The sequence below is a fragment of the Malaclemys terrapin genome, chromosome 8 (assembly GCF_027887155.1).
Source record: "Malaclemys terrapin pileata isolate rMalTer1 chromosome 8, rMalTer1.hap1, whole genome shotgun sequence".
Taxonomy (NCBI): Eukaryota; Metazoa; Chordata; order Testudines; family Emydidae; genus Malaclemys; species Malaclemys terrapin.
In genome coordinates, this window is record NC_071512.1 from 75,382,655 (window position 1) to 75,671,012 (window position 288,358).

A 288,358-nucleotide genomic window follows, 5' to 3' on the forward strand; every position below is an offset into this window, starting at 1 on the left:
ACCTCTGTGACACACTAGCAACACTACAAGACCTGTGTTACCCTTACTATTTGGAGCTAACATATAGTCCAGTTATCTGAAAAATAAAATTATCTTGAAGTATTTTCAGGTCTACTTTGACCTAAAGGGACTCATTTTATGAGAACATGCCCCTCCCTTCGTGTTTGAAAAAAGTAAGGCTCTGGCTAGCAAATCTGGGTCTGTGGGACCTATGCCTGCAGACTTGGTGTTTCCAAACCTGTGATGAGCATCCACGCTGCATTGGAAAGCTAGGCCTCACAACCATGCTGGCATGTCCATGCTGCACTACGCAGACCCATCAAAACTTCTACCACTGGGGGCTTATCCCAGGGTTCCTAGTGCTCTTGCCAGCTGTAGCCACTCCAGGGCTTGGTTCATAATGGTTTGTGGGAGAATTTATCTGTCCAGCCCATTGAACTTGACCAGAAGTTGACCAGCCCAACGCATCCAGCTAAGCCATTTCTGGATCCACACACACAGAGCAGCTGGGAGTCATCAACATGAACCCTGACCCCCTGGAATAACTTCTTCAGCTCATACTGTCAGTCCTGTTTCAGGAATCAGGCACAGCATCTGAGACATACTGACAGTGATATTTGATCTGCCAAAGGCAGATTTCAGAGGATGGTAATGACATGGCAGCCATGACCCAACTGATGCGGTTCATGCCTGTTGCCGCAACCTCACATTCCCCACTGCTTCTGGAGCAGAGCCACAAACACAGACTGGTGGGATCACATCATTATGTGGATCTGAGATGACAAGCAGCAGCTCCAGAACTTTCTCATGAAAAGGCAGACATTCCTGGAGGTTTTTGATCAGCTTGTCATGACCCTCTAACACCATGACACATGTGAGGGAGGCTATGCCAGTTCAGAAATGAGTCAATACAACCATCTGGAAACTGTCTACGTAGGACTGTTGTAGGTCAATGGCTAACCAATTTGGAGTTGGCAAGTCAACTGTGGAGGCTGTTGTGACAGAGGTTTGTGAGGTAATCAGGAGTGTGATGTACCCAACGGTTGAGGGCATTACAAATGCTTCTGAAATAATTGCTGGCTTTGAGAGAATGGGCTTTCCAAACTGCACCAGGGCCATTGACAGGACTCATATTCTCAGTTTGCCCTCCACAAGAAGCATGAGTACATAAACTGCACACTCCACCATTATGCAGACACTGGTCAATCACAGCAGCAGATTCATGGACATTAACATGGGATGCAGCAGCCAGGTGCAGGATGCTAAGAGGGTCTGGAAATTGGGATTTTATCTTTATGGACAAATTGGGACATTATTTCCACTGAATGACATTGTTAGAAATGGAGTTCTCACTGTTATTTTAGGGGAATTCCACTTAATTCTTTTGCCATGACTTCTGAAACAATACCCTGAATTTCAGAAGACCTGGCAAACGAAGGTTCAACTACACACTCAATAGCTGTAGCATGATGGTACAATGTCTGAGGAGAAAGGAGAATCTTTTCACCGGGGTGGACTCAAGACACTGCTGGACTGCTGAACCAATACACACAGCCAGAAAGTGCACCTGTCATTACTGGAGCTGGATCCACACATGCAACACAAATCAGGAATGTTTTGTGTGCCCACATAATGGGTTTGCATGGTTTCATGCATGAGGGGGAATGAAACGATATTTTTAATTGTGCTGTTTGTGGGTGTGGGGCAACTGTAGGAGATGTACGTATTATTAATTTTGGGAACACTTGTAATGTACTTCTACACACAGTGTAGTGCTCACTATGCTGACACATACGGAGTTGTTAGTGTATTTTATAAAAACTGGCAATGTACATAGCAACAGCTTATGGATTACTGTGATGACATCTATTGAATTTTATTGAGACTGGACATATACATCAGCCCACATCGTATGGATTACTGTGATGAAGTTCTACTTCATGACATATAATTACAACTTGCTAATGAAGCCTTGTGTGAAAAGTCAGTACGTTATTTCAAATACAACATGGCACTGTAAAAATCAGAAATTTAGGCTAGCTGCCATCATAACATACAACACAATAGCTAAACAGTGCAAAAACAGTTAAAGGTGCATGTTAACAATGAAATAGACAACTATTTTTGGATGACACCTGTCTCTGGTATTTTCAGCCTTTCTAGTGCATTTTTGTCATGGGGGCCGCAACAGGACTGGAGTGGAGGAATGCACTGGGTATATTTGACTGATTCATGTACTAGCACTCATTACCTGTGACATGGTCCAGCCAACACCTGAATCATCCAAAGGCCACATAGTCTGATAGCGTGGAGGGAACTCAGTGTGCACGGCTGAAGCAGGAACTAGAGCTGGCACTAGAGCCTGCAGTCAGGTGTACATGACTGCAAGTAACCGCTTGAACAGCTCTTTCTGCTGCGCTTCCTTCCTCAACCTGCCATAATTTTCCTAGAACTATGCTGCCACTCTCTCCTCCCAGGGTGCGGTGTCTTTTCCCATCTTTCTTGCATCCTTATTTTTCTGGCACTTAATCTGTTGATTGGTTTTATCAAGAACCTCTCCCATGAATTCATCTTGCCTATAGTTGGAGAGTCCACTCCCACAGGTTCCTAGCTTACGTGTGCGCCTTTCAGAGGTGACAGTTGAGAGGCCTTGAAAGGAAAATAAAAGAGCATCTTATTATCTGACCATGATACAAAATAATTACATTTTCTACTCTCTTAAAGGAGCTCAATTCAAGGTCAGAAGATGATACTTTTTAATCAATGGGTTTTATTTTATTCACACAAAAACCCCACTGGCCAATTTAGACATCTTTTGGAACACTGAAAATCATCACACATCATGGTAACATACACCTACAAAATTCAATTAAAATGATTAATAAATCCCCACCATTATTTTCTGGGCAGGACAGGAGGTGTCATATGAGGGGACCTTGTCACTAGCTAGTATTTTACAATCCTTTGTGCTGGGCAAGCTCTGGTGGACATTGATATTCTGAAGGTCCCCAGGTGGAAGCGGGAACTTTTGTTCCAGACCAGTGGAACACAGCCATTTGTGTATGCAAAGGCACAGTGGCTGACCAGCACATCCCCAAAAGGAGGGGGCATGTGAGCTAGAGGCAGCCCTAGTAAGTAGGCCCTGCCCTGGTGCATAACTAATCATCTGGAGTTCCTACTCCATGAGAGGTTTTCATTCAACCCCAGCCAGCAATGGGTGAAGATTCTTGGTAAAAATCAACAAGATGCTGATTTAGCATGGAGACATAGTACAGCCTCCTTACAAGTACCCTGCATCCACGCACAGACCCGGCTGCCAGCCATTGGGATCCCTAGCACACAGGCAGCTGCTGTAGTTTGGACACAAAGTATAGGCAGCTCTGAACTATGTACACACACCTCAGTACTGTTTAGATTCCTATTTCAGCCAACTATGGACCAAATACACTCATGCCCCCCCTTTAAAAAACAAAAAAAAACCCTTCATGTACAGGCTGTCCAGGACAGTGCAGGTATAGCTGACTTTTAAGGGTGTGCTGTATTACCAGGGAGGGGTATGTGAGGTTCAATTGTAATGCCCCAACCTGCTTATTGGGTATATTTGACTGTTTCATGTACTAGCACTCATTACCTGGACATGGTCCAGCCAACACCTGAATCATCCACTTTTCCCCCTCCTCAGTTCCCAGAGTGGGTTCTGCTCTGAATGGAAGCACACTAAGCCCCCAGCTTGTATTAATAATTTAATAGGTCCATAGTCAGAAAACCCTCCAATCCATATATTAACAGTAAAATATTTTGTAGCAGAAACTTACCAGGCTCTGGCGATTTCTCTGCTGCCAGTTCCACTGCAAGTTGCTTCCCAGGGCCATCACCAAACCACTCCTCTGAATACAGACTAGGGTATACTGTAGGTGTTCTGCCTACCATCTTCATGGACCCGTGTCTGTACCAGGTTCACTTTTTGACCTTCATCTAGCAGCTGGTAGCTGTCCTCTGGTGGTGCCTGTAAGTGCAGGTTTATAAGGGTGCTAAAGTATAGGCAGCTCTGAACTATGTACACACACCTCAGTACTGTTTAGATTCCTATTTCAGCCAACTATGGACCAAATACACTCATGCCCCCCCTTTAAAAAACAAAAAAAAACCCTTCATGTACAGGCTGTCCAGGACAGTGCAGGTATAGCTGACTTTTAAGGGTGTGCTGTATTACCAGGGAGGGGTATGTGAGGTTCAATTGTAATGCCCCAACCTGCTTATTGGGTATATTTGACTGTTTCATGTACTAGCACTCATTACCTGGACATGGTCCAGCCAACACCTGAATCATCCACTTTTCCCCCTCCTCAGTTCCCAGAGTGGGTTCTGCTCTGAATGGAAGCACACTAAGCCCCCAGCTTGTATTAATAATTTAATAGGTCCATAGTCAGAAAACCCTCCAATCCATATATTAACAGTAAAATATTTTGTAGCAGAAACTTACCAGGCTCTGGCGATTTCTCTGCTGCCAGTTCCACTGCAAGTTGCTTCCCAGGGCCATCACCAAACCACTCCTCTGAATACAGACTAGGGTATACTGTAGGTGTTCTGCCTACCATCTTCATGGACCCGTGTCTGTACCAGGTTCACTTTTTGACCTTCATCTAGCAGCTGGTAGCTGTCCTCTGGTGGTGCCTGTAAGTGCAGGTTTATAAGGGTGCTATCATCCTTGATTTTCTGGTAGTTCACTCTCTGCATTGATCTCCAGCCTGGTCAATCACTAAGGCCCCCCAGACACTCAGATATAGCTTTGTAGACACAATCCTCTCATGCTTTGGCTGAAGTTGAATCTCTAGCTTGCACCACACCAGAGATTAACCAGAATCCAGCTGTGTTCCTCTGACCAGCTAGCAGCGCACTTCCATTGAGCAGTCTGCACAAAACTAAAGGGTTAAACGCCAAGTAGCTGTCTTTAAACCAGGAGGTTGCATCCGGTTCCTAAGAATTGAGTGGGAAGTTTGGGATTGAAGGGGTGGGAAACAGGCCCAGGGGACTGTGGGATAACATTAGCTATTTAGCAGACTCTCCAGACCCAAGCTTGGCCACCCAGACTTGCACTGCATTTACACTGCAAAATCCCAGGGCTTGGACCACATCGCAGCAAGATTCAGATATAGATCGATATGCTGTCCGAGTCTGCAGGCTTACGTCTGATTTGTGTGTGGACGGTAGATGGCTTGGGCTTAAACCTAAATCTAAACCCAGGTTTACTAAACAGTGTAGACTTAGCCTAGGGGTAATTAAAATCAGTGGATCTTTCCACTGATTTATGTGCTTTGAATCAGAACCTAAATTCTCAGTTTATAGAATCTCCCTCTTTCCAGTAGAACTGGAAATTTGGTTGCTGTTGATCGTGCATCACTTCAGGCCTCTGCACTCCCCTTACACATGGTGAATCTTCGACAAATCTTCAACCGTTACACATATGCTCTTGCTTCAATATCTGCTACTACTACAAGCTAATACTGAGCCGACTTCTTAGCTCTTCTCAGATGCCCTCCTCATCTGAATATATGCAGAGCATATTCTCCAACGAAGGCTCGGACACAGTTCTGTGTAGTTACTTAACAGACGTAGAAAGGCTAGTCTAGTACAGGGTGTAAACAGAATCATTTCATTAATCACCAAATTTGGGAAAAGCCATCACCAGCACTAACAGCTTGGGTCTAAAACTAGAAGATATTACAACAGCAAAGTAAAAAAAGTTCACTTTATTAAAATAGAGAATCAAATGACAAGATATCACATTTAAGTAATAATATTCAGGCATTGCAAAGAATAAACTTGAATCTATACACAGCCAGTGGAGCATACTAGAAGACAGGAAACTCAAGTAGTGGTGTATATGACATCTTCTGGTTCTTCATTGAATACATCAATGATAATGAAGCCATTTTGTTTCTGCAATCAATGAGGTAGGTGAGGGGTTGTTTTTTTTTGAAGTTTTTGAATACTGATTTAAGTATTGCTACCTTTTCTGTTTTGCATGAGACATACAGCATCAGGACTGTATGTATCACAAGTTATCAAAACGTATTTGTAAGGTGTGAGGACACATCATACAGGGAGTATCCACGTGCTAATCTCAACTGCTTACGTTGTGTTTGTAACCCTTCCATTAGCAAATGTAGGGTTTCATCGGCTGTCCACTTATCTTCCTAGTAGCTGTGCCTTTTCTTGCACAATAGTAAATAAATCTCAAAGGTGGATTATTTATTGTCCAAAACTGGTTTCAATTCAGATGGCTATAGAACAGGATTATTCTGAACAAGAACAGAGAGAGAAAAAGCACCTCAGTTATGTTAGACTTTAGGCTCTGGAATACTTTCTGGAAGCCTCTGAAGGGGGAACTTTTCCTCTGGACAACAAAGGTGGTCTCCACTACAACCTTCAAAGTAGGAGCGATATGAGGTTACTTCCTCATGAAGTGAAAGTCAGTTGATTGCAAAACAGCTCTCTGAAGGTAGTTTCCTATATAAATCCAATTACACACAGCCCTTCATCCAAAAGTTAGGCTTATGTAATATTGGAGAAATTTCCCACTAGAGGACCTAGAATACATAGTATTCAGTTACTCCTACCGATCCAAAGTGACATGTGTGGATTGATCAGTCTCAAGAACAGGACATAGGAGGAAAGGGAGGATTAATTTAAGCTTTACACTGAGCTCCTGGTGCCACAGAACCCCAAAGTATGATTTATAGGGAATATCAAGTTAGAAAACTATTACGAAGTAATTTCCCTTACTATACACATGTAAGATTGTTCAAATTGCTACACCATATGCAATAAGTAATTTTAAATACATCTCTACCCCAATACAACGCGACCCAATATAACACAAATTCAGATATAACACGGTAAAGCAGCGCTCCGGAGGAGAGGGGGTGGGGCAGGGCTGCGCGCTCCGGGGGATCAAAGCAAGTTCAATATAACGCAGTTTCACCTATAACGCGGTAATATTTTTTGGCTCCCAAGGACAGCGTTATATCAGGGTAGAGGTGTATCTACATTATGATAGCAAGAACAGCAAGTCAAATCAATAGCTTAACATTTCTGATACTCTACATTTATACCTTTTAAATGACAACACATTTCAACATACAGTAATTTACTGTCTACCAAATCAGCAAAACACTGGCTAGAAATTTTAATTTAACAATATACTCCACAAAATGTGTGACAACTGAACAATGTGTCCATTATTATCTTTTCTTTAAGAGAGGCAGTTACTTGCCACAAAAATTAAAATTTAACACACAACTTAATTCTGCTTTTCACTGTGTCCATGTAATACCCACTGAAGACAATGGGCTTTTAAATATATATTCAATTAACTCAAACCCTATGGATTTTTCATAACTTCAAAAATGAAACTGAACTACCCTGAAATGTCCATTTTATTTTCTGCTTTTTGGAATACAATACAGAAGCGGCATTTTAAAAGAAAAAGTAACCACAGTGTTTCTAATTATTAATTGCTTTTCTTTAAAAAAAAAAAAAATGTCTGTTGAAAATAATGGCACAACTCTTCCTACATTAGTTTCAGTTTAACATACCTTTACAAGTATTCACATGCCATATTTTTTATTTAAACAGTTAGTCCGACTGAAATAATCTCAGCAGCTTTAGATATGGATGAGTAAAATACCGGTATATAACTGTATATAAATTAGTTTGCAACAATAAATTATCTACCTAGACTTTTACACCACACCCACCATCATGGTATCCATGTACCACTTTTAATGACCAAGTAAAAACTTTTACAAAACTCCCACTTTTTGTTATCTATATTGTAGTAGTGCCTAAAGGCTCAATCAGGGTCAGGCCCCATTGTGCCTGGCACTTTGTGAGTCACTAATTTTATGTAGTTTAGTCTTAATTGACTGTGAAGTACACACAAGATTTTCCAGCTATGAGGGAACTTGAACACTGAAATAAACCTAGGAAGAGAAAAGCATGTACCTTACTTTTAAATTAAAGATGGTCTGAAATATCTGTTCATACAAAACTGCATAGTGTTTTCCCCCAGAGATAAGGACAATGTTGGTTAATGCAAATAAGCACAGTTACTTTGATCTTTATTTAAAGTTCAAATGGCAGCTCATCTTCAATTTGAGAAAACACAGATTCAGTGTAGTTATGAAGTCCAACGCCACCAAGCTACTTTCATTCTGTCCCACACAGCAGAGAGAGAATCAAATGCAGGACGGACATCCAAGATAGTGAACTGATAATTCTTATCTACTTCACCACCATCATAATAATCAATAACATATCTGACTTCCTTCCCACAACGATCAATAATCCAATCATGTCTGTCAAAAGGAAGTTCATATCTGGAAAGAGAATTCAGTAAATTAACACCAGCTATTAAATCAAGCTGACATTTCATAAAATGGGCACAAGTCATATGTACTATATAGGTTACTTTACGACAATATATGTTCAAAAATCCTCTGTTCTGGTAAATATAGGTTGAAACTGTAGTTCGAAAGCATTTTAAAAAAAAAAATCTACTTCTACATCACATTTCAACATAAGGAAAAATAAAAAAATTCTAGTCCTGCAAACGTACCCCATCCATGAGCGTATTCTGGCTCTAGGTGAAAACTCCTTAGCTTTACCTCCAAACCGGATCAACGATGGTCCACATGGGCATTCCCTAAATATATTTTAGGCAATTAAAAAGACATTTTCAGTTTTAAGACAGATAACGTACACTTTAAGAACTTGTTTTACTGATACATAAATTGTTTATTAGAAAAAGTTGTGGTAAAAAAATCAGTTATTCAAATAATAAAACAGTTACTTTAAAATACATTTACAAGTCAGCAGTAAGCTCTCAGTAAATATGAAAGTAACAGTGTGACCTAACATATCTCAGCGGTATCTCCAACGGGGAGGGCAGCAATAAGAGTATCCATTATGGAAGAAAAAACACTAAAGATCATTTCTGGCCAATGGGATCATACTGGGCCAGATTTTCTTTTCTGAATAGACCACTCAAGTGTGGAAGGAGACTGTGGGCCAAGCATTACCCACAGCAGGGGTGTACTCAGTTGGTGTAAAAATGGCAGAGTTGGATCCTGCACCAAACAGCCGCTCACCCCAGTGTAGAGGGTGTGTCAGAGGGAGATGGTAAGGTGGAGCTCTGCTGATTCTCAGATGACATATGGTTCCCTGCGGGGAATACGACTGAGGTCTATAAAATCATGAATGGTGTGGAGAAAGTGAATAAGGAAGTGTTATTTACTCTTCACAGAGCACAAAAACTAGAGGTTGCCCAATTACATTAACAGGCAGCAGATATAAAACAAGCATAAGGAAGTACTTCTTCACATAGCACACAGTCAACTTGTGGATCTTCTTGCCAGGGGATGTTGTGAAGGCCAAAAGTATAACTGGATTCAAAAAAATAATTAGGTAACTTCATGGACGAAAGGTTCATCAACGGCTACTAGACAAGATGGTCAGGGATGCAACCCCATGCTCTAGGTGTCCCTACGCCTCTGACTGCCAGATGTTGGGACTAGAGCACACGATAGTTTCCCTGTTCTGTTCATTCCCTCTGAAGCAATAACATTGGCCACCGTCAAAAGACAGGATACTGGGCTAGAGGGACCATTGGTCTGACCCCCGTATGCCCAGTTTTATGACATATTTCCAGCACAAGTTAAAGCAGCCCCTAGGTTATTTTAACTTACTCTGAGAGACTGGAGCATACTGACGCACATGACGGGATCCGTAACCAGCTTTCAGATAGCCTCCGCCACCAATATCCTGCACAAAGTATGATAATCTAATACAATAGATTTTAAGGCCAGAAAGGCATTTATGATCATCTAGTCTGATCTCCTGCATATCACAGGTCATAGAATTTCACCAGTGATTCCTGCATGTAGCCCCCCATCCTGTGGCTGAACTACAATATATCTTTTAGAACGATAGATCATCTTGATTTGAGGACTCCAGGTGATAGAGAATTTACCCCATCCTTGATAATATGTTCCAATTGTTAGTTAACCCATTAAAAATTTCCATCTTATTTCCAGTTTAAAAACGTTGCTGACAAACTTTCAGTCATTGAATCTTGTTAAACCTTTGTTCCTAACTAAGGGATTTTGGTACTACATCCAAAAAACACACAAGGCTCAAAGTCTTGGAATTATAAACATCAGGTCATTTTCTGGATAAACTGAAACCATTCCAACTTTTAAAGACTTACGGTAGAAAGAACAAAAGCAATTTTTTGTTTTTCATCTCAAATGTACTTACGCAGCATGAAGAGCTTCCCACTTTAAAATCTCCTTCCAAGCCTGCTCATTGTTCTGATTGTGAATCTTGATAATATTATTCATATCTTTGGGGTTTATGTCATCATCTTTCCACCTCCATCTAAGAAAGGAACACTATTTTGGAATTTTTTACAAATATTGGAGCTTATATTCCCCATCTCCCCTGAGAAGTAAAAGATCTGCCCCAAGATTACAGAGCAACTCTGTCAGAGTCAAAAGTCATGCATTGCTAGCTTCCAGTCCCCTGCTTAGTCCTCTTAACTACTTAACTATAATTTGTACACAGAAAGTTATTTAACATTAATCACAGTTTGAACAAATAAACAGCATGAGCTAAGTCATGGTATTGGAATGTGTTGACAAAGCTATCTAGAGTTAGTTTACATTTCACAACGCTTAGAAAATTTTGTGTAGGATGCAACCCAAATTCATTTTCGATAGATAAATATATTAGATAAAGAAAAAAATTATGTAAGAGTCATGTACAAATAACTCTCTTATTCCCTAATCCAGCAAACACATATACATGAGCTTACATTTAAGCATGTGTATAAAGCTAAACATCTGCATACAGGTTTGCAGGATCAGGCCCTTAGTGTTAAGATGGTTTATAATACATGGACTAAAGTTTTACTACTTTGAATACAGTGCTATAAATAACTACTGTATTTTTATCATCAATTGGACCTTCAAAAGATAAGTTTAAATATGACAGTTTCAACAAGAACACACTTTAGACACGTATTATTTGTATGAAAAAGTGAGTTTTGTCTCACTCTCCCATTACTGATCCAAAGTATTTTTTAGGCTAAGAGTCGTCATTCAGGCCTTGTCTACACTAAAAAAAAAAAAAAAAAGAAATCGCACTATTGCTAAAACCATTTTAATTTCTATACTAGTCAACACTAGGCAACCAATAGTTATAACCAAAGCTCCTGCAGCCACCAACATTTTTAACATTTTATCTTAACCTGTTTAGTGAATGTCTAACTGATTTTATGATACTGACAGACACAGAAGCCTGGTCTACATGAAGGGTTCCATGTTGCTAACACCAGTGGACCTGATCTAATGTTCACAATGGTGGAACTTTAGTTTAAAAAAAATTAAAAAAAAAAATAAAAAAAAAGACTAAAAAAAATCCATAGTGACCAAGTTTTTAAGACCAATTTACTCCTCAGAAACGTTTTGAAAGGATACGGACTTCTCTGAACAAGCTGACTGATTACTGCCTGGAGCCCATCAACTCCTTAATTAAATGCATACAATATCAACGCATAATGAGTTATTTTGCAGTCTTCAGGCTAGCACACATTCTACTGGGTAAAATCAGTTTACTTACCCTTTCCTTAGCATAGCATTCCAAAACATTTGCTCTGACGGATAAACCCATTTTTGTTCTGAATGCGCTCTAGGAATGGAAGACTCTTCTCGGATAGTTGATAGTGGAAATGGTTGATTCAGGGATGGCATTTGATTAGGCGGTGGCATCTAAACACAAATGATTAGATTAACAAAATCTCAGAGCCAAAAATGTTTTGATATATCATAAAAGCAACAGAGTCCTGTGGCACCTTTAAGACTAACAGATGTATTCTAGCATAAGCTTTCGTGGGTGAATGCCTACTTCATCGGATGCATGTAATGGAAATTTCCAGGGGCAGGTATAAATATGCTGGCAAGAATCAGTCTAGAGATAACGAGGTTAGTTCAATCAGGGAGGGTGAGGTCCTCTGCTAGCAGTTGAAGTGTGAACACCAAGGGAGGAGAAACTGTTTCTGTAGTTGGCTAGCCATTCACAGTCTTTGTTTAATCCTGATCTGATGGTGTCAAATTTGCAAATGAACTGAAGCTCAGCAGTTCCTCTTTACAGTCTGGTCCTGAAGTTTTTTTGCTGTAAGATGGCTACCTTTACATCTGCTATTGTGTGGCCAGGGAGGTTGAAGTGTTCTCCTACAGGTTTTTGTATATTGCCATTCCTGATATCTGACTTGTGTCCATTTATTCTTTTACGTAGTGACTGTCCAGTTTGACCAATGTACATAGCAGAGGGGCACTGCTGGCACATGATGGTATATATAACATTGGTGGACGTGCAGGTGAATGAACCGGTGATGTTGTAGCTGATCTGGTTAGGTCCGGTGATGGTGGTGTTGGTGTAGATATGTGGGCAGAGTTGGCATCAAGGTTTGTTGCATGGATTGGTTCCTGAGTTAGAGTTGTTATGGTGCGATGTGTGGTTGCTGGTGAGAATATGCTTAAGGTTGGCAAGTTGTCTGTGGGCGAGGACTGGCCTGCCTCCCAAGGTCTGTGAAAGTGAGGGATCATTGTCCAGGATGGGTTGTAGCTCACTGATGATTCGTTGGAGAGGTTTAAGTTGAGGACTGTAGGTGATGGCCAGTGGAGTTCTGTTGGTTTCTTTCTTGGGCTTGTCTTGTAGCAGGAGGCTTCTGGGTACACGTCTGGCTCTGTTGATTTGTTTCCTTATTTCCTTGTGCGGGTATCGTAGTTTTGAGAATGCTTGGTGAAGATCTTGTAGGTTTTGGTCTCTGTCTGAGGGGTTGGAGCAGATGCGGTTGTACCTCAGTACTTGGCTGTAGACGATGGATCATGTGGTGTGTCCGGGGTGGAAGCTAGAGACATGAAGGTAGGCATAGCGGTCGGTGGGTTTTCGGTATAGGGTGGTGTTAACGTGGCCATCACTTATTTGTACTGTGGTGTCTAGGAAGTGGACCTCCCGTGTAGATTGGTCCAGGCTGAGGTTGATGGTGGGGTGGAAGCTGTTGAAATCATGGTGGAATTGTAGAAGAGTCTCCTTCCCATGGGTCCAGATGATGAAGATGTCGTCAATGTAGCGTAGATAGAGGAGGGGCGTGAGTGGACAAGAGATGAGGAAGCGTTGTTCCAGGTCAGCCATAAAAATGTTGGCATATTGTGGGGCCATGCGGGTGCCCATGGCGGTGCCACTGGTCTGGAGGTATAGATTGTCACCAAATTTGAAACAGTTGTGCGTGAGGATAAAGTCACAGAGCTCAGCAACAAGTTGTGCAGTGTCATCATCAGGGATACTGTTCCTGACAGCTTGTATTCCAGCTGTGTGTGGGATGTTTGTGTAGAGAGCCTCCACATCCATGGTGACTAGGATGGTGTTTTCTGGGAGATCACCAATGCATTGTAGTTTTCTCAGGAAATCAGTGGTGTCATAGAGATAGCTGGGAGTGCTGGTGGCATAGGGTCTGAGCAGAGAGAGAGTCTACATATCTGGATAGTCCTTCAGTGAGTGCCAATTCCAGAGATGATGTGGTGACCAGGATTTCCAGGTTTGTGGATCTTGGGTAGTAGATAGAATAACCCTGGTCGGGGCTCCTAGAGTATGTTGAATTGTTCCTGTATTAGTGTAGGGAGTGTCCTGAGTAGATGGTGCAGTTTCTTACTATATTCCTCAGTGGGATCTGAGGAAAGTGGCCTGTAGAATTTGGTATTGGAGAGTTATCAGGCAGCCTCCGTCTGGTAGTCAGACCTGTTCATGACGACAACAGCACCTCCTTTATCAGCCTCTTTGATTATGTCGTCAGGGTTGTTTCTGAGGCTGTGGATGGCATTGCGTTCTGCACGACTTAGGTTGAGGCAGGCGATACTGTTTTTCCATAATTTCTGCCTGTGCACGTAGGCGGAAGCATTCTATGTATAGATTCAGACTGTCATTTCGACCCTCAGGAGGAATCCATGTGGAGTTACCCTCCCACCAACAACACAGGAAGAAGATCTGTGTATCAGTGCACTGTTCAGTGTTATCTTGAAAGTATTCTTTGAGTCGGAAGCGGTGAAAGAAGGCTTCCAGATCACCACAGAACTGTATCATGTTCGTGGGGGTGCTGGGGCAAAAAGAGTCCCCGAGATAGGACAGACTCTTCTGCTGGGTTGAGTGTATAGCTGGATAAATTGACGATATTGCTGGGGGAGTTAGGGGTACCACTGTTGTGGCTCCATGTGGCAGGTAGGAGTTTAGACAGCTTACGGTCCTTTTTCCTTTGTAGTAAGGTGAAGTGTGTAGTGTAGATCTCCTGTCTTATTTTAGTGAAGTCCATTTGTGTGGAAGGTTGGTTATTAATGAAAGTCTCCAGGTTGGAGAGCTCTTTTTTGATGTTTTCCTGTTTGCTGTATAGGATGCTGATCAGGTGATTCCTCAGTTTCTTTGATAGTGTATGGCATAATCTCTCACTGTGGTCTGTGATGTATGTAGATAGACTGAAGGTGAAAAATCCATTGCTATTTGGTATGATGTCCATCCGTTTGCATTTAGAAAGGAAGATGATATCTGTCTGTACTTGTGCAAGTTTCTTCATGAGGTTGATAGATTTCCATTCCATAGTAATCACAGTATAACTAACTAACACAGTATAACTATAACATAGTAATCACAGTATAACTAAACAGTTACTACAGACATCAAAAAGCATGGCCCTTTGAAGAAATAACTATTTCTCTTCTGAAGTTGGTACTCCTCATCCATGCCTAAGACTGCCATACGTCCTTTTTCTCCTCTTGAAACCCAAAGCTCTACATCACAGTTTTACTTTAAACAGAGAGAACCTTGCTGAGGCCCTGCAAAAGACCCATCTGAGCAACTCCATCAGTTAGAGCTCATCATTCAACACACCACAGTGCTCACATCCCTGTCAGCCTTGGAAATATTAAATGAACCTTTAACACACATATAGCAGTGGCTCTATGGGCCATCTTGTCTTTGTCGTTAAGTAGACATTTATAATCGTAAGGGCATTCCTTACCCAAGTGGAATGATTTTAAAAGTAGATCAAATTTTAGGCCTTAACTACTGTATTCAACAGTTTCTCTTCAAGTGTATTCGCAACACAAATATATGACCGGGAAATTCAGTATTAAAGATAGAACAACAGCTTTAACAAGGACAGTTCTTTTGTCTGTGCCAGTGCTACTACTGAGATATCGTTTACATAGTCACTTTAGAAGGGAACAGGCCTTAAGACAACACACAGACTACATAAAAGTTACCATATTTCTTGGATCTATGTCATCTTTCATTTGAGATGTACTAGATTTCATAGGACACTCCAGATATTCATATGCTCGTTCTTGATGTGCAGGAACATTATTATTTTGGTTCTCAGCACCTTGGTCAGGAGATTTCATGTGCATTGGACAACCTGAAATAAAGAAAACATTAAACCATGCATTAGTACAAAAATACAATTCATAATCAAATGTAATGGGACTTGGAAAGGGAAGAACATGGTTTGCAAGTTGATACACAAGTCAATTCTCTTAGAGCTCAGCAAAGCACAATGTAAATACAAACCAAACCCTCCCCTGCACCCATCCACCCCCCTTTTGCTCATTTCAGTTGAGCAATGGTTCCAGCCTCCTCTTAAGAGGATATTATTTCATATTTTTAAGGGACAGCAACATAATGATATTGACAGTTTCAATTAGACACAAGTACTCTTGTCAGTCAAAGAATTGGCAGTTTTTTCATTCCTGTGCTTGTAGTTTTAACATGCCTCTTGAATTTAAATTGCCAATAACGAATTTTGCAGTTTTGCGTAAGTAATCTGATGATTCCTAAAAGAATGATATCCACAGATTTCATCTGATAAGTAACACACCAAAGTCTCTTGTTAAATGCTGACACCAAGCAACTTGAAAATAATTAACCTTATTTTTTTACATCCATATACAACAAAACCCCTGTTCCTGAAATCCCAGATCCTATGTGGAGCCCCACTGACTTAGTTCAGACTCTTTACTGGTCTGCCTGTGCAGATGAGATTGCAGGATCTGGGCCTAAGGAGGGAATGATGAAAAAAACAGACTTAATAGAGAAGAGTTAAAACACTAATTTGTGATTACTTGATATAAAAAAGCAAGTCATTAACTTAATGGAGAACCTGTAACAGTTACTGTGATGAACTTTCCTTAAAAACAGTACTCCCACAATTATTATTGCAAGTGCTTAGTAGTGACCAATACAATTCAAGTTCCAGAAGAGTTTCTATTATAAAACCTTTTCCACATATTCAAATCCACTTTATTTGGGACTGATGTTTCCATACTTGTTTCTGATCAAACATGAATTTATTGGGATGTTTTCCCCCAAACTTCATAGCCATCCAAATTCTCTAAGGGTGTCAAATTTGGAAGTTATAGGGAAACAGACAGAATTTCACAATGCTATATTTACCGTCATTTCAGAGAAGATACACACTTCAAGAACATATATTTCTACATTCCAAAGCATTTGAGGCATCTTAAATGCCAAGACCACATTAAAGATTTTTAATTACCTTTAAGAATTCTAAAAACTGTGCAACTTAAGATTCGTTAGTTACCAACAGTCAAGAAATGCAAATGCTAATGTTTGGGGAAAAAAGAAAACCAATTCTGCTGCTTTGCAACATACTGTATTTTCTGCTTCTGTTTTTCTGATTAAATGTGTAGTCTAACAATGTTTGCAACAGTATATACATAGACTACAGGGTATGCAACACAGCTATGCAAATATTGCTGTTTGAACCTAGTCTTCTGCATGTTCTGATTTATAATGACTAAGTGTGGAACCCCAAACTTTAAGATTAAATTAAAGTAGCTTTTGGCATTTACAGTTTAAAAAATCTCAAGTCACTGAGACTAGCTAGACTTAAAGAGTATATGCCTACACATTTTAAGAATGCATTTGGGAATCAGCTCTTCTTATCTTCCAAGACCTCAGTTCAGAGTTCTGTAGTTGAGGACACAAATAACTATAGCAATGTAAGAAAATACAACTTTAAACATCCAACACATCAGCTTGGTAAGAAACTCACACCTCTTTACCTTTAAAAATACAACTACTTGCAAGTTGCATTTTTGTGAAGGAAGACACTTGTCATACTAATACTCCATTTCTGATAAATAGCTTTCCTTCCTTGCCAAATATCTTTCAAAGCACTTTTCTGAGGTTTAGATTTTGTTTCACTCCATTTTGGCAGGTAGTTACCTTCCATTTTTTCCTGATGCATGGGACATTCTGAAGGTGGAGATGCTGTCTGAGAGTGTACAGATACATTTGCTGACTGAACGGCAACAGATGGAGATGAAGCTGACAAACCCATCATAACTTCTAATTTTAGATCAGATCTGAAGAGAAAAAAATTGTACATCTAAAAGACAAAACCGTAGGCAATTCTTACTAAAACATAGTGGGGGAGAGGGATAGTTCAGTAGTTTGAGCCTGCTAAACCCAGGGTTGCAAGTTCAATCCTTGAGGGAGCCACTTAGTAGGGTTACCATATTTCAGCAAGCAAAAAAGAGGACGGGAGGAGCCCTGCCCTAGCCCCGCCCTGTCCCAGCCCCGCCCCTCCCACTTCCCCCCCTCAGAACCCTCAACCCTCCCCCCGCTCCTTGTCCCCTGACTGCCCCCTCCTGGGACCCCTGACCCTCCCCCCATCCTAACTGGCCCCCTAGGATCCTACCCCCTACCTGTACCCTGACTGCCCCCAACCCTTATCCACATCCCCACCCCCAGACAGCCCCCTGGGACTCCCACGCCCCATCAACCACTCCCCACCCCCTGACAGCCCCCCCCCGAACTCCCGACCCATCTAAACCCCTCTGCTCCCTGTCCCCTGACTGCTCCGATCCCTCTCCCCACCCCTGCCCCCTGACAGCCGCCCCCCTGCTCCTTGTCCCCTGACTGCCCCCTCCTGGGACCCTTGCTCCTAACTGCCCTCCAGAACCCCACTCCCTACCTAAGCCTCCCTGCCTCTTGCCCCCTGACTGTCCCCTCCTAAGACCCCTCCCCAACTGCCCCCCAGGATCCTACTCCCTACCTGTACCCTGACTGCCCAAAACCTTATCCACACCCCCCCAGAAAGCCCTCCCCCGAACTCCCGACCCCCCGTCTCTTGACTGCCCCCTCCAAAACCTCCCTGCCCCTTCTCCGACTCCCTGGCCCCCTTATTGTTGACCTTCGCCTAATGTCTCTGTGAACTTGCCCAGGAACGGCCTGAGCCGTTCGTCCCGGCACGCTGGGGACGGGGGAGGAGCTCCAGTCTGCTGGAGGCGATCTGCGAATGCAGGGAGGGAGCGCTCTCAGCTGCAGGGGAGAGGAGGGGGAAGTGGAGGAGGGGCTCTCTCTGGCTGTCGGAGCCCCATGTAAGTGGCACCATCCGGCCGGCTGCCCTGTTAGCCGGGGGGGGGGGGGGGGGGGGGGGGGGGGGGGGGGGGGGGGGGAAGTCCAGACATTTATAAATTCCCCCCAGACGCTATTTTTAGCTCAAGAAGCCAGACATGTCCGGGGGAATCCGGACGAATGGTAACCCTACCACTTAGGAATCTGGGGCAAAATCAGTACTTGGTCCTGCTACTGAAGGCAGGGGGCTGGACTTGATGACCTTTCAGGGTCCCTTCCAGTTCTATGAGATAGGTATATCTCCATATATTATAACCATGAACACATTTTCCACACCAAGTCACTAAAAAGAAATTAAAGTAAAAAACAGGCATAGGATGGTCAGCATATATAAATAGTTAAACACTCAGCATTTACAATTAATGATGAATTCATGAACACCAGCAAAATACCTGGCTTTTTAGCAAATGTCCAAGAATGTATCTACTGAGCTATATCAGAGCAAAGTAAAATGTTATTCTAAGTCCCTCAGTCTTCAACAAAAAAATATCAGAACTATTATTTTTATGACAGTCATGGGTTATAGTCTGGTTCTGCCCCAAATTACCATGTGACCTCCAGTAAGTGTGGGTCTACTCTGAGGAGTATCTTTAAAAATAGCACCTCCTTAGGCATCTGTGTCCTCTGTGTATACTGCCACATGTGACAAAAATAATTCCTTTTGCTGTTCTTTTTAGACCTGAATGAATTAATACTTGTAACAGAGAGTGAACTAAATTTTATGCTATTTCCTATATCAACAAAACTGCTTAATTCTATGTGTAAGGTTAAATTCTACCTTCACAGTACTGTAGCCTAATTTGAAGAGAAGAACAATCTTGAGATTAAAGCACTGTAGGTGGATTGGGAGATCTGCATTCAACTCCGAATTCTGCCAGATTTAAGTGATTTGTCCAAGGTCACCCAGATTTCTCTGCACTTCGGGTCCCCAGCTGTAAAATGGGGAAGATACTTCTCTACCTCCCTGGGCTGGTAGGAGAACAAGTGTGCGAGTCTCCAGCAGGGGCCTAGACACTACGGTGATGGGGCCGTACACATCCAGCCGTGACCCAAGGCCTAGCTTGAACAGGCGGGAGCGCAGGTCTGAGTGGGGCCCTAACCCGCTCCGGAGAGGGGCGCCCCTCGCAGTGCCGTGGGGGAGGCGAGAGCCCCGGCCGCCCGGGGGCGCAGACAGCCCCGAGCCCCAACACAAGCGCGGCTCAGGGAGCCCGAGGGCCAGAGGCACGCAGAGGTCACCGAGCGGGTCTCCTGCGGGCGGTGCCCTGGCGGAGCGGCGAGGGGGCCCGCGGAGTACGAGTGTTCAGAGCCCCGAGTCCGCTCGGGTCGGCGGCAGGAGCACGGGGGTGCCAGGCCCCCCCAGCCCCGCGGCCTCCGCTCCTCCCAGCGGGACCATGGCAAGGTCAAGGCCGCCTCCTGCCTGGCCCCCGCACCGCCCGGCCAGCGCCTCTCCCCGGAGAGCGGCCCACGCGCCCGCCCAGCCCCGGTACCTCAACGTCCAACGCACCCGGCCCGGCCGGCAGCGGCCACCAGCCCCCCACCGCGGCAAGCAGAACCCAACGCGCGCCGCCGCTTCTCGCGCGAGCCGTCATGCGCCGCTCAATCTGCGCAGGCGCCAAACAAGAAAAGGGGGCGGTGTAGCCAACGCGCTGAGAGGTGGGAGCGAAGGGGCGGGGCCTACGGAGCAGTAACGGGCCTTGTGCGGCGCCCCGCCCCCTCTCCTCGAGTGCGCCGCTGAGCTTTGCCTGTGCGCGTGGGGGTCGTGCTGCGGAGCGGCTCTAGGAGACCCAGCAGCCGGCGGGAGGTATTTTCTCAGACTGCTTGAAAAAGGAGTGTCGTGTAAACACCTCCCTTTGTCCCCAAGCGGTGTCAGGCTGCGGCCAGCCCGGAACAGCCGCAGGGGTGGTTAGAAACTGTAACGCCTCATGTTAAAGGGGCTGCTAGTTACTTCCCTTAGCTGCGGATCCCCGAGGCCTGACCTGAGTGATCCCTTCGTTCCCCTCTGCCCTTTTTAAAAATTGTGTTTACTGCACAGCTGGATTTCCTGCCCTACTAGCCTTTGATTTTGTTTTCAGTCTGTAATACCTAATACACCACTTCATAATCATTTAGAATTGGAGCTCCTTCAGCTTTCGTGGAAGCTGGAAAATGACAGTACTATTCGTGGATTTACAAAGGTAGCCCAGCCCCTATAACCTAAAATAGCCGAAGAAACCTCTCATTTGTGTAACTGCTTCCTCGGCTCTATTCCGTTCTCGCAGACAAGTGGAAATGGGCAGCTTATTTAAAAATGCTCCAATGCAGATCGAAGCAGGAGAGGTTGACGCAGACTTTTACATAAGGAACCAATTCTTCCCCTTGCATTTAAGCATGTAGCATGAAAATTGTTATGATGAATTGGTCAACTACTATTTCTTAATTTAATAATTAGGTCACTACTATGATAGAGTAACATGTAAAGTGTAACTGAACATAGTTACATTATCACTAGGAAATCAAAACACATTACATTGCTAGTGGCTGAGGGTACAATGCTATTCTACTACATTTCAGATGAAGTTTCAGGTTGAGAAAGAGAGATAGTATTTACCTTATGTTTATACCAAAGAGAGATGCCTATTTAACAATGTAGTAGTAGTTATAAAAGTTACAAAAAATACAAGTACACAAGCCACAAAATCTTGTGCTGAAATCAACACACCTGCCAGTTTAGGGGGATTTTTTTTGAGGCAGAGTTTAAAAAGAAATGAGGGCAGGACCATGTGGGAGTGCTGCATTGAGCACTTAGCATTTTAGATGCCAAAATATTTGTCTATGGAAGAAGGACACTATTCCAATCACTTTCCTGCTGGTGAAAAAGTTTTAGTTTAAAGCAGTAAAGAGAATTTAACTAGATGATGCATTTTACCCTATATAGTTAAGTGTGACTAGTAACAGAATACACCAAAAATAGCTATAGAATATTCTGGTTCTAGCCTTACTAGCGGTCAACAGGAATGACCAGAGCGCTCTCATTTAAGAGGCAACTTTCATCCTCGGTTAAGGCCTCCCACTAGAATACATTTGTTTTGAGGAAAAATATGGAACAGTCATGACCTACTTCATTGTGTATGGCAAAAGAGAAACACAAGTATTACTCATCTACTGGTCCTATAAAGAGGAAGCATGGATGTTGTCTCAGAGGCACTCAGGAAAGCCTCTTCCTTAATACCAAATCTCTCTCAATTTTGGGATAGGCTCTCTTACCTAGTGTAGTGGGTGACTTCTTTATGATTCATGTAAGGATCAATGCCCCACCAATTGCTTTGAAATTTGCCAAAACATCTGATAATGTGATTATGTATGCCAGGGCTCAGATTCAGTCAGTACTCAGGCTACTACCTATTTCTCCAGAATCTCAGTATTCAGTTTAAAAAAATAGATTAAGGCTCTCACTGTTATGACTGCACAGAAAAATTAAAAAATCTGAACTCTATAAATAGTACAGAGATGTCTACTAGAGCCTACAGAGAGCCTGGAACAATAACTCAGAAAGACATGCACTCCACATTCATCTCAATGAGATGTTCACTCAGGCTACATCTACAGACTTCTTACTCCTGGGGAATTCTGCACCACTGCGCGCACACACAATTCACGTGCCCTGCAATTTTTTTTTCTCTGCAGAAAATACATTCTGCCAGAGAGGCTCTGCAGTTATGCCTTTCGCTCACGCGGGGCTGCTGTGGCACCAGAACAGAGGCAGCTTGCTTACCACTCACAGGCCTTAGCAGTCAGTAGCTGATAGGGAGAGAGCAGAGGCTGCATTCCTTACCGTGCACTGTCCATGGGGCCAGGTGAGGAGGCACAGGATATTGGGGGCAGGAGAGCGGAGCACAAGGGGCTGCTGGGAGGTCACATAGACTGGGGTTCAGAAGGGCTATTGGGGAGACAGACTGGAGCAGGGACTGAATAGGAGTGGGATGCAGGGGCGGGGGGGGGCAGAGCCACATGGGGACTGGGGGTAGCTGAGTGGGGGGTTCTAGGGACACATGGGGATGGGGGGGCAGGGAGAAAGGGACACATGGGGACAGGGGCAGATGGTGCCTGACTGAATGGGAGAGGCTGGGGGTCAGCTAGGGTCTGCATGGGCAGAGGAACTCCCCAACTCCCTAACAATCCCCCCCCCCCCCCAAAAAAAAAACCCTGTTCATATTTCTCCCACCAACACCCAACAACCCTCACTTTCACTCCCAGGCTCCTTCCCAGAAATTACTTCCCTTTCCCTCAGCTCCTCCATTACCCCTGACTCCCCAACATTTACACTGCTTCTGAGGGGTGCGGGAAATATGTTTCTGTATTGTAGTTTAAATGAACCATTACTCAAAGTTCTGTATTAATATACCTAGTAAGGAATCTATTTGTCAAAAAACATTTCCTGAATCTTTTTTTGTTGTCTGTATTGTTACAGACATAGTTGTTGACAGGTATTTTGAAATAAATTATCAAAATAATTGAAACTGGCGTGATTATATTGTGTTATTTTGACAAAATATGCAGAATTTTAAAATATTGTGCACAGAATTTTTAATTTTTTGTCACAGAATTCCCCCAGGAGTAACTTCTGTTGGCATAGTTATATTGGTCAAGGGGTGTGAAGAGGTGTGATCCCTGATTGACATATAGCCATGACAGCAGAAGCCCCTAGTGCAGGTGCAGTTATACCAATAAAATTTGCTTTTAGCAGTACAGTTTGTTTTGTTTGTAGGGAGCAGTTTCACTATTCCAGTACAAACTGCAGCTTTGCCTGTATAGCTGCGCCTACTGTAAGAGTGCTTTGCTGGTATAGCGTAGTATTCCTACTTCAGGAAAGCACTCCTACTATAGACATTGCCTCAGATTCCTGAGATGATCATTTAAATGTCAACATTGTTAACTATTTTCTTGCTCATGTAAGAAAGGAGCGGGAGGATTACAGATCTGCACAATTTACTGCAAGAGATATCTCAATTTGGTGTCACAAGCAGGTGCCCCCCCCCCCACATCCATGAAAGGGGTAAGCTGAGGGAGCCATCAAATCCTATAGGCATATTCAAGCCTCACCAAGGGGTGACCCAAGCTCAATGAGCACAGTGGAGTTCACAAAGGAAGCATGATTATAAGCAACTGTGAGTAGCATTGCAATTTAGTGTCTCACATAGGTGATTATTTTGAAGATAGAGCTTGAAAGACTACTACCACCTCTTCCCCCTCCCCCCCCAATTTTATTCCTGTATATGGTAAAACCAAGATATGCAAGTAAATGGAGCAGGAAGAGAGGGATATAAAACTAATGAGACTATAAAACTGCCCACCAATGACTTACCAAGGAAAATGGTCAATATACTGCTAGATGCAACAGGAGAAAGTCAAGAAACATGCTTTACACATTCAAATTACAAATATGTTTCATGATCTCCCATTTTTGGTAGGAGTAACTGTCCAATAAACCCATTAAAATTAAAAGCAGTTTGTTTATAAGAAGATCAAGTTCCAGTACTAACCTTGCCAGATTAGAACTTCTCATTAAAAGAACACTGCCACAATTTGAAATGTGGACAGTTTCAAAAATTGAGTTAAAAAGAGTGTCAGGTGTTATACCTACCCAAGTTCCCTTACCAATTGTTGCCATTTTAATCACTTTTAAAAATATATATAAAAGAAAAAGTCTCATCTTTTTTGCTGTGAGGAAGAGCTACAAATACACCAAGGTGAAAACAGACTATCATTAAAACAATTAAACTGTCTGTACAAAAAGTGCTGTCAAGTAAACAAAGTAAAGAAACTGAAAAATCATTTCCCTCTAATCTTAGTTATAGAAATCTTGGGTATTACAAATTTCAGACAGAAGTGTGATTTTTAAGTTGATGGTGTTCTTTTATTAAAAAAAATTAATAAAAGCTCTAATCCCGTAGGATAAGCAAGGGGAGCTAACCTAAAATACTCCACTACACAGGCTTTGAAACAAGAGAATCAGACCTTCATGCTCCTCTCCACTTCCATAAGCATCCTTATTTACCATAAATCTGTCCATTTCTAAGTCACTCTTAATACCAGCAGAGAACAGACTGATGGGACTAGAACGCTATTACTTTGGCCTTTATTATCTGCATCAAGTCTTGGAGTGTGCCTTGCTACATATATGAAAATAGGCTTGACTTAAGTTAACTGTAGCAAACCCATGTTCTACCACTGAAGGACAAAATTTCCTGTAACAGCAATAGACCCTAAATCTCAAGTGTCCTGGTGGTTACAGGGGAGATTTTTAAAGGCACAAAGGACAGTTAGGTGCCTTACTCCCATTTGTGCCTTTGAAAATCTCCCTCCAAAAGCTTTGTTAGACAGGCAAATGCATTGTCATTTGTTGTGAAGTTCATGGTATTTAAAATGAAATTTTAGAGCAGGGCACTCTCCTTTTCCGCCTCAATGAATACCTGTATGAAGTGCTCTAGCAATCCCAATAGATCATTTCCTCCCCATGAGGCCCATGTGGAGTTAAAGCACTGAAATCATGTGAATGCTTGCTACGGTTGCTTGGTAAATCTGGCATCCATCATTTCAATGGCAGCTTTAAGCATACGTATCTGATTTTTCTGCAGCTTTACCTCTAAAGATACAGAAACAGTTAACCCTAGAAATTTGCTATCCTTAAGTGTATTTCAGCTATAAGGGCCAAGTCTGTCTTTCATTACTGAATTCCAGTATAGCACTTTCTAGCTTTTGCAAAACCTCAAACAGATCTTCTCTTTAAAAAGTGAGAGGGAGATTTCAGTCATAATGGTGATTAAGCCCATCTTAAAAACAACAAATAGTGTGCCCACAAATTTGCTTCTTTTGATCTCCTTAGGAATGCCTATTGTTCATGCTACATCAGGCTCTGAGTCAATTTCTACAAATCCCCACATGGGCAACAGCCAAATGATAATTTTGATCATTGCCTTCAGTCCTGACAAACAAGCCCAGAGTATATCATGAACACATAGCTCTTAGCCACCTCAGAGGCATCAGCAAGGGCTTGAAGTTGCCAAAAAATTGAAAACATCTTTCAAAATAAACTCAACCATTTTTAAGAAAGAAATCATCTATTTTGAGATGCAAATAAGCAAACTCAAGGTTGTGGTTTGTGTACTGCACAAATACCACCATGAGAAGTGTCTTGTCTATCTTTGGCTGCATACTACTAGAATAGCTCATATTTACTGCCGTACCATCTTAAATCAGGCAGACAGGCCAGTTTTGATTTGAGCTTTTCTGCAGTAATCCCAAATCAGTTTTTATTCCTTATGCACTACCATCAGCTGTTTCAAATTCCAAGTATATTATGTCAGCAAAGAGAGCATAAGGTTTCCCTTCATGCAGAAATTGGATGAATACTACTGACTCTCACTCAGTTACTGACCTGTCAGTGGATCCACCAGCAAGCCCAATAACTTTCTACATGGATTTCTAAAGACATTTCGCTGAAAGAATTTACATTTGCCTCTATAGAGTCTTTCACTCACAGGGTTATAGTTAGATCAAATGTGCCCAGAATTTTGTGAGTGCAAGCTGCAGAGTATTGCCAAAAGCTTTGACTACATTTATATTTAGCAGCTGTATAAGCACTGTTAAACAAGAAGGCAAACATTTGGCTCTCCTCTCTTTATGTTGCATTTAGTAATAAGAGCTTCTTGTGAGCATAAGAACATAAGAAAGGCCGTACCGGGTCAGACCAAAGGTCCATCTAGCCCAGTATCCTGTCTACCGACAGTGGCCAATGCCAGGTGCCCCATAGGGAGTGAACTTAACAGGCAATGATCAAGTGATCTCTCTCCTGCCATTCATCTCCACCCTCTGACAGACAGAGGCTAGGGACACCATTCCTTACCTGTCCTGGCTCATAGCCATTAATGGACTTAACCACCATGAATTACTCCAGTTCTCTTTTAAACTCTGTTATAGTCCTAGCCTTCACAACCTCCTCAGGTAAGGAGTTCCACAAGTTGACTGTGTGCTGCGTGAAGAAGAACTTCCTTTTATTTGTTTTAAACCTGCTGCCTATTAATTTCATTTGATGACCCCTAGTTCTTGTATTATGGGAATAAGTAAATAACTTTTCCTTATCCACTTTCTCCACATTACTCATGATTTTATATACCTCTATTATATCCCCCCTTAGTCTCCTCTTTTCCAAGCTGAAGAGTCCTAGCCTCTTTAATCTCTCCTCATATGGGACCCGTTCCAAACCCCTAATCATTTTAGTTGCTCTTTTCTGAACCTTTTCTAGTGCCAGTATATCTTTTTTGAGATGAGGAGACCACATCTGTACGCGGTGTTGGAGATGTGGGCGTACCATCGATTTATATAAGGGCAATAATATATTCTCAGTCTTATTCTCTATGCCCTTTTTAATGATTCCTAATATCCTGTTTGCTTTTTTGACCGCCTCTGCACACTGCGTGGACAATACAGGCAAAGTGCCTGATTAAATGTCCTCTGGTTCCCATTGGCTTCAATGGACTTTGGACAAAGACCAAAATAGGCACACAGGTCTTTCAAAATGTTCAGTAACTGATTGCATGGGTAACTGTGGACTAACAGGCACTGATGATGTTCACCTAAGGCAGCAGAATCCCTACTCTTGGATCTCTTTTCCTTTTCCCTCATGCTCACTAGCTTTAAACAAGCATCAGAGGGGTAGTCGTGTTAGTCTGAATCTGTAAAAAGCAACAGAGGGTCCTGTGGCACCTTTAAGACTAACAGAAGTATTGGAGCATAAGCTTTCGTGGGTGAATACCCACTTCATCAGATGCAAGCTTTAAACAGTATCTATAAGTATGTATTTGCTTGTTCTTGCACACTTTAGGTGGCATTTATGTAGTCTCAACATGATCAATCTATACACTCAAGTTAAGTACAACTTAAATTATTTTGTATTGCAGTTAAACCTAAACTGCCACTGGAAGTACAGCATAATCAAGATGTAGAATCTCAGATAAGCATCCTAAACAGAGAATTTCAATAAATAAATTCAATTTTTGGTCTTTTTAATGGCAACCACACAATATACAATAATGCAATTTCTAAGTTCAGTGTAGTGTAGTTGAAGAAGCTGGCATAAGATGGTACCATTGATACACTTGATTTTTTACTTTTACTTTTCCAAAAATTAGTATTTCTGGCACTTTAGAAGCTGCCCAAGCAGTTGTGCTGCCAGGTTTGGAGTTGTTCTAGGCCTATAATCGCCTGACCATATGGCATTCTACTAGATGCCATATTCCTTGGATTCAATTTGATCCTGGGGGTTTGTGGAGACAGGAGTCTTTTCATCCACCAGTAAATATCACTGTGTGTAAATCTCTCTATCCAGGTGGATTTTAATCATAAGAAGGAATCCTCACATGCTCATGTTTTAAAAATTACCACCACCTCACTATTTGAAGCTTCAGTACAGCCTCCTGAAGTCAACTTAATTTCCCTGTCTCTCCCCTCACCTTCTTCCCCAACCTTAAAGTGCTATATTTGCTTTGAACTATAGCTACTCCTTTGGCAGGCTCTCCCCATTCCTGGGCAGTCTGAAAAATGTTCATGCTGCTCTTACACTGTCAGTTCACTTTTGCAGCATTTCTAATCAGACCTCTACTAGATACAGGTTTTGGAGAAGCTGTGGATCTCAAAACCACAATTAAGCTTAGAAAGATGGAGGTGTGGAGAAGATGGGGACGGAAGAGGTGGCAAAACAGTTGTCTAGTACTTGCGAGACAATACCTAAGGCCTGAAAGCAAGAGTGAGGAGCCTTTAAGTAATCTCAAGTCAAGAGGAGATTATAATAGTAGGAGCTCCAGGAGATGTGAAAAAAGACTGGAGTGAGGTGCATGGCCTAAATTAAGGCTGGTGTTTGCTGGGAATGGCAAAGGCAGTAGTTAATTGGTTTTTGCCCAACTGAAATCCAATTATTCAGTTTATTTATACATAGATTCATAGATTATAGGACTGGAAGGGACCTCGAGAGGTCATCGAGTCCAGTCCCCTGCCCGCATGGCAGGACCAAATACTGTCTAGACCATCCCTGATAGACATTTATCTAACCTACTCTTAAATATCTCCAGAGACGGAGATTCCACAACCTCCCTAGGCAATTTGTTCCAGTGTTTAACCACCCTGACAGTTAGGAACTTTTTCCTAATGTCCAGCCTAGACCTCCCTTGCTGCAGTTTAAACCCATTGTTTCTGGTTCTATCCTTAGAGGCTAAGGTGAACAAGTTCTTTCCCTCCACCTTATGACACCCTTTTAGATACCTGAAAACTGCTATCATGTCCCCTCTCAGTCTTCTCTTTTCCAAACTAAACAAACCCAATTCTTTCAGCCTTCCTTCATAGGTCATGTTCTCAAGACCTTTAATCATTCTTGTTGCTCTTCTTTGGACCCTTTCCAATTTCTCCACATCTTTTTTAAAATGCGGCGCCCAGAACTGGACACAATACTCCAGCTGAGGCCTAACCAGAGCAGAGTAGAGCGGAAGAATGACTTCTCGTGTCTTGCTCACAACACACCTGTTAATACATCCCAGAATCATGTTTGCTTTTTTTGCAACAGCATCACACTGTTGACTCATATTTAGCCTGTGGTCCACTATAACCCCCAGATCCCTTTCTGCCGTACTCCTTCCTAGACAGTCTTTTCCCATTCTGTATGTGTGAAATTGATTTTTCCTTCCTAAGTGGAGCACTTTGCATTTGTCTTTGTTAAACTTCATCCTGTTTAACTCAGACCATTTCTCCAATTTGTCCAGATCATTTTGAATTATGACCCTGCCCTCCAAAGTAATTGCAATCCCTCCCAGTTTGGTATCATCCGCAAACTTAATAAGCGTACTTTCTATGCCAATATCTAAGTCGTTGATGAAGATATTGAACAGAGCCGGTCCCAAAACAGACCCCTGCGGTACCCCACTCGTTACACCTTTCCAGCAGGATTGGGAACCATTAATAACAACTCTCTGAGTACGGTTATCCAGCCAGTTATGCACCCACCTTATAGTAGCCCCATCTAAATTGTATTTGCCTAGTTTATCGATAAGAATATCATGCGAGACCGTATCAAATGCCTTACTAAAGTCTAGGTATACCACATCCACCGCTTCACCCTTATCCACAAGGCTCGTTATCCTATCAAAGAAAGCTATCAGATTGGTTTGACATGATTTGTTCTTCACAAATCCATGCTGGCTGTTCCCTATCACCTTACCACCTTCCAAGTGTTTGCAGATGATTTCCTTAATTACTTGCTCCATTATCTTCCCTGGCACAGAAGTTAAACTAACTGGTCTGTAGTTTCCTGGGTTGTTTTTATTTCCCTTTTTATAGATGGGCACTATATTTGCCCTTTTCCAGTCTTCTGGAATCTCTCCCGTCTCCCATGACTTTCCAAAGATAATAGCTAGAGGCTCAGATACCTCCTCTATTAGCTCCTTGAGTATTCTAGGATGCATTTCATCAGGCCCGGGTGACTTGCAAGCATCTAACTTTTCTAAGTGATTTTTAACTTGTTCTTTTTTTATTTTATCCGCTAAACCTACCCCCTTCCCATTAGTATTCACTATGTTAGGCATTCCTTCAGACTTCTCGGTGAAGACCGAAACAAAGAAGTCATTAAGCATCTCTGCCATTTCCAAGTTTCCTGTTACTGTTTCTCCCTCTTCACTAAGCAGTGGACCTACCCTGTCTTTGGTCTTCCTCTTGCTTCTAATGTATTGATAAAAAGTCTTCTTGTTTCCTTTTATTCCCGTAGCTAGTTTGAGCTCATTTTGTGCCTTTGCCTTTCTAATCTTGCCCCTGCATTCCTGTGTTGTTTGCCTATATTCATCCTTTGATATCTGTCCTAGTTTCCATTTTTTATATGACTCCTTTTTATTTTTTAGATCATGCAAGATCTCGTGGTTAAGCCAAGGTGGTCTTTTGCCACATTTTCTATCTTTCCTAACCAGCGGAATAGCTTGCTTTTGGGCCCTTAATAGTGTCCCTTTGAAAAACTGCCAACTCTCCTCAGTTGTTTTTCCCCTCAGTCTTGATTCCCATGGGACCTTACCTATCAGCTCTCTGAGCTTCCCAAAATCTGCCTTCCTGAAATCCATTGTCTCTATTTTGCTGTTCTCCCTTCTACCCTTCCTTAGAATTGCAAACTCTATGATTTCATGATCACTTTCACCCAGGCTGCCTTCTACTTTCACATTCTCAACGAGTTCCTCCCTATTTGTTAAAATCAAATCTAGAACAGCTTCCCCCTAGTAGCTTTTTCAACCTTCTGAAATAAAAAGTTGTCTCCAATGCAGTCCAAGAATTTGTTGGATAGTCTGTGCCCCGCTATGTTATTTTCCCAACATATATCTGGATAGTTGAAGTCCCCCATCACCACCAAATCTTGGGCTTTGGATGATTTTGTTAGTTGCTTGAAAAAAGCCTCATCCACCTCTTCCACCTGGTTAGGTGGCCTGTAGTAGACTCCTAGCATGACATCACCCTTGTTTTTTACCCCTTTTAGCCTAACCCAGAGACTCTCAACACTTCCGTTGAGAGTGTTATATGTAGGCATCTAAAGAAATTAACTCTCCAGGAATTTAGCTTCCTACCTATTATATCCATTTACTATTAAAAAAAATCTTACTTTGATACAATACATACACACAGTCACTTTATGATTGTTAGAACAATCATCTTCATTATCAAGATAACTGGCAGTGTGCACGTAACTGCATATGAACAGAATGTAAGAACATACATTATCACACTGGATCATAACAGTGGTCTGTCTAGTCCAACTGCCTCCAAAAGGAAGATGCAACAAATCACATTTGGAATGATCTGCCTAGTTGCCATTTTTCTTAACCCCTGTGATTTAGTACTTACGTTCTGAAGCATGTGATATATTTATCCTATCTGATGTAATTGTGGGCATCCTCAATATCCATATAAGAGTGTAAAATTTCTTTGAATCCTTCTAAACTCTTTCCCTCAGTGATATCTTGCATACATATGCAGCCTTAAAACATAACCTTAAAACTTAGCCATCACAACAAAATTCTGGCTATGTTCTTCCATAGCACAGAACTATATTTTATGAATGGTGTATAACATGCACAGTTTCTAGCTACTGTACAAAAACAAGTCTTTCTGAAAGGAGCACAAAAATCCCAATCCATGAGGCAGTTATTTTACTAATCACAGCACACTATAATTTTAAAAGAAAGAATCCCACAAGTTAAAGCTGCATTCTCTTCCTTTATTATGAAGTACCAGTTTCTTGTGTACAACATGCAACTTATTGCTTATTGACATTATTGCCTACGTCAATTTCAGCCTACAAAGTCAGTTTACATCAATTTATACAAACTGCAAGGCTGTTCAACTAAAATGTAGAAATACTTACAATCCCAGTGAAATACAAACATATTGTTCATATGATTATTCTACAAGCAAAACCCATAACATTTAATCATTCACATATTCATCTTATTACAATGTATGACTTTTATAATCAAGCCACAGTATTACCACTGCCTTCCTAAATTCTTGAACACTACAATGGTTGCCATACAAACAAGATACATTACAGTTTGCAATTAATAATGTTACCGTGATCTTCTCAGGCAATGCTGCAATATTAATTTTACTTCAAACAAAACTGTAATGAATTAATGGCAGTCAACGTAGCAAAATTTAATTTTTAACTTCACTCTACATATAAGGCATTTCATACTGTATTTACCAAGTTTGTGTTTAGACAAAGACCTATGTAAGGCCTTTAAGGACTCAACCGCAGTTGTCCAAATTGCAACTTTTTTTTTTTTAAACAATCTGTAAAATCAGTTTTGTATTTGGTTAGTTTAAATGTTAATAATTGTAAATAGGTATTTGGGATAAAGATCTGTGAACATTAATGGTGTATATGTATAAATATATTTGTTAGGGAATTTGAATATACGTATACTACACATATGCAATATATATTTATGCCAGAGTTCATTAGTAGCCAAAATCTTTTTTTTTTCAGTGTGCCAATTGCTTTCAGTTACAAATTCAGGATAAATTAAAATAGTAATTAACTTTAAAATAAATTCTTCATTACATTCAGAAGTTGCCTTTATGCCCGTCACACTATATAAAATACTAACTTGCAAACTTTAAAAAACAATCCTCATGCAACTTGATTCAGTTAGGAGAAAGTCCTCAGAGCTCTAATATTTCAGATGCTCAAAAAAGTGTGTTACAAAACCAGTACAATATTTGACAGTCAAAGCCTACACGAGGATAATATACTACAAAGGATTTTGTTTGTGTCCATGTTTTAGATTTCACTTTCCAGGCAGCAGCATATAGCACTAATGTATATTGAATTATAATACGGTTCACATTGAGACAGTAAGGACTGAATTATACTGAGTTCAAAAAATTTTGTTCACAGGCATTTCCTTTATGAAGAGAAAAAATGAACTATTTTTAATCAGGGCCGGCTCTAGGCACCAGCAAAACAAGCTGGTGCTTGAGGCGGCACATTTTTAGGGGTGGCATGGCCGGTGCCAGAATGCCGCCCCTAAAAATGTGCTCCGGCCACCCTAGCTCACCTCCGCTGCTGCCGCCGCTCGCGCATCACCACTCGCCCTCCCTCCCAGGCTCTCAAACCTGGGAGGGAGGGGGAGATCCCAAGCGGCCGCAGCTGTTTCGCGCGTCGCTGCTCACCCTCCCTCCTAGGCTTGAGAGCCTCGGGGGAGGAGGCAGGGCTGGGGATTTTGGGAAGGGGTGGAGTTGAGGCGGGGCCAGGGGGTAGGGTAAGAAAAAAACGGGGCGGGGGAGCCAAAATTGATTTTGCTTCGGGCGGCAAAAATCCTAGAGCCGGCCCTGTTTTTAAGTAGACATTTACTATTATACTCCTGGGTGTCAGGCATCACACTATGACACTGACCTCGGATCAGCCAGGCATGTGAATAATTTTGTTTCCTAAAATCAGTTGCTCTATAGCTACCTTCAGTTCATCACTGGCTGCAGCATGCCTTCCCTTTTGCTATTAAAAACAAACAAACAACAAATTTCAGGGTAAAATGTAGAGAGTAAGGAGGTGGCTAGTGGAGGTTTCTGATTACGACACTTTTTTTTAAAACCCAAAAACATCCTGTGTAATCTGTGTGCTGATGTTATACAATGTTGTTGTAACCATGTCAGTCCCAGAAAATGAGAAAGACAAGGTGGGTGAGGTAATATCTTTATTTCAAGCTCTGATGTAAGCTTGATAGTTTGTCTCTCGCACCAACAGAAATTGGTTCAATCAAACTTATTACCTCACCCACCATGTCTGGTATTATGTCATACAGATATGTATGTCCCTGGAGCTCTACATGGCGCCGAGTGGCACACCACTTCTCTGCACAGAGAAACTTGAAATTGAATCAGGCAGTGACAGATTTCGCTCATTGTTGGGTGAATGTTAAAGTTCATGTAGATCCACCATTTCCAGTTTATTGACATCAGGATCCCACTAGTTCTTTCTCCGTTTATTAATTATTTGATATAATACATAGGTTGTATTATAATGGGTTAGGAACAAGGAATGCTTCTTCATCCTTTGTTGTAATTTGGTGAAGCTGTAGAACAGGCCTTTTTAGGTCCAGAATCTTGACAATTCCCCTTCAAAAGTATGTTTCCGACATATTTTTTCTCAGTGATAAACATGGCCACACTTGAAGTCATCTTGAAGTGACCCTTCTTTTTTTGAACATGAAGCAGGAAAAACAATAGAAAACCTTATAGATTTTTTGATTAATCATTTTTCATTGACAACCTACAAACTGATCAATAGTCATGACAAAAACCCCTTCCATATGTCCGTCAGTGACTGGTAATTCATCATACATAGTGTATATCAAGAGACTGTGTTTACATTCTAAAAAGACCCCACACAATTCAAGTATAATTCTTTTTGTCATCCATGAGGTTTGAGGATAAGAGGGATATATCCCTTCCCTGCTATTTGCCATTCTATAAACGTCTTACTAAGAACATATATAGACTCCTGGATTCTTATGCCTTGGACCCCTTCACTCCCTTTTTACAATAGTGTTGCACTCATGTTTGTTACTTGTGTAAGAGGTTTTGTTTGTTTGTTTTTGCTGATTACAGTAGCTTTTAATACTAGAAAACCCTCTTCAATTTATTTTCAAAATAAATCTAGAAGTATTTTTATTTAAACATTGTCACTGTAAACCATCAGTGGAGAACCCCTGGAAAATGTGGACCATTTTCCGTACCTTGGCAGCCACCTCTCCCAAACAGCCAACATTGACACAGAAATTGAATACAGGATCTGCTGTGCCAACACATCTTTTGGAAGACTACTCAAACAAGTCTTCAATGATAGGGATCTACAAACAGGTACCAAGATCTTGGTTTACAAGGCAGTTGTCATCCCCACCCTTCTCTTTGGGTGAGAGACCTGGGTAACCTACAGATGACATCTCAAGAGGCTGGAGTGGTTTCAGCAGCGCTACCTCAGGAGGATTCTCAGGATCAGCTGGGAAGACTGTATGCCTGACACTCACCTTCTGAAGCAAGTACTTTTCTCTCAATTAAGTCAGGGAAGAAGGGCTCGTGGAGAGCAACAGAAGCGTTTCAAAGACATACTGAAAGTACAAGTTAAAAAGGGAGGCATCAACCCAACAAACTGGGAGGACTTGGCACGGAACAGAACACAGTGGTGCTACACCATACACCAAGCCACAGCTCACTTTGAGGAGGACAGATGTGCTAATGAGACAGAGAAGCGACAAAGGAGGAAAGAAAAGGCACAACACTCCAGCCAACAACTATGTCTCCTCCAAGATTACTCCTGTCACTTCTGTGGGAAAATCTGCAGGGCAAGAATTGGGCTCCTCAGCCACTTAAAAACTCACCAATCAACCCCCTTGGCAGACATCATCCTCGCATTGAGGGATAGCCAAAGAAGAAGAAGAAGAAGAAGACCTTAGATTTAGAGCAATTTTTAATAGATTTAAAAAAAAATCTTACAGAAATTAGAGATTGTTAAGAACTAAGGTCAGCTTGTCTCATCTCTCTGCCAATGGAATATTTTTTGCTATAAAGATATAGTACATTATAGTTTAGAAATTAGGCTGAGAACTTACTGAATTCCTTTGTATGGGCATATATTTGTAAAGACACAGTATGATCCACATGCATAACTTAAAATTAGACTAGGAAAGAAAAACTATTATGGAATTCTTACCACTTTAAAGTAGGATACAGATATCCATTAAGAAGCTCTCTGACATAAGGCTATGAAACTCTGGCTCCTAACCCAATTGAAAATCTATTATAACACACACATCAGGCAGAAAAATCTTTTCCTTCAATAAACATTTTGAAACAAATTCTCTACTCTCTATGTGTAGTATACATAATTATAAGTAGGATATAACAGTACAATCAAATATGCCACGACACATCCAATTGTTTTGAAAGTGACCATTCAAAAATGCAAAAAAGAGTCAGAAAATAGGACATCAATGCAAGAGAACTTGTGTTTCAACATTTACTGTTAACATCCTCCCACATCATATTACATCTATTCCACATGCTATTCACAGAACAAAAGGCAAAAAAAAAAACAACCCAAGTTATTTAAGCACAGAATATTATACATGACTAACTCCATTAATCTACATTAATGAATGGAGATGTGCTAGGAGCAAGACATCTGATGCCATAGCAACCTTTTGATATACAAGACAATGATTGTTAAATATGGAAGTTCAAAAAATGTGTTCATATTTCTTATGTTATATTATGAAGATAGTGTTCTACTGCAAACAGATTTAGCCAATTTGTTTTTTCTAGGAAATATAAGCAAATTGTAGACCGAAAAATAAAGCAAATATTTTAAGTCTTCTATATCAAGATTCTACATATTGATTGTGAAAGTGTGTGCAGGAAAAGCTCCTCAGGGATCATTTTGGGTATGTCTATACTGCAATGTAAGCCCAGGCTCAATGTTGTGAGCCTGAGCTTGAGCGTGCACACTGAGCATAGACCCCAGATTGAGAATTTCTGTAGCCTGGTCTCACACCTGTGCTCAGGCATTTACACTGCATTACACAGACCCAAATCAAACTACCCTATCCCAGGCTTTGTAGCACCCTCCCCAACTGTAGATGCTCTAGCCCTTTGTTTGTGGTGCACTATGGAAAAATATCCAACCCACATGTTACAGGAAGCTGTCACAGCCTGCCAAAATATCCTGCTGAGCCATCTTTTGGGTCTGCACACTCCCATCAAGTGGAGACACCAAGATGGCAGAGTCACCATTTGAAGAACTTGTTTTCACTCCCATTTCAGGAAATGGGCAGAGTATCCATGAGACAGTGGTGGATATTTAAGTGGTGTTTTCTGACCTACCGAAAGCACCTGTTAGAGGAAGGAGGAGGATATGGATTTGAACTGGCTGGGGCTGCTCATGACTGAGTATTGTTCCTGATGCCCCCTATGTAGACTGGCATTTTTGGACTCGGGACACAAGCACAGACTGGTGGGATCGTTGTCACGTAACCTGGGATGACCAGCAGTGACTCCAGAACGTTTGCATGAAGAAAGCTACATTTCTGGAACTATGTGAGCAGCTTCCAGTGTCAGAACGCACACTTGAGGTTGCATTGCAGGTCACAAAGTAGGTTGCTATAACGATCTGGAAGCTATCACAGACTGCTACAGGTCCATTGCTAGCCAGTTTGGTGTTGGAAAGTCAACTTTGGGTAAAGTGATGGCAGAAGTTTCAGAGGCAATCAGGCATGTGATTTACCCAAAGGTGGCTGGCATAAAGAAACAACATCAGTGAAGTAATTGCTACTTTTGAGAGACTGGGGTTTCTAAACTACACCAGGGCCACTGATGGGAATTATGTGTCCATAGTTTGGCCTCAAGGAGCACGAATACATAAACTGCAAAGGGTATAACTCCATAGTTATGCAGTCCTTTGTGGACTACAAAGGAGGTTTTATGGATGCCAATGTGGGCTGTACTGGAAGATTGCTAATGCCAGCGTTTTTGGCCAATAGCGAGTCTACCTTCATGGACAGGCCAGGACACTATTCCCACCAAATAACATTGTCATAAATGAAGTAACTGTCCCCACTGTTATTCTAGGGGACCCCATATGCCCCTTTTTGCCTTATCAAACTGTATCCTGATCTCAGAGACCCAGGGAAAAGAAGGTTTAATTACATTGTCAGTGAGTATAGAATGGTGGTTGAATGTGCATTTGGCAGACTGAAATCCTGCTGGTGCTGTTTCAATAACTTTGGATTGCAGTGTCATCAATGCAGTCTACAATACTGAGGCTTGCTGTGTTCTTCACAATTTTTGTTAAGTCAAAGGTGGGCCATTTGCCCCTGAATGGACCTATGACAGTAATGGATTGTTGAACCAATACACTCAGCCCAACAAGTGCTCCTATGACAGCTAAGACAGGATGCACGTGTAAACAGAAATCAGGGATGCTCTATGCTCCCATATTGTGGACTTGTATAGACCAATGGATGAGGGAGAATAGTAAGTTCATGAATGTGTTTTTACATCAAAGTTAACAGTATATGAAGTATTGATTACAATGAATGGTGGGGGACTGTAATGAATTTTAATTATGGATGAAATGACTGCTTATGAAATGCGGGGGCGGTGTACTGTCTGGCAAGAACAGAATTTTCATTATGGATTGATATAAATAGATGTATTGAGAAATTGTGTTTGGATACAGCTTCCCAGTTATGTCCTATCATGTGTTTATCCTTATTATTTGAAATACACATTATATGATGTGATGCAGGGATGGTAATAAACTTCCTTAATAAAATAAAAGCCTTTATGTGTGAACATGGCTGTATTACAAAAAAACAATATTAAAACATCATCAGGCAAGTCAGCTGCCATTACAAACACCACAACACCAATAATAAACCAATACCAAAACCAGTAATAAAATAAAGTGCACAAAACAAACATTGAACAGTGCAAACAGCGAAACCAGTGCCAATAAATAAATTCCGTACATTTGCGTAAAAATTACATTTTAAATGCTTAATTGCTCTTTGTGCTTCCCAGTCACCATTTTGAATTACCAGGGAGGTGGGGGGACTCCAAGGTGCAGGCATGCATTCTGCCATTGGCAGATAAACGCTGCTAGCCACAGCTTGTAATTAGGGCTGTCAAGCGATTAAGAAAAATTAATCACTATTAATCGCGCTGTTAAACAATAATAGAATACCATTTATTTAAATATTTTTGATGTTTTCTACATTTTCAAATTATTGATTTCAATTACAACACAGAATACAAAGTGTACAGTGCTCACTTTATATTTATTTTTATTACAAATATTTGCACTGTAAAAAACAAAAGAAATAATATTTTTCAATTCACCTCATACTGTACTATAGTGCAATCTCTTTATTTCATGGAAGTTGAACTTACAAATGTAGAATTATGTACAAAAATAAATGCATTCAGAAATAAAACAAAAGTAAAACTTTAGAGCCTACGAGTCCACTCACTCCTACTTCAGCCAATCACTCAGACAAACAAGTTTAGTTACAATTTGCAGGAGATAGTGCTGGCCGCTTCTTGTTCCCAATGTCATCTGAAAGTGAGAACAGGTGTTCGCATGGCACTGTTGTAGCCAGCACCGCAAAATATTTATGTGCCAGATGTGCTAAAGATTCATATGTCCCTTCACGTTTTAACCACCATTCCAGAGGACATGCATCCATGTTGATGACAGGTTCTGCTCTATAACAATCCAAAGCTGTGCAGACCAATGCATGTTCATTTTCATCAGCTCAGTCAGATGCCATCAGCAGAAGGTTGATTTTCGTTTTTGGTGGTTCGGGTTCTATAGTTTTCGCATCTGAGTGTTGCTCTTCTAAGACTTCTGAAAGCATGTTCCACACCTCATCCCTCTCAGATTTTGGAAGGCACTTCAGATTCTTAAACCTTGGGTCGAGTGCTGTAGCTATCTTTAAAAATCTCACATTGGTACCATCTTTGAGTTTTGTCAAATCTGCAGTGAAAGTGTTCTTAAAACAAATATACGCTGGGTCATCATCCGAGAATGCTATAACATGAAATATATGGCAGAATGTGGGTAAAACAGAAGAGTTCTCCCCCAAGCTGTTCAGTCACAAATTAAATTGACGCATTCTTTTTTTAACGAGCATCATCAGCATGGAAGCATGTCTTCTGGAATGGTGGCCGAAGCATGAAGGGACATACAAATGTTTAGTATATCTGGCACATAAATACCTTGCAATGCCGGCTACACAAGTGTCATGCGAATGCCTGTTCTCACTTTCAGGTGACATTGTAAATAAGAAGCAGGGAGCAGTATCTTCCATAAATGGAAACTAACTTGTTTGTCTTAGCGATTGGCTGAACAAGAAGTAGGACTGAGTGGACTTGCAGACTCTAAAGTTTTCCATTTTTTTGTTTTTGAGTGCAGGTATGTAACAAAACAAAAATCTACATTTGTAAGTTACACTTTCACAATAAAGAGATTGCACTACAGTACTTCTATGAGGTGAATTGAAAAATACTGTTTCTTTTGTTTATCATTTTTACAGTGCAAATATTTGTAATCAAAAATATAATATAAAGTGGGCACAGTATTCTGTATTGTACTAGAAATCAATATATTTGAAAATGTAGAAAAGCATCCAAAAATAATTTAATAAATTTCAATTGGTATTCTACTGTTTAACAATGCGATTAATTGTGATGAATTTTTTTGAGTTAATCACATGAGTTAACTGCGATTAATCAACAGCCCTACTTGTAATACATTTTGAATCGGGTCATAAATCTTAAATTCCTCCCATTCCTATATTAAGAGCAACAAACATGGAGCCAGAAACATACCAGGCTCTGGGGCTACTTATGTCTCTTCTGTTTCTGCTGCCAGTTCTGGAGCAGGCTCCACCCTTAGGGGGGGATCATCAGACAGCTCCTTTGAGTATGGACCCAGCATGTGCTGCAGCTGCTCCAGTGGCAGAACCTCTTTGGAAACCAGTGTGAGCACAAGTCACTTCACTAGCTGGATCTGGTGCCTGCTGGTTCCTCTCTAATATAGGAGTAATTCAGGGGTCAGAAGGTCACCATCCCGGCTGACCAGGCTGTCATGAACTGCTGTTGGCTCAGTGCTTGGTGCAGTATCCAACACTCCGTCAAACTTCTCATAAAAGAGGCAGGATGTTGGGGAGTTCCTAAAAGTGTGGTTTTCAACCCTGGCTTTCTAATAGTCTTGAGCTGCTTAATTCACTCCCATCACTGGCCACCAGTCTGGTGAATCCCCCACGCTGCCAATTCATCTGCAGTTTTGTAGTGAAGAGAAACTTCTTGCTTGCCTCACACCAGATATTAACCAATATCTGACTGTAGTCCTGTCACCAGGGAACAACGTGTTTGGCAATGGACTTCTTATTGGTGGCCATAGCTAGCGCAGGAGACGGTTCACTCTGTTTGCAGCTCAGCAGTCAGAATACAATGTTAAACACTGAGCAGCTGTACTTGAACATGGGGGGTTGCTTCCATTTCCTGGGAGTCAACTGGCTAGTTTTGAGATAGAAAAAACAAGGAACACTGGCCCATGGGACTGTGTGATAGAATTGGCAGACTATCAGGACATGAGTCTGGGGGACTGAGGCCCAAGCTGCATCCACAATACAAAATGATGCACTGTGGACTAGTGGGACTTGGGTTTGGATGAACCCCTCTTGCTGGATCCTAGGGTCTAAGTCCAGGGGCTTACTGGCCTTAGTCAGCTTTGTGTGTAGACAGAAGTGGGGTTAGAGCTCAAGCCTGAGTCTGAGCCCACGCTTGCATTGCACTGTAGATATACCCTCAGTGTTGTGTCCTCTACAGCACTGAGTACCAAGTATTTAATAAGGGGAAGTGGCATGGTATCCTCTCTTAATATCTCAGCCAGTAGAGTTTGCTGAATGCAAAGATGGCAGCAGAAAGGTGAACAATAAGCTGTGCTTTTCAGTAGGCTGTTCAGGTTACTACCCTCTCAGCTCAAAGAGGGAATCACTGACTTCTTTTTACCTCCTAGGATGGCAAAATCCTAAAGGAAAAAAATCTAGTCCCAAATGAATGTCTGCACATCTGCACACACACTTTCAGAACTGCCACCCCAGACACATACACCCACCAAAACCCCCTGCAACTCCTCCTCCCCCTGCCTGGGAAAAAAACAAACCAAAAAACTCCACGCTGCTCACCACGGACCTATAGAATTTTGCAAGACTAAGGTGCATATGTGTATTAGATATTAATCGTAAGTTCTTTAAAAGACAGATGCTTGTAATCGCAAATTCTAGCAACAATTCTACTTTGAATAAAGGGGACAATTTAATCTGTCCAGTTTTAGACTGATATTTCAGATAGAGAAATGTAACTACTAAACTATGAGTGTAGCAGAGGAACAAACAGCAACTGGTGTCAGTATTATATAATATGTTGCATCATATATAATCTTAGTGGCCTGTGAAGGAGCCCTAAAAATAAAGGATAGGTGTAGTCTGTCCATCACATATGTGCAGTCTGCATATTTCTGTCCTTGCCCAACACGTTGGCATTCATGATCATTTTAAAATGATTCTAGCACACAACTGCTGTGTGGTTATAGTATAAACTTGTAACACCAAATAAAATAAATCAGAACTTAATTCAAACCAAATGGACATAGCAAATATGGTTGGATATATTTGCTGATCTTCTATAACAATGTAATTGAATCATAGAGGATAAAAGCTATTAGGACCAAATGGATTAGTAGGTCATCTAGCCCATTCCTCTTCCACTGTAGCTTGTTCCCCACACTTTATTTTCTAGGACTTTGTCCAATCTAATTTTAATATAATCTTTCATATTTTTATGATAAACCTGACTCTCTTAGTCACTATCTATGATTTATGTATAATAGAGAATAAAGAGAATAGACCATTTAAAAATTTATAGCTCTAGTGAAGACTCTACATTGGAAATTAGGAATTTAACTTACTGTATGTAGGATTCAAATACCATTAAAGATGAATGCTTAAAAAAGGATGGACTTCCAATGCAGTTTTCATGAAGTCCTTACTTGCTGTAAAATCATTTTCCTTATGAAAAAATGTTTCATCCTACCATATTTTATTTTCAGAATTAGTAAACATCATACTTCTATGTTCAAGGTGTATTTTCACCGAAGTTCTTGAGTCTACTAAATTTCTGATTTTGAAACTGGCTAAGAGAACCAAAATGTAAACATAAGTTATTACAAATGTGCATACTTAGTTACTGAATCAGAGCACAAAAAATCTCTTTCACTAGTTACCTAGTTACCATCTTAAACACTAATACAATAGAACTGCCTTTGTGTGCATATTGAATGTTGTGCAGGATGTGTTTAATTAAATCACTATTTTAAAAAGTATCTGAAACTACACGTTGATAAAAAGGTTTTCCTTAATAAAAAATGTAATGGAGGTCAATTGACTGATAATATGAATTTATTGGTACCAAAGACAAGGCACTGTGCTAATTCAAGAATGACAATTAAAGAAAACAAAAGACTCACTTCAGTTACTATGCTTTCTAGGACTGAACAACTCATCTAACATAATAAGGCAACAGGACTGCCAAGAATATAGTGTAAGGAACAGAATGCATTAGCAATCTTTGCCTCCCACCTGTTGAAAAATAAAGAGATAGTACTGAAAAAAATTACTGTTAGTTAAATAATGTAACTACACCTGTAAACGTGAGTATTAAATCAGCCCATATAATGCTCTACTGTACTCTTCAAAGAGGAGAACTGAGCTGCTTTAGCCACAACTGACTTGGCTATACTGCCAGACAATGTAAAAGACCTTTGCTAGCAGTTTGTGGAGTCTTCTTGGTGACCTAAGGAGGCATAACCCTGATTTACACGACAAACTTATGTCAGTATTACTGCAGCACTCAGGAGTGTGGAAAATCCACACCCCGAGCGATGTAGTTATACCGACCTAGCCTCCAGTGTAGACAGTGCTATGTCAACAGGAAGGCTTCTCCTATTGATATAGCTACTACCTCTTGGGGAGGTTGAGTACCTCTGCCAACAGGAGAAGCTGTTCCATCGCTGTAGGCAGTCTTCACTAAGTGCTACAGCAAAGCTGTAAGTGTAGACAAGCCCTCAGTAAATCATAAAGGGACAGCTAGTTCCTGGAAATTTTTTGTTTGTTTTACAGCTCTCCCTTCCAGCCCACACTAACTAATAGCCAGACACCTGCATTTGTTTAGAGGAAAGAAGATTTCACTTTGAGGGGTGTTGCTAAAGAGAACAGCACAAAAACATATCCCAACAGGGCAAGAATTTGACAAATGTTAAGAAACAAAAACAAAATAAGTTGCTTGAGTAGTTTGCTACAATGTTTTTATGTAATAGCACCACACTAGTGTGTGAAAAAGCAGTTTCAGCAGCACATACTAGCAGATGGTGTCACAAACCGCAAGTGATGACAAATCAAGTGAAGAAAGCATTGTTCCAACAAACAACAAAACAAAAAACAAAACCACCACAAACACACCTAGCGGCTCCACAACAGTTATATGGGAGGAAACAATTCTCTCAGGTTGGCATCTCTTTCATATTCTGATCTTTCCACATGCTCTAATTTTCCCCATCTCCCACAGACATCACTGGAAGTTCTATGCTTGAAGAGAAAGCAGAATATCTGCCAAGGACTATGTGGATCCAAAAACAGAATGTTGTCCCTGATGATGTTAGCTGCTTCTGTGACCCACTCTATAGGTCTTCTCAACAGTTTTGAAGAGAATAAAGGAAACTATTCTCTGTTGGGTCCACTGATAAGTCTTCTTGCTTACAAGATGGGCTTTCTTTGGCCAGCACCTCAGATTTCCAGCCATATGAATAACAAGAAAAATATGACAAATACATATTTATATAAGCATTTGAGCAGAATATGAGCATTTTCATACTAAGAAGATGGCTCTGGAGGGGAGAGGGTTACTGTGACATAGCCACATATACAAAAGTATTTAGTCTCCTATACTTAAGTTGTTTACACCCTAGAAGTCTCTTGGTTAAATAATAATAATAATACATTTAGAAGCAGAGTTGCAATACTTTTCAAAAGTAGTAGCAGCAGCAGCCTTCACAGGGAGAGAGCACTATAGTAAGAATGAGTTTGTTTGCACACACTGTTTACCATGTTAACTTGTGACAGAATTCTGATCAGATTTAACAGTAATACTACTAGAAGTACATTAGCACAGCAGCACAGTCATCCCTCCACATAAAAGATTTTTTAAAAGATAAAACAATACATTATACCAATATCTGTAAAACTGTTTCATAAATCCCCCAAAAGATTGTGTCCATGCATATAAGGCAGCAGAAAGTCAGTAAAATATTTCATAGCATCAAAGCTAAATTCTTAGCCTTTGTTGCAAAAAAATAAAAAGTTGTCAAGGATGAAATCTTGATTGTTAACATCAAATACTAATAAGAGAAATCACAGAAACATGGCAGGAAACTTGCCATATCTGCATAACTTACAACAAAAGATCCTAACATTCACAGGCTTTAAAAAACACATTGAGAAACCTGAGTGAAAACATTTTAGGAACATACTGATAGAAGACCACCAACTAATCAGTCTGTTCCTTTTGAAGTTCATTTGTCAGTTAAGTGCTTGGAACACACAGCTAGACTCATTTGTATGAACCTATACATACGGTATGTCATATGCCATTGTTTCCCATTCCATAGAGTGGGATTGTCTTTAAATGAAGTGACCCTGGGCATGCAGGCAGTGTGGCAAGAGAAAGGTTAAGATCAATAAAGAGGCAATACCTTGTTTCCTTAGAGGAGCATTTTGTGGCAAAAGTGTGCATTGTTTCAATGAACCCAAATGATCTTTATAGAGACGTTCAGTTTTACATATATGATTTCTAGTCAGATTTTCCATTCTTACGTATTTTGACTTCCTTTTGTCCAATGAGACAAATAACTTTGTAGCATCCCTTTGTAATTTTGACCATCCACATCAAGTTCATCACATCCAAGACAACACTAGAGATAATCCAGGCGCTTTGGGCTGCAATTCCTACTCTGTGGAAAGCCTCTGTTCCAAACACAGAAATGACGTCGGCATAATAAACAGGCATGACTACAATCCTCACCATGAAGAACACAATCGTCATCAGCACCCCATTGATGATGTTGGCTTTTGAAGATTTGGGGTACCCCAGCACTTCAAAGAACCACCTGCAAGAGAGAAGTGTTCACAAAACCAAAAAGTTTCAGATTTTTCAAATCCCTTCTTATGACCAGTCACTATTCATCAATTTATCCCCAAGCCCTCCCAATCTAAAATTCTGCCTTCTATTATGGCTTCATCTAAAATCTCTCTAGGCCTGTTAATTGTCTTAGTGCAAAGCATCGTGTAATTTCCATTACTACATAAAAAAGTTTCATAACAATATTTTAAGGAACAATATGTACAATAATCTCCTAATTTGAATTGTAAACTAATATGTAATAAGTGTACATGTTAGTTGCTATTACTGTAGTGTAGAGGAGTGGTTTTCAGCCTTTTTTCATTTGTGGACCCCTAAAAAATGTCAAATGGAGGCTTTGGAAATCTTAGATAATCTGTGGACCCCCAGGGGTCTGCGGACCACAGGCTGTAAACCATTGCTGTTGAGCATGGATAATTTGTTTTGTAAATTAACTTTAAAATAACTACTGTGAAATAATTTATTTTTTGTTCTTTGAACATTTTAATTTGCACTGCCTGATAAGAAACTGCTATTCATTTTTTTTAGAAGTGAAACTGAGCTGAGAAATGTAGCTCCAAACTTCCTCAAAATTATAGATTAAGGCCCCTACCAAATTCACCGTCCATTTTGGTCAATTTCATTGTCATGGGATTTTAAAAATTGTAAATTTCATTATTTCAGATATTTAAATCTGAAATTTCACAATGTTGTAACTGTAGGGATCCTGACCTAAAAGAGGGCTTTAGAGCGGGGGTTGCAAGGTTATTATAGGAGGATTGCCACCATTACTTCTGCACTGCTGGTGGTGGCGGTGATGCCTTCAGAGCTGGTCAGCTGGAGAGTGGTGACTGCTGGCCAGGAGCCAGCTCTGAAGGCAGCGCTGCCACCAGTAGCAGCATAGAAGTAAGGATGGCATGGTATGGTATTGCTACCATTACTTCTGTGCTGCTGCCTTCAGCGCTCGGTCCTCGGCCAGCAGCCTCTACACTCCAGCTACCCAGTTCTCAAGGCAGCACCGCAGAAGTAAGGGTGGCAATACTACGACTCCCCCCTACAATAACCTTGCAACCACCCTGCACCCTCTTTTGGATCTGGACCCCCAGTTTGAAAAACGCTGGTCTCCCCTGTGAAATCTGTATAGTATAGGGTAAAAGAACACAAAAGACCAGATTTCACAGGGCAGACCAGATTGCATGGTCCGTGACAAGTTTTTCATGGCCGTAAATTTGGTAGGGCCTAATTTTAGGGAAAGAAAGAAGTTTGGAATTGGTGTTGTAGGTAGGACCCCCATCTGTTATTTCACATTTGCTGGATTTGGGCTTTTGTGATTGGTGCCTTGTTACTGTCCTAATAAGATCCTTAGAGATCAGTCTGGTCCCAAGCCAAAACCTCAGCTCTAAACATTACAAGTTGCATTGCATTATTATGTCAATGCTTAGCTGTATGAAAAATGTCAGTGTGCAGGAGTAATTTTGAATAGGTTTTCTATATTTTGATGCCCTACTAGAGAGGTGTAACTATTACATGTAGTCTATTGCCTGGCAAGTAGAACCTGTGGGTTGGTTTCTTAAGGAAGTATTTGCATTATTGTATGTTCCTCTCTTTCCCTTCATTCACACAATAAAATCACCCCATTAAAGATTTGTATAGCAGTGACAGGTCAGAGAAAGGACAGAGAGGACCAAACCATAGAAAACAGCTTAACTGCTGAACCTCTGAAGGCATAATCAGCTAAAACTACTGACCATTAAGCAACAGATGTAATGATTGTTAGAACTTTCACTTTGTAAAACTAATAGTATAGCCTATTACAAATTTATTACTAAGGGGCACAGCCATATTGACAGATACTTGTGATATGACTGAACATTATAGATCCCTAGTAAGATAATCAAAGTCAAATATTTTCTTAGATATGCATCAAGATGATGATTAGGTACTGTGCTGTGCCAGCATATTAATTTATAAATGCTTTTTAAATAAATGAAAAAATGGTAATAGAACAACTGCTCACAACCAATTTATGCCTTGCCCGTCACTGACTAAATCAATGCTGAAATTAAACTTGCCTTGTATATGGACATGCCCAAATCAGAAACCAGTATAGACTCACAGAATAGCAGGGTTGGAAGGGACCTCAGGAGGTCATCTAGTCCAACCCCCTGCTCAAAGCGGGACCAATCCCCAGATAGATTTTTACCCCAGTTCCCTACATGGCCCCCTCAAGGATTGAGCTCATAACCCTAGGTTTAGCAGGCTAATGCTCAAACCACTGAGCTATCCCTCCTGCCAAAGAACAAAAAGGAGATGCAAGATAATGATTTAAGAAAAAGTAAAACCTCTATTTACTGTTATAACAATTGTGCAGTTTATTTGTAATTTTTTAAAAAGTGAATGTAATGCTTGTGAAAGTGCTGGATTATTAGACAGTGCTGGAGAACTAACTATAGAACAGATATACCACAGACAGTGTCAGGGCAGTTCATACTACCTTCAGTATTCTACTTATGTGCTTAAAGCTGAGAAGAGTGACCATCACTAGGGAAGAGGGAGGTTCAATCTCTAGGTCCATTCAGATCTTTGTCTTTATGCCGACATGGCCAACAAGGAAGCAAATTGTGATAGTGGTTTTTGTGAAGTGAGCAGAGTAGTGCTCTGCTAGACTGTGGTTTAAACCTTTAAATTTTAGGCAGACAATTCAATTCTATAGCTCAGCTATTTCAAACAATGTAGGTTCTGTCAGATGGGTTAAAAAAAAGCATACATCTTTCAAAGAGCAGAAATCTGCTCTATAAGAGCAAGACTTTGGTGTCCTGTACTATACATTTTTTTTTTTGCATTAAGTTAGTCATTAGGAATACTGAACAAACTCTTTTCAGTAGTATTCGTATTTACAGATCTCCAGAAATAGTTTCATTTGAGTCATAAAATTACTCTCTCAAAATACAAATTATAGAGGTATATTATACCAATATTTATCTAATTGCAAGATGGAGATAAGAAGAGGCCAGACTGATACTAAAATCCAGAACAATGGTCTGATTTTTCTTCTATAGTTTTATCATTCTACATTTTATCTTTAAATTTTCTTCTAAAAATTGAAATTATTGTAAATAAAGAGGATGAAAATATTTCACTTGCCAAGTACGTTATTTCATAACATTACATGCTACCATTAATTGGGCTACAAGATTATTAGTTACAGTTTTCCTTTAGAGTTGTATTATCTATACATTCAACTCTGGCACTTTCAAACTGACAAGCTAAACAAAACAAATTTCTTATGTTCTTTTAAAATTAAAATAAGGATATGGTAAGGTACAAATAATTTAAAGAGACTTTCATATGTTACAAAGAGAATTCTCTGTTGAACTAAGTTGACCTGTGTTTTATATCCCTTCTGGTGAGAATTTAAGCCAAATCATGAGAGTGATAATTGAGTTGTTTATATAAGTCAATGGAATTCTGAGCTTAAAATGCGATTGTATATTATAACTGCAGCTTGGTGTTATTTTTGTTAATACTATAGTAGAGTACAAACAACAAAAGGACATATAATATAAACTAATCTTTCTGAACAATTTACATTACTTACTGTCTCCGAGGTCTGGTTCTCCTCAAATTTAATTAAAGTTATATATATGAATTTATGGAACAATAAATCCCTTAATATAATAAACTTTATCACTATCTTCTGCAGAGATTCCTGTTTGTCTGATAAAATAATAATTCTGGGTATTTGAGGACACTTGGCCTCAGTCAAGGAACTTTTAAAGAAACATTTAAAGTAAATTATCTATCTTTAATGATATGATATGTTGTGATGCTTCATATCACAACCTAAAAAAAAGCATTGGTACAGATACCACTGAAAGATCGGGGTCAAATCCTAGCCCCGTTGAAGTTAATGTGAGTTTTCCCATTGACTTCAATGGGGGTAGAATTTCATCCCAGGGAGGTAATAATACCTGTTTATATAACCTTGATAAGACCACAACTGGATCTTTTTCCTCTGGACTCCTCAGTACAGAAGTAATATTGATAGATTAAAGCAGGAATCATCACCTGGCAGTTTCTGAACAAATCAAAAGTAGCCTTTATAATCTTACCCCTTCTCCCTAACTTAAAAGCTGAACTTGCCAACCCAATGTTTGAGGCAGACCCTGCCATGGCACCTTCTCATAGAACTACTAGAGACTATGCAGCATACTATACTCTACTGCAGGGGTTCTCAAACTTCATTGCACCGCAACCCTCTTCTGACAACAAAAAATTACTACACAACACCAGGAGGGGGGACTGAAGCCAGAGCCCACCTGAGTCCCACTGCCCCACGGGGGCGAGACAAAGAGAAAGCCTGAGCCCCACCGCGCCGGGTTAGGAAGGGGTCAAAGCCGAAGCCCAAAAGCTTCAGCCCCTGCCAGGGGGCCTGTAACCTGAAGCCCTCGCCCTCCAACCCCACGGCCTGAATCCCTAGGGCTTTGGTCCCGAGCCCCTGCAAATCTAAGCCAGCCCTGGCAACCCTATTAAAATGGGATTGTGACCCACTTTGAGGTCCCAACCCACAGTTTAAGAACTGCTGCTCTACTGCATGCCAGAGCACTTGAGGATTGTGAAGAAGCAGCATAGCACAGATGCCTAGCAACAACACAGCTGAGAGCTATTCAGAATATCGAAGTAGAATGAGGCAAGGACTCCTTAACCTCCAATAAAACATCTGCCCTAATCTTTCTGCATCTTTCTTCCTTATAGCTTCCAATATGCTTTATCTCCCCTGACCCAGTCTTCCCTTTTCCCACTCTGACTATGGCTCTTGCAATTGCCACTGAAGACATTTGACCTCTGTATTGCTCATCCCGGAAACATAGCTCAAATTAGAGCACAACACTTGGGGAGATTAAAGAAATTGGATACATAAGGCTTGTGAAAGAAGGAAAATCAGATCTACTGTATTTCTGAGTACCAAAAGAGTTAGAAGAGAGGGGATGAATTATTCAAGATGATTAAAAAGAAAGATAAGAGTTAGCACCCTGAAATTTGAAGAAACAAGAGTAAATTTGATTTTACCAATATGCATTTTTGCTAGTGTCTACTGGGTTGTGGAATAATTTAATCAAGGATGGGAAGACATTGCTGGATTTGTTTAAGGGGGGGGAAATGCAGTCTTTAAGACAGCATGCAGGAATTGTTCTGCATTATTTGACTAAGATAGTTCTGATTTTTCCAAAATTTTCTTAATAGGAAACATGGCTACAGGAGAGACTTCCTTACTTCTTCCTGATGGTTTTTGTGACCTGAGATCACTCATAATAAATACTAAATATTTATGTAAACTATGCTGTCCCCCATCACTCTCTCCAGAGTTTTCCACCAAGGTGTGTGAGGTAGGTAGCAAGCCCCTTTAGTGATGTAGATCTGGTTACCCCAAACTACTATATCACAGTACACTTAAGGAAAGAGTGTGAAATCTCTGTTTCGAGGCATTTCTAAGTTTAGCCACAATATGGCCTTACTTAGATGTTTTAATATTTTATCTACTATAGTTTTTGTGTGTTTTTCCCCATCATTTCTGCAATGTACACAAGTGTTTCCATGGGGAAGGAGGAGAGAAAGAAGGAGTGAACTAGATAACCTAGGGTGTCCTTTTTAGGGTTGAGAGTCCATGAATCTTTAAATTACAGGTTTTCACAGCTTTGCAACTTGTAAAGGTATGTCAGACACTCACATGCAGTATTATAAAATATAGACCTCAAGTAATCTAGAACAATGATGAAGGTGTCTAAATATCAGAGAGGTGAAATTCTGGAACAGCCTTCGAAGGGGAGCAGTAGGGGCAAAAAACCTAACTGGCTTCAAGACTGAACTTGCTAAGGGTATGGAGGGGATGGTATGAGACTACCTAAAATGGCATGTAGCTGATGTGCGACTGCTAGCAGCAAATATCTCTAACAGCCACTGATGGGACACTAAATGGGGAGGACTCTGAGTTACTATAGAGAATTCTTTCCCAGGTGTCTGGCTGGTGGGTCTTGCCCACATATTCAGGGTCTAACTGATCACCATTTTTGGGGTCAGGAAAAAATTTGCCCCTGGGGTCAGATTGCCGGAGACCATGGGGGTATTTTTATTCCTTCCTCTGCAGCATAGGGCACGGGTCACTTGCAGGTTTAAATTAGAGTAAATGGTGGGTTCTCTGTAACTTGAAGTCTTTAAATCATGATTTGAGGACTTCAGTAATTCAGCCAGAGGTTATGAGTCTATTACAGGAATGGGTGGGTGAGGTTCTGTGGTCTGCAATGAGCGGGAGGTCAGATGATCACGATGGTCCCTTCTGGCCTTAAAGTCTATGAATCTATAATACAAGTCCACAATTTCACTCAATGACAAAGCTACCTGGAACCTCTTCTTATGTTCATGATGCTGTTAGAAACCCATAATGGAAATGAAAACTTGTATTACATACTTTTTTATCTAATAACCTATTTATACCCATCTAACTTATACACTTCTGCATATTCTTTTGTTCAAAAGATTTATGCCAGCTTCATGTTGCATACAAAATGCCATTTACAATAAGGAGGAATTCCTCTGGAATGCACTGGAACATAATTCTAGGAGTACAATAGCCCAAAATTTTCATAGCAAGCAAGCTTTTTCCAGCTTATAAATTTGGTTATGTTGAAGTGTGACTACAGAAAATGAATCAAATTTCTATTTGTTATTTACAGTTAAATTCAGTTATCTAACAAGGCAAGACACAAGTTAAAGTAAAATAATTAACAACCACCTACCGCTGATTCACAAAAGGAGTAGAGAACTCTGCAAGCAGACGAAAGTTACCAAAATATGCCAACATTCCTTCCCCCTATATAGCAAGATAAATATTAAAAAGAAGAATCAGGGATGTAAACTTTGGTCATAAATTTAATCTGAAGAACGCATTGACCATTTCCATTTTGTTAAAGCTTCCCAGCATTTGTGAAATTGTATAGGCTCTCAAATACTTTACCAACACTGAAAGTGTCAAGTAAATGTAATAAATTTCATAATCCTCTTTATAAAACTTTAAAGTAAATCATTTATAACATCTAATACTGCTGCCCTTTGAATTTTTTTTAGTGATAAATTAAGAAAGCAGGGAAATATGCAATGTGTCTTGTGACTCCAAGTCATTGACCAAGTATTCAAAATACTTATAGTTATTTGTGGCAGATTAAACAGATGCAGAAAGTTGGCTAACAAATGATGGCACTCCCTAATCAACATGAAAATAGTGATATGTTATGATAAATTAAAAAGGATATATTTTACAGTGACTATCTAAAATGATTCAAGAATATTTTGAATTTCTCATGTTTTAAATAAATCCAGCAGAACCATACTAAACTCACAGAAAATGAGCACTCGTTTTAGTAAGTTAGTTAGTTTGCCAAAACAGAGACTGAAGGCCAGATCCTTGGTCCTGTTCCAACTTTTTTGCAGTGCTCCATCACTGCAAAAGAGCTGGAAATCCTGCATAACTAGCCAGCTGAGATTCTCTCAGCTCAGGGGAATGCACAGCTCTACTCTAATCTTGTTGCAGCCCCCAGCAAAGGGGATGGGTTGGAGGAAGGGCATGTGGCTAGAATCTTGCTGTCCTCTGGTAATCTGCAGCTGGCAGAATGGCACCAAAGCACAGCTGCACAATTAAACTGAGCATTTTGTAAACTGTCAAATTACCCAGTACAACTTTGGATTGAGGTTTCCATTTATAACCAAATCTTCCACTCGTGATCATCTGTGCTGTTTTTTTCTGTCTACAGAGGAGTAAAGATATATTCTTCATCTCTATTACTTTTTGGCAGCAACATACGCTCCTAAGAGAAGCAATTAAATAATGTTTGTGGGAGAAGCAGTTTATGAGGCTGAATTCTATACTGGAACCCATCAAAAAGGCAGCATTCATCAACACTTGCCAAACAGCAGAATGTGAGGTGCCACTGTTTTTCCCCTATACTTGGAAAGAGGGAATAACTGCTGGCAAATATTGACTTCTTAATGATGACCACTGTATTGCTGTAGGAGTTCTATTAGTGTGCTCAGCATGTATAAAAAACAGAAAAATTGTACATCCAGTGATCTTACATTTTAAGGACCAAATTCTGCCATAAGATATATGTGCACAACTTGCACTGAAGTAAATGGGAATTTTATGCACATATCTGAGGGCAGAATTTGAACCTGGATTCAGTCATGACAATGATTTTTTTTATACCAAGATCACTGTCAGAAATCCTATTATTTACCTCTTAAATCTCTGGAAATTGTTTTGTCATTGCAACTAAAGGAAGACAGTAAAAATTAAATATTTGGCATTCTTTGCATATATGACTGACCCTGCAAGGGATAATATTGTTGAGTTTCTCTAATCTGGTCCCAGAGTTCCATGATTCTACTGATACATCTATTATCTTCAGCTAGAAACAGAGTTTCATCTTCTCTGATCCAGGTAATAGGAATCCTGAGACTAAATCCAAACTAAAGATTTGGACATGCAGATGAATCATAACAGGCACATGGAATGATTTCAAGTGGCAGTGAGCAACTTTATTTAACATGGGGGGAAAGCATTATATGCCACCCCCTACTCTCACATACCAGGCATTTAATTGAGTCCAGTACAGGGTTACAGGATTCCTACCATAAAACCAATAACTGAGGGTACTTTTATTTCTGAATCTTCTTTATCAGCCCCTGCCCCTTCCCACCCCCCACCCATAGAAGGTGTAAAAGTTACCAAGAGAGGACTTCCGTGCATCAAGACTTCTTGTCTCCCCTTTTTCCCATAGGCAAACGGATCACCAGTGAAATCCCGGATCTCATTTACCTCTGGGAACTGGTCCCTTGTAGCTTTATCTGTACTGGACACTGGCTGCAAGTTGCAAAAAGCTAAAACAGTTTTCCTTTCCTCATATTAAACTTGTTAAATCTTAATTCTTATAACCTAACTGTGCTTCCATGATGCTGTGAGGAAGGCAAAAAAATCTACCACACTTTTGCCAAGTAGGTCCAATGGGAAAAATTCCTTACTGATCCAAAAGCAGGCAGTTAAGTCAGACTTGCAGCATCCTAAAAACACAGCTGTTATGCTACAACTACGAGGAGCGAGTGCAGGGCAACTAGCTGGAACAAGAGGCTTTTGAAAACCCTGGGGGGAAGTCTCAATAAGTGGGGGTGAGAGAGAGCACTGTGAGTACCTGGTTAGAGAGCAACTGGTTAGCCCATTCCCCCATCCCAAGCCAATGGGAAGGCTGCGGTCTCTCCCACACCCCCATTCCCACAATGTATGAATTCTTGCGTCCACCTCTCCTTCCGCATCTCCTGCTAGGACTGTGTACATCAGGGTGGGGCATTAATAGTCAAGTGTATTAGTCATGTTAAACTTTAACTTTATTATAAACAAAAAAGACAACCTCAGCATTTATTTACATATAGCCTCCTCCTGATGTTTACAGGAAGAAGGTAACAAGTAAAAGCTTGCTGATATATTTGTATTACTGATTACTAGTTGCTCTCTCCATATTTACTTACGAGGAATATCATCAGCTTGAGGGGGGGGAAATGTAATTTCTCTGAAAATTTTTTACTTATTGCGTGGGATTTTCAAATGTGCCTAAGTGATTTAGGAACACCATTCCCACTGGAAGTCAATGGGATTTGTGGTCATCTATGCACTTAGAAAAACTAACTGAAATCAGTTACTCTTATGTATTACTTTTAACTATAGTGGGTAGGATTTTCTATTTCCCTTCAGTTTAATTTGTGTATTCAAACAGCACTTTGTGTCTAGTCAATCCCGCTCTTCACCCAGTAAAGTCAATTTTTTCTTGCTAAAGGCACCCTTATCAACAGGAAAGAAGAAAAGTGTCTACATCACATTTAAAAAATATTAAAATTACATTTTCTGGGACATTTTATTTAAAGGATTCCATACCAAAATCTGGAACATTTAAAATTAGCCTATGTCAAAAAGTTGACAGTGTCTCTTTAATAAATACTTAACACACAACAATTTACATCTTCAAAGCACTGTACCACCAATGTTAAATATTAACAAAGTAAGTGTCAGGTATTAAAGAGACACCAACATAAATTAAAGTAGGATTAATTTCAGAAGTCTGCCAAAATAGGGCAGAGTTCCATTAACAATGAAAAGTGCTGTTGGGCTAAAATATGAAAAAAGTAAAGTGGGGCAAAAAGTTTTAATCCCTTTTATTAACATCACAATTGGATTTTTTTATACAGTAAAAAAGAAAAAACACTGGATATATATATACTACACTTAGAGATCACAGACTTGTGGAAATGCATTGGAAATATAATAAAAAGTGGAAAATAACATGCAATAGCTTTTGGCTGTTTTGTCTTCTTCCTATGTGCAGCAAGCTACAGCTAAAAGTTATGATCTACTTTTGGACAGAGAGTGATTTATTTTAAATATTTTCCTGCAGCTGTACATGTCACCTAAATAATTTGTATCAAATATCTGGTTTTACAAAAATTAAGAATTTTAATTCATCTCATTAAACCAATGATTCCCAAATCATATCCCAATCACAATCAAAACAGAGTCTGCACTTAATCCCTTTTCTGGTTCCTTCAGTCTTTCGCACTTTCCATCTGTTTGTTCCTCTTTTGTTTAGTCCCGTCCCCCATCCCCCACTCTCAGTCTCTCCTTCTAGTGTCTTTGGAGTGTCAGGGGCTCTGACAGAGGCTACTCATTTGCAAGTGTAGTTGGAGCACCTTTCCATTGCAAAAATCACACTACTGGGGAGTATATGCCTGGGAACAAGCAGCCCCCAAACCATCTAGAAAGCAATGAATGAAACTCTATTCACAGACCTAAAATGTCTAGTGCAAAAATCCACATAATTTTTCATTCCTTTCACCAAATTCAGAACATTGGGTAAGGACTTCAAAGAAGTAGGATCTGCAGAAGCCATATACTGTCAATTCTCCATCACGAATTGCCTTTATATATCCCCTCTTGTATCTTAATTCCTAGGTTTCAAAATCACTTGATGCACCCGCGCCGTGATTTCAAGGTCTACTAGATGCAACAAGTCTGGATCAGGTAAAAATGTGGCTATCCTTTTGAGACAGAAGATCCAAAGATATTAGAAGAAGAAGAATGGCTCCAATGCTATTGCTAGGAAATCATATTACCCCCTTCCCCCCTCTCCCCCCCGAAAAAACAACCCCAAACTGTAGTGATCATTGAAAAGTCAACAGATATTTTATATTTAAAACTGCCATTAACTTAAAAAATATTTAGTACTTCTGAACGTCTGTGGATGATTAAAGTCAAATGTCCAGTTACAAATTCACAACTTAAAATATTAAACTGACACCAGTTTTATACCTAGTATTTAGGTATATACCTAGTAATTAGGTATACATAAATAAACATGGAGAGAACAGTACACAGCAATAACAATGAAGTGCAGCTGCAATCTCCCACCCCATCCTCATTATAACCATTGTCTACACTTTTAGGGAGTAATAAGCCTATGATAAAATGAAATTCACTGTTACTCATGATTTGGAAGATTAAAATGTGCATGTATCCTTGTATGTTATGTGGATTTCTTCCAAAGTGTGCTGAAGTACTTCATTTTAAACAAATATTTGTTCCAAACTTCATGATGGGCAGTGATGCCTAGTGGATAGAACACTAGACTGGCACTCTGGAGACTTGGGTTCTACTTCTGGATCTGCCACTAGCCTACGGGGTGACCTTGAGCAAGTCAATTTGCCGCTCTGTGCCTCAGTTCCCCCATCTGTAAAATGGGGGAAATGATGCTTACCTCTTCTGTGATCTACAGATCAAGTGCTACCCAAGAGTTAAGTATGAAATACAAGAGCATCAATGTTTCATTCATTCATTTTATCAAATTACAATATATTCTTGACATAAAATTAGAGTCTTTCATAAGAAGGTATGCAAAAGGACAATGCTGGTACAGACTAGCAAACAGTTTAGAAATTTCAAAAAACACAGTACAATATGAAAAAAAGGAGGTTTATTTCAAGTCTTAAATCACAGTATTTTTTATGTAATACTTCACCTGGGCACGTGTATAGCATGTTGCTGACTGTATTGGGATAGATTAGATGGCTACATAGAATAGTTATTTTTTAATACACTACATTCAGTATACTCGAAAGTTGAACTTTAAAAAAATGTTTTAAAAATCCCAGTTGCTGTTGTAAAAGAGTTACATATTTATAAATATATAGCATTTTGATTAGCGCTGGAGAATCTCAATAAGAGTTGTTATTTTACTGCTATTCCCCAGCAGGAAGTTTATGACAAAAAAAAAAAAAAGTGTTAATGAGCAGGCAGATGCTAAACACAAACTGCGAGCTTTAGTGAAACTGTTATTATTTGGTAAGAGAATTGTAAATATATAAGCATCGTCGTTCATATTAAACAACAAAACCATTAGAATTTACCTTGACAAAAGGTGTTGTGAGAATTTGTTATTTATAAAAGCACTTTGAAGGTAAGTGCACTGTCAGTGATAATATCTGGCAGAGTCAAACCTCTCTTGTACATGCAAGTGATGAGTAGTACATTCTGCGTTACCAGCTATGGACTTGATCCCGATCCCCTTGAAGTCAGGGTCAAAACTCCTACAAAGGGAGGAGGTGTTAGATCAGACAGCAAGCTGATAGTTTCCTGAGATTTTTAAATTACATTTAATAATTGTAAAGCTGTGCAAAATACAAGATGAAATAAAAATTATTACAAGGCTTTTGAATAGTAGGTTGTTTTTACAGGCAATATGTGCTGTAATACCTAGATAAATAGTGCTGTTTAAGTGCAGATTTTCAGCATTCACTCTGAATTTTGCAGCTTTTGTTGATGTAAGCAGCCATATATTCTTGCTGCAGCTATATCCTTAAAATATTATATATGTTTAAACTAAAGACATTAAATTACAGACCCTTCCCCCGCCAAGGAACAGGAAATAAACTCTTATGTATTAGATATCAGTTGATAGCTCAAGTTAGCTCCTCCACAGCCATTATGTAGTACTGCATAAAAATGTATTGAAATAATTTGTAAAAAGCACACAATTAACATTAGGTCATTGGAATTATTCAGACTTTTTTTTTGCAAACTATGCTGTATATGTAGAAAAAAATCCTTTTGAAAATTCGTCTTAATTGGTGACATTCATGGAAAGTTTTCTTAAGATTTAAAAAAAATTCTAAAAAAAAATCTGATTGTATTAAGATCCTGATTCAGCAAGATACTTAAGCACATCAAAGCAACTACCCATGAGTTTAAAGTTAAGCATGTGCTTAAGTGTTTTGCTGACTCAGAGTCTAAGTCACCTAACATGGTGACAGGTTTCAGAGTGGTAGCCGTGTTAGTCTCTATCAGCAAAAACAACGAGGAGTCCTTGTGGCACCTTAGAGACTATCTTATGCCCAAATAAATTTGTTAGTCTCTGACTGATTATCACTGACAGAGCACTTACCTTCAAAGTGCTTTTATGAATAACAAATTCTCACAACACCTTTTGTCAAGGTAAATTCTAATGGTTTTGTTTAAGTCACCTAAGTGTCATGTTTTAAACTGAAGACATTTGAGTTTTGGGAGTGGGAGGGTGAGAGACATTGAAATGTTCTTAAGCTACAGCATTTTAACACTGAGCATATTTTTGTACTGACAAGCAATAAACTCGTAGAGAAAGTATCTTTATATTAGAAATGAAGCTGTAGTCTTAACTTTGTAAAAACAGTCTAAAAGGCATATACAGTAATTTAATCTGTGAAAGAGAAAAAATGTTCAGTTTAAAACACATACTGGGTCAATTAACTCAAACCTTTATCTGGTGGCCAAAAAATAACACTGAGAAATACTTTATAGAATGAGTCACTGTAACTTAATTTACTAAAATTGCAAATATGGATAGAAAAACACCACCAAGAACAACGTATGCTACCATTATGTAGCTCTATACATCTCTAATATTAGTCTACTGATTTTTAAACAACTTACATAATAAACCCTATTTCAGAAGCCAAATTGGGATCAACCTCCTTGAGCTACTGAAGCCAGCATTAGAATCCATCAGCTTTGGAGTTTTAGACACACTCTCATTACTTCCTAGTTTCACAGTTTAGCTAAATCCAGGGCTGGCTCCAGCATTTCTGCCGCTCCAAGCAAAAAAAAAAAAAAAAAAAGTCACGATCGGCGGCGGCAGTTCAGCAGCAGTTCCTTCGCTCCTAGAGGGAGTGAGGGACCTGCCGCCCCCGAATTGCCGCAAGTGCCGCCCCTCTCCTTTGGCCGCCCCAAGCACCTGCTTGTTAAGCTGGTGCCTGGAGCCGGCCCTGGCTAAATCCATGCTGTTTGATTTACTGTTTAGAGATGAAGAGACACATATAATAGAATTCTGGACATGAATGCACAAGCCTCCAATGAAAGTCTAATTAATGGATTTTAGGATATCAGATTATTATGCCCTTGTTAATCTATGTGGGATTTAAGGTCTTAAAGTAAGTGTGCCTGTGTGTATTTAGGAATGCCTATGCAGCTGCTGGGAGTGTACTTCCCAGTGCGGATAGGCAAACACTAGCTCTGCTCAGGTCAGTGTCCTAAAAATAGCTGTGTTTCCGCAGCTGCATGGGCTAGCCACACAAGTCCGTACCCATGAGGAGAAGGGTCAGGCAGGTTTGTACTTGGATGCCTAGCCCGAGCCACCATAGACACACTGCTATTTTTAATAGGCTAGCTCAAGTATAGCTAGCGCATGTATGTCCAGCCAGGCTGGGAAGCACACTCCCAGCTGCAGTGTAGACATACCCTTACTTGTATGTAGAAATACAAAAACTGGAGTTTCTTGGGGCAACACTGTTGAAACACTACAAACAGCCTAAATTCAGAGCAGTGATGTTCACCCTTCACTATCTTGTCTGCTTGTTAGCATATTGAAAAATATGGCACTCACCAGTACAAAGTAGTAGGCATACAGAGCTGCCAAGTGATGAATTACAAAAAATTTATCACCAATTGCCTTCCAGTAGTAAGTAATAAGAAACAAATCTGTAAGAGAAAAAAAACATTAAATTATTACAACATAAGCTACCTAAGGACTATAATATTTCTCTTTAAAGCTTTCAGTATTACTGCAATCTAAAAGGAAAAACCTTTTTGGTTATCTGAGCTATGCATATATTTTTAATGGCAAATGGCGTCCACCTCAACCCACAAAAAGAAAAACAAATCTGAATTGTCTTTGAATTCAGCATTTCTAAGCTCAAGACTTCTGTATCCTTTCCCCTACCCCCCGGCTCCACAGATGGACATTAAATGTGAGAGGAAAAATTAGGCCTAAGCACTGGTTAAAATATTTTAGCTCTTCCAAAAATGTTCAGAAATCTTTATATTTCCTACATGAAGGCGGCTGCCTGGCCACAGCTTTAGCAGGAGGTACACTGTGAGTAAGGATAGATCCAGGGACACCCCACCACCACCCCGCCCCCAGTTCTAGGTTCTGGTCTGGAAGAGGACTCATGAGCCCACAATAATTGTATCAAGAACCCCAGAGAGAAAGGGGCTTGAGGACACTGCCAAAATATGACTGGGTCCACTATGGGAATGGTGGAGCAGCAGATGTTATTAGCAGGGCAGGGACCCCTAATGCTAAAAACATTAGCTCTTTGATTTGTTGAGCCTTTTGATTTGTTGGCTTCATTTAGTCATAATCCACCAGTGATCACAAAAGATAAATAACCTGACACAGGTTGTCATTAAGAACAAATAATTGAGTGAAAGAGAGCGCAATTGTATGTAAGGATGACAGCCACACCAGATAAAATTATTAAAAATATTTTCAACCTCTTTCACATAGGATCAGACTCTTGCTTAAAATGTGTAGGAAGACAAGGACAATGGGGAGAGGAGTAAGTATGGAGCTGTTTTCCCCAGCTTTGTTGGGATTGCTAAAAACCTGCCGCTTGCACTCTATGGGCACAGGGGAGACTGAGGACATTAAAGCTGCCAGCAGCAGTAAACATCCCAAAAGGGGTTGGGGTTACAACTCCCACCCCTTCTGAATTGGCTGAAGGACCAGAGCTGAGGATTGAAGGGTGTTCACTGGACCATCTTACAGCATGCAGTAGTAGCCACACTACTGTTGGGTGTTCCTTCAGCACCCAATAAGGCAGTATTTCCATCTCTCTCCTCCACTAGCAGGTTGCCTCCAGGCATTTTACTGCCCACAAACACAGCAGTAGCTTTAAAAACTACACTGGACCCTATATTGTTTATAGAAGCTCATCACATCCTCAGAATAAAATTTAGATATATCTATGATATAGACAACGTATAATTACCAGAAATGAGGTAGCCTGTGGTAATAGCAATATTCAGTTTCACAATTGAAGGGTCACCCCTGTAAACATAAAAAATGATGTACAGTTCCAGCCTTTATAATAAAAAGTTAAATTTGCATAGGACATACAAACATCACAAACCATTCCCCTCCTGCCGGGTCACTCATGCTTGACCCAGCCAAGTAGCATCATGGAAATTTGGGTGAGGGGAGAGGAGAAGTTGCTAATTAGGAAGACTGATTCCAAAGACAGAACACATCTGCTGCCCCAGGGAGGCCAGCAGCAAGGATCACCTCATGCCTTGGGCAGCTGGCAAGGGAATGGAGTTGAAACTCAGTAAGTCCCCTGGCATACTGAGGCATAATAAGGTCAGCTAATAAAGAGTGCTTGTCAGCACCTTTGCTGACATTCTTAAACACGCCCTTTTATGTCTCCTATCCTGCCCTAATTTTTAAAAACTTAGTTTGGGATGATAAGTACCAGTTGAGTGAGAAAGATTTTTTTTAAAATCACAATCATGGGATACCATGTTGACAGCTAGAGTGCAGGGGAAAATGAAAGTTACTCTTTTGTAACCAAGCTATTTAAGAGGACCTCAGCACATTCTTACTCTTGGGATGTGCTGAAATTGTAGCTTGGACTGATGGAACCTTCTAACAGCAGTGCCCACCGGTACACTCTTGTGCCCCCTGCACCTCTCCTCATGGCTCCTCAAAGGGCAAAGCCATAAAAGCGTACGTGGTGTGCTAACCCTCTCAGTTCTTTCTACCACCTGAAGTCCAAAGTTGTAATTAGGACTCAGAGAAAGAGGGAAAGGTGGGAAGTGAGTGTCATTATGCAGAATCCATCTTCAAGAGCTCTGGTTACAGGTGAATAACCTTCATTTGTTGTTTGAATGGCCTATGCACATTCCCACTCTTAGGAGTCTGGCAAGCAGTATTCTTCACTCTGTACAGTGATACAAGGAGGTCTCATTAAAAAGAGATTGTAACACTGCTTTACCAAATTGAGCTAGATGCCACATGTAAGGAATGTTTTATGAAGTATGAATTGAGGCTAAGTAAAAGCTGTACAGATGCAGCTTTGTTCTCAGAGTGCACTCTAAGCTCTTTTGGAAAATGTGTATTTAACACACTCTTCAATACAGAGTCCAACCCATGTAGAAAGGTGTTGGGATGTGACTGCCCAAACTTTACTCTTTCCCCATAAGGGACAAACAGTCCAGGCAATTTTCTGCCATTCATATAGAAGGCTAATGTTCTGTTAGCATCCAAGGTATGGAGCTTACCTAGAGAAAGCTAAGAATGTAGCCTTGGAAAAAATACTGGCAAGTTTATGGATTGATGGAGATGATAGATGTTCATTAAACCCTTCCGAATCTTTTTAATATATCATGACTAAATATGGTATTTTGTTCAACTAAGCTATAGTGAGCAGACATGGCTGCAAGATGTACTTTTACCAATGATATGGAGAGTCCCAAGCATTTCAGATTAATGAGATACTCCTGTATGGATTTAATAGGAACTGAATCTAGGTTTATTGTTAGTTGCCAACAAAGAGAACCTTTTCCACTTATGATTGTAAAAGTTGATGCTTTCTGGAGTTTAACAGAATTCCTGTGCTTTTTGCTCAGAACAGAACTATTCTATATCTGTTGAAATACTATTCTGCCAAATGGAGGCCTAGATGGCAAATCTGACCCTCTGCTGGGCCCGGAGGCTGGAATTCCAGGGAGAGAGATAAACTGATAGTTGCAGTAGATCCCACAACTGCTATTGTCTCACACAGGCCAAAGTAACTTTAGCTTTCTCTTGTTCAAATATTCATGAGAACTCTGAATTAGAAGAATTTGGGGCTGAGGGGACACAGAGGAGGAAACCTACTCCCTAGTCTACAAGAAATGCATCAGAGATGGACTGGTTGTCCACTCCTGCCCTGGAGCAATACCTCAAACATTTAGAGTTACGTCTTGTTGCAAATAGGTCCATCTCCAGGTACTCCCATGGGGAAGGAATGTCATTCTCTATAGAGTTCCCAAGTGACCCACCTGTGCTGATCATGAAAGTCTCTGCTCAACTAATCTGCCAGTATGTTGTCCTTGTCTGCAAAGTGAGGAGCTATATGATAAATTTGGTGTGCCATGCACCATTCCCACAGAGCTTCAGCCTCTTTACACAGCTGGTTGGAACATGCTCTCTCTGCTTATTCATGTAAAACATTTCTGTAATGTCAGTAATTACACCTCTACCCTGGTATAACGCTGTCCTTGGAAGCCAAAAAATCTTACCACTTTATACGTGAAACTGCGTTATATCGGACTTGCTTTGATCCACTGGAGTGCGCAGCCTCCCTTCCTCTCCCTCCCGGAGCACTGCTTTACCACATTATATCCCAATTCGTGTTATATCAGGTCGTGTTATGTCAGGGTAGAGGTGTATTTTGGAATGGAAATTTTTCTCTCAAAAATTCCAGATACCGTGAATTGTCAAATTCTTGTAAAGAGACCTCCAGCAATTTGGAAGGGTCAGAGGTGACTACAGCTGACTGAGCTGGGGAGTTGAATACAACTTTTTTTAAGACAGTGTGATGTTAAGTCCACCATATGAAGGATAGGAACATTGGGCAGGTCATTTCATTAACATACAGTCTTGCTAGCTAATACTGAAGAGGTCTTATCTTTAGATCTGCATGTAGAGTTACACATGTTTCAGAATCCATAGGGCTCATCAACTTGAGGAAGACCATCACTGTTTGCCATGGTTTCTCCTGTAGTATTTCCAAGTACCTTTCTTCTGGGACAAAAAACTCTCCTCTGTTGTACTTCCTTAAAGTAAAGGCAAGAGTCAGCTTCTGATTTTAGTAGCCTCTTAGCTCACTTGGTCAGATTAAAGGAAAGGCATTTCTTCTTAATTTTTCATTGAATTATTAAAGTAATTCTTGTGTTAACCTTACAAGTTGATTTAATTACTCATTGTAGTAATTGACAAGCCAGATAAACTGAATAATTGATCTACTGATTAAATTTTGATAGAATTTTGATAGTAACCTTGATTTGATCATTGCATTGTTTTACATTTGATTAGGGAAATTAGAAGTAAATTAGTGACAGTTGTTTAGCTTCATATTTATTTGAGTTTTTTATAGAATCCATAAAAGCACACTAGCATGGCTCTTCTCTCTAAACTCTAGTACATAAGAACATAAGAATGGCCATATTGGGTCAGACCAAAGGTCCATCTGTATCCTGTCTCCCGACAGTGGCCAATGCCAGGTGCCCCAGAGGGAATGAACCTAACAGGTAGTGATCAAATGATCTCTTTCCTGCCATCCATCTCCACCCTCTGACACTCAGAGGCTAGGGACACCATTCCTTACCCATCCTGGCTAATAGCCATTAATGGACTTAACCTCCATGAATTTATCTAGTTCTCTTTTAAACCCTGTTATAGTCCTAGCCTTCACAACCTCCTCAGACAAGGAGTGCCACAGGTTGACTGTGCGCTGTATGAAGAAGAACTTCCTTTTATTTGTTTTAAACCTGCTGCCCATTAATTTCATTTGGTGGCCCCTAATTCTTATATTATGGGAACAAGTAAATAACTTTTCCTTATTCACTTTCTCCCCACCACTCATGATTTATAAACCTCTATCATATCTCCCCTTAGTCTCCTCTTTTCCAAGCTGAAAAGTCCTAGCTTCTTTAATCTCTCCTCATATAGGTCCCGTTCCAAACACCTAATCCTTTTAGTTGCCCTTCTCTGAAACTTTTCTAATGCCAGTATATCTTTTTCGAGATGAGGAGACCACATCTGTACATAGTATTCAATATGTGGGTGTATCATGGATTTATATAAGGGCAATAAGATATTCTCTGTCTTATTCTCTATCCCTTTTTTAATCATTCCTAACATCCTGTTTGCTTTTTTGACTGCCGCTGCACACTGCGTGGACATCTTCAGAGAACTATCCATGATGACTCCAAGATCTCTTTTCTGATTAATTATAGCTAAATTAGCCCCCATCATATTCTATATATAGTTGGGGTTATTTTTTCCAATGTGCATTACTTTGCATTTATCCATATTAAATTTCATTTGCCATTTTGTTGCCCAATCACTTAGTTTTTTGAGATCTTTTTGAAGTTCGTCACAGTCTGCTTTGGTCTTAACTATCTTGAGCAGTTTAGTATAGTCTGAAAACTTTGCCACCTCACTCCCTTTCTCCAGATCATTTATGAATAAGTTGAATATGATTGGTCCTAGGACTGACCCTTGGTGAACACCACTAGTTACCTCTCTCCATTCTCCATTGTGAAAATTTACCATTTATTCCTACCATTTATTCCCTGTCTTTTAACCGGTTCTCAATCCATGAAAGGATCTTCCCTCTTATCCCATGACAACTTAATTTACGTAAGAGCCTTTGGTGAGGGACCTTGTCAAAGGCTTTTTGGAAATCTAAGTACACTATGTCCACTGGATCCCCCTTGTCCACATGTTTGTTGACCCCTTCAAAGAACTCTAATAGATTAGTAAGACATGATTTCCCTTTACAGAAACCATATTGACTTTTGCCCAACAAGTTATGTTCTTCTATGTGTCTGACAATTTTATTCTTTACTATTGTTTCAACTAATTTGCCTGGTACTGATGTTAGACTTACTGGTCTGTAATTGCCGGGATCACCTCTAGAGCCCTTTTTAAATATTGGCATTACATTAGCTATCTTCCCATCACTGGGTACAGAAGCTGATTTAAAGGACAGGTTACAAACCATAGTTAATAGTTACTCAAATGTGAAATTGCGGTCTTTCAGAACTCTTAGGTGAATGCCATCTGGTCCCAGTGACTTGTTACTGTTAAGTTTATCAATTAATTCTAAAACCTCCTTTAAAGACACTTCAGTCTGTGACAATTCCTCAGATTTGTCACCTTCAAAGGACAGCTCAGGTTTGGGAATCTCCCTAACATCCTCAGCCATGAAGACTGAAGCAAAGAATTCATTTAGTTTCTCTGCAATGACTTTATCGTCTTTAAGTGCTCCTTTTTTATCTCGATCGTCCAGGGGCCCCACTGGTTGTTTAGCAGGCTTCCTGTTTCTGATGTACTTAGAAAACATTTTCATATTACCTTTTGAGGTTTTGGCTAGCTGTTCTTCAAACTCCTTTTTAGCTTTTCTTATTACATTTTTACACTTAATTTGGCAGGATTTATGTTCCTTTCTATTTACCTCATTAGGATTTGACTTCCACTTTTTAAAAGATGCCTTTTTATCTCTCATGGCTTCTTTTACATGGTTGTTGAGCCACGGTGGCTCTTTTTTAATTCTTTTACTGTGTTTTTTAATTTGGGGCATACATTTAAGTTGGGTAGGGTTACCATTCGTCCGGATTTACCCGGACATGTCCTCCTTTTTGTGCTAAAAATAGTGTCCGGGGGGAATTTGTAAAGCACTCACAATGTCCGGGATTTCCCCCCTCCCCCGGAGCGGCTGGGAGGGCTGCAGGAAAGTCCCGGGCTGGACTCCGGAGCAGCTGGAGAGGAGCTCCGCCCTGCATTCTGAGCAAGTGTCTCAGCACAAAGTGCAGCCCTCCCCTTTTGCAACTGGGAGCGGTTACTGCCATGCAGCGTAGCAAAACGGGAGCGAGAGCACTTTGTGCTGATACAAGGGCAGCTCTCCCCTGCAACCCGGTCCGGGCCAGGGACCGGGTTTTGTTGTGCAGGGCCAGGGACCGGGTTTTGTTGTGCTGGGGAGCTTAGCCACGTGTCCGGCTCGCACAGAGCCCAACACCCTGTTCTGAGCAGCAGGGTAAGGGGGGCAGGAGAAGGGGCAGGGAGGTTCTGGAGGGGGCAGTCAAGAAACGGGGGGGGGGCTTTTGGGGGGGAGTGGAGAAAGTTTTGGGCAGTCAGGGTACAGGTAGGGGGTAGGGTCCTGGTGGGCAGTTGGGGGGGGTCTTAGGAGGGGGCAGTTAGGGGACAAGGAACAGGGAGTCTTAGGTAGGGGGTGGGGTTCTGGAGGGAAGTTAGGAGCAGGGGTCCCAGGAGGGGGCAGTCAGGGGACAAGGAGCGGGGGGGTAGGGGGCTGGGAGTTCTGGGGGGGAGCTGTCAGGGGGCAGGAGTGGGGAGAGGGATCGGAGCAGTCAGGGGACAGGGAGCAGAGGGGTTTAGATGGGTTGGGAGTTCTGGGGGGGGCTGTCAGGGGGCAGGAGTGCGGAGAGGGATCGGAGCAGTCAGGGGACAGGGAGCAGAGGGGTTTAGATGGGTTGGGAGTTCTGGGGGGGAGCTGTCAGGGGGCAGGAGTGGGGAGAGGGATCGGAGCAGTCGGGACAGGGAGCAGAGGGGTTTAGATGGGTTGGGAGTTCTGGGGGGGGCTGTCAGGGGGTGGGGAGTGGTTGGATGGGGCGTGGGAGTCCCAGGGGTCTGTCTGGGGGTGGGGGTGTGGATAAAGGTTGGGGCAGTCAGGGGACAAGAGGCAGGGAGGCTTAGATAGTCCTGGGGGGCAGTTAGGGGCAGGGGTCCCAGGAGGGGGTAGTCAGGGGACAAGGAACGGGGGGAGGGTTGGGAGGTCAGGGGGGGCGGGAAGTGGGAGGGGCAGGGGCGGGGCTAGGGCGGGGCTTCTCCCATCCTCTTTTTTGCTCGCTGAAATATGGTAACCCTAAAGTTGGGCCTTGTAGCGCTCCTAAAAGGAAAGGCTAGGCTGATTGGGGAAGCAGCCACAGCTGAGGCCATGCCCCAGTCAGGCCACAGCTGGCCCTATAAAAGGGCTGTGAGCCAGGTGCTAAGTCAGTCTCTCTCTAGTTGTGGCGAGAGAAGGACCTGACTGCCTAGGAGCTTAGGGTACTGGGAATAGAGCAGGATTGGGGAAAGGCAAGAGGAGCTGGGGAGCTCCAGCCTGGCAAATCCCCAGGATGTAGGCCTTGCTAAAGGCCTAAAGAAGGTACTGGGGCTGCAAAGGTGCAGCCTGGGGTTAGGCAGAGGCAGCTGGTCCAAACCCCCATGCTGATGATGAGTGGCCATGACAGACTGCAGTTTGCCCCAGTGAGTGGGGGCTAGATGACGACTGGCAGTAGTCACTGAGGCAAGGTGGGTGAGAGGGTTGGGGGTTCCCACATCCCTTGGCCTGCACCACTTCCCGCAGCCCCCATTGGAGCAGCGAACCGCGGCGAGTGGGAGCCGTGGCAGGTAAACAAACCGGCCCGGCCCGGCAGGGGCTTTCCCTGAACAAGCAGCGGACTGGCTTTGAGAACCACTGAGGTACAGGACATTTCCCTTGGACCCTTCTGGGAAAAGGTTCTCTTTGTGGCTGCTTTTCTTCAATCCTTTTAAATTTAGGGTAATACCTAGAGGAAGGCCAATATGGATGCGATGTCAAAGGTTGTCGCTCCCAGTCCTGCTAGTATCTGGCAGGCAATTCCCTATCATAATTCCTGGGTGAGGAAGGGTGATCTCACAGTCTGAAAGGTTGGAATCTACAGTCTCACTAATGCTCTTTGGGTTTGCTGACCCATCTCCTAGGACAGGAAGGTTAAGGAAAGGTATCAGGCCATTTGTAGCCTGATTTCAGATCCAAGGAAGTTACTAAGACTGACAATGATTCAGTTTAGCAAAAAGAACAAGATATTTCCCTGGGGAACCAGTAGGACAAGATTCACATATTGCCAAGGAGGTAATATATAGCTACTGAATCAGGCAGCAATATGCAAGCGCAGATATAACCAGTAAAAGACCACCATCTCAACCTGCCTGGAGCTGTCTAGACTGAGCTGCAGTTCTTCCTTTTCACAGAAACACAAAATTGCCACATCACATCAGACCAGTGGTCTTTCTATTCTAATATCATACTTCAAAGGAAGGTTCAAAAACTTCCATAATGGACAGTTATAGAGTAGCCTGCTCATTGGTGAAGTTTCATATGAATTCCTGTCAGTTAGTGATTTACTTATGACCTGAAGACCTTCTTCCTCTCACCAATTTATCTCTCCTGTTCTCATAACTGCTGACTTCTCCCCCATTTTCATCACCTTAAAAACAATACCTAAGTAGTCTATAAAGTCACAACTTGTATTAAGAAGAAAGGAAAAACTACTACTATAGAACCTTCTATACCATCAAGTAGTACACACAACTCAGTTGAATAATCACCTGACGTTTCATTATAACTCTTTTCCATTCACTTATCCCTATTGTTTGTTACATTTAATTATGTGTAATGCCTGAAATTAGATTCTAAACTCTTCGGTGCAGGGACAATTAAGTTTAAGATTCACATCCAGGCATTAAAACCTTGAAAGTTAACCCACCTAGCTGGGCCAGACATAGATCCAGAAGCATTTCAGACGAAGCTACCCTAAAGGCCCTGGACCTAAGATTTTACACACAACTAATTCTGAAGGCCAGGGTTGATTTGGACACTATCACATAGCCACTCACAATTATACACTGAGAGGGCATGTGGCAGAAGCAAGGAAGTGAAGCTGGGGAGGAAGCATTTGGCCAAGTTATAACAAGCTTTTGAAAACTTGCAGTTTGCATGTACTCAGTAGAGACTTTCTAGAGTTTAACAGCTAAAAGTCTCTGAAGATTTCATCCTCACAGAGCATGCTCAAGCCTCTCGCAGCTACTAATGCTGACAAGACTGCGCATGCACCATCTCCACAAAGCAATGGAGCCCAGGAACACTGGGTTTCAAAGGACTTTCTCTGTAATGGCTGCTCCAGGCCAATATCAATAATCAGTTTATGCAAAATAAAAATACTTAGCACTTTACATCTTCAAAGTGCAATTCAAATTTTGACTTGTTCCTTGAAGGTGCTGCATGCTCTCAATTTCCATTGAAACTAATGGAAATCAAGGGAGCTTAGAATCTTGCAGGACAGAACCCTAAACAATTATAATAATATCCCTGTGAGAAAATAGTGAAAGTATTATCCCATTCTTACCAATCAAAAACAAACACAGCAATATTAAAGAACATGCCCAAAGCCACACAACAAGTCAGTGGCAAAGCTGTGATTAGAACTCATAACTTCATAGTATCCAGTCCTGTTCAGTACACCAGACCCTGATCTGTAAACAACTGAGCAGTATGAAATGCAGACCTTTGTTCTGTTCTTTTAAAACCAGATGAAATATTTTTTGCATTTAAGTTTAGTCTGATTCCCATGTTGTGATTCAGTTTAAAATAAAGTTATGGTGGAAAGAGGAGTTAAAGCTTTTAAAAAAAAAAAAGTTTAATTATACAGGTAAAATCAAAAGTTCTTCTTACATAGCTTTAAAGAAAGCAAAAAGTCAGTCCCAATAAAGGGTAACAGCTTAAACTTTCTGCTAACAATCTCATGAATCAACTCAAACAAAATCCTGTATTATACTGCAAAAGTCTGTTGGGGGGGGACAAACACCAAGGACCAAAACTTATTTTCTTTTGAGTTTTTAAGTTCTAATGCAGGAAGATCTTCTAATTAGTTTGAAGAACTACTGGAAATCATTGACAGGAGGAGAGCAGCAGCATTTATTAGCGAGAGAACCTCTGCTGTACCACTATTGAGAAAAACCTTTTCAGAGCGGGTGGGGAGCTGAAGAAAAACTGATATAGTGTCTTCATTTTACACTTAAAATCTCATCTAACTTTTGGTCATATTTTTCCCCCCTACAGACATTCAGAGTGTGCAACCAACCTAATTCTCAATTACTAAGGGACAATCTCCACTCATTGATATATTTTGCTTTCCACAACCAAATCTCTGTACAACTTTTCATAAGTGATGTACCCAAGTATTCAGATTCTAATATCTAAACTGTATTGTTAAATCTATTCACCTAAATCTGGGTTATTGCTGATTATGTACACTATGTATCATATGACTTTTAAAAACTAACTCTTTTCCCAACCAGTGTATTATATAATTTTTTTAACATTAACTTTAATAAAAATTTTATATCTTTGCTGTTTCACTTTTCAAGCAAAACAGTAAATAGATACAAATGATGTTAAATCTGCAGTCACCTTTTTGATTGTTTATGGTTGTATTTTCAGAGCTGTGCATTAAAATTGGAGATTGAATTTCAATTAACTGTCCTGAGAAATGTATGTCTAACCGTTCATACTACTTCGTAGAAACTGTTATACAGTAGGCTTATAATGGCATTTTAATTGGCAAAATAATTTGGATTTTACCAGATAATCAGGACACACATATAAATGGCCCTCCACATTTTAAGAGAAACTGAGTGCTAATTTAGCTAGTTAATACTCTAACACGATAGCAACATTGGGAGACAAAGATGTGGGAAAATGGGAACAAAGAAAAAAGTCATATTCTTAAAGTCAGTTTGATATAACTTGTCTTACCAGACATGGTCAGCATTAACAGCTTCATCATACAACAAGATATATACACAAAAAGCACCAACCACCAAGGCATGGAAGGTGGATACTGTCCTGAAAAAAAGAAATATATATTACATTTGTGATTACCATTCTGACTGATACCACAATTTAGAATATACCATCTTAAGTGCAAGATGGTATATTTCCAAGGAAATTCTGAATGACATACAGAAGTTCTTGTACTATAAAGACATTTCATTTGTATATTATATCTATCAGCTCATGGAATGACTTGTTTTTAATATAGACAGCAAAAGTATACATAGGGAAGGAGGAAAATATTTTTGGTGCAATCAGTGCTTCATTTTTTTATAATGACAAAGTAGTTAAAACATAAAATTAACATACCTTGATAGCTGTCCCATTTACTGACACTTATCTGAAAAAGCAAACTCATGACTAAGCTCTTTAAATTCATTCTTCCAGCAGTAATCAACTTGTTAAACGAACCAAAAGGAGACTTCTTGTACTTTATCCTGAATTCAAACTGGTCCATATATGCTATGTTAGCAGATTTCTGTTTGTAAGCACCAAATTTAACAGCTGGAATGCTTTTCTGTTCTTGTTTTTTTAGGTGGGTGAGGAAGGCCATAGATTAAACAGAAACTCTAGCACTGACAGCTTCAGAGAAGGATAGTCTTGTGCATATGACCCAGCTTCTAGGTCCCTCAGAACAAAACTGAATAGTACAAGACTGCAATTGCAAGACTTCAATACACAAATATGAGCATCATAGGTGTGCTGAGAGAGTAGAAGCTATAGTATAAATGATAATGATTCAAGTCTGACAACTGCTGAACTTGAATTGATATGCAAACTAAATACAATCAACTTAGGCTTGAACAGAGACTGGGAATGGCTGAGCCATTACAAACATTGAATCTATCTCCCCATGTAAGTATTCTCACACTTCTTATCAAACTGTCTGTACTGGGCTATCTTGATTATCACTTCAAAAGTTTTTTTTCTCTTACTTAACTGGCCTCTCAGAGTTGGTAAGACTACTCCCACCTTTTCATGCTCTCTGTATGTGTATATATATCTCCTCAATATATGTTCCATTCTATGCATCCGAAGAAGTGGGCTGTAGCCCATGAAAGCTTATGCTCAAATAAATTTGTTAGTCTCTAAGGTCCCACAAGCAGGGCCGGCTCTGGCTTTCTGGCCACCCCAAGCAAAAAAAAAAAAAAAAAAACCGCAGCGGCCAGAACAGCAAAGCCAAAAAAACCCCTGCAGCGCGGCCGGAGCCAGGGTGCAGGGGGACTCCCTGCCCTGCAGATGTACCCCGGCTAGCGGGGGCAGGGGAAGGCAGCAGGGGGAGAGAGAGAAGGGGGGCGGCCAGGGCTTCAGCAGGGCGCTGCCACGCAGCCTCTCCCGCCGTGCCCCCTGCCGGGAGGGCTCCACACCGCTCCGGAGGGCTGGGAGGGAAGGATGCGGGCTGCCCTGCTGGGCTTGCTGCAGGGCGCTCCCGTCTTCTGCGCCGCCGCCCCCTATAGGGCAGCTGGAGCGGAACAACAACAAACAAAACAAAACAAACAAAAAAAGCGGCCGTGCCGCCCTGGGATTGGGCGGAATGCCGCCTCCTACAAGCTGCCGCCCCAAGCACCAGCTTGCTCAGCTGGTGCCTGGAGCCGGCCCTGGCCACAAGTACTCCTGTTCTTTTTGCGGACATTACACAATTAACACTATATAATGCAACGCACACATGTGTAAGGAGGCAGGGGGACCCTATCTTTGACTTGTGCATTTAAAATATTAATAATTTGGAAAAATCATTTTTCCATATATATCAACATTATCAGAGTCCCAAACACGGCTCTGCAGGATTTAAATAGAAAACTATGTGTTCCTCTCAAGCCTTTCCCCAAAGTTACTTTTCTTACTCTCCCTATTTACAAAAGCCATTCTTTCTAACCCAAATGGATTATACTGTAAATCTCCAAGGAGTCTGGATGGTCTCCACTTAATTTGTGTTATTGTGCTGCTTTCAGCAATTGCTTTTAATTGAATGTTCTATCAAATAGATAGAATACGGTCTTAATTAATCTTCAGAATAACAGTTAAATTGGACAAGTGTATTTACTGCAACAGGTGTAGACAAGCCCTAAATCTCTGCGTAAGCAACAACCTGGTGATAACAAACATGCTATTTCAACAAAGAAAACTACAGAGGATGTGGACATGGATTATCACGGTGACACTGGCAAACCAGGTGTCAGCTCTTGCCAAGGCTTTAGGCCTCAGCCGCGCACTGACAAATTAATTGCTGGAAACTAGTCTGTTTCACCTGTGCTTTAGTATGTTTAAAATGGGTATTAAATTTGTAACAATGTGTTTAGAATTTATGAAACACCTGTTAATTGCTGTATGCATTAATCTCACTTATAGTAGGCTCTCCGAGCTCTGGTCAAGTGAAAAAATTCTCTATTTATTACACGGTATAAGATAATAATTAGGTTTTTGCTTTATAAAACAAAAAAAAGTTTGTTCTGAAACTGAATCTGCTCATCAAGGCGGATATCAAAACTAAATGGGCGATTGTGGGACATCACAATACAAAGACTTTGTTAATTGCCCCCTTTACACCCATGAAGCCGCTACATGCAAAAGGGCTCATCCCATCAGCATGAATTCTGGAAGAAGGAAATAAGAATAGCTGACAAGAAAATTTTTCCTCTCTTTTTTGCTGTTTGGACTATGACAGGGCGAGAACTATGAAACAGAAACACAGATCTCCATGGTCAACCTAAAACATCTTCACAGTGGATAGATTACTACAACCTGGTCACCTTTTGGAACCATAGACTGTAACTCATTTGTGTATATAAGTTTACTTGGAAGTGTTATTTACTCCTTCTCATAACACAAGAACTAGGGGTCACCAAGTGAAATTAATAGGCAGCAGGTTTAAAATAAACAAAAGGAAGTATTTCTTCACACAACACACAGTCAACCTGTGGAACTCTTTGCCAGAGGATGTTGTGAAGGCCAAGACTATAACAGGGTTCAAAAAGGAACTAGATAAATTCATGGAGGATAGGTCCATCAATGGCTATTAGCCAGGATGGGCAGGGATGGTGTCCCTAGCCTCTGTTTGCCAGAAGCTGGGAATGGGCGACAGGGGATGGATCACTTGATTATTACCTGTTCTGTTCATTCCCTCTGGGGCACCTGACATTGGCCACTGTCAGAAGACAGGATACTGGGCTAGATGGACCTTTGATCTGACCCAGTATGCCCGTTCTTTTGTTCTTAATCTTGTAATAACTCTCTCATTTATTTTTTAGTTAATAAATCTTTAGTTAGTTTATTACAGGAGGGCTACAAGTGTTGTCTTTGATGAGATATCTAAAGTACAAAGTGACCTGGGACTGGGAGAAACCTGAATATTTTGTGATCTTTGGTGTACTATCACTAAGTCCAGCTTGCCTGGGTGGCAAGATGGACTGGAAGGCCCAAGGAGACTGTCTGTGACTCTGTAAGGCTGTTATAGTGCTTTAGGAGTTCACATTTGTTACTGGGTTGGTGAAATCTAATTATCGATTTCCCCAAATTTGGGACCCTTGCCCTGTTTCTTGACAGTTTGCCCTGAGGTTGGCACTCATGGTCGTGAACCACTCCAGACAGCGTGACAATCACCTGATGGGTAATTATGCATCCGAAGAAGTGGGCTGTAGTCCACGAAAGCTTATGCTCTAATAAATTTGTTAGTCTCTAAGGTGCCACAAGTACTCCTGTTCTTCTTTTTGCGGATACAGACTAACACGGCTGCTACTCTGAAACCTGTCATGATAGACTTTGTATTTGTGAATCACAGGTGGAAATCAATTGTTGTTGTTGTGCAGATCATTTGCAGTTGATCATAAGTTAGTGCTGGCATCAATTGGGATGAAAAAAAAAGTGCCAAGAACTAAGATCTATGATGTGGACAAAATGAAAGAGACAGGTATGAGGAAAGGATACAGAGAAGCCATGCAGAAAATCATCATACATCTGGTAAAATAATAAATGAACATTGAAGAGACATGGAACAGTGTAAAAAATGGGATTACAAGAGTGGCTGAACAAATGTTGGGCTATAAGGCCAAAACTAAGAAAGAAAGATAGAAAATGTATTAAATACTGCAAATGAGTGACAAGTGTAGGAAGCTGAAGGAGAATAAAGAGGAGGATGGAGAGTTTAAGAGCTAGTACAATAGGCTGACTAGAGATAAAACAGAAAGCAAAGACCAACAGGAACAACTGGATAAGTGAAAACTGTAAAGAAGCAGAAGAATATACAAAGAGAAATGCAACACAAGGGTTGTATTGCAAGATAAGAGAACTGTGTAAGACATATGAATTGCAGATGTCAGTGGTGAAACACAAGTGTGGATACATAACTGAGGATTAACAAGCAAAGAATAAGTGATGGAAAAATATTCTGAAGAGCCATACAATGTGCAGAACACAGAAGATGAAATGGTCCTGAACAAGCTTCCCAGCACAAATGAGGGAGAGAAAATACTGGAATTCTTAGAAGAAGTAGTAAGTATCCCAATGGAAAGTTTCAAAAAGAAAAAGGAGCCAGGGAAGCGACAACATAACCAAAAGCTGCTGCAAGCAAGCAAGCAACACATGGTAAAGGCAATGCACAAGCTATTCTACAAGATTTACAAACTTAAACAAGGGCTGAGCGAATGGGGGAAAGCAACAGTAATACCAATCTATACAAAAGGAGATAAGAGTGAATGCAAGAACTACAGAGGGCTCAGCTTATTGACTGTGCTGGGAAAAGCATTCACCAAGACATTGCAGAGATCAAAGAGGTGTATGGAAATGGCACTTGAAAAGGACCAGACCAGATTTAGATCAGAACAATGTACAGTAGATCTGTTATTTATGATAAGATAGATATAGGAGAGGTACTTAGAACACAACCAAACCTGTTACAACAACTGTATAGACTTCAAAACAGGCTTTTGACAGCACTTGGCAGAAACAGTTATGGCAACTTATGACAATATTTGGCATCTCAAAGAAACTTCTACAGCAAGTTGATGAGTGCAGTAAGAGTAGACATGAAGCAGAGTGGATCAGGACAACCGTAGGAGTGAGGCAAGGATACACACCATAATCAGTTTTGTTCAACTTGGTACTGGAAGCCGTAATTAGTGTAGTACTGAAAGATGAAACAGGAGGAGTCATGTTACGTTTTAGGATAATGCATAACCTTAGATTCGCAGACAATATTGACCAAGGAGCAGGGCTCTAGGCACCAGCAAACCAAGCACCTGCTTGGGGTGGCACATTTTCAAGGGCGGCATTCTGGCCATTTTTTTTTTTGCTTCCGGCAGCAAAAGCCTAGAGCCGGCCCTGGCAGCAGCAGCGCGTGGTGTGCAGGGGGCACCCGCATCTTGTGGCTGGGCCGGGCAGGCTCCGAGCAGGGGACACTCGGGCGGGGGGCCGCCCCACGGGGCACTTGGAGCCACCTGCGGGTGCCGCAGGGCTGCCGCGCCCCAGCGCCACAGCAGGGGCTGGGGGAAGCGGCCCGAGCCACCCAGGGACTGTGGCAGGGCAGCCAGAAGCAGCAGCAGCAGCGGGGCCATAGAGGGCGTGGCGCTGCCATGTGGGGCCAGCATCCAGCTCTCTGGGACTCCGCTCCCTCTGGGACTGCCCTGCCCCGGCTCCTCAGCCCCCTGCCGGGGCGGTCCCCCGGCTCTGCTCTCCTGGGTCCTGGCCGGTCCTGGAGGCAGGAGCCCTGGCTGGAGGGACCCTGGGCTGAGGCGCGGCCCGGGAGCCCCGCTGCTTACCCCGACCCTGCCAGAGCCGGACTGGCTGGAGGCGAGGGGGGGAGCGGGTGGAGTCAGCACTGGTGGGGGGGAGCTCAGGGCTGGGGCGGCAGGGGGTGCGGGTGGGGGGGGGAAAGAGAGAGCCCAGGACTGAGGCGGCAGGGGGCTAGGGGGTGAGAGCCCAGGGCTGGGGTGGGGGGCAGCCAGAATTTTGCTTGGGGTGGCAAAAAACCTAGAGCCGGCCCTGCCAAGGAGGATTTACAGATAGTAATTGACAAGGTAGATCAGGAAAGCAAAAAATTCAGATTGACGAACAGCATGGAGAAGAGAAAAATTATGGCAACTGGAAGACAAGAGAAAGAACTAAAGATCAAACTCAGAGACAAAAAACCAGAACACATGGGAAAAAATTGTGTACCTTGGAGGACCAGTATTGAAGAATGGGAATTGTGAAGATGTTATCAAAAATAAAATCAGACTAGCAGTATCTGAAGGGAGTCTGTCACTCATTTAAATGACATCTTGGAATGTCTAAATTCATCAGCCATTGATGGAGGAGAGGGTATTACCACTTCATCTGGTGAGTACTTGTTAAAAGATAGGCAACAAAGGGCAGGAATAAATGGTCAGTTTTCAGAATGGAGAGAGGTAAATAGTGGTGTCCCCAGGGGTCTGTACTGGGGCCAGTACTATTCAACATATTCATAAATGATCTGGAAAAAGGGGTAAACAGTGAGGTGGAAAAATTTGCCAATGATACAAAACTACTCAAGATAGTTAAATCCAAAGCAGACCGCGAAGACTTACAAAAGGATCTCACAAAACTGGGTGACTGGGCAACAAAATGGCAGATGAAATTCAGTGTTGATAAATGCAAAGTAATGCACATTGGAAAACATAATCCCAACTATACATATAAAATGATGGGGTCTAAATTAGCTGTAACCACTCAAGAAAGAGATTTTTGCATCATTGTGGATAGGTCTCTGAAAACATCCACTCGATGTGCAGCAGCAGTCAAAAAAGCGAACAGAATGTTGGTAATCATTAAGAAAGGGATTGATAATAAGACAGAAAATATCATATTGTCTCTACACAAATCCATGGTACGCCCACATCTTGAATATTGCAGATGTGGTTGTGGCTGCCCCATCTCAAAAAAGATATATTGGAATTGGAAAAGATTCAGAAAAAGGACAACAAAAATAATTAGGATTATGGGACAGCTTCCATGTGAGAAGAGATTAATAAGACTGGGACTTTTCAGTTTGGAAAAGAGAAGACTAAAGGGGGATAGGATAGAGATCTATAAAACCCTGACTGTCATGGAGAAAATAAATAAGGAAGTGTTATTTACTCTTCTCATTATACAAGAACTAGGCGTCACTAAATGAAATTAATAAGCAGCAGGTTCAAAATAAACAAAAGGAAATATTTCTTCACACAATGCACAGTCAACCTGTGGAACCCCTTGCCAGAGAATGTTGTGAAGGCCAAGACTATAACAGTGTTCAAAAAAGAACTAAATACGTTCATGGATGATAGGTCCATTAATGGCTATTAGCCAGGATGGACAGAGATGACGTCCCTAATCTCTGTTTGCCAGAAGCTGGGAATGGGTGACAGGGGATGGATCACTTGGTGATTACCTGTTCTGTTCATTACCTCTGAGGCAGCTGGCATTGGCCACTGTTGGAAGACAGGATACTGGGCTAGATGGACCTTTGGTCTGACCCAGTATGGCCGTTCTTATGTACAAGGAAATGGTAGTTTGAGGGGTGGTCTCCTTATCTGTCCTAGCTTTGTGTTCCGTCTTTTCCTGCAAGGAAATGGTTTGAGGTGGCAAAGATTGTGTTTCCCTATCATCCCGGTAGGCTAGGTGCAGAGCCCCAGAAAATTTCTGTTTGCAGGTAGCCCAGGGATCCCAGTATGGCCATTGTGGGGCTCCATATGGGAGAGGAGGTGGCATCCAGGATTGTTCCCACCATCTGTGGTGACCTCCCCAGGCTTCCTCCTTGTCTCTATGACTAACATAGAATGGGTTCCTATAAAGGTGGGTGGGAGAGCCCTACACCGAAATATGAGAGGCTGAATGGACTCATTGGAGGTCCCCTTCATCTTCCATTGAACTATGAGGAGGAAGAGCCCCAGCTGAAAACAGTGCGAGGAGTCAGGCAGTACTGGTGACATATGAATGTCCAGTGACCGAGCGGGACTTGGTGCCAAGAGGCATTTGGTGCCCATGATCAGCAGCGATTCCTGTTCCTCTGCTACAGTCAAGTCCTTCAAGTACCTAAATTCTTGAGGTACCGAATAAAGCATTGGTACCAACGTGATGATCTCTCTCAAAGTGGACAGTACCAAAGGTTTGGATTGCTCCAACAAGGGCACAGACAGAGGCAGATGCTTCGACTTACAGCATACCAAGGGACCTGTCATGGGGCAGTACTGGAGGTAGGGTTGTGTCCAGTTATACCGGCTGGAGGAATGTCTCTCCTTGCCATCTCTGACATGCCCAGATGGTACTAAAGCTTGCTTGGAGCTGAGTTTGTTCTTAGAAGAGCTATGGGGTTTCCTGGCTCCACTGGTACTGCCGGGGTAGCCTGTAGCCTGAATGGTACTGGGCAGAGAGGTCGACAATTCTGACACCATTGACCCAGTGGGAGATTGATGTCTTTTAGGAAGAGACTCCCTGCAAGGTGAGTTGGAGTTCCTCTTCCTGGGGCTTCTGGAGGTCTCAGAAACCTTCCCTTTTCTGGGGGAGTGATGAACTGAGGTTGACAGGGCACTGGATGTGTATGGAGACTGATGTACTTGAGGGGAAGTCTCCTGACCTGCCTCTGAAGCAGATAAAAGAGAACATGCCATCATAAGCCTCAGCTTGATCTTCCAGTTCTTCTTCACCCTGCATTTAAGGGCTAAACAGAAGTTACGCTCCAGTGAGATGTGCAAGTCTTCCAGGCAGCGAACACACTTGGAGTGGTCATTGCTAGCCGGGTTGGCCTCTCGGCAAGTGAGGCATCATTTAAAAGAGCTGAGCATATCCTCCCCAGGAAAGGAAACCTTCCGAAAGGAAGGAGAAAAAAAAATGTAAAACTAAACTAAACAGCTATACTAAGCTAAACTAACAATAAAATTTTAATAGATGAGGCACACTCAAGGTGGACACGCTAGAGCTCCATCTCAGGCTGAGGCTGATGAAAAGGAACTAAGGGTGATTCACCCGTCCAGTCAGATGTAGCCTCAGTGCGGGGCACGAGGCTGTGTAGGGTGCATGCACAAGTCAAATGGACACTGCCAGCAGAAATCTCCAATTGAAAACACATGCTGTAGCGGGGTGGTCACCCCGCTCCTGCCCAGAGAGGTTAAAAGCAGCCCTGGAGAGGGTTGTGGCTGGGGAAAGGCTGACTGGGGAAGCAGCCACAGCTGAGGCCATGCCCCAATCAGACCACTGCTGGCCCTATAAAAGAGCTGTGAGCCAGGAACTCTAGACACACTCTCTCTCTCTAGCTCCTTAGAAAGAGAAGGACCTGGCTGCCTGGGAAGCTAAGGAGGGTACCTTGGGTGGAGCAGTGCTGGGGAAGGGCAGAGGGAGCTGGGGAGCTCCAGCCTAGCTAAGCCCCAGACTGCAGGCCAAGTTAAGGGTCCACAAGGGTACTAGGGCTGCAGAGAGGCAGCCCAGGAATAGGCAGAGGCAGCTGGTCCAACCCCCCCTTGCCGATGATGAGTGGTTTATAGACTGCAGTCTGCCCCAGGGAGTAGGGGCTAGATGAAGACTGGCAGTAGCCACTGAGGCAAAGTGGGGATAGGGGGCTCCTCTGGGAGGGCAGATCCAGAGACGGAGGGGTTAGTGCTGGGGGCAGAACCCTGTTATACAAAGGCACCGGGGTCCTGGGAGGGATACGGGGGCCAGCGGGACGTGAGACACCAGCCTGCAGAGGGCGCGCCGGGCTGGAAGAGCTAATTCCTGAGACAACCAGTAGGAGGCGCCGCGCCAGTGCGTCGTCGCCCTGCCACACATACACATGTGAAGTAGTGTCCCATAAGAGGGACACTACTCAGAGAAGAAAGAAGACCTCTTACATACACATTCCTTCTTTGCATGCCTTAAAAAAGCTAGATGTAATCCAGCATTTACAGTAAACTGGAGGGAATTTTGCTTAGATCTTCACATAGCTTTTGGGAGATGGGGGTATTTTCATAATTTTTACATCCTCAGTTATATGCTGTTATATATTTGGGAGCTTGAAAATTACTAAATTTCTGAATCAATTCATTATTTGTATTTATTTTTAAACACTTTACCTTGAATTCCATTCAATCTTCCTTTTTTGGTTGAGATTATTAAAAGCAGGAGTTATTCTTGTTGATGCCCAAGAACTTAGAACATGGAACAGAAGCTGAAATATGGTAAAACTGGTAACAGCAGTGCCAATAATCAGTTTGTTGAAGGTAGCCATTATTCTTCAGCCTGTTAATTGGAATGGCAGAATTACTGTCTCAGTCCAGACATTGATTAAACTATTTTGTTTAAGTAGCTGCAAAAAGAATTTTAAGCCTCCAAGATAGTAATTTAAGCAGAAACAAAAATAAAATGTAGTGCTACACAGAACACAATAATCTTCAGATGTAAAACAGTGATATATTAAGTAGCCATTTGAGTTGCCCTATTAAATAGTGAATGTGTTCAGTCTGTACCTGAGGCGAGGGAAGGAGAGATGGGGAAGAAGCGCAAACAATTTTTTGGACATTCCTAGATATTTTCTAGACCAGGGGTGGGCAAACTATGGCCCGGGGGCTGCATCTGGCCCTTCAGATGTTTTAATCCGGCCCTCGAGCTCCCGCTGGGGAGCAGGGTCCAGGGCTTGCCCCACTCCGACGTTCCCGTCAGGGAGTGGGGTCAGGGGCTTGCCCCGCTCCGCATGTGCTGTGGCTCCTGGAAGCAGCAGCATGTCCCCCGCCCCCTGGCTCCGGCTCCTATACATAGGGGCAACCAGGGGGCTCCACACACTGCCCCGCCCCAAGTACCGCCTCCACAGCTTCCATTGGCCGGGAACTGCAGCCAATGGGAGCTGTCTGGCTGCGCCTCTGCGTAGGAGCTGGAGGGGGGACATGCCACTGCTTCCAGGAGCTGCTTGAGGTAAGCGCCAACCAAAGCCTGACCCCCTTCTGTGCCCCAACCCCCTGCACCAGCCCTGATACCCCTCCCACCCTCCGAACCCCTTGGTCACAGCTCAGAGCACCCTCCTGCACCCCCAACCCTCATCCCCAGCCCCACCCCAGAGCCCGCACCCCCAGCTGGAGCTGCACCCCAACTCCCAGCCCAGAGCCCCCTCCCGCAGCCTGAACTCCTCATTTCTGGCTCCACTCCAGAGCCCGCACCCCCAGCTAGAGCCCTCTCCCCTTCCTGCACCCCAACCCCCAATTTCATGCGCATTCATGGCTCGCCATACAATTTCCATACCCAGAGGTATGGCTCAGGCCAAAAAGTTTGCCCACCCCTGTTCTAGACAGACATAGCTGACAAAGGCTCCAGTTGTGGAACTAGGAGTCCGGTGGCACCTTAAAGAGTAACAAATTTATTTGGGCATAAGCTTTCGTTGGTAAAAAACCTCACTTCTTCAGATGCATCTGAAAGCTTATGCTCAAATAAATCGGTTAGTCTTTAAGGTGCCACCAGACTCCTTGTTGTTTTTGTGGATACAGACTAACACGGCTACCCCCTGATACTTGAGTTATGGAACTATTATTTCAGACTTATGGAAAGAATTTCAGCACCATTCTCAGGGATTTAACCATTTGACTTCAATAGAAGTTAGAGGGATTTGCAAAACTAAATTTCCATACACCATATAGATGAGGAAAAAAAAACAGTTATCCCCAACTAGAGCTTCCATACTGAACTCCATTTACATTCCTGTATCCCAAAAATAATCCAACCCTTTCACAAGAGAAGCTAAACAAAAGAAAGACAGGATAACTCATAGCCCTGGTCTACACTGGGAGGGGGGCGGGGGGTTGACCTAAGATACACAACTTCAGCTACGCGAATAGCATAGCTGAAGTTGGCGTATCTTAGGTCGTCTTACCTGGCCGTGAGGACGGCGGCAAGTCGACCGCTGCCGCTCCCCTGTTGACTCCACTTCCACCTCTCGCGAGCTGGAGTTCCGGAGTCAACGGGGAGCGCGTTCAGGGATCGATTTAGCCGCGTCTAGATGAGACGCGATAAATTGATCCCCAATAGCTCAATCTCTACCCGCCAATCCAGCAGGTAGTGAAGACCTGCCCGTAGTAATTAAAAGATTTAAATACTTTCAAAGGCAATATTCTTAAACTGTCTTAAGAGACCAGCGTATAGAAATAGCTTTTAAGTGTACTTTGAAGACCTTAAATCTAATTGAAGCACAGCTGCTTAATCAAGACTTTGACTAATATTTCACACATGGTAATAACTGTCTAATAGTCAGCATCTTTCTCTAGAATGTCCTAGAAGTAGAGTCTTTCTATATAAAAAAAGGGGCAGGAAATGCCCATATCACCTTCCCTCTGTTCCCCTGGAGCTGGCAATAGCCAATGGGAATTATTTGCTTACACTCCATCTGCAGTCAGTGTGTTAGGTATACATACACTAACTGGTGGAAGCAGTAGTTGGGCCTGTTTAGTAAATCTGTGGAATACTTTGAGGTGTGTGACAGAGCTGTGATCATGTATGAAGAGATCTGTATCATGCTCCTTCGTGTGAAAACAGGGATGCATGTATACCTTCAGTATGAATAATTTCTATGCAGAATTGTGTAGGTTATGTCAGTAGCAGAGCATAGGGCTTTTATTACAAGAGATATTGTCAGCAGTGAGGTGGAATATGAGAGGATTCTTATGATGGTTAAGTAAAGTGTAGGTTGAGACAGTATCATGTGAGTATGTGTAAGAGAGGTATAAAAGGTATAAAAGGTGAAGTGACTTTTAAATTGTACAGGTGTGGTATTCTTTCTGGGGAGTTGACCAAGTGTGTGAGCCTATGCCAGGATCTGGAACCTCCTGAATTTTATAGTGCCACCGGCCAGCATGAGGTATTGCTCAAAGAGAGTAGAGGGAAGGTGGCATAGAGAACTTTCAAACAGACAAGCAAACAACAAACTTTTAATAGTGTTAAATGGAATCCTGCGGGTGAGAGTGAATGGGTTGTAAAAAGAGGGGAAGAGTTTGTACATTTCAGCAACTGAGGGGTTGATAGAATAAAGATATTATTATTAACGTGGTGTATTGGGACACTGCTAAAAGACAACAGAGTTAAGGTTGCATGGGCACGTTAACTGTACATTTCATGTTTTTCATAAATTTGAATTTTGCTCAACTCAGCATTCTGCAAGGAGACAACATACCACCAAGCAATCTTCGCTCTGCATTAATGTAGTTTTTTGCCAATGGATTTTAGCTTTTTTGAACAGGCAAAGATAAGTTGTTGGTAGGAGTCAGTAATCATTTAGGCAGTTGTACATATCAAGTCCCACAATTTGCATACCAAGCCAGCAAGGCCTAACCACCCCATCCACCAAGGCCAAACCAGCCCTGCTTTGACACACATCCACAACCACACTCCTGACCCATTCACTGCATTCCCCCCTCCAACCTGGCCCGCTTCCCATTACTGTACCCTGGCCCTCACCAACAAGCAGGGAACACATCCCACCGAAGTCTTCACTCCTTGGTATCCAAACATTTCTATTGCTGTTACTTCCCACCTCCAACCTCTATCCCCAATAACATGACTCACATGGAGTACTGGCGTGAAGGATAACTATGTTATAGTGGACTGGTATTCCGGGTCATGTTTCAGAATGATTGGAAGGTGGAGTGTGTGGCAGTGCCAGCAAGAGATAGGGTTTCCGTTCCAAAATATGGACAATTTTATGTCTCAGAAAAAGATCCTCTGATCCCTGTCCAACAGATGTACCTCATCTCCAAGAAACAGTGAGGCAAGAGAGCTTGTAATATTTCTATGGCAAACAGTACACATTTTCCAGTCATCCATGAACCCTCCAATTTCCCAATTAATGTTCTTCCAATACTTAGTACTAGCTTTCACATTGCCCCTGTAGTCATTATTCAGATGCTCAGACAGATCAGAGAAAACTTTCACAGCTGTTGGACATAAATCTCTGATGTGGTCCAAATCTCCTTTCATACATTGTCCAAGGTGTACACCAGGAATAAGGCCCAGATCATTTCCATCCAAGTGAATCACCACAATGTCCAATAGATCACAACCTCTTCATCACCAGTTAGATGCTGTAAAGTGGGCAAAACTTGATGCCAATACTAGCCAGCTCTCTCCACCCAAATCAGCCTGTAGTCAGCAATCCCCTGTTATGGTGTACTCCTTGCTCTCATGCAAACTTCTGCAACATCATGATCCAGGAATCACCCAGAATCAACACAGTGGCAACCCTGGCAGCACACACATTTATTCCCCCTCAGAAGTCCAGGTGCCTGGGCTTCAGTTCCAAACTTCCATACTATGTGTCTTGGGGGAAAAAAAACCATACATCTGCCCCAAGATCAGAAAGTAGCCACTTGTTGCCCCTGCCTCTCCCTTCCTCCAGGGGCTAGTAAAATACAGGTTTTCCCAAACAACCAATTCAAGGCTTGCCTACCACCCATCCTCATTTCCTGCCCCCCTCCACAGCCGCAACTCCTCTCCCTGTCCCCATTCTCTTGACTATCATACACAGAGTCTTCTGTCTCTGGCTTTTCCCCACCTAATATAACAAAAATTTTGGTTAGACTATTCTGCTGTCTTCACAGTAAACCTCCCCACAAAATAAAAACACATTATATTATCACAGACAACTTGCAGCAAGCCACATGAGTTGTTAAGCCTTTATTGCACAGCTGTACAAAGGCTTGAACTAGAAACATCAGTGCCAGGTTGTTCACCAGCAGGCAATTGCATTGGCACATTCCCTTTTACTTCCAAGGCAAGCATGAAGTGGCTGTGTAGAAACCCTCTCATGTTTTTTTCTTTACTGGAGCATTTGCACTGTAATCCTTCCTGACTGTACATCTGTGCAAGTGAAGAAGTGAAAAATTTCTTTAAAATGATTCACAGGTGGATCCCCCAGAGACTTAGTGAGTGCCATGCACTGCCCTGGGTAAAAAACTAACCAATGAAGATCATTTTGACCTACATCACAGCAATAGTTTGATTTCATCCAGTCATTAGTGCCTCTCAGTTTAACAGTACAACACAAGGCAGCAGAAGGAAAACTGCGGGGAGGGAGAATACCTTTAAGTCGGGAACCCCAATGACCCCAAACTTGTGATATAGAATTATTCTACTTAACGGCCAGGGGGCAAATTTGTCACGTACACACGGGATCCGCTATAGGTTGTCTTAACTCAGGAAGTTCCTTCGAGAGGAAATGTAGCCAAACTCCAAACCTATAGACAATGGAACTCCCTGTGCCTGTATCCTATAGATAACTAACTACTTAGTTTGCAAAATAACAAGGGTGGGGGGCAAGTAAATGAACAATAAGGGGTCATAAGAGGGGCAGATACATGTAGCTTGCTAATTATGTAAGGTAATGATGGCAAATTTTGGCCAATCATAGAGCGATAGATTATCATAAGCAACTGCATATAATGCTTTGGTGTAAGTGTTTTCTTTGTTCTTGCTGACTTATGAGCTCGAACCCAATTGCAATTGAAATAAACGGATCGCCCCTCCCGGGGCTCCTTGCTTGGCTAGCTGTGTCCGTCTTGCCTTATTCCTCAGCTGGAACGGACAGAAATTTCTATGACAGTTTTGGCGACCAAGAAGGGACTTCTCCAGCTCGGAACCGCTCCGGGGCCCCTCCCTCGAGAAGGACCAGCGCTGAGTTTACCTTGGGTTGTATTGTCTTGGGAGTTGGCACCCGGCGGGGACAATAAGGAGGACTCTGAGAGACGGACCACAAGCAACGAGACAGATCGCGTTGGAAGAGGCCTCATCAGGAGACGGGTAAATTGTCTCTGTTTTGTGTTATGTGTACACGGGGGTCTTAGACCCAACGGTTTCCTTGGGACAGCCTCGGTGAAATTACTGGGACATCCGTCTGGCAGTTAAACACTTTTAGAGTGCCAGCCCAGTATAAAAACAAGTTTCGGATGACAGGAGATTACCCAGGCAGGAACAGAGGCTGACTGGATAGGCTGGGTGGTCTCCCCGGGACATAAAGGAAACCGTCACTGACTCCAGGGCTTTGTTCTCAGTAACACTGCGGATGGTGGAGAACTGAAGCAGGGAATTTAGGAGTCAGTTAGACCTGACTTGGGAAATTGTCAGGTGAAATTCGATGCCAGCACACTTCTGGGATGTGTTCTCAGGAATTGGGGAAGATTTCGCCTCAAAACTTTGAGAGCCATCCTGGAAGATTTGAGACCAGAACGAATGAATTATTTGTATTTGTTTTATAGACTGTAATTTTAAACGGAATTAAGAAGGCAGGGCAGAGAACTACTAATTGGAGTAAAGTAACTTCTGTCCATCAAGGCCCAGATGAACACCCCTCAGACTATTATGAAAGACTGATAAAAGCTGCTAGGTTGTTTGGGGGTCTAGATCTTAAAGCACAGGCAAATATGCCAGTGGTAAGAGGATTGTTTAGAGACCAGGCTGCAGAAGATATCAGGTGGAGAGTAAATGATATGGAAAATTTGCAGGGATGCCTCTCTCTCTCTCTCTCTCTCTCTCTCTCTCAGATAGTGGCTATTGCCACCAGAGTGTTTAATGGGTGAGAAGCCCGATGAAAGGCTGAAAGGGTGAAGGAAGAAAAAGGGAAATATAAGAATATTGGTGGCTGTATTGAAGGGAGCAGAGCCTGGTGTCGGCAGAGGTCGAGGAAGAGGACAAGGGTTCTTTGGTAGAGTGGGACCCAATAAAGGGGGGGGGGGTCCAGAGGACTTTTAATTTGTTATTACTGTCATCAAGAAGGGCACATGAAGAGAGATTGTAAACTGAGAGCCCAGGGACAACTTAAACCTCCTCAAGGTGTTAATAAGGGCCAAGGTCCAGCTTGGACACCGCCTAATCAACCCTTCCAGGGGGTAATGCAGAATGGGGGACTTTATGACTGATGGGATGAAGGGGGTTCCACATTGTTATGTTGCGCAGTGTTTTCCTTATCCCGCAATGATCCCCTAGTTCCTTTGATGATTGGAGGAAAACAGAATGATTGCTTATTAGACACAGGAGCCACCCTTTCCACCCTTACTGATTTGGATCTTCCTAAGAGTGGCAAAATTGAACGTGTTATGGGAATTGAAGGAAATCCTTTTTGTTGTCAGATTTCCAAACCTTTAAACATACACATAGGGCCCCTGTCTGAGGAACACGCCTTCCTACTTACCCAAGGACCAACCAGTTTATTGGGACACGATTTGCTGTGCAAACTCCGGGCTATTATTCACTGCTCTGACCAAGGCATTCTTTTGAGCCTGCCAAATGACTCTGTCATTCCCTTGATGGCTCTAATGAATCCCGAAACTCCTTCAAATTTAGCAATGCTTCCCAAGGATTTGGAAAATGCTGTCCCACCTTGGGTATGGGGAACAAAAACACTGACGTGGGATTACTAAAGTCAGCTGAGCCAGTTTGGATACGTGTTAGGACAGACATAGACCCCCTCGCATTCCCCAATACCCTCTCCCAAGAGAGGCAATAGAGGGACTGACTCCTTTAATTGAGTCATTTTTAGGGGGTCATCCCAGATATCATGGAAGCATCTCCCTCAGGGGTATGCGGAATCCCCCGCTATATTTTCAGCTGTGTTGCATAAAGATTTACAAGATGTAATTTTCCCAGGACAGTCTATGTTGCTTTTGTATGTGGATGATCTTTTATTATGCTCAGAAACACAAGAAACTAATGAGCAGGACTCGATAGAGTTTTTATGTGCCTTAGCAATGAAAGGACACAAGACGTCACCCTCAAAGATTCAATCTTGCTTACAGGAGGTGAAATATTTAGGGCACATACTAAAACCAGGAAAAAGAAGCCTTGCTCAGGAAAGAATAAGTGCCATTTTAAATGTACCCCAGCCCAAGACAAAGAGACAGTTAAGGGGATTCCTCAGCATGGCAGGATTCTGTAAGTCCTGGATTCCTGAGTATGGGGAAATGTCAAAACCACTAGTGCAGATGACCACTAAGGATGAACCTGATCCAGTGAACTGAACTAAAGATGCTACCGAATCCTTTGAGAGTATCATGACAGCCCTTGCATCGGCACCTGCTTTGGGACTCCTGGATGATAGGAAACCTTTTACCTTATTTGTTCATGAAAGGGCGGGAGTGGCCTCTGGTGTTCTTATGCAAGCTTTAGGATCACAGCAACGGCCTGTGGCCTATTTTTTCAGCACTACTGAATCCTGTTGCAAGAGAAGTAGTAGAATGTTAAAGCCCTAGCTGCTGCAGCTTTGGTAGTTGAGAAAGCTCAAGAATTGGTACAGGGACATCACCTAGTGGTAAAAATTCCACATGCTGTTACTCTCCTTCTAAATTAACGAAATATCCAACCTTTCACTAATGAAGGATTGACTAGAGAATCAGTGGATGGTGTAGACCTTGCCTGGACTGAAACTTAAATTCACTCGAAAGGGAACCCCTAGATAAGGTCCCCAGTGTGGGAGCGATGCTTGTTGGCCGACTGGCAAGGCCAACCCGAAGTAGATGACTACAGGACAGCCAAGGCCCTAAACGACTGATATCAGTTTTTGATGGATATAGAAGATTGGACTGTATTATTTGGATTAACGTTTATTGCTCTTTTTTTCTTTTATTTGTTGGTATTTTAACCTATTGTGAAAATGTTTCCTCTGTTGATTTTGTTGTTTTTCCCTTCCCTTTCTTATGGCCATAATAATTTCATTAAATTTAGCCATGCGATGAGGAATAGAATCCCAGAACGGAGGAATGACTCATGCTGGGTGTGCACCTCGGTGCCTCCCGATGCGGAATGAGGACTTTCTTTCCTTCCTATCCCTTTGATGGCTGCAAATATTACTCATTCATAGGTGTATGTTACTCCCCATCAGGCTACGACTCATACCTAGCAACAAGAAGGTATAAGCCCTAACTCCAGGTATTTGTTAACCTTCAAGGTGCAGGGTGAGTGGTGTCTCCTGGGAAATGGGCTAGGCCTGTTTTTAGGGAATAGTACATGCAAATACTATGTGGGCCCAAATGGTGATGGAGAGTGGGTCACTCCCTTTGTTTATTGTTTTGACACCACTGATGACATTAACCAGAAGGGTGTCTGCGCCAATAGTGTCTGCTATGAAAGCTGCACTATGGTATGGGAAAACTCCAATGGACAATGTCTGTATGCAGGCAGAAATGTAGAGACGGAGACATCTCCTCGAAGCACGGGCCTATTGGGTTTATGGGACGTTATACATCCCTGTTACAAAAAGCGTTGGGAGTGACATGGTATACTCCTCCCGGCCCTGTTCCATCAGGGTTCAGTTCTTACTGGGAGTGTGGAAATAAAGCCTATCATACCCTTCCAGTACACTTCTCAGGTTCTTGTTATCTTGCCTGTATGTTACCCCCACTCGTATTGTGAAGCAATTACATAAAGGCAAGATTAGAAATGTAAGGGACACTAGCAAACCTCAAGCTGAAGAGGATGCAGCCCTTGAACCAATGACATGAACAACATTCCCTAATAATCGCAGACTTAGGAGAGGGGTTATAAGACTCCGGGTATTTTATAAATTATGGCTAATGAAACTGCTACAATAGTTACAAGTCAAGCCACTGAGCTTAAGCAACTTAGACAGTTAGCTTTACAAAATCATATGGCTTTAGATATTTTTTTTTTGGCAGCTCAAGGAGGAACTTGTGCCCTCATAGGCCAAGAGTGTTGTGTATTTGTGAATGACACCTATAAAGATACCTTTGACAGAGCAGCCCACTTAAGAGACATTGCCCGAGACAGGTCTGCTGAAGGTAGCTGGACAAATGATTGGTTTGATAGTTTATTTTCCTGGTTCCCTTCCTTAACAGGCTGGCTAAAGGGACTCCTGAAAGGAGGTGTTATGATTTTACTGATGATTGTGTTTATTTTTTTTATGTGTGTTTAAACTGTCCATGTGCAAAATCTCTAAATGTGCTAGGACAACTAGCAAATCAAAGGGGATATTTCTCTCTTTACAAGAAAGATGGGTTTTGGCAAAGGCAGGAAACCATGCCAGATGCTGATATTCTGACCCCTACATATTTGCTGTAATACTCCTACTGCTGTGAAAAGTGTGATCATGAGCCCATTACATGGGTCATGATCTAAGGGGGGAAATTGATATAGAATTATTCTACTTAACGGCCAGGGGGCAAATTTGTCATGTACACACGGGGTCAGCTATAGGTTGTCTTAACTCAGGAAGTTCCTTCGAGAGGAAATGTAGCCAAACTCCAAACCTATAGACAATGGAACTCCCTGTGCATGTATCCTATAGATAACTAACTACTTAGTTTGCAAAATAACAAGGGTGGGGGGCAAGTAAATGAACAATAAGGGGTCATAAGAGGGGCAGATACATGTAGCTTGCTAATTATGTAAGGTAATGATGGCAAATTTTGGCCAATCATAGAGCAATAGATTATCATAAGCAACTGCATATAATGCTTTGGTGTAAGTGTTTTCTTTGTTCTTGCTGACTTATGAGCTCGAACCCAATTGCAATTGAAATAAACGGCTCGCCCCTCCCGGGGCTCCTTGCTTGGCTAGCTGTGTCCGTCTCTCCTTATTCCTCAGCTGGAACGGACAGAAATTTCTATGACACTTGGATCACTAGTGATCCCCTGCACCCCCCTGAGGCACACCAAATTTTAAAGCAATTGGTTGGATTTTAGAGCGCTTACAGGAGTTGAGCTTTAAAGCACATAAAATGGTGAGAAGAGAAGCACTCTAGCCTTTTTTCTGTATTTGTGCATGTGCGCTGTAAAAAAAAATGTACATTCTTAAATATTGTTATCAATTTGGTCACCCAAAGATTTAGTGGGTGCTGTGCACTACCTTGGGTAAAATTCAACAGACAGATATTTTGACCCACAGATTGCTAGCTCTGCACAAAAATATCCACCTAGAAACTTTTTGAAAAATGGCAATTTTGGGTGCTTATATCTCTACAACTCCTAATTCAAGTGACCCCAAATTTGGATCACTATTCTTACTCTGCATCCTCCTAAGGCACACCAAATTTCAGAGGAATCCAACTGAGCATGTTGATTTTGGAAGACTTCAAAAAGTCAAACTTTATACAGAAATCGTGACGCAACCTGCTGCTGCACCACTATAATAAGGCTACATCTACACTTCAGACTGGGGTGTGATTCCCATCTTGAGGACACATATCTGTCCTAACTCTGGTCGAGCTAATGCACTAAAAATAGAGTGTAGCCATAGCTGTGCAAGCAACGGGAGAGGCTACTCACCAAGCACATATCTATCCAAGGCAGTAGGCACATATTAAGGGCATCTAGCCCATTGTGGTGCAGAGGCTACAGAGCTAGCACAGGTCTGTCTCAGAGAGGGGAGTCTGATTCCCAGCTTGAAGTGTAGACATACTCCATGATGTACAAAACAAGTCAAATGTGAAGGAAATTGGTTCAGTAATTCTGAAGCTATGAGCTGTTAATTTTAAAGTGGAGTGCCCCAGTGATAGAGACTTCCCAATGTTCTAATGCGGTGATCCACAAACTTTTTCCATTGTGCCCCCCCCCCGCCCCCCCGCCCGTAATGGAACCTGTCTGTGCCTTTCCTTGGGAGCTGTGGTCGGGAGCGGAGCTGAGGTTGGGAGCTGGGAGCCAAAGCCAGAGCTGCAGCTGGGTCTGCGGCTGGGAGCAGAGCCATGGCAGGGACTGTGGCTGGGAGCAGAGCCATGGCTGGGAGCAGGGCCAGAGCGGAGCTGGGGGCAGAGTGGGGCTGGGTGGTGCTCCCTCCCCACCCCGCTGAACATTTCTCCACGCCCCCTGGGGGAGGATGTGCCCCACAGTTTGGGCACCAATGTTCTAATGCATGTTAGCTTTCAGATGACACAAAAATAATCCCATATATATATATTTTTTTTAATTCAAATATGTTGACATATATTTCAAAATATTATGAACCAATTTTCTTCAAACTTAGTTTAGCCTTTATTGGAATAACCTTAACTCAGAGATGCTCTTTCCTATGTGTTTCCCTCTATTGTAACAAGTTACTGCATTTGCTTTGTAAAGGAGCATATTTGCATGCAGACAGCACCCCAAAGTATGTAACTTCTACCAAATGGAAATGGTTCATGAAGTAATTTGTGGGTAAATCAGGTTGTGTGTTTTTGGAGAATGAAAGAATGCATGTATGCATGCAACAGCAACACTGGTTGCCTGTTTACTCTTTTCCAGCGCTGAACAGACCCTTTGTTTTGTTTAAATGAACTTACACTTGCTGTCATTTCTCTGGAAATTGCAGCAGGCCAAGAGGTTGTATAACTAATACATTAAAAATTGCTCTTAGACAGTACTACTGCTTAAACAATCTGAAATATTTACAGATATTAATGAATTAAGCCTCAATACCCTGCAAGATTAGTACCATTATCCCCATTTTGCAAATGAAGAAATAGAGGCTCAGAGAAGTTAAGTGCCTGGGATGTACTTTGATCCTGTGGCATAAATGTGGGTCTAGTACTTGAGATGCCTGGGGCCAGATCTTCAACTGGTGTACCTAGGCACAGAGCCTTCAAAGTAAAAGGAGCTGTGACGTTATTGACATGAATTGTGACCGTATAGATCATTGTTGCAACCAAGGTCCTATAGTTGCACCAAATCTTGTACAAAGGAGGTCAAGTAAGGTGTCTCTGAAAAGGTTGTAATTTGCTGGTTATGATTATGCTGTCTGTATGGGTATATCATTTTTGTATTTGAAGTTATGAATATTGGCTATGTACTTGTATCTCAATTTACTGCAAGAAATGATACCTAAAATGTCTACAAAAAGATAAACCCTCTTTCAAAATAGTCTCTAGAAGGAATTCTGCACTTGCCTCCAAGCCCCCTCCCCCCCAGTTCTGTAGCGTGATTCTCAGAGGTACTGGCCATCCAGAGCTCATGCTGATTTTAATAGAAACCATAGGTAAACACCACCACTGAAAAAAATCAGGCCACATTGAGTTGCTAAAACATGCACTACATTAAAATTTTGTTTCCCTATGGCTACAATCTGGTTTGTTAGAAAGTCGCTAAACATTTAATTTTGCAAAATTCTCCTCAGACTCGCATGATTTTTTTTTAAGTGGGCAAGAAATTCCCCTCTCTCCACTCCCATTATTATAGAAAGTAAGTTTTATTCTTGGTCTGGTAAACATTCATGACAGTTTTGCCAGACTGAGTTCAAGAGCTAGTTTTACATAGGCTTTCTCAAAAGACTTTTGTACACACAGTAATGAAAATCTAGGAGCTAATTTGGAATTCCACTTGAGCAAGATGAAAGCAGTGTTGTATTTTAACTCAAATAAAATAAAGGAGTTGAGCATGTACATAATTTCATACACAAGTATAGACAAAGAGCAGATCAACCATAAAAATATTCACATGAGTAAAGATTTAACCTTTTAAGTGAAGGGGTTAAGTTAGCCCTAATTGTGTATCTTGTTTAATTTAGCAACTTAACTTTTACTAAACATGGCTTTTTAAACACAAACACAAAGGATTAGATTGACAAAGAGGACATAGGTGCTTAAATCCAACATTTAAGTGCAACAGATATTCACCACTTAGCTGCCATCTAACCCTGTAGGCACCTAAATTTCCACTAGTAAAGTCCACTCAGTGCCTAAATTTCTGCCTGTGCTCATGTGCAAAGCTGCCTAAGTCCTGGTGACACCAAGCTACTCAGCACCTAACACATGCCTAAGCCTTGGCGGGATTTACAAACTAGGTGTTCCCCTGCCCATCCGGTAGGCATGCTCAGAACACAACTGACATGCAAAAAGATAAGGAGGTGTAGGTCTCCTATCTAATAGCCCCATGATGATGGTGTTAGTGATTCTAAACAGTATTTCATACTACCCTAATTATCTGATATAATGATTCCACTTAAGAAGGAACAATCAGTTGCGTACATACAAAATGGGAAATGAGAGCCTAGGAAGGAATATTGCAAAAAGGGATCTGGGGGTCATAGTGGATCACAAGATAATTATGAGTCAACAGTGTAACTCTGTTCCAAAAAAAAGCAAACATCATTCTGGAATCTATTAGCAGAAGTGTTGTAGGCAAGACATGAGAAGTAATTCTTTCACTCCGCTCCACACTGATTAGGCCTCAACTGGAGTATTGTGTCCACTTCTGGATGCCACATTTTAGGAAAGATGTGGACAAATTGGAGAAAGTCCAGAGAAGAGCAACAAAAATGATTAAAGGTCTAGAAAACATGACCTATAAGGGAAGATTGAAAAAAATTGGGTTTGGTTAGTCTGGAGAAGAGAAGAAGACTGAGAGGGGACAGGATAACAGTTTTCAAGTACATAAAAGGTTGTTACAAGGAGGAAGGAGAACAATTGTTCTCTTTAGCCTGTGAGGATAGAACAAGAAGCAATGGGCTTAAATTGCAGCACAGGTAGTTTAGGTTGGACATCATGGACAACTTCTTAACTGTCAAGAGTAGTTAAGCACTGGAATAAATTGCCTAGGGAGATTGTGGAATCTCTATCATTGGAGATTTTTAAGAGTAGGTAAGACAAACACCTGTTAAGGATGGTCTAGATAATACTTAGTCCTGCCATGAGTGCAGGGGACTGGACTAGATCAGTGGTTCTCAGCCAGGGATATGTGTACCCCTGGGGTATGCAGAGGTCTTCCAAGGGGGTACATCAACTCATCTAGATATTTGCCTAGTTTTACAACAGGTTACATAGAAAGCACTAGTGAAGTCAGTACAAACTAAAATTTCATAGAGACAATGACTTGTTTATACTGCTCTATATACTATACACTGAAATGTAAGTATATTTATATTCCTATTGATTAATAATAATATAGTAAAAATGAGAATGTAAGCAATTTTCTGTAATAGCATGCTGTGGCACTTGTATTTTTATGTCTGATTTTGTAAGCAAGTAGTTTTTAAGTGAGGTGAAACTTGGGGGTATGCAAGACAAATCAGACTCCAGAAAGAGGTACAGTAGTCTGAAAAGGTTGAAAGCCACTGGACTAGATGACCTCTCGAGGTCCCTTCCAGTCCTATGATTCTATGAACATTTTATTTTATAAACTGTCTTGCTTCAATCATCATAATAGCTAGACATGTGACAACAGATTGGACAAAAATTTTCAACAAAACTTTTTTTTCCTCTGAAAAATGCAGATTTGGATCGACTGAAACATTTTTCGAATTCATGTTGAAATCATCAAATTGTTTTGAGTAAAAAACACTGAAAAAGCTAAATGCTTTGCATCAATATTTTTGAAACAAAATGTTTCACTTTTCTAATTTGAAATTATTTTTCCTTTCAAAAATTTGGTTCAATTGAAAAAAACCCTAAACTAAACATTTCATTTTGAGTCAAACGAAACATTTGTAGTAAACAAAGTCTGACATTTTCAGTTCCGCTGCTGAACCAGAAAAAAGCAAACAAAACAAAAATAGTTATTTGCATACCTCTAAATGATAAATACAGATTGCCCAGAGCACAAGCAGCCCCCTTCCTATTATAACTCAAGCATTCATTCCTAATGACAACTTGTATTCAAATAAACAACTAAAATGCTTAAACAAAACCCAATGTGTTTTGTACCCTGCTCTGAAACTGCAGAGATTAGTCATATTCCCCTACCAAAACCAAACTGCAAGGTGAATTACGTGTTGCAATATCGCTTATCAAAAAAGCTTATTTCCTCAAAGCTTTCAGATACATCAAGAGTCTTTAGCAGAAAAGAGATAAAGAGAAAAAGTGGAAAAAAAAACTTTATAGTGGTACTGAACATTTTAAAAATCGCTAACTTAAAAAAAAAAGACAAACAAAAAAAACAACATATGGGTACTGTTATTTCAGGAACAGAAGTTTCTAAAACCAGAAACATTAATAAAAACATTTCCTGAAATTTCAATTTCAGAGTATTAGGTGGCTGGAGGAGAAGGGAGAAGAAAGGAAATCAATTACACCTAATTTTTAATTTGTTGAGATGCAAACATTTATTTGCAATGTTCAATAACACTGGTCTACAATTTTTGAGAAGTCGTCTGCTTCAGAGATAAAATGTGCTATTTATTATGTATTTTGATGTGCTGAATTCAAATATGACAATTAAAACAACTGATTGGCTACTGTTTCTAAGATATTTAAGTTTTTACATTTTATATCTATGTATATTGTGTAGATAGTAGAGTTTTAATCATAAATTGTAAACCTAGGTCTTTTCATGTGTTTATAGTTGCTTTACATGATAATATTTCATCTGTCCTGTTTATGTAACACTTTAAAAATCAGCAAAAGGGTTATATAAATAAAATTTATTATGAAACAAAAGGCAAAAAACTATTATGTACATAGTTTAGTCCTATTCAGTGTCTACTCGGCGCTTCTTGGCTTGTCTCTTGTATTCATTAAATGGAGCATCTCTTGTCACTGTCCAGCAATAGTCTGCAAGCATTGATGGGCTCCATTTGCCCTGATAGCGTTTCTCCATTGTTGCAATGTCCTGGTGAAATCGCTTGCCGTGCTTGTCGCTCACTGCTCCGCAGTTTGGTGGAAAAAAATCTAGATGAGAGTGCAAAAAATGTATCTTTAGTGACATGTTGCAACCAAGGCTTCTGTATGCCTTAAGGAGGTTTTCCACCAACAACCTGTAGTTGTCTGCCTTGTTGTTTCCGAGAAAATTTATTGCCACTAACTGGAAGGCCTTCCATACCGTCTTTTCCTTGCCACGCAGTGCATGGTCAAATGCATCATCTCGAAGAAGTTCACGAATCTGAGAACCAACAAAGACACCTTCCTTTATCTTAGCTTCACTTAACCTTGGAAATTTTCCACGGAGGTACTTGAAAGCTGCTTGTGTTTTGTCAATGGCCTTGACAAAGTTCTTCATCAGACCCAGCTTGATGTGTAAGGGTGGTAACAAAATCTTCCTTGATTCAACAAGTGGTGGATGCTGAACACTTTTCCTCCCAGGCTCCAATGACTGTCGGAGTGGCCAATCTTTCTTGATGTAGTGGGAATCTCTTGCATGACTATCCCATTCGCAGAGAAAACAGCAGTACTTTGTGTATCCAGTCTGCAGACCAAGCAAGAGAGCAACAACCTTCAAATCGCCACAAAGCTGCCACTGATGTTGGTCATAGTTTATGCACCTCAAAAGTTGTTTCACGTTGTCATAGGTTTCCTTCATATGGACTGCCTGACCAACTGGAATTGATGGCAAAACATTGCCATTATGCAGTAAAACAGCTTTAAGACTCATCTTCGATGAATCAATGAACAGTCTCCACTCATCTGGATCGTGAACGATGTTGAGGGCTGCCATCACACCACTGATGTTGTTGCAGGCTACAAGATCACCTTCCATGAAGAAGAATGGGACAAGATCCTTTTGACGGTCACGGAACATGGAAACCGTAACATCACCAGCCAGGAGATTCCACTGCTGTAGTCTGGAGCCCAACAGCTCTGCCTTACTCTTGGGTAGTTCCAAATCCCTGACAAGGTCATTCACCTTGTGTTATGGGGTGTGGTTCAGAGGAGGAGGATGGGAGAAAATGTGGGTCCTGTGACATTGATGGTTCAGGACCAGAAGTTTCATCCTTTTCCTCGTCTGACTCAAGTGAGAATGATTATGGCGCATCAGGAACCGGCAGTCCTTCTCCGTGGGGTACTGGGCATATAGCTGATGGAATGTTTGGATAATGCACAGTCCACTTTTTCTTCTTTGACACACCTTTCCCAATTGGAGGCACCATGCAGAAGTAACAATTGCTGGTATGATCTGTTGGCTCTCTCCAAATCATTGGCACTGCAAAAGGCATAGATTTCCTTTTCCTGTTCAACCACTGGCGAAGATTTGTTGCACAAGTGTTGCAGCATATGTGTGGGGGCCCACATTGTCCTGATCTCCAATTTTGCAGCCAAAATAAAGGTGATAGGCTTTCTTAACGATAGTGGTTATACTGCGCTTTTGTGATGCAAAAGTCACTTCACCACAAACATAGCAGAAGTTATCTGCACTGTTCACACAAGTACGAGGCATCTCTGCTCACTTTGGCTAAACAAATGTGTCCCTTTGCAAAATCAAACACTGACAAATAAGAGAGCACGACACTGTATGATTTCTAGAGCTGATATAGGGCAATTTGTTCAGCAGAGTTATGTAAGCTTCGTTATGATTGCATCATCCATGACTTCTAGGAATAACATGATGCAATTCACATCGTCTATGACGCAATACCAGTTTCAGATTGCATCATTCATTGTTTTGCCTAAAAAGCAAGTACTGTCCAAACCCAGTCATAGATTTATTCATAGATCCAGTCAAAGATGTATTTTAGTCATTTCTGGTTTAAACTGAGATCCCTTCCCTTTATAACTCACTTATCCTCCGCCATTCCCAAGTCAAGGGTTGTATATACTGACCCAATAGCATATCTTGAAAACTAGAGCCAATCAACAATTTTAAGCATCATTTTCGTTCTCAGTGACCCAGAATTAGTAAAGTTTGACTACATTTATTTCAGAAGCATTTTGGCTGTAGAGCAGTGTAATCAAACATTGCTATACTACCTAGCAAAGGAAAGCCAGATTGTAAACAAATTAGAAATAAAAGCATGTAATTACTAGTATTCTTTTTTGTCCAAGAGGACAGATATTCAGACAAACCAAAAGTGAACATTATATTAGCATTTACAAAATTCACTTTAAATAACAATCTAAGATATTATATGTAGGGAAATAAGGACATCAGATTTTAAAACAGTATTTTAAATCTGAAAGTGTCCCTTTAAAAGTATTAGTTTATTCAGTGCAGCATTTCAGAGAGGCTGGACCCGTTTCACAGCATTATAGCGGTAGCATATTGTAGAGACAGGACTTGATGCAATTTGACAGCAACCCTGCTGGTCTAGTGGGCAAAAACTGGAGCTGCAGTATCAGCTGCCTTTCCCCGATTCCAGCTTTCGTTTCCCCTCTCCCTGCTGGACTATACAACCTCCCCTCCCCCGCGCGACTGTTCCCACTGACTCGCTCCCTCCCGGGGCTGCACAACCCCCCCTCCCCCGCGCGACTGTTCCCACTGACTCGCTCCCTCCCGGGGCTGCACAACCCCCCCCCCTTTTCCATTAACCCTCTCCCTGCTGGGGCAGAACCCCCCAGTCCCGTTCACTACACCAGACCCCTCGCTCCCGGCAGGCGGGGGAGGGGATTCATGGGAACCTGCCCGCCGCCTGCCCCTCACACGATGGGCCTGGAGCTGGGATGCGCAGCCCGGCCCCGAGCGGGGCTCCCGGCCGCTCCCCATTGCGCCGCCCCCACCCCAGGCGGGCAGGCCGTGTCCCTGTGGAAGGCTGCGGGCACTGCCCCACCCGAGCCCCGCGCACCCTTACCTGGGGTGGGAGGCCAGACGGGGGCTAGTGTGGCCGCAGCTCCTCCCCCATCCCTGCCGGCGCTGCGGGGAGAGCCCTTCGCTGCTTGCCACACAGGATGCTCCGGGGGCAGCGGGTGGCGGCAGCTCCGAGGGCTGCTGCGACAAGCCACTCACTGCGGGATCGGGTTTCGGCAGCCTCGGCCTTAAAGGGGCCGAGCCTCCGCCACCTGCGAGGGAAGCTGCTGCCCGTTAGTGCCAGGGCTGGGTGCACTGAGGTGGAGCTAGCGGCCTCCGCGCGCACACGGTGCCCTGTGGGGATGGGGTTTGGGGGAGGTAGGCGGATCAAGCGCCCCGTCTCCACCCCGTGGAGACGGGATTCAGGATTTGGGGGGGAGTTGGGGAGAGTTCCTCCTCGCCCACCCGCAGAGCCCCATGGTACTAGGATGTAAGGGGGCCCTTCCCAGTTGGCTCCCAGTCTCCACCGTTCTGAGATTTCGAGACCCTAGGCACGAAGTAACGAATGTCTGATGTTTGGTTCTAAGGGCTGCTACGATACGAGATACTAATTGGGGGTGTGGAGTGACTAAGTCAGCACAAGAGTTAAAGTTTGAGATTTTAAATACAAAGCAGTCAAAGACACCTGGGGTTATAGGTTCCACAGCAAACACAATTTAGTATCTTCAGTATATATATACTGTATGTATATGTACTGTGTGTATATGTATATGTAATATTACACACACACACACACACACACACACACACAGGGGATATTCTAAAAAAAACTCAGCCTTGATTTTCTTTAGTCTCAATTGTACCATTGCACTAAAATAAATGCAAAAGCTATCTAAAGAGACAAATATCAAAATAAATGTAATCTACAAGAAATATGTAATAGAGCGAAAATATGCACAGCTCAAAATATGTGCCTATCCAAATCTCAACTCCTGCATTTGGTTAAATAATTACTGTACCTAGGAATACAGGAATTGACATAGTGGATCAGACCAGCACTCCATATAGTTCAGTATCATGTCTTTGTCACTAATACCAGAGAGAAACACTACAATAGGCACTGATAAAATAATCTGCCCAAAGTTTCTTCCTTAACCCACATCAATGTAGAAATAAATACACCATGCCAAATTCCACCTATGGCTATGTTGATATGGAAATAATTCTGACTAAAAGACCCAGATCTACACATAGATTTCTTATAGTTTAGGGGCAGAAGGCAACATTATATCATTTAGTCTGACATACATTGTGTGTGAGTTACCAACAGAATTTGGCCCACTATACTTTTCAACGTGCAGTTTATATAGTTAAATATTCCTATTGTCTAGAAGAAATCATTTGCTGATTTTGTTGTCTGAGGTCTAAATGTACATTCATGCACTCCTCAATACAGTGTGCAAAATACCATAAAACATGAAGAGCCATCTCATCCAAAGGAACAGGGGCATTGGCAATATTACGCTTGGACTTTCTCCACGGAGGATCACAGAAATAGAAGTTGCATTTTAGGGCCAATCCTGCAGTACTTACTCAGATAAAGTTATAACTGAAGTCAAACAGAATGCTGAATGAGTAAATATATAAGTCCCAACCCTGCAGTTTTACAGTAGAACCTCAGAGTTACGAACACCTCGGGAATGGAGGTTGTTTGTGACTGAAACGTTCATAAATCTGAACAAAATGTTATGGTTGTTCTTTCATAAGTTTACAACTGAACATTGACTTAATACAGCTTTGAAACTGTACTATGCAGAAGGAAAATGATGCTTCCGCTTTATTTATTTAGTTTTAGTAGTTTACATTTAACATAGTACTGTATTGTATTTGTTTTGGGTTTTTTTTTTTTTTTTTTTTGGTCTCTACTACTGCCTGATTGTGTGCTTCCGGTTCCAAATGAGGTGTGTGGTTGACTAGTCGGTTCGTAACTCTGGTGTTGGAAACAGGGCCGGCTCCAGACACCAGCTTAACAAGCAGGTGCTTGGGGCGGCCAAGGGAGAGAGGCGGCACGTGCGGCAATTCCGGGACAGCAGGTCCCTCACTCCCTCTAGGAGTGAAGGACCTGCCGCCGAACTGCCGCCGCCGCCAATCACAGCTTTCCCTCCCCCCCGCCCCCAATTGCTGCCGCCGGTCGCGATTGCAATCGCAGCTTTTTTTTTTTTTTTTTGCGTGGGGCGGCAGAAATGCTGGAGCCGGCCCTGGTTGGAACCTCCAAGCTTCTACTGTAAGGGCTGGTCTGCACTGGGGGGCGGTCGATGTAAGATACTCAACTTCAGCTATGGGAATAGCGTAGCTGAAGTCGACGTATCTTATTTCGACTTACCTCCCATCCTCACGGTGCAGGATCGATGGCCGCAGCTCCCCCGTAGACTCTGCTACCGCCGCTAGACGAGACACGATATATCGATCCCTGATAGATCGATTACTACCCCCGATTCGGGTAGTTAATTAATAATAATTAACATAATTCCTCTGCTCAAATCAGAGCAGAGGAAAAGCAATGGAAACAATTGCAAGCACATAGGTTTGTTTTGTGTGAAGTATGGAAATTCCATTTCACTAAGAATTTTGAGATTTTTTAAATTTGGCTTCATTTCAAATTGGAACAAAATACTCAAAAATTTTGAAATTCTCCACAAAGGAAATTTAAAAAAATTGTTCCATATCAGTTGAAATATTTCATTTTGACTTTTTAATGTTATAATATAATATATAAAATAATACAAAATAAAAAATTCAAAACAAAAAGTTGGTTAAAAATGAAAAATCAGAATGTTTTGTTCCAAAAATATTCCAACTAGTTTAGAAATCCAAAGGAAGATGTAAATATTCATAAAGAAATATTTTGTAATAAAAAGATGTAAATAATGGATTGGTACATACTAAATAGAGCTGGTCAGAAAAACTCAATTGAAAATGCAGTTCTGTCAAAACGGAAACGCTTCACAAAACCATATTGATTTTGCAGAAATTTCATTTAAGAGCAAAAACTGTGGAGGAAAGGTCCGACAATGTCCCATTTCAACATAGTTGGAATGAAGCATTTTGATTTTTCATTTTGAAATTATTTTCAATTTTTTTATTTTGTATTATATTTAAAATTTTAAAAGTCCACATCCAAACAAAACCATTTTGCCAAAATTAAACATTCTGATCTGAACAACTTTTTTTAAATTTTTCTTTCATGGAGAATTATGAATTTTTCAGGTTTTGTTCCTATTCAAAATGAAGCTAAAATTCAAAATCCTTTGTGGAAATGGAATTTCCATTGTCTGCACAGTTCTAATACTATTAATATATTTTGTAATAAAAACAGAATTTAATCACTCCCTTTAAACACACACACACAAAACATTCAGGGTATCCCACCCTAAAGAGACATTTAGATTGTACCACATTCATCAATAGCCATTGCCTTTAATAAAGTAATTTGCAGGGTCCTGTAGCCTCATTCTGACCCTTGTCATAAATGCTGGTATTCACAATCATGATGATTAATGGTCCCAAAATACTTATCCTGGAATTGGCTAATGTGTGTGATAAGACACAGGGTGTCTGAGCTACTGGAAGATGCCATGTTGCTGTTTCCATAGATCTCATTATGTCTGTTTTTGTGCCCTTATTGTATACACTGCATAATTAAGTCTCAAACAACAAATTCTAAGATCACTTTTTAAGTTGTTACTCTTTATTAAGGGATCTGTATGCAAAATCTTGTTCTTTCCTCCCTCCATATTCCCTACTCTTACATTGCTTTGTGTGCTCTTCCCTCAAACTGTGTGACATAGGTAAATCAAAAACCTCACACTACACTTTCCCTATTCTGCCTCTTTATACAGTACCATTAGTTTCAAGACAGAAAACAAGCTATTTTCCTCTTTTACAGGCCCATCTTTACAGGCATTAAAGAGGCAAAACAACCATTGAAGTCTGTATGAGTTTTACCTGAGTAAGGACTGCATGGTGGAATCATGAAGTACTTCAGGAAGAAACACACTACAGAAGTGCTAAGATAATTTTTTCTTCACTATTTCAACAGAGAGCAGCCCATCTACATTACTCAGCAGAAGACCACCAAACCCTCAACATTTCCTTCACCATACTCCTGCCCCTCCTCAAAGCTGTGAAGGCTGCCTTCTTTCTAGATAAAGAACTGGTCTTCAGAATTATGGAAGGCTTTGAAGTGACAGTTAAGACTGTAACTGTCATTGTCAGAGCTGAAAGCCATTCGGGTTGTCTGTGGGCCCTACATCACTAGAGAGAAGGCTTTCCAGGTCAGGATTCTACCTCCTGGAAGTTGTAGACTGTCAGGATAGCCATAGTCCTATCATTCAGGAGTTACAGACCTAAGTAGTATACTCTCGACAGTTGATGTACAGCATTAAATAATATGAAACAGTAGACGAGAGACCTGAGACATTGTTGAAATCAGAGGGGTTATGATTAAGTCCTAATGTAGAGGGCCTTGGGGTGGAAAATGCGCATACACCACGGGGGCAACCTACCGCCCTTTTGACAAACCCCACACCCCTTGAACTCCATAAAAACACGCTTTACACAGTTATTTTCAACTGACATTTTATTTTACAACACAGCCTGTTCCTCAGTAGGTTGCCCCCACAGTATACGCGGTTAGATTACCCTTTGTCTTTTAAAGTGTTTATCCCTTTACAAGACTTAATATAGGGTTACCATATTTTGTGCCTCCAAAAGGAGGACACTCCACGGGGCCCTGGCCCCGCCTCCAGCCCCGCCCCCCCCCGCCCCAACTCCGCCCCCTCCCCAAAGTCTCCGCCCCCTCCCCTGCTTCCCGCGAACATTTAATTCGCGGGAAGCCTGGGCAGGTAAGGAGGGGTGTGGGGGGAGGAGGTGCGGCCCAGGCTGGCCCCCCCGGGGCTCCAGCCTGGGTCGGCTCGGGCCCTGGGGTGCCGGCCCTGGCCCCCGGCCGACCACCCCCGGCCCGCCCAGCACTGCCGGCCGGCCCCCGGCGGCCCAGCGCACCCCCCGGATCCCGGCCCCGGCGGCCCAGCGCACCCCCCCGGCGGCCCGACCCCGCGGCCCAGCGCACCCCCCCGGCTCCCGGCCCCGCGGCCCAACGCACCCCCCCCCGGCGGCCCGGCTCCCGGCCCGACCCCCCAGCTCTCGGCCCCGCGGCCCAACGCACCCCCCCGGCGGCCCGGCTCCCGGCCCGACCTCCCGGCCCCGCGGCCCAGCGCACCCCCCCGGCGGCCCGGCTCCCGGCCCGACCCCCCGGCTCCCGGCCCTGCGGCCCAGCGCACCCCCCAGCGGCCCGGCTCCCGGCCCGACCCCCCGGCTCCCAGCCCCGCGGCCCAGCGCACCCCCCAGCGGCCCGGCTCCCGGCCCGACCCCCCGGCTCCCAGCCCCGCGGACCCCCCCGGCCCCGCGGCCCAGCGCACCCCCCCGGCGGCCCGGCCCCGCGGCCCAGCGCACCCCCCCCGGCGGCCCGGCTCCCGGCCCGACCCCCCCGGCTCCCGGCCCCGCGGCCCAGCGCACCCCCCCAGCGGCCCGGCTCCCGGCCCGACCCCCCAGCTCCCAGCCCCGCGGCCCAGCGCACCCCTTCGGCGGCCCGACCCCGCGGCCCCGGCCCGGCTCCCGGCTCGGCACCGCGCGCCCGGCACCGCGACCCTAGCCCAGCCCTCCCTCCTGATTTTCCCGGACATGCCCGGCTTTTGGGGGATTTCCCCCTGGACGGGGATTTGAGCCCCCAAAATCCGGACATGTCCGGGAAAATCCGACGTATGGTAACCCTACTTAATATAACTTTTACTTGCATTTGTTAAAAAGTTTGGGGAAGAAGCCACCTTCTTATCTCTGATCCACTAACTCACAGAGGCTGATTTTGCTAACAATGGCTTTGCTGAAAAAGCATGCTGTTTCAAATTGTTCTTACTAAAAAATAATCCATGTTAGTTTAAAACATAGGGGGGAGGGGACTTTTTTATTGCTATAATTTACTTTTATAAACAAGGTCTCTGTGTTTTTAACCCTGGTATGTTTCTGCATGCTCACGTTTTATTAAAACATATGCAAAAGTGCTAAATGAAGGTATGGGTCTTCATATAGGCTTGTCTTTTCAAATGTTTATTCCTTTACAAGGCTTAATATAACTTTCATCTCTATTTGTTAAAAAGCGGGTAAAGAAGCAAACTTCTTCTCTGTGATCCACTGGTTTACAAAATAAGGGGATATAAACTGTCTGTTACTAAGAATCTGTGGTTTTAAACCTAGGGTGTTTCTGCATGCTCTATTTTATTGAAACACACCTGTAAATAAAGGGATGCAACTTCGTATAGGTTTGTCTTTTAAAGTGTTTATCCCTTTACAAGACTTAATATAACTTTTACTTGCATTTGTTAAAAAGTTTGAAAAAGAAGCAGCCTTCTTATCTCTGATCCACTGGCTCATAGAGGCTGTTTTTGCTAACAACGGCTTTGCTAAAAAAGCATGCTGTTTCAAATTGTGCTTATTAAAAAATAACCCATGTTAGTTTAAAACATAGGGGGGAAACTTTTTTATCGCTATACATTACTTTTATAACCCTGGACTGTTTCTGCAAACTCACATTTTATTGAAACACCTATGCCAAGGGGGTTAAATAAAGGAATGGGTCTTCAGATAGCCTTGTTTTTCAAAGAGGTCTTCTTCTTTTCTAATTCACTACCTTCAAAAGGCTGTTTCAAGTTGTTCTCACTAAAAACCTTGGGGGAAAACATTTTCTTAGTCAGGGTTTAACCCTGGGGTGCTTTTGCATGCTTTTTTTAATTACAACACATACAAAAGGGCTGTGTCTTCATTTAGGCATGTCTTTTCAAGTGTTTATTCCTTTACAACCCTTAATATAACTTTCACCTCTATTTGTTAAAAAGTGGAAAAAGAAACAAACTTCTTCTCTCTAATCCACTGGTTTACAAAATAAGGGGTATATAAGCTGTCGGTTACTAAAAACCTGGGGTGCTTCTGCCTCCTCTTTTTTTTTATTACAACACATACAAAAGGAATGTGTCTTTTTAAGTAATTATACCTTTGCAAAACTTAATGTAACTTTTACTTGTGTTTGTTAAAAAGCAGGTAAAGAAGCAAACTCCTTCTCTGTGATCCACTAACTCACAGTGGCTGCTTTGCTAACAGGAACTTTGCTGCAGCTTCACATTGTTTTTACTAAAAAAAAAAAAACAAAAAAAAAACAAACAAACAAAAAAAAACCTCTGTTAGTTTAAAACCTAGGGGAAAACTTTTAAAATTGTTTGTTACTAAAAGCTTGTGGTTTTAACTTTTATAAAAACCCCTCTGTAAAAGGGCTACATGGTGGAAAAAAATGCTGGGGGTCTGTTTCTTTAGATAAGAATAAGACAGTTAAAAGGTGGGAGGGGGAGAGGAGGGAGATGGCTCTTGTTTAAAATCTTAAAACTCTAGGATTGGTTCATAAAATGAATTCTATGACACTGTTGTAAGACAAACTCTGATTGGTCCAATCCAAAGGTGGTAATAACAAGACTGAAAGGGTCTGAACCAGGAAAGTTGCCTCATTCTACCGAAAGACTAAAAAGGTAAGAATTCTCTCTCTCATTCAACCACGTGCTGTCTATCTTGTCCTTTGCAAAGGGGGCTTTCTTTTCCCTTTTCTTTCGTTTAACCTCTCTTTTTTCTTAACCTACCCTGGTATTGAATAGTTTAAATGCTTTTTTATTCACTTTTTTACCAGGTGCTTACCAAATAGGCTCTGCCTGCTTCGCTCTCATTCTCTCTTTCTGATTCAACCATGTGCTGTCTATCTTTGCCCTTTGCAAAGGGGGCTCTCTTTTCCCTATTTTTGCCCCATTATTTCTTTTAACCTCTCTTTTTTCTTAACATACACTGGTATTGAATAGTTTAAATGCTTTTTTATTCATTTTACCATGCACTTACCAAACAGGCCCTGCCTTATTTTATTGTTTTTAATATCATTTAATGATTTTAAAGGCTCTTTTCTTAACCTACCCTGATAGTAAGTAATTTAAATGCTTTCCTATTCACTTTTTTACCATGTGCTTACCAAACAGGCTTTGCCTTAGTAAATGCCCTTTTTAAACCTAGCTTTTAATGTTATTTAATGATTTTAAAAGGCTCTTTTTTTAACCTACCCTGATAGTGAATAGTTTAATTGTGTTTTTCTTAGCAACCCTTTTACCCTTGTCTTACTAAACAGGCTTTGCCTTAGTAAATTCCCTTTTTAAACCTAGTTTTCAATATTATTTAACTTTTACATTTATCTCAAAAATTTCTATTCTTTAATAGCCCACCAAAGTAGGCCTTTACCATCATCCCGCCTTACTCAAACACACTACAAAGCTCTCTTCTTTCAAACTAACTAACCCTTTAAAAACAAAAATATTTCTATTCTTTCATAACCTACCCTTTAAAAGCCTCTCTCTCTCTCTCTCAACCTCCCCAAAGAACCTTTCTTTCCTTTTTTTCTCTAAACCTTACTCAAACTTTCTTTTTTCATCTTTACACTCTCTCACTCTCTTCTTTCAACCCTTTTCTCTCAATGTACCCAAGCACACACACAACACTTCCCCTAGTCAAAAAGACACACACACAAAATTTCAAAATGGTCAACGGCGCCAAACTTTGGTGCCAACGGAAACGGGGTGGGAAGGCAGGACATAAGCCCTAAATGGGGCGTCGAAACCTGTCAAAAAATGCATGGTGATGAATACTATCGAGCAATATACTACTGACCTAGAATACAGCAAGAGCATGAGAGATTGGACTTACTTTCAGCCTCTAGATCCTTCTCCCAGCTGAATGTGATTTTCAGTGGGGCACTACATACGTTAAACATTTAGAGCCAAATTCTACTCTCATATGATCACCTGCAATTCCCATTAAAGACAGTGGGGAAGATTTGGTCATTAGTGGAAAACCATTCTATGCATTCGCAGTACACATTTTTCAAAGACTTACAGCTTTGTTATTTCAGAACCAAAATTCTTCATCTCTGAGGCACTGCTCCTCAGTGAGGTTTTAAATCCATAAAGAGTTGCTGTGTTAAAAAGTAGGGCATTTGTGAGTCATTCAACTGCATTTGAAAATGGTTCCAGTTATGAAAAAATCTTCTTTTATGTTCATCTTACTGAGAAACAATCTAATAGAATTTTACCCAGCTTTCCACACAACATGCAAAATCATTTTTGGTCCAAGAACAAGAATGAGAAGTTTCATTCTAGAGATAATTTTTTCAATAAAACTATAATAATAAAAAACAAGGGCTTATAATAAGTGGGGTGCTATAGTTCACTGGGTCCGAATTTGTTGTCTGCCTAAGTAGAGTTCCTGGCTCTCATTGTCAGCAACAGGAACCACTTCCCAAAATTCAGTAGGGCATGCAGGCAGAAATTTCATGAGGATGGAAAAGCACATAAAAGGTAGAACCCGAGTCTCCTGTCACAATGGTGTGGATCCAAAGTAACTCCAATGAAGCCAATGGAGTTACACTGGTATAAGTGAGAAGAGAACAACACTCATAGTTTGGAAGCTGCTTAGGCCCCCAGTGGAGTCCAGTCATAAATCTCTGGCAGGTAAGTGTGGGCAGCTAATATCACAGCAGCAGTTGATCCAGATAAACCAAGGGACAAAGGAAGAAGAGATGGCATGGGAAGGAGCTGAATTTGATACTGGTTGTAAATCCCATGTTGGTGGAGGCAGCAGAGGAAATGAGGAGAAGGAAAAAGGGGGAGACCTTAAAAAAAAAAAAAAGAAGACTTCTGTAGAAAAAAAATCCAACCTTCATGCCTTTTTTATGTGGCTCATATGCTTGGGATAGACTTTCAGTTAATGGTTGCCAAGCTTCTTCTCTTCACCAAAAGTCTAAAAATTCTCCAGTTCCATAGACCTGAATGCTTCATGACATGATCCCATTCTGTGCTCTACCAAATCTGACTTTAGGCTACAAGGTCTGTAGAATATTAATCTTATGGTTTTAGCATAGTTCACCTAGACCAGTGGCTCTCAACTTTTCCAGACTACTGTCCCTGTTTCAGAAGTGTGATTTGTCTTGTGTACCTCCAAACTACGTGCTTACAAAATGAGACATGAAAATACAAAAAAGTGTTACAGAACAGTCTTACCGAAAAACTGCTTACTTTCTCATTTTTACCATATAATAATCAAATAAATCATTTAGAATATAAATATTGTACTTACATTTCAGTGTACAGAGCAGTATAAACAAGTCATTGTCTGTATGAAATTTGCTTGTACTGACTTTGCTAGTGCTTTTTAAATGTAGCCTGGTGTAAAACTGGGCAAATATTTAGATGAGCTGATGTTCCCCGGAAGACCACTGCGTACTCCCAGGGGTACACGTACCCCTGGTTGAGAACCATTCACCTAGACCATGTATATGTATGGTGCTACATGGTAATACAATAAGCATTTCAGTGTCCAGAGAAGCTACACCATTCATGACTTTATTCCTTCTTCACTGCATTTTCCCCCACTCCCCTCCCTTGATTTCTCATTTTTGATCAGACTAGTGGGGCTCTCCTGTGCTTCTGCCACCTCCCATTGCCTGAAATCATTTTTCTGGTATCAATGCTTCCTGTCAGTAAGTGACCAAAAGTGCTGTTTCTGGCAAGATGTACTCTTGGTCCCTAACCTTTTTCTCTGTCTCAGCGTCACCCCTTCACAGACTCATAGATTTTAAGGCCAGAAGGGATAATCTTGGTCATCTAGTCTGACCTCCTGCAGGCCACAGAACTTCACCCATCAACTCCTGCAACAGGCCCTTTGGCTGAGTTACTGAAATTCTCAAATCTTGATGTAAATACTTGAAGTTACAGAGAATCCACCATTTACTCTAGTTCAGATCAGCAAGTGACCCATGCCACATACTGCAGAGGAAGGCAAAAAAACCCCAGGATCTCTGCCAATCTGCACTGGTAGGAAATTTATTCCTGACCCCAAATATGGCAACCAGTTAGACCCTGAACATGCGGGCAAGACCCATCAGGCAGACACCTGGGAACTCAGAGTCCTCCCCCTCTAGTGTGCCCTTGCCAGGCATTGGAAATATTTGCCAATAGCAGTAGCAGCAATAGCAGTCTTAAAACAAGTTAGGTTTTTTGCCACCTCTACTCCCCTTGAAAAGCTGTTCCAGAATGTCACTCCTCCGATGATCTCATTTCAAGTCTAAACTTATTGATGGCCAGTTTATATCCATGTGTTCTTGTGTCAGCATTGGTGCTTAACTTAAGTGACTCCTCTCCCACCCTGGTATTTATCCCTCTGATATATTTATACAGGGCAATTGTAGCTCCCCTCATCCTTTGTTTGTTAGGCCAAGCTCCTTAAGTCTCCTCTCATAAGGTAGATTCTCCATTCCTCTGATCATCCTAGTAGTAGCCCTTCTCTGCACCCGGTCCTGTTTGAATTCAACTTTCTAAAACATGGGAAACCAAAATTGCACACAGTATTCCAGATGAGGTCTCGTCAGTGTTTTAGGGAGAAGAGATAGCTCAGTGGTTTGAGCATTGGCCTGCTAAACCCAGGGATGAGAGTTCAATCGTTGAGGAGGCCATTTAGGGATCTGGGGCAAAAATCTGTCTGGGCATTGGTCCTGCTTTGAGCAGGGGGTAGATGACCTCCTGAGGTCCCTTCCAACTCTGATATTCTAAGAACACTTTCCTACCTCTACTGAATGCTTTGCCTGATGTATCCTAGGACTGCATTAGCCATGGCTGCATCACATTCATGGCTTATAGTCATCCTGTGATTTACCAATATATCCAGGTCTTTCTCTTCCTCTATTGCTTCCAACTGATTATCCCCAGCTTATAGCAAACATTCTTGTTGTTAGTCCCTAAGTGCATGACCTTGCACTTTGTACTACTAAATTTCATCCCATTTTTATTACTCCAGTTTTTAAGGTTGTCCAAATGTCTTTCTATGATATTCCTGTCCTCCTCCATACTGGCAATGCCTCCCAACTTTGTATCATCCACAAATTTTATTAGCACATTCCCACTGTTTGTGCAAAGGTCATTAATGAAAATGTTAAATAACATTAGTCCCAAGACTCATCCTTGAGGAACTCCACTAGTAACCTCCCTTCAGCCAGATAGTTCTCCTTTCAGCATGACCCGTTGTAGTCTCCCCTTTAACCAGCTCTGTATCCATCTTGTGATTCTTATATTAATTCCTATCTTCTCCAACTTAACTAATAATTTATAATGGAACTATATCAAATGCTTTATTGAAATCCAAGTGGATTAGATCTACTGCATTTCCTTTGTCTAGAAAATCAGTTATCACCTCAAACAAAGAAATCAGGCTGATCTGGCATGATCTATCCTTTGTAAAACCATGCTGTATTTTATCCCAATTACCATTTACTTTTGTGTCTTTAATTACTCCTCTTTCACAATTTGTTCTAAGACCTTGCATACAACTAAGCTGAAACTAATGGACCTGTAGTTTCCCGGATCACTTTTTTTCCCTTTCTTAAATATAGTTTATTCACAATTCTCCAGTCATAGAGTAGACCCTCTGAGTTTCTGGTTCATTAAAAATCCTTGCTATTAGGCGTGCAATTTCATGTGCCAGTTCCTTTCATATTCTTAGATGGAGCTTATCTGGGCCCCCTGATTTGGTCCCACTAGCCTGTTTGAGTTTGGCTTCCACCTTGGATGTGGTAATTTCTACTTCATATCCCTGTTCCCATTAGCCACCTTGTCATTTGCCCCAAGCTCCTCATTACCCTTATTGAAAACTGAGGCAAAGTATTCATTTAGGTGTTGGGCTATACCTAGGTTATCTTTAATATCTACGCCATCCTCTGTTTAGCGGTTCCACTTCTTTCCTTGTTTTCTTTTTATTTATATGGCTAAAGAACCTTTACTAGTGGTTTTAATTTCCTTTGCAAGGTCCAACTTTGCTTGGGTTTTGGCAGTTCTCTTTTTTTCCCCTATACTTTCTGACCTCTAAGAGGTGGCGTTCCTTGCTGCCCATCCCTTCTTTCATTCCTTGTAGGTTTTCTGCTTTCTCTTAATGATCTGTGTCAAGGCTGCTTCCCCACTCTGAACTTTAGAGTATAGATGTGGGGGCCTGCATGAAAATCATAGAATCATAGAATATCAGGGTTGGAAGGGACCTCAAGAGGTCATCTAGTCCAACCCCCTGCTCAAAGCAGGAAAACTTTTAAGCTTAACTGCCAGTTTAGATGTGGTCCGCTGCCACCACTCCCAATGTGCTAATTCCCTTCCCTGGGAAGCCTTGAGAGACTCTTCACCAATTCCCTGGTGAATACAGATCCAAACTCCTTGGATCTTAAAACAAGGAGAAATTAACCATCCCCCCTCCTTTCTCCCACCAACTCCTGGTGGATCAAGATCCAACCCCCTTGGATCTAAAAGCAAGGAAAAATCAGATTCTTAAAAAGAAGGCTTTTAATTAAAGAAAAAGGTAAAAATCATCTCTGTAAAATCAGGATGGGAAATAACTTTACAGGGTATTCAAACTTAAAGAGCCCAGAGGACCCCCCTCTAGACTTAGGTTCAAAGTTACAGCAAACAGAGGTAAACACCCTAGTAAAAGGTACATTTACAAGTTGAGAAAACAAAGATAAAACTAACACGCCTTGCCTGGCTGTTTACTTACAAGTTTGAAATATGAGAGACTTGTTCAGAAAGATTTGGAGAGCCTGGATTGATGTCTGGTCCCTCTTAGTCCCAAGAGCGAACAACCACCAAAACAAAGAGCACAAACAAAAGCCTTCCCCCCACCAAGATTTGAAAGTATCTTGTCCCCTTATTGGTCCTTTGGGTCAGGTGTCAGCCAGGTTACCTGAGCTTCTTAACCCTTTACAGGTAAAAGGATTTTGGAGTCTCTGGCCAAGAGGGATTTTATAGTATTGTACACAGGAGGGCTGTTACCCTTCCCTTTATAGTTATGACAACCTGTTTGAGATGCTTGTTCAGCTTGCTTTTTAGTTTGTAACCCTACCCTACAATTATTTCCCCTCTTGCTTGGGATGCAGTCTTCAGCTAGCTTCTGCAACTTTGACTTTAAAGTAATTCCAAGCTTCCTCCACATGAAGATTCTTGACTTCTTCAGCCAGTCTACTTCCCTAATACCCTTAATTTTTTAAAGTTTGCCCTTTTGAAATCAAGGACCCTAGTTGCAGACCTTTTGTTTATCCTTCCATTCAGTTTAAACTGAATTAACTCATGATCATTCAAACCAAGATTGTCCTCTACAACTAGTTCTTCTATGACGTCCTTCCTACTTTACCAATACTAAACCTAAAATGACATCACCTCTTGTTGGTGTGGTGACTATTTGGTAAAGAAATCAGTTTGCTACAACCCTACCATTATTAGTAGCACTTTTTGTCCAATCTTCAATAAGGACCCACTCCCACTCACTCTATCCCCCCTCTGTTGCTCGCTCTCCCCGCTCTCACTCATTTTCACCGGGCTGGCTCAGGGGGGCTGGGGTGCTGGCTCTAGGGTAGAGGCAGAGATGAGGGGTTTAGGGGGCAGGAGGGGCACTGGGCTGGAGGGTAGTGCCAAGGGGTTTGGAGTATGGGAGGGGGCTCTGGGCTGAGGCAGGGCGTTGGGGGGCAGGATTGTGTAGGGCTCTAGCTGGGGGTGTAGGAGGGTGTTCCAGGCTGGGACCAAGGGGTTCGGAGTATGGTCGGAGGCTCTGGGCTGAGGCAGGGGGTTGGAGTGTGGAAGGGGGTATGGGCTCTGATCCACCTCCTGCACTGCGAATCCCTCATCCCCAGCCTGAAGCCCCCGACCTTTTCTCCATTTATCTCCTGCCCCATGATCTCTCTTTCCCCTACTTACTATTAAGGTTGCCATCTGCACTGGTATGATTGTCTTAGTTATAAAGGGGCTGTTACCCGCAGTGACTTTATTATGAGTTTGTCATGTTGCATCACAACCTGATATTTTGATGCACTACAATAGCATTGTGGTAAAGCATTGAGTTGTGCTGTGACAGGCGTGTGTTGAGTTTGTTCCAGAGGCTAAACTGTCAAAAATGTCATCCCTTCTGTCTATTTCATGTCCTTCTGTCTCCCTTTTCTTGTTGCCTTTTCCCTCTTCATCAAAATATCTTTTCTTTTCATCCTCCTTCACATTCACTCTCTCCATTCCTTCCCCCATTCCTCCACTAATCTTCTCCCCTCTGATGTGCTCTCACAAAGCACCATAGTGGAGGCAGCACTGCAGCTTTACTGAATGCAACACTTCCTCTTCACAGTGCTGCCATGGATGGGTGGATGTGACAGGTAAGCTGAGGGTATGGAAAGAATCCAAGGCCTAAACCTGAGGTCTCCATGGTTAATTGTAGGAATGTGTTGCTCCCTAATCACAAGCCTTGAAGAACGGCAAACTATTCCCTTGGCAATGAGGCAGGAGTGACCTTGTTCTAGCGCCTATGTTTGGGAAACTTATTTGGCTGATTTGATTGTTTCCTCGCAGCTGGTGTTCACGCGCTCAAGAGATGGGTTTGTTATCTTATGTGCATGTACACTGCCTGGCTTTTCTATGCGCAGGAATGTAACCACTAAGAAGTGTTGTAAACAAAGCAAGGAGAGAAATAAAAACCCCAGAAGTTTTCCTGGGAGGCTTTTTGCAAGAGGCTTGTAAAGCTCTCTGGCTACCAACAAACCTGGCGTTCTGTTTCCTTTCCTGCGTCGTCACCACAGTTAATCTGACTTCTCAGTTCCCATGTGTGTGACACTGGCACAACAAAAACAGAAACTTGAAATAATGCAAGATTATTTTCTTTAACATACATAAAATTCATTTTGACTTTGTGACAGTCAGTGCTCTTGTCATCTCATTCTATAGTCTCCCTGCTGCTAATAATGAATAGAATCTGGTGACATCAGAACAGAAGAAAATGAAAGGGTGTACTTTGTAATAAAATAAAACAGAAAGGCATGCTACCTGAAGCAGATTAGCACTAAACAAAACAAACAAACAACAAACAACTTTTGCAACACAGCCCCAAAGATTAGCAACTAATCAAAGTTCAAGTTGTCCAAAAGAACTGCCTTTTTTGTTAATATTCCAATTTGTTAATTAAAATAGGATTGTGTAATACTGAGCAGAGAACAGTTTTTGTAGTTATAGGATTTTTTTGTCTTATAGCATCAGATTGTGAAATAAAGCACAGCAAGTAGAAATATTTTATACAAATTCAAATTATTATTGCCTATCTGTATAAACCTTGCTATAAACCAGTCAAAACTTAAAGATCACACAGTATCACATGCCCTAATGACTGTGTGGCACTTAACTGTGCATCTTTCAAATGCACATCAGTATGTGATTAAGATAGCCACAGAAGGAATGGTTTATTAAAATATTATAAAAGATACTAAACCTAAAATATACCCAAATTAAAAAAAGTTAAGTAGTTTCAGACGATACACTTACCTCTGAGTCCCCATGCCAATTTCTGTGATTTTGCAATCACTTTTGATTATTTTTAATGTTTTTATCTCCTCTATTGATGTGTGAAAGACCCAAAGAAACAAGACTAGAAAACGATTTGATTTCATAGGAGAGACAGAAGCTCAACAGTTTGTGGGATTAAGTTGATAATGATCTTTCTAGTGGACCTCTATCGAAGACATCCTTATACATACCTCTTCAGGGTAGGGACAGTCTCTTTGTTCTAGGTTTGTATCGTGCCTAGCACAGTGGGATCCTGGCCTCTAGATGCTACCACAATACACACAAATATTACTATAATTTATTATTTGTATTATTGTAGTGCCTGTGAGCTCCTAATTATAAACCAGGGCCCCACTGTGCTAGTCACTGTACAAACACAGAATAAAAAGTCCCTGCTCCAAGATGTTTACAATTCAGGTAAATAAATACTGATAATAAATCCTTAAAAGTGCTAAGTAATTGCTACTCCCATCAACTTCAGTGGGAATGGCAGGTGGTCATTGCTTCTCAGGAACTGGCTCTTAGACTAAAATATACATAACTTAGGGAGAAGATATATTATAAAAAAAATTCAACATCAGATACTATGAGTTTCTGATTGTTTTTCCTTTAGCAGATGATGCAGTTCAGAACATTATTATTAAATGTTTTGCAGAAAAACTTATGGAATTGTAAAAAATATATGCTACTACAACTTCTTATTGGACTGTCTGACATTGAAGTAACATTTATAATTGCAATTATCTTCCAGTTCAAAGATTGTACTCACAGAACATGGGATATTTTTTCTTTAAAATATTGTTTAAAAAAATCAATGAACATTTGGTATAGAATTTACTTTTGTAGGACATCATTTTGAAAGTTATCTGTATATTTTTTATTGATCAAGTGTCAGTAAATCAGCAAATGGATTTTTCTATAAGCTGATATGAAACCTGACTCTGAAATGTGAAACCCTAACATTTTATGAACACAGCTTATTGTGTATAACTTAATAAACATTCTAAAAGAGATAAAATCAATAGAAGAAGCTTCAGACTTCATGATTTCAAAGTTCTGTCCAAGAATTGTAGACAACACACAGAAATTCGAAAATCCAGACACTTTGCATCAGCCCCTGTACACTTGACAAAGGGCCCAAATGGCTCCCTTTAGAGCAGGGGTCTCAAACTCAATTTACCTTAGGGCCAGTGCCACTCCTCAAATCCTCTCAGCAGGTTAATAATGTCACTCATTAAGCCCACGGAGTTTGGGTGGGGGAGGAGGTCTGGGGTAGGGAATTGGGGTGCAGGCTCTGGGAGGGAGTTGGGGTGAGAGGTTGGGCTCTGGGAGGGAGTTTGGGTGGGGGAGGGGTCTGGGGTGAAGGCTCTGGGATGGAGTTTGCCAACTTTTCACTTTCAGTTAAGGGGCAAGTTCTTCCAATACATAGCCTGGGGATTTAGGTACAGTAACTCCTCACTTAACGTTGTAGTTATGTTCCTGAAAAATGCAACTTTAAGTGAAACAATGTTAAGCGAATCCAATTTCCCCATAAGAATTAATGTAAATGGGGGGTTAGGTTCCAGGGAATTTTTCTTCACCAGACAAGACTATATTTTTATTTTTACACACACACACACACACACACACACACACTATAAGTTTTAAACAAACAATTTAATACTGGTACACAGTGATGATTGTGAAGCTTGGTTGAGGTGGAGAAGTCAGAGGGTGGGATATTTCCCAGGGAATGCCTTACTGCTAAATGATGAACTAGCAATTGGCTGAGCCCTTAAGGGTTAACTCTCATACTCTACAAGGCAGCAGGAATGGAGGGAGGGGAGACAGCATCACAGACAGAGACAGAGACACACGCTGTGTGTGTGTGAGAGAGAGAGAGAGAGAGATGCGCATTTCCCCTTTAAGTACCTGACCCTACTCTTAAGTAAAACTGCCTTGTTAATTAGATCAGCTTGCTGCCAGCAAGCTCCCTGAGCCCCGTCGTGTGTCCCCCTGCTCTATGGAAGATGGGGTAAGCGGGGTGCAGGAGCTGGGGGGACACCCTGACAGCCCCCCTCTCTTTCTCCCCTTCCCCTCCACACAGCAAGCAGGAGTCTTGGGGAGCAGCTCCAAGGCGGAAGGCAGGAGCAGCACATGGCAGTGGGGGGAAGGACAGCTGAACTGCCAGCAATTGATAGCTGCTGGGCAGCTGCTGCACAGGGAACTTAGGGGAGGGGGGAGCTGATAGGGGGGCTGCTGGTCCAACTTGGTTCCAAGCCCCCACCAGCTAGCTGCAACGGGCTGCTCTTCCTGCAAGCAGTGGACAAAACAGGTGGCTGCCAAACGACATTAGAAGGGAGCATTGCACAACTTTAAATGAGCATGTTCCCTAATTGATCAGCAACGTAACAACGAAACATTAACTGGGACGACTTTAAGTGAGGAGTTACTATATTTGAACCACCACTGCTGGCTGTCTTTCCATTTCGTCCCCCGATTCAACAGGCTCATCTTCCTCATCCAGGAGTTCAAACACTGAACTCCCTTCTTGATCCTTAAGTACTGATCATACCATCAGTATCGTATTTAGCTCTATCTCTCTCTGTTTTCTAATCACTTGCTGCTTCACGCCCATACTTTTTGCCAGACCGTAATGACACACACACCCTTTTGCCATTCTTTTCCTCTTTCATACATTCATATGGAGGTGGAGGGGCACTTGGCTTTACATATTCCTTCTCCTTCTCTTGTGCTTTTGCCACTCCTTCACATTTTCCCAATCCTCATCATTCCAAGGATTATGATCAAAAGCCATGCTGCAAATAGTTTTCCTAGTCACCAAAGCAGACTCCAGCTTATTAATCACTTCAATGCATTTCTTATGATTCTCTTTTCCAGGTGGCTTTGTAGCCTGTTCAGTTAAAACTGAAACAGTCCCTTTATATCGTTTTGCCTCCAATTTATACTTTTGTTCTTCCTGCATTTGTGCATCCATATCACATTCCAATTCCTGACAAGTTTGAGTTAAAGCAGCTATCTGCTGGACATTAGTTATGTTTTGCATCAGACCAGTTTGAAAATCTCTTTTCGTCCCCTCATTTTGTAATCTCAGCTTCTGTTGCAAACTTTCCTTCTCCTGTTTCCAAATCTCACGCTCCTCTGCAAACCTATTCACAGCCTGATACATAAACCAAACAGCAACATTTGTTATTTGTTCCTTTTTAGAAATAGGAGTGCCACATGTCTGATATTTTAACATCATTTCATTCAAACACCCTGCCTTGTACGGGACAGAACAGCATTTGGCAACCATGGATCTCTCTGTGTTTGTGAAACATCATCGACTCTAGGAATGACCAATACAACCCCACTCACTGCTATATTTCCCTCTCTTCGTACTATAACTAAATCTGGCCCCTGAGCTATAATTAATATAAAAGTCAGAACTGATTCAGAACAATATTCAAATTAGTCGGTTAACACCAATGATTCAAGATACCAAGCACTTAACGGGCAACCAGTTCAGACAAAGTTTGATTCAGTTTAAAGACTTATTCACTTAGACACGACAGTAAACCGTCCTCTGCTACCAAATGTTGACAACAGGGGGCGCTACTACCCCATAAATGGACCTTTACTGGCACCCGGTGGAGCAGATTACTGTCATACCAGTGAAAAAGGTCCACAATAGTTATCTGCAATACACAGCAGTTTATTGAGAAGCAATTACACAAGCAGTAAAGGATTATATTAAGCACATAACTCTTATGTTAGACATTAAGAGCTATACATTCCTCTTAACGAGTCTCTCTTTCACAAACATACACAAACAGGCCCTGCACTAGCCTCATGCAGTTCCTGCTTGGAAAACAGAGAAGATGGTTACCAATTTTATAGACAGCTTTTTCCCTCCTGGTCTGTTCTTCTCAGTCCTCTGGTCTGTCTCAGATTCCATCAAGGCAAGGCCTTGGTTGCATTGACACCCCTATGGTTCACAGTCCTACTTGAGCCCACGGAGCAGAGTTTTGGCTAAGTTGCTTCTTCAAGCATCAATTAAGGAATCTCAACCACAGTAATTTACTTTGCTTGATTTTTATACTCTCTTTCCTCAAAGGAGTCACATGTCTTAAAAGCATACCCAGTGGGTGTATGGTTACTAAATTTTACTAATTAGTGTTATGGAAGGGGCTGGTGGGTGTGGTACCAAATGAAGATCACCACATGTTTACTCACTCATCAATCATTCACTCTGGCTTTCTGCATGATGTCCTTGCTGTAAGGTCACTATAACTAGGTTGACCTGTGCTCTATGCTGGAACTTTATACATGTGATATTTACTTTTTCATGGGTCCATATTTGCTGATCAATAGGTTCAATAATTGATTGTACGCTCAGATTTTGCCAGTTCTTTATCAAATTTGTGTCTGCTTCAAGGGAACCTGCTCCCAGGATCCTCTGCAGCCATTGAGCCATGTTTAAGTCATGTCAAGTTATGCTCTCACCATTCATTCAGTATGGCCACACCAATTTGGCACCATCCCAACAGTAGCTCCCATGGACTTCAGTGAGAACTCCTGGGTGCTCAGAATTTTTTAAATCTGGAACAATAATTTCATTCTCAGAATCCTGGCTTCTTGGGGAGATAAAAGAAGATCAAGTTATATTATCTAACAGAGAATTCACCCTAAATTATGCTAATCAATAATTAGAGCAAGTTGCAATCTATAATTTCAAACCTACCTACCTCCTCTGCAAATCTTGGCAAATTTTCTTGCTTCATCAAAACACACTCTGAATGCCTCCAGATTGTCTCTGTGTGAGGCAATGTAGGGTGACAGTGTGAGACTGTACTTAACTCCTCATCTGTAGCCATTTTGTCAGGTGCAATATGTTAAGGAAACAACCTTTAGCCATGCTGCCTGCATACAACAGTGTAGCTCATGCTTGCTGGAATAAGACATTTTTCCTCCAAATTGCTAGTCCATTGAGTATCTCCTATGAGTACCTGAACCATAGAATCGTAGGACTGGAAGGGACCTCGAGAAGTCATCTAGTCCAGTCCCCTGCATTCATGGCACTAATGTGCTGCTATAAAGCATTAAGGCCCAATGCTATAAACACTTATTCATGTGGGTTTACTCACATACTTAATGTTACCAACTCGTTATTTTAAACACAAGTCTCATTATTTTAGCCCCAGCTAAAAGCTCCAGCTGCTGGAATCATGATATTACACCAGAATCTCAGCCTTTTTTTTTTTTTTTTTTAAAGTAAGCTTCTAGTTAGCCTTCATTGTTGTTGAGAAAAGCCTGAAAACCTGAAGCAAGGATACCCTAAAAGCTCAAAAACCAGAAGGCAAATAATAAGAATCCAATATCTTTTAAAATCTCACATTGGGGGGTGGGGCTGATCTCATGCTTTTTGAGCATTTGGGGTTGGCAATATAGCTGTGTAACATAGTAGCTTGCCCATTTAAGGGCTAGAGGCCTGGGGCCAGCCAACGCTAGTTACTAAGCGGACACATCTGCTAGGGTCAGGTGACTCCCTTATAAAAGAGTAGCACCAAGTTCTAAAGAGACAGAGAAGGAACCCTTGAGAGAGGGACTGAACAAACAGAAGAAAGGGATTACAAAGCTCTCCAGTCAGGGAGGCCTGGGAGAAACATTGAGTAACTGTGAGGCCTTACAGAAGAAAGAGCTGCTGTTGGAACTCAGATACTTTATTTTAGGACTTTTACATTTTGTCTGGGCTCTAAGGTAAGAGCCTGTAAATTGATACGTGCTTTTCCAGAAGGCTCCGTTAAATAGTGATACACTGACATAGAGGAAACTGCACGGTGCTGCAGAGTTCCCTCTGGCCACCAAGGTTGTGCTCAAGGAAGCCACTCCCCTGCTACAAGCATGTTTAAGTGTTTGCAGGAGCTGTGCCTATATTTATAAAGAAATATAAAAGGGAGCATCAAGCACATTTATAGAAGTGGCATTATATCAAGAAGGGTAATGTAGACTCTAATGTTAATGTAGATAGTGTTGGCATAATTGGTTATGTAACCCCCTGCTTGCTTGGAGTGACACTTTGTCCCCCTCTAATGGTGGCTAGGCCAGCTAGAGATTGATGAGCCTACTACAGCCCTGGCTAACAGGGATGTGTCTTTTAGCTCATGCAGTACAGGCTAATGCATTTAGCTCCAGAGGTCTCAGATTTGATCCCACTGCCAATGCCTCTGCGTGGGTCAGCGTTACAGTTCTAAACGTAGGATTTTAGAAACTCGGATTTGTATCTGTTAAACTAGTTACATTACAAAATTTTTGTGCTATGTAACGCTGAACACTAGCAATTGATGTAGTTGAACCAGTAGAGCAAACTGTTTGATGCAATCCAAAACACACATACATACACACAAATTGAGCTTTCCACTCCCTTTCCTGTGATAATATTGAGAGAGGTTCAGAGTAGACCATACCCTGCTGTTCAAGTAAAGTTAGTTAGTCAACTACAACAAAAACCGTGACTGGGAAGTGAGAGGAGAAACAAGGAGCTTTACAGGCAGGGAGAGAAAGGGGGTGGGGGGAGGATATGATTGGGAAGGAGAGAGAAAAATCATAGGAACATCATAAAACATATTGACTGTCTACAGACATAAAAGCAGTAATTAATTGTTCCTTGGGTACATGCTGTTCTCACCCTTCAGCTCAGCTCCACAAATTATTTTGCACTCAGACAATAGATAAATATACACTAAAGTATTTAGTAGCAAATGGAGTCTGACTAATTGTGCAGCCTAAAGTTGGTAAAATGGAAAACCCCTTGGATAGAACTGAATACAAAATGTGCTATAACTATTAGTGTAATTAAACCATCTAGCTTTTTGCTTCTTTTTTTAATTTCAGTGCTTCACTTTATACCTTTACGCAGGACTTTATAGACTTTGAAGACAGGACTAAGCATATGCTCTCTTCTTTTCTTCACTTTCATCTCTAATTATATTTTAAAATCTTATAATTTTAAAATCCCTTTTAAAAAAAAATAGATTTGTTCAGTGTTATGGAATCAAGTGCAAATACACATGTAATAAAAAATCAGCAAAGAGTTTGCTAATGCTTTATAACTCGTTACAGATGACCTACTATGGATTTTTTTAAACAATTGGACTGGTTTCCTTTTTTTTCCTTATAATATAGACCAGAATGAGTCCCTGGCATGTGTTTTTACCTAAGAAATATCATAGAAACGTAGGACTAGAAGGGACCTCGAAAGGTCATCTAGTACTCTAGTCCATCCACCTCTCTCACTCCCTCGGGCAAGGCCAAGTATACTTAAACCATCTCTGACAGATGTTTTGTCTAACCTGTTCTTAAAGACCTCCAATGACAGGGATTCCACAACCTCCTTAGTTAAGTACTAGAATAGGTTACCAATCCTTATGGTTGGACAATTTTTTTCCCTAATATCCAACCTAAATTTCCCTGGCTATAGATTAAGCAGATTACTTCTTGTCCTACCTTCAGTGGACATGGAGAACTTCAGGTAGGAGAAAAGCAGGCTTATCAAGTCTGTCTTCTCTAGTTTTGCTGGAGGACCTCTCAGGATCTCAGAGGATTTTCATTGCCATCTCTCACACATTAAATCGACAGAGTGGGGGCGCTGAATCATTAACAAAGAAGCCTTCCTCCCAGTTGTTAGTCACTGATGCTTAATAGGCATTGCCAAAACAGAGTTTAACAGTTACATAAAAATCCTCCACCTTCTTTTGGTGTAGACACATGCATAACGAGGCTGATGCAAACCAAGTTTACATGGACCTAACTTTGTAGTGGAGACCAGACTTTGGCTGCTTAACATTTACTCACTTGACTTTTGTGATATTACCATTTCACTAGTTAGGACCTGAATTTCTAATGTTAAAGAAAAAATAATTAAACCCAACCACCGGCTTTCAGGTTGTCTTCGTACAAAGAACAAAAAGGATACAAGCCCATTTTCCCTTTTCCTCTTTCGTGGCAGGTTGCCTTTAAGATTCTAAATCCACCATTGCCACATACAACTCATTAGAGAATTACTTTTTTGAAGAATTCAAGTTTACTGAAGCAACCCAAATATCCTACTGTACTTTTCAGACCACTTATCCTCTACAATTCTTACATAGAAAGTAAAGTTCCTGGGACCACTAATTCTACTGCAGCACTACTTTTCCCAGGAATTCAGTATTGGCTCAGAAACAGTAATTTCCTAAATGGTATATTGCCCTTCACAGAGAAGTTTTACATGACATGAAAAGAATCTATTAAGAAATCTTTTATTATACAGAAAAATCTATTATCTATAGTCAATAGATGGCTTAATATTAACATGAGTCTGTTAAAAAGGAACACTCTCAAGTTAGTGCACACTAGTCAACCTACCATAAATCAGATCAATATATTCAGCTTGAAATACAACAAAATCCAATGGAGCTAGAGAATATTAATAAGACATTCCTAAGTATCTAGGAAGGTATTAGAAACAAAAGGTACACAGGCATTGTTTCTTTCAACAGTTACTTATTTAATACATATTAAGCTCTCTCTTGTTCATACTTCTACAATGGAGGAACACTCAATAGTAGGTATTCAAAGCCCATTACAAGCAATCAACATTTTGCATGTTTCAGTTCCTTCAACAAACCTTTTCACTTACCAATTAAACGGATATCAGTAAAAACTACTTCAAATTGTCCTAGGAATGTCAGACAGTGGATCTGACCATTAGACAAGCAAAGTTATTTACAGCTCACTTTTTTTTTCCCTCCTAGCAGGGTGAAAATACTTTCAGCATATTACATTTCTAGCTTTCCTCATTAAAGTCATAGTAAATTGTAAAATGACTATGAAGAGGTCAATTTAATTTAACACTTACATACCAGTATAGTTTTCCAGATAGATATTGAGTGTACTAGGAAGCTCTCTCAAGGAGTAGTCACATTTCAAAAAGACAAACACTAGGTTTTCTTCTCCTGCTTTTTCCCTTCTTATCTTTGGACAACACTGCCTTAGGAGTTGGCCATACAAACTATGCCATCTTAGATTACAAGAGTATTTTTTCCATCCACTTGCTCTAAAGTGAACTGAATACATTAAGTATCACTTTCCTTAAAGACAATGCTGACTGACTTTAAGATGGGAATGGTTTCTTTCTCCTAAATGAGAAATTCAAAGCTAATTTCCTGCAGCCATGGCAGAGACTTTAATAGTACTCTGAGGTAGCCATTTGAAGTGACAGCCCTTATAATCATAATATAAACTATACATAAAACTGGCACTTATAGATCTCTTAATTCCAAAGCATGGTATAAACTAACTAATCAATAAAGACTCTTCAGAGTCAACTTACACCTTCCTTTCAGACATTGTCAGGGCGAGCAGATTTCACATTCACCTTGACTACTAGTAACAGATTTTTGGTCCCAATAAAAGAGCCCAACAGTATCCAACACCTTCCTTAGTCAAGCGTCCAGATTTATAGGTACTCCACAAGTTTTCAGCTAAAGTGACTACTTTGGGATTTTGGAAGAGTTACTAGCTCTAGCCACAAACTATGTTACTTGCAAGCACTGCTAATATTGACCAATACTGAGACCAAATATTGTACAAGGATCTGGTAATAACGGTGAGGGCTACAACCAAAGACAAGATAGAGTTTGTCAAGGGGAATACAGTGGGGTCTAACAGCTACAAAGAGACTTGTTTCCTGACTCCAATGGCGCCGTCTCCTACAGCTATCTGTATGAAATCCCCATCTGATATTTGCTGGGATATGGAGCACCCTAGGCTACTGCGAAATTGTCATAAGGAAACAAATGCAGCTAGGTTACCATTTATTTAGAGCAGGAAAAGAGGCTGCTCTATCAGAAAGGGCTGCGAGAATAAGTCTTGATGTACCTCCTCCAGTCAGATGAAGACCTGCAGTTTTACTGTTTATTTAAAATAAAAAGAAATGACCAGATTCTATTCCAGTAGAGATTTTCTGCAATTAGACTACAGGATTGTCCTTTCAAACCTCAAAGGCCATACTTTAAGCAGTTTTACTCAAACTCTGAGCCTTCCCTGGTGCCAAGCAGTCTGCTGTATGTACTGGTTGAAATGCCATACTCCTTCCTCCAGCAAAAGTCCCAATGAGCAAGGACTGTAGCACTTGAGCTTCTGAGTTTATTCAGAAAGATCACCAGTTAACTTTCCAGACTTCTTACAATTCGCTAGCTTTCTCCCCCTTCAAGGCCAGAGATCTAGCAGATCTTCAATGTATCTCTTCAGTATCAAGAGCAGGTTTCTCAAAGCAGATCCCTCCCTGCATGCTTCTCTTTTAATTTTACCCTTATTTTTAATAACTTGTCTTGACACAATACCCTTCCATTATTTAACTCACATTTCTGGATGAGTAACACCAGTCTCCAATAGTAAGTGTTAGCTAAAAAGAGGAAGTATACAAAATAAGTAAGAGGGAGAAAAGAGGGAATCTGATGACCAAGTCTGATAGTCATGCTCACAGCTATTTGCAGATTTCAAAACTCTTTCAACTTTAAGTAGGGCTGCTCAATAGGCCAAATGATGAGGAAAAAAAACAAGGAAGGAAACAGTGTTGGAAAAATAATTTAAATAAAACAAATCCTACCTACCCTCTCTCCCAGTGACCTGCAACATGAAGACATTTATTTTCATAGAAAGACAGTGTTTTCCTCTTGTGCATTGTCTACATATAAAATTAGCACTTAAATTGCTTTTGGTGCTAATCATTTTATTTTAAAGGGTTAACATGTGAATATGGCACTTCTTGCTGAACACATCCGTTCCCCGTGCCTTACGTTAGGGACAAAAAATAAGCTTCTACTACCCTGTACTCCTGCTAGTGCAAAGCTATAGAGAAGTGAGCAAGGTTTTTTTTAATCTTGTCAACCAGGGGCAAGTTCACGGAGCTTTTCACCAGCTCTCAACAACGGCGGCGCTGCAGGGCCCCCGGCGCCTCATACCGAACCCTGGGCTCTAGCTTCAGCTCCCTACGAGCTCACTGCATCCACTTCCCCGAGGCGCGCTGGAGCCGGAGGGGAGGGCGGCGCCCCTGCGCGTTGCAGGGATCAGGTGCGGGAGGGCGGCGGCGGCACTCCCTCCCTGGGGCGCGCGCGGAAGGACCTGCGTTGACTTTCCGCGGGGGCGGGGAGAAGTGAGATGCTCGCTCGCCACAGAACGAAGCGCATATACAGAAGTGAGTAAGTTTGAGCTGCTAAGGCACCCGTAGCTTTCGCGTCGTGTCTTCCTAGTTCCGTGGAATTCCATGTCCACCCCTGTCGGGCTTTTATGGACGCCCTCCTGGCCGCGCTGGGCGCCGCTGCCCTGCTGTTGCTGCTCCTCACTGCGCGGCTTCTCCTAGCGAGGCGGAACAGCAGCCCGCGGACAGCTCCCCTCAGCCTCCTGGTGGTGGCCGGCTCCGGTGAGTAGAGACGGGCCCGCTCCCGGCCGGCCGGGGGCAGCACAGCGCACCGGCAAACTCCCACGGGCTGTCGCCGCCGTGAACTACAGCTTCCAGCACGGCCTTCGCTGCCCCCGGGAGCGGCGCATGCTGGGAAGTGTAGTCCTGTAGGTGGCGGCTCGGCGGCCGGTAGTCTGGTGCATGCTGGGAAGTGTGCTCGAGGCTTGCAGGGCGGTGCGGCTTGGAGCTGTAGTGTCCCCACAACAGCACTGTCCTGAAAGGGAGAGCTGGCCGGCGGGGCGGGGCGGGGCTCCTGCGGCAGGCCCCCCCCCGGCGGGAGGGCCACAGAGAAGCAAGAGGCAGCTAAGGGAGGGCGGTGGAAAGTGGAGGTAGGCGAGTGAGGTCCGAGGGACAATATGAGGAAACCCGCGGGGGCATTAACAGAGAACGCAGGGTGATGCTCACTGCTCGGAGATGCCCAGGGACTCATGGGTCCTGCTTCGGCAGCCAGGTGGGCCAAAGAGCCAAACGCACCTGGGCTGGGGGAGGGAGAGCGTTACACCCCACACTGCGGAGAATAATAGTGCAGTGTTTTATGTTTCTGCTGTAATATGCAAGACCACTTCATCCACCACTAGGTGACAAGAGTAGTATTTTATTATAAATTTATTAGAGCATAAGCTTTCGTGGACTACAGCCCACATCTTCGGATGCATATAGATATATCTATATGCATCCGAAGATGTGGGCTGTAGTCCACGAAAGCTTATGCTCTAATAAATTTGTTAGTCTCTAAGGTGCCACAAGTACTCCCGTTCTTCTTTTTGCGGATACAGACTAACACGGCTGCTACTCTGAAACCTGTATTTTATTATGTTAAGAGTGTAACCTTTCCATTGCTAGGATTGCAAAAATCAAGCTCCAATACTCATGGGGTCCTTTGTATGCTACCATTATATACTTACTTATTTATTAAGAATATTAACATTTATCCCTGGCTGGGATGGAGCTCTGTGGCTGTAATACAGCTTGGCAACACCACACAGCTGTATTGGCAGCATGTGAAGTATAGGATGTCAAGGAAAGTTACATTAAATATGTCTTAAGATCTTGCTATACTTTCAAGGAAAAACACTAGCTGTATCACTTAGTTTTCTGTGCCTTAAGAATAAGTGTGAAAGACACCCTCTATAAGGAAATGTGAGGTTAAGAACAGAGGGCCTCTTCTGGAATGACAACAGAAGAGTATAGGATACAATACACACAAATCTAAAGAGCAGAATTAAGAATGTGGTAGCATCTTTTGCTCCATTGGAACTTGTTTTACGAGCCCCCTGCAGTGCATAGTTGGGCTTTTTACTGATTTTTTTCTTAAACTTCATTTTTGCACCCTTAAAAATAAAAAAATACATTATATCTGCTGTGTGAAAATCACTCACATCAAACCTAGTGAAGGATTAAGGTAATTTAAAAAAAAAATATATATATATATATATATATAAAGAAAAACCACATTAACAAAGAAACGACTGAGTTTGAACCTGGGACCCGCTTCCTATAGTGCCACTATTATAGATTTAAATATAAAGATTTTAAACTTTTAATCCCACTACTGATCTAAGGTGGTCTCCTTCAGAACACTTCCATAAAATATTGTGCAAAAATTGACAATTTTGTCTAGGTGCTGAAATATGGCAGTCTAGATACACCTCTACCCAGATACAACGCTGTCCTTGGGAGCCAAAAAAATCTCACCATCTTATAGGTGACCGTGTTATATCAGGTTCGGTCCAGTACGCCGCGCCGGACTGGACTGGCTTCCCCAGCAGTGATTTAAAGGGCCTGGTGTTCCAGCCGCAGTGGGGAGCTCCAAGCCCTTTAAATCACTGCCGGAGCTCTGGCAGCGGGGCTCAGGCAGAGATTTAAAGGACCCGGGGCTCCACAAGAATTCGGATATAATGCAGTAAAGCAGCGGGGCTCGGGTGGCACTTTAAAGGGCCCAGGGCTCCCCACTGCTTTACCGCATTATATCCGAATTCGCGTTATATCGGGTCATATTCTATCGGGCTAGAGGTACCCTGTTTTTTTTATCCTGTCAGTCTCCTGCCATGGTATATTTTGGGTGTTAGAGTCTTCCAGATGATATTTGCCACCAGTGAAAATGGACACCAGCTGACAGAGTACAACTGGTTTTACTTACTTTAGTTTGGTCTACCTCTGCAACTCCATGGCAGAGTGAAAGTAACTAGGGCCCCAATCCTGCAAACACATGTACTCAACTGAAGCATACGTGCAAGATCAGGGCATAAAATAATACAGTCCTAGAATCCGATCCTGCATACTCTAAGGACAGGGAATTCCCATCAGCTTTAATGAGAGTGTTGCACTTGCAGCTTACAGGAGTGGGATCATATTCAGTTTCACTATTCATCTGGCTACCTGCATTGCATGTCATTGCACATGAGCATAGTATAACTGTGTGCCTGCTCCTCCTAAAAAGAGAGGGGAAAAAAGAAAAAAAAACATGCTGGAGGAAGAAAGGAATAAAAATGAGAGGCACCTACATTTTAAGACTGGCCCACCAAAATTGTGGTACCCAAAGTTGTCATGTTATCAATGTATAAATGAGGTTACATATATAGAGTCGCATGAGGTTCTATTAACAGGCAAATTGACTATTTCAGGGAAGATATGGCAGTCCTCCAACTGTTATAGTTGTCTTACCTGGACAACTTTGTTTTAACCATACTATTAAAATCACTCTACGGCCTAGTGATGATCAGGCACTAGATTAGTTACACTGGTAGAAGCTAGTGAAAAGCAGGTGACAAGGCAGAGTTGGAGTGATACAAGGACATTTGTAATTACAGTATCCCATGTTGCTTCCAGATGGCCAGCATAGACCCAAAAGTGTTGGTGCTGGCTGGTAAGGGGATCATGACCAGGAATGGCTTGCACATAGTGATAACATGTCCAAGGCTTTAAGTCTGACCATAGGATATAGTTAAGACAGTTATCAAACCGCATCCTCTCTGCAATGCAAGTGTGCTGTAAACAGGTCAAGATTCAACTGTGCTATAACCAGAACAGTTGTCTTAGCTGTATTTGTGGCATATACATGACTATAGTAGGTCCTCTGTATGGGCCTGGTCCAACTCCTTTAAAATCAGTGAGTCTTTCAATGAACTTAAATGAGAGTTGAACGGTCTCCATATTACCTTAACCATCACAAACAGCCCCTAATTAATTCCCAGCTGTCAGAGGAGGGTGAATGAGGCTAATATTAGCAATGTCTCTTGAAGGAAGAAGTGACCCCCAGCAGCATGTTTTCAATTGGGGGTTGCTAAATATTTCATATACTAAGTAGCTTCAATGTTTTTTTTCCCCCCAGGAGGGCACACAACAGAAATCCTGAGATTACTGAGCAGTTTGTCCCAGTCATACTCTCCTCGACATTACATTTTTGCAGATTCAGATAAAATGAGTGAAGATAAAATACGTACTTTTGAACAAAAAAGAGCTGAAACTTTCTCCAATTCCCAGGTAAGTTAAAGACATACTCATAAGAAAGCTTGATCATTGTACATGATATAGTACAGTAGAACCTCAGAGTTATGAACACCAGAGTTACAAACTGACTGGTCAACCACACACCTCATTTGGAACGGGAAATACGCAGTCAGGCAGCAGAGACCCCCCCAAAAAAAAAATACAGTATGATACGGTGTTAAATGTAAACTACAAAAAAATAAAGGGAAAGCAGCATTTTTCTTCTGCATAGTAAAGTTTCAAAGCTGTAGTAAGTCAATGTTCAGTTGTAAAACTTTTGAAAGAACCACCATAATGTTTTGTTCAGTGTTACTAACATTTCAGAGTTATGAAGAACTTCCATTCCTGAGATGTTTGTAGCTGAGTTCTAATGTAGTTTAAATCACCTTTTAAAGGATTACTGAAACCAGTAATGTTACTCTTTTAATATTGGATCAATTTGGAAAAAAAAGTTTTCAGCTAAAATTCTTAAGGTGTATTAATTTGCTACACTTGTTCAATAAGCTTGATATAAAATTGATGGCTTTCTGTACATTGATACTTCATGTAACATCTGTCATTTCTGAAAAATTAAGGGAACAGAACTGATTACGTTTATATTATTTCAGTTTTTGTTCCTACCTAGGTCTAACATTACTTTCCAGCAGGGTTCTTTCAGCTCAGGTCCCTTTCCTGGAGTTAGGCCTCTTGTCACTACCTGGCAAGAGTCCTTCTGCACAGATCTGTCAACAGCAACTCTTCTCTGGGACAGCATATAGTTTCTGACAGGCTTGGCTTCCTTCCATCATTTAGGAATTCCCTGTTCCTCAGAGCACACCTTCCCTCATCCAGTGAGCTTTCCTGGACACTCCTCTCATCAGGAACTTCCTGTCTATAGAATCCAGCTCAGCTGAGCCCTGGTAACCCTTTATCAGGCTCACTAGCTAATCAGCTGACAACCAGCCAGGGCATTTAATTATTTCTAGGTGGGATTTGAGTTGGCTAGTTCTTCCTTACAGGAGTGTGTCTCAAGTAGGCTAGTCCCTGACTCTTTTTAAAGGGCAGGTCCCCATGACAGTCACCCTATCAGTTTACATGGATTGAACAGAAATAAAACAGCAGTAATCAACAGGTTCTTACAGAAAATCTCCTTAGTCATTAAGTAAACAAGTTATTTTGCACAAAAGCAAACTTAACCAAAATCCCTTCCCCACTATCTCATTTCTTTGAAAGGATTACAGCTTGTTCAGTTGAACACACTGTAATGGGCCATGGCAATGGCAAGCTTTCACTACCTCTCCTTGCATGCTTCAGCAAAAGAATCAAAAAGTCACTAGATAATAAAGGGCTACAGCATTGATGTTTAAACTTACAGTTCTCCAGTCTCATCTGTTGAACTGCCAGTTTCGACAGTTTGATGTCTGACTAACAATGAGAAGGTCTCTATGTGCAGAAAAAGCAATTATAAATAAGCACAGCCTTATAAAATCATATCGGAGATGAAAAAGACCAATTGGTCCATATCTGGTATATGAGCATGATATGTTGACTTCCATTAAAAGATGTATCAGATTTAAGTGCTTACTGTTAGCCTTTGTATCATAATAGAGATGGAACATGTTACTGCAAGAATTAAATTTCTAAAAAAAAAAATATAGATCAGGGGGCTGGTGGAAATCATAAGTTTAAAACTTTCTTAGTTACTATGTGTAGATAAGCTTTCTACGGTTTTTCTTAAGGAATGTCATTTCTGAAAAGCATTCCATACAGCCATTATGTCAATTTCCCTCATACACTATGGTAACTTTCATTTATTTATAAGACACTGTGCAGTTCAGTGCTTTCGGCACAAGCCTCCCTTCTATACAATTCCATGTCAAGATTTAATACAGTCTATAGCTGTTAAACAGAATGTTTTCACAAAATGTCATAACACAGATGACTCAAAATAACAGTATTTAAAGAAAAAAGTTTGTGACAATAATGCAAGTTTGTATTTAAAATGTGTAGCCACATTAGAAAATCTATTGAAATAATGCTATGTTCTGTCACTTCTGCTGCTTTTTAACCATTCTTTCCAACCCTCTGTACAACTTTTCTCTTTATCTTTAGTTTACTTTTTTTTAAACAAGTAACTGTCTTAAAACTTGGTCTCTCCTAACTTCAAACCACCACTCATCAGGGAAACATGATTTTAGCTAAGACTGGTGTATTTAGAATGAGTGGAGACTTTATGGTTTCGGTGATGAGATTAGGAGCATTTTACTTCCAGGTCATCAGTTGGAATTCTGCCAAATTGATAGTGACTGAGACTCGTTACCATTTGATGACTGTTTGGTGGCCTTCATGAAATGAGTTAGCAGCTTCTGGCCAGTTCTTAGGAAATAGTTGTCCACCTCACTAAAACCGCTATCACACATGGCACGTTTGTTTGGAGTTTCACTGGAGATCAACTTTTCAGTGTGCATAGAGACTGACTTTTGACCCATCTGTGTGTTCTAGAATTGTTTCCATCAGGTCCAAAAGCCTGCTAGCAAGGATGTGTGGAATCTAAGTACTGTTATTCATGTGCTATCTGTTTTGAGGGGGGATGGGGGAAGAGAAAAATAAATTTCAAATTCTGCAGTTTGGTATCTTTCTTGATTATTGAATGTTCTCTCTCCCCCTCCCTTTAATTTACTAGTTTATAAAGAAATTGACAATATTACTTTTCTCAATTATTAATTTCTTTAGTCAAACACTTTTTCTATCAGTTTTGTTGCTGATCCATTCATTTAAAGGATAGGAATATCATTTATTTAATACATTTTTTTTAAAATTGTGATTAAACTGAGTATGCTGGCCACTGATACATTAGAGTCTCTTCTTGCTTACCTCAGTTTTTACACTACTATAACTCCACTCCCAGTTTACACTTGCAAAAGTCAGAAAATGTATCTGATGAGTATAAACATAAAAATGTCTTAACAATGCTTTGTGTTGTCCACTAGGTGGGGCACTAAGTTAACATACTGCAGATGATGTTGCTCCTTATGTGTATTTTTTTTGAGCTAGAAGTGTTTTAAAGTAACGTGGGACGGGACAGAGTATTGTACAATTCTGGTATTGTAGTTCTGGTATTCTGGTATACAAGACGTATTGTTTTTACCGTACCCCAAAGAGTGCTATTCACTTTACACAACAAGGTTCTTGACCAAAGGATTTACACTCCAGATTTTAGAAATAATAAGTGCGTGTAATAAGGAAACATACAAAATGAACAACAAATAAATATTTTTATAGTAACATAGATATATATGCTGTCACATATTCTGCAGAAGGAATGTATTTTAATTCAGTTTATCCTACTCTCTTTCAGTTTACCCTTAATCGTATTCCCAGATGTCGGGAGGTGTGCCAGTCTTGGAGCTCTTCAGTATTGACAACACTGTACTCCATACTTTACTCCTTTCCTTTGACTTTCAGACTAAAGCCAGATTTGGTATGTAAAACAAACCTTGTTAATGGTGAAATGCTAATCTGTTCTAAAAAGGAGTAGCTGTTTGGGATATCAAACCATTAATGAATATACAATGTGTGTACACTTAGGCTTACGGTCCTTACTCGAGTAAAACTCCCATTAAGAAAGGACCACAGGATCAGGCTCTAATGGTATGCTAGAACAAAATCCACGCTCCTCCTTACCAATCCAAAATTCTGTGTTTCTACTTAACAATAGACTAAATTCTTAAACAGATGAAGTTGTGCCGTGCTTTCACTCTCTGCTATTAAAGATGCCTATGATATCATCTACAGAAGCAACAGACTTTTCAACTGATGTCAGGGAAGATATTTCTCTTTAGTAGGATATCTGAGTAATACCCTGACCAGGCTTAATAGAGAACCTTTGGCATTGTAGTAAGTAGCGCAGTTGTCAAATATGACAGTGTGGCTTCACAGTCAGGAGCTGCATGTTGGAAAAGACATCCTGTAGATTTCTTAGTAGTCATTAAAAAGAAGGGAAGTGTTTAAATTTTATCCTGGAAAATCTACAGTTGGACTCCATGGCTGGAGCCCTGTAAAATATCTGTAGTCCTGTGGCTGTGGAAGATAATAATTATTGACTTTAGCCCAAAATGTGGCCTAATTACTTATTGAGTGATGTACGGCAAATAATATTTTATGAAATTTGCCAAATTTAATTGATATACTGTATGTAATTTTATATATTTTAAAGTAAAGTAGAATCTTTGTAATTGGCACTTTCAGGTGTCAAGTAAATGATTGTCCCAGTTAAGGTAGTTTCTTAGCAGTATATCATGCATATTCACTTTAATGAATTACTTAGTGTACTAAGCACCTAAGAATATATTAAAGTAAGTTTAAATCTCTTGTCATCCATATTGGAATAGGGATGCAGCAGGAAACAAACATAGGGTTGCACATTAGAAATCTAGGATACCAATGTATCCCTTTAGGTTTGCAAGGTAACTTGGTAACAAGGTCATTTGTAAGGTAACTCCCTTCTCTTAATGTGTCAGTATATTTATGCCTGCATCTGTAATTTTCACTCCATGTATCTGAAGAAGTGGGGTTTTTTACCCACGAAAGCTTATGCCCAAATAAATCTGTTAGTCTTTAAGATGCTACCAAACTCCTCGTTGTTTTTGTGGATACAGACTAACACAGCTACCCCTCTGATATTTTAGGTTTGCGTAACTTAGCAAACTTCATTGAAGCTTGTTACACTCCCTCCATCATGCTGGTAGAAGCTGACACAGTCCAGATTGCAAGTGCTTGTTGATGGTTATCTCTGCAAGGAGTAGGAATGCAGTAGCACAAGCTATCTGCAATCCCTGTTCTTTAGCCTTGAGAGTGGGTGTGGCCCATCTAGGCAGGGCAGGTTCAGACCAAACAGGGATTCAGTACTTCACTTGAGCAGTACATGTCAATATGGTTCTGACTAAATTTTAAAACTGCCCTGTTTCTGTATTTCTCTCTTTGGCACAGAGCCTCGGGGCACTTACTGGCCAATCTAACTTAGGTGCCCATTTACATGGACTTTTCAACTACATGTCAATTTATTCAATTTTAGAGTCACTGAAATTAATTACTTAGCCTGACTGGCAATGATCTCATTTAAGCAGATATGCCACTTACCAAAATGTAGATTAGATGTAACCTATTGTAGTAATTTTTTTCATTTGTCCTCAAATATGTAAATTCATGCTATTTAAAGCCAACATATTTCTGTTACTATCACCCAGTGCATTTTAATAAATCATAAGCATTCAAAATTTTGTCATTCTTGCATTTATGACTATATTTAGTAAAGATGCACCCACCACAAAAATTTGAATTGAAACCTAACTTCCACAAAGTTAGTGTGCTTGGATTCAGGGTTTTGGTTCTGACCCATCTCTAATATAATCTTCAGTTATCTAGTATAGTAATTCTGAATAGCATCAAGATTAACTACATATGCAGTACATTGCAACAAGATAGTTTCTGTAAATCAGTGGTTCTCAACCTCTCCAGACTACTGTACCCCTTTCAGGAGTCTGATTTGTCTTTTGTACCCCCAAGTTTCACCACTTAAAAACTACTTGCTTACAATATCAGACAAAAATACAAAAGTGTCACAGCACACTATTATTGAGAAATTGCTTACTTTCTCATTTTTATCATATAATTATCAAACGAATCAATTGGAATATAAATATTGTACGTACATTTCAGTTATAGTATATAGAGCAGTATAAACAAGACATTGTCTATATGAAATTTTAGCTTGAACTGACCTCTCTAGTGCTTTTCATGTAGCCTGTTATAAAACTAGGCAAATATCTAGATGAGTCGATATACCCCCTGGAAGACCTCTGCATATCCCCAGGGGTACATGTATCCCTGGTTGAGAACCACGGCTGTAAATGATCTGTTTATGGGCCTGATCCTGGTCTCATTGGCTTAATTGGTGCAGATAAGTTTGCGTCGCAGCAAATCTTACACACAGTTTAAATAAAACAGAAGATCAAGGAGAAGTCATTGTCGAGCCCCCTGCTATTCTCTCCACACATTAATTAAAAAAGAAACACAAAGAAAAAGAAAAAGTAAAGTGCCTTTTATCCAAATTAAATGGACAGCCTGTAGGAGATCAGAGTAACGAGTGCATTAGGAAATTGCCTTGCTACAGTAGTGGTTTCATTTAATGAGTATCAATTTTATCGAGTTATCATTATGAGTGAAATTGACTGGAAAACCTAACTGAGCAGCTTAATATGCTACCAAAGGAGCCGACATGGAAAATCATATGAGAAGAACACTGTGAAGTTACTAACTGTTATATAATTCAATTGATCCTTTGTTTGTAAGAGGAACTTAAAATGACTGTGACATTTGCAGCAGACTCAGAATTATCAGAACTTTATGTTAAAATTGCTAATCTATTGATAGTTTAGTACTCATGTAATGCTTTTGACATTTAAAAAAAAAAAGTCTGTCTTGATAAAATGAATAATAGTTTAAAGAAAGACTACATCTTTGCCAAGGTCCATATGCCCTTTGCATTGAAATCCTCCACACTTCTATTTATTAAGAAAATTCAAGAACATTGTAAATTTTTAAATGACACAGATCCGTGATCACTTCAAAATACCTGAGAATAAAAGTCACAGTGCTTGTAAAGATTACAGAATAGTTAAAAGGGCAAAAATAGAGACTAAAATGCCTTTTTTGCCAATAAAAAGATTCTAGATGTGTAGTACATAAAACAATTGCTTATATTTAACTTTCCTTGGGTGAAAGTGTGGTTAATGGACCGCAGCTCCCTACATTCTTGGCAGAATATCATGTTCCTTAGTTTATAAAACTTAGGAGTGGGGAAAATGAATACTAGAATTGAGTTGACAGCATTTGTGTAAAATTTCTGATATAAAAATCAGCACCCAAATATTACTTTGCTTAGTGTTCCTAAATTTATCAGATCAGGTCAAGAACTAAGTATTTGTAACACTGGAAGCTATAGAGACTCTAGGTTTTATCAATGTAGGCAAATATTTTTCTGCTGTACTTTTTTCTTGGGGAAAAAGGAGGAGTTTGGAATACTTCTAAATCATTTATATATTGGAATGACTGATCCTACAAATCCTTGTGCACCTAAAACCCCTGTTGACTTCAGTGGAAGTTTTTAGGAGCATGAGGAATGCAAGATCTTGCCTTCTTGAAGTGAAACGTGTCCTGGGCATCAGAAAGCCCCAAATGCAGCAGAACTGATGCAGTTCCACTCTTCAGTAGGTGGAGGACAAGGAGAGTCCTGTATTGAGTTCCCTGTGTACCACAAAGGCAAGCTTTGCAGTGTGTAGACTTACGATGGCATAACTAGTGGGTCCATGGACCAAAACTGTATAAGGGAAGCAACAGACTCAGCTGCACTGGTGTTACGTGCCTTGACTCTTAGTTGTGGGGAGGATAACGTCTCCTTTCATACCTTGCCTTGGGCTCATGGCAAAGCCCTTTAGCTTGTGCTTTGTGTTAGGGAGCAGAGTTCAGCATCCTATCCTGAGGTCATTAGGAGTTGAGGATGCTGAACAACTCTCAGGAGGCACTCAGTACCTTTCCAGCTCAGGTACTTGGTTTAAAAAAAAAAAAGAAAAGCATTTTTCGTAGATTAGATCTAATCCTTTTCAGACAGATTCTGTGGTTAAGATTTTCAAAAGTGACTAGTGATTTTTGTTGTCAAACTTGAGACATCTTAGAGGGGCCTGATTTTTAGAGCTCAGTGCTCATCACTTTTTGAAAATTACATCCATTTAAAGCTGTGATTCTTTACCTGGGGTGCACGCAACCCCTGGGGGTGCGAGATGCGCTTTCTGGGGGTGCGAGTCATGCCAGATTTTTTTTATAAGGTAAATCATCAAAAACGCAAATTAAGCACAGGCACGTAAGTACAACTACTTTGTTTCATCAAACCTATCTATTTATTAACATACATTTTTTAACGATTATCGTAATATACGAACAAAAAAATATATCTAGGTTTAAAGAACTGACCTGCTTCAGTGATTTTTGATAAGGGGTGCAAGAATATATTTTGAGAACCATTGGGGTGCAGGTTGCAGTAAAGGTTAAGAACCATTGCTTTAAAGTGTTGTATCAACCAAAATCACAAGTCACTTCTCAAAAACTTGACCTATATTTATATATCCAAGTACAATACGTTAGAAATAATTAAACATTGTAAAATGCCGAGTTCTTAAGCTAGTTAAGTTCACCATAATAAACCTAGATAAATGCTCACACAATGAAACTGTATGAAAGGAGTCCTTTATTTCACTTAGCTAAGATTTTCCATTCTCTGTACCATGTTCAAAATGTCTTAAGTTCACAGCACTTGAGCAAGTTGCTATGATGAACAATAAGTTATTGTTCCTTTATATCATGATTCTCATTAGATCTTTGTGGTAATCCTTTCCTATTTTTCACTTTTTAAACAAGTGCACTGTGTGTGATGCTGCTAGTAAGGGGAATCTAGTAATTTGTTTTGTGTGCCAAAGCATTTTCCCCCCATAGTTTGTCTGGTACTGTACTGTTTTTATATTATGTCTCATCTACTAGTATCCTTTTTAGATAAAAAACACTTAACATGTACAAGAGAAACCAAAGTGGAAAAAGGTCAGCTGTTTAAGTTGCACAGTATGAAAAAGGAAGGAAAGTTTAACCACACAAAATTAAGACTAAGTTCTCTCCCAGGATTTACTAAAACATGGGGGAGTCTTCTGTTCTTTGTTTAATACTTTGCACATATATAGACCTTTTCATCCCCAAAGCACTGGGGAGCAGTGGGGGCAGAAAACCTAACTGGCTTCAAGACTGAGCTTGATAAGTTTATGGAAGGGATGGTATGATGGGACTGCCTACAATGGCATGTGGTCCCTCAGCGGCTGCCAGTAGCAAACATCCCCAATGCCCAGAGATGAGACACTAGATGGAGAGGGCTCTTGAATTACCTGGGAAAGAATTCTCTGTAGTATCTGCCTGCTGGGTCTTGCCCACATGCTCAGGGTCTAACTGATCACCATATATGGGGTTGGGAAGGAATTTTCCCCCAGGTCAGATTGGCAGAGACTGAGGGTTTTTTTTGCCTTCCTCTGCAGCACGGGGCACAGGTCATTTGCAGGTTTAAACTAGTGTAAATGGTGAATTCTCTTTAACTTGAAGACTTTAAACCATGATTTGAGGGTATCAGTAACTCAACCAGAGGTTAGGGGTCTATTACAGGAATGGATGGGTGAGGTTCTGTAGCCTGAGCTGTGCAGGTGGTCAGACTAGATGATCATGATAGTCCCTTCTGACCTTTAAAGTCTTTGAGTCATTTTACCATTGTTGACCAATTCTTACAACAACATTACCAATGACATAACTCAGGTCTCCAGAGGGAGACAATGTTGGGGTTAAGGTTAGAGCTGAGTTTCTGGCTCCCAGTCCTATGGTCAGCCTCTAGATTTAACTTCTTTTTAGGTTTAAATATATCTCACTCATCCTCTACCTTATGAAAATAGTGTTTTACTTTTCCTCACATCACATAGCTTTTATATGTAGCATATCAATTGCTATCTTATGAGCATGTTTATATGCATATAACAAAAGTCACATTTAACTACCTCAAAAGTACCTTTTTCAAAGTTTCTGATCCATACTAATGAAAGCCACACTGAGAATTGTGTTTTTTAAAGTTCAGTTGTGGGGTCGTTGTCAAGCAATCATATTTATATACAGTTTTTAGGTTTTATTATCCTTTTTTCTCTTTGGAATAGGAGGCTAGGGCGCTGTACAGTACGATAATGTTTACTTTGAGGGAAGACAGGCCCTCATCCTCTAAACTAGGTCTACAAACCGATCTAGAATTTCCTGGGATTTCTAAGCAGGAGATCATTCCCATACAGGCTCAGCTAAGATGCCATTCAGAGCCTTGGGGACATGCTGAAGGATGACTTAGAGAACATGACAAAGAAGAGCCATGTCCCTGTCTGCACTTAAGATTGCCACTAAAAATCTGCATTCGAGCAACTGGTGTCTTGTAGGAGACCACACTTATCAGCAAATTAATAATTGAGATTGTTGAAATCCTGGAGCATTCTAATTAACCTCTGCAATCTTTCTGCCATTTATGAATCATCCTTCTGATGGTAATATGACCGGATCCGCACACAGTGTTCTGAATGCAGTTTCATTTGTGCCATAATGTCTTCTGATCCATATTCATTTTCTCTATGTATTATGGAATTTTGTTTGTTTACTGTTGTTCCCACTACATGCTTTATGAAAGTCAAAAGAACTTCCTAATGCTATTTTTTGTAAGTTCCACATATTGTAATTTGCTGTTACATATTATAAAACTTTTTATTTAAGTATTTTTATACAGCTCCCAACAGTACAGCATATGGGTGCCTCATTAGTTAAAAACATGCAGTTAAAATAAACTGAACACAATAATACTGCACACAAATGGTAGACCGACTGCAGCTGCTTTAGGACAGTGGCTGCCTTCTCTGGTGGATAGCTGTCTTTTGAAAATTAATTCCAGAGTCTAGTTAGCCAGTTGCACCTTACAGTCGGCTCTAAAGGCCACTAAACTGTGGCTCTGGTGAGCTGTTTGAAGTAGTAAGTTCTGTAAGTGAATGTGAAAGTCCTCCACTGAAAAATGCTGTGGGCTAAGAAGTTTGGTCACTTTCAGCCATTCTAGTTTCTTGATCTCCTTGAGGATCCTGGGTTTATTTTGGTATTTCTCTTCTTTTTCTACGTGGAAATTGTTTTTTTGGCATTTCTTACCAATCCTCCTTTGAGAATACTGAGACAAACAACTAAACACTCTTAAAGCAGTTCCTGTCTGTCAGTCTATGACAATTTAGTAATATTTTTAAAGGCCCTATTTTTTTCTTGCTGACTTCTTGTTCCTTTTGTACTTGAAACTTTTCTTACTATTTCTTAAATGCAGCCACAAAGGCGCTTTAAAAAAAAAAAACTGGGATTTTGTCTTTTTTTGATTCTTTATTATGTATAAAAAGATCTCCAGGATTTTTTTCCTCTTTTGTTTCTTATTCCCTTCCTTCCCTCCTTCTGCACTTGTTTTTTATCTTTAGAATATCAAGAATGTCAATTTGGGACTTCCCTAGTGTTGCTGGAGGATGATGGGAGGATCTCAGAAGTTTGTGAGCTTTCACACTTTAACTGATGTGACTGTGGTGTTAAAGATTCAGCAAATACTACTTCTCCCCCTCAATTTGCTATTGAACTGTGTCAACAAAATCAAGGAGTTTTTAAATAGTCTAACAAAGTCAGTTCTTTGTACAGATTCTCAGATTTCAATCTCTTGACTCTTCAGAGATACTTTTTTTCCCCAGTAATTCTACAGTTTTCCAATCTAAATAGGCACTACAGAAATTTCTAATATAAAAACTAAAACACAGCAGAATAAAAAAAAAAAAAAAAACCTTTCAGGCCTCCACTGTTAATTATAATGAAGCAAAAGACCCAGGCCCATTATTTTTCCCGTTGCAGGTTACCTTTAAACTCTTGTTAAATTGTCCTTTTAATTTTTATTTTCTAGTGATAAGGTTTCACTGCAGATGAGTGATGTCATGTCAAAATTAGCATGAAAACAAAGAACCAATTGACAAGCCTTTTTCATTTATAATAAAATGATAGAGCATGACATTGCTTTATCCGTCCATGAGGATACTTTATCCAGCCATGGATACTGTTTCTCAAGGTTAAAGAGCAGTATTTCCTCTTGATCTCTTGCTATTTTGTTGCACTGGCATGTTGTAATGTGTTGTGATAGTTACCTGTTTTATGGTATTTAATAAGCAGTGATCAAATACCGAATTTATAGAAGTGAATATCTGACTTGTCACTAAGATTTAACCCTTTCACCCTAGCCTGTATCTTTTTTATAATAATCACTATAACATTAAAACTATATTAGGTACTTTTACAGACAAATTTGAAGACAAAGGGTAAAATTTTCATAAGTGCCTAAGTCCCATTTTCAAAAGTGACTTAGGAATACAAGTCTTATTGATTTTCAGTGACAGTTCAGCTCTTAGAGTTAGATTTTTAAAGATATTTAGGCACCTGTACATTGAGTTATCTTTGTATCACCGTGGTGGCACAAAGATGTCTGGAATCTTTGGGTGACACAGAGCCACTATAGCACTCTTCTGTCCCCTCCACTCCCGTTCCGGTTAATTGTGCAAGCAATGAATTGGGAAAAGGAGGCCTGATCAATGTTTTCTTAGGCCTGGCTTATCCCCAGTTGCTATAACATCCCTTGGGGTCCATTATTAGTTAGCATAAATGGGAAAAGCCTGAAGCCTACTGTAAGTCATATAGGCAATTATGGAGAAGCAAAATGGATTCTTTGCATCAGTCTCCACTGCAGAACCTGTGGGGGAGATACCCACATCAGAGTTATTCTTTTTGGGCAAGAAATCTGAAGTACTGTCACGAGCTGATGTGTCAATAGAAGAGATTTTAGAACACATAAATAAACTGATTAGTAATAAGTTACCAATACCAGATGGTATTCACCCAAGAGTTCTGAAGGAACTAAAATATGAAATTGCAGAACTACTAATTGTAGTATGTAATTTAGCTCTGAAGTTAGCGTCTCTACCAGATGACTGGAAGGTAGCTAGCATAATGCCAATTTTAAAAATGGGCTTCAGAGGAGATCCTGGCACTTACAGTCCAGTGAGCTTAACCTCAGTACTGGGCAAATTGATTGAAACAATAGTAAAGAACAGAATTATTAGACACTTAGACACGATTTGTTGGGGAAGACACAACACGGCTTTTGTAAAGGGAAGTCATGCCTCACCAATCTATTAGAATTCTCTGAGGGAGTCAACAGGCCGTGGAGAAGGGTGTTCCAATCAATATAATGTACTTGGATTTTCAGAAAGCCTTTGACAAGGTACCAAAGGCTCGTAAGGAAACTAAGAAGCTATGGGATAAGAGGGGAGGTACTACCTCACCACCTTGTCTCTCTAATATCCTGGAACCAACATGCTAAAAACACCACTGCAAATGAATGAAATTATTCAAGATAGTTAACTCCTTGCATTCTGCTTTGGACTTACAGAGGGCTCTCTCAAAACTAGGTGAGTGGGCAACAAAATGGCAGATGAAATTCAGTGTTAAGTGCAAAGAAATGCACTGTATGGGGTGGGGGGAGAATCCCAGATAGATAGATAGATCGATAGATAGATACACACAATGATGGGTTCTAAATTATTTGTTACCACCCAGGAAGGAGCTCTTGGAGTCACAGTGGGTAGTTTTCTGAAAACTTCTGCTCAATGCACAGCAGTAGTCAAAAAGGCTCCCTGTATGTTAGGAACTGTTAGGAAAGGGATAGAAAATATAATGCCACAATATAAATCCATAGTGTGCCCACACCTTTAATATTGTGTCTAGTTCTGGTTACCCCCTCTCAAAAAAACATAATGGAACTGGAAAAGGTTTGAAGAAGGGCAACAAAGGTGATCAAGGGTATGGAGTGGCATCCATTTGAGGAGATACTAAAAAGATTAGGGCTGTTCAGTTTAGAAAAGGAATGACTAAGGGTAGGATACAATAGAGGTCTATAAAATAATGAATGGTGTGGAAAAATGTATTACTTACATTTTCATGTAATACAAAAAATGGGTCACTTGATGAAATTACCAGGCAGCAGGTTTAATATAAACAAGAGGAAGTACTTTTTCACACAGTGCACAATTAATCTGGGGCACTCATTGCCATGAGATGTTGTAAAGGCCAAAAGTATAACTGGGTTCAGAAAAGAACTGGATATGTTCAAAAAGAACAGGAGTACTTGTGGCACCTTAGAGACTAACATTTATTAGAGCATAAGCTTTCGTGGGCTACAGCCCACTTCTTCGGATGCATCCGAAGAAGTGGGCTGTAGCCCACGAAAGCTTATGCTCTAATAAATTTGTTAGTCTCTAAGGGGCCACAAGTACTCCTGTTCTTTTTGCGGATACAGACTAACACGGCTGCTACTCTGAAACCTGGATATGTTCAGTGACTATTAGCCAAGATGGTCAGGGACGCAACCCTGAGCTTGGGGCAACCCTAAACATCTGACTACCAGAAGCAGGAAGTGAAAGATGGGTGGATCACTCCATAATTGCCATGTTCTGTACACTTCCCCTGAAGCTGTGCTGGTGACAGGGTACTGTGCAAGATGGACCATGGTCTGACCTAATATGGCAGCTTTTATGTTCTTATGCCAGGACCTAGTCAAGCAACCAGAGTTGAGTGCACAGTTGTCTTCAATTCACCTTTGTACCCTGCCTCTAAGTTATGTGTTTCCCTGCCATGGAGCAGAATCTATCCCAGAATACAGAAAAGCAATGAATTTCATTGATGTTATCAGGCTCACAAAGAGCAAACTCTGTGGAATTTTCTAACAGAAATAAGAGACCAGTAGCTATTGACAGGCCTTATGCAAAACAATCTTGCATTAATTTTTCAAATTTCTATTAGGGACTTTGTTGTCCTCCTTTTGATTACTGAATTTTATGAACATCAGAAGTGCTGAAATATGTAATTAAAGGTATAAATTAGAAAAGTAAACTAAATATAATAACTCGCAAGTTCTCTGCTTTTGCTGGTTTTTGTTTTAGCCCTTTGTCTGACATTTAATCCTTGTATGGTTGTGAGCTGTTTTCTGTGTTTTAGCTAGTAAATGTCATTCATTCTAATTCATTGTTGCATTCACTTACACTAAAGCAGCTTTCATTTGCAGTGGCTCTGTGCTAGTTGGGGGGGAAGGGGAGACTACAGGTCCAGCTTGATGCCTTTCAACAGCCATAGAAAATGCCTAAAAAAGGTAAAGCAGTATTAAGCCGAAGTGATCTTGGACTGTTTCACTGCTGTCCTTAGGATTCTAAATAGCAGAGATGAAATTGACCAGATTATGCTGCTGCTGTGATGCTGTGGGCTAGTCTACATGGCAACCCTAACGTGACTTGTGTAGTCCCGACCGAGCGCTGTGAGAGAGCTCTCCCAGTGCTCTAACAAAAACCTTCCTCCATGAGAGATGTAGCTACCAGTGCTGGGGCACTGTTTACACTGGCGCTTTACAGTGCTGAAACTTGCTGCACTCAGGGGGGTGTTTTTTTCACACCCCTGCACGAGAAAGTTGCAGCGCTGTGAAGTGCCAGTGTAGACAAGCCCTGTGTCTGTGTGCAGACTTAGGGAGAGAGTATCAGTTTACACTTAATTCACATTTGGAAGATTTTCTTTGTAACCATTAGGGGGTAGAATTTTTTTTTTAAATGAAAGCTTAAATTCTGTAGAAATTATACTTCAACATTCATTCTCAACAGTTTGGAGAGTGGATTTTCAATCCCTTGCATAAGTACTCGATATCTAGCGCAGCAGCAGCTTCAAAAGTACTGCTTATTATTTTGATTTTAAAAATCTGATATGCAGAATTGTTCTCAAATGAATCTCATCTTAACCAGATACGGGCTAGTATGAAAAGAATTGCACTTTAATTTTATTATACAAATATATTGATATTTTGTTACTGCTGACATGTAACAAAAACATTTCATGGTGAATTGGGGCACTGCATAATACTCAGTACTTCTGACTTATTATTTCAAAGATTTACAGAGTATAAAAAGTGTTACCCATTAAACTATCTTTCACCCCTGTAAATAAAGTTTAATGAAACTCAAATGTGAATAATTAATTTCTGTAAGAACCACACTAAAAAGTTACATTCATTTATTTTGCATATAAGTTTGGTGGCTGTTGATTCCCACAAGAAAATGTTGTCCTAAACTGTGTCATCCAAAGACCTACCAGATGTCTATCAAACTTACTATATGTAACTTTCTACCCAAAAAGGTCTTTAAGAGTTGGAGAACTGGGAAAACAAAATTTAAATGCCTAAAATAAGTATATTTCACACAAACTTTAATGGTCTGATCCTGAGAGTGCTGAATTAATGGGAGTTGCATGTGTTTTTTAATTAGTTTTGCTGACTGGAGCAGGGGATGGGGAGCCAAGACTCCCAGGTTCTGTGTTCCTGGCTATGGGACAGCTGTTTGATCTTAGCCAAGTCACTTTTGGCCAAAATTTTCACACCTGAGTGCCTAAAGTTTGGCACCTAAATATCAATTTAGGTGTCAAAGTTTAAGTACTTAAATAAAAGTGGCCTGTTTCTAAGATGTACTGAGCACCCATAGGTGTGAGAAATGCAGGACTGAGTCTATAACAGAAATTATGTGACCCTATTATCTAAAATTATTTCTATTTTATATTACATCCCAGGGAAATAAAGCTGTTTTAGCCATAATAAAACACAGTGTCTCCATTATTTACCAAACAAACTGCAACTGTTCCAAATGTGCTGATAACAGTCTCATTCAGTTTAGTAACCCTGACACCCCCACCCCGGGAATCAGGCTACTTTTACTTAGGAAACTAAATGTGGGTTAGATGCCTAATGGCATCCTAGTTTGAAAATGTTGGCTTTAACTTCTCTGTGCCTCATTTTACCAATCTGTAAAATAGAAATAATTTTCACTTCACTAGCATAATTAATGTTTGTAAGGCACTGAAATCCTCTAAGTGCAAAGTATTATTATGAATTATATGCATGTAGCTAGAAAAGAGCATAATGGTAACAAGTTTTGGTAAAAACTCCCAAGTGCTTACTAGAAAACCCCCAATAATTCAGCAGATCAGCTAAAAAGCCTTGATAAAAGCCCCAATTCAGCAAAGCAGTTAAGCATGTACTAAATGTTTTGCTGACTCAAGGCCAAAATTCAGGAGGTTTATAACTGTATTGCCAGTTTTAAGAAATCCTGATTAAACTCTTCAGGCTTTATTGTGCCCTAAGCCCATGCATGGAACTCCTGTTGTCATCAATTAAAGCTCTGCCCGAGACCAGTATTTGACCCCTGTGCTTTGCTAGTAGTGTTCCTGAAAGCTATTAAATTTTGATCGCTACACAAAAATGTCCCTACTAGGAAAGAAGCAACACCTCCCACTCACCACAATATTTGACATTTAAAATATGTTTTTTGGCAGCTGTTTGTTTTGTTGTAAACCCTACTGTAAATTTGCCTTTGCTTTTTGTTTAGTTTTAATAAATGTCTAATTTTTATAAACCTAATCGTTTATGGAAATATCTAAGGTCTCTATACAGTATTAAAAAAACCTGATATTTGACTTTTGTTCTAAAATATTTTGTTTCTTTTAGATATTGTGCAACGGACCAGGAACATGTGTTCCTGTCTGTATATCTGCCCTTCTTCTTGAGATACTGGCGCTAAAGAAAGTTATCATTGTGTATGTAGAGAGCATCTGCCGAGTGGAAACTTTATCCCTGTCTGGAAAAATTCTTTACTACTTTTCGGATTACTTCATTGTTCAGTGGCCTGCTCTGAAGGAAAAATATCCCAAGTCTATATATCTTGGTCGAATCGTGTGACAACAAAAGGCAAACTTTATTTATAATGAATTCACATTTCTGCAGGTAGCTCCTCTTTATAGTTAAAGGAATATATTTATTTTTTCCACAGGTTCTTGATTTGAGATTTACTGGTTGTTGCAAACCAAATGTATAAGTCAAACAGCCAAGACTTGAAAGCAGACTGCAATAAAGAGTTACATTAAGAAAATGTTATTTCTGCATACACATTTATTGCCATCATGTGGATTTATTCACCAGCTTCTCTTCACACTTGTAAGGGAATAGCATTGAATCTTCTCGGTCTCTGGTTTCACCTAATTGTCTTGTGACATAAACAGGAAGATCTGTCTACAAATAAATATGAGAGTTTGTCTGAATTGTAACATTTCCTATAAGGAAACTTTCTGTAGTATTCTAAAGGGTAAGAAACATGGTCTTGTTCTAATACAACAGACTGTTTCCTGTATGCAAGCAGCAAAGTCCCTAGCGAATCTTTGGAATATAAAGAAAACAGTTATATTAAGTTGGCTTCATTACAATTAGCACTCTACAGTCTTCCAAAACCCTGGACATTAAACCAGCATAATTTTTCCTCTTGATTTGTCAAAGCTGCTCCTACTATCCAAAACACACCTCTTGTTTAAATTAAGATAAATAAGAAGGTGACAAATGTCATGAGACAGATACAGTGTTTGTATAGTCAAAAGATACACACTTCAAAATGTACATAAAAATATCCTTTGCAGCTTTACATTGTAGACAAAACTGTGACCGTGGAGTATTGAGCTGTTTTGGCCCAATTTGCTGCCACATGTGTAAAGACTAAAATGAGTATTAACGATGGCAACAGAAGTGGGGGGGAAATACCTCTCTTGCTTGGTGAATTTGATTTCTGTATATTTTGTTTTGTCTGTTTAAGAAAATAATCTCTATTTCAGCAATACAATGCACATTTAATAAAGAAGGGCTTTTTTGTGGAAAATGGCACTTCATATCAGGCAAAATTTAAAAATTTATTTTGTGGGAGAATGAAGTATGTGTAAGTATACTTTAGTCTTTCAAGTTCATCTGGCAAAATGTAGTCCTATACAATGTTCCATGCATAAAGCAATATAAACACATCTGTCATCTGTATATATACACACTCATATGTTTCTGGCTAGAGAAACACATACAGAGAAGAAAGCTCATAGAAGAGTGGAAATGCTTTATAGAGACTGTATGAACTGACTACAAGGAGGCCAAGCAGCAGCTCCTCAAGCAACCACATGGGGATAAAGTTCTGAGGCCTTTTCCACTATGCCAGAGGTCAAAAAAGTCATGGAGGTTATTTTGGTAACTGGAGCAGGGATTGGTTTATTTCCACAGAAATAGTGGTGCCTGCTTTTTGGAAATAAGGGTGCGAAGGAACATTTAATCTGTTTCTTGAAAAAATGGTATCCCGATATGCTAAATCCTGTATGAGGGCCAGGTGTTGCATCCCATCAGCAGGTTTAATAGTTCTTAGCTGGGGGAGGAATATACTTGCAAAGATTCCATTAATTTGGTCACAAATGTGTTTCAAAACCCTCTATATTTTACAGGGTCTTAACATGGACAATGACTAATATGAAAGGGGTGCTAATGGATTAGAGATTTGTATGAAGACATCTTTGTGCAGTTTGTATGAGTCACCACTTAGGTCCTTGAAAATGACCTGATGTGAGTTATGCTGATATGTGTAAGTTTTTCCCTTACTAACTGGAATGAGGATCATGTTATCAGGACTTTCTGCACAGTTGTAGATTGGTAAGAAGGGAGACGCTGTTTTATTATGGCTAAAACCACTTTGTTTTTTAGACGCGTTACCGAACTTATTCTGTGAGCTGGATGCCGCCCTCCACTGTAGTACGGCACTCGAGTTGAGGGGGGAGAGGGACCCTCCTCCCCTGCTCTCTGTAAAAGCAGCAGTGCAGGATCTCTCCCTAGAGCAGCGGTTCCCAAACTTTTGATGGTTGTGCCCCCCCCCCCCCCATATCAACCACCCCCCGGGGCCGGGAGTAGGGCCACAACTCTGGGGTGAGTGGGGGGAGACATGGACGGGGGCCGAGGCTGAGGTTGGGAGCGGGACTGGGGCCAGGCCAGTAGTGGAGCCATGCCGAGGCTCGGCATAGGGCCAGGCGTGGGGGTGGGAGCGGGAGCGAGGGACGTGTCTGAGAGCGGGACAGGAAGTATCTGGGTGATACTCTTTCCCCTCTCTCCCCTTCCCCCTCCCGTGAAGGCTGGCCTAGGCCCTGCTGTGCCCCCGAATGTTCCTCCATGGCCCCCTAGGGGTGTGTGCCCCAAACTTTGGGGACCTCTGCCCTAGAGCTTAAAAGCCCACAAAAGGACTCAATGAATGTTCCCTCTTAGGCACCATGTCCTCAAGGCAGTATGGTCTGATGACTAGAGGGTAGGTCCAGTTCTCAGGCTGGCTAGTATATATACACCACAATCAGGACCATGCACTGCTGGGGTCACATGCTGTTCCTATTTAGAGCAGCAGAAAAGTGTACCTCACCACAGCTCCTACAAGGTCTCCCCATGAAATCCTCTGGTGAGTAGGAGTTGTGAACTGGTGGGTGTATTATGAGCAACCTTGTTCCCGTTTCCAGCACTGCCCAGGGCAGGATTTTGCCCTCTGTGTGGATTATCAAACCCTTTGTGGATGAACTGTGCGAGTCTGCCTTTAAACAGTACCGTAGTTTCAAACAATGGTATTCATCTGCACTCTAAATCAGAGTTGTTGGAATTAAAGAAAATCACTAGCCCCTCTCTACTTGTAAATTACCATTTAAATGCTTTGGTGTATAACAGGTTCACTCAAGAGGTTTTCATGAAAAATGAACTACTTCAGTCTCTAGGTCAGTTCTTGAGGAATATCACCATCACCTTCTTTGACTGCTTAAGACAAGTCCTTGCTTCCAGTTCAGTTGCCCCGCTTACAGGGGAGTCAAGCCTCCAGTTATCTTGAAAAGAACAATGAAGGGTTTAGTGAAAGCCTGCTGCACAGTATCAGGAATGTCCAGAAGTCTGTAAAGCTAGAACTGTATGAAGATGACAGCCAGGAGGGGAAAGATCCCAGCTTAACTTTGACTGAACCCTTCAACAAAAATTGCTTTAGTAATCATACCAGCTACAGCAAAGAGGAGTGTTCCTGGCTTTAACTGAGTTAAGGGAAGTTTTGTAACCAAATCTTTTCAAGGAAAAAACACAAACCTCAAATGACTGTTCTAGTTCTCAGAAAACCCTGCACAGCTGAAGTAAATGAGCATTCTCACCTTTTGTTTATAGTAGGTGGGTATAACCAAACAATTGTTTTTAAAGAGCTTGTATCAGTTGTCCTACTTCCACCAGTGTTGCCCCATGACTTCAGTGGAGTTGAATGAAGGTAACAGAGGAAAGTGTGACCTATTTTATTTCATCTTTATAGAAAAGTAGTATTCTTTTCAATTACTGTCTTAAATGGCTGTCTCTTTTTAAAATGACTTATCTGCCTATATGCTTGCTGGTTAGTAACCATCCATGTAAGACTTCTGCATCTTCTCTTATGGAGGGAACAGCAAATTACTATATTCTGGTTTATCTAATGGGTTACAGAGAAGCAGACACAGCACAATTTACATTCTGTTATAAATTAAGTGTGGGTGATGACATATGCTTAGTGGCTGAAGCCGGTATGTACGATAAATCAAAGTTAATAATATGAATAGCAGGTTTGGATTGAAGTAATAAAAAAGAGGGCGAGAGAGCAAACTATAACAACAACATTTAGCCAAACTGGAAAAAGCCTATTTCAGATCCTAATTATACTTACAGTAAGCTCAAGTCAGGGATTTCAATAGTTTGGTATATTTGTAAAACGGGTGTCGCTTTCCCACCATAAACCCCATTTAAAAGAGTTTATCAGGTCTTCTCGGGGGCAGGGAAGGGAGGAAGAGAGCTCTATACTGAGCTTAGCCTTCATTCCTCAGTCAAGTCCCTTTATGCTATTTGAATTGAGGAGCTTCAGACGTGTATTCAAAACTGTGACCAAGATGTAGTCTCAGGCAAGACTCCAATGGAAGCCAGTGGGAATTTTGCAGAAGTAAGGGCCTCATAATCAAGTCCTCAGTTTGATCATCAAAAACGGACATGCCATCTGCATGTGTAGATTACTGATTATCAGTGGGATGTTTGATTTAAATTTCCAAGGCAAGATTGACAAATGGCCGCTTTAAGAAACCCAGTGTTTCAGATTACAGTTCTGTTTCTGGTATTGTTTAGCAAGTCATTGGAAGAAAGTAAAAATACTTCACACCTATTCCAGGGATTATTCCTCTGTGTGTGTGTGCGCGTGCGCAGTTGCCTAGATTTGTACCCTGAGGTAAGCCAGAAGGTCAAAATGGAGGCACCTGAGAAAAATTAAGTGAATATGGAATAATAGTGAATGAACTTTCACTGAACTCTTAACTTGAAGTGCTGTACACAGTAAATGCCTGACAGACATTAAAATCGGATGACACACTTCATAAGTGTTAGAAGGAATCAAAAATCTGTGTGTTACATTTTGTAACAATCCAATAAAAATTAAAAGTAGACTATCAAATTATTCCTTTGTTTGGAGAGCTGTTGCATATTTTAAAACAAGTGGATATATGCAGTAAACATTTTTCATAATTGTTTTTAGCAGCACTATAATTGTTCTATAGCATGGATTATGTTAGTGTTTTTTCAGTGATGAGCTACTAGTCTGGACAAATGGGTGAGTCTTCCTCATCTGAGGGAGAGGCAAATGGTAACCAATCCAGATGTAGGATTTTCACATCTAGTCCCTCCTCCTCTTGACATTCAGGCAGGCTTCCTCTCTTTATGCCCATTTAATTTTTCTGTGCTAAAATGCCAGTTACGATGCCAATTATTGCTCTGAATTTTTGGAAGGCAGATACAGAATAGGAGAGTTCACTAGAAATTAGAGACCACTGCACCCGTGGCACCAAACAGCAGTATCAAATGGTAATGATCTTCAGTCACTACTGTCTTGGACTGGATTTGAATTTAAGACCTAGAGGTAAAAGGCTGTATCCCCATTCTGAATTCTGCAAGACATCAATTCTTTAGGGTGAAAATTTTTCATTAAGATTACAATTCAGAGCAAATACTATTTAAATTGTGGAAAAGTTGTGTGACATCAAGGATGTATTGTATGAAGTGAATACAACGGGATCACTCAAATTTAGCTAATTAATGGAACAGGATCTGCACATCATGTTACGGGGGAAAAAACACCAATTCAGATACTTCACTATGGAAAACAAAAGGGTTTTCAAAAATGTGTGTTCAAATAACAAATTTTATTCTTTGGTGGATTTGGCACTCGTGGAAATTAAGAACTTCTATACTGGTTAAAGCAAGTCAGCACAAACTGCAAGCTTTTCTAATGCAGCTCTGACTAACTGTTTCTCATTCATGGTCTTCAGGATCATTGATATCACAGTTCTGGCCCTGTTCTGAGTTGAAATTGCCTACTGTATTGATAATGGTGTTTGAGGTGGGTAAAGATAGCAAAATGGAAGTGAATTTGATTGTCAGACATAAGGTTTTGAACCCAGATCAATTCTGCTCTTCATTAGCTTGCTTTGCTTCCTCGCAATAAGAATGATAATCCTCTGATGGGAAGTGTGAGCTCAGTGTCAGTATTTTGCTCTAAGATGAATTCTGATTCAACACACCCTCATCATGAATTCTTGTGCAACATCCAGTTTCTTGTGAGCCAAATCCATTATTTGTTTCTTACAATAATTTTATGGATGGTACAGAAGATAGTATTATTCATCTCCAGCAACACTGCTTATACACTGCAGTGAGTATTGAAGGTCCAAGAGCAGCCAAAATGCAGTATAGATTCAGAACAGCTCTTAGCTTAGACAAAAAAAAAAAACAAAAAAAAACCACCCCCCCCCCACATACGCCTTTTCCAACTCAATTTAAATATTACACAAAATACATTCCATAATCCTTATGAGTACAAATATGATTTTCAGTGTAATATTATTTGTTCCATAAAGAACTAAACTCTAAGAAAAATTATATATACACACCCCTTTCTCTTTGTATATTCTCCTGTATTTTTGTTATTAGTTAATTTTTTATTCTTAATGATGTCAAACAGACATTAGATATCCACAGATTTAGGATAAGCTTTTTTTGCTCAGTGAAAACATGGGATCATATCAGTTTCCTGATACCTTTATTATGTTTGCTCATACACAAACTTAGAGCTGGAATGAAAGTATCTGAGGTACCCATCATTTCTTTAAATGAATTTGGAATGTAGAGCCAGAAGTGATATTTTGAGAGACATTCTGAACAAAGTGTTACTTTGGTGTGTAATATTTTGGACAGCGAGTTGGAAGTACTGGCCATATTGTTTGGCATTTCAGGGGAATCATAATACAATCTTCATGGGTAATATAATATGCATTTGAGTGAATCTATTGTAGATTGATGTCAAAGGCTCTAGCCAGTCAGACTCTGATATTTCTGTATCCATGTCCTTGTGCCAAGCTTGAGGCAGATGATATATTTAATCAATAGCATTTCATAGGGAAGATATAAAAGTTGGAAATCAAATGTTTGTGATATTTTGTATGTTGAAGGTGTTACTCTGTCTGTTGTATGAAATGAGAATAAACAGCTGGATCAAGATTTGGTGTAGAGTCTCTTAATTGTAGGGACATGTGAAATTGCTTTGTTTCTGTATTGTACAGTTGATCAGAGCGCATAAGAATATTGAGGCATCATTCCAAAGGATTATAATCCTTTTATCTCAGATCTTTTTAAAGATGTATTTTCATCTGCAGGGTGAAATTGAGAAAGAGTCTAAAGCATTTTAAAGAATCACTCCATAAAGGACAGAAGGGGAAGAGTAGATATGAATATATAATCTGATCAGTCTGACTCAGATGCACATGTTCCATCTACACATTAACTTCTAGTGAACATAATAAATACCCATGTGAAGTACCTGAAGCATTAGGACAGCTGTATATTTGCAAGTCATAGTGCACCTGACTTCATTAAATCTACATGGTATTTATATTATAATAAAAAGAAGAGCTGGATCTCTGCTTGTTTGATACTCATTAAGACTGTGCAATAATGTATTTTAAGTTCTAATTTTTTGCTCACAGTGGTTCAATGATTAATACTTCCAGCTTTATTGTTATACTTTCCAACCAAGTTCTGTTGCCTTGAATTTTATTATCTAGTTTGGGATACTAATTGACAGTGAAAATTGAACAAGTGGCCTAATCTCAAATTCAGTGACTGCTGCTAAATTACTCCTGGGAGTTATCTAGGGGAGGAACTTATTCACCAAATTTGTTTGATGAAGAGGAACACAATAATGAATCAGGTGTAAGCTTTTACAGTCTTTGGGACAAATTCATCTCTGGTTAAATTCCACCAACTTCAATGGAATTACATGAAGTAGGGCTTGGCCCATTCTTTTGGTCATTTAAGCTTCTTATTTGATATTTTCCTAAGGTTCACTGCTGAGGCTAAGGAAGTCCAGAAATGAGACCACAAGTAAGTTAGTGCAAAGAGGATAAATATAAACATTAAGGCATGGATTCTACAAATACTTGCAACCCTTTAAGCATATGAATAAAGTTAAGTACATGCATAAGTAGCTGTACTTGGACTCTAGCTAATATATTCCTCTACATAAAGAGCATACAAATGCCCATACTGGGCCAAACCAACGGTCCATCTTCTCTTCCAACAGTGGCTGATGCCAGATGCTTCAGAGGAAGTGAACAGAACAGGGGATCCATCCCCTGTTGTTCAGTCCCAGCTTCTAGCAGTCAGAGGTTTAGGGACACCTGGAGCATGGGGTTGGGTCCCTGACCTTCTGGGCCAATAGCCATTGATGGACCTATCCTCCATGAATGTATCTAATTCTTTTTTTAACCCAATTATACTTTTGGCCTTCACAGTGTCCCCAGGCAACAAAGTTTTGTTATGTAATATATTACATATTAAAACTAGGGCGGTCCATTAATTGCAGTTAACTCATGCGATTAACTCAAAATTAATTGTGATTAATCACACTTATAACAATAGAATACCAACTGAAATTAAATATTTTTGGATGTTTTTCTACATTTTCAATATTGATTTCAATTACAACACAGAATACAAAGTGTACCGTGCTCACTTTACATTATTTTTATTACAAATATATGCACTGTAAAAATGATAAACAAAATAGTATTTTTCAATTCACCTCATACAAATACCGTAATGCAATCTCTTTATTGTGCAAGTGTAACTTACAAATCCAGATTTTTTTTTCGGTTACATAACTGCACTCAAAAACAAAACAGCATAAAACGTTAGAGCCTACAAGTCCATTCAGTCCTATTTCTTATTCTGCCAATCGCTGAGACAAACAAGTTTGTTTACATTTACAGGAGATAATGCTGCCTGCTTCTTATTTACAATGTCACTTGAAAGTGAGAACAGGCATTCGTATGGCACTTTTGTAGCCAGCGTTACAAGGTATTTACATGCCAAATATTCTAAACGTTCATATGCCCCTTCCAGAGGACATGCTTCCATGCTGGTGATGCTCATTACAAAAAATAATGCATCAATTAAATTTGTGACTGTACTCCTTGGGGGGAGAATTGTATGTCTCCTGCTGTTTTACCCACATTCTGCATATATTTCATGTTATAGCTGTCTCAGATGATGACCCAGCAAATGTTCGTTTTAAGAACACTTTTACAGCAGATTTGACAAAACGCAAAGAAGGTACCGATGTGAGAATTTCTACAAATAGTGACAGCACTAGACCCGAGGTTTAAGAATCCTAAGTGCCATCCAAAATCTGAGAGGATGAAGTGTGAAGCTTGCTTTTAGAAGTCTTAAAAGAGCAACACTCTGATGTGGAAACTACAGAACCCAACCCACCAAAAAAGAAAATCAACCTTCTGCTGGTGGCATCTGACTCAGAGGATGAAAATGAACATGCATCAGTCTGCACTGCTTTGGATAGTTATCGAGCAGAACCCATCATCATCATGGACGCATGTCCTCTGGAATGGTGGTTGAAGCATGAAGGGACATATGAATCTTTAGCACATCTGGCATGTAAATATCTTGTAATGCCAGCTACAACAGTGCCACTTTCAGGTGACATTGTAAATAAGTAGCAGGCAGCATTATCTCCCACAAATTGTAACCAATCTTGTTTGTCTTAGGGACTGGCAGAATAAGAAGTAGGACTGAGTGAACTTGTAGGCGCTAAAGTTTTATGCTGTTTTGTTTTTGAGTGCAGTTATGTAACCCCCACCACCACCACCACATGTGCATTTGCAAGTTACACTTTCACAATAAAGAGATTGTACTTTAGTACTTGTATGAGGTGAATTGAAAAATATTATTTCTTTTGTTCATCATTTTTACAGTGCATATATTTGTAATCAAAAATATGAAGTGAGCACTATACACTTTGTATTCTATGTTGTAATTGAAATTAATATATTTGAAAATGTAGTAAACAACCAAAAATATTTAAATAAATGGTATTCTATTGTTGTTTAATCACGTGATTAATATTTTTAATCACTTGACAGCCCTAATTAAAACCAAGGTTTTAAATCAATCAGTTGTTGTACTGAGATTGCATCACAATTAACATTGACTAATCTATTGTTAATTGTTTCTGGCATAAGCTTTGAGAATCTGACTGAGAAAAGGTACTAAGGACCACATTAAAAAAAAAAGTATTTAGGCACCTAAAGTTACAGATAGACACTTTTGAAAATGCCAATGGGGTGGGTTCCATAGAAGTACTTAGGCACCTATGTCCCTGTTTTGGCTGCATTGTGAATCACAGAACTCCTGCCAAACCCTGTAGGTGCCTAAGCTCTCTTGGCACATATGTTTTTCAGGGTAAAAGTTCCTGCAGCATCCATGTTATTGCCTCTGCAGATGAACAGTGCTGCCTCCCTCTAGGCATCTGGACACCTACCTCCTGCCTAAGCCCCAGAGTGATCCATGAACCAGCAGAAGACAAGGATAAGTAGCCTTATGATTAATTTGGGTGCAAGATGCACTTATCACCAATAACAGATTCATTCCCTAGCAGCAACTTAGAGGTTAACTATTGTGACAAAGTTCCTTCTCTATCTTGGTGGGTCCTGCGCTTATTGGCGGATTTTCTTGCCTCAGAGATTCACCATGTGGGTTGGTGAACAGCCCAGAGACCTTCCCCTCTGGAAGAACCCACAGTCCAGGTCAATTGGGAGGTTTGGGGGAGAACCCAGGCCCGCCCTCTACTCCGGGTTCTAGCCCAGGGTCCTGTAGACTGCAGCTGTCTACAGTGCCTCCTGTAACAGCCGCATGACAGCTACAATTCCCTGGGCTACTTCCCCATGGCCTCCTCCAAACACCTTCCTTATTCTCACCACAGGACCTTCCTCCTGGTGTCTGATAACACTTGTGCACATCAGTCCTCCAGCAGCACACTCTCTGCTCCTTGTGCCCCTTGCTCCTCACACTCCTCCCCCCCTCCACAAACTGAGGTGAGCTCCTTTTTAAAACCCAGGTGCCCTGATTAGCCTGCCTTAATTGATTCTAGAAACTTCTTCTTAATTGGCTCCAGGTATCCTAATTAGCCTGCCTGCCTTAACTGGTTCTAGCAGGTTCCTGATTACTCTAGTGTAGCCCCTGCTCTGGTCACTCAGGGAACAGAAAACTACTCATCCCGTGACCAGTATGTTTGCCCTCTACCAGACTCCTGTACCCCACTGGTCTAGGTCTGTCAGACTATGAATATGATTAGTGAGATGCAGACACTAAGTTTTATTAATACCATGATCAATATAAGTAATCAAAAAAGGTCACAGAACTAGAAAGACAAGATAAGACCAACAGCAGAACCTGCATCACATACTCACCAATCCACAAGGCTGTGGGTTCCCCTCAAGGTGAGGTAAGTATTAAGGCTACAACTGTGCTGCCATCCCCAAGTTTCCCCTGGAGGGTGGTGGGGTGGTGTCAGGTTTGGTTCCTTTTACACTCCTATTCCCAGCACTGTATTTGATGAAGTCTTGGCCTCTTGTCCATATTTGTCATTCCTGCTACCCATTTTGGGGGTTACAACTACTGTTATAAGCATTTACACAGACAGCTGGTTTGTTAGTTAAGGAAGAATGGCTAAATAAAGCTTTTATGGTTTAAACAGTCTATCACAAGATATATATTCCTAATTCTTCTGACCCAAAGTTATTTATTTATGCTAACTTTTATTAGACCTAATGTAGCCTTATGCTAACTATTACTACCACTAGCCTTCAGGCTAGTATTTTAAAGTAATCTTTAATGGCATTATAGCTTTAGTTTCTTTTGCACTACTCAGCAAGCATCGGAATTCTAAGACATAAGTGACTGCTTACCTGATCACAGGTAATGAGTAAGGCTACATTTTAATCATGGGTATTTTTAGTCCATGTCATGGACAGGTCACGGGCAGTAAACAAAAATTCATGGTCCGGGACCTGTCCATGACTTTTACTATATACCCCTAACTAAAACTTGGGTGGGGTGCTGTGGGTGCTGGCCTGGGACCCCACAGGTGCTGGGGTGGGTGGAGACACACAGCTCAGGACCGCTGCTTATGCTGGGAGGGTAGGGTGGGTGGGGCTGGCAGGCTCCCTACCTGGCTCCATGAGTCCCTGCAGCACCTAGGCAGCAGAAGGGTCGGGGGCTCAGCGCATTGCTCCCGCAACAAGTGCCGGATGTGCAGCTCCCATTGGCTGGGAACTGCAGCCGATGGGAGCTGCGGGGGGGGTGGGGCCTGCAGGCACAGGCAGCATGCGGAGCCCCCTGACTCCTCCGAGGAGCTGCAGGACCATGCCAGTGGGAGCTGGGGAGCCCCCCACCCTGAGGTAAGCACTGCCCCACACCCCAGCAACCTGCCCCTAGCCCTGAGCCCCCTCCCGCCCACCCAAAACTGCTGCTGCTGGCCCAGGGGGGCTGCCCAGCTCCGGCAGCCCCTGAGCCAGCACAGGCCACTGCAGAAGTCACAGAAAGTCATGGAATCCATAACCTCTGCGAGACTCACAGCCTTAGTAATGAGTCATTCTCTCTTGCAACAGTTTGTGTTCCACTAGGGAGAAATACCTGACTAGTGATTGGGGGTGAGAGAGAGACAGACAGACAGACACACACACACACACACAAAACGTTTATTACATTAAAAAAAATCACATTTAAAAACTATTTAAAATGTTATAAAGGTACAATACATACATAAAAATAGGAATAAAGTAAAATACAACATTAAATATGGATCACTAAAGCACTATCCACCACCAAGTTCACTCAAAATATTAACACAACAAGTCAACCAAAAACCATGCAAGTCACAAGTCCATTTATAAAGGTGTGATCAATCCACAGACAGTGTGCTGAACAGCCCTAGTATATTACACCCCTCTACCCAGCCACTCTGTTCTTGTGAGATTCAAAGCTGCCAGTTTTGCCTGACTCAGCAAAGAGATAGGCAGGAAGATGGCCAACTGCAAGCATTGTATCTCATTCCTAGAGCAAATAGGTATGTGGAGAAAACCAGTCCCAAACTGAAAAGCTACAAAACAAACCAACCAACCAAAAAAAAAAAACCACAAACACACACACACACACACACACAGGTGACAATGAAATACCATGTCTGAAGCCAAACAGAAGGGGCACTGTGCAGACACCTCAAGAGTAATATAGCTCACAAAACGATTGGTTGCTATGATAATATGCAGGATCCTCCACGGTCAGTCACCAGAGCACCTAGGAAGAGGCTTGTACAATGTCTTCCGGGCCAGGGACAGAGTCACTCAGAAACATAAGCATCCTCCAGGCTGTCTCAGGGAGATCAGAGAAGGTCGGTCAGCCAGCAGAGGACAATGGATCCTCTTCACCCCCCTCTGGGGGGTGTCGGGAGGGGACCATGGCATAATGCCACACATGCCATAGAGCTGCTTCTTGGTCATGGTTGCAAAAAGAACACTATAGAATGCAGGCAAATTAAGAACCTGTAATCAATCAGGTACCAACAAAAATAGGCGCGAGTCAAGCCCATCCCCCAGCACAATGGAGGAGACAGAAGGCAAGGAGTTTTCTGGCCAGCAGGAAGTCAGAGTACAACAACTGCTGAACAGACCAAAGGCAAAAGGCTGCTACCCTGCTGACTCAGGCCACATTTACATTTACAGCTGTGCCATTGTGAGATTGCTCGTGGAGCTGTGTTGTGCTGACAGGAGAGAGCTCTCCTGTCGACATAATAAAACCAGCTCAATGAGTGGCAGTAGCTATGCTGGCAGGAGAGCATCTCCCTCTGACATAGCACTGTGCACATATACCAGGAAAACTTAAGTTGCTCAGGGGTGTGTTTTTTCACACCCCTGAGCACAAAGTTTTGCTGACATAAATGCTAGTATAGACTTGACTTTAATCAATGAGTCCCTGAGCCCCCTCATCTAATGGCAGGAACAGCAAAGCAGGGCAAAATAAGTGGTAACTATTTTTTAAAAATGGTTAATATGCCTCTAAATCTGATCCAACATGCCTGGGGGAAGATCCAGACACACTAGCCAGTGCCACAACATTGAGGCCACATGGTTGTTAGCAATCAAAGCCACCCCCTGAAAAGAGAATCCAGAAAGGAACCAGGTTCACTTCTGCAGATGACCTTGCACCTTCTCCTCAGCCCTCTCCCAGTTGACATATGTTGTTCAGATCTGAAAGAGACACACACCCTGTTATATCCTTGGGGGCAACAGTTTTAGGAAGAAATCACTGGAGACACAGAGAGCTGAAAGCCTTGTAGCAGCCATTTATTTCCACACTCAGGACTAACCAACAGCCAGCCAAAGCTGGCTGGCTATCCCCTAATAATCTAACTCAGTTGCCATAGCAACACAAGGTTCTATTACCACGACAACCAAATACACAACACACCCCAATCCCAAAGGTGCCCCATTGCACTTGTTGGGGCAATAAAAGGGTGCTGCTACACTGCCAAGAACTCAGTAAGATTGACTTGCTCTTAGCCCAGTTAATGCAGGCAGAAGATGCCTGTTCAGACACTTGTAAGCAAGCACAACGTGCCGACACATTACTGTCAGACATGATAAAACTGAGATATTAGCATAGGCTGAAAGACAAATCAGGAAAGCATCCAGCACCCCTGCCACAGAAAGGCCAGTCAGGCAGCTTCTTAGGGGGTGCAGGAGAGGCTCCAAGATCAGAGCATACAACATCCCAGACAGAGGACACCCCTCACGAATGCCTCTGTGGACTGGGAAGCAGCAGCTAAGATCCCCATTAATCTTTAGGATGCTAAAAAACCTTATGGTACAACAAACAAATATATGAAGAGAACACAGGCCCAATCCCAAAAGCTTCCAATGTTTTTAAAAGATAACTGTGGTTAATGGTATCAAAGGCCTTATCCTAGTCCACTGAAATAAGCCCCATATCCAGATCACAAAGTTTGCTAACAGTAACATCACAAATTAAAGTTATACAAATTATAAAAAAATAGAGCACCTGGGAATAAAATATTTTTGTTCGGGGTGTATCAGAGTCCAGTTCCCTCAGTCGATTAGTTAAGACGCTGGATAAAATCTTAGAACAGAGAAGAAAAATAGGCCTCCAGTTCCATAAATCACAGCCCTGGTCTACTCTACAAGTTTAGGTCAAATTTAGCAGTGTTACATCGATTTAACCCTGCACCCGTCCACACGAAGAAGCCTTTTTTTCGACTTAAAGGGCTCTTAAAATCGATTTCGGCACTCCTCCCTGACGAGGAGATTAGCGCTGAAATCGACCCTGCTGGGTTGAATTTTGGGGTAGTGTGGACGCAATTCAACGATATTGGCCTCCGGGAGCTATCCCAGAGTGCTCCATTGTGACCACTCTGGACAGCACTCTCAACTCCAATGCACTGGCCAGGTAGACAGGAAAAGCCCCGCGAACTTCTGAATTTCATTTCCTGTTTGGCCAGCATGGTGAGGTGATCAGTTCATCAGCACAGGTGACCATGCTGTTCCAGAATCTCAAAAGAATTCCAGCATGGACCAAACGGGAGGTACTGGATCTGATCGCTGTATGAGGAGACAAATCCGTGCTATCCGAACTCCGTTCCAAAAGATGAAATGGCGGAATATTTGAAAAAATCTCCAAGGGCATGAAGGACAGAGGTTATAACAGGGACCCGCAGCAGTGCCGCGTGAAACTTAAGGAGCTCAGGCAAGCCTACCAAAGAACCAGAGAGGCAAACGGCCGCTTCAGGTCAGAGCCCCAGACATACCGCTTCTATTATGAGCTGCATGCCATTCTAGGGGGTGCCCCTACAACTACCCCAGCCCTGTGCGTGGACTCCATCAATGGATTCGCATGCAACAGGGATGCGGATTTTGGGGACGAGGAAGATGATGATAAGGAGGAGGTTGAAGATAGCACACAGCAAGCAAGTGGAGAAACCATTTTCCCCGACAGCCAGGAACTGTTTTTCACCCTGGATCTAGTACCTTCCCAACCCAGGCTCCTGGACCTAGAAGGCAGAGAAGGGACCTCTGGTGAGTGTACCTTTGTAAATATAATCCATGGTTTAAAAGCAAGCATCTTTAATGATTAATTTGCCCTGAAGACTTGGGATGCATTCACGGCCAGTACAGCTACTGGAAAAGTCTGTTAAAGTGTATGGGAATGGAGCGCAAGTCCTCCAGGGACATCTCAATGAAGCTCTCGTGGATGTACTCCCAAAGCCTTTGCAAAAGGTTTCTGGGGAGGGCAGCCTTATTCTGTCCTCCATGGTAGGACACTTTACCACGCCAGGCCAGTAGCACGTAGTCTGGAATCATTGCATAACAAAGCATGGCAGCGTATGGTCCTGGTGTTTGCTGGCATTCAAGCAAAATCCATTCTTTATCTCTCTATGTTATCCTCAGGAGAGTGATATCATTCATGGTCACCTGGTTGAAAGAGGGGAATTTTATTAAGGGGCCATTCAGAGGTGGCTGTTCCTGCTGGGCTGTTTGCCTGTGGCTGAACAGAAATCATCCCCGCTGTGCACCATGCGGTGGGGGAGGGGTGAAGCGATCTTCCCAGAGAATAGGGTGGAGTGAAGGGGTTTAGTTGGGTTTGTGCTGCACATTAACCTGAAAACCACAGCCCCTCCATTTAAATGACCAACCCAATGGGTGTTTGGTATGGGACATGAGGGCGCTGCTGTTTGAAACCATTCCCACGTGTTATGAAGGTTAAAGAAGCCAAAAGACTGTGGCTTACCATGGCTGCCTGCAAGCCGAATTCTGTTACCCGCTGGCCCTGTGTGTGTGATCTCTCACACCAAACCAGCAGGCCCTCAATATAAGAGGCAAAATGCAACCTTGTAAAGAAAGCACACGTGCTATGTAATGTTACCAGCTTGGTTCACCGTGAAAGAATCTACCCCTTGTTCTTTAAAAATGTGTCTTTTTAAATACTACTCTCCCTTTTTTTCTTCCCGCAGCTGCAAATGTTTCAACGCTCCCCGTATCATCTCCATCCCAGAGGCTAGCAAAGATTAGAAGGCGGAAAAAAACCACACTCGCAATAAAATGTTCTCTGAACTCATGCAGTCCTCCCACACTGAAAGAGCCCAGCAGAATGCGTGGAGGCAATGTCAGAATGCAGGAAGGCACAAAATGAACGTGAGGACAGGAGGGATGCGCGAGAGGACAGGTGGAGGGAGCAAGAGGAAAGGTGGTGGGATCAAGATGATAGGTGGCATCAGTGTGATGAAAGGAGGCAGGAAGCAATGTTCAGGCTACTGGAGGATCAAACTGATATTTTCTGGCATATTGTTGAGGTGCAGGACAGGCAGCAGGAGCACAGACCACCGCTGCAGCCCCTGTGTAACCAACAGCCCTCCTCCCCAAGTTCCATAGCGTCCTCACCCAGACAACCAAGAATGCAGTGGGGGGGCCTCCGGGCACCCAACCACTCCACCCCCGAGGACTGCCCAAGCAATAGAAAGCTGGCATTCAATAAATAAGTTTTGAAGTGCAGTGTGGCCTTGTCTTCCCTCCTCCCCCACCCCACCCAGGCAACCTTGGCAGTTATCCCCCCATTTGTGTGACAAATTAATAAAGAATGCATGAATTTGAAACAATGACTTTATTGCCTCTGCAAGTGGTGATAGAAGGGGGGAGGGGAGGGCAGTTGGCTTGCAGGGAAGTAGAATGAACCAAGGGGGCGGGTTTTCATCAAGGAGAAACAAACAGAACTTTCACACCGTAGCCTGGCCAATCACGAAACTGGTTGTTAAAGCTTCTCTGATGCGCAGCGCACCCTGCTGAACTCTTCTAACCGCCCTGGTATCTGGCTGCATGTAATGAGCGGCCAGGCGATTTGCCTCAACCTCCCACCCTGCCATAAAGGTCTCCCCTTTACTCTCACAGATATTGTGGAGCACACTGCAAGCAGTAATAACGATGGGAATATTGGTTTCGCTGAGGTCTAAGCGAGTCAGTAAACTGCACTAGCGTGCTTTTAAACGTCCAAAGGCACATTCTACCACCATTCTGCACTTGCTCAGCCTATAATTGAACAGCTCCTGACTACTGTCCAGGCTGCCTGTGTATGGCTTCATGAGCCATGGCATTAAGGGGTAGGCTGGATCTCCAAGGATAACTATAGGCATTTCAACATCCCCAATGGTTATTTTCTGGTCTGGAAAGTAAGTCCCTTTCTCCAGCTGTTCAAACAGACCAGAGTTCCTGAAGATGCGAGTGTCGTGTACCTTTTCTGGCCATCCCACATTGATGTTGGTGAAACGTCCCTTGTGATCCACCAGTGCTTGCAGCACCATTGAAAAGTACCCTGTTCGGTTTACGTACTGGCTGCCTTGGTGCTCTGGTCCCAAGATAGGGATATGCATTTCGTCTATCGCCCCACCACAGTTAGGGAATCCCATTGCATCAAAGCCATCCACTATAACCTGCACATTTCCCAGAGTCACTACCCTTGATCGTGTTGGCTACTTGGATCACAGCAGCCCCCACAGTAGATTTGCCCACTCCGAATTGATTCCCGACTGACTGGTAGTTGTCTGACGTTGCAAGCTTCCAGAGGGCTATCGCCACTTGCTTGTGAACTGTGAGGGCTGCTCTCATCTTGGTATTCTGGCACTTCAGAGCAGGGGAAAGCAAGTCACAAAGTTCCATGAAAGTGCCCTTATGCATGCGAAAGTTTCGCAGCCACTGGGAATCATCCCAGACCACAACACTATGCGGTCCCACCAGTCTGTGCTTGTTTTCCGGGCCCACAATCGGTGTTCCATGGAATGAGCCTGCCCTATTGCCACCAGGATGGCCAAATTGCCGGGGCATGTGCTTTGAGAGAAGTCTGTGTCCATGTCCTCATCACTCTCGTCACCGCGCTGCCGTCACCTCCTCACCTGCTTTTGCAGGTTCTGGTGCTGCATACACTGCAGGATAATGCGCGTGATGTTTACAGTGCTTATAACTGCCGCGGCGATCTGAGCGGGCTCCATGCTCACCGTGGTATGGCATTTGCGCGGAAAAAAATCACGAAACGATTCTTAGCCATTGCTCTCACTGAGGGAGGGGTGACTGGCTTACAGGGTTGGCTTACTGTACTGTTCCCGCAGTCTCCGCCGCCCATTGGAATTCTGGGTTGCACTCCCAATGCCTGATAGGGCAAAAACACTGTTGCAGGTGGTTCTGGATACATGTCATCAGGCCTCCCTCCCTCCCTCCGTGAAAGCAACAGCAAAAAAATAGTTTCTCGCCTTTCGTCCTGGGTTACCAGTGCAGACGACATACCACGGCAAGCATGGAGCCCGCTCAGCTCACTGTCACCGTATGTCTCCTGGGTGCTGCTGGCAGAGGCGGTACTGCAGTGCTACACAGCAGCATCCCCTTGCCTTGCCCTGAGGAGGGCAGATGGTACAATGTGATTGCTAACCATCATCGTCTCGTGGGTGCTCCTAGCCGACCTCGGTTAGGTTGGTCAGGGGCGCCTGGACAAAAATGGGAATGACTCCAGGTCATTCTCTTCTTTAAGTTTCGTCTAATGGAGATTCAGTCCTGCCTGGAATATCAGAGTAAAACAGGCCTAAAGCAGGGCTCCGTCCACCTTCTCTTCCAACAAGCACCTCAGGAGCCAGTACTTCTCAGTTAAGGCTTGGTGAATCTGCACCACGTTTCCCACATCAAGATTGCCATGAAGGCCCACGATGTCTCGTTCCAGGGTACTCAGGGCTTGATGCAAGGTGTCATAACTATAAAGGGAAGGGTAATAGCTGTCCTGTGTACAGTACTATAAATCCCTCCTGGCCAGAGACTCCAAAATCCTTTTCCCTGTAAAGGGTTAAGAAGCTCAGGTAACCTGGCTGGCATCTGACCTAAAGGACCAATAAGGGGACAAGATACTTTCAAATCTTGGGGGGGGGGGAAGGCTTTTGTTTGTGTTCTTTGTTTGGGAGTGTGTTCGTTCTCGGGGACTGAGAGGGACCAGACATCAATCCAGGTTCTCCACATCTTTCTAAACAAGCCTCTCCTATTTCAAACTTGTAAGTAAATAGCCAGGCAAGGCGTGTTAGTTTTCCTTTGTTTTTCTCAACTTGTAAATGTACCTTTTACTAGAGTGTTTATCTTTGTTTGCTGTACTTTGAACCTGAGACTAGAGGGGAGTCCTCTGAGCTCTTTAAGTTTGATTACCCTGTAAGGTTAATTTCCATACTGATTTTACAGAGATGATTTTTACCTTTTTCTTTAATTAAAAACCTTCTTTTTAAGAACCTGATTGATTTTTCCTTGTTTTAGATCCAAAGGGGTTTTGGATCTTGATTCACCAGGAGTTGGTGGGAGGAAGGAGGGGAATGGTTAATTTCTCCTTGTTTTAAGATCCAAGGGGTTTTGGATTTGTTTTCACCAGGGATTTGGTGAGGGTTTTTCAAGGCTTCCCAGGGAGGGAATCCATTGATGGTGGCAGCCGAACCAGAGCTAAGCTGGTAGTTAAGCTTAGAAGTTTTTCACGCAGGCCCCTACATTTGTACCCTAAAGTTCAAAGTGGGGATCTCAGTCCTGACATGGTGGTAGCGGTGGGATCATTTTAAACCCAAAAGCCAGTGAGATTTTTTTTTCCTTCTAGCTGCTTGGAAAGCCGAGCTGGAAGTAGATAGATGCATATCTTATCTCTCCTTGCCTGAAGGCAGAGGTGTTAAGTTTTTTTTACAGGTCCTTTGTTAAGAGAAGGGTTCAATTAGCAAACGACTGGTAAAAGGTATTTACAAGCTGAATTGTTTTTTTTTTTTTTTCTTTTTACATCCTCGGGAGTAGCTAGTTAGAAAGTTACTGTTAACTCTGCAGCAGGCAGAGCTGAGAGCTTCCCAGTTTGTCAACTGCAAAGGGGGTTACCCAGCACAAGAAAACAGGAAAATGACTACCAAAGAAGTAGCTAACAAAATAGAACTGGCCAAACTAGAAGCAGAAGAAAATGAAAGAAAACATCAGAGACTGCTTCAATTAACAAAACTCGAGACAGAGCAGAGAGAAAGAGAAGAAAAAGCCAAAGAGGAGGCCCACAAGAGAGAGATGGAGCTGAAAGAAAAAGAGATGGAGGAGAGAGAAAAAGAAAGGAAGCATGAACTGGAAGTAGCAAAGGCTAAGCAGGATGCACCAGCCAATGCTAACAACCCCTCTCCAGGTACCACTTCCCATCCCAGAAAATTCCCCATCTACAAGGCAGGCGATGATACTGAGGTCTTCTTAAAAAATTTTGAAAGGGCCTGCCTTGGATACAGCATCGCTACAGACCAGTACATGGTAGAGCTGAGGCCGCAGCTCAGTGGACCCTTAGCAGAGGTGGCGGCTGAAATGCCTAAGGAACACATAAACAGTTATGAACTTTTTAAAAACAAGGCCAGAATCAAAATGGAAATAACACCTGAGCATGCCCGTCGGCGGTTCAGAGCCCTAAAGTGGAAACCCGATGTGTCATTTACCCGTCATGCCTACCACATTGACAAAAATTGTGATGCCTGGGTATCAGGAGCAAATGTTCAATCTCTGGAAAATCTACTTTCCCTAGTAAAAATGGAGCAGTTTTTAGAGGGTGTTCCTGAGGAAATAGAAAGGTACATCCTAGATAGGAAGCCCAAAACTGTAACTGAGGCGGGGGAGATTGGAGCCCAATGGGTGGAGGTGGCAGAAAAGAAAAAAACTAGTAGCAGTTGGTGCAAATATCAGAAGGGGCAAGCCGAAACAAAACCTTACCACCGGGAACAACCCAAGGCCCCACCCACATCCCAAGGGAAACCCCAGACGCCTTCTCACCCCATCACACCAGTCTCCACCAACCAACATCGTCCCGGTGATACCTTAGCAGGGCGATGTTTTAAATGTAATGAACTGGGACATATAAAGGCTCACTGCCCCAAGAACCCCAACCGATTACAGTTCATTACACCCCAATCACACCAAAGATCCCCAAACCCAGATGCCTCTCTCATACCCTCGGAGCGAAGGGAAACCTTGAGAGTGGGCGGAAAGAAGGTTACCGCTTGGAGGGACACTGGGGCTCAAGTGTCAACTATCCACCAATCCCTAGTGGACCCCAAACTCATCAACCCAGAGGCTACAGTGACAATTCAACCCTTCGTGTCACAATCTGTAACCTTGCCTACAGCCACGTTGCATGTCCAGTACAAGGGCTGGTCAGGAATGTGGACTTTTGCAGTCTATGACAATTATCCCATTCCCATGCTGCTGGGGGAAGATTTGGCCAACCATGTAAAGGTAGCCAAGAGGGTGGGAATAGTCACCCGCAGCCAGGCTAAGCAAGCTTTCACCCCCATCCCTGTTCCTGAGCCGTCCACCAGGGCCCCGTCTGTGTTACCGGAGACCCAGACAAAGGTGGTGGAACTGGATCCTCTGCCAATGACTGCAACAGCCGTAGTGGATCCAATCCCAGAGACCCAGCCAAAGCCAGTCCCAGAACCGGAACTGGCAACGCAACCAGCACCAGAACCATTGCCAGCCCTGAGTCCAGCGCTTGCAAACCCGTCTACAACTCCAATGCCAGAGGGCACCAGCGAGCCTGAACTGGCAGAAGCAGCAGATAACCCTACCCAAGAGGCTCAGCCAGAGCCTGAGTTACCACATAGTGCACCAGCGGACAGCGGTTCACAGTCAATGGAAACAGCCCCAGCACCTGCATCACTTCCAGAGGGATCAAGCCCCAGTCCACAGTCCAAGGAGGAACTGATGTCTCCAGCATCAAGGGAACAGTTCCAGGCCGAGCAGGAAGCAGATGACAGCCTTCAAAAAGCTTGGGCGGCGGCGCGGAGCACCCCACCGCCTCTCAGCTCTTCTAACCGATCCCGGTTTGTTGTAAAACAAGGACTTTTATACAAGGAGACTCTTTCTGGTGGGCACCAGGAAGACGGGCATCCTCAAAGGCAGTTGGTAGTTCCCACTAAGTATCGGGTAAAGCTCTTGAGCTTAGCCCATGATCATCCCAGTGGCCATTCTGGGGTGAACAGAACCAAAGACCGGTTGGGGAAGTCCTTCCACTGGGAGGGAATGGGCAAGGACGTTGCTAATTATGTCCGGTCTTGTGAGGTGTGCCAACGAGTGGGAAAACCCCAAGACCAGGTTAAAGCCCCTCTCCAGCCACTACCCATAATTGAGGTCCCATTTCAGCGCGTAGCTGTGAATATTCTGGGTCCTTTCCCAAAGAAGACACCCAGAGGAAAGCAGTACGTACTGACTTTCATGGATTTTGCTACCCGATGGCCGGAAGCAGTACCCTTAAGCAACACCAGGGCTAAAGGTGTGTGCCAGGCATTAACAAACATTTTTGCCAGGGTAGGTTGGCCCTCCGACATCCTTACAGATTCGGAAACTAACTTCCTGGCAGGAACCATGAAAAACCTGTGGGAAGCTCATGGGGTGAATCACTTGGTTGCCACCCCTTACCACCATGAAACCAATGGCCTGGTGGAGAGGTTTAATGGAACTTTGGGGGCCATGATACGTAAATTTGTAAATGAACACTCCAATGATTGGGACCTAGTGTTGCAGCAGTTGCTTTTTGCCTACAGGGCTGTACCACATCCCAGTTTAGGGTTTTCACCATTTGAACTTGTGTATGGCCGTGAGGTTAAGGGGCCATTACAGTTGGTGAAGCAGCAATGGGAGGGGTTTACGCCTTCTCCAGGAACAAACATTCTAGACTTTGTAAGCAACCTACAAAACACCCTCCGACATTCTTTGGCCCTTGCTAAAGAAAACCTAAAGAATGCTCAGGAAGAGCAAAAGGCCTGGTATGATAAACATTCCAGAGAACGGTCCTTCAAAGTAGGAGACCAAGTCATGGTCTTAAAGGCAATCCAGGCCCATAAAATGGAAGCGTCGTGGGAAGGACCATTCACGGTCCAGAAGCGCCTAGGAGCTGTTACTATCTCATAGCCTCCCCCACCTCCAACATAAAGCCTAAAATATACCATGTTAATTCTCTTAAGCCCTTTTATTCCAGAGAATTAAACGTTTGCCAGTTTACAGCCCAGGAAACAGATGACGCGGAGTGGCCTGAAGGTGTCTACTACGAAGAAAAAAAGGATGGTGGCGTGGAAGAGGTGAACCTCTCCATAACCGTTGGACGTCTGCAGCGACAGCAGATCAAGGAGCTGTGCACAAGCTTTGCACCAATTTTCTCAGCCACTCCAGGATGGACCGAACGGGCATACCACTCCATTGACACAGGTAATGCTCACCCTATTAGAACCCCACCCTACCGAGAGTCACCTCATGCCAAAACTGCTATACAAAGGGAGATCCAGGACATGCTACAGATGGGTATAATCCGCCCCTCTAAGAGTGCATGGGCATCTCCAGTGGTTCTAGTTCCCAAACCAGATGGGGAAATACACTTTTGTGTGGACTACCGTAAGCTAAATGCTGTAACTCGTCCTAACAACTATCCAATGCCACGCACAGATGAGCTATTGGAGAAATTGGGACATGCCCAATTCATCTCTACTTTAGACTTAACCAAGGGGTACTGGCAAGTACCACTAAATGAACCCGCTAAGGAAAGGTCAGCCTTCGTCACCCAGGCAGGGGTGTATGAATTCAATGTACTCCCTTTCGGGTTGCGAAATGCACCCGCCACCTTCCAAAGACTTGTAGATGGTCTCCTAGCGGGATTGGGAAAATCTGCAGTTGCCTACCTCGATGATGTGGCCATTTTTTCTGATTCATGGGCAGAGCACATGGAGCACCTGGAAAAAGTTTTCGAGCGCATCCAGCAGGCAGAACTAACTGTTAAGGCTAAAAAGTGTCAAATAGGCCAAAACAGAGTGACTTACCTGGGGCACCAGGTGGGTCAAGAAACTATAAATCCCATACCGGCCAAAGTAAATGCTATCCAAAAGTGGCCGGTTCCAAAGTCTAAAAAACAGGTCCAATCCTTCTTAGGCTTGGCTGGATATTATAGGCGATTTGTACCCCACTACAGCCAAATCGCCGCCCCGCTGACAGACCTAACCAAAAAAAACCAGCCAAATGCAGTTCAGTAAACTAATAAATGTCAAAAGGCCTTTAACCAGCTTAAGGCAACACTCATGTCTGACCCTGAGCTAAGGGCCCCAAACTTTAACAAACCGTTCCAAGTAACCACAGATGCGTCCGAGCGAGGCGTGGGAGCAGTTTTAATGCAGGAAGAACCGAATCAAAAATTCCATCCTGTCGTATTTCTCAGTAAGAAACTGTCTGAGAGGAAAAGCCATTGGTCAATCAGCAAAAAGAAATGCTATGCCATTGTGTATGCGCTGAAAAAGCTACGCCCATATGTTTGGGGACGGCGTTTCCAACTACAAACAGACCATGCTGCGCTACAGTGGCTTCATACCGCCAAGGAAAATAACAAAAAACTTCTTCGGTGAAGTTTAGCTCTCCAAAATTTTGATTTTGAAATACAACACATTTCGGGAGCTTCTAACAAAGTGGCTAATGCACTCTCCCGGAAAAGTTTCCCAAAGTTAACCGGTTAACAATTGTTTTTAAAATAAAACATATTGTTAGTTTTTATATAATCAGTAGTATGTCTAAAGGTACATGTGTCTTATTAACTCTGTTTTCTCCTAGAACTCCAGGGAAAAATCACAGCCAGTGTGGAACCAAACATCCAACACTATCTGTTATTTGGGGGGCGTGTCATAACTATAAAGGGAAGGGTAATAGCTGTCCTGTATACAGTACTATAAATCCCTCCTGACCAGAGACTCCAAAATCCTTTTCCCTGTAAAGGGTTAAGAAGCTCAGGTAACCTGGCTGGCATCTGACCTAAAGAACCAATAAGGGGACAAGATACTTTCAAATCTTGGGGGGGGAAGGCTTTTGTTTGTGTTCTTTGTTTGGGAGTGTGTTCGTTCTCGGGAACTGAGAGGGACCAGACATCAATCCAGGTTCTCCACATCTTTCTAAACAAGCCTCTCCTATTTCAAACTTGTAAGTAAATAGCCAGGCAAGGCGTGTTAGTTTTCCTTTGTTTTTCTCAACTTGTAAATGTACCTTTTACTAGAGTGTTTATCTTTGTTTGCTGTACTTTGAACCTAAAACTAAAGGGAAGTCCTCTGAGCTCTTTAAGTTTAATTACCCTGTAAGGTTAATTTCCATACTAATTTTACAGAGATAATTTTTACCTTTTTCTTTAATTAAAAACCTTCTTTTTAAGAACCTGATTAATTTTTCCTTGTTTTAGATCCAAAGGGGTTTTGGATCTTAATTCACCAGGAGTTGGTGGGAGGAAGGAGGGGGGATGGTTAATTTCTCCCTGTTGTAGATCCCAGGGGCGGGTTGGAACTAATTCACCAGGAGTTGGTGGGAGGAAGGAGGGGAATGGTTAATTTCTCCTTGTTTTAAAATCCAAGGGGTTTTGGATTTGTTTTCACCAGGGATTTGGTAAGGGTTTTTCAAGGCTTCCCAGGGAGGGAATCCATTGATGGTGGCAGCCGAACCAGAGCTAAGCTGGTAGTTAAGCTTAGAAGTTTTTCACGCAGGCCCCTACATTTGTACCCTAAAGTTCAAAGTGGGGATCTCAGTCCTAACACAAGGACTGCATGGCAGCCTGTACTTCTGGCAGAACAGTTCGATCTGGACATTTCTGACATCTCACCACTGTCTCAAGGACTTATAGAGCAGCTTTTGCTGATGCCAACACTCCCAAAACACAGTAAACATCTACATGAAATTCAAGTCCTGAAACAATTTGGTATTAAGCGCCAGTGGGAAACACAGGCAGGAAGAAGAAGAGACACTGTTGATCGGACAAGTGAGTGGGAGACGTGGAGAACCGAACAAACATATTCACACTTGCCTTCATGGTATAAAAGCAACCCAGTCTAGACCTGGAGTTATGGTTGTGAGTAACCTTTAGCCAAGAGTACTGCCTAACAGTGAGATGAGAGAACCTTCAAACATCTACTATCCCAAAGGTCTGCGGGAGACAATATAGTTCCCTGGCTGACTGAGAGGGTGGCTCCTCATGGTTTCCATCTAAAACATAATTTACAGTGTAACTGAAATCCCCTACCGGAACAGTAATAATATCAGGGTCACAGCTAAGCATGACACAGGCAAGTGTCTACAAAAAGGAGACATGGTCTCACCCCAGAGTGGGAGGCATATATAGTAAAAAGATTGGGGGGGTGGGGAAAAACAGTCCCAACATGTATCTCCACCTGGAGGAGCCAGCCCTGTACAGTTTCCTTCAGAGAGGATCTGTGCCCCAGCACCCTGGAAAAAGAGAACAGCTACCCCTGCAGTGACACTGGAGCCATGGCTCAAGAAAACATCCCCTTCCCTCAACCCCTTCCCCTGATTATCATGGACTGAGTGAGTCTCTTGCAAAAGGACAACTGCAGCCCATTTTTTGCTGAGAAATTCAAAGAGTTGTGCCCTTTTATGACCATCCTGGCATCCATTATACTTAGAAATTGATCAGCATCATAGAGACTAGAAGGAGAGAGCCAAAGAGCAGATAGAAACAATGGAAAGTGGAAATACTTGGGAAAAAAGCCACAGGGAAGCCTATAGGCGCCAACTTTTACTTTCCCAAAGAGGGTGCTCCACCCCCACTCTGAGGCCCCGCCCCCACTCCACCCCTTCCCCCAAGGCCCCACCCTTGCTCCGCCTCTCACTCTGCCACTTCCCTGAGGCCTCCGCCAACTCTCCACTGGCTGGTTTCCACCCTCTCCCAGACCCCTCCCAAGCCACCAAACAGCTGTTTGGCAGTGCCCGTGATTAGCTGATCAAGGGTGCTACCGAACAGCTGTGAATGGTGGGAGCTGAGCACCCACTATTTTTTCCCCATAAATCCATCTCATCTGTGTGTTCTCTAGAACCTGTTTCTGCTTGCTCTACAAAGTGCTCCTCAGCCTCCAGTACTTGCTTCTGTCCAGGCACAAGTGACAGGGTCACAACAGAGGCATCCTCTGGGGGTGCTGCTCCCTGGATAATAGCAGACCACATAAGACAAGGGGCAAGGATAGAATTTGGCAGTTCAGATGTAGGCTCTGTCTCCTGCTGTTCCCCTTGATGTCCCAGCCTCCTACCCCTGGGATCCCACATTCTTACTAGATACCCCAGAGCCAGTAGTACATGGGCAGAAACCCCTTAAGTGACCAGGATCACCACACAAGAAATATTTAAGGTTTTCAGAGATAGCAAACACTGTATGATCCACCCCATCCATGTGGTCCTTTAACTCCAGTTTCAAGGCCTGTTCAGGGTTATTGAAAACCACGTAAACCTGGCACCAGAATTACATAACATGCCTCACATTTGGGTTCTTGCCGCTTAATGAATCATCCCTGAACAGCAGAAACTGCCTTCTCATAACATGAGAGAGCAGACATGTGTGTCTCATTGTGAAGGGGGGCATTGGAAAAGACCCCTTTCAGTAGCCGAAGTAAACAAGGGTAAAACTGGAACAGAAAACTCCTTGCCCCAGAGCTCCTTCTGTACCAAACAATTCACAAACTGCTCCTGGGCCAGGATCTCACTATAGATTTGCTTATTTGAGAGTCAGATTTTATATTAGCACAGCCAATAACTTTGCTTACATTCAGCAACACATCCTCCACAGCTCAAGAGACAGCAGGCACACACTGAACCCCATGCTTGCAAATCGCTAAACCCACCTGAAGTGGACCCCATGAAGAAGCCCCACACATTCTCCCCCCCCCCCCAGAAAAACAAGAGAGAAACATCAATTAACAAAACAAGACAAACAGAAACACCGCTAGTACACAGCACATACCAAAGACAGCCTCGCTCTCAGCCAGTCCCACAATCCAGAGAGAGACTGACTCTGTAGTCTAATGGTGAAAGCACCCACCTGGGAGGACAGAGACCCCAAGTCTAGTCCCCCTGCTACAACCACTCTATCAGAATATCCCATAGCTCAGTGACTGGAAAACTCTGAGAGGCGGTAGATCCCTATTTAAATCCTTTCTTCCCCTCTGGCAGAGCAGAGTGGGGTGGGAGGGAGGGCAATTCACCCTGGGTTACCTATGCCCAGATGAGTCCTGTAACCACTGGGCAAAAAGTTGTAAGATGAGGAGCAGCACCACCACCTCCTCCAGCCATTTTGTGAGGAGCAAGGCAGGCACCCAAATGCATTCCCACAAGAAATACTTTAGGCACCTAAGCCATCTGACTCCAGGCAGCTAGTTCCTGTTTGTGGATCACGAAGCAGATCTAGGCATCTCCCTGCAGCCTGGATTTAGGAGCCTATCCCTCTTATCAGCATTTCCCATTGGCTAGGTTAGGTGGCTACATGTCTAGCTTGCTAACTTTTGTGAATCACAGTCTTAGGTGCCTACCTCTCCTCATTCATTGTATAGAGAGTCTAGGCACCTAACTTGGCTTTGTGGATTGCCATGTGTTACTGGATTTTCTAGATGCCAAGATGCTCAGCATTGCAACACCTACGTCCCATTTGTGGATCTGACTTGAGGTGCCTATCTGTATCTTTAGGCACCTAAATATCTTTTTTTGAAATCTACCCCTAAATGAATAAAGAGTGAAAAACAATGCAATCACAATGTTGCCAGTGTACTTTTCTGGTAACTCAGGACTGAATACAAGCACAATAGTTGCAAGATAAACAATCCAAGACACAGTAGTTAAATCACTCAGGATTCTGTACTACACTGTAACCTAAATTATCAGATCAATTATTCCTAAGTCTCCGTGATCCAAATGTGGATCATGCCCTCCAACATCTGTTACATAAATTGAAAATTCTGTTGATTATCTGAAAATGTATTTATCCAAACAGATTCAATCTCTCTTGAGATTTGAATACCCGCGTTTGTACTGTATAGGATTTCCAGCAGGACTGTAGCAAACCTGACTGAGTCAGAGGCAAATGCTACTACATCTCATCCATTCACTCACCATGGGTGAAATTCAGCTTTTTGTCCTATGCACCAGTTCAATCTCACATAAGCCCACAGTGTTAATTTCATCTCTTGTGCATTCACTCCTGTATTGTTGAAATACCTTCATCTCCTCAAAACCAACATGTGAGTTCACAGGAGGAAAAAAAAAAGGAATAAGAATTCAAAACATTAAACGAGTATTTACTAGAAAGTTTTCCCTCAGAGTTTTTGGAATGCCACCTTTAAGTGAGGTAAGTCCCTTTAAATCAATACAAGCCAGGCAATTTTTATTGGCAAGCTAAGGAAAAAGAAAAAAAAATGTGGTTTCTTTCCTAATCCTAATAGTATTTTTCACATGTAGCTCCCTTTTCACTAGCATTAAACCTTTCTTTACGCAACTTACAATGCAACGTAACTAGACACCCATTTTAAGTTTCTTAGCCAAAAGTAATGTGCTTTCAGTAAACAGGTGCAGAGAAGGCTTAAATGTGATCAGAGAACATCCCTCTATTCTCAACGTCTTTCAACCTCCTGTAATTTAGATCATCACGGAACTGATTTGCTGATTTTAAGTGGCAGCTATAAGGAATTATGATTTCTTTATAGAATTATTCTACACTTGATATCCAATTTAAAGAGGAGAGAATTAACTACATGACATAACTTTGATCCCATCTGAATGGTTTGCATGCAATTACAAAACATCAGTTGTTAAACTTAAATCTCAGATATTGAATTACCTATTAATGCGGGGGTTGGAGTTGGGAACTGTATTGCTTGAGGGATTTGTGATGGGATATGAGAATCTTCCCTCTAAGGCCCTGATTCAGAATAGCACTTATGCACATTGTTACATGGAAACCCTGACATAGGCATTCTTCTGCAGCCAACCTCAGCAGCACAAACATGCCCTACCTCAGTTTCCCCTTCATCAGCCTGTACAAAGGAATATTGCATGTCTCAGCAGTAAATTCAAACCCTTTTATTTGCGTAGATGGCCACAGTCCACAAATCCCTCATGGTAAAAACAGGTCTTTCCAAAACACTAAAGTAAAACAAAGTTACAATGCAGCAGATCTTCAATCTCATTCAAAAGGTCACCATTCTCAGGCCACCCACCCAAGAGTTATTAACTATTCTGTCCCAGGGCCACACTCTCCAACCCATCTACCTGAGAATTCCAGGAGTCACTTCTCTCCCAAGAGCTGTCTCCTGAAGCCCCATGTCAGATCTCCAACAAGAGGACTCTCTGCAGCATCGCACCCCAGCCGCCTTGCCTGTAAGTCCTTCCCCTGCTCTGGAGATGAGCCCTACAGAATCAACCCCCATCTTCTAGGCTATGCTTACACTGACCATGCTGGTTCTTCCCCTCATTCTTAAAGGCATCTACACAAGCCTTCCTGCAAGCTCCCACAAGCCATTCCCCAGCTCTAGCATATTCTCCCATCAGTTTTCCTCAGAAATCATCAGAAGCAGCTCACAGTTACTGTAGTCCTTTAGGACTCCTGCAACTACTCTTTTCTCACTGCTGTTCTCAAGTATCTCAACTGCCTTACTTGACTCTCTCCTGCTTTGTTCACAGGCAGCCCCTTTATATGGCCCAGGTGCCTTCTCTTAAGCCCAATTGGGAGGCAGCTGACCAGCCACAGATGCACTGGACCCCAATCCATCTTAAAGGGGGCAGTCACAGAGTGATACACATGCTTAACTTTAAGCCTGGGCTTAATTTTCAGTGACTTCAGTGGGACTTAAGCATGTGCTTAATTGCTTTCCTGAACAGGGATGCTTTCCTGAACTGGGCCTAAATCACCTGTTCAAATCAAGCCCAGTTTGGTGCTGGCTAGACGTTATTACTATCTGATGGCCTTTGGTAGCTTATGTTATGCTGTCAATTGGACAACACAGAGACCATCAAACTTGTTATGTACCTCTGTGATGTCTGTCCTGAGCCAAATCAAATCTGGCACTTTATGAGGTAGAACGCCTGTGAGGGACATATAGATTTTGATGCCATCCAATTGTGTTTTAGCTCTTCTGGGGTGGCAGGAGAGGGAGATGCTCTTTTCCAGCCTGTGTTAAGTGGGTCAAAGTCAAAGATGATTCTCACAGGGAAGTTGGTAGGCATTTGGAACAGATGACCATATCACTGTAGGAATCACTGAGGGACCATTGAGTGTGCGAGACCTGTTAGTTAGAACATGGATCTCTTCCTTTGATTTTAATTTGTACCTTTTGATGTCTTCCATCATTTGGAGATGCTTCAGCTGAATGATGTCCAATTTCTTTTCAGTCTTGACTGTGAGAAGCCATGTAGTAGCCTCAGTCCATTTCCTACTGGAGAGCTAGTGATACAACAGAACTACCACTACATTAGGCAGCAAATGAACCTTTTTTGCAGTCTCAGCAAATGTAAGATGCCAATGACTGTAGAAGCCATGGAACCTAAACTGCCTCCACCCTTAGAGTAGACCCTCCAGAACAGGGCTGAGTGGGAAAACAACTGATCTGTGGATAAACAGGCACTATGAGGCACCTTCCAGACCATTACATTCTCATCAGAAAAAAAAGCACATGTACTTTATTATTGCTTTTAGATACAGTCTAGTCAATATTAGAAACATACAACAATTAAACAATTTAAAATAACTGCAATTTGTATAGGCTACATATCCTAAATAACTAACTCTAATTTTAGTCTTAGCAATTAAATTGAATCTTTGAAAGTTAGTTAAGTGGCTTTGATATCAAAATGAAAGATGAGAGTATCCTGTGGCTTTAGAAATTCCAAATGTGTAAACTTTCCCTCTACTTTATGAACAGCCTGTGAAAAGAGACAAAGCAAATGCTAATGTCATCTGGGCTACAGTTGTTCAAGACCATATTTTTCTATTTTATGATATACTCATTCCAGTTCAAATCCAGGATTGTTTGTCACAGTCATGTAATCACAATGGTAAATACATTTTAAAAAATAATGAATTATAATGTTTGTCTTCTCAGTGTGAGGTTAATTAGGGTCAAGTGAGGACACCATGAGCCTGCTCCTAGTGCAATCAATGGCAACAGTTCTATTAATTTCCATGAGAGCAGGCTCAGGCCCTATGTCTAATTAAGGATATGTGCATTTGTAAAGAACATCTACTTAAAAGCTCCTACAGCCACTTTGGAATTAGAACCCGAATGGAATTTTAAGAATGAAGTCCTGCTTTCCAGTGGATTACTGTACTGCTCTTTTCCAGTTAACGTCTTATTTAGAAGAATGTGCAGATCTGCTAGTTATGTAGATTTTTACATTGTTACACTTTTTAACAGCTGTAACAACCTCCATCACATACTTCCTGGCACTTAATACCTCCCAGAAAATAACTGTATCAACAATTATTGCTTAAATCAAGACTTTTTTTTTAACCTCTGTGATGTGTCTGTCTTGTTACAGCCTTTTCTTTTTGACACTTGAGCAGACTAGATTCCATTTTATTCAGCACAGATGAACTGATCTGACCTTTTAATCTGATTTATGAAGTTGGAGATTGTTGGGTCTGAAAACTAGGTTCTATTCCGCTCATGTCTGACATTCCTCTTTTTGTGTCCTCCATGAAAACAAAGCCGGAAGATTTCACATTCCAACAACTGTATTTTATACCTATTGGATGTTACTTATGGCACATAGATAAGAGCATCCATTCATATCACACCTATATCTCCTTCACTGCATTTATTTCATTGGCGTGAGCCAAATCAAAATAATTAGACTGAATCCAAAAGAATATGGATTTTTAGCCCTTCCTAATGATAAAACCTCACCAATGGATGGCATTATAGTCTTTTCAGAACTATATTGAATATGCTCAGTGTCTGTGGTCTCTTGGAAAAATATTTTCCCTCTCTCTTTTAAACAGATTCAAAGTCATTATTTACAGCTTCTTCTCACACTGCAATTTTCTAGAAGAGGAGTTAGATTAACCAAAAAAGAAGTATGATGGGACAAGCGAATCATGAAGTATGCTATGCAGCACGTCTTGGTCCTTAAATGTTTCTCTTTTTCTGAAGATAGCAAAACTAACTCCTTTGGACTTTTAAGTAGCTTCTCTTCTTTTTAGTTTGTTGTTCCTAAGTTTAGGCTTGAAATTAAACGAAGGTTTCTGACCGTCAGAGGGGTGAAATATTGGAACGGCCTTCCGAGGGAAACGGTGGGGGCGAGGGACCTGTCTGGTTTTAAGATTAAGTTAGATAAGTTTATGGAGGGAATGGTTTAACGGTTAGTCATATTAGCTGAGGAATACCAAGCAAAGGTAGATAAATAGTATAATGGCTAACAAGGGTCAGGCTGGAGACTCTTGCCTACATGCTCGGGGTCTTACTGATCGCCATATTTGGGGTCGGGAAGGAATTTTCCTCCAGGGTGGATTGGCTGAGGCCCTGGAGGTTTTTCGCCTTCCTCCGCAGCATGGGGCAGGGATCGCTAGCAGGAGGGTTTTCTGCCAATTGAAGTCACTAAAACACAGGATTTGGAGACTTCATCAGCAGAGTCAAGGGAAGGGTAGGGATGGTTTTGTGGCCTGCAGAATGCAGGGAGTCAGACCCGATGATCATAATGGTCCCTTCTGACCTTAAAGTCTATGAGTCTATGAGTTTATAATGTGATGCTTCCCACTGCCCACTGATCTTTGGAGAACTATCCTTTTGGGGCATGAACCTGTTTACTATGATTATTACGTTTTGAGGGAGCAGAGGGTTTTTTTTTTTTAAAGAAACATTTTAGACAGATTTTGATTATGTTACAAATGATAAAATCTAAGCTATTACTATTTTTTCCTGTTTATTGGTTTTGTCTTGTTAAAAATAACCAAGAAGAAAGGGACTCACTCTGTCAGTTTTCATTTACTCTTAACACAATCAGTCTGAATGGTTCCCCACTTTTGAGTCAGATTGTCTGTGCATGTGTGTTTCTGCATTTATTATTTTGTTTTTTCCTTTCTGACTGACTGAAACCACTCTGGCACCCACTGTGCCAGCTCTGGTTACATTGCTGCTAGTGGATATGTAGCTACAGTATCATCTTTCAAAGGAAGGCAACTGTTGTCTCATAATTTAAGAATAAACTAGACTTGTGCCATAAATTGTCTTTTTACATTAAAAAACAGTTAAAAAGAATTATGACTTATTTATCCATGAAAGCTACCATTTTCCATCAACCATGTAAGAGAAATCAGGACAAACATCTTATCTACTGGAATCAATGGTGGGGGGAAAACAAACAAAGCACTGAACTGTGAATGCTGATGTAGGTAAGTCTTTCAAGTTTGGGGTAAATGTAGTTTTATTTTCACTTAGGCCTCATTCCTGCAAAGACTTACACACATGAATAATTCCAATAAATCAATTGATTTACTCATGTGCACACAGGTAAATCTTTGTAGGATCAAGGCCTTATGCCCCAATTCAGAAAAAACAGTGAAGACCATGCATCCTTCCTAAATAGGGACCTTAATTTGTATTTTATGATTCTATTGTCATATCATGGGCCTAATCCTACACGAAAGTCTATGTGAGTTTTGCCATTGTCTTCAATAGAGCACAAATAGGCCCCATGTGCAGGAATTCACTCACATGGTGTGAGTGCAATGCCTTTGAAGGTAGTTACAAAGTCAGGCTGAATTTGAGTCTGAATTTGGCCCTGTGTATTTCAGTGTATGATGTCTTTTTTGCTTAGGTTTTCTTGATGATGATTTTGAGATGCTAGTAAATATCATGATGTCTATTTTATGAGATATTCATGACTACCAAGAAAATCTATCTTCTGCAATCTGCTAGAAAGAAGAGTGTGATACAAACACTTTATAGCATTAATAATTGTTCTACAAGGCAAGAGAAACTCTTATGGGATGAGAAGATGAGAGAAATCTGTTAAAAGTAGTTCAGAGAGATATAGCACCATACACACAGTAGGGCATGTTTAATTATGGCATGGAGGGCATTTATTGCTGAGCACTGTATGCAGCAAGGAATTGTGAAACTAATTATCAGATTATACTAAATTACGTGCATGGAAAGTTTTAACAGATCTTTAGATAACACATCATCAGAAATTATACAGACTTGTTTGGAGAAATATTAAAGACATTTTCAAAATGAGTTCAGATCAATTAAGTAACCATGTGAAAGCATGGGTTCTGGTACTATAAAGCTTCATGTCTGATTATTTTGTAAAGATTCTATCCTAAATAGTTTTATGCTTATTATATTGCTGCATACTAACATTTATTTATTTTTATTGACTGGCAACTAATCCCAAAATTTGTTGGGGACAGAACCACAGCCCCAATCCTGCATTGAGTTCAATGGGTTTATTTATGTGCTTAAAATTAAGCATGTGCATAAGTCTTTGCAGGATTGGGGTCTAAAATAACAGCACTAATATCTTGTGAATCATTTTCTACAGCTGGGATTCTCCCCTAACCATGGGGTTGGTTCATCCCTGGAGAAAGGCTACTGAGCTCAATGGAGTTTGTCATGGTCTTGCTCCCTCTATCACACATCCTTGGAGTGTGACAGCATCTTGTATAAAACCCCTCATCATACAGATCTGGGATGGAAACTCAGCCCTCTGGCTGGATTCTGCTGGAGCTTATCTCTTCTGAAGTTCAAGAGAAAAGAAAATGAAGAATGGAAAAACAAATGAAGAAGCTCAAACTTACCATGGGCTTACCTTCCCTCTGCCTCTGAGATGAAGTCTGGCCTAATGTCCTCAGTGGGCTACCAGTAAGAGTCTTGAGGCAATCATTTGGGGTCCAGTCCACTTTTCAATCAGGGGACTCGGTCCATCTGTAGCCATATGACCAGGCTCCATTCTCAGCCAGGATCCTACTCTAGAGAGGGTATTACAAGTCTGTCTTCCTCCCAGAGCTCTTCCCCACCCTCCCCATTGCCAACCTTGGGGAGTATGAGTCACCCAGCCTCCAATCTTCCATACCCAGGTAGTCATCAGCACAGGTTTAGGGCCTGGGAGACTCTGCCCTCCAGAGGAGGCCCACAGGAATCTACCCCTTCCAGGATAGTCATAGTTCCCAAAAGTGGCAAAGGAAAGAAAAGCAGTATTCGGGCTCCCTTCTGGCAAGGGGCCTCCAGTAGTCTGTAATAGTTCAGCACAAAGCAGGGGGAGCAGAAGCTTGCTGTGAATGGGGAGGCAGAGGGAGGGGAGCTACTGAAACTTGGGGGTGAGGAGGAGCAAGCTCCAGGCTGGGAAAGGACATCCCAGCAGTCTTAATACCAATCCTATGGCAGTTCCTCAGCAGCTGATGCCCAGTGCTTTGTCCTTCCATCAGGAACTGGCATCCTGTATGCCAACAGCTCCTGTCCCTCCCCCACCAGTAGGCACACATGCTCCTGCCCCTCTCCTGGGCCAAGTGACTCTGCCAGGACCTGCAGTGGCTGCAAGGTGGGATAGAGCTGGGTCAGGGAGTCATATGAGCATCCACCTCTCCCAGCCAGCTGGGGGCATACACTGTGTCATCCCTGTGCAGTCCCTGCACACCTCCCTGGCTCATTCAGCCATTGCAGCTGGCCAAGTGAAAGAAAAGGGGGAGAGGAAAGCTCTTCCTGTTCCCCAGAAGCTGGTCCACTCTCATGCACTGCAGCAGGCACTCCAGTCCTTCCTCTGGGATCTGCTTTCGCCTTTGCACTCCAACGCACGCACACAGGGGCAGAAAAATAGCCAGGTTCTGCTCTTGTCTCCACAAGATATTGTGAGGGCGGAAAACACTGTGATGGTTATGGGTGGGGCAGGAACATACATAGCCCCTACTCACCCCAGGTTTCCTGGCACTAGACTACCCCACTCTCCTGGTTCTGCACCCTCAGACAAGTCATTCACAGGACTTCAAAAGCAGATATTCAGAGTGTAGCCCACCTGCTTCTTCCCAATTGCTGTCAGGAATCTGTTTATGACTTTACAAATAGTTGCTGATGAAATAATTATGATGTCACAAAGAGGATTATGAGTTCATGTGGAGAATAACCTTTACTTTGTACAAATCCTTTCCCCATACAAATAGCTGTAGTAATAAAGAATGTAGAGCTGTAGTAATAAAGAATGTAGACAAATGATGAAAATATAAGAGATTTACAAATAATGAGCCAGATTCCCCAGTATGCATCAGCTGGTTTGTACCACTCTGGATGGATTTATAGGTTTATGAGGTTTGTGTTGCCAGAATGGTGCAAAGCAAGCAGAGCATTTTGGTGAATCTAGATCAAATATTTCTTAATACAGTGTTTTCCATATTTTCGCATGAGGCATAAGTATACTACTGATCACAAAATCAATGACAATTTGAATTTACAATTTGATTGTCCAACATGAAAATGTTTGTCTTTTTATGCATTAAATATGAAATGTGCATAGCAACTCATAAGAAAAGTTTTAAATGTCATTTTAAATGTCATGGATTCCCGCAACCATTTTTGAGTTTAGAAAGAATGGTTGAGAGCATTGTTACAGAAGGTCCTAATTCAACTTTAGTTGAAGTTAATGGAAATATTTCCACTGACTTAAATGGGTGTTGAATCAAACCTTTGGTAATTTGTTCCTTGAGGTGCCTGAAAACCAGTCATCCCAAAATCAGTGTCCAAAAAATTAACTGACCTATCTTATCCTTGACCTAAGCCATAATTTCCCTCACCCCATTCTTCAGTTCTCTCCCTTCTCATCTACAGTACAGTCTCTCTAAGATGGCTGAAGGGGTAATTTTCCTGATGAATAGCACAGATGAGTTCTGCTTTCTTTTAATTATGAACAACTCCGGCTGTTTTCCATAGAGGCTTTATAGAGTTGTGCAGTGGTTTAGGTTCAGCTAGTTCATGACATCACAACAAAGAAATCTTTTTGGCTACCCATTGTGTCTCTCAAGACTCTTATGGCCGGATCCAGTTACAGCTGAAACTTTATCGAAAGATTCCCATTGATGTCAACAGGACTTGGATCAGCCCTTTATTTCTATTTATAGTGCCATATTTACAACACAAGATCCAAAACAAACGAGTCTGTCTTGCCAGAAATCAAACAGAAGAAAGTCTTAGCCCGGGCTACTGCCTCTGGGCCCAATTCTGCAAACCTTTATGCACCAAGACGTACCATCAAGTATTCACCTTTTGACTGACAGTTTCTAACTTATTAAATCTGAAATGTGTTTAATTTGATATTTATACTATAGATTTTAAGAGCTGTGAAGAAGATGGCAGAAAAATACAAGGCAGAAAAAGATTTTGAACAGCCAATGTGGTATCCTGGGTAGATCAAAAGGACTACTCATCCACAAAGAGATTAGCAGAGGATTGTACAGAGTGAGCTCCTCTGGTTGCACACCTCCAGTAATGGAGATGCTACATAAGAAAAAGAAGAAATCAAAGTCTATTCTTGGGATAAATATTCTGCACAGTGGGCTGATTTTAACCATGTGACTGATTAATGCTAAGATTGTAGGGTGAACAGCTGAATGCTTACCTCATTGCATTAAGGTGAATAAGGAGTGACATCAGTGAATGTTATGTGTGCTGAATTGTGCAATACCATAAGCACAGCAGTCTGTGCAGGGGCATAAGCACCTCTGAAACTCCCCAAATTCTTATCCTTTCTTAATCTCATTGCAGTTGTTCTTCCTCTTCTCCTCTGTCTTACCTGCTTCTGAAGTTTTATTTGATTGTGAATTCACTTATTGAAGTTTCAAGATGCCATAGTTACAGAGTGTAAAAATATTTTGGTTCTGTGAGTGACTAGTAGTGATTGTGTAATGGTTTATGTCCTTTTAATCTGGTACCACTAATTTGGATGGCATATCACACCTATTACAGTCTCCTCCAATGGCTGAGCCAGTGGAATTATTCTTTTAATTTAATAGTTAGAAGCCCAGGTTTTTGTAGTCAGGAGTAAGGGCTTACCTCCTTGGTCATGATGTCACCCAAACTGCAAAATATTACTCTCTTCCTTTTCAACTCTTCCCAATTCTTTTGTGCTTTTTTGACATTTTCCTCTTGTTGTATTGGGGCTTTTCAACCTATTAGCAACTGGGGGCAGGAGCCAGGAATTTCTACTTAGGAGGGCTATGGTGGTTCAGCAACTGGAAAGATGGGAATGATGTTGTTTGCTGGAGAGGTTGTAGTAAGGCTGGCAACTTGGGGAGTCAGGTTACTTGTCAGAGATGGGAACCTGGTCAGGTTGCTCCTGAGAGGATGGGGTGTGAAATACTCATGAATCCCATGACTGTAGTATTGCACACTTCTTCACAAATCCATGAATATAGAGATGTTGAACTGTGACTGCTTAGGTCCTTAGTCATTATTTCTATTCTTTTTGCATACAGTTGGTGGGCTGCCAACAATGTTAGTTGCATATGTAGCTGTGAAACATTGCAATGGCTCAGCAGAATAGAACTGGCAAAATACAGGTAGTGAAATATAGTAATCATCACAATTCCAGATGTGAACTGGGTGCTTAGAATAGTAAGGCATTTGGTAAGTCTTTTGAAATAGCCAAGATTTGTCATGGTGGTGAGAGGTACAAGGAGTTTGGCAGAAGATAACAGAATTAAGGCTCCTATTACCTCTTCCTTGTAGCTTTGTATCCCTTGAAGTCTTTCTGGGGTCTCATCAAAGCGAGCGATCTCAGACAGCAGACTATGATGTCCGATTTGATTAATAAGTCTCTCTCTCTGTGTAGATAGATGTAGCATGTGTTAAAAATTAGTGGCCGCTTCAGATTCCACAGCAAGGTTCCAGGGCACTGAAATGATTTTTCCATAATGCTGCTGCTGTAAGGTTTGAGCGGCTGCAGATTCTTTCCTGTTGACGTTTCCCCAGCCTTGGCAAAACTACCGAGCAGACCGCTCTCCTGTTACCAGCTCCCAACCTGCCACCTCCCCGCGCTCCCCCGGCCGTCCAGTTACCCCCCATCCCTCTGCTCCCCAGCGCTGCCCTCTCTCCAGCAGGTGCCCACGCTGCACCTCCCCCAGTTGCATCCAGTCCCTGACCCACCTCCGCCTGCCCGCATCTCCCGCTGTCCCCCACTCGCCCACGCCCTCACCTACCCCGCGCCCCAACCAAGCCCCCCGTCCGGGCTCCGGATTGGCCCGCGGGCTGCTCCAATGGCGGCGGCGAGGGAGGGGGCTGCGTGCGGGGGGCGGCGGGGCCGCGGCCGGGGGAGGGACTAGAACTTTCCGCCGCGGCCGGGCCGGACTTTCCCCCGCAGCAGCCCCAGCCAGGAGCGGCGAGCAGAGCGCAGGGAGCGGCCGCCACCCGCCGGGAACACGGACCCTCCGCAGCCGCCATGACTCACTTCAACAAGGGCCCCTCGTACGGGCTCTCCGCCGAGGTCAAGAACAAGGTAGGGGTCGGGGCCGCGCGGGGGCGGTGGGGCCGGGCGCCCCCAGGGGCGGGGGAGGGTTCCTCGCTCCCCGCTCCCCGCGGGCTCTTCCCGCTCCGGGGCAGGATCCCTCATTGTCTCCCCGGCCCGGCCGGCGTCACCCCTCGCTGCGCCTGTGGTGGGGGCCGTGATCGCCGCCCAGCGCTCCCTTCGCCGGGGTAGGGGCGCGGGGCAGCAGTCGCCGGCCCTCGCCCGCCGCCTGGAGCAGGGCTTGTGGGGCGCGCCAGACAAAGGAGGACGAGGCTCTCTTACCGGCCAGGCGGCCAGCGGGGTGGCTCGGGGGGAGGGCGGGCAGGAGCAGGCTGCTGCGGGTGTCCCTGAGGTCTCCGCTCCGCGCGGCGGTGACCCACCCCGCCCCGGAGATGGTGGCCGCAGCGGGGAGAGTGAGGGATGCTCCGGGCTATGTGGCTGGAGTCCGGCTCCTTGCTGGTGTTTGCGGCGTGTCTGAGGTGCGCCTAGCAAGGGCAGCCCCCTGCTGAGCCTTGTGCCAGCCGAGCGCCCCCCCACCCCCCCGCAGCCAAACGCAGTGCTTAATGTGTCATGAAGGAGCCCTGGGGCTCAAGCAATTGGGTACCAGGGCGTAAGCAATTTTTTTTTTTTTTTACTTTCACAACTGATGCGACAAGCCCAGAGGTGCCCGGGCCATGAACTGCTCAGCCTAGAGGTGCCAGGGCTCAGTCCTGGCAAGCCTGGAACAAATTAAGGCCTTGGCAAAATGCCTGACTTTGCCTGACCGCTCAGGGCATATTCGTCTAGCAGTAAACGTCGTTGTCACACTGAGGAATACGGTGTTTTCAAAGTTAATGTTCCCTCCTAGAGTTTCCTAGGAGCAGCAGACTCATGTAGTACGTGTCTGTATCAGTGTGTAATATGCCAGCGCCTTTTTTCTCCCCCAACAGTGCGACTCATTCCTTCTACCTGGCTGCATCACTCCTAGTGCCCCCCACCACATCCATGCTTATCGCTTCATTGACTACTTTCTACCTCTCTGCCCCTCTCCCCCCCAACACAGCCTTTCCACTCTTGCATAAACTCTCCCTCCCCTGTCTTTCTAGTCTGTAACTTGCTGAGGGGATGAAATTCCTGATTCACCTTTGAAGCTTTTAGGGTTTTAACTCTCTCCATTAGATTTGCATACAAATAGACTGTGTGAAAGGTGGTGGAGGAGCTGGGTGGTATTTGTCTCCTTGTTAATTAGTGAGCCCTTTGGTCTGGGAAAGGGATGAGAAATCCCCTCTCCCCAATAATTCCAGCCCAAAGCTCCGATACATTCCAATCATATTACATCATGGGGTACTGAGGAGAGACCAGCCAATCGCGTGGGCGCTGTGCACAGAATGCTCATTGTCTCCTCTGCTGCTCCAGCCAAAAGGGGGTGGGTAGAAGAGTCGCACAAAGGAGGACTAGGGAGGGTGAGGCCGCAGCAGCTACTGCTGCTGGGGTTTTAGTTTCCATTAGTCTCCTGGGGAAATAAAGCATTTCAGGATTGCCACCATCACATTCATCTCATTGCCTAATGCAAAAAGGCATGCTCCAGTGGCACCTAAGCCACAATAAAATATGTTCCTGCAGTTGTACAATCATGGCAGAGACACATGGTACAGATAATATTAATTCAACAATTGCATCTCCTTTTGATAGTGATTTTAATCTGGTTACAAAGTGTATGTGAAAATACCTCCCAAAGTACCTATGTTTTGATATTAAAACAGTTCTAACATTAGTAGCATGGCCTTTGAGCAGCGTTTCACTGGTTTTCTTCTGTTGTTTTTGATTTGGTTGTTCTCTCTCTTCCATTATTCTGCTCTTTGAAAGATGCTTTTATTAGTATTCCATTAAATCAAATCTTAAATGATGATAGTATTCAGAGCTGAGCATTTGTTTTGGCACAGGCAAAAATCTTTTCAACACAAAGTACACTACTAACACAACCATGTTGCTTACTTCATAATTGGTTGTTTCACTTGTTTGCAAAGTACCAAATCCAGCATCAGACTTGACTTAAATTCTAATATGCTGTTTCATACTGATTTATAGTCTAGTGGAATCATTGGCTGCATTTTTATTTTACACTTAAGACTAGCCCAGAAATATGTAGAGGATTTTACAAAACATCCAAAATATAATTTTCCTCCTTGATATCTATTGACTTTCTAACATAGTTATGTTTAGTTACAAACCTTGGGGAGTCTGGCTAAGCAGATGCCTATTTCAGGGAGTTTCTTTTAGATTTCCAGAGTTGTTTGTCTAGTAAGGTTATGGTAAAAATGTATAAAACATTTGAGCATGTTAATTAGAAGAAGTAATTCCTTTCTGCCCGATTAAGGTTCTTGGCTGTTAACAGAGAAATAATTTTACAAGTTGTGAGTTATGTACATGGAGTAGCAAAGAAGCTTTGTGTTCTTTCTTCCACTTATTTTCATCAACTTCCTTAATCTACTGGGCCCCATGAATGTCTGACAGCAGTCCATAATACTCTGGAACTGGAACCTATTTCCATAGAGACTTAAATGTTTCACCTTGCTGAGTCCTTGTTATCTGAGTAAGGAACTGGTTTCTCTGCTTTCTTTAATAGGATTGTCTTTCCAAAAAGATTCCCTCCATATGCAACTTACGGTTGATTTCTATTCTGGCTTGTGGCTTCACCCAGTAACGTCTGTCAACTCCACACCAACATAAAGGATTTTAGAATGGAGTTAATTTCTCTTTTTGTAGCACCGGGCATCTGTTCTCAGAATTTTGTCCTTAATGCAGAGATCAAACACAAGATATAATGCAGCCAGACCTACAGCTTCTTTCCTAAGAAGAAGCTTGTGTGTGAAGTACAGTAGAACCTCAGAGTTATGAACATGAGAGTTACAACCAGTCAAGCACACACCTCATTTGGAACCAGAAGTATGCAGTCAAGCAGCAGCAGTGGCAGAGACTTCCCCCTCCCAAAAAGCAAATACAGAACCATACTGTGTTAAACATAAACTACTAAAAAGTAAAGAGAGAGCCGCATTTTTCTTCTGCATAGTAAAGTTTCAAAGCTGTATTAAGGCAATGTTCAGTTGTAAACTTCTGAAAGAACAACCATAACGTTTTGTTCAGAGTTACAAACATTTCACAGTTACGAATAACCTCCATTCCTGAGGGGTTCATAACCCTGAGGTTCTACTGTAGGTCTTCCCTTCATGTAAAGTTCCAGAAGACCAGAAAGAAAAGGCTCTACTAAGGTCCAGGTGGTCCTTTCCTAAAACTTCTTGTGTTTTGAGAATGAGCTTTGTTCATCAGTTGCTTGATTCATTTTTTTTACTTTAGTGACCTAGTTTTGTCACACCCTTCCAGACATGCTTTCTAAAAATATTCATGCACATGACAAACATTCATTTTTTCCTTAAATTTTGATACTAGTCTTGTTTTGATTGTTTTCTGAGCTGGGTAGAGAAGTTTCTTGATTTGGTTTTATCATCTCATTTGGTATTGTAACAGTTTTCAAAGATATTTGTTACTGTTCTTGTTGTTTGTAAGAATTTTTTTTTTTAAAAAACAGTCTTGGTGCTCCAAAAGCATTATTTGATTTTTTTTTTAAGTGTAATTTGGAGCTTCTGAAGCTCCATCTACTGTTTGCATTACTAAGCTCTAACTCCATGTTTACTCTGAGAGAACTTGTCTTTTCCCTTTTGTTCCTAACCTCTTAATCATTATTAGTAGGGTGCTTTGCCTCTCTTATGGGAAACATTCCTCTCCCCATTCAAACAGATGTCTTTATAATTGGTGGTAGCAGAGGTATTCAAAGGTCTTGTCTACACAAGAAAATTGTACGGAGTTAGTTAAATCCATGCAACCCTCTTGTGTGGATGCTTTTGTTTCAGTTTACAAGTATCTTCTATCAAGTTAGCTTAAGTTGATTACTTACTGACTTAAGTTAAACTGATAGAAAGTACTCTAAGCAAAAGGAGTGCACATATAAGGGAGTTAAATCACTTTGTACCAATTTAAATCTGTTTACAACTTTGTGTAGGTAAGGTCTCGGAACAAAGATTGATTCTATATTTTGTGTTTCCTTCAAAAGACTGAACAAAGTATTTCTGTCATATCAGTAATGAAGTGGGGGCCAAATAAAACTATCCTCAGTCAAGATACAGACTTTGCCTGACATTTTACTTCCCCCTCAGTGTACTGTTACAAATGAAATGGCTTGCAGTTGGCAGGAGTCTGTGCTTCCGCCTTGTGGAAAACATAAGGTGCCAGACAGTGTAGGGGGAAAGGGAGGAATTTATTTTCTTGCTGGACCAGGGCCATGTACCCATCTCTTTCCAATCTCTCCTACCCTCTTCCCCCCTCCCTCCCCCTCAACAAAAAAGCAAGCCTCTTCCCCATCCTGAGTATCCAAAAGGCATGAGACCTCTGGGTGTATGGGCATTTACTAATTTAAGTTTTTAGGATGTGTTGACAGACCCCAGCAAATGCCATTATCCAAATGCTATATCTGCTGCTCCTTTCTGCTGGGGGTTGTGGGTTTTTTATACTTTGTCTAATTTTTCCCACAACTGGGAAAGGAAGAATAGACACAAAGGGAGAGTGTTGAACTTATTGGGGGCAGTGTGTCTGTAAATTTGGCTTGGTATTGTGTTCCCTATATCTTACCGCAGGGGTGGGTAAACTTTTTGGCCCAAGGGCCGCATCTGGGTATGGAAATTGTATGGCGGGCCATGAATGTTCACGAAACTGGGGGTTGGGGTGCGGGGGGGGGGGTGAGGACTCCGGGTGTGGCGGGAGTGGGCTCTGAGATGTGGCCAGAAATGAGGAGTTCAGGCTGTGGGAGGGGGCTCTGGGCTGGGACAAGGAGTTGGGGTGCTGGAATGGTGGGAGGAGGTGAGGGCTCCAGTTGGGGGTGTGGGCTCTGGGGTGGAGCTGGGAATGAGGGGTTGAGGGTGCAGGAGGGTTCTCTGGGCTGGGACCAAGGGGTTAGGAGGGGGATCAGGGCTGGGGCAGCGGGTTGGGGCTCAGAAGGGGGTTGGGGTGCAGGCTCCGGGTGGTGCTTACCTCAAGCAGTTCCCAGAAGCAGTGGCATGTTCCTCCTCCGGCTCCTGTGTGGAGGCGCGGCCAGGCAGCTCTGTACGCTGCACCGTCCGCAGGTGCCACCCCTGCAGCTCCCATTGGTCCTGGTTCCCAGCCAATGGGAGCTGTGGGGGCATCGCTCGGGGCAGGGGCAGCACACAGAGCCCCCTGGCTGCCCCTGCTTGTAGGAGCCGGAGGGGGGACATGCCGCTGCTCCCAGGAGTCATGCAGAGCCATGGCATACACGGAGTGGGGCAAGCCTCCGACTCCACTCCCTGGCTGGAGTGCAGGAGTTTGAGGGCCAGCAGGAGTTTGAGGGCCAGATTAAAATGTCTGAAGGGCCCGATATGGCCCCCAGGCCATAGTTTGCCCACCCCTGTCATGCTGCCACTTTCCATACTGTGCTTGGCAAAAACCATCAGCTCCAGCAGGAAATTGACACAAGAATAGTCTTTCTGACCCATGTGAACATTACTAAGCTTCAGTTATCCTCTCTGCAGCTGTGACCTTGAAAGGGCAAGTGCAAAGATGCAGGGGTGTGTGTGAATTGTTTGAATTTGAAGTTGGAGCTTGGTAGCTAAAAGAAGCTTGGAAATAAACCATCTTCCCCATTTTGAAAGTGTGCAGGAGTGGAACATTGCCTCTGCCTCTCTCCCAAGGAGAAAACTTGAAGGCGTTTAAGTGAATATTTGGGCTGAATAATGCCAAGAAATTTGACTTTGTTTCTCCTGCAACAGCTGACAGAGAATTTTTTAGGTTGTGATATCTTCAGTTATTGTAGGGCAAACACAAAATCTTGAATTCAGTTCTTTGCCCACAAGTGACCTTTTTCTGAATATTTAAACTTACAATTTTTATTTCTGTTACCTACTTAGGAGTTTCTTTTTAAAGCTTTTAGGGTTAGTGATTTAGAAGCGGGTTAGAGTCTTGGGTGCCTCCAATTGGACTGGTTTGCCCTCTTTCCTCTCCCCCACCTTCATCCAAACTCAAATATAATTGCCCTACTTATTTCAAAAATAAACTATATGCCTCTGTATATCTTTTCCTTGCTCTGTTTCAGTTGCCTTGCCTAATTTTCTTATAGCAACAGAGGATTGCACATGTGCTGCTGCACACAGTACATCTCTAGTAGCACCTAGAGGAGTGTAATGAAAATGAATAGTGTGTAGGTTTGAGGCATGGTCTTCACTAGCAGGGGGGATCGATCTAAGTTACGCAACTTCAGCTACGTGAATAACATAGCTGAAGTCACCATACTTACCGTGATGTCTTCACTGCAGTAAGTTGACTGCTGACGCTCCCCCGTCGATTCCGCCTACGCTTCTTGCTCCGGTGGAGTACTGGAGTCGATGGGAGAGCGCTCAGCGGTCGATTTATCGCGTCTTCACTAGACACAACAAATCAACCCCCGCTGGATCGATCGCTCGGGAGGTAAGTGTAAACATGCCCTCACTGTGCTCATATTGTTGTCTCTCTGGATGAGTTGTGCACAAAGGCATAGGAGATCTTCTGCAGAGGTGATCTAAAAATGTAGGATTTCTGCAGTCTAGTTTTTCCCTCATTGTGTGAGGTAAATGTGTATGTTAACACCTATAAAACATGCAGGCGATCTTAATATCTTAATTACACTGTTAAAATTCAAACATTTTCAGTTTGAATTATAGTCCTATTTTTTTTCTCCTCTATATGGAGACTAAATTAAATCTGACATCCATAGTAGAACTCTTTGTAAAAGAGATTACGAATTAAGTGCAATATTCCCTTATAAAACCCAAAGATATTTCGGAGTGCGTAGTGATGTGATGTTCTTATGATCAAATAACAGGACTCAAGTCTCATTATTTTCACCTCACAGTAGCTCTTTAAATGGATAAACATTTGCTAGTTAAACATCACTTTGTGAATAACACTAAAAAAAATTACTCCTTGTCTCAATTCTGTAGTTTGTTTCCCAAGGAACTATGAAACTCTCTGGATCCATGTGTGAAAGGAATTGAAATACTTAAAACTCCAGACTTTTTGGTAATAGGGGACTGTGGTGGAAATCATTTTGTGGTTGTAAAGTATCTTCGTGGTTTGTTAGGTGACTTCTCTAAATTTAATATTTGTATATATTAATCGTAAGTGTCTCTGTATTGTCCCTATTAGCAGTTACTCCTAAGCATTCTCTGCATTAACTGGTACATAGGGATTATGGAATATTGACCAGAGCATTTTTATTCACTTTAGTGGAAGCTTAGCAATATGCAATATTTGAGTGCAGTGAACCCAGCGCAGGAAGAAGTGATGCATAATTATAAGCCTATTCTTGGAGAGAATGATTCAACAAGAAACAAGTTACAAAATGTAGATATCGTGGTGACTCCATAGTTAAGTTTGCATTCTATTAATGCAGTAAGCTGACACTGTCCAAAGTATGTGCACTAATTATATACATTTACATCACTAATGTTAAAAGTTTGTATATATTTTCTGACTTGAAGTTAAGATGAATTTCCACAGGTCCATGTAGCTAAACAAATGAATTGTCAGAGTAATGTAGCTTACATAGAATATTCTAACTAGTCACTTTCACTCTTTCTATACTTAGGTTGTGTACATACTTCAGCTTAGGTTGGTATAAGTTACATTGCTCAGGGGTGTGAATAAGCCACCCCTCTCAGGGCACGTCTTCACTACCCGCCGATCCGGCGTGTAGCAGTCGATCTATTGGGGATCGACTTATCGCGTCTAGTGAAGACGTGATAAAATCGATCCCTGATCGCTCTGCCGTCGACTCTGGAAATCCACCCTGGCAAGAGGCGGAAGCGGAGTCGAGGAAGTCGATGGCGGTGCGGCAGCGGTCGACTTGCCGCCATCCTCACAGCCAGGTAAGTCGACCTAAAATATGCAACTTCAGCTACGCTATTCACGTAGCTGAAGTTGCGTATCTTAGGTCGACCCACTCCTGTAGTGTAGACCCAGCCTCAGTGGTGTAAGCTACACTGACCTAAGCACTGGTATGGACAGTGCTATGTTGGTGGGTGAGCTACTCCTGTTGACTTAATTACTCCAGCCCTCTCAAGCAGCTGTAGCCAAGTCAACGAGAGAGCTCTCGTCTGTCGGCTTAGAGCAGGGGTAGTCAAAGCTTTATTGGAAATTGATTTAGATGGTTTCAATTAGGGGTACGGATACCCATGGGAATATCCAGAGGTCTTCCAGGGGATACATCAACTCCTCTACATATTTGCCTAGTTTTACAACAGGCTACACTAGCTAAAAGCACTAGCTGAGTCAGTACAAAGTAAAATTTCATACAGACGATTTGTTTATCATAGAATATCAGGGTTGGAAGGGACTCAGGAGGTCATCTAGTCTAACCCCCTGTTCAAAGCAGGACCAATCCCCAGACAGATTTTTACCCCAGTTCCCTAAATGGCCCCCTCAAGGATTGAACTCACAACCCTGGGTTTAGCAGGCCAATGCTCAAACCACTGAGCTATCCCTCCCCATATATACTGTACACTGAAATGTAAGTACAATATCTTATATTCCAGTTGATTTATTTTATAATTGTATGTTAAAAATGAGAATATAAGCAATTTTTTAGTAATAGTGCGCTGTGACACTTTTGCATTTTTATGTCTGATTTTGTAAGCAAGTAGTTTTTAAGTGAGGTGTAAATTGGGGATATGCAAGACAAAGACTCCTGAAAGGGGTACAACAGTCTGGAAAGGTTGAGAGCAACTGATTTAGAACAATCCTTGCTTTTTAGGAAGGTCTAAAAAGCAAGGATTGTTCTAAATCAGTGGCTCTCAACCTTCCTAACTAACTCCCATCTCTCAGAGCTGCTCTAGTAACTTTTAATTTTTTTTTTTAACATAGTGCCTAGGCTAGCAGCCCTATTCATGGGCAATTCTATTGCTAGACACTGTACAAACAGATGGTCCCTACCCAAAGAGCTTACAGCTTAAACTATAAAACAAGAGACAACAGATGTATACAGACAGATAGCTGGAAGAGTACAAGGAACCAGTGATACAGTACAGTAACTCTTCGCTTAACGTTGTAATGTTCCTGAAAAAAATGTGACTTTAAGCAAAACAATGTTAAGTGAATCCAATTTCCCTATAATAATTAATGTAGATGTGGGGGTTAGGTTCCAGGGAATTTTTTTATTTTTTTTCATCAGACAAAAGACTATATTTTATTTTTTATATATATCTATATATAGATACACACACACACTATAAGTTTTAAAAAAACCATTTAATACTGTACTTCACAATGATGATTGTGAAGCTTGGTTGAGGTGGTGAAGTCAGAGGGTGGGATATTTCCCAGGGAATGCCTTACTGCTACATGGTGAACTAGCACTCAGCTGAGCCCTCAAGAGTTAACTCTCACACTCTACAAGGCAGCAGGAATGGAGGGAGGGGAGACAGCGTTGCAGACAGAGACATACACCGTGTGAGAGAGAGATGCGCATTGCCCCTTTAAGTACGCTGAATCCACTCTAAGTACATTGCCTTTTTAAGTAGATCAACAAGTTGAGACAGCAGCTACTGTCAGCAAGCTCCCTCCATCCTGAGCCCTGTCGTGTGTCCCCCCCCCCACTCTATGGAGATGGGGTAAGCGGGGGGACAGGAGCAGGAGGGGAGGGGGACACCCTGACACTCTTCCCTCCTCTTCCCCCTCCAGCACAGCAAACAGGAGGCTCCCAGGAGCAGCTCCAAGGCAGAGGGCAGGAGCAGCACACAGCAGTGTGGGGAGGTCAGCTGAGCCACCCGACAATTGATAGCCTGCTGGGCGGCTGCCACTTAGGGGAGTGGGGATCTGTTACAGGGGCTGCCAGTCCACTCTGGTTCTAAGCCCCCACCGGCTAGCTCCAACAGGCTGCTCTTTCTGCAAGCAGTGGACAAAGCAGGTGGCTGCCAAACAACGTTAAAAGGGAGCATTGCACAACTTTAAACAAGCATGTTCTCTAATTGATCAGCAGTGTAACAACGTTAACCGGGATGACTTTAAGGAGTTACTGTATTGGTCAGCATGATGGGAAGTGATATCAGTGTCCTATCCATTGTCAAGTTTTGCATAGGCAGCACAGCAAAGGAGAGTTTTTAATTGTGATGTCAACCTTTGCTCCACTCAGTTTCTAGTTTTTACTGCCCATCAGTCAGCTTTTCCTTTGTACATGTTTGTGCTTTCTCTCCTGCTGCCCCTCATGTATAGTAAATCCCTGGGGAAAAAATGATTCAGGCACTACCTTACTCCCTTTCAAATACTTCCTTAAAACTCACTTCTGCCCACCATGCTTACAGAAATCTTCCTGCTGACCACAATTTGGCAGGTGATGAGAAATGACCACTCTCTCTGCTGCCTTCCTTTTTCTTAATCAACTACTAACTCCCCTGCTCCTGCCATGCCATTTCACTTCATCCTTCACTTTACCTCCATTAGAAACAACCCCACATCGACAAAACATGTAACTAATGAAATCGTGCCAATCTCTACCATGTTCCTTTGCATGGATATCTCTGACTCCAACCCATTGTCTATCCTTGTCTTTTTTAGGTGTTCCAGAGAACTTAACAGATGGCCACTTTGTATTTAGACAGTGGCTAGCAAAATGGGACCCCAATTCTGGGTACTCCTATAAATGTTTAATACTAAAATGTTAATATATGAACCAGACCTACTATAAAGTACTACGCCAATTGTAGAAAAGCTGGTTGGCGTTCAGAGTTGACGGTCCATATTTGTGATTACACTCATGTTGTGACACCCTACTGTCTGGCCAGAGCAATGTGGCAATGTTTGTGCTGAGCCAAAGACTAATCTCATTTGAAATGAAATAAATATATACTTAAGAACTTCACAGATTTGAAGAGTACAAACAACCTTATTAGTATCACACCCTACATTAATTAATAGAATTATCGAACAACTCCTGAAATTCCTGAGGGACACTTGAGTTGGACACAGTAAAAATGGTGACTGTAAAGTTCTTAAATTTGCCAATATAGGACAGATAAACAATCAGAATTAAGTTTCTAAGCTCGATTTTCCCAGAAAACTTCAGCCAGTCATTGAATAAACCACAGTTTTGGTGTCATGAGGTTTCTTTAATTAAAAAAAAAAAAAAAAAGTTTCTTGAAGTACTGACCATTTTGAAAGTGCCAGAACTCCCATGGACTCTGATTTGAAATACTGAACTTCTTACCCCTTTAGATGACCAATATGTACTTAAGTTTTAACAAAATTACTTGTCCAATAAAAGAAATTTAATATTTATTGCAATAACTTAACTATTCATTTGACTAGTGCTCCAAAGTCTTTACTGAAACTGTTAGTAATGGAAGAACATGAAGCTTGTTGAGGTCAACATCCAAGAGTCTAGTAACAAGTACAGAAAAGTTAACTTCATGACTTATGCATCATAAGACTGTTTGAATTAAGAATGTGGGAAAGACAATTTGCTTGAGTCCTGTTTGAACCAAGCTGAGGAAGTGGAATGGGAGTCTCTGAATTAAACAGGTTTAACTTGCATTTCAGTAATGGTTGTTTGTTGAAATGTACAGCTGAAGTTGTTTTGAATGCAGTGTCAGAGTGTGACTTTATTTTGAAATTTTAGAGAAAATTTTGCTATATTCTTGATGCCATATCAGTACCATAAGGGGATGACTAATTCATTCATTGTTTCATGACAATGAAGATTCAGTGAATTTGATTTTCTCTCACCTTTATCTGTGACCATCTTAAGTCAAAAGACATCTTAATTTTTTGCAGTAACCTGCCTTTGAATATAAAGGATAGATAGAAGCTTTTCTGTATTCATAACTGTTAGCTTCTGTAGCTATGTAATGCCATATATAGTGTGCATCTAACACATCCTTTTAAGGAAAATTTTTTAGAGAGATTCCTATCCCCTATGGGACTGTACAGGAAAGGCTTCCAATAAAACAGGCTGGAGGCCAGGACACGTAGGGCAATTTGAAACAGATTTTTTCTAAGTGAGATCATGTGAAAAATCACTTTCTTCCCTTTAAAACCTTTTTGCTAAAAAATACTTTACAAGTAGTTCATCCTAAACACTACACACTGTTCTGCCTCAATCCGTCCCTCTTGTGTAACTGTTTGAGACTATACATTTACATTTGGAATTTTGATTTTTTTTTAACACGTTTTAAGTTTGTTGTGTGTGACAATATGTTCACTGACGAGTTAATCTGATGAAGTTTCTCTGCAACAAAATATTTTTTTTAAATACTATGAACATTTAAAGCTGCACTCCAGTTTATGTTGCAATTTCTGAAATCAATGCAGAAACTTCCTGTATAGCAGATACTAAAAAACAATAATCTTTGGTTGTTTCCACAAAAGCTCATTTTATCTCTAGCAGACATGACTGGATTTAACATTTCATAATAGATACCAAAACATAAAGGTTTTAGTCATGCTGAAGGAACTTGAAGGTAAAGAGTTTCCAAAAGAGCATTATGTTGAAGAAAGAGTAAATTAAACTTCAAGTATCGTATACAGATTTTAATTCCACACGGAAGATGTAGTCTGAGCATATCTGACTAAATGGCTTTTTCTTCTGCTGTGGAGATTTTGTTTTAGGAAACTTTTTATTGCAGCAGTGGTCTAGTCTAAATACACTTAGTGAATAGTAGTGAGTGTCTTCAAGAAAGTATATATTAAAATAAGATAAAATATCATCATGCTACTATATAAATCCATGGTACAGCATACCATGAATACTGCATGCAGTTCTGGTCACCCCATCTCAAAAAAGATATTAGAATTGGAAAAGGTGCAGAGAAGGGCAACAAAAATGATTAAGGGTGTGGAACAACTTCTGTATGAGGCGAGTTTAAAAAGACTGGGATTTTTCAGTTTGGAAAAGAGATGACTAATTAGGATATTAAAGAGGTCTATAAAATTGTGAATGATGTGGAGAACGTGAAAAAGGAAGTGTTGTTATGTACTCCTTCACGTAACACAAGAACCTAGGGGTCATGCAATGAAATTAATAGGAAGCAGGTTTAAAACAAACCAAAGGAAAAAGTACTTCACGTAATGCACAGTCAACCTGTGGAACTCGTTGCCAGGGGATGTTGTGAAGGCCTAAACTATAACGGGGCTCAAAAAAGAATTAAATAAGTTCATGGATAGGTCCATCAATGGCTATTAGCCAAGATGGTCAGGGGGACAACCCCATGCTCCCGGTGTCCCTAGACTCTGATTGCCAGAAGCTGGGAGTGAACAACAGGGGATGGGTCACTTGATGATTACCTGTTCTGTTCAGTTCTTCTGAAGCACCTGGCATTGGCCACTGTTGGAAGACAGAATACTGGGCTAGACGGACCATTTGTCTGACCCAGTATGGCCATTCTTATGTTCTTAAAGTTAGAAAAAAGACATATATGATGTTTCTCAATAGTCCTAGTAGTCCCAAATCACATTAGATGAAATATAAAAACGAACACTGAAATGCAACTCTTCTGAAATAGAATGCACTTTAACAGCAGAGAAGCCAGTGACATCAGGTTAGGCTGAAGTAAAGAGTTGTTTTCATGAAAGATGAGGAAATTTGGAAGGCAAAATGTAACTAACTAACTTGGAGTTTGGCCAAGAAACTAACCAGCACACATTTAACCCTATAATAGGGGTCATGAAACCATTAAAGGACAAATGGTGAGGGCTTCCATTTTATACTTCATCTGAAATATGGCACTACCATGAGTGTAGTGCTTTCTATTATATTGTTTCAGAACTAAGTTGGGTTGAAGAGTGTCACTGCCTGTAGCATCTGGGTTTTTCTTAGAGGGGTTAGGCATGCCCAACCATAGGATTAATGTAGATGGTTTAATGTAGACCAGGGATTCTCAAACTTCATTGGACTGTGACCCCCTTCTGACAACAAAAATTACTACATGACCCCAGGAGGAAGGATTGTAGCCTAAGCCTGCCTGAACCCCGCCGCCCTGGATGGGGATGGGCAATGCCTGAGCCCCACCCAGGGCCGGCACCAGGCACCCAAGCACATGCTTGGGGCGGCACCTGGTAAGGGGCGGCGGGGGGAGCGCGGCGCGGCATTCCGCGGGGGGGGGGCACTCCGGCGGCGTGGCGCTGGGGGGGCGGGCTCTGGTTGCACGGGGTGCGGCGCGGGCGCGGCGCTGGAAGGGGGTTCCGGCGGGGGCAGGCTCCGGCAGCGCGGCACAGCGTGGGGCTCAGTGCTCGGGGGAGGGGGGGCGGTTCCGGCGCTCGGTGGGGGTGCGGCGCGGGCGCGGCGCTCGGTGGGGGTGCGGCGCGGGCGCGGCGCTGGAGGGGGGTTCTGCCGGTGCTTGGCAGGGGGCGGGCTCTGGCGGTGCGGCGCTTGGCGGGGGGGTGTCGCGGGGCTCAGCACTCAGGGGGGGGTTTCTGGCGGTGCTCGGCGCAGGGGGGCGGCGCTCGGTGGGGGGGGGCGGCGCGGCGCTCGGCGGGGGGGGCTGGGGGCGGTGCTTTTTTTTTTTTTGCTGATTGGGGCAGCAAAAAAGCTAGAGCCGGCCCTGGCCCCACCACCCTCAGCTGGGTGCCAAAGCCGAAGCCCAAGGGCTTCAGCCCCAGGCAGGAGGCCTGTAATGTAAGCCCAGCTGCCCAGGGCTGAAGCCCTTGGGCTTCAGCTTTGACCCCAGGTGGTGGGGCTTGGGCTTTGGCTTCAGCCCTGGGTGGTGGGGCTCGGGCTTTGGCTTTGGGCCCAAGAAAGTCTAAGCCAGCCTTGACTACCTCATTAAAATGGGGTTGCATGCCACTTGGGGTCCTGATTCACAGTTTGAGAACCGTTGAGTAGACCATATACAAATAGTTAGTGTCAGACCACAGATCGTTGTAATATGAAATCAGTGATATGGTGAGGTGATGGTGACTACTGAGTTTTCATTTATTAGGTTGAAAAAGATCAGTATCAACTTTAGAATTCCTAGTGCTTTATATAAATCCATCTAGGAGAACTATACAGTAGATTCCACTTATTAACACCCCCTTAGTGGATGGTTAAAAGTTGCCAGTAATAGGCAGTTGCTAATAAGTAAAAGGCAGATTTGCCAGTTTGTGTCCAGGGCATGAAGCACTAGGACAGTGGTCCCCAACCTTTTAGACGAGCCACAGAGGACCGTGGCGGCGGACGAGCATCCGCCGAAATGCCGCCAACAAGTGGCAACATCAATAGGCGTCGCCGCTGACAAGGAGCGTCATCCAGAGGCATCACCGCCGACATGCTGCCGAAAATCGGCGGCTTTTCGGTGGCGATGTTTCTGGATGCTGCTGCTTGTCGGCGGCATTTCAGTGGATGCTGGTCCACCGGCCAGTACGCGGGTGCACTTAGACGCCCCGGCGGGCACCATGGCACCCATGGGCACCGCATTGGGGACCCCTGTACTAGGACATGCCTTCCATGGCTGCAGCATCACAAATTGCTTGCGGCTGCTGCTTGGCATGTCCCAGGGCTTCCTTCTAGATTGCAGACAGAGAAAGAAGCGTTGGGGCTGCCTGGTACCTCTCCCTGCGCTCTGCACTTTATCATGTGCTGGCACGGGGCCTGGGCTCGGCAGGTCCCAGTGCTTCCTTCCCTGGCTGCAGCCCTGCATACCTGCTTTCCAAGGGAACACCGGAGGTTATAGCCAGGGATGGAAGTGCTAAGATGCATGGAGTCCTGGCTCCTGGTGCTAGCGGAGGAAGCAGCCTGGAGAGCCCAAAGATACCATTCCGTCCCATGGGCCTCCAGTGCCCCCACTCCTTGTAGCAAGCCCTGGCATCAGGGTAGCAGCCCCCCTCCCTGCTGCTGCCCTGCCCACAGCCTACTCTGGGGCATGGGCTTGGCACATCCTGGTGCTTTCATCCCTGGCTTTAATGTAGCAGACCTACCTGTGGCCATGATTTCCACATGGAGTGAAGGTGCCAGGGACCCACAAAGCTGCATGGCACATAATAAAATTACCAATAAACAGCAAGCATGTTACCAATAACTAGACCAATTAACATTTTAGTCAGTTGGATAATTCCAGGTAAAATGTTTCTATAGAAGGAAAGCTAATAGGTTGCTGTTCAGTGGAATCTACTATATAGGTAAAAGACGGTATCAGCAAAGGAAAATAGTTTAAAATATGAGTAACTAATCTTACTTCAACTGTTTTCAGGAAATCTTTGGGAAGCAGATGTTGCTTATTCAGAATCTGTCAGATGATGGGTAATCCATTATATAAAAGGAGTTATTGTCCCAAAAATCATTAAGTGATGAACCATAATTAATTTTGCCATACTAGTAAGAGACCCTGCTGGTGTCATTTATTTATTTTAAAAGTAATTTAATTTTAGATCTTCTTATGACTGTCTTAAGAGAGAGCTTTCCTGGATGCAGACCTAATGATGTACTGTAATGACCAAATCCAGAATATTATCAGGCACTGGGCAATGTCTTTAGGAACACCAGGGTTAAGAGTACACTTCTTTTCCATTTCCCCCTGTTCTTAACCCTACAAGGATTCACCATGGGCTACAGAGGCAGAAGCAGATTCTTAATGGGGCTGGTGAACCCAGTTTTCCAAGTCTGTCAGGTGCTGGGGGAGCAGAGGGTGGAGCAGAATGGATCATAAGGGCCTGAAGCAGCTGATTGATAAGCTCTTCTCACTCCCTGGACAAAGGAGACTAAATATCTTGGGCTTGAATGGGCAACTACACTCCCACCAAGCAACTGGCTGAAGAGTGGAGAAGAGGCTTGGCTGCATGGAATTTCTGTGTATGGAGTTGAGGGTGGGGTTTCTTTCTCCCAAAACCTGCATGGAGGGAGGGGAAAGTGTCCTAGTAGGCAACATTTCCTTACTTCGTCACACCATCTCTTCTAGCTTCCTTGCAGTCCTGACCTATGGAGAATTGCTGTGGCCCCAGCAGTTAAGTTGCTCATTCTTCTGTTCGGTGGACTTTTTTTTTTTTTTTTTCTTCCCATCTTTTGGATTCTAGAAGGGGGTGTGTTCTTGACACAGACCATGTTACAGCAGAGGACTGCCAGCTGCCTTGATCTGCCGTTTATGTGAAGTCATCCAATCTTTGAAGCAGATTGTAGGGGCATGGTTTCAACACAGGAAGTCAAATTTTAAGAACCCTGAGTTGGTTCTGGGGTCTACTGTGCGGTTTCGTAGAGAATGAGGGAGATACTTTTTTTTTTTAATGGCTATCATATGTACTTCAGTTTGCCTGCTTGATTGTATTCTGTATGACCGCATGGAGTTAAATCAAAGGAAGATGTCAGGAGGAAACAAACAGGAAGTGAAACTGACAGAGACAAAGCTGCTGCCATTGAGAATTTTATTCCTTTGCTCTGCATGTTATGTACCCTTTAGGTGAATAAATATCTGTTTTGAAGATGTGTTTGAGTCACTTTAATTAGCTGTTATTACTGGGTCCTGGAGGAAAAGGGATTACAGGTGCCAAACACCATTGGGCCTGTTGTATTTTCATGGCTGGCATATAGGAAGAGATTTGGGGGAAATTCAGAAAAATGGGGATATGAACTCTGGTGAATTTGCAACCCAAATCAGGGGTTACACGAGGAAATGGTTGGGAAGTTACCGTTGGTAAGTTTTCTAGAAGTAAGGTGAGCACAATTTATAATTGTACGGCTACTGTAAAGCACACAGACTCAAAAGGGCTGGTGTCTTGGACCATTTTATATTAGTAGGGCTGTCAAGCAATGAAAAAAAATTAATCGTGATTAATTGCACTGTTAATAAAATATTTAAATGGTATTCTGGATGTTTTCTACTTTTTCAAATATATTGATTTCAATTACAACACAGAATATAAAGTGTACCGTGCTCACTTTATATTTTTTATTACAAATATTTGCACTGTAAAAATGATAAAAGAAAGTATTTTTCAGTTCACCTAATACAAGTACTGTAGTGCAATCTCTTTATCATGAAAGTTGAACTTACAAATGTAGAATTATGTACAAAAGAAAATGCATTCAAAAATAAAGCAATGTAAAACTTTACAGCCTACAAGTCCACTCAGTCCTATTTTTTGTTCAGCCAATCTCTAAGACTGAGATTGCGCTACAGTACTTCTGAGGTGAGTTGAAAAATACTTTATCATTTTTACAGTGCAAATATTTGTAATAAAAAATATAAAGTGAGCAGTGTACACTTTGTATTCTGTGTTGTAATTGAAATCAATATATTTAAAAATGTAGAAAAAATCCCAAAATATTTAATAAATTTCAATTGGTATTCTAGTGTTTAACTGTGTGATTAAAACAGCAATTAATTTTTTAATCACAGTTAAATTTTTGTAGTTAATCATGTGAGTTATCTGAGCTGCAGTAGCACTTCAACATAGAGGCTACCTATGCCAGTGGGAGGGGTTCTCCTGTCAGTTGGTAATCCACCTCCTCCTAAGAATTCTTCTGTTGTCTCAGTGCTGTCAACATGGGGACTTAGGTCAGTTTAATTACACAGCTTCGGGGTGTGGAATTTTCCCAGCTGATTTAGCTAATATGACCTGATTTTCTAGTGTCGATCAGACCTCTGTGTACGGGGGCGTTTTAGCATTAGACTCATTCTGCATGTTTTCTATCAACATACTGAAGCATTTCTATTTTTTATACTAAAAGAAAAGTGTTCTTGAACCAGAGCTTGCTTCACTTTACGGCTGCTATTTTTTTTTTTTTTTTTTTTAAATAAAGTACCCTTTTTTTCCCCTTTCTCTCTCATTGGTTTTAATCAGAGGTCAAAGGGGTTGTTACAAAGTGACCCTGACATGAGAGCCCTGTAGCCAACCGCAGTAGCACAGGTATTACTTATTTTAGTTTTCCTTCCATCTGCCTACAAAAGAGAATGCGGTCTCAGCTGGAAATTCAAGCCCTTTTATTCATATAAAGGCCCTAGTCTACAAATCCCTCGGGGTAAAAGCAATTCCTCCCAAATTTCCAAAGTAAAATAAGGTAACACAGCAGCTCTTCAATCCTATTCAGAAGTTACTACTCCCAGGTCACCCCCCTGAGAGTCATTAAACCAGTGTTTCTCAAACTATTGTATGGGTGACCCCTTTCACATAGCAAGCCTCTGAGTGCAAACGCCCCCACCAATTAAAAACCACTTGTTTATATATTTAACACCATTATAAATGCTGGAGGCAAAGCGGGGTTTGGTGTGGAGGCTGACAGCTCGTGCTCCCCTGTGGGGTCCTGACCCCCAGTTTGAGAACCCCTGCATTAAACACTTGTCCCAGTTCCTTTTGCTCCCTGTCAAGGGCCCCACTCTCTAGCCCATCTATCTGAGGGGTCCAAGATATGCTTCTCTCCCCAGCGTTTCCTCCTGTAACCTCAAGTCAGATCTCCTGTGAGAGGTCTCCCTGCAGTGTTCCACTCAGCTGCAAATCCTGTCCCTGCTCCTGGGGATCTCCCTCCAGAGTCAACCCCTTGCTTCTGGGCCCAACTTGCACTAGCCAAGGTCTCCTGCAATTCTTTCCCTCTGGCAACTCTAGTGCTTCTTATCTCTCCTCGCTGTTCTTAGACAGCACTCACTGCTCCCACTAACTCTGTCTCTTCTTTATTTGGCCCAGGTATCTTCTCTTAAGCCCAGTTGGGAGGCAGCTAATGAATCACAAGTACACTTGACCTTGCCCCCTCTTAAAAGGGCTAGTCTTGCTGTGACAGGGCATTGTGGATAAAAGACAAGACAGATTTTCCTTTCTTTTTCTCCCTGCTCTCTATTTTGAAATTCCCTTGTAAGCTAGGGGAGGATTGTGCTGATGTTGCTCTCAGAATCATTCAGTTGCTTAAGAAGCTGATCTTTATTTTACTTTGCTGCTCGTACATTGTGCTGTGATACATATGCAAGCGAAGTAGACACACACGTGGTGGTTTTGCTACTGTTGGGGCAGAGTAGGGGAGTACAGCTTTTCTCTGAGTTTTCATTCCCTTCCCTCTCTGGGTTTCTCACCCTGAGGATATTGTTTCTTCTCCACACAATAGATACTTACCCAATCTGTAGTATGAAACTTACTAAGACTACATTTATAAGCAACTGCTGCTACTTAGTTAGTGGGTAATATCAAAGGTGGGACAAGAAATCCCAGGAGACTAAAAGGGGAAATTAGTATTAATTTTAGGATAGAATGTATATTGGAATTTCTTGCAGCTGGCTGTCTGAAGTTCACTAGATTGGTAGCTGAAAGGAAACTATTAAAACAACCACTGACACCTGATCATCTTGGTATTGTCTCACTTTTTCCAACCCCCAATAGATAAAAATCAAATCATTGTGGTTTGAGAAAAAGAACCTAAGACACTGGAAACTTTGAGCCATGTAGGCAGCATGATCTCTGGTAGTATAATTAAAGACTACTCTTCAAGATTTCTTTTGTTCTGACTCAAGAGAAGTGTTGCACAGGGAAATATGCAATGGTTCCTTGCCTCTCCCTCCTGTTAAAGCTTTGATCTACATGATTTTCTATGCTAGAAGATTTCCACCATGATGTTTAAAACAGAAAGTTGTGTTTTAAAAGCAGAAAAGCCTGTCTCCTAAATAGAGGGCAAAGCAGTAGAGAGATTAAGTGAAGAGCTTGTTTGCATGGCCAACAGGTGTGTTAATTTCTGTGATAGCATGTCAATTTGCTCTAGTTAATACTATCTTGGTAATATATCAGATACTCTGTGGCATGTGAAGACATTGTCTGGAATGATCTCTGCTACAGTGGCAAGCTATTTGTAACAGAAAAAGGGTAGATTAGAGTAAATATAAGTAAAAATAAGATTCTGAATAAATCACATTCTGCTGCTGATAATTGGGTTTGATTTCTGAATATATCTTCTATAAATTTTCAAAACTTTGTATGGAGCATGGTTTGAGGCTGGCTATCCTACTTAACCCCAGCTCTTAGTTTTGTTACATATAATGTTGCTCATGACTTGTCTGGGAGAATCTTGAAGCTTGTATCTTGTCTTAGTCCAGGTTCCTCTGAGAAACTGGGCAGAGCTTTTTGTGGTTGCTGTTGAGACTTGCATACTAGGTAAGGAGTTTCATGAACTCCCCTTCACTCTACTGTAAAAACTTGAAAGAGGTTGTGTCACAGTTCAGGGCAACAGCATCATTATTTCCTCCTTATGGTCCAACAAGGGCTCCCACTCTTAGGTTTCTGGCTCCCTCACCGTCACTTCTCTTGGGCAAGTCTCTCTTCCTCCTGATGGGGGTATTTCCAGGCTGCACAGATCCCTGCTTATACTGTGAATTCCTCAGCAAAGTCAGACTGTCTAAACAGGCGTGTTTTACTTCTCTCCTCAGAGATTATAAACCAGGGATCGGCAATCTTTGGCACACGGCTTGCCAGGGTAAGCACACTGGCGGTCCGGGCCGGTTTGTTTACCTGTCGCGTCCGCAGGTTCGGCCGATTGTGGCTCCCACTGGCCCGTGGTTCGCCGCTCCAAGCCAATGGCGGTGGCAAGCGACGTGGGCCGAGGGATGTGCTGGCCACTGCTTCCCGCCACCCCCATTGGCCTGGGACGGCGAACTGTGGGAGCCGCGATCAGCTGAGCCTGCGGACGCGGCAGGTAAACAAACCAGCCCGGTCCGCCAGGGTGCTAAAGGTTGCCGACTCCTGTTATAAACAGTGTAATTACCCACTGTTAAGTTACCACACAGCTCTTTCTAAGCAAGCACACTTATTTTTGAGGTGAAAGCATTACAGAGTAAACCTATTGCAAATAACAAAAGAACCCACATGCATGCTAATAAGCTTACCAGAGATCACCCCAATTCCAACAAGGACTCTGGTAGGTGAACAGTCCTTCAGACCCCGCAAAGGGGGATTTCTCTGGTCACAAGTTCATAACCGCTTTTGTTCAGCACGTGCAGCCCCAGGTATCCGTGAGTCACTATTTTATCCAGCCTGGTCTCTGATCTTGTCTTTATGTAATAATTAATCAGCAGATAAAAGTTGCCTGCTCAAGGCGCAGCTTCAAAAGGTTGAGTCGGGGGTGAGAAGTTGACTTCCTCTTCTCCCAAGTACTTATAGGAGTCTCACTTAATAGTGTTTGTCTGCTGTAGCACATTGTTTCCAAGAGTCCTTTGAAGCTCATAACACTTCCCAGGGTTTACATTAGCCATATCTTCTCCCTAGAGACATTCCATACAATCCCACAATAATATATAGATGTATATTAAAATGCAAATGTGTACGATACTTGAAACTTAAATCAATATGGTTTAACTTAATAAGATTCGTCCAGGATATTGCAGGGGATTTCCGTTGTCTATTATGAGAAGAATGAGAAAAGAGGCTCCCAGCACAGACTATAGGAAAACAAATGGTGTAAACACCCATGTGCATGTTTCTTGACTTGAAGAGGCCAAGAATGCCTTTTCTGAGCACAGTGTCTTTCATGGCAAATTGCACGTTTGTGGGCAAATATCCACTAGAAACCAGCAAACTCAACTTCAGTGACATAAGTCAGATTGAGAGAATGCATTTCCACTGTCCAAGTGAAAAGCTGCTCTGCTAACAAATGTGTTGTTTAAAACTTAAACTCAACCCCGAAACTATACAGTTTGATATATATTTTTTACCTTGAGCGGAGCCTGGAGCCTGGAGCTGGAGCACGGACCAGTAGGTTTTTGCCCGGAGCTGGAGTGGAGCCGGAGCAGAGCAATTCAAAAATTTGATTGCTCCAAATCTCTGCTTTATATTTGTTTTGTAATAGTTTGACACTATATGTGAGAGTAGAATATGGGTATTAAAAAAATCGTAGTTGGATTTGGATGAAATTCGGTATGAGGTTAATATGTTCCCAAACTTCTCCCACCAATCTTGTGCCTCTGCTTCTCTTTTGGCAGAAAAACTATAACTTGTGTGTCATTTTAAACAAGGCTATGAACCTTGCCAAATTTTCCTATCAGGAATATACACATCTGAAACTGAAGTCCTTATTAAATAAATAAATTCTTGTTTTTCACCAAAAGTACATATTGAGGTGTGTGCATAACCTCAGACTTTATCCTTTTACCCAAAGAAAAGTTCTGGCCATTTCTCCAGTTCTGAGGTGACATGCAGTTAGTTGCCTTTTAAGAAAAAAGTTGAAATGAGAACTCCTTTCAGGGGTGCTGGAACAATTTGTATAGTGCGCATAGGCTCTGGGGCTGGAGCACCCATAGGGGAAAAATGGCTAAGCTCCCATCAGCAGCCTCCCTGATCAGTATCTCACCTCCCCAGCGCCTCCTGCCCACCACAATCAGCTATTCTGTAGTGTGCAGGAGGCGTTGAGGGCAGGAGGAATGAGGGGGGACGCGCCTGGGGTAGGGCTGGGCCGGGACGAATCGGGAGCAGGACCTTGGGGGAAGAGGTGGAGTGAGGGGGGAGCCTGGGGCAGAGCTGGGGTTTGAGCACCCCTCGTTCACAAATGAAACTTAAAAAAACCCCTCCAAGCCGGCAGTGTGGCGGCAGCACCCCCAGCTCCAGCACCGTTTACATTCGAAGTAGAATTCTTCAATATTTAATATAAAATTTGTGAATACAAATAGTAACTGTGCTAGATCCATAGATCAGGATGTTTGAGTTCAGTCTGACATATATTCTAGCTGATAAAACATCTGGCTCACAGAACACATTCTTCAGGTGAAAATAACAGTTTGATACATATTAAATTCTTTTTTGAAAGGGAAAGCAAAGCACACTAGACTGAAAATCAGTTGCAGATACTGCTTGTGCTTTGGTAACCTGCTCTCCATGTAAGAATAATAGCATGATCAAGTGGTTAAGAGTACAGAGCTGAGAATTGGGAGTTACGAGTTCAGATCCTGACTTTTTGAGGCTTAATGTATGAATCTTGAGCAAATTGTTTTAATCTAATTGTTCCTTAATGCTACCTTATAGGGGAGTTTTGAGGCCTAAGCAGTTAATATTAAGTGGTTTTAGACAAAATATACTCTGTAAATGGTAAGTATTATGGCATCGCAGCAAAGAGCATCAAAACAATCTCCATTATAATCCTGCTTCCATTCACTAACAACTCTGAAACTCACCTTTGGATTTTAAATTTCCATGCTTGTATATCCTAAAGTGAATTTTTCTTGAAAGCTTGAGCAAAACTGCTGTTTGGGTTTTTTAAAAATCTGGTTCTTTAAAAATGGCTGAAGTATTTTTTCAGAGGAATAGCAGGTAAAGTGCTAAACTCTTAAACCTTACAATTTGGCATACACGTAGTTCTTAATGTGCACTGTAATATTTGAAAAGGTTAGTGTAAAAGGGAGTTGAAAGTCCACATGAGATCAGCACAGTATGAAATGCAGCTATATTTCTTGAGATAGCAGCCCTGAGTGTGCTAGGTATCTTTTTTTGTTAATTTTGTAGTTATCTGCTCTGGTCCCTTGGATAGCCTGAAATTAGCCAGGATAATTTTACAGATGTTTCTAGGACTCCATGTACTTAAAAAAGAAATAGTCGTGCCATTACATGCTGCCTTTGTCACTAAAATTTCCTGGTTGCTCAAACGATGGTGATGAGCACAGATTTTGTATAATTAACAAAACAAAAACCAAATACCTACCTGAATAGAATAGTACCCCAGTATCAGGCTGGAAGTTGAAGGATTTTGAATTCTCATCATGCCATTTCTATAGATTGTTGGGTTAGTCATTTGAAAATTAGGTGTGTGAGATATCAAGAACTCTTTGGTGAAAGGGGCTATGTAATAATTAACGTTTTCTAGAGTAATTTACATATTTCATTGGACACAGTATATTGGTATTTCTCCAAATAAAGCAATTTTAGCCTATCATTGTAGTTTTATTGCACTAAACTTATTGGGATAAATTCAGCTAGTGCCAAGCGGTCTAATGGTCATTAACCAAGTATGAAATTCTATGTTAAGATTTAGAATGGAAAATATTTGTTGCCAAGCACAATAAAAGGTGTATTTCCTTTGTACCCAGGAAGCCTGCTTCAGGATAGCAGTGGTCAGGTGATGTTTGTAGTACGGAACTACTTGCAATTTTTTGCCAGCCAGCAGAGCATTAAAGTCCTGATGTTCATTTCCCTTGCTCCTCCTACCCTTCCTTTTTTTTTTTTTAAATAAACAAAATGAAGATAAAGGGACACCAACTTCACATAACTTCGAGTGAAAATGTTTTACATGAGAATATTATAGTGAAATTGGAGGGGTTTTTTTTGTTTCATTTGTGAATTTGACAGCACTGAACAAAGATAGTGTCACTGCTTCCTTTGTATTGTTAGACAGTTTTTTCCTTTTGATTGTGTGGGTCTTCTATACAGCATCAGGGATAGTGGGGGGGGGAAGCCTTAAACTTTTAGCTCTTTTTTCAAGTTGGTGTTTCTTTAAAGCAAAACTGAAATTGCATGAGTATGCACAAAAGTCAGGAAAACCCAAAGTCAAGTCTGCATATGCAACCTGAACACTACTTCCTTTTGTATTATGAAGCATTCTCATCATGACCACACCTTTTCTCAAATAATACAGCAGGGGTCGACAACCTTTCAGAAGTGGTGTGCCGAGTCTTCATTTATTCACTTTAATTTAAAGTTTCACGTGCCGGTAATACATTTTAATGTTTTTTAGAAGGTCTCTCTCTCTAAGTCTATATATTATATAACTAAACTAGTGTTGTATTGTAAAATAAACAAGGTTTTCAAAATGTTTAAGAAGTTTCATTTAAAATTAAATTAAAATGTTGATCTTACGCCCGCCGGCTCGCTCAGCCCACTGCTGGTCTGGGGTTCTGTTCACCTAGGCTGGCAGTGGGCTGAGCGGGGCCTGCAGCCGGGACCCCAGCTGGCACGGGTCCAGCAGCCAGAACCCCAAACTGCAGCGGGCTGTGCGAGGCTGGCGGCCAGGACCCCAGACCGGCAGTGGGCTGAGTGGCTCAGCCCACTGCCGCTCAGGGGTTCCATCCCCTGGCTCCTGCCAGCTGGGATCCCAGATGCTAGCCCTGCTCAGCCCACTGCCAGTCTGGGGTCCCGGCTCTGCCCACATAGAGTGGGTACCTACCTTCTCCCTGGTTCTGGCCCATTCTCTCCTCTTTCTGCACTGAGCTGAGGGTGGGAGTGCACTGAGCACAGGGCTGGGGGTGAAGGGTTTGGCCAGGAGCTAGAATGAGGGAGGGGGCTCAGGGTTGGGGCAGGAGGTTTGGGTGTGGAGCACTTACCTGGGCAGCTCCCATTTGGTGCGAAGGGTGCAGGTGGGAATGTGTGTGTGTGTGTGGGGTGTATGCAGGAGCTTCCGTTTGGTGCAAGGTGTGGGGATGTGGGGGGTGCAAGAGTCAGGATATGCATGGGGTGTGGGGGGCTGGGTATGTGAGAGGTGCAAAAGTCAGGGCAGAGGGCTGGGGGCATGTGAGGGAGGTGCAGGTGTCAGGGCGGGGGGGGCGGGTATTTGTGGGGGTGCCAGAGTCTGGGCTGGGGTTGTGGGGGTGTGTGTGAAGGAATCAAGCAGAGGGCTGGGTGTGTATGAAGAGGGTACAGGGCTCAGGGCAAGGGCCTGGGGGTGTGCCGGGCTGCGGGGCTCAGGGCAGAGGGCTGGGGGTGTGTGTGTGTGGGGGGGGGGGGGGTCAGGGCAGAGGACTGGGTGTATGTGGGGGGATCAGGGCTCAGGGCAGAGGGCTGTGTGTGTGGGGGGAGGAGGGGTCAGGGCAGGGGGCTGGAGGGGATATGCCCCTATTCCACCCCCCCCTTCCGCAAGGCCCTGCCCCCGCCACTTCTCTGCCGGGAGCAGTGAGCATGCTGACTCTGCTCCTTCCTGACCCCCTCCCTTGTACGGGTCATCAGCTGATCGGCTGGCAGGGAGAGAGGGACGGAGAGGCGGAGGAGGGACAGGAACCCAGCACACTACGGGAAGAGGCAGGGGAGCCGGCAGGACCAAGCTTCTGCCCATAGGTGTGCGCATCAAATTTCATTAGGGTGTGCACCCAGGGAGCCCCGCCCCTGCCATGCCCTAGCCCTGCCCCCGCTCACTCCTCCTACTTCCCATCCCCTGACTGCCCCCCTCAGAACTCCCAACCCCCTCGCTCCTTGTCTCCTGACTACCCCCTCTTGGGACCCCTGCCCCTATCTAAGCCTCCCTGCTCCTTGTCCCCTGACTGCCCCCCTAGGACTCTACCCCCTACCTGTCCCCTGACTGCCCCGACCCTTATCCACACCCCTGCCCCCAGACAGACCCCTGGGACTCCCATGCCTATCCAACCGCTCCTCGCCCCCCAGCATGGCTCCGGATGAGCGGGGAATGTGTCTGCCTCCCCGTGGAGCCAAACACTGCCTCGCGGAGTGCGCAGCTCTGACCCTCAGAATACTGCGCGCGTGGCAGCATGGCTCCAGGGGAGTGGGGAAGGCGGGGGAGGGGCCGGTGGCTTGCTGTGCTCGGCCGGGTGCTCTGGCACGGGAGAGCGGACCCCGTGGCTTGCCGCTCCGGGAGAGTGAGGCCATTTTGTGCTGCACTAGGGTGTGCCTGGGCACACCCCGTGTGCATGCCTATGCTCCTGTCCCCACAGGAGGGGGGTGGGGGCGGGGAAGAGCGGGCCGGGCTAGGCGGGATTTTTAATGGCACACTGCTGTCTGCCAGGACTCCGGCAGGCAGCAGTGTGCCATTAAAAATCGGCTCGCGTGCCATCTTTGGCACGCGTTCCAGAGGTTGCCGACTCCTGTAATATGTTCTATTATGCTATTTTACTATATTTCTGCACCCTTGGATACATATTCAGCATGGCTTAAAAATCCACTTGTTACTCCTGGGGGAATTCTGTGCCAAAAAAAATTAAAAATTCTGCACACAATATTTTAAAATTCTTCATATTTTATTTGTCAAAACAACATTATAATCATGCCAGTTTCAATTATTTTTGGTCATTTATTTCAAAATACCTGTCAGCAAGTATATCTAACAATACAGACAACAAAAAAGATTCAGGAAATGTTTTTTGACAAATAGATTCCTTCGTGGGCCTATTAATACAGAACTCTGAGTAGTTCATTTAAACTACAATACAGAACCGTATTTCCCACTCCCCTCGGAAGCAGTGCAAAGGCTTGGGTGAGTCAGGGGTAACGGAGGAGCTGAGGGAGAGGGAAGTAATTGCTGGGAACTTGGAGGGTTGTTGGGAATGGGTGGGAAAAGTGTAGAACAGGGTTTTTTTTGGCGGGGGAGGGAGGGATTGTTAGGGACTTCCTCCATGCAGACCCTGGCTGACCCCTGTCCTCTCCCATTCAGTGAGGCACATCTGCCCCTGTCCCCATGAGTCCCTCCACCACCACACCTACTCCCCCCATCCCCATGTGGCCCAGCACCCCTTCCCCTGTCCCCATGTGTCTTTGTGCCCCACTTAGCCACCCCCCTGGCCTCCTTCCCTTGTCACCACATGGCCCTGCATCTCCCTCCCCCCTATGCCTCCACTCCCATTCAACCCCTGCCTCAGTCTGTCCTCCCCCACTAGTCCTTATGAGCCCCTGTCTGACACCCCCCCAACAGCCCTATCCTGTCTGTCTCCCCATAGCCAGTCTCCTGACCTGGTCTGACAGGCACTGTAAAGAAGGCAGGCTCTTTCTCTTCCCTACCTGGCTAGGAGCTGCTGCTCTGTTCTATTGCCATACCACTCTCTGGTGGGCAAAAGGCGGAACTCAGCAACTTTCCAGCCAAAGCCTTTTCTGTGCAAAAATTTAAATATGCACAGCTCATTAATTATGCACACACGCAGTGGTGCAGAATTCCCCCAGGAGTAACTTGTTGACTAGTAGGGAAGTTTCCATGGAAAGTGAGTTGGAGAAGGGCAAGACAAACTTTTCATCTTTCAAAAAAATAATTAGCATTTCAGGCATGAAACAAAGGTGGACAGTGATTTCTTTCTGAATCTGCCGATTCTGTTGCTGTGTGTCTTTCGTACCCAGTGTTATGAAAATGAAAGTGTTAATGTGCAAGAATGAAAAATTACAAAATTCTACATGTGTATCTAACATTGTAGAAAGTGTTTGCAGTATTTAAGAAATAGCATGTTCAATTAAGGACTGTATCATAATGCAGATGCTCAAGGGACCCAAGTACTTAATTGTACAATGTTAATTTAATTATTTTAATTTAATTATGAACTTGCTATAAAAGGGTCACTTATCTGAAAAGGTTCCCGGAAACAATAATTTATAGCAACATTTAAGACAGGTACTGTAAATGAAGCTGTTTAAGTAGTTTTTCTGTCTTCACTGGAACATGCTTTCTTTTGCCACAGATGTAATTGTAAAGGTTTTAAAAAAAACCTTCTGATGAAACTACAGCACTTAAAAGATCAGATCTTGCCATTCAAATTGTCACTTGCCACATAAGGTAGTAATAATGGAAAAAGGAATCTGTTTTAGTACTTCAGTATGTTAAAGCTTCCAATTTTCCCTCAGATAGCCATCAAAAGAAAATTTGAACATGTCTGGCAGATTACTTATGGAAAATTTGAAATATTCCCTCGTTTAGTATGTTATGTAACTTTTTTGATTCTGTCATTAAGACCAAGAAATATTATCCAGTATTCTACACTTTTATATCTTTGACCCCTGTATCTCCTCACCCTATTTTCTCTTTTGCTTAACCCTTGTCACATGTTTGAAGTTAGATTGTAAACACTCCAGGATAGGGAGTCGGTTCCTTGCTGTGCCGAGATATTGTGGATTCTATAAATTCTTGAAGAAACTGCCACCAATTCTTTTCTTGGGCTCTTGACAGTCAAATATTATTTCACTAGTCTAAAGAAGTTTCTGTTATGTGCCATGAGTGAGTCATCTAATCCCAGAACAGTAAAAATCACAGTAATCTTGCATTATCATGTAATCACTGAAGCTGACAATGAAACAGATTTTAGTGCTGATAAAATAAGACTTTCCACAACATGTATGATCCATTATTCATTTGCATCTTTAAGCACAGCAGTTACAGTTATGAAGGCACTTTCATTTTATCCTCTTAAAATATTTTAATACCTGTAAAAAAAAAAAAAAAAAAAAAAAGTTGCAGATCGGGCCTGTACTCTTCATCTATGCATTCAACCCAAAGTACATATTTTTTCAGTAGAGTTTAGTAAAATTCCATCTGGATATTTCTGAGTTATGCGAGCATGGGGGAAGAGAGAGAGGTATTTCATGATCTTTTGTGCTCAGCTTACCACTTCATTTTAAAACCTCAAACTTGGAATGTACTTAATATACAGTGAGGAATGTGTTTGCCAATAAGTGTGGAAAAAATGGTTGAAAACTCAGCTAGACTTAAAATTTTTTTTTTTTTAGAAGTTTTTGGAGTATTAAAAAAAAAAAAAGCAGGTATTTACCAAAGTGCCGTGAGTCAGTCCAAATCTAAGTAGGTATAGGAGTGCCTGGCCGTCCCTCCCCGTCAATCTTGCTCTCTGGTCCCTCTTTAGATTGGTACAGGATTAGCAGTGTCTAAGGCCCTGGCCCTCTAAATGAGGCCAAGCGGCAGGTAGTCCGGGGCCCTGACCGTAGGCAGGGCATAGCTCCAAACAGTTTGATTCCCTAGCTCTGGCAGACACACAGGCCTTTTGACCTAAGGTGGGGAGGCTGCCACCCCAGGGGTGGGGTTGGCAGTAGGGGGTAGCGGCACCCAGGCCCACCCTACTCCACTGGGTCCCAGCCCAGGGCTTTAACAGTGGCAGAGTGTTCTGCCACTGGGTCAGTGGGGATCTGCCTGAAACACGGTGACTTGGATTGAGACAACAATCCAACCAGACTATAGTCTAGTGTCCCTGGGCTACTTCCTACCTTCATTTGGTACCTTGGTGTTCTCCCTCTCCCCGGGATAGATAGCCAGTGGCAGTCTTCGCAGCTCCTCAGCGCCTGGTTTGGCTGGCAGCTCTGGCAAGGGATCCTCTTTGGAATCCAGGCCCCAGCAGCAGGTGGGAGGGATCTGTCTCCTCCAGAGGTTCCAACCTCATTGAGCTGCAAGGCCCACCTTTTATACTTTCTGTCCCACCTTTCTGTTTCCGGTGGGGTCCTGGCTCTGCCCACCCGGGGTGGGTGGGGGTTCCTCCCCGTCAACCTCAGAGGGAGGCCACATACCCCTCGCTACAAGGGGATTGAAGGGGAGTCCAGCATGTATGCTGGCCTTTCTGCTCGTCCTGCATCCTCTATTGGGATGAATATTTTAGACTACAACGTGTTCTGGAGGCTAAGTCCCCAGACCAATATTTATTTTTAACATTTGTTTGCACCTTTCCAAAATACCTGTCTACAATCTGACGATACATAATACATTGACCTTCTACTGTAGATCCAACCTTGAGAGTTACGGATACCTCGGGAATGGAGGTTGTCTATAACTTTGAACAAAATGCAGCTCCGGCTCCAGCAGTTCACACTTCGGGCCAGGTTCCAGAGACAGCTAGGCAGCTTCTTTCCCTGGCCTGGGTAAGCTTGTCCCCTTCCCAACTGCGGTGGGAGGTGGGGTGAAAACAGCATGTATCCCTCCCACAGAGTGTATGTGTGTGAAAACAGCAAACCCAACCTCCCCCTAAAGCCAGTCTGATCTTCTGCAGAGCTGTATGATCATGGTGAACAGGAAAATATGGTGGTGGCTACATTACCTGTAAACAGATGAAAATATATAGAATGTTGTTGTTTCACAGTGATACACAGAAGCATTTTTGGACTACATTTCAACATTTGCTGAGATTTTAAGCCTCAAGAGGATCTCAAGTGTGTGTTTAGTTTTTATTGAATAAGTTTTGAATCCACTTCCTTTGCATTGGAGTTGAAGGGTATTGTGTTTTGCCTGTGATCACTTATTCTGGCAGTGTTCCCGATAGCTTTGTAAAGACTACTGCAGGATGTCAGACTAGTTTGCTTCCTTTAGTCCCCCACTCTATTCATTTCTGCTTCCCCTCATTTTCTCAACTAGCTGAGTCTGGGTTGCTGGATCAGTCTTTTCCAGGCTTGCCAGTCCAGTACTCACTCCACAGCCATTCCATCCTCCCTTAAACAGTCTACCCACCATTTTCATAGATTCATAGATTCTAGGACTGTACGGGACCTCGAGAGGTCATCAAGTCCAGTCCCCTGCCCACATGGCAGGACTAAATACTGTCTAGACCATCCCTGATAGACATTTATCTAACCTACTCTTAAATATCTCCAGAGATGGAGATTCCACAACCTCCCTAGGCAATTTACTCCAGTGCTTAACTGTCAGGGTGGTTAGGAACTTTTTCCTAATGTCCAACCTAGACCCCCCTTGCTGCAGTTTAAACCCATTGCTTCTTGTTCTATCCTTAGAGGCTAAGGTGAACAAGTTTTCTCCCTCCTCCTTATGACACCCTTTTAAATACCTGAAAACTGCTATCATGTCCCCTCTGTCTTCTCTTTTCCAAATTAAACAAACCCAATTCTTTCAGCCTTCCTTCATAGGTCATGTCCTCAAGACCTTTAATCATTCTTGTTGCTCTTCTCTGGACCCTTTCCAATTTCTCCACATCTTTTTTAAAATGCGGTGCCCAGAACTGGACACAATACTCCAGCTGAGGCCTAACCAGAGCAGAGTAGAGCGGAAGAATGACCCCTCGTGTCTTGCTCACAACACACCTGTTAACACATCCCAGAATCATGTCTGCTTTTTTTTTGCAACAGCATCACACTGTTGACTCATATTTAGCTTGTGGTCCACTATAACCCCTAGATCCCTTTCTGCCGTACTCCTTCCTAGACAGTCTCTTCCCATTCTGTATGTGTGAAACTGATTTTTCCTTCCTAAGTGTGGAGCACTTTGCAGTTGTCTTTGTTAAACTTAATCCTGGCTATCAGCTTCTCCGCTTGCAAACTCTTGTCTCAAATGCTTCTTACATACCCATACTGTAACAGGGTGCTGGCTAGGAGATCCAAGCCAGACCCGTTAGCCCAGCTCTGCTTAAAAGGGGGATTAGTTAGGACTGGCTAGGGAGGCCACGCCCTAAGCACCTGAGGGGTGCACCTGCGGGCCTGAGTGGACAGCCTGCTATATAAAGCTGGCTGGGAGGAAGCAAGAGGGAGACGGGAAAGGGAGGAGCAAGGAGCTCTAGATCCCTGCTGGCAGGAGAAGCTAGCAGTCTCCCAGGGTGTTGGTCTGTAAGATATGTAAATAGTAGGTGGTGGGGATAGGTAAGAACAATAAAAGAGCACTGGTGCATGTACTTTGGAGCGGTCTCAGACTGAGTTTGTGGAGGGGCTGGGAACAGGCACCGCTACACATACCATCTCAGCCTCCTCTCTTATGGCTTCTCTGGTATTGCAGACCTTGGTCTCACTCTTGATCACATTGTTCGGCATGTGGTCCGGCAGTGCCACCTCTCTGTGCCATCAACATCTCATTTCAGTGGCATCTAGTCTTAAGTGCCTCTCTTTGTTTGTCTGTGTCTGATCCAGACAGATGTGGCATCACTCTGATTTTGTGGAGTTATCACTTAAGTAATCTGGCCATAAAAGTGTCATAAATCACTCTGCTCATGTTGCAACAGACTTCCCCTGCATTTAGCAGACGCTTGCATTTCTTTGATTTCTCCATTTGCTGTTAACCACACTGAAGTTACCTAGTGCATCCACCTAGGATCTCAGCTTCTCAGATCAATACATCTTTGGAAAAAACTCCACTCCTAGTCTGTTGTTCTAATTTGTGTACCTGTTGGCTCAGATTTTGCAGTGGTCTCCTAAACTTCTCTGTGCAGTCACCACATCTAATGCATGACTCACTGGAAAATAATTCAACGTGTGTCCATCTGCCAGTTGCAACCATTACCACCAATGGTTTGTGTTGGGGTGTAACCGTTTTGCTTGGGATAAACTTACAATCCTTAACCATCTTCTGACTTATCTCTAATATCCAGTGAATACGGTACACTAACAAAGTAGCCAGACTTGATGCTGCCCAGTAAAAAAAAAAAAAAAATTTCCAGTCAATTTCTCTCCTCTTGGTTTCTCTTAAATGAGAGAGAAGGTGGAACACAAAGATTTTTGCAAGAGCAGCAGTTATTCGGCACAGTTGTTCATTGTACTGGTATACTTCTCATTTTGTGCTGAAAATGAGATGAGTAAACCCTGACAGTTTATACTAAATATAGATGAGAGAAAAGTGAAGAGGACTTACTCATGAGGAAATTGTGCCAAAAAATTAAAATTGTGCACACAATATTTTAAAATTCTGCATATTTTATGTCAAAAAAATGCGGAGGCTCCAGCATGGCAGTGGGAAGCACAGGTCACTGGCTGCACGGAGGTAGGAGATCATCCTGCAGCCCCCTCCCCGGGATACGGACTCAGCAATGAGGCTGCACGCAACCCAGCGCAAGGGCTGGGCCTGCCCCAAAAACACCCCATAGCCCTGCCCCTCCGTGCTATGTGCACCAAGATAGCAAGCGAGAGGGACAGAAATTCGCATGCATGCCCAGCCCTGATCCAGGTGAGGAGCAGGCAGGATCCAAGTGTAAAGGGGCTTACTGTGAGGGGATCCAGGTGTGGAGTGAGAGGGTTCTGTGTGCCGCAATCTGGGTGCGGGCAGCTTGGTGGGGGGTCTGGGTGCAGTGAGGGATCTGGGAGTTTGGGGGGGGGAGATTCAATGGGGGATTTGAGTATGGGGGAGGGGTCCAGGTGCATGGTAGTTGGGCAGACAAAGGAGCAGCTCCTAGCGTAGTGACCACTGTTCCACAGCTGAGGAGGAGTAGGAGCAGGAAGTGTGTGTGGGGGGCAGGTACAGAAGTTTGTAGGGTGGGTCTGACCCAAACCTGGCCCTGGCTGCTCCTTGCAGGGGAAGAGGAAGTCCTGTTCTCATCCAAGCTGGGACTAGCAGCTAAGCCTGGTCTGCCCCATGCTGATTTATCTCTCCACCAGCTGCTCTGGGTGCCAGAAACATGTCTGTGCTGCTGGGGAGAGGCATGTGACTGCTTTGTGGCTTCCCTCTCAGAAGTTATTTTTCTGCAGGGAAGCAAATAAATTGGTGCAGGACATGAATTCTGCATGCACTGGGGCTCCCACGCACTATTGCAATAAAATTAAAAAAAGAATACTTTCAGAAATATGTAAACAAAACTCAGACAAATTCCTGAAGCAAAGCCAAGATATAGTCATTTTCCATTCCCCTTAGACATCAAAATGATGTGTTTGCTTGGTTTGGTTTTAGCCAGTTCATGTTTATGGATTGCTAAGGGTAGAAACCAATACGGTCATTCATTTCTAGTCCTGGTAGTCTATCATTCTGATCAGTGCCATGCCTTCTCAAAATGCTCACTGGTCTCTCTGATCACAGGTTTTTTTGGGCTGCAGTCTGGGCGTGAATGTGACAAGTCTTAAGTATAAACATGTGTTTCCTGCTAGGCATGCCTTCCTTGTTAAGTAGGGGTTTGGTTGTATTCTTTAGATGAATTGCCTTTCCATTAAACAGAAGTATTGTGGGTTTATTTTCTACACTCGACTGTTGGGTTTGTCATGGTACAGTAATTCCTCGCTTAACGTACAGTAACTCCTCGCTTAAAGTCATCCCGGTTAACGTTGTTTTGTTATGTTGCTGATCAATTAGGGAACATGCTCGTTTAAAGTTGTGCAATGTTCCCTTCTAATGTCATTTGGCAGCCGCCTGCTTTGTCCACTGCTTGCAGGAAGAGCAGCCCGTTGCAGCTAGCTGAGGGGGCTTGGAACCAGGGTGGACCAGCAACCCCCGTATCAGCTCCCTCCTCCCCTAAGTTCCCTGTGCTGCAACTGCCCAGCAGGCTATCAAGGCAGTTCAGCTGTCCCTCCCCCCATTGCCATGTGGTGCTCCTGCCCTCTGCCTTGGAGCTGCTCCCAGAGAGTCCTGCATTTCACTTAGTCACATTTTTCAGGAACATAACTACAACTTTAAGCGAGAAGTTACTGTAGTTATGTTCCTGAAAAATGTGACTTTAAGCGAAACGATGTTAAGTGAATCATTTCCCCCATAAGAATTAATGTAAACGGGGGGTTAGGTTCCAGCGAAATTTTTTTCACCAGACCAAAAACTATATATTATATAGATATACACACAGTATACATTTTAAACAAACAATTTAATACAGTTCACAGCTATGATGATTGTGAAGCTTAGTTGAGGTGGTGAAGTTAGAGGGTGGAAGAGGGAGGGATATTTCCCAGGGAATGCTTTGCTGCTAAATGATGAACTAGCACTCGGCTGAGCCCTCAAGGGTTAACGTTGTTAATGTAGCCTCCCATCAAGGCAGCACGAACAGGAAGGAGGGGAGACAGCATAACAGACAGAGACAGACAGACACACAAGGTGTGTGTCGGGGAGAGAGAGAGATGCACACTGCCCCTTTAAGTAAGCTGACCCACTCTTAAGTCATTGTCTTTTTAAGTGGATCAGGAAGTTGAGACAGCAGCTGCTGCCCCAAGCTCTCTCTGTTCGTGTCCCCTCCCTGCTCTATATGGAGAAGGGGTAAGCGGGGTGCAGAAGCAGGGGGAGGGGAATACCCTGACATTAGCCCTCCCCTTCCCCCCCCCTGCACAGCAAGCGGGAGTCTCTGGGAGCAGCTCCAAGGCAGAGAGCAGGAGCAGCGCATGGCAGTCGGGGGGAGGGACAGCTGAACTGCCTTGATAGCCTGCTGGGCAGTTGCAGCACAGGGAACTTAGGGGAGGAGGGAGCTGATACGGGGGTTGCTGGTCCACCCTGGTTCCAAGCCCCCTCAGCTAGCTGCAACGGGCTGCTCTTCCTGCAAGCAGTGGACAAAGCAGGCGGCTGCCAAATGACATTAGAAGGGAGCATTGCACAACTTTAAACGAGCATGTTCCTTAATTGATCAGCAACATAACAACGAAACGACGTTAACCGGGACGACTTTAAGTGAGGAATTACTGTCAGGGCTTTGGAGCAGAGCCCAGAGCTGGAGTGGAGCAATTCAAAAATTTGATTGCTCCAAATCCTTGGTTACTGTAATTTATTATGTATGATCATGGAAGCTGTCACTCTTAAGCGTGATCTATACCGACAGTTTAGCTGGCATAGCTATCTTGGTTAGAAATTAAAAAAAATCTCCTAAATGATGTAACTGTGATAAGTAGTACATTTGCACTAGAACATGGCAAAAAAGTTCTCTTGACAGTATAGATAGCTTTGCTTTGTTTGGGGAACTGGTATAAACTATACTGACAAAAGAACTCTTTTGCCTGTATAAGCAGTGTCCCCAGTAGGAGGGTTAAACCCTTTCTAGTGTAGCAGAACCTTAGTAGTACTGAAGGAGTTGTTGGTGTAGATAGAAGGAATGTTTAACTGATCTTCAGTGTGACCTGCAAAGGAAAACAATTGGATTTTTGCCTTTCATGTGATAGTTTTAACTAATTGTTTTTAGTAATAGAAATTCGGGTTCTGCCTGTACTGAAGGCCCCTGGTTACTAGAGAACAAATAAAATGATGACTTTATATGTCAGAGTGAAATATGAGTACTGTATTAGAAAGGGTCAGGAGGATATTTAGTTGGACCATTTAAAACCTGTTTTTGTTAAGACCTCCTTAACTTCAGAGGGAGGAAGCTTGTGTTATTCTTAGAAGTATGAATCAGCATGCTGACCCTTTAGTTGAATTATGAGGTCTTACAATTCATACCTTCTTAGGCATCTAGACAATCCTCAAGCAAGCCAGGCTTCTTGTTCCTGATATTTAAGGTAAAAGACAAGCAAGATAACGTTTTTGATGTGGTGGGGAGGAGGCAGCAATTTTACAGTCTTCACAAATCATAGAGAGTCAGGAAAGGGCATAAACCCAACTTAATCCTTTCTTGGTTACCTATAAGACACTTTGTATAATGGCCAGAGGTGTCTAATTCATTATCTGAACAATATCTCCAAGGGTGCTGGAACAATTTTTATAGTGGGGGTGCTATGAGCCATTGAACTAAACTGTAAATCCTGTATATAATGGAAACCACTTCAAGTCAGGGAGTGCTGCACTGCCCACCCGCACCCTTAGTTCCAGCTCTTCTTAATACCACAATCATGGTGCAGGATCCAAAAACCCTTGTTCTCATAAGATGAGAACATTTATTCATATGTTGCTATTTCACTTGCTGCTATTGTAGAGCTTGACTAACCAATTTCTACTGCATTGGGAAATTATCAGAACACTGGTATGCCTGAGAAATGTTATAGAATATCCTATTATACAAATTAGCTTTACATTTGGACTAAAATATTTCAGGAGAGAGTACAATGACCTCTCTTTAAGTAACTAATTTTGTATTACAGATTGCCCTGAAATATGATCCACAGGCAGAAGAAGATCTACGCAACTGGATAGAAGAGGTTACAGGGATGAGCGTTGGTGTAAACTTTCAGTTGGGCTTAAAGGACGGCATAATCCTATGCGAGTAAGAAGCAAATTTTCTTTTTATTTTAGGTAGTTTTGCTCTTTCCAGGTTCTAGAGAGCACTAGCTAAGGACTTCCTTTTGAGTATATCACAGTTCTCAATAATCAGAATACAGTTGCTACCAAGGAAGAGACTGCTTCCATGTCTGCTTTCTCTTCCCTGGGCTCAAGAAAGACTAAAAATTGAACCCAGATCACTGACATTTCAACAAAATGTATCAGAGATATGATACTACAGTATGAAACTGGCACATTTTTATGGATTTGTGTATGAATTAAGAGACTTGGCAGATGTCCTCGAGCCTAAGATAGGTCCTTTACATAAATCTAAATCATTTAACCATGACGAGTCATGTTTTGCATCAAGTCACTATGTCTATGGTAGCATGACAATAAAGACTTTTACATAATGCCTGTACAAATAGTGTGAAAATGAGATTCACTATTTACACATTTAATTAATTTTTCCCCAGACTTATAAACAAACTGCAGCCAGGATCAGTGAAGAAAATCAATCAATCAGAACTAAATTGGCATCAGGTAAAAAAAAAAAAAACCTACCTCCTTTGTTTCCAGAACTGATGTGAATGCGATATTACTGGCTCTTTACTTAAAACTTTCCAGTGGTTGATTAACTATGTGTATGAAGTCTTAAGCAAATGGGTAGACTGGGTTGTCCTCTAAATGCTACTTAAGTACAAATGTTCAATAGCAGCTTTAATTACTAGCAGAAATTTCAGGTGGTAGACAAATGAGACATATAGTAAGACTACTTCCTTTGGAGGAAAGACTTTTTTAAAAGGTCTGTCTTAGTTAAACTTTAACTGGAACTTTCCACCAGCCAAAGCTGCTAGATACCACAGTCTATGCCATATGAAGTTAATAGCCCTGTATGCCATACTGTTCAAGGTTATTGCATGAAATGTCGTTCTGCAAAATAGGAATAAATACCACTGAAATCCTTTCATTACACTTTTTTTTAGCAGTGTTGGATGAAATATTGGTATATAACTCAAAAAAAAGATTAAAATGGCAAAATGCACAAGCAGTAATTGTATCTCTGATATCCAGATTAAAATTAAAATTGGGCTACACATTTGTTTTTATATATAGGGATTGGTCTGTCTAGTACACAAAACATGTTATGCTTGGTAGTCCCTTGTAAATGGTCTAGGACTAGTCTAAACTAAACAGCCTTAAGAATAGTTTTTCTGTCATGCCTCTGAAAGAAAAGGCCAAATTTAGTCCTGACTGGGACCTATAGGCACTACCCAAAAACTACTAATAAATAATACCTGAAGTTGGGTTGAATATGTCTCAGTGAGTCAACAGTAAGGTGCACAGTAAAAACTGGAATTTCACATTTGACAGGTTATTAATGGACCAGTTTAAGTTAGGTTGGACATTAAGTGCTGTCTGAAACAAATCCCATATTCTATTTCTACACATTGTAGTTCTTCCTTCAAAGAGGTATTTTATAACATAACTCAATGGAACTAGATTACTGGCACAGAAATTTGACCTTGGGGGCGGGGGAGCATATTTAAACCAGTGGCTCTCAACTTTTCCAGACTACTGTACCCCTTTCATGAGTCTGAATTGTCTTGCGTACCACAAGTTTCACCTTGCTTACAAAATCATACATAGAAATACAAGTGTCATAGAAAACCTATTGCTGAAAAAATTGCTTGCTTTCTCATTTTTACCATACAATTATAAAATAAATCAACTGGAATATAAATATTGTACTTACAATTCGGTGTATAGTATATAGAGCAGTATAAACAAATCATTGTATGGAAGTTTGTAATGACTTTGCTATTACTTTGTATGTAGCTTATCCTAAAACTAGGCAAATATCTAGATGAGTTGATGTACCCCCTGGAAGACTTCAGCGTACCCAAAGAGATATGCATATCCCTGGTTGAGAACCACTGATTTAAACTAGAACATCTCTGGGGAAAGCAGATAGATGCTGTGTAGTGCCTTGTTAAAGACATCTGCTAGGGATGTCAGGCACTAGCCACTGTTGGAGACAGCGGCCAGACTAGATAGACCATCAGTCTGATCGGGAATAGCAGTTCTATGTGCAAAACAAAAAATCCAAATGCAGAACGAATGAGTGTTATGCTAAGCTTTACCACTCATTTACTTTGCTCTATGTTGTGTCCCATCTGTATTACATCTTGGCTAAACTCTTTAAGACAGGGAGCTTGTTCCTACTGTAATTTTGAAGCTATAAATATTTTCCAAAATGAAACATTTGCCTTGACGTGTTTTATTTTTCAGTTGGAGAACATTGGGAATTTTATCAAAGCCATCCAAATCTATGGTATGAAGCCACATGATATTTTTGAAGCAAATGATCTTTTTGAGAATGGGAACATGACCCAAGTTCAGACTTCACTCGTGGCACTAGCAGGTCTGGTAAGTATTTATGTACACAGAATATACTGTACCACGCTGAACTGGTAGAAATCCATGCACTAGCCAGAATCATCTCTTCTACTCATAAGCGTGGAAAACTCGGCAGGCAGGTCCTTCTAGTATGCTCCTCTCTTCCCCCAGGGGTCCTGCAGAAGCCACATTTTGGCTGCCTTGGTGCCTCCCTTGTCAAGGTAGGGGGTACAAGGATTGTGGGTAAGAGGGTTGGGGTTATGAAAGTGCTGTCTTTAACAGCATACCACCCCCCCTCCACCACCCCCACCGCTTACATGTGACAACCCAGGAAGGAGTTTGACACAGTATTAACTGATACTAAATCTTCTCCACAACAGCTGTTGAGCAGCCACAGAGTGACTTTGCTAATGGTAGCCTGAAATATATTAAAGCTATGCTTGCAGGGAGCAGAAGCCAAGAGGGTTAGCTGTCAGTTCAGGACTACGTTTACTCTGCGGACTGGGGATGTCCTAGGTATGTGAGGTAGGAAGGCCTTGTACTCAGAACACCCGCAGCAACCAAACCCCATTCACTAGAGGAGATGGAAGTCTGAGAATGTGGAGGTTAACCTCAGAATCCTTAATATCTTTAGGACCCCCCCCCCTCCCCGCCCATGGATTTTTCAGGGTGAAGACGACCAATGAATCACATGTATTAATCCTTTTGAATTTCAGAAGGCTATGTGAATTATTACTAGTGTGGTTGGCTACATAACCAGTAGAAAAAATCCTGCCACTTACCTAATTGTACAGGATGACTATAGTTTAATATTAGAAAATGTTTCTAGCAGTAAAAGATGTACATACTAAATGTAAGACTTAGTCAAGTAATACTTTCTCTTTTCAAGCAAATCTAAAACTTGCTGGCCAATATTTTTAAGAAGTGACTAATGATTTTGGGTGGTGGTTTTTTTAGTTCCCATGGTGACACCTTAAAGGGACTGATTTTCAGAGTACAGATTTGCAGCACTTTCTGAAAATCAGGCCCACATAAGGCATCTTAAGTTTGGGACCCAAAAGTTGAGGCACTCAATTATTAGTCACTTTTGAAAAGCTTAGCCTGCTGTCTGTGGATGGGGTGTAATTCCTTCAAGAAGTTCTAATGGCAAGAAGTATGATTTGAAAAGTGAGTGTTCACCTTTTGAATGACTTGTTTTTACTTAGGCAAAAACCAAAGGATTCCATACCACAATTGATCTTGGTGTCAAATATGCAGAAAAACAAGCAAGGAGTTTTGATGCAGGAAAACTAAAAGCTGGCCAAAGTGTAATTGGCCTGCAGGTAAGCATGAGATTAAAGTTTTTTGTGTATGGTAATCCAAACTGAGAAACCATCCTCAAATGTAATAGATAATTTGCTGTTTGAAAAAGCAGTTGATTGAAGTGCTGTTCACTTAAGGGCTTGTCTATACGAACATTTAGTGCATGGCAAATGTAAATCTACCACACACTAGCCTGCTATGTACGAACTGTCCATGTGGACGTTGCCGTTGCAAACTACAAGTTCCCTAGTGCACTTTGTAGTACCCAGCAGCAGACTCATGTGAGGTAGATTTATACTGCAGCTTGCTGCATGCTGTTGATGTAGATAAGCCCTACAATGGGTTGCTGGTTTCTCATCTAGAACAAGTTCTCTTTCTGCTGTTAGTGTGCAGTTTGTTGTCTGTCCTTGTAAACAATTGATAGGATTTCTAAAATTGAGTGATAGTCAGTGAAAGAAGTTTCTTCCTCTACTGTAATCTCTAAATTAGGCTTGGCCGAATTAGGTATTTATCAATTAAATGTTGATTTCACTGAACACACTCACAAGTAGATAAAAAATATTTCCATTCCTCCTCATGAAAATGTACAAATGAGCAAAGAAAGAAAAATGCTGCTTGAGATTGAGTCCCACCGTCTTGTTTATAAAAAATGTTGTATTGCCAGCATTAGGAGAGCTGGAACAGGGGTGCTGATTAGGTACCTTTTAAACTTTTTGAATCTCAGCATTAACTAATTATTCACCGACCCCTTTCATCTCCCCCTATGTTCCAACTGTGAAAATGTAAATTGGTAAAATTGAAAAAAAAAAATGCATAACCTATTATTTTAAACTGAATATTTAAAACTGATATCAATGCTTAAAAATAAACATTGATCTGTCAAAACTGTAAAAAATAGAATTCTGCCAAGCCTAAATATAATAGAGGTAGGGATAGAGAAGTGGGCTTAATGTTTCTTGTAAAACATCATTTCTCTATCCCAAGAAATAGTGGTTTAGAAGCAAGTTGGAAGCTTGCTGGATGCAGTGCTACTTTGAATTTTGAGGGATCTGTTCTCTCTGTTTTCTGTGCTAATCAGTCAGAATAAGACAATAGCATCAAACATTAATTTGTTGTACCACACAACTGCAAGTACAGTAGAACCTCAGTTACGAACACCTCAGGATTGGAGGTTGTTCTGTCAAAAGTTTACAACTGACTTAATACTGCTTTGAAACTTTACTATGCAGAAGAAAAATGCTGCTTTTAACTATTTTAATTTAAATAAAACAAGCAGTTTCCTTGCCTTGTCCAGTTTTTTTTTTTTTTAAACTTTCCCTTTAACACAGTACTGTATTTGTTTTTTTTCTCTGACACTGCCTGATTGCATACTTCCGGTTCCAAATGAGGTGTGTAGTTGGCTGCTCAGTTCATAACTCTGAGGTTCTACTGTAATGTGATGTGAATTAGCCTTTCCATCGTAGACCATATGGCTAAAATATGCATTGGTGCACAAAATGAAATTAGGTTTCTCTCTCTAATCAACACACTGTTGGACATGCATAGCCATTGAAATATGGCATTGGATTACTTGTCATTCTTTCTTCAAGAGAAGCTCAGTATCTGTTTAGAAGTGAACGTTAAGGTCAGTGGCTAAGCTGTAACTGCTTTCTCTATGTTAAGGTCCAACCAATGCAATTATTGTTTGTATCTCTGTTCCTGGACTAGGTCTCCTTGAGTTGCTATATCACTTCCCCCCTCACCCTTTTTTGTGTTTTTATAAAGATGGGAACCAACAAGTGTGCCAGCCAGGCAGGTATGACTGCTTATGGGACCAGAAGACATCTCTATGATCCAAAAATGCAAACTGATAAACCATTTGACCAGACAACAATTAGCCTACAGATGGGTACTAACAAAGGGGCCAGTCAGGTAAGCAAGGTTACATGTGATACAGTATTTCAAAATTAGCTATTGTCATGACACTGCAACACTCCAGTGAGCAAGCAGGTAGGTGACAGGCTGAAGGGGTGGATCTGCATCTTGCTAAGGGAGTCTTCAAGTGAGACCTGGGGAGGGCACTGTACCAGCAGTACTCCCTTGAGTCTCTTGTGGGCACATGATCTGCTTCCTGCTGAGAAGAACTAGAGGGAACAAAAAACAGTGCCTACAGCAAGCCCCTTTCTCTGGCTGTATTGTCAGAAAAGTATCATTTCACATACTCACTAGCCAAAACCAAAACGAAAGACCGCTCCCTAGGCAGTATCCTGGTTGAATGTCCACCATCCCTTTTGCAACATCCAAAAGGGGGGCATGCTGGGCATCTTACTAGGGCCTTCCCCCTAGGGGTTGTAGAGTTATAGCTTAACTTTTTCACTGGTGTGTTTAGTAGATGTTCACTGTTGGTCCTGTAATATTGTATTTTAAATCACTTTTACTGTTCAACTTCTACAAGTGGATGCTGTACGTACAGAACTCAGTGAAATTCATTGTCAAGATTAACTGAATTTAAGGGTAATCTTACCATAAATTTACTTCGTTATTATCCTGTTTCACTAGGCTGGGATGCTGGCACCAGGCACCAGAAGAGATATTTATGACCAGAAGCTCACATTACAGCCAGTGGACAACTCTACTATTTCACTACAAATGGGTACCAACAAAGTGGCTTCCCAGAAGGGAATGAGCGTGTACGGGCTTGGACGACAAGTGTATGACCCCAAATATTGTGCTGCTCCAACAGAACCTGTAATTCATAATGGAAGCCAAGGAACAGGAACTAATGGGTCAGAAATCAGCGATAGTGATTATCAGGCAGAATATCCAGATGACTATCCTAGCGAGTACCAAGATGACTATCAAAGAGATTACCATGGTCAGTACAGTGACCAGGGTATTGATTATTAGATCTGTATCAAAAGCTCAGTATATTAGTCCATTATTTTATTCAGTAAAAACAAAACTAGCCTTGTGGAATTGTTACCCGTCTTCCTACACACTATGCTTAAAGAAAGATTGCCTTACATACATTCCTTTTTCCTTTCTCTGCCCTTTCCCTCTTCTAGTTGCCTTTAGTGCTGTAACAGTTGTAGTCTACAGCATAACCAATAACTGCATATGAAGTAAAAAGGAATACTGTGAAAGGGGAGTACTCTTGTACAGCCAATTCTTTTAATAAAGATCTATGCATCTTCACAATCCCCTACTTAAATAGGTATTTACACACAACATCCACCCCTCATTTTACTTATTTAGTACTTACCTAATTTCTGCATGGAATACTGAAAAGACTTCCATGCTTACGTTAAATGCTAAAGTTAAGCTGCAGTATATTAGTAAATAATTACTTTATTTCTGCAGTATTGTTTGCTTATGTTTAAAGTCAGACAGTAGACAGGATAAATGTGCATTTGTGATTGTGTATTCATTCCATTATCTAAACTGACCAAACTCCTAGATATAGTTGTCGTACTAAAAAGGGAGCTTGTACAAAGTCCTTGAGCCCGCAGAAGTCCCATGTTTTGATGGTGCATTTATTTTTGTTTGTGCCATAATATATCCATGTAGAAACGCTTTTTCTTCCTTGAACTGTATTTATTGCCACATTTCTCATCATAAACTGATCCCATTGTATTTTTATAAATATTTTTTTTCTTGAAGGTACATGACTTTGATGTCTCATTCATTTGATACATTACCATTAGTTACCACAGAAATTATTCCCAAATCTTATTCTTGGCTGTGTCAAGGTAATCTAGAACCCCCACAGCTCAGGAAATGTGCAAATGGTTCTGAAAAAAAATTCTAGTGTACCTGTGTCAAGCAACAGTATGAAATGTTCTTTTCAACATCAGAGTCCTAGAAAGGGAGGGAATCCCCTGCAGATCGTAACTGGGAGCAGTATACAGAAGAGAATACTCTCTACAATCCCATGAGCTACCTGGGGCATGGGTGGAGCATCTGTAGGGTTTCACTAGGTCCGCCTCCCTAAGGTCGAGAGCAATATTGTCTGGTTACACATTCTGCAGGGACCTGCTCTGCTTACCCTCTCTCATTTCCCCCAGAAACCTGTAGGTAAGAAGCAGACCTCAACTTGAAACATGGAGTTTGTACTGACCCCTGTGAGAATAATCTGTGGAGGGGAGAATAGCGGCTTATGACTAAAATGCAATTACAAAATCCAGAATCATACAATTTGGGAATAGGAGGAGTTGCAGAATTACTACAGAGCCTCTGCTTTGGCCTGTACCCTTGACATGGCCAGTATGTACATTCATAGTATATCTGCTACTCAGAGGTGATGCTTCAACTAACACTTAACAGAGCATTAAGTATAGCATTCAAAAACTACAAGCATACATGTTTTAGGCAGCTGCCAGCAAACAACAAAAAATAAGGGCGTCCTTTGTGAATGGACTAGAAGGCTGTCTCCCTCTGTGTGGACTACTGAGAAGCAACACTAAGGGTCTGTCTACACTTGAAACACTATAGTGGCATTGCTGTAGCATTTAAGTGTAGACATACCTATGCTGACAGGAAGGCTTCACCTGTTGGTGTAGGTAATCCATCTCTTCCATCAACCTAGCACTGTCTACAGTGGGGGTTAGGTTGGCCACAACTGTTGCTCAGGCCTGTGGCTTTTTCAACTCCCGGAGCAAGATAGCTGTAGACCAGGCCTATATTATTTGCCTTCTCTAACCACTTTAACAATAGCCTAACACTAGGGCTCCCAGAGATGCTAACAAAGCTGTCCCAACATTAGCAGTGGAAGGGGGACAGTTAAAAACAACTGTAGATGGGGTCCTTGCTGTGAGTACTTAAGGAGTCATACTAATAGCAAGGCATCCTGAGCTTGTGAAGGGCCCTTCCATCAGGAAGATAAACAAACTGCCTGTTTGTTACTGAGTTCCTGCTGTTTGTTTTTGATATGGTTTGATATCAGACATTTTCAGCTGGCCTGTTGACTGTAGCTTAGCTATTTATGTCTATCATCCTGAAGTAGCTGCCTGAGTCAACAGAATTAAAATAACCATTTCACATATTAAGGGGGGAAAAGGAACTGTCCATCAAACCTTTGAACCATTACTACAGTTAGTCCTGTATAGGACAGCATAGGAGTTAAATCCCTATGAAGGTAATTCGTCTCAGTGCCCACCTATCACGTTAAACAAAATGCTTAAAAGCAGTATTATGATTACTATGTCAGTTATGCCATATTGATAAGTTTTTTTTAAAAATGCAAGCTCCAGGAAAGTAGTTTAAACTAATCGTGCTCATTAGGACCACAATGCTGGTCCAACTGTCAATAGTGCAGGATCAGACTCATACATATAATTTTCCCCCATTATGCAACAGGGACCAAGTTAATTAGCATGAAATGTGCAAATCACTTTCCTCAAACACAAGTTTTCATTTTTCAGTGGTTTAAGGCATCATGACTCTGAATTCAGTGGACAGTCCACACTGAGGCATGAGGAAATACCCACATAATACTTAAAAATACACTTCTCTAAATTTCATACCAACTAACTAGTTGGTATATACAGTCAAATGTCATTACCTGTTTTCTTAAAAGCCCATGCTTTGTGTACAAGTGTTTTTCAAATTCATGTACTTTGAAATGTACTATAAAATTGATTAATACACTAATCCTGATGTCAGTCACTTAATGCTGTACTGTCATGCCCATGACTTCCACAGGGCAGACCTGTACAGGCCAGACTAGTGCTGTACATCTGAAACATACTCCATTACCTGCAACATCCCTTCTGATTTTAAAGTTCCTCACTAAGAAGTGAGAGTGCCTGTCAACTGCCAAATTTTATAAAGACCTTTATCCACAGAAAAGGTGCTCTAAGGGCAGTGGCATTGCAGCTTTCACCACAATGTCTTAAAGCGGGTCTTAGATGAGAAGGTATGCTTTTCAAAATAGACCTACCTACCTACCTTCCTTCCCTCTACCCTTCTAGAAAGACATATTGAGTCAAGGCCCTTACTTATCCAGACTCGTGGAAATTCCATTTAGCAGCATGGGCTTTGCACTGAGGAAAAAGCTACTCTTCAGCAGTAAAATACCCTCCTAACTTTGTGATTTAATTCTTAATCTGAGTCCATTATGCTTTGTAGGCTGATTAAAATTAAGGGGATGTTTATTAGTTACTATAACTTGTTTATCACAATTCTTAAGATAGTCATTTTAGAAGTAGTCTCTCTGAGGAGTTCTTTAGAAGGGAAGCCTAATCCCACTCGAGCAATGTGCAACAGGTTTGGTCCTGCCTCTTAAAGTTGCAGATCAGAGGAATGGAGAGCTAAGACATAAAAGTAAAATCTGATTCTGATGTGTCTTAAACAGCCTGCAAAAAGTGAAACTGACCAACCTAGTTTTACAGCAACATGTAAACAGCATAAATGGTGAAAAGTACGTAAAGGCAACCGAATATAAGACATCAAAAGACTGAACGCATTAAGTTGGCAGTTGCACCTGACAACATTCGATATTCAAGTGCTCTAAAGAACCTTTTAAAATGATCAATTAGGCATTCTTTGAAAGAGAGGTAGTTAAACATATTTGGGAAGTGTCTATTTCACACACAAGCTCATGTTCCTATTTAAATGCTTAATTGCAAGAATTGTCCTTCCTTTCCCACTTCTAGCAGATGTAGTAATGTATTAGTAAATATGGAAAGATGACACATACTGCATAAAATAAACCCAAAACTCAGACAATAGGAAACCATTAAAAGATGTATGTGGGAGAACATGGAGATGAAACAATGATGAAAGACTACTGTTAACTTGGTCTGGAAATTAAATGCAATATAGTTTAACTGTCCTCCAACACACTGGAGAGAGAGAAGGTCGCTAGTCAGTAATCCACAAATTTTCTTAACATACTCAAGTTTTTCAAGGCAAGGAAAAAACTTCCCTCTGTAATAACACTGTACAAGTTTAAGGGACTATACCACATTATTGTAAGACAAGAACTGAAAATCCAGGACTTTCTTTTGAGAAGAAAAGATATGCGGTTAAGTATCCATGGCCATTCAGTATCCTACCCATCAGGTTTCTGAAGTCTTAAGTCAAATTTTTAAAATAGGAATGTGCACAAGGATTCTGAAGACTACCTCTGCATTTCTTGAAAGCTTGTACCTTCTACCAACAGAAGTTGGTCTAGTAAATTACCATCTCACCTACCTTGTCTCTCATACATCCTGCGACCAATATGGCTTCAACACCACTGCAAACAACTATGGAAGATACTGTACTTAAATATCATGTCTCCTTTTCTTTGGCGTTAGGGTCCCTGCACTGCTTTAAATTTACCATTCTAAACTATACTCCAGTTTCTGACATAGTATCTTTTAAGTGGGAGGTGTTAAGTTTTTCTGTTTTTAAATTTCTTGTAAAATAAAGTTTTATAAATGATTTCCTACTTCCCTATTGGTGTTTAGGAGTCTTTTCAGCAACAGAGAAACTGATTATAGATAAAGTGCTATCAAATGCACAAAACAAACTTACATGACAGAAAAAAAAAATCCATCAACTTTTGTTATAGTCACACTAGGGGTTGCTTGCATCTATCATGGCTACTAAATTTTCAGTCAAGGACTATTTTCAAGATGATTATGTGCTGTTTCTTTAATTAGGAAGGACTCTTGAGTGGATGAAGTACATTACATGCTGTCCTCTATTTGGCTTGAAGGCTGCTGATCTAACAATAAGAATATTGGGTCAAAGGACTAACCTATATAAGTTGTCCTGACACTGTCTAAAGGTAGGGTAGATACTCAAACAGACAAAGATGGAATACAAATAAATCATTAGTAATAGCTTATCAAAGATAGGCTAACAGACTTTCTTACCTTGTCCTTGCCAATTGGGTAGAGCAGCTATTAGTATGTTCAGGCTCTCACATAGTAGGAATTCACTTCTGGGAGCCAGAAGCGAAGTAAATGAACTAAGTTTAGTCCCCCTCACAATAGTTTGATATACTTCCACTGAACATAGGTGTAAACGTGACTGGAGAAGCTTTCACAGTGCCTGGCTGAGCTATGTACCACTTGGGTCAGTCTCCTTTTACAGTAGAACCTCAGAATTATGATCACCAGAGTTATGAACTGACCAGTCAACCACACACATCATTTGGAACCAGAAGTGTGAAATCAGGCAGCAGTACACACAAAAAAACAAATACCATACAGTACTGTGTTAAATGTAATCTACTAAAAAAATAAAGGGAAAGCAGCATTTTTCTTCTGCATAGTAAAGTTTCAAAGATGTACTAAATCAATGTTCAGCTGTAAACTTTTGAAAAAAACATAACATTTTGTTCAGAGTTGCAAACACTTCAGTTACAAACAACCTCCATTCCTGAGGTGTTTGTAACTCTGAGGTTCTATTATACTAAACTCTCTCAACGCTGGACTCAACTGCCCTGTCCCATGAGAAGAACCTCAGTAGGGGGCTAAAGGGGAAGAAATCTCCATAATGTTTCCCTTGTGGAATTTTCTCCCCAGTGCTTGGGTTTTCAGGCCAGGCTTACTGCTCACGTGGAGAAGGCTGCAGGTCCTGCCCCCCAAAGGCTCAGTTCTCCTGGGACAAGCAGGAAACTGGGTCTGTCCTTATAGAGGACTCATGTCTCTGGCCATCCCAGTAGCAATAGAGTTTTCACAGCCAGTGGCTGTCCCTGCAATCCCTTATATACAGCCTCTGGGGATGACCTCACCCACTGCCCTCCCCTGCATGGATCCCCAGACCTACAGAGTGTTAATATCTGGCTGAAAACATGGGGGATACGGATACGGAAATGCTGACAGAAATGTTTAAACCTCCTTTTCACGTGGCAGGGGAAGGAGAGAGGGAATCCATAGATTTCAATGGAATGGTCTGACCAATTTTTATTAAAAGACAAGAGAATTGCCACGAATTGCCTTTGCTGCCTCTGATATTTCCTTGGTTATTAAACTCTGTCCTCCTCCACCTTTGAGTTTGTTCTTTAGGGCAGCAAAGACAGGAACTTTCTCTTACCTGCAGAAATGTTCCAGCTCGTAGACTGAAACCATCTGTACTACCTGTATATCTCTGCTAGAGACATGTGGTCTCCCACTCAATCCTGCCTTCAAACAGGCAGTTAAAGCAGCTCTGGGGGGGAAAAAAGGATTGTGTAGCACTGAGTAAAAATCGACCATCAGATCTAGATGAATTAAAAACAAAACCTCACTATAATATCCTGATCTTTTGAAATCTTTTCAATTTCCTCCCAAAAGATAGAGAAATGGACCCATGTATCTCACAAAATGAGAAAATTCTGACCGCATGAAAATTTATGACATCCAGAATCCAAATACACCCCAGAGCTCAATAAAACTTCAATTGTGCATAAAAAGACATTCCCTCATGCTCTTTGAGGGTTTTATTATTATTATTTAAACTTTGTCTTCTCCTTCAGCATCTCTTCTGGAGGCTCCTCCTCTCCTCCTGAGTCTTCTTAGGACTCCATCCTTTGTCATCTCTTCACTCTCTCCCCACGAGGTAATTTCCTTCACTCCCCAAACTACCACTTCTATGCCAGAAACTTCCACATCTACTTCTTCACCCCAATGTCTCAACCTCTGTCCAGTCACGTCTGCCTCTCTACGACATTTCATCTTATGATCTCAGATCAACATCAAGAGCCCACCTTATTTTCCCTGCTTTCTGTCACATACTAAATGTCTGTTCATTTTAATTTACAAACGTTAGTACATCTAGAGGAACCAAAGGGCTGTTCATAATTTTCCTCCTCACCAAGACCACCCATCCACCTGCACAAAAAAACCCTCCCCAAACCAAAAAACAACCGACCAACCTCCCACAAGCCCCACGTACCTCATAGCCATTGTCTTGGCTAAGGGAAACTGGAGATAATTTCCTTCCAATGGCTTCAATGTTGCTCCTTAATTGAGTGTAGTGGTTATTAAGGGATATTAAATAGTCCAAATGGGAATGATCTAAAAGAACCTTCTTTACGGTTCTGTGCATCAACTGACCCAGGGACTATTGGCCAATATTTTCCATATAGGTGCATACAGAATTACTGCTGGGTCCCGTCAGCTGACTTACCAAGCGGGTCCGATACCAAAAGGATAGTTCTTGGACTTTGTCAACTTACTGTTTTCAAGCAGCACCACAAATCTTACAGGAGATTTTTTTTATTAATTCAACTTTTATAAAACCGCATAAATACTTTTACATTTTTTAATAAAATCAGATATGCTGGAAAAATCCATTATTGTACATAAAAAATTAAACAATAATTAAATCTCTAATTTTTTCTTCAGTGCAAGAGGTACAAACCAGGGTTTACACATCTAAAAATTACTTTGTCGCAACATATATGTAACCTTCACTTTGTTTTGTCTGAATTTCTGCTATTACTGCTTAGCCTGCATGCTTTCAAGGTCAATCTCAAGTTCAAGTCTACAATCAGGAAAAAAAAAAAAAAAGTCAAATACATAGCACTGGCCCTGGCATCTTTATCAAAATATTTGTAAAATGTGAGCTTTCAAGAAAATAAAGGGGGATTGTGCACTCTTGAATCTGTGTATCCAGGATTTTCTTTGGTGGGGGAAAGTAACCGTACAAAGAACTATTTTGTATTCCTTTTGTGCTTTTCAATAATTTTTTACTAAACTAACCAAAAGTACAAGTAATGAAGACACCAAGCACAGCCATTCATAATCAGAATAATAAACTTAAAACCATGAATTCTAACCCAAGAACTTAGGTTATTTCTCTATACAATAATGCTATGAAAAAAGTGCAATTACCCGAGGGGGGGAGGGATAACTCAGTGGTTTGAGCATTGGCCTGTTAAACCCAGGATTGTGAGTTCAATCCTTGAGGGGGCCACTTAGAGATCTGGGGCAAAATCAGTACTTGGTCCTGCTAGTGAAGGCAGGGGGCTGGACTAAATGACCTTTCAGGGTCCCTTCCAGTTCTATGAGATAAGTATATCTCCATATATTATTATTAACCTAGCTACATTCCTCAGAGCTGTGAAAAATTTCACACGCTGTGTAGTTAGGTTGACCTAACCCCCACTGTAGACGTAGACAGGTCAAAGGATGAATTCTTCCATCCAACTATGTACCATCTCTTGAGAGGGTGGATTTACTACAGTGACAGAAAACCCCTTTCCATCACTGTAGTGTTACACTACAATGCTACTGCAGTTGTACCGCTGCAGCACTTGTAGCATAGACACACCCGGAGTCTGCAACCTCTTGAAAATAAATCAAGAAATAAAGTCACCAAAGTATATTGTTATGAGCTGGATAAAACCTTGTTATGGGATAAGTTAACACTTCTTTAAACTGGTGTCTGAATAAGTCCCTCATTTAAACCAGCTGTAAGAAACAGTTAAAAGGCCACACCTAAAACAAAGTCTAATAAAGTCTGCCCAGACACTGGCCCCAGGTGGACGGAAGGTTTGCCTCGGTATTGTGATCATGGGTAAGTGAAAGGCAGACAGCACACACAGAAACTGAGAACAGACTGAGGCTATGTCTATGCTATCACTTATGTTGATCAGGGGTGTGATTAAGCCACCAACTGAGCGCCATAAGTTACACCAACCTAAGCCTGGTGTGGACAGCACTATGTCAGCGGGAGAGCTTCTCCTGCCGACACTCCTTGGGGGTGGATTAATTAAGTCGGCGGGAGAGCTCTCTCCCGTTGGCTTAGAGTGGCTCCACTAGAGATCTTACAACAGTGCAGCTGCATCGGTACAGCTGTGCCGCTGTAAGCTCTCTAGGGTAGCTACAGCCTGAGTGAGTGACACTGACAGGCTGAAGAAGCAGATGAAAGCGAGAGGCTCACCCTGGAAGACACGTGGGGAGAGGTTTTTGGGTTGGGTGCAGCAGTGCCGTATTATTGCAGGGTGGCAAATTTGCAGGGGTGGAAGCTCCCCTGCGCGCCCCGCCCCCCTGCTCCAGCTCACCTCCGCCTCCTCTGCAAGCGCGCCGCCGCGTCTTGTTTCTCTCCCCTCCCAGCGCTTGCGCCGCGAAACAGCTGTTTCGCGGGGCAGGGAGGGAGGGAGAAACACCGCACGCTGAGGGAAGAGGCGGGGGCGGGGATTTGGGGAAGGGATCCAATAGGGGAAGGGAGGGGGCAGAGTTGGGGTGGGGACTTTGGGGAGGGGGTTGGAATAGAGGCGGGGAAAGGGCGGAGTCGGGGCAGGGCCAGGGCAGCAATTATTTCCCGGCCTAGGGGCGGCAAAATTATTAATCCGCCACTGGGGTGCAGACTGAAAAGACTGCTCTGAGTGCTGTTAGCAAAAGAAGCTGTTTCCTGCTATTTGATTGCCTACGTGTTTAGAAAGACAGAACTTTGTACATTCATTGTAAATAACCAAAATTGCATCAAAGAAACACTTGACTTTCACCAATTTGTACTCCCACCTAAACACTCAACAGCTCCCAAACTTTGACTAGCCACTTGGGGCAAAAAGGGGCAACAATACCGACTTCATTTTTGTGCATGACACAATTTAGCAGGACGTGGAATGGCTGCTGCTGCAGACCATTTATCAGCCAACGCTGGGCTTTACTGAGAATTATATTTTGAGCCTGGATGACAATCATGCTGAGTTCTAAACACACTGAGTCAGATTCTCAGCTGATGTAAATTGTCATAGCTCCATTAAAGTCAACTGGCAACCTTTTTCTCTGAGAGCTTGTTGTCTTCACAGCAAGTTTGTACACTCAAAAAACTGCATCTGAGCTAGCCTACCTCAAGCGAAAGCAACCACACTACCAAAAAAACAATGGAGTTACACACAGTGATTTGATTAGCAGTACAGAGTAATTGGGTTAACAGAGTGATTGGATTAGCTGCTAAAGACTTGTAACTCAAGCTGTTACATCCCCACAGCATTAGGAGCTTGAGCTTCAGCATCACTTGAGGTTCAAACTATCCCATCCCTCCCTGGCCCAAACAGGCTTGAGCATAAAACACCATTTAAGGCTAATGTCTACACCACAAAATTAAGTCGCTGCAATTAAACAGCTGTTGCATGTCCACACTATGCTCCTTGTGTGGGTGGAGTATATCCACAGTAGCAGCTCTTGCATTGACACAGAGAGCAGTGCACTGTGGGTAGCTATCCCACTGTGCATCTGGCCGCAGGGTGTTTTGGAAAGGGTTTGCAATGCCTCATGGGGGCAGGTTCAATGTCACATGATGCACGTTTCTCAATCCCATCATTCCATGGGCATCCTACTAGGTTTTCAGCTGCTTTTCAACTGCCCTGGTCACCTGTGAGCCAGCCATGTGTGGCAGAAAGCATGGATCCTCTACTGCTCTTCAGTATTGTACTGGCATTATAAACACAAGGCTATAAGAGGAGCTCAAGGGGGGGAGCTATTCACCAACACCCTGACCCCAGCATCCTCCTTGTAGAAGCGGCATGTCTGCGGCTCCGCATCAGAGGTGACTATTTGCTTCCCCTTGCCTTCTGCTATGCCTGCCGCAACTCTCTGAACTGCTGTACGTCCCTATCGTAGCCCTTCTCCTCCATGCCTCAAGCATTCTGAGGCTGGAGTGGAGCTGCACCTGCACAGCCTCCTATTCCCACAGATCCAGGAGATCCACCACCTCCCGGGTACTCAAGGCAGGGTACTGCGTGGAGCCAGCATGCTCAGCTGGGCAGTTGCTACGTGAGATCTCCACCCTGAGCAAACAGGAAGAGCAAGTTCAAAACTTCCCTGGGCTTTAACAGGTGAGGGGTGTTCACTTGTATACCAGGCTGCAGGCAGGGAAATTCAAAATGGTAACCAGAACTGTCATGGTGGGCCTTGTGGGATACCTCCTGGAGGCCACTTAGGGTGATGTAAGCAACGCAGTGTTTACACTGACACTGCGTCACTCTAACTACGTTGCCCTAAGCTCTATTCCTCTCATCAAGGTGGTTTTATTATGTCAGCGTAGCAGGCGAGTTAAAGCAGCCAGAGGAGCATTGCAGTGTGTACACCTCTAGTTAGGTCAACATAAGCTGCTTTATGCTGACAAAACTATGTAGTGTAGACATGGCCTAACAAGCTAGAGATTTGTGAGTGTGGATGGGAGTCTAGGGGTAACACTGAAATTATAACTTGAGTTAATTGTGCTTGAAGACACACCCTTAGTCTTTAAGTCTGAAACTGCATCTTGAGGGGGCATCTCCCTTTTTTCACCTCATAATTTTTAAACAGTGTAAAGCACAATCAAACAAAAATATCAGCTTAAAACATGTGCCAGATTCTCCACCACATCTGAGCACTGCTCAGTGCATGGGAGCAGGAAATCTATACCAGTCCCAGTGTGAATTAGATCAACCTAGCACTACAGTAATTTACACTTAAGATCTTTTAAGCCTTTATGCCAATGGAGGATCAATGTGGCTGTGAGGAATCCTGCCACATGCTCTCTCTGCGCCTCTTCATCCCTCTCTATGCTGGGGATGGGAAGGGTGGTTGGCACAAAAGCCAGCTCTGCCTGCTTTATACCAGCAGAGTTCACTGCTGGCCATTCACGGCCACAATCTGGCCCTGAGCTTCCAGTGTCAGTAACAATGATTAGTATGAAGGGATGAAACCCCTGGGGCTCAAAAATTTGGCTGCTGCAAGAAATCATAAAGTAGAAAATAAATATTTACAGTCTATCCCCATTCTTGTAGTACACCTGGGAGACAACATGTTATTTGATGTCCTCATCACATCGTCTTTGTTCCCGTCTCACCATAGGCTGTAGTTCTGTACCATCTTCATTGTTTTGGGGGGTCTTTTGCTTTCTGTTTTTCTCCCACTCTGTTAGCCTGGTGCTGTGATTCACAAAACTCTATAAAGCAGAAATAAAGGACACGGTCATCCAGAAATTTAAACTGTTATATAAATCAACAACCTGGTGAAACACTGAAAAGGAGGACAATTAGCATGGAGCGTTAAACCTTAAACTAACTAGTTCCCAAGTGGATGACACTGGAAACTGGCTATGTCTTAGTGGGGTGATTACAGCTGTTGAGGAGAGGGCAGTCTCTCTACAACCTCCCTTACTGGAAAGCTTCATTTCCCTCTGGCCCCAAGGGCATGGCAAGTTGCACAGGGAGTTAAGGCCAGAGTTGGAGAGTCTGGCAGTAGGGATTAGGAAAGAACGTAGACAGCAGTGCAGTGCAGACAGGGAGTGGCTATAAATTGCCTTCTTGAGGCAAAAATTAAGTTAGACACATTCTGGCATTTGGCAAATAGTTTGTGGTTGACAGAAGGAGAAGTCTCTCATTTGAAGAAGGAAAAGTTTGGAGGGCAAGACTCCAAAAGGTTCCACACTTAGGAATGTATCGCTATTCATGACAGAACGTAAACACATGCATAGCCTTAAGCATGTGGTTAAATGCTGTCCTGAATCGGAGTGAAAAACCAAATAACTGTCTTCTTTTGGCCAAAGGGTTAAATTCATTTATAGGAAGTTTGGGTGTTTTAAAAAAAAACAACAAAAAACTGAATTCTGTGAACATTACAAGGAAAGTAACAACTACTATTTCAAATCAGATATTATGGCATTTTTTCTGACTAAATCCATCAAGAGCATCCATCCTGTATGGGTTATTCTGGCTGCTAAATTTATTTTTCATGAACCAGTAACACTGTCTTTGTCACATGGCATGTGAGGAAAAATGCAGACCTGGCCAGAAAGCAGCATGAAAGGAAAGAACATCTGTCTCTTTAACCTTCCTCTCCATATGAAAGAAAAGGTGTATGTACATTTAAACATTCCACATGCCTTTGTAACTAAAGCACCTTTTACCATCACTAACTACTGAACATTTATTTAAACTAAAACTGTCTTCCTAATTCTTTGAATGATTCTCCATCATGTAACATCAAGAGTCTGGCACAGGACTTCCGTGGTACAGATAACAAACAACCCAGTGGAAAGAGACTGATTAAGTTTGCCAGACAAGGATGAGGCTTGTTCAAAATTGTAGTGTCTTCAGGGCTTACCATAACTAACTGAACAACTGCTGAAAACTAGAGGGAACATTTCTGGATGCAAGTTAAGATACATTACATCTACATTTCTAGTTTTAGGTCTTCATGATGTAGATGGGGACTCTACATACTGGGTTACCTATTAATCTGTTAAGCACCAATAATGTATTTAACCTATGAAAAACACAAACGAAGATGGTCTTTATCCAGAGAGGCTGGGTCTAAAAGACTAAAGCAGATGCACTGGGAGACCCAATGGGAGGTGTTAACTTTATTATATAATTTGTATCCTTTAGTCCACATCTTCGAAGGAGCTGAAGAAGGCATTTATTGTGGGTTAGTTTTTATGGGTGTGGGGGAGGAGGGGAGAGCGAATCTTAGACACTAGAACACCACTTGATCAATACACTATTAAAACGTATTACTGAATTTATCTGCCTGCTAATGTGTCTACATTACTGTCACAAGAGTTTACCAGTAATTCTTGATCCATGAAGTATGGCCTCTCTGGAGATCCATCATTTGTTTCCATATCAATAGCAAAACAAAAGAACAGGGCATCCATGACCACTTCGAAAACCGACAAAAAGCTGTGGGCTACCAAGCAGGCAAAAAGTGCAACTAGCAACAGAGGAACTACCCATACGTGGAATTCACGATGGTAGTTAAATGCCATTAACCCTCCAAAAACTGTGAAACATACAACAAACACCTGTATAAAGGGGAAAAAAGGAAGCAGCTATATTACAATATGCACCAAAGCTATGGCAAATATTTTATTGGCTAATCTTTTAAAGACAATTTATTTCATAAAGGGGAGAGAAGGCTTGAGATCAATCAATTTGAAACCATCTAGCTGTTCACACAGGACACATGTGGATACACAGATTTATTATCATTGTTATTCTTGTCCTCCCATCCATATGTTTGTTATACCCACTTGTCATGCCTTGTCTTAAATTAGACTAAGTTCTAAGGGGCATTAACTCTCTCTTACTATGCATTTGTACAGCATTTAGTGCAATGAGACCTCTGGGTGCTTCTGTAATACTAATGAAGTAAATATAATAAGCAGTAAACTAAGTTCCTCCAACAAAAATGCAAGAACCTGATTCTCCTGTCACCAAGCCCATTTTACATCAGTGTAACTCCATGACTTCAACAGAGTCATACTCCTGATTTACTTAGTGTATGTGAAAAGAGAATCAGTCCCTAATTTTTGTCTTCATTACTACAGGATTGGGCCTATAGTTAGTCTATAATTAGGAGTTTATGCATGGGCTTTGCAAATTACAGTCTCTTACCTTTCCTAGAAAAATGATGAAGTCTCCAAAACAATTAATGAATGCTATATTAGCAGAATTCTTTGCTAAAATAAAGAGAGCATCCTTTGCTGAGGTACAAAAATTTGTCCCATTGATGGCTGTTGTGGTGTATACATGCTGAAATGAGAGAATAAAAAGGTAATGTGAGTGACTGCAAAAAAAGGTAGAAATCTTTTAATCTGGAATTTACTATGGGAAAAGGAAAGCCTTAAAATATCTTTGGAAATACTGATGTTGTGCTTACACATACAGGAGTTATTTTGCATAGTCTTGCAGTTTAATTTCAAGCAAGTATAATAACTATGCCTGTAACTTCAAACTGACTTTTCACATAACTTCTGCGCTGGGTAAAAAAGGACAAAAGTAAAATTTGTATTTCTGAAACTACCTCTTTCCAATTTCTTTTGGAACGTTGTAGAGCCACACCTTTGCTAATGAATAACTAATATGACATGTAAACTACAATGAAATTCATATCTGGACATATGCAATGCTGGCCACCTTTTCTATGTATATGCCAGCTAGAGTGTTGTGTTTGGTAAACTGTACAAATGAAACAAAAAGTAACACTTGTTATTAAACTTTTCACATTTAAAAATCAATGATTAAACAAGTTTTATATGTGATCCTTTCACTTACTATTGAGCCTTTGAATTTTCATGGAACCATAACCATAAAAAAACTGCTTCACAGAAAGACAAAAGAATAATAAAAGAGTGGCAGGGAGTGTTGGGACTAGAGCAGTTGGTCTTATGTGGGGAAAACATATGTTGATTTCAGTGGAAATTGCGGGCACTCAGGATTTTCAAGTAGGTACCGAAAATTTTGCAAGATTTTAGTATTATTTGTCTTCAGGTGGAGTTTTGCAAAGGCAGACTGGAGGATAGCCTTATCATCTACTTCTATAGGATTCTTCTAGCATGTTTTCAAAATAGCTTATATCAACATAATGGATAGAAATCATCAATGAGGAGTTGAATTAGTAGCTGAATAAGGAGCAGGAAAAATGTCACTTGATATATAAAACATAGTTATGCTCTACTAGTTTTTGAGAAAAGAAGCCAGATTATACAGTATTAAAAACATTAGTTGAGTTTGGGCATGCTCACTGAGACTAATAGCGTGCAAGAGTTTTTTTGCAAAAGGAATTTGATGGCCCCACCGTTTATTTAGGGATTAGAATACCTTCTGCTTTGCTTGGGAGTGAAAAACATTCTCAGCATCTGCTGAAGGAAATATTTCTTTCTGGATTTCTGGTCCAACTTTCCACTTTTTCTTATTATAAATCAAAATACAGAACTGCCCAGCATAGCTTCTATCTACTTTACATATTCCTACGATGCCCAGTTATGTTCCATAACTTGATAACTAACATCTAGGCACCAAGTCCTGGTATAATATAAACTGATATGACTGTACCTTAAAATATTTTAAAAAGGGAATTCATAAAAGCAAATTAAGACTTTTGGTATAAATGTAGTAGCAGAATATTCATTTTATCTGATAAGACAAGGGAAATAATTTCAGTTCCTAAATCAGTGAAACTACACAGTGGGGACATGTAAGCAATGATGCTCTTTCATTGGGAAATTATTATATAGCACCAAATGTGTTCCAAGTGCTTCCACAGAGCTTAAAATAATTAATGTCAAGACTGATTTCTACAGCACTAAGCAATACATACATAAGACAGCAGAATGGACACAGAATGTAGAATGTTTGCATGAATATCTGCTTGTTCATATTATTTAAAATAAGCAGGTTAGAAAAACAGACTCCTGTACTAGACAGTTTCATTTCTACTCAAGCTGCTCCTTTTCCTTGCCAGTACCGTAACAATGTTTGTGCAGGGTATAAAAATATTAGCTAAAGTATCTGTTAATAATAATCATTAGTAATACTATGGGCATAACATGTCTTCCATTTGAAGATCTCAATGCACTTTACAAACTTTGATGGATTTATTTAACACTCTGTGACACTATTTGCCTTCAGTATCCTAAGCGTAAAGGCTATGTACCTGATCCTGCTCCATTGAAGTGGATGTGAGTTTTGCCATTAACTTCAATGAAAGCAGGACTGGACCCTATTTATATAATTGGCACAGTCTCTTCTCTTGAATAGTAAAAGAATACCATGCACTTTTGTACAAACACTATTTCCATCCTTCAAAAGACAAAAAAGCACTTGTCAGCTATGTTGGGATGTGAATACCAGCTGCATGATGATTCGTGGTACTACAAGCAAACAAAGCAGAAACAGAAGCAGCAGCAGCAGCATTTAGTCAACGCTTTGAAATTTCAAACCATATAAACTTTAAACTAAATCACCACAACAACCAGCAAGGCAGACAGGTAAGTAATAATGCAATATTACGGGAGTAAAAAGAGGCACAAAGCGATTGAGTGAGTTGACCAAGGTCACAAAAGCAGTCAGTGACTGAGGCAGGATTAGAACTCAGGAGTTCCTGGCTTTCACAGTGCAAGCTAAATCTCCTAAACCAAGCCATCTCCATGCTTTGAACAAATTTACAGGTACAAGATAAAATGTATGGTTTAGAGAGCAATTCCATACACTTTAATTACATTTTACTAGTTTATTATACAAACAATGAAATAACACATTGGCCCCACACATATAAAACCTCAGTCTCACAGTTCAGGTCTCTATGGTCCTAATCCATTAAACCACTTATGTTCCTGCCTAATTTTAAGCATATGAACAGGCCTACTGAAATAAACAGGACTATCTGCATGCTTGACATTAAGCACATTACTGAAGGGTTTTGTTGGATGGTTAGTCACTCTGAAGAACTGGGGCTATTATGCCTGTACAATTTAAGAGTTCTGGTTGGTATTGTGAAGTTGATTTAGGAAAAACTGCTGTATCACAAGACTGTATCAGGGGTCTCCAAACTTTATGAGACAAGGGCCATATTAGATTTTTGAAAGGGCTTTGCAGGCCGAAGCGACTGTGAAAGAAATTAAATATAAGAAAATATATGCAAATCATTAAAAAACAGCGCTATTCTACTGTGTCAGAGTTGCATTAAATTCTAAATCAGGTATAAAAGTTAATCGATGCAGGTACTGTGAAATCACACAAAATATTTGTCAATACATTAAAAATCATTTCACATTTTTTTTAATTTTATTTCTAAAAACTCACACATTTGTATCATACAAATACTGTTTGGTTCTATTAGTGATGTAGTTAAAATTTAACCACTATAAAATTGTTAATTTCCATCTTCTTTACTCCATTTATTGGAGACGTAATTAAGCATCTGGCTTGTATTTTTACTCCTAAGGCAGGGGTCCGTGCCTGCTCGGCTGCAGCAATGACTCTCCCCTATGTTGGCTCCTCTTTTGGGGGGGGGACACTGGCTCCCGGGGGCACTCACCCCTCTGCACAGCTCAGCTCAGCTGCTGCCCCATGTGAGCTGCTGCTGGCGGCCCCTCCCCCTGCCTGCTCATGACTACTCAGCTGTTTGCTGTTGGTTGGAGGGCCGGACAAATGGAAGCCCGGGGCCGGATCCGGCTTACGGGCCGTAGTTTGGAGACCCCGGATCTATATGTATGTGGATCCACCACTGCTGGTGGGTACACACCAGACTGATACAATGGGGTGCTTAGGACTCAGTGACCCTAGTCAGGTACAATGAGTGAGCTGCATCTTTACAAAACCAGTTTTGGCTCAATCCCCTGAAGAGTGGAAGAACTAAGGAAGGAAGGAGCAGTAGAAAGTTACCTAAAAGGTAGAACAAAGGAAGCCAGCAGGGTTTAAAAAGCAAGCCACACGGGAATATGACAGCCAGACAGGAGGAAGAAGCAAGAGGAAGGAGAGAGCAAGGTCACCCAGGATGTAGCAGCCTCATGGGGCAAGGTGCCCTGACCACTTTCCTAAGCCCAGATGGCCCCAAGGCCTCTGAAAACCCCAAGGCCTCTGAAAACCCCTGGGACTCTGACCCCTGCCCAAAAGAATGCCCTGGAGTGATGAGGAAACTGAGACAGAGACGTGAATTTAGTGTTTATTATTTTGTATGAGCTACACCATAGTGTTTTACATGATCACGTATAAAAGAGAATAAACGTGTTAGACATGCAGACTCTGTGTGCATGTTAACTGCTTCACAAGCGCTGCATTCACCTTAGAGAGTTAAACTAGAAACTAGAAACTTCACCCTTGGGGTGGAGTTCTTGGAGAGGGTGTGTTTAACTACAAGGTAGCTTGAGGGGTCATCACTGCACCCAGAGGGATTAGGCAGCTGGACAGCAAGTTCCAGATCACAAGGGGGTGCCAGATGGAAGGTCTGAGTCCTAAAAATGTGCCTAGGGATCCAGAAATGGCTTGACTCCATTCATACACCAGGGGCTTAAAACACACAGGAATCTAGAGCGAAAGAGGCTTGGATTTCCCTCACAACAGTACTAGTGAGTGGCTGAAAAGGGGCACTTGCTAGAATCTGCAACAATCACCAGCAACCAACACAGACAGACAATAACTAAATCAGTGCCCCCAAACTGAGCAGTCACAATAGTTACACACCAGAAGAGCTCTCCCCCTTTTTGGACATTCGCATTCACATTATGCTCAGCCTAACACCTATTTGGAAAGAGCGACCCAAATCCTAAATCACAAGGAGCATTTCCAACATGTTATGAAATCTTAAATGTTCCATTGTTTTCTAGTTAGTGGGAGTATTCACCAACTCATTTCCTTTCAGGGAAAGATATATTTGCTGAGTAAGAAAAGGTAAATCAAAGTCAATTTAGAACTTGCTTTCATTTGGAAACAGGCAATATAAATATGTTTTTTAATAGATTTTAAACGTTTCCCTTAGTCACTAGATTCTGTTTAATAAACTAGTGATTTTCCATTAGTGCAGTCCTTCCCAAAGGACTACAGGCAAGGACTACAGGCAAGCAGTTATGACATCAGAGCTGCACCATAAATCAAAGAGCCTGGGATGCAGTAGATAAGATACAACCTCACTCCTTCACTAAAAAAAGAGTTAATATATCAAAACTACCTTTGTGAAGAACACAGCCCTCTTTGCTTTGAAGCCTGGGAACCAGACATATTTCTCAGTATCAGGACAGATAAATAAGGAATGTGAATGTTTACATATTTTCTAATACCACAGTATGCAAGAAAACTATTTAGAAAAAACATCTTTCTATATTTCACAACACAGAATGTCAAGGGTCTTGGAAAAACTGACCTGCTAGCTTCATGAGAAAAGCACTGTGGCAGAGATCCAGGCCCTAAATTCTCTGTTTGCTGAGAATAATTGCTACTTTGTATAACAGCTGAATGCAGTCCTCCATTGAAGGACTGGCTATAACAAAATGAGCTCAGTGAAAAAGAATTGCCATAGCAACAGAGTCATCTTAAAAAAGAAGCCAAAACCAAGCTGCTCAGATATCCCACTTCAGCTTCTTCTGCCCAGCCTGGCCTGATTTTCTCCTTGCTGCAATAGAGCCACAGACTCTAGAGGGCTGGCCTGCAATGTGGTGGATCTGAGTTTGAATCCTGAGTGCCATAGAGACATGCTCAGAGAATGAAAGCTAGATAAATAAGAGACTATGTCGTCACTCTGGCTAGTGTACAAAGCAGTATCAGAGCAGACTCTGGAGGAAGCCATGTCATGCCACCTTTGAATAGAGGGAAGAAACAGAGTAACATGGGGCCTGTGAGAACCGCAACAGGGAGGAAATGCAGGACTCCCTCAGTGCCTTGGAAAATGCCATCTCTTGAAGTCTCAGGAAATTAAAAAGTGCTACTCAGGGCTGCATTAAAACACCAGGCCACCAATATTGCGGCCCTCCAACAACTTTCCTAATGTGCCCCACATAGACTCACAGGCCCACCTTTCTCAACTCCTTGATCTTCAACCTTTTCCATCCTTGAATCCTTGCCCTGCTCAAGGGACTACTCATGCCCCTCCACTGTCTTCTTGTTCTTTCCCATGCATGTCATCTAGTCCCTCCCTGGCTATCAAAGACAGACTGGTACTAGCAGCACATTCTCTGTCTCAGCCCCATTCCTCTCCTTCAGCAACTCACTGCTGCATCTGGGTTTCCTCTCAACCATGGGGCCTAACCATAAGGATCCTGCCTCTATCGACTCCGTAGCCATAATATATTTCTATATTAATTACTAACAATGTTCTCTGTAATTAGTGCTACATCGATTTTCATTTGGATGTTCTCAAATAAACCTGCACTGAGCCCCATCTTAGCTCAGGAGTTACCTGTCTCAAAAAAGCTGTTTCTGAATTCCTTGGCACCTGCTTCCTTGTTTTAAAAAGGAAGTTCCATTTGGCAGACACTAATGGACATTCACAGATCACAGTCAGGTCTATGAACTACACTTGCTATTAACTGAGAGCTTACTATGGGGTCAAAAGTTCAGTTCAACCTGCATCAATGGAATCATAGGCCAGTACAGTATAATTGTTCTCTAATCCCACATGGTAAACCATACACTAGAATATATAAAACTGAAGGAGTTTTTATTTCCTGTTGAGGCATTTATGAAGGCCCTTAGGGAAAGCAAACTAGCTTTTTAAAAAAAATATGATTTAACTGAAACCATTCTTTTAGTTGACTGTGTATTCGAGATGGCTGAAAACTCTAGCCTACCATCTAGTAGCAAATCTGCCAGTAACATTAAAATACAGTATTTTGGGGAGGATGGGGACGAGAAGAGGTATTTGATGGGGTAAGATCGTCAGAATGTTTGGCAGTCTGCAGAAGAAAGTGTATTTACATTAGCGTTTCTCGATTTTGTCTGCATCCACATCACTTTTGCACAAGGTGTTTTAATCCCATGACCACAAAGCTCTTGCGAGACTGCCACCCAAAGGTTTAAATTACAGAAGCAAGTGCACCAGTAGAAAGGGTTACTATTACTTTTATATTTATATACTAAGGCAGCTAACATAATTTCATAATTTTGCTGAATTTCAGTACCAATAAATGGTGAGCCATAACACTGGCTATTATCACTAATGGCCGCCACAAGGTTCTATATGCCATTGCAGCCTCAACATCATGGTGCTGATTAGAATAAAGAAACTACACGCTTCTCAGCAATTCCTTCAGAAACGTATGTGCTGCACTATGGAAGGGGTGCTTGCCAGCTGGCTGCAGATCAACCCAAACCAGACACAGAAAAGCAAAATTATACTTCTGGTGATGTACTGTAAAATACATTTATTGAAACAAGACTAAGGAAGGAGAGATGTCTTTGAAATACCCAAAGTTAAGGCACTGCCACAACTATTTAAGAGAGGAGACAGAAATTGTGACTATCAAACCAAAAAAAGGGGATTGTTTTTATGGAAGAGAAATTCCAATCCACCAGATTTTACTTGAGATCATTTGGATAGGTTTATCTGGGCCTTACTGAAACCACAAATGCAAGATGATGAAATATCTATGGTAATTCTAACAAATGTTGGCAAACAGAAGGATAATGATTTTGTATTCATAATGCACCTTTCATCCAGATAGATCCCAGAGAGTTTTACTAATGTATTATACACATACAAATCAGAAATACAGCAGCTTTGGGGTGAACGTCTAACATAGTAACTTTACGCCACAGGACAGGACCCAGTTGCAAGTATAGAGGGAATTTAGGCAGGCAGAATATAATTACCCAAACTGTAGTCCAAACAGGACATTGGGTTAACACTGCTGCTCATGCAGAAAGTGCCACTGAATCTTTAATGATTATAAGCAGCCACTGCAACGGAACTCTATAGTCAGCACATGTTATAACTATGAGTGACTAAGGAACAACCCAGGTAATGGCAGGATGTCTTTGAAGGTATGTCTACACTGCAATTAAAAACCCACTGTTGGTTCAGGGGCTGTTTAACTATAGTGCAGACATTCGGGCTCAAGCTGCAGCCTGAGCTCTGGGATCCTCCCACTTTGCAGGATATTAGAGCCTGGGCTCCAGCCTGAGCCTAAACATCTACATCGCAATTAAACAGCCCTTAGGTTGAGCCCTGCGAACCCCCGTCACCTAGCACAGGCCACCAGTGGGTTTTTTATTTCAGTGTAGATATCCCCTTAGGCATCTCTTGACCAAGGTCCTTGGAGATCTGAATGAGACTCAGATGAGTGCTTTGGGATTATGATTCACTTTCTAGCCTAGGACCTGATGCTTTGAGTTAGTGAACTAAAGGCAGAAAAGGGGAGATACAGCAGTGCAGATAATCCTGAAAATCCACAGACAAGGGACATTTATTAAGTGAACAGGCCTTAATGGAAGGTCTAGGGAGAAGGTAATCAGTAGGAGGTTCTTATTGCCTGAGCCACTTTTGAAATCTGTGGACAGTTATAATCTCTTTCCATTATTTAGAGATCTAGCATCCTGTTCATGTTTTGGTATATTTAATATTAATGTCATGTTGTTCTGCACATCCAAGCTACTGTTTCTATTCCACATGCAGTGTTTGCAGGTTTTTACATATTGCATGTGAACAAATATATCTTTTGGACTGTACCATACAGATAAAAGGAAAGAAAAGCAGAATAAGAAGCCTAAATGGATCCACACTTGAACACCACTATGTTGTAACAGATGATTAAGGGAGATCACCAAATCCACACAGCATTGGACAGTTAAAACAACATAGTAAAATACCCCATTGTTGGCAATGGGCTAATTCTCCACCTGTAGGAGATGCACATGACAATCAGGGCCAAAGTTTAAAATCTCATCTGAAAGATGGCATATCCAGCTGCACAGTGCCCGTGACAACATAATGTGCCATTGGGTTGATACTATCTCACAGGTAAGAGTGCTATCGTCTGAATCACCAACATTACTTCCTGGGGCACTTGTTAGTCCTCTGCAAGTTTCCCATCCAAGTACTGACCCATTCAGCCCTGGTTAGCTTGCGAGATCAGAATTTGTGTCATTCCGATTACTTAATTCCTCCTCAGAGACAGGCTGGAGAAGAAAATATCAGTGTTGGAATGATGAGGAGAGATTTGTAATCATTTTTTTAAAATGTGATTTCTTCCCACTTATCAGAGTTCTCAATGGATTTCTTTTTAGAATTCCCAGGTAATGATGCATTTGCTAAGGTAATATTATCACCGATGAACAAGAGTGGGACAAAGGACAAACACAGAATGGAAAATGTCAGTACACACAGTAACTCTAGGATCAACTTCAGTGACAACTGTTCTACATTTGAGTAATTTAAACTCCTCTAAAAAAAATAATCTGAAAAGTACTAAAAGCTTTAAAAATATCAGAAATATACAGACAGACCAAATTTTTAAAAATGAGTGCCTAAAGTTAGGTTCAAACCTAAGTCCAAATTCAGAAACTAGATAGGTGGCCTCATTTTCAAAAGTGCTGAGCACTCAGCAACTTCTACTGCTTTCACTGAGAGTAGCTGAATGTTCAGCACTCTTGAAAATCAAGCCACTTATTTAGATGCCTAAAATCAGGCTTGTATTTTTGAAAATCTTGGTCACAATTTTGCAAACTTGAAGCCTGGTTCAGATTTATTTACCTAATCACCCCCCAAAAACCTACATACACCTTATTTTGTGGGAGGAGAGGGGGGAAGGATTAGACAAATTGATTACCCTGCATAATACACTCATCTGTGCTCGCTCTTACATTTTTCATACAGCTATAACTTCTATAGGTTACCTTACAAAAGGTTTATGGTTATCTTCTTTTCTAATCTTCTCCTATATGCTACGTTGCTTTGGTTTACAAAGATGGAGCTATGGTCATCTTTGCCAAAAACATACCCAAAACAACAATTATTTAACAACAGGCACAGTAATATGATCTTGAATTTAAAAACAAAAACAAAAACTCAGTTTTTTATTTTTTTTAAGATCTATTTTTTACTACAATGGCCAAGGAAAATAACAGGAAATCTTTTAACAAAGTAAGAACTGAAGCACAAACCTTTGACCCAAGCAGACAGCAGTACAATAATTAGGTATTCTTGTAACAAACACATAAATAACATACAACAGCAGCTGGAGAAAGCAAATGCTTTTATATTGGCTATCATCTTTGAAGGGCAGGAAGCCAAGGTGAAGGGTGACAATAACATGCTTGGAGTCCAAACTAACTACAAGGCTCTTAACCAAGTCAGTGACCATGAGATCTAATCTAGAATGTAAGCCGAGAAAGTTCATCCCACGGAACTAATGATTTTGTTGAACAAGAATTTAGTGTGGTCTGGACTAAGACATATCCTATTTCTTTCAAGCCATTCAGCATTCATTTTCATGTATGCAGCCACTTTAAAACAGCGAAGTGCAGCTTTAGCAGAATCTGATTTAAGAGTTATCAAAGCTAAACTTGTACTGCCCAATGGCATCTTCAGAATTGTAGCATACAAAGTATTAAAGGGAACTGGAGTGAAACTAGAACCCTGAAGAACACCATACATAATCTTTAGGGTGAAGAAGATCTTCTTATTGTTTCCACTATAACGGCAAAGGATGTTAGAGCCACCACAGTTGATGAAGGGGTATTGTAAAAACATAAGAAATAAGTATAGACAAGAATGGAGATGGAGTTGGGGAAAATGTGGAAGAAAGGACCAGGAAGAAAAGAGCAGAAGTCAAGTATTTGAAAACTGGCAGTATGTAGAAGATCAATCATTTCCAATAAACACACCTTGGAAAATAACAGTTAAAAAAGTTGTCTTTCTAAGAAAGGGAATACTGTATTTTGTGGATGCCCCATTTTGGTTTATATTCCAGATATAGTAATATTGAAAATCAGAAAAGACCAGTAAGAGAGTTTTTTCTTTTAGTTGATGCTCCCAGGGTGGACAGTTATTTATCCATCTAGATTGTATTATAAACTCTTCAGGGCAGGCACCATGTATTTTACTGTTTGTATAATGCCTAGCACAATTAGTTCCCTATACTGAATGAATAAGGCCTCTAGGTACTGTTTGTCCTACAAACACAATAATAAATAATAAGCCACACAGTGTCCACGAGCCAGCAGGAAGCTGGACATCATCTTCAGTTAGGCTTCTTGCATCCTCTAGATCCTCCATTTGGGCCCCCTGCATCTCAATAGCCTGTCACCTGACTCATAGAACCCTCTGGCTTTCTAACCCTTGAAGAAGAAGGGGAAGGCCCACTGTAGTTTTTCTAATAAGATCTTTCTAAATCGGGATTCTCAAACTTGGGGTCGGTACCCCCCAGGGGGTGGCAAGGTTATTACATGGGGGGTCGTGAGCTGTCAGCCTCCACTCCAAATGCAACTCTGCCTCCAGCATTTATAATGGTGTTAAATATATAAAGAAGTGTTTTTAATTTATTGGGGGTGGGGGGGGGAGATCACCACACTCAGAGGCTTGCTATGTGAAAAGGGTCACCAGTACAAAAGAGAACCACTGTTCTAAATGATCAGATCTGCTACACCATCCTTTACACCCAGCTACTTGTAGCTGTTTGTAATCTCTCTGTTACTGTGGAGAAATGTTGCCAACACCCATCTTCAGTTTGTCTACACAACTTTGTTTTTAAAACTCAAGTTAATTGATTGCCCGTTGACTGGGGTTAGCTGGCACACGTATACATACTAGTCTGGACACCTCACAAATGTTTGCGGTGCATCCAGACTCACATGGACAAATGTGCTAGCTAACTCAAGTTAATCAGCAATCAATTAATTTGAACTAAAACAGTCTTATCACTCATCTGGCATGTCTACATTAATCTTCCTGATTTTACACACCAAGATTGTGCCTGTGTATGACAGGATTCTCCCATACTGTAGACAATATTTTATAACATTTAAACTAATATAGCTAGACACAATGCGGACAAAGACTCAGTCTGAAATGAACTCTAGGACACAGAGTACAATTCATTTATATACAGCCTTCACTATATTGAATAACTTTACTTGTAGATTACTTTAGATATGCACTTGATAGAATGTATTGTACCTGGTTAAAGTATCTTAGGCACCTTTCTAGACACCAAAAGCAGCAGAAACAGCATTTGAACATGCATCTTGCACATGCACTCTCCTGCAAGGAAATGAAATAACTAGTTAGTGCAGGCAGATTTTATATAAAACTGACATTTTACACCAACTTGCTTAACAGGACACTGTAGTTCTTCTCACAAAGTATTCATTTAAACACCAGAGATTTCCTTCCTGCTTATGGGAATTGTTTTTAATTCAGATCCTACAGTATTAATGATTGATGAGCTGAACATTTTTTCCCTTTGGATGGAAGATTCTACTCTGGAAGGAAAATAACTGACGTAAGCAGCTTTGGTTTGCTAACAGCTGCATGTAGCACAAAGCATGCAGGCAAATCAGTAACCGTCAGTGTACTGATCGATGACCAACAGAGAGTCTATTTACAAATTAAACTTTTTTTTTACTGTATTTAGAGTATTTATTTTCTTTGTAATTTATACAAATGTTAGTTTTATTTTTGGGCTGTTTTTCAAGTTTTTGAAATAAGTGGAACCCTGTCTGACAGAAATAAAAAGACTAGAGAGATTTATATAACTGTGTGCACGCACACACAGGAAATGGCTACACAGCAGCTGGGAGCATGCTTCCTAGCATGGATAGACGGACATACTAGCTCGGCTTAAGTTTGTGTGCTAAAAATAGCAGCATGGCCACGGCAGCACTGGCAGGGGCTCAGGCTACCCACAAAAGTACAAACCTGCCTAAACCCCTGGGTACATACCCAAATGGCTAGCCTGAGCTACTGCCCAAGGCCGCCACAGCCACAGTGCTATTTTTACTATGCTATCTCAAGTGTAGCTAGCGCATGTCTTGTCTATCTGTGCTGGGAAGCACACTCCCGGCTGCTGCTATGTTGACACACCCACAAATAACTTTAATTTTATTAGGAAAGGTAAAAACAGCAGGCTTAAATTCTCAAGGAGATCACTCCTTTCAGGAAACAGTTTGAAGTTCTTACAAAGACTTTGATGAATTTTAACTTTATATTAAACATAAAACAAAACAGGGAAGAACATCTAACATTACCTCAAAAACCAAAGTTGTTAATCCTACAGAGTATTTTAAAATATAATCATGAAATCCTACATCTTGAGGGCCATTGTGGCATGGCCATTTTCCCAGATGATGTTTAAAAGCAAATTCCATTTGGTGATATTTGTTCAAGAGTCTTTTTTATCCTCTATCTTCAGGGCTCAGAAAGGTTTTTAAGTAAAGCTCTTAGAATGGCTGTGTGAAATCTTCAGGTCACATGCATAGCTGCGGAGTTGTATGGAAGCAGTGAAGGTGAGAATTTTTTAGTCTGGAGTTTAATATCCTTGCAAATTTTCCAGCATTCAATATTTTTTAAAATGTCACCAAAGAATAATATCCTGAGCCAAGCTGAATGGCAATACTTTGCCATGTCTCGCTGGAGAGCTGTGTTTATTATAAAAGCAGCACGCTAATTTCCTCACAATGGACAATATTCATCCCCTTCCACATTACAACCCAGAGGAGGAGACTCTGCAGGTTGCGATTCCTCTTGGTAATTCTGTCAGGAGGAAGGGAGGGAGCTGCCTGGTGGAAAAGGCCCGGATGTCCTTCTACAAACTCATGAAACTCCAGGGACACCTGTGCAGATGCTCTGGCCTCTAGCAGTACCCTCCTCTCTCCCAGACAGCATGGCTGCAGTGGAGCAAAGGATCCCCTGTCTCCAGAGGGAACAGGAACATCTATGGAAAAGGTAATACAGTCTAGGTAAGTCCTGTGAGACCACAGGAGGGATGATTTGCATCCCATCCAGTCTGCCCACTCCCCAAACACTGCCACCTTGTGGGTCCCTGTACTTTGTGGAAGGGAGTCTGCAGGGTCCAGGGGTATGGTGGATTGTACTCTGGCGTGCCAGAACGGAGTGGTATCACTGTGTGGAGGGTCTTCCTCCATGGATTTGGTGGAACAGTCTGGCCCATTGTTAGCAGGTGCCCTGCAGCTTGTTTAGGAGCTGCACTGCCTAACTTCAGAGGAAGTCCTGTCAAGTCCTCCTCAGCTGGAAGGCTGTAGGCTGGTCACGGAAGGTAGAAAAGAAGAAGAGGACATGGAAGATACACCTAGGGATACAAATAAACCCTCTCTGCTAGAATATATTGGCTCATTCCAAATTTATTCAGAATTTCCAGCAACTAGCACATCTGCTTCAGATGTGCAACAAAAGCAGCAGACCATAAAGTTTCTGGGTAGTTTAATCTTGTCATTAATCTGTAATATCCCATTTGTTCTTATGCATTATTTGTGACTTTTACACAGACTCCAGTGAATGGTCTTGTATGCTTGTGGTTTTACGAATTCCTTCACAGGTGGAAAATAAAACGTATATTCTTCCTAGTAACAAAACCCTTCTTATCCACCATGTCATATCTATTGGCAAAAGGCAAGCCTCAAGGTGTTTAACTGAACCAAACACCCAAGGTTTAAGCGCAAAATTTTCCACAAATGGGTGCCTAAAGTTAAGCAACTACATCCAAGTTTAAGCACCTAAAAAGAATAACTTGATTTTCAGCCATGCTGATCACCCACAGCTTCTGTTGACTTCAGAGAATGTTCTGAGTGTTCAGCACATCTGAACATCAAGTCCCTCTTATTTAGGTACTTATAGAGTCCCTGCAAATGGATTCCTGCACTCATATGGAGCCCCAGTGATGTCAGTGGAGCGCCACACAGACCCACTACTGCTCCTAATTTATTACAAACTGCAGATTAAGAAATAGAGCTCGACATCTCATGAGAACCAGCCCATCCCATGAGATTTCCAGAAATAACCACAATTTGCATTCCTGTGTTACTATGGTACTTCTGTTTCCAGCAGAAGCCCAGACATGCAGAGGTGCATGACAATTAAAAAGATAAACAACAAAAACACTTAACCACACTTCTTTATGCTTTAAAAGATATGCTGAAATTCTGGACAAGAATGTGGGTTAGTTCTTATTTTACCTATTCTTTTTAAATACTCTTGAGCCTTCCACCACAAGGCAGGTGAAATCACCAAGAAAGGAGAGTTTTCATGCTGAAAATAAGCCATTCTTGGTAAGCTGGATTTTTTTAAAAATTATGATGATGTGAGAGTTTTAAAAAAATCCTTCTGCCAACTCTAAATTGTTCCTTACTCCTCATATAAGATTTTACATTAAAAAAAGTAAAAATAAATCACCTTTGATTTTCTTCTTTGAAATTAAAAAAAAAATCTGATCTGAGGCAGAAAGGAGTAGATACAGACAAGAAACTATTTCATGAATAAATCAAAATAAAACACACTACAGAATCTTACACAGAGGTTAGTTTTTCAATACATTTCTTTCCCGAACTTCACCCCTTAACCACTGTACTATTGTGTTACACAAGTATGTACCCACCTTTTCTTTTAGGGCATCATAAAGGTACATAAGAATAATTCTTGGAATTCTCACTATTGTGATTAAAAACGACCCTTTTACAACTGTTCCTTGATGATAGCAAAAAAGAACTGATATGGAAGACAGGATCAGGTGTCGTGGCGAGCTACTCTTATGTCTAGGGGGGAAAAACAAACAGCATTTTAAAATGTTATAGAAACAGAAAATACAGCTAATTTCTACTGCTGTTTAAACAATTAATATCTTTTATTGTTTCAGTTTCTTGTAACTGAAGTATTACTGGGAGTGCATATCTAGTGGAATCCCATGGAGGTGAGTTCTGAATCCAGTGCTATTGAATATTTTCATTACATGACTTGGATAATGGAGTAGAGGGTATGCTTATAAAGTTTGCAGATGACACCAAGGTGGATGGGATTGAAAGCATGTTGGAGGACAGGATAAGAAATCAAAAACAACCTTGGCAAATTGGAGAATTGCTCTGAAATCAACAAGATGAAATTCAATAAAGATAAGTGGAAAGTACTACCCCTTAGGAAGGAAAAAATCAAATGTACAAATACAAAATGGGGAATAACTGGCTACACTGTAGTAGTGCTGAAAAGGATCTGGGAGTTATCATGGAGCACCAATTGAATCTGAGTCAACGATGTGATGCGGAGAAAGCGAATATCATTCTGGGGTGTATTAACAGAAGTGTCGTGTATAAGTCACGTGAGATAATTGTCTTGCTCTCCTCAGCACTGGTGAGGCCTGAGCTGGAGAACTGTGTTCAATTCTGAGTGCCATGCTTCAGGAAAGAGGTGAACAAATTCAAGAGAGTCCAGAGGAGAATAAGAAAGATTACAAAAGGTTTAGAAAATGTGACCTATGAGGAAGTCGTTAAAAATCTGGGCATGTTCAGTTTTGAGAAAAGAAGACAAGAGTCTTCAAAGATGTTAAGGGCTGTTATAAAGAGGATGGGGATGAACTGTTCTCCATGTCCACTGAAGGTAACACAGGAAGTAATGGGCTTAATCTGCATCAAGGGAGATTTAGGTTAGATATTAGGGAAATTTTTCTAATTATAAGGATAGTCAAGATCTGGAATAGGCTTCCAAAGGAGGTTGTGGAATCCCCATCATTGTAGGTTTTTAAGAACGGGTTGGACAAACACCTGTCAGGGACGGTCTAGGTTTACTTGGTCCTGATTCAGCATAGGAGACTGGACTTGATTTGATGACCTCTCAATGTCCTTTCCAGCCCTATATATCTATGATTCTATGATCAATCCAGACTTTTATTGACTTCAGTTGGGAGTCAGATCAAGCCCTAAGTCCAGATGAAGGAAAACAAGTTTAAATCTTTTACTGGATTAATTAAGTACATAGGCAATGACTATTTTCGTGCATTTAGTAACAGACATCACAACAGGAAAACTGGCGGAGGCGGGAGGGGAAATGTTCCAAGTAAACATAAACAGTATATGAGAATTATACTTCCTTTGAATGCTTCTATCCTGCTTCTGTCATCTTTCTAGCCCCACTGCACTCTGGGTCCACTTGTTCTGAATCAGTAGTCAAACTAAAACAAACAAACAGCCTGGCAAGATCTTACATGTGAAACTAAGATTTACTCTCTGATGTCAATGTAATGACTGGGGCAAATTTTGCTTTCAATTTTGCTGATTTAGCTCCAGAGGTTTATTTCAACATGTTTATTTCAGGTTTATATTCAGGTTTATTTCAGGTGAGAGCAGAATTTGGTCTAATGTGTTTAAAATATTATCTGGCCTACTCATAACTGAAAATACATTATTCTACTGCATTTTAGCTGTGATGTTTTGAGGCAATAACATAAAAGTTCTAAAACCTAAATATACACATGAAAATTAACTTCATGTTTTGTCTTATAAGTAATGTCAGAATCCCACATGAAGGGTTTTTTTTTTTTTTGCATTTTAAAGATCACTTTAATATGAATCAGATACAAGAAATGGCATAACACAGCTCTCAAGAATTTACACTAATTAACTCTCCAAAACCTGGAAGTTAACTAAAAAAATAAATAAAATAAATGACTGAAATCAGTCTTCTCAGCACAATAAATCCCCCAAAAAACATTTTGGGGACTTCAAATACACTGATTACTATTCACTGTAGTTACATTAGCATAAAAAGGCAAGGAGACCCTTTTATTAGAAAACCCTAAATAATATGCTCAATGCTGAAATATTTACTCAATCGAAAATACATTGAAAATGGAATTAAGTAAGAATCAAACCCTAAATCATAACTAGAATGTTCACTCTTAATAGGGAACTTCTGAAGGATTCATTTATCACCTTTAAAATGAATAGTTTACAGAAAAAACTAAGAGCATAAAAAGGGTTTGTGTGTATATGTGTGAGAGACAGAGCAGCTGGGTGGGATTTGAAAAGGAAGGTCTGCAAACACATTTTTATTAAATCTTCACCACAGCAGGGATTTACACAACTAAGTCAAGATAGGTATCATAGTGCTGCAATAATCCTGAGTATATCACTGCAGTCCTTTCATAGCAATAACTACTTTAGAGCTATAAAGTCATATTTATATATGCTTATGTACCACATTATTTTAAACAGGAAATACCAGCAAAGCAGTTGCTAGTATGCAGCAGTTTCAATCTTATGGCCAGGGGAACAGCTTGAGGGATGGTGATTTTTTATGTAGAGCGAGTACTTTGATAGACTCTCTTAAAAACATCATTTTTAGATGTCAGAAATACATATGTATTGATAAACTTTAACAATTTCACCCCTGTACTACTGCTCTTTTCTATTCATGATAGCTTACAGTCAGACCTGGGAAAATTAAAGATTAAAGAACAGCAAGTTAAAATATTAACCAAGTTTAGAAAATATAGGAAGGGCAAGATTTACAACTCTGTTAATAATTCACTTGCTGCTCAAGAGATAAAATATAACTTTCCTTCTCTTCTTTAACAGTACTGATTAATAAGTTAAGTTTGGTTTGCATAAACCTTTACAAATTTGGAGGCTGTTGCAAACCGCCTTGGTCTAGCTGAGAACTGTCATGTTCTAAAGAGATTTCATTATGGTTCCAGGCATGTTGGAAATTGATTTTCCTTCTAATCATGGATCAAAGCAGGAAGTACCAACCTTGAGGGTATGTCTTCACTACCCGCCGTATCGGCAGGTAGCAATCGATTTATCTGGGATCGATATATTGCGTCTCATTAAGACGCGATATATCGATCCCTGAACGCACTCACCGGAATTCCACCTGAGCGAGCGGTGGTAGCGCAGTCAACGGGGGAGCGCAGCCATCAATCCCACACTGTGTGGACCCCAGGTAATTCGATCCAAGATACTTCGACTTCAGCTACGCTATTCGCGTATCTGAAGGTGCGTATCTTGGATCGATTCTCCCCCCCCCCCCCCCAGTGTAGACCAGCCCTAAGAAAATGACCAAATTAAGAAAACTCAACCCACTAGTGGTATTTGTGTCTCAAAATTTACTTTGCCTTGAATCACTTATTTTATCTTTATGGATTCACACACCCCCATAGCTCCAGATTCTGAAATGACCTCTGTGCAGGTGGCCTTGTATTCACATGGAGCCCACTGAAGTCAGTAGGACTCCAAATGGACATAGGAGTCTGCCTGATCAGAACTCACTTTGGGACTGAGGCCTTAGTTTGAATTTTCTTTTGATATTTTTGTTTCATTGCCTATTCCCTAAAATATTCAATGTTTCATTTCTTGATTTATACAGAACAATACTGCACCAAATCCCTGTGAAGTTGTATTTAATACCACACCAGATAGCTGTATTTATGCATTTTATTTCTAATTTTGCCAATTCTCTTTATTTTATTGTCAGTCTTTTGATATTTGGTATTTTTCTTAAAGCCACAGCTCCTGGAGTCAAATGATTGTAGGATAGTTGTAGCTTTCATTAAAAAAAAAAAAAAAAAAAAAAAACTCTCTCTTTTGGTTGTGGAACAAAGCTTGAAAATGGCTCAGAAACAAAAAGAAAATTAGAACCCAAAATGTTTTTTTTTTTTAAACAAACAAAAAAAACCCATGATTTTTAAGCCAATCATGACTTTTTTTTTTTAAGCCTGACTCATGATTTTTGAAAGCTCCCAGTTGCAATACACTTCTATGTTGCGTTCAGCTCATGAAGCATTTTACAGAAGAGAGTTCAAGAGATGGAATGTAAACATAATTTTTAAAAGCTATTAAGGAATTACTAATAATTTAGTGAAAAGACCAGTGCAATAAAACAGTAGGGCAGATAGTATACTCAGATCTGTCTGTCTGAGGACTAACACATATGGTTTCTCCTCAATGCCTAAAAGTTCCCAGAATACATATTTTTCATGTTATACGTAACACTATACTGAAAAGCAAATGTTCAGCTATTAAAAAAATCTACTATCAATATTTACAGGCGCGTTTGCTTGCCTGCTCAAATACACTAGTTTGAGTAACTGTACACTGAATTGTCCTGTTACACGTATAAATGCAAGCTTATGACCATGGGAACAAACATGCTCACAGATATTACAGGCATTGATTTTCAATAGGCTGTTGAAAGTTTAGTCCTCGTTGATCCCTATGTATAACCTCCTTAGTAACTAAGGGCTTGTCTACACAGAGAGTTAGTGTGTGGCTAACCAGGGTCTGATCCTACAGCGCACTAGCTTACTGTGTGCTAACTAGCCATGTGAACCCCGTTGCCAAGCACTGAAAGTTCTGTAGCACGAGCCACGCAGCCACTTAGTGCACAGCAAGCTAGTGCTTGCAGACCTAGCTTGCCATGCACTAACTCTCCATGTACGCAAGCCCCAAGTGCCTGATCCTGAGAGATGCGGAGTACACTCACCTGCTACTGAAGTCAATGGGAGTTGTGGTGCTCAGCAGCACTTTTTAGGGCATGTCTACACAGCAACTAGACACCCACAGTAGGCCTGCGCCAGCCAACTCAGGTTCGTCACGGGGTTGGGCTGCAGGGCTGTTTCATTGCTGTGTAGACTTCTGGGCTCGAGCCTGGGCTCTAGGAGCCTGCGAGGTGGGAGGGTCCTAGAGCCCAGGCTCCAGCCCAAGCCCAGAAGTCTACACAGCAATGAAACAGCCCTGCAGCCCAAGTTGGCTGGCAAAGGTCAGCCATGGGTGTCTAGCTGCTGTGTACACATACCCTTAGAATCAGGTCCTAAAGCCCCACTCAAACAAACATGTACACACACTCTTAATTTTAAGCATACATTATTCCTATGCCAAAAAATTAAAAATTCTGCACACAATATTTTAAAATTCTGCAAATTTTATTTGTCAAAATAACACTACATAATCACGCCAGTTTCAGTTCCTTTGGTAATTTATTTCAAAATACCTGTCAGCAAATACGTCTGTAACAATATGGACACACACAAAAATTCTCCCAGGAATAGAGAGTTAAAGAAACCCCTGTGGCGTTGCACTCTATATGATTTTATGAAAATATGCTAATGAGTTTGAATATAATGTAACTGAAATATGCTTCATGCAAAAGGTCTCTTGTAAGGTATCATTACAAAGCTTATAATCTACTGAGTGTGGTCATCCTATTTGTATAAATGTATCACTCTTGTATCTGAAACTAGAAATATGAAATATAACTCTGAGGGCCTATTGTAATTATGCAAAGTGTGGGCCATTAATGATGGTTTGGAATCTTGATGGCTCCCATCAACCAGGACAATTGACTGCAGATGGCTCTGTTTTACTTGTAAGTTTTCCTGTATACGGGTGTGTGCTGGTAAGTGGGTAATGAAGTCTTACAGTGACATGTGATCATGTCACCTGAACTGGAATCCATCTTTAACCTGGGGCTTTTCCATTGAGAAGGAGGGGTGAACCCAGAGCGGGACAAAGGATCCCCGCCTTGTGCAAAAGATGTATAAGTGGGTGGAACAGAACAAAAGGGGCAGCCATCATGAGAAATCCCCTTGCTACCACCTGAGCTGGAACAAGGGTTGTACCAGGGGAAAGGATGGTGCCCAGACTAGGAAGGTATCCAGTCTGTGAAAGAAACTTATTGAAACATCTCTGAGGATGAGATTTTATCTGTATTAGACTTAGATTTCATAGAATATCAGGGTTGGAAGGGACCTCAGGAGGTCATCTAGTCTTTTTGTCCCAGATCCCTAAATGGCTCCCTCAAGGATTGAACTCACAACCCTGGGTTTAGCAGGCCAATACTCAAACCACTGAGCTATCCCTCCCCCTTTGTGTGTTGTGTTTTGTTTTGTTTTACTTGGTAATTCACTTTGTTCTGTCTGCTATTACTTGGAACCACTTAAATCCTACTTTCTGTATTTAATAAAATCACTTTTTACTTATTAATTAACCTAGAGTATGTAGGGCACAGCTGTGCATCTCTATCAGTGTTATAGAGGGCGAACAATTTATGAGTTTACCCTGTATAAGCTTTATACAGGGTAAAACAGATTTATTTGGGTTTGGACCCCATTGGGAGTTGGGCATCTGAGTGTTAAAGACAGGAACATTTCTGTAAGCTGCTTTCAGTTAAGTCTGAAGCTTTGGGGCACGAAAATCTCATCCTCAGAGATGTTTCAATAAGTTTCTTTCACAGACTGGAAGCCTTCCTGGGTCTGTGTTGGAGCAGACAGGCGTGTCTGGCTCAACAAGACAGGGTGCTGGAGTCCTGAGCTGGCAGGGAAAGCAGGGGCAGTAGTCTTGGCACATCAGTTGGCAGTTCCCAAGGGGGTTTCTGTGATCCAACCCATCACAACCCCTATGATAACCCAGTTCCTGTTTCTCTTCCCGCTTCCTCCCGCCCCCCAGAGCCCAGCCAGGGGGACAGACGCCCAAAACCCCTTAACCCCAGAGCCCACCTCTGGGTCCCCTCCAGCCAATACACCCAAACCCCCTTCTCACCAGAGCTCAACCACGGGGCCCCCCAGAGCCCAGACACCCATCCCCTTCCGGCCCCAGAGCCCAGGGATCCAGAGGGAGAAACAGCCTGATGCTTGGTTCCAGGCTTGCACAGTTTCCTGAGTGCCGCCAACTCCTTCCCTCAGGGCATGCTGGGAACTGCAGCTGCCAGGAACCCTCTAGCTCCCTCCCCCTGGCAGTGTCTTCTATGTGCAAGCTGGGCTCTGCCAAGGCCATTGGCCCCTAGTGGCAGCTAGCAGCACTGCAGCCCATTTCTGTGGGGGAAAGGAAATTCTGCATGCACAACATTAATGTCTGCAAAATTCTGCATTGCGCATCGGCACAGAATTCCCCCAGAAGTAATACATGTAAGTGTTTGCAGGCTCAGGGCTCTGATCCTACAAACACTAAAGCATGTGAGTAAAGTTACTCACAAGAGTACTATGGGACTACTTGCATGAGAACAGCTATTCAACACGCTTAAGCATTTGTAGAATTGGTCCTTCAGTAAATAAGTTTGGGTAACTAGTCAAATCCATAAAACCTTTTTCTTTAAATCAGTGATGGGGGAACGTCTGATCACAGTGAGGGGGTTAAGTGCATAGCTGCTTAACCCCTCAACACATGATGGAAATAAATCCTTATACAAAACAAACCAAGCTAACAAGATTTCCACAAAGAGCTTTCTCCCCCCCAAAAAAGGGGGGGGGCATCAAGAGCGCAGTCTCTTTTTGCAAGTTATAAAAGAGTAGCCGTTACATGAACCACTATTTCTTTTATTAAATTAATAAGGCCTCTTAGGAATTTATCTTTTATCTGAAATAAAAGAAAGCAAAGTGTAGTTTCAATATTATTATTTCAGGTCAAACAGATGTCACCTGTAAAGCTAATCCAGCTGAAACAACTCTCTGCCCTCCCCATTTTTAATTCCGCTTATGGACAGTGGCTGAGAAGTGCCTAATGGATTGTTGTGTGTACTGAGGAAGCAGGTTTCCTCAGGGAAAGGCTGTTCCATTTCCTGTGGCCATTCACTAGCTAGAAGGAAAACCTCTCCATGGGGTATCATAAACAAAGCACTTGTGACAAGCATTTATGAGGCTGCATCACAGAACACATTAAATTGCAGATTACTGGTGACAAATTCATTGTTGTCAATAAGAACTAATATAGTTTACTGCCCTCTATGAGATCAATAATATTGCTATTTCACCTTTCTATACCCCTTACTTCACTGCTTTGATTTATCTACTTATCTATACTGACAGATCGAGGGAGAGGAAGAGGGATCACCACCATTATATATATATAATTCTGTGGGGGAAAGGAAATTCTGCATGCACAACGTGCATTATAATTATAATTAATATATATAGCATTTCCCTTCCCATGCACAGCTCTCTCAACACAATGGGTGTCAGCTGCCAAGCAAATTAAGTACATTTAAGGAGAGAGATTTCAATGGAATTTGGAGCACAGAACTTGTCTACTCCAAGAACCCAATCCTGGACCTCACAATGGTGGTGGAAAGTAGCTGGAAAGCTCATGGGTCTGGTCTCTTGAGAATTACCTAATCCTCTGGGGGTAGAGAGCCAACACAGCAGCTTCAATGCCGCCTTTCTAGCCCTGATTGTAGGCGGCATGGCCAGGTTGTCTCCATGTCCAGGGGATCCCTAGCTTCCAGAATAGTCCTTCGGGTTGCTGGCAGCCAGTGCAAAGTACAAGAGCTCAGAGGCTGCACTATATTTTACATCGGGGACTGGCTTAACAGCCCTAAGATCAGTAGAGCCCTGTGTGGATACAAAATTTGAATCCGCATCCGAGCCGCAAAAATCACCGATGTAGATATCTGCAGATCTAAAGCGAATATCTGCGGATTTGCTGGGCTCTAAAGATCAGATGTGTGTGTGCAGTATGAGAGAGTAGCTTAACATCACCTTTACCTGCCTCACCCCCGAACTACTCCATGTGCACCTTGGAGCATCGTAGTATCTGAGTCAGTACTTTATGCAGCACTGAGCAAACTGCAACAAATAATGGCAATTTAATGACTGTGAGCTTCAGTATAGGTGTCAAATCAGAGAAAGCACTGGAGCAGACATCTCTGTAAAATGTGGAAAGATTTCCCCCCGCAACTCCCCAGTTCCTTAAGCAATGTGGTTTGGACTTTGAGTGTGGTTTGAGTTTCATTCAGGCAAACTCCCAATTACTATTGATACCCAAAATTAATGGAGTAAAAAAATCTCAGGATTTGGCCCTCTAGTACAGTGGCTCTCATCCTTTTCAGATTACTGTACCCCTTTCAAGAGTCTTATTTATCTTGCATACCCTCAAGTTACACCTCAGTTATTAGCTACTTGCTTACAAAATCAGACATAATACAAAAGTGTCACAGCACACTATTACTAAAAATTGCTTACTTTCTCATTTTTACCATATAATTATAAAATAAATTAATTGGAATATAAATATTCTACTTACATTTCAGTGTATAGACTATAAAGCAGTATAAACAAGTCACTGTCTGCATGAAATGTTAGTTTGCACTGACTTCGCTAGTACTTTTTATGTAGCCTGTGGTAAAACTAGACAAATATCTAGATGAGTTGATGTACCCCCTGAAAGACATCTGTGTACCCACAGGGCACGCATACCACTGGTTGAGAACCACTGCTCTAGTATAACTCTTCACTGTTTAAGACTGAGAAATTCAGATTTCAATAATGGAGCACTGATTGGATGCCATGCTGTAGCCTCAGGAGCAAAGGGCCAGTTAACTACATACAGCTCTGTAGGGCACTAGTTACCTGTGTTGATCCTTCAGTCAGAGAAAGGAGATGAAGTGTGAACCTCTAGTCTTGACATAGTGGGTGAAATGGTAAAAGATTATGTCAGTATACTGATCCTTTCCCCAAACCCTTTAAAATGGGCATTTTACATTCTGTCTACACTAGGAATATTTAAAAAAAAAAAAAAAAAAAAAAGTCCACTGGCTAACACCAGTTCGGCCTGAGCTCTATTGAGAGCCCGAGAGTAGATGCGCTTCTGACAGTGTTTTAAATGCTGTGTTGATTAGACTTACTCTGAGCAGGGACAGAAAACACAGTATTTAAAATGGTGGTGGCAGCCGGCAATCTGTCTACTCTAGGGCTCCCAGCATTGCTAACATCAATGGAGTGGAACCAGTGTTCCAACAGCGGAAAATTTTTGGAAAAAAAAAATCCCAATTATCGACAAGGTCTAAGCTGGTTTTCCTGCAGGAAGAGAGGAGAGTAGAGTTCATCGGGAGTTTTCCAACAGAACACTTTCTATCCAAAAGTGCTGACTTGTCAAAATCAAAATGTTCTGTGGGATTGTTTTGATTTGGATGGAATTCCAACAGGAACCAGGCTGGTTTCCTGACAGCTTGCCTGGTAGCTCCCTGTCAGCCTAAGAGCCTGGATGACCTGGGAGCCCCAGCTCCCACACATCCCAGGTTCCCAGCTCTGGGGCAGCCTGCCAGGTGGGCTGTTGTGCTCCCAGGCTCTTCACATGGCAAACTCCTACAAACCTGTAGCTCACATGGATACCCGCCCCCCACTGGCCATACAGCTTTTCTGCAAAAAAAAAAATCCATTTTTTTGTTTTGTTTGTTCCACTGTGGAACAAGAATTTTTTCAAAGTCTCAGACTTTCACAGAACAGAAAATTTGTTACCACATTTGCATGGAATGGAGCACAGGAAACACTGCAATGTGGCTAGAAGATCAAAACATTCCCCTGCAGTGTTGGAAATTGAAACAAAAACAGCACTGATTTACTGCATGAAACCCATCTTGTTTCACTATCCAATACGAAGGAAGTGCAAAACGTAAAACAGGATAAATAGTAAGTAGTAAATGAGATTTTTACAATTCCTACACATCTAGCTAAGGTGGTGTCTTGGTAACACAAAGTAAAATACTTCAAGTAAAAATATTTGCACAGCATGACATGATTTTCAATTGTTTTCTACAGTAAACTTTAGAGGCTTATTCAGCCATACCAGATTAAAGCCTGGTGGGAGGGACGGAAAGGAGATCAAGTCACACTACTTTAGAATTACTCTGGGGCTATGTGTTACACCTTTACTTAGAACTACCGACATTTACTGAGAAAAGGTTAAAATTTATTCTGAGTTTTGCTTGCACCAGGGCTTAATTTGGCTCAAAATTTTCTAGGATTTAAAGAGAGGTGCTACATATTAATGTCACATGAGATCGTGTTCGAAGCCTTGCAATGAGCTGCTTGACTTTCTAGTCTCACATTCTTGGAATAATTTAGCTCCCAAGATACTACTCTAAATATAAATCCAAGGCATTTTATAGTGGTTTTCCTAAAAATACTCAAAGTGAATGCTAAGAAAACACCAACCATACAAGGAGGTAAATTTTACACATACCGGTTGAAATAGCTAGTCACCACTGCTCCAGCGATAGTCATTTGCTGACAAGCCAGGATGAATTCACTAGTCCAGATAAGGCCAACTAAATGGTACCACCACATGTAGCGAATGCCAGACAGAATTTTATATTCTACTTGTCCTCCTGAAATGACTTGTGCACTACCTGAGAAGTCAAAGATATCAGAATATTAATAACAACTCAGCAAACAAAACAGAACTTAAACATGTCTCATATAGCCCATGTATTCACTTTTTTCCAGTAAAGTTATAAAATAGAATCCAGCTGTTGTTTAATTCTAGCAATATTTACTAAAGCACACAACTAATTTTGAGAAAAATGTTCTTATAGGGCCTAATGCCTCAGTTTTAAGTCAGGTCATTTTTACAGCTGCCAGTAAAGTCAATAGCAGCTGTGTTTGAGCAAGATTTAAGAGAAACTGGGTTAAAACTTCAGGATTTGCTCTAAAATGAATGTTTGAGAAATAAATGAAAAATCTTCATTATCAAAATCTGAAATAAGATTAAAGTCAATTACAGAAATGTCTAAAAATTAAGTTTTCACTTATGAGGACAACAGCATTATTATGCAGACAAAGCACAATTGGAGTTGCAGCTAGCAAGGGATGTGAAGGATAACAAGAAGGGTTTCTACAGGTACGTTAGGAACAAGAAGGTGGACAGGGAAAGTGTGGGACCCTTACTGAATGGGGGAGGCAACCTAGTGACAGATGATGTGGAAAAAGCTGAAGTACTCAATGCTTTTTTTGCCTCGGTCTTCACAGACAAGGTGACCTCCCAGACTGCTGCACTGGGCAGCACAGTATGGGAAGGAGGTGAGCAGCCCTCAGTTGTGAAAGAACAGGTTAAGGACTATTTAGAAAAGCTGGACATGCGCAAGTTCATGGGGCCAGATCTAATGTATCCGAGGGGACTGAGGGAGTTGGCTGATGTGATTGCAAAGCCATTGGCTATTATCTTTGAAAACTCGTGGCGATTGGGGGAGGTCCCGGATGATTGGAAAAATGCAAATATAGTGCCCATCTTTAAAAAAGGGAAGGAGGAGAATCTGGGGAACTACAGCCTCACCTCCATCCCTGGAAAAATCATGGAGCAGGTCCTCAAGGAATCCATTTTGAAGCACTTGGAAAAGAGAAAGGTGATCAGGAAAAGTCAACATGGATTCACCAAGGACAAGTCATGCCTGACCAACCTAATTGCCTTCTATGATGAGCTAACTGGCCCTGTGGATATGGGGAAAGCAGTGGACGTGATATATCTTGACTTTAGCAAACCTTTTGATATGGTCTCCCACAGTATTCTTGCCAGCAAGTTAAAGAAAGTATGGATTGGATGAATGGACTATAAGGTGGATAGAAAGCTGGCTAGATCGTCAGGCTCAACGGGTAGTGATCAAAGGCTCAATGTCTAGTTGGTAGCCAGTATCAAATGGAGTGTCCCAGGTGTCTGTCCTGAGGTCGGTTTTGTTCAACATCTTCATTAATTATCTGGATGATGGGATGGATTGCACCCTCAGCAAGTTTGTGGATCACACTAAGCTGGGGGGAGAGGTAGATATGCTTGAGGGTAAGGATAGGGTTCAGAGTGACCTAGACAAATTGGAGGATTGGACTAAAAGAAATCTGATGAGGTTCAACAAGGACAAGTGCAGAGTCCTGAACTTAGGACGAAAGAATCCCATGCACTGCTACAGCTGGGGACTGACTGGCCCCACCGGCAGTTCTGCAGAAAAGGACCTGGGGATTACAGTCGACAAGATGCTGGATATGAGTCAACAGTGTGCCCTAGTAGGAGCATTGCCAGCAGATTGAGGGAAGTGATTATTCCCCTCTATTTGGCACTGGTGAGGCCATATCTGGAGTATTGCATCCAGTTTTGGGCCCCCCACCACAGAAAGGATGTGGATAAATTGGAGAGAGTCCAGCGGAGGGCAAAGAAAATGATTAGTGGGCTGGGGCACATGACTTATGAGGAGAGGCTGAGGGAACTTGCCTTATTTAGTCTGCAGAAGAGAAGAGTGTGTGTGTGTGGGGGGGATTTGATAGCAGCCTTCAACTACCTGAAGGGGATTGCAAAGAGGATGGAGCTAGGCTGTTCTCAGTGGTGGCAGATGACAGAACAAGAAGCAATGGTCTCAAGTTGCAGTGGGGGAGGTGTAAGTTGGATATTAGGAAAAACTATTCCACGAGGAGGGTGGTGAAGCACTGGAATGAGTTACCTAGGGAAGTGATGGAATCTCCATCCTTAGAGGTTTTTAAGGCCTGGCTTGACAAAGCCCTGGCTGGGATGATTTAGTTGGGGTTGGTCCTGCTTTGAGCAGGGGGTTGGACTAGATGCCCTCCTGAGGTCTCTTCCAACCCTAATCTTCTATGATTCTACTAAAAGAGCAGAGAGAGAAAGATTGCTGGAAAAGATTAAGGATAGATATGTACCACTGAAACAAAACAGAATAAAGTATATGTTATAGCTGTAACAAAACTAGGTTTTAGAACATTAAACAGACAAAATTAACCAAATTCAATCCAAATTCAATGTTGTTGTTTTTTAAACAGAATGTAGACATCTTTAAGGTAACAAGAACTCTAAGGCTGTTTGCATCAGATGTGTATTCTTGAACATAAACACACATTTACATCTAATTATGCTAGCAAATTGTATTTCCACTTCTGTTGACAAGACATGAACGTATTTCCCTATTAATCCTAAAAGTAATGTGACAGACCCAGACCAGTGGGGTACAGGAGTCTGGTAGAGGGCAAATATACTGGTCACTGGATGAATAGTTTTCTGTTCCCTGAATGACCAGAGCAGGGGCTGCACTAGAGTAATCAGGAACCTGCTAGAACCAGTTAAGGCAGGCAGGCTAATTAGGACACTTGGAGCCAATTAAGAAGAAGCTTCTAGAATCAATTAAGGCAGGCTAATCAGGGCACCTGGGTTTTAAAAAGGAGCTCACTTCAGTTTGTGGGGCGAGTGTGAGGAGCTGGGAGCAAGAGGTGCAAGAAGCTGAGAGTGAGAGGGTTTGCTGCTGGAGGACTGAGGAGCACAAGCGTTATCAGACACCCGGAGGAAGGTCCTGTGGTGAGAATAAGGAAGGTGTTTGGAGGAGGCCATGGGGAAATAGCCCAGGGAGTTGTAGCTATCATGCAGCTGTTACAGGAGGCACTATAGACAGCTGCAGTCCACAGGGCCCTGGGCTGGAACCTGGAGTAGATGGCGGGCCCCAAACCTCCCAATTGACCTGGACTGTGGGTTCTTCCAGAGGGGAAGGTCTCTGGGCTGTTCCCCAACCCACCTGGTGAATCTCTGAGGCAAGAAAATCTGCCAATAAGCGCAGGACCCACCAAGATAGAGGAGGAACTTTGTCACACTAGCTACACAAAATTAGTGATGCACAGTCCCAATTGCTGAGTTCAAGTTAGACACTCCTATTTATAATTCCTGAATATGAACTTTTGTTTGGAGGTGGGCGGACAGAGACAGGTTACTTTTTGTGGCAGGTCATTGGATCTGGAACTTACTCTCTTTGTCAATTTGCCAGGGCTCAAATTTGCTGACCTTAATGATGCATCTGTTCACCCAAAAGAGGAATTCTCTAAGGGCGAGCTGTGGATATTCCTTGGTACTAACTTCCAGTACAGCATTGGTGCTGTCAATGTCAACTATGTGAGTAGGGGCAGGATAAGGAATGGTCCACTGATGTCCCTGCGGCCCACGCTGCTTCCCGCAGCTCCCATTGGCCGGGAACGGTGAACCACAGCCACTGGGAGCTGTGGGTGGCCGTGCAAATGTAAATAGACTCATGGCCCACCAGCGGATTACCCTGACAGGCCACAGGTTGCCCACCACTGCTCTAGTGGGTAGAGCTGAGAACTGCAAGTCAAAACAAATGGGTTCTTCCAAATTCAGGTAAACCTTGTTCTCATTGTTCCCTGGATCAAGAGTCATACCCTGCAACATAATGCAGCTGGACTAGACTACTAAAAAAAGTTCATAGGTTGTAACACAGATTAGTTTATTGTTACCGTGAGGCAATCCTCTTTGTAGTGAAGTGAAGACATTGATGCATGCACTGGTTACTTCATATTCAGAAAGATGTCTGAACAGGAAAGCACTGTCATGAGCTGCAGGCATTTTAGAGAGGTTAGGACTGTGTACTGCTGTAAGTGCACTGCTACTGAAATTTGGTTCTAATGCTTTTTAGACCTGTGAAAATTCAAGTTACTTTACAAGTGGAAAAACCTTTGGTACCATCTCTCTCTTTCCCCCACCCCACCCTTTTTTTTTTAAACGCAGACCCAAGAGTTATTTTTCTTTCTCAGAGAATTCTGAAGTGGAGCACATTTCCACATACCATCAAAGTAAATTTCATCCACTGCACTGTACATTTGTGTCTCATTTTGTATTCTGAGCATTTCTCAACTCCTTTAACTCTTCCAGCAGTTTTAGGCTCCTATGTTCTTACAGCATGTACAACTAGCCAAACATGCTCATACATCAATTGTAATCATTACCAGTGGCAACTGTGCAAACAATACAACGGATAAGATAAATGGAGGTCTCTTCAGGCTTCCATTTCATTTGAAAATAAGTCATTTCCTTCAGTAGCAGAACTGAGGACTTTTTCCTGGTGTGCAACCTTTACTTATGAACATTCCTATTACACAAATTGTTAAGATATTTTACTTCTGCACCGACAGACTGGTTAAAATGATTAATGAATGTCTGCAGCACAAACTCTAATTCCATTGCTCTTAACAAGCCACTGTCATTTAAAATAATGATTAACAGTAACAGCCTTGGCTAAACAGAAATTGTCATGGGCTGGTATTGTGTGCATGTGTATCACTGCCCTCTGCTGGATGTCATCATGTGGCAGTGATCACCTTATTTTCTGAGTAAGAGGAGCCAAAGATCATGTGCTGTATTCCCTCATGGTGTATGTCTGTGCCTGTCTGATATTCTTTGTGTCTATGGTTACCAGGCACATACAAATCTGATGACAGAATAATGCATTATATTATGTTTCACATTTAAAGATGAGAGTATATTGGTAGCATGGATCAAACAGCAAGGATCTCTCTGACATCCTATTAAAAAATGCATTTCCTTTCCTTGTCATTCCAGTGTGATCTGGTCACGGAGGCACAAAAAAAAGAACAAAACTTCAGAATATGGTTCTACTTTGTCTGCAGCACATTTTTCTTCCAGCAGTATAATCACAGCAGATAAGTCATTCACCGAAAATCAATCCTGCCAGTGCAGCCATTTGCCAATTCCAAGTTGTTAATAAGTGACTAAAATCCCCATTGTTGAGCCATGACATTGCAGAAAGCTGCCCACTGTATATATACTTTTCTTAGATTTGTTACTGTGATGCAAATACTTCAAAAAAAGTTGGTCAGATACCAAGATCCTGCCATAGCATTTTTAGTAAGACTTTGAAAAGTTTCTCCATCAGATTCACTAGCCCAATACTACAGCCTTATCAGTCACAGCCAAAGAGATGCACAATATCAATATCATACAGTATATTTTGTGACTTGCAGACTTGTGCCATACATTCTACGGGAGTGGCTATTGGAGTTTTTCTACTCATATCTGGAGCACCCAGAAGTTTTAACAGGTTTCAGGGTAGCAGCCGTGTTAGTCTGTATCCTCAAAAAGAACAGGAGTACTTGTGGCACCTTAGAGACTAACAAATTTATTAGAGCATAAGCTTTCGTGGGCTAAAACCCACTTCTTCGGATGCATATAGAGTGAAACGAAAGCTTATGCTCTAATAAATTTGTTAGTCTCTAAGGTGCCACAAGTACTCCTGTTCTTTCAGAAGTTTTAAGCGGTTGGAACTCCTAGGAACTGGAAATCATATTTTCCTCAATTTATCAATTCCACTGTGGGCAACAAAGAACAATTGGCCAGAAAGTACTAACTCAGAACCGATTTCCGAGTTCTTGCTACTATGAAAATATTTGCCACTTTTAATGCTTTCTGCTGCAGAGTCAGAAAGGGTTCTATAAACCATTGTTCTATAAAATTTGTGTTTCCTCCCAACTGAATTTACTTTGTAGCTGCTCCTTTTTCACATATGAGAATTTACAATTAAGTTAGCTAGATTTAGTTGGAATATCTTGGACTCTTCAAGAAATTTGCTTTTACCACTGGTTTATCTGCAGCACATCTTTACTGTAATAGTTTTACTCCTCACTATACTCAGATATATTTTCATTATGTGAAAATCTCGCCTAGCACTTCCATCTTACACTCAGTATCCTATTCCTGATGTGGATTTCACTGTTTCTGCCAGATTCATACATGAGAGGACACACATTACAGTACCACTACTGGAATACCACAAGGCCATGTCTAGTTCTACAATAAAACAACCCTATCGGCTTTTCCAAATCCTCACTGAGCTCCATTCCCATTAGAATACATAGTTACAACCCATGCCACTTGATTTTTGTGCCAACTCCAGTCTCTTGCAATTTGGCATCTCTCCTGGCCAATGTCTGGCATTTGTCCCAGACCTATAGATTTCCAATACAATTGGCTTCTGCTGCTCTTACAGCCCCTGATTTAGCAAGGTAGTTAAGCAGGTGCATAACTTTGAATACATGAGCAGCCTCACTTCAGTGAGACTACTTGTACCTTGCTCAACCGGGGCTATAGTTATCTGATCCTCCCAAGGAGTTAGCTTCTTCTCAATGTAAAATAGATATTAAAAATGACATAAACAAGGTGATCTGCATGGATGCATAAAGATCAGATGCATCACAGATGAAACATGGATCAGGTGCCTCAGTTACAAGATGCACACAGGCTGTAAATATTACGGAACTACAAGAAGCATAAGGGAAACATTAAGAACAGGTGCAGCACAGTAACAATTCAATTTCACTAGCCCATCTCCTCAAGCTGCACATAACTAAAAACAGCTATTTGCTGAAAAAATGTAAATATGTATAACATCATTCTCAAAATATTTTCTGATAAGCCCAAACTAAAATTAAGTAGGTGTTTAGCCAAAAATTAGAAACTGCTATAACGGAAAGGTAAAGATTTTACAAACTGAGCCCCTTCTGAGAAGGCTGGAGTTCTCAAATAACCAGCACATGGAGGTTCAGAGCAGTATTCTGATCTCCCTCAAAAAGCCCAGAAAAATCAGAGGGCAGGAAAAAGTTTTCTTCCATTTCCACAATCAGTTGATTCCAGAGAGAGTGGAAAATACAAAAGCTGTTCTGATAATATACTATGGAATATGAACCTTGTAAAACCTAGATGAGATTTTATGTTAAAGAGTGTATTTAAAACTAAAAAAAAAATTATTTTTTTTTTGCAGACTGTCAAATAAAATACTATTTAGAGTAGGAAGATTTCCCCCTACTGTATGGAGTAGTTTCAGGTTCTATACCTCGCCCAGAAGCCTCTGCTAACTTTTTGCCATTTTTACAGTAAAATTTTCTTTTTTTTTTTAAGTGTTTCTCTCCCCCCCCCACATGCAAGAATAATACAGAATTAACAGGGAAAATTGTGAAACTAGCTTATACAAAATTTGCTGTCAATTGCACAAAGTAAACCATTTTACTCTAATCTTTTTCAGTTATAATAATTTCTTAGGTGTTATTTGAAGAAGAGTAAAAGGTAAAGAAAGTATTCAGACAAAAGTAATTTTTAAATTAACATTGTCCATTTAGCCTATTATGAGAACATTAATCGAGCAAGTCAATCCCCGCAGCAGTGTTCTCAATGGACTATGCAGATATTTATCAAATATGATATAAGCTTTAAAACTTATGAACTACAGAGGGTGGTAAATAGAGGACAGCATGATGATATACTTCTGCCAACCCCTAATTCCATTTAAGGAAAAAAATCAAATCAAATTTTGATTTGCTTATTTAAATTAGCTTTATTTTTAAAAATAAAACTGTTTAAAATGAAATCTGAATTTAATACAAAACATGTTAAGACCTAAACTTACTATAATCTCTTAATATATTTAAATAAAAACAAATATGCTGAATCCATGAGCATCTATCAAAAACTTTGAGTTAAAGGTTACTTTTCTATACAGAGAAAGAATGCAGGGAAAAACATCTAATTATTGAGGTGCTATTTTTACAAAGCTTGACAACAGGTTGTATACCGTACTAATGGCTTGAGCCTTTGGGGGACCCACAGGCTATGCTACTGGGTGCAATATTAGCTAATAAAAATAAAATTTTAAATCCTATTTTGTGTGTTTAATTAAATTCCAGTTATCATCCTAACGCAGCCTGATGCAAACTATGACGAAAAATTTAATTATTTAGTAAATAAACAATATATTATTCATCATTTTCTAACATACTAAAAATGTACAATTAATAAGAATCAGAAAATATTAACCTATATAATTGCTTACAGAAATGTATACAATTATAGTGTACCCTCCTGGATAGCAAAAAATTTACCAAATCTAGTGTAAAGGCTCCAGTTAGTTGTAAATCAACATTGTAATGGTAACATCAACCAATGAGAATGCATCTTAGAAAATAGCTACAATACAAATGGAAAAGTTGATTAAAATCAATTATTTAAGTCAGGGCTTTCCTCTTTGTGATTTAAATCATGATTTAAATTGCAATACACCCTGTGAAGAACTATTACATGGCCTGACCCAGCAAATGACTTAAGCACATGTCTAAGTGCACTTCTGGACTAGGGCCAGTATGAGTAAGAGTGTCAGAAACTGGTTCTTACAGAACATCATATGGATTTAGACATTTAGGACTTAATGATTTTGAAATATAAACACCTGAACTGTTACCTAATGGTTAGAGCATGGGACTGAGAGCCAGAATGACTATTATATTCCTTATTCTGACTACCCTCCTGTGTAAAAAGGATTTTGAGAGGCTTAGTTGTTCTCTGTAAAGCACTTTGAACTCCTCTGATGACAGTATATTAATTTTGCACTTATGTTAATCTTAATAAAGTATAACAGTTGTGACAGTTCAAGCAATGATGAATGATGAAAAAACAGTTACCTACCTTTCGTAACTGTTGTCCTTCAAGATGTGTTGTTCATGTCAATTCCATTCTAGGTGTATGCACGCCCATGTGCACAGTCGTCGGAGATTTTTGCCTTCACTGTATCGGTAGGGTCAGCAGTGACACCCCCTTGAGTGCTACGCACATGCGTCAGAACATCAGCCACTGCCATCACTACGCCCTCTGAGTTCCTTCTTGCTGACAACTCCAACAGAGGGGCAGGAGGGCGGGTAATGGAATGGACACAAGCATCACATGTCGAAGAACAGCAGTTACAAAAGGTAGGTAACCCGTTTTTTCTTCTTCTAGAGCTTGCTCATATAAATTCCACTCTAGGTGACTCACAAGTGGTGCCAATAGAGATGGGCTCGGAGTTCACGGTCTTGCACCTTGCAGCACTGCCTTGCCGAAGCCAGCATCGTCCCAGGCCTATAGGTCAGCGCATAATAAGACGTAAATGTGTGGACAGATGACCAGGTAGCAACTCTACAGATCTCCTGGATTGGCACCTGGGCTAAGGCAGCAGCAGATGATGCTTGCACTCTAGTCGAGTGTGCTTTCACTATTGCCGGTGGAGGCACACTCACCAGCTCGTAGCAGTATCAGGGATGCAGGCTGTGATCCAGGATGAAATCCTTTGGGCAGACACAGGCACAGACATCCTGTCTGCCACCGCCACGAACAGCTGCGTTGGCTTACGGAATGGCTGTGCCCTATTGATATAGAAGGCCAGCGCCCTCCGTACGTCCAGGGCGTGTAACCTGTGCTCCTCTTCGGATTTATGGGGCTTCGGAAAGAAGACAGGGAAGAAAACATCCTGACCGGTATGAAACTGAGAAGCTACCTTGGGCAGGAATGCTGGGTGCGGCCGCAGCTGGACTTTTTGTAGAAGACCATATAGAATGGTTCTGACATCAGCGCTCTGATCTCAGACACTCTGCGGGCAGACATATCTGCCACCAGGAATGCACCCTTCCAGGAGAGAAGGAGAAGAGAGCAGGAAGCCAGAGGTTCAAAGGGAGGCCCCAGGGACATGAGTGTAAAGAGACACTCCAGACCTTTCAGAAACCGGGCTGTCATGTTGTGAGTGAAGACCGACCGCACTTGGAACAGAGCCAAAATAGCAGCCAGGTGCAGGGCTTTGGAGTGGAGCCTGGAGCTGGAGCGCGGAGCAGCTCCAGAGCAGTGGAGCTGCAGGTTTTTGCCTGGAGCTGGAGCAGAGCCAGAGCACAGCTCCAAAGCCCT

At 41.9% G+C, this 288,358-nt stretch overlaps 5 protein-coding genes across 15 annotated transcripts in view; 2 read left to right on the top strand and 3 right to left on the bottom strand.

Moving 5' to 3' along the window:
* Positions 1-5,735: 5,735 nt before the first annotated feature.
* On the bottom strand, positions 5,736-20,149 carry LOC128842381 (holocytochrome c-type synthase). Of its 4 annotated transcripts, none has more exons than XM_054038341.1 (7): positions 20,054-20,149; positions 17,356-17,495; positions 15,375-15,526; positions 11,683-11,831; positions 10,321-10,440; positions 8,621-8,707; positions 5,736-8,381 (listed from the first exon to the last, which is right to left on the bottom strand). In XM_054038341.1, the coding sequence occupies exons 2-7, from the start codon at positions 17,471-17,473 to the stop codon at positions 8,183-8,185; spliced, it is 825 nt and encodes a 274-aa protein (XP_053894316.1). In that variant the 5' UTR covers positions 17,474-17,495; positions 20,054-20,149; the 3' UTR covers positions 5,736-8,182. The 4 variants fall into 4 exon arrangements, with proteins under 4 accessions (XP_053894316.1, XP_053894315.1, XP_053894317.1 ...); XM_054038340.1 differs by having other exon boundaries at positions 20,037-20,147; XM_054038342.1 differs by lacking the exon at positions 20,054-20,149 and adding an exon at positions 19,328-19,982.
* Positions 20,150-31,808: 11,659 nt separating this feature from the next.
* On the bottom strand, positions 31,809-129,557 carry TLCD4 (TLC domain containing 4). 4 transcript variants are annotated; one of them, XM_054038346.1, is made up of 8 exons: positions 102,064-102,152; positions 82,755-82,920; positions 72,640-72,729; positions 62,290-62,348; positions 60,903-60,997; positions 52,692-52,765; positions 45,802-45,886; positions 31,809-34,299 (listed from the first exon to the last, which is right to left on the bottom strand). In XM_054038346.1, exons 2-8 carry the CDS (start codon positions 82,907-82,909, stop codon positions 34,153-34,155), a joined length of 705 nt encoding a protein of 234 aa, XP_053894321.1. In that variant the 5' UTR covers positions 82,910-82,920; positions 102,064-102,152; the 3' UTR covers positions 31,809-34,152. The 4 variants fall into 4 exon arrangements, with proteins under 4 accessions (XP_053894321.1, XP_053894319.1, XP_053894320.1 ...); XM_054038344.1 differs by lacking the exons at positions 31,809-34,299; positions 102,064-102,152 and adding an exon at positions 129,169-129,557 and having other exon boundaries at positions 43,107-45,886; XM_054038345.1 differs by lacking the exons at positions 31,809-34,299; positions 102,064-102,152 and adding an exon at positions 126,020-126,094 and having other exon boundaries at positions 43,107-45,886.
* A 12-nt stretch (positions 129,558-129,569) lies between these two features.
* ALG14 (ALG14 UDP-N-acetylglucosaminyltransferase subunit) lies at positions 129,570-153,141 on the top strand. 2 transcript variants are annotated; one of them, XM_054038349.1, is made up of 4 exons: positions 129,570-129,752; positions 133,348-133,499; positions 136,843-136,965; positions 150,748-153,141. In XM_054038349.1, exons 1-4 carry the CDS (start codon positions 129,716-129,718, stop codon positions 150,976-150,978), a joined length of 543 nt encoding a protein of 180 aa, XP_053894324.1. In that variant the 5' UTR covers positions 129,570-129,715; the 3' UTR covers positions 150,979-153,141. The 2 variants fall into 2 exon arrangements, with proteins under 2 accessions (XP_053894324.1, XP_053894323.1); XM_054038348.1 differs by having other exon boundaries at positions 129,570-129,977; positions 150,748-153,136.
* A 38,539-nt stretch (positions 153,142-191,680) lies between these two features.
* CNN3 (calponin 3) lies at positions 191,681-237,645 on the top strand. The gene is made up of 7 exons (XM_054037906.1): positions 191,681-191,864; positions 230,184-230,305; positions 230,778-230,844; positions 232,594-232,731; positions 233,907-234,023; positions 235,768-235,914; positions 236,542-237,645. The coding sequence occupies exons 1-7, from the start codon at positions 191,808-191,810 to the stop codon at positions 236,887-236,889; spliced, it is 996 nt and encodes a 331-aa protein (XP_053893881.1). The 5' UTR covers positions 191,681-191,807; the 3' UTR covers positions 236,890-237,645.
* Positions 229,263-288,358, bottom strand: part of SLC44A3 (solute carrier family 44 member 3) — a 90,836-nt gene continuing 31,740 nt past the window's right edge. For 2 of the 4 annotated variants that reach the window (XM_054037904.1, XM_054037901.1), the window contains 7 exons: positions 278,057-278,222; positions 266,716-266,872; positions 263,283-263,366; positions 251,291-251,428; positions 250,462-250,698; positions 248,657-248,838; positions 239,065-244,440 (listed from right to left, as the gene is read on the bottom strand). In XM_054037904.1, the coding sequence (XP_053893879.1) occupies positions 248,698-248,838; positions 250,462-250,698; positions 251,291-251,428; positions 263,283-263,366; positions 266,716-266,872; positions 278,057-278,222 (923 nt within the window). In that variant the 3' untranslated portion in view covers positions 239,065-244,440; positions 248,657-248,697. Of the gene's footprint in view, positions 229,593-239,064; positions 244,441-248,656; positions 248,839-250,461; positions 250,699-251,290; positions 251,429-263,282; positions 263,367-266,715; positions 266,873-278,056; positions 278,223-288,358 lie in introns of those variants that run through there. The other 2 variants (XM_054037902.1, XM_054037903.1) reach the window with 2 other exon arrangements.

Coding starts and splice junctions, on each gene's coding strand:
- CNN3 (XM_054037906.1), top strand. CDS start 191,808: ATGACTCACTTCAACAAGGGCCCCTCGTACGGGCTCTCCGCCGAGGTC. Junction 232,732..233,906: donor TCGTGGCACTAGCAGGTCTG/GTAAGTATTTAT, acceptor GTTTTTACTTAG/GCAAAAACCAAAGGATTCCA. Junction 234,024..235,767: donor AAAGTGTAATTGGCCTGCAG/GTAAGCATGAGA, acceptor GTTTTTATAAAG/ATGGGAACCAACAAGTGTGC.
- LOC128842381 (XM_054038339.1), bottom strand. CDS start 17,518: ATGTACAATTTTTTTCTCTTCAGATCTGATCTAAAATTAGAAGTTATG. Junction 15,527..17,355: donor GCATCAGGAAAAAATGGAAG/GTAACTACCTGC, acceptor TCTTTATTTCAG/GTTGTCCAATGCACATGAAA. Junction 10,441..11,682: donor AATGCTATGCTAAGGAAAGG/GTAAGTAAACTG, acceptor TTCCTTTCTTAG/ATGGAGGTGGAAAGATGATG.
- TLCD4 (XM_054038344.1), bottom strand. CDS start 82,909: ATGGCTACCTTCAACAAACTGATTATTGGCACTGCTGTTACCAGTTTT. Junction 72,730..82,754: donor AAGATTGAATGGAATTCAAG/GTAAAGTGTTTA, acceptor TCTTTTTTTCAG/GACAGTATCCACCTTCCATG. Junction 52,766..60,902: donor ATGCCTACTACTTTGTACTG/GTGAGTGCCATA, acceptor CTTGCTATATAG/GGGGAAGGAATGTTGGCATA.
- ALG14 (XM_054038348.1), top strand. CDS start 129,845: ATGGACGCCCTCCTGGCCGCGCTGGGCGCCGCTGCCCTGCTGTTGCTG. Junction 129,978..133,347: donor CCTGGTGGTGGCCGGCTCCG/GTGAGTAGAGAC, acceptor TTTTCCCCCCAG/GAGGGCACACAACAGAAATC. Junction 133,500..136,842: donor AAACTTTCTCCAATTCCCAG/GTAAGTTAAAGA, acceptor ACTCTCTTTCAG/TTTACCCTTAATCGTATTCC.